Source organism: Lonchura striata, chromosome 12 (assembly GCF_050655825.1).
Source record: "Lonchura striata isolate lonStrDom1 chromosome 12, ASM5065582v1, whole genome shotgun sequence".
Classification (NCBI taxonomy): domain Eukaryota; kingdom Metazoa; phylum Chordata; class Aves; order Passeriformes; family Estrildidae; genus Lonchura; species Lonchura striata.
Genome location: NC_140714.1, coordinates 1,314,702 through 1,596,996, shown reverse-complemented (window position 1 = coordinate 1,596,996; position 282,295 = coordinate 1,314,702). Strand labels below are relative to the sequence as shown.

General features: G+C 48.9%; 4 protein-coding genes and 2 long non-coding RNA genes across 22 annotated transcripts; 3 read left to right on the top strand and 3 right to left on the bottom strand.

The window, feature by feature from the left end:
• Positions 1-23,602: 23,602 nt before the first annotated feature.
• On the bottom strand, positions 23,603-32,251 carry LOC146766218 (uncharacterized). Its single transcript, XR_014958094.1, has 3 exons — positions 31,899-32,251; positions 31,657-31,762; positions 23,603-31,062 (listed from the first exon to the last, which is right to left on the bottom strand). It is a non-coding gene; the product is annotated as an uncharacterized LOC146766218 (long non-coding RNA).
• LOC110469849 (histone-lysine N-methyltransferase SETMAR) lies at positions 32,243-35,592 on the top strand. The gene is made up of 2 exons (XM_021529005.3): positions 32,243-32,330; positions 34,381-35,592. Exons 1-2 carry the CDS (start codon positions 32,253-32,255, stop codon positions 35,191-35,193), a joined length of 891 nt encoding a protein of 296 aa, XP_021384680.1. The 5' UTR covers positions 32,243-32,252; the 3' UTR covers positions 35,194-35,592.
• Positions 33,916-59,608, bottom strand: SUMF1 (sulfatase modifying factor 1). 3 transcript variants are annotated; one of them, XM_085590261.1, is made up of 10 exons: positions 59,399-59,608; positions 57,832-58,005; positions 56,100-56,174; positions 47,910-47,992; positions 46,063-46,185; positions 45,418-45,532; positions 44,464-44,577; positions 40,824-40,883; positions 40,664-40,749; positions 40,176-40,380 (listed from the first exon to the last, which is right to left on the bottom strand). In XM_085590261.1, exons 1-9 carry the CDS (start codon positions 59,591-59,593, stop codon positions 40,669-40,671), a joined length of 1,020 nt encoding a protein of 339 aa, XP_085446387.1. In that variant the 5' UTR covers positions 59,594-59,608; the 3' UTR covers positions 40,176-40,380; positions 40,664-40,668. The 3 variants fall into 3 exon arrangements, with proteins under 3 accessions (XP_021384679.2, XP_085446387.1, XP_085446388.1); XM_021529004.3 differs by lacking the exons at positions 40,176-40,380; positions 40,664-40,749 and adding an exon at positions 33,916-39,409; XM_085590262.1 differs by lacking the exon at positions 40,664-40,749.
• A 5,258-nt stretch (positions 59,609-64,866) lies between these two features.
• Positions 64,867-228,240, top strand: ITPR1 (inositol 1,4,5-trisphosphate receptor type 1). 15 transcript variants are annotated; one of them, XM_085590248.1, is made up of 62 exons: positions 64,867-65,027; positions 78,943-79,050; positions 80,291-80,332; positions 82,596-82,666; positions 112,788-112,903; positions 116,303-116,389; positions 117,117-117,275; positions 118,113-118,211; positions 118,701-118,784; positions 118,866-119,012; positions 120,185-120,280; positions 121,280-121,324; positions 124,463-124,611; positions 125,585-125,684; positions 126,120-126,280; positions 127,007-127,148; positions 128,017-128,175; positions 128,725-128,897; positions 129,147-129,266; positions 130,308-130,502; positions 132,556-132,807; positions 135,930-136,071; positions 137,007-137,160; positions 137,969-138,156; positions 139,700-139,838; positions 140,009-140,081; positions 140,446-140,611; positions 140,712-140,882; positions 141,783-141,848; positions 142,538-142,675; positions 144,154-144,279; positions 144,640-144,840; positions 146,371-146,622; positions 147,146-147,271; positions 147,948-148,076; positions 150,920-151,040; positions 152,112-152,296; positions 152,489-152,637; positions 153,496-153,607; positions 156,968-156,994; positions 166,742-166,777; positions 168,260-168,310; positions 171,534-171,666; positions 172,293-172,483; positions 186,859-187,039; positions 187,622-187,875; positions 191,617-191,817; positions 192,930-193,040; positions 194,320-194,415; positions 195,335-195,457; positions 196,433-196,537; positions 197,465-197,657; positions 200,178-200,300; positions 203,196-203,371; positions 204,023-204,187; positions 205,350-205,545; positions 206,667-206,768; positions 208,725-208,864; positions 210,216-210,381; positions 211,282-211,442; positions 222,482-222,643; positions 226,864-228,240. In XM_085590248.1, exons 2-62 carry the CDS (start codon positions 78,959-78,961, stop codon positions 226,951-226,953), a joined length of 8,310 nt encoding a protein of 2,769 aa, XP_085446374.1. In that variant the 5' UTR covers positions 64,867-65,027; positions 78,943-78,958; the 3' UTR covers positions 226,954-228,240. The 15 variants fall into 15 exon arrangements, with proteins under 15 accessions (XP_085446374.1, XP_085446377.1, XP_085446380.1 ...); XM_085590254.1 differs by lacking the exon at positions 64,867-65,027 and adding an exon at positions 70,951-71,171; XM_085590244.1 differs by lacking the exon at positions 64,867-65,027 and adding an exon at positions 71,021-71,171 and having other exon boundaries at positions 168,263-168,310.
• A 41,336-nt stretch (positions 228,241-269,576) lies between these two features.
• LOC146766217 (uncharacterized) lies at positions 269,577-272,031 on the bottom strand. Its single transcript, XR_014958093.1, has 2 exons — positions 271,721-272,031; positions 269,577-271,406 (listed from the first exon to the last, which is right to left on the bottom strand). It is a non-coding gene; the product is annotated as an uncharacterized LOC146766217 (long non-coding RNA).
• Positions 272,032-275,022: 2,991 nt separating this feature from the next.
• BHLHE40 (basic helix-loop-helix family member e40) lies at positions 275,023-280,198 on the top strand. The gene is made up of 5 exons (XM_021528993.4): positions 275,023-275,199; positions 275,295-275,364; positions 275,745-275,852; positions 276,339-276,462; positions 277,494-280,198. The coding sequence occupies exons 1-5, from the start codon at positions 275,120-275,122 to the stop codon at positions 278,351-278,353; spliced, it is 1,242 nt and encodes a 413-aa protein (XP_021384668.1). The 5' UTR covers positions 275,023-275,119; the 3' UTR covers positions 278,354-280,198.
• The last annotated feature ends 2,097 nt before the right edge of the window (positions 280,199-282,295 follow it).

Genomic DNA, 282,295 nt, shown 5'->3' with positions numbered 1-282,295 from the left:
CCTGTTTAGCCTGCATGGGAAGTGTGTCTCCATGAAGTGGGGATAGTCCAATTTAGCCCTAAGCAAGCATGGAAAACGATTTTAATAAAGAAGTGGAATACAAAATGAGACAGCTTGCAGTGATTGTACACAAAACCCATCGCTCCAGAGAGCACTGCCTTTGCTTTTACACTGCTTGAGCCTCCTTCACTTAACACCAACTTTCCCAACTCCAAATTTAATTCTGTGCATGTGCAGAGATACACTGAAGCTTCAGAGCAGGGGTCCAGGAAAGCTGAAAATATTACAGCATTAACTGTTAACTTTTTATTATAGAAAAAGAGACCTGACACATTACTTCAGCTAAAAAATACATATATTTTCCATTCTAATTCTTTTAAAGGTGAAGAAGAGTGAAGAAGAACAGGCATGGAGATAACTTACAGCAATAAGCTGGAACTGGCGGGTAGGATTTAGTGGCTGAGGTAGTCAAGAACAAAAAAGAAGTTTTTTTAATTAAAGCAAACCATATTTTAGTATTAGGAAAAGAAAGCTATATAAAGACAGCAGCAGGACCAAGGGACACTGCTGATAATCGAGTTTCCACATTGCTGTTCAACACGCTGCTGAAAACCCAAGGACAAGCCCTGAAAGCCAGAAAACACATCTGTGTAGCACAATGGAGTCTTCCTCTCTGAGATTTAAATGTTCAAGGACAAATCTTGGAGCTGTGGTGATTTTGTCCCTGTGCTTTCTTTGCCTCCTCCTCCTCCACCAGTGCCTGCCCCGGGAGCTTCTTGCCAGCCCAACCCAGGGGGAATCAACAAATCCGAGCTCCCTTCAGAGCTGTCAGATGTGGCATCCCTTAGAATTCATCACAGAATCCCAGGATGGTTTGGGTTGGAAGGACCTTAAATCCCACCCAGTGCCACCCCTGCCATGGCAGGGACACCTCCCACTGTCCCAGGTGTCCCCAAGCCCCATCCAGCCCAGCCTGGGACATTTCCAGGGCTGCCCACCCTCCCAGAGAGGAATTCCTTCCCTATATCTCACAAAAACCTTCTGCCCTTCAGCTGTGAATTCCCACAGCTCCAAACAAAGGTGCCTAAACCTTCCTGAGACAAAGGTACAGCTCTATTAATAGCACCCCAACCCTCCTGTCAGCCAGGCTGTTCATTACAGCCTCAGAAAACATTTAGCCCTCCACACTCAAACGAGGTGTTTTATTCCAGGTGGAAAGCTAAAAATAACTTTTCACGCCTCACCACAGAGTTTGTCACAACATCCCCATTTCCAGGGCCAGGAGGTGACAGCAGCACTGCTGGCTGTGTGATCAGGCAGCAGTGCAGTGAGCCAGGTGAGGAGCTGCGAGCTGCACATTTCCCTGCAGCCAGAGAAGCAGTCTGAGTGTGCAGGATCAGCTTCTCAAGGCTGTTTATTTTCCCTTCTCCAGAACATTCTCTCTCTGCCCTGCTGAGCTCTGGCCAGCAGCTCGGCCATGGCATTCTGTCTGCCCTCAGGGGGTGTTTGCATTTTATACCAAAAACTGCCTGTGCCATGTTTGCAATAACATGCCAATATCTGTCATTTCTGTTGGGCAGTGTGTCTGTGCCTTAAACCAACAGAAAAGTGTCACCAGCACAGCAAGGCAGGGAGGGCAAGGAGAAGGAGAAGAAGGTCAGGACACATCCAAATCCTCTATGGTTGTCCCCCTGAATCCCATTCTAAAAACCCCAAAATTCTACTTTTTCACCCTATGTTAATCCAATACTACACCACTCAAGCCCTTGTGGTTTGTAATTCCTCACAAAGTTGGCAGCTTTTTCCACGGGCTAAAATCAAAGCCACAGGTGTTTGTGACTTGGTGCCAGGGTCTGGGGACAGCCAGGGCAGCCAGGGGGATGTGCTGGGCTCCAACAGTGAAGGAGAAAGCTGGAAGGAACAGGAGCAGCTGGGACATGCCTTGCTCCTGCAAAGTGCACGTTTCCCTTAATAGAAGCAAATTTCTCATTTGTGTTTTTCCAGCACAGCTGAAAATATCCAACTGGCTTGGCTGCTTCAAATACTTTGTGCTCAAATAAGAAAACCTTTCTGGGGTTGTCTCCATAGGTCAGTGACAGTGACCTTGTCTGTCTACAGCACAAATAAACACACACCTGGACAAGTGCAGGACAAGAGCATTGACACCAGAAATCCCAAGCTGCTCATCCCCTGAAATGGTGGGAAGCACTTTACCCCTCTGCCCACAAACATAATTTAAAAATAGTTTTAAGTTGGCAGCTCCTTGTGACAGAACATACACTTGGAAATGATCATCTCACCCACAGATGTTCCCCAAGTGTCATCCCCAGGTCTGAAAATGAGCACCTGGGAACTGACAGAGCAGGTAAGGGAAGAAGCTGATCAAGCCACAAATAAAGTGATGAGCACAAATCCAAAATCTGATCTGCCTGACTCGTGAAAAACTCCTCAATAAAATTCAGACTTTATTCTTACCTTCTTTCCCCATCTACTAGAAAGTTACTAATTCACTTTGCACTACAACTAAAAGGCTTTTTTTAAGGAATCTCACTGAAAGTGCTGTGAAAAAATTAATGTACACATCTTGACTAGGCCACTCTTATCCATGCATCCATTAGCTCCTTCAGACAAACCAGGTTTGCCAGGCATGAATCCCTTACAAAGTTTTCTTTTTCTGCTATTTTGTGCTTAGATATGTGTCTGATAATCTTTATTCTCTCTCATTGAGCTGGCACAGAAGCCACACCTGTGGTTCCCACACCACCTCCCCTCCTCCCTGCCATCAAGGATGTCCTTTTTGTCTCTGGAGCAGTGAGGCTGATTTAAGTGACAGGTTACTCCACAGTTAATAGCCCACTTTTAAGTTCCTTTTTCACCGAGGATACTGCCATCTGTTCCTGTCATTTGGCTCCTTTATTGACTGTTTTGACCATCTCCTGCCACACATCAATTTGTGACAGTTCCCCAGACTATTCCCATGAGGAAAGGAGCTCAGAGGAGCCTCCCCAGGCTCCCCTACACTGTGTGCAAAGGCAAATCCTGCACTTGCTTTTCTACTGGCACATTCTTTCCCTTGAGTGTGACTTGGAGATTGTTTGGTACTTTACCATCCATTACTGTTAACTCAAAACAGGAGTACCAGGCTGGCAAAGCCTCATTTTCAGAGGGTGTTCTTTGCCTTTTTTCATTAAGGCTGTGAATTCCTCATTTTTACAGCTTTTCTTGTGGCTTTAAATTGAAATTAATCAGAATGTGTCTTCTTTACATTTTCCTTCTATTCTCTTTCCATTCATTTTCTAATTATGCTGTTGGTGTCCTTTCCAAATCACTGTTCTTGAATGTGTTATACTCTCAGATGATCCTTTAAAATTATGTCTAAACAGCCTCCTAGGTGTTTTTTGAAGTTAAACGTTCTGCTGTGCTGGATTTATTGCTTCTCCCAGGAGGTCAAATTTGAACAAAATTATGACAAACCTCATAGCAGCATCTTGAATCATGTCCTGCTCGCTATGCAGGATTAATCAAGATTTGATCTGCCTTTTCATATGAGACTATTTATTTTGCTGCAAATGCCAGAGGTTTCTAGGGTTTAAAATATTATCCTCAGCCCCAAACCCAGCCAATAGTCCCATAATTGCAGTCTAATTTCTGCTTTGGCAACTTTTCTAATGTTTTTTTGCCTTCATGGACAGCATCAGTATATCACAACAAAAACCTCTGTCATTGTCTCATGATTATAATCATTCCACACTGATTTTTTTTTTTATTCATAAAATTTCACAGCTTCTTTTGATGCAATTTAATAATTTACTCTATTTGACTTACAACCGTCTTGAATTTACATATATCACAATTCCTCCATAGTATGTTCTGCTCTACTAATTGTATATAATTTTTACTCTAGAAGAATATCCCTCCACATAATTTCCTTTGTAATTTGGAGAATAAATAGAAGGATAAGATATTTACCTAAGCAGGGAATCGCATGACAAGCAATAATTAATTCACAGTTATCATGCACACAGCAGTTCAGCCCTGTGAGCCCACAGAGATCAGGGTATTTTTCCTGGGCACAGCCTCCAGACCTGGCTGGCACGAGGGAATAACCAGCAGCTCCCTGGCCTACAAGGAGAGAGAGAAAGAAAAGCCCTTTCCTGACATATTTTTAAATAATCACAGTTTTCATCAACCCCCGCAGCTTCAGATGTTGGAGAAGGAAAGATAAAGATGATGGGATCCATCAAGCTCCTGCCCACGGGGACACATCCAGACAGAAAAGTGGGGAAGGATCTTTTCCTCCCTTGCAGCTTACAACTATTCCATTGTTAAATCACACCAGGTTCCCTTGATTGCACACATCACCACGAGGAGCAGGGATGCTTTGAGACTATTTGGTATGTGCTGATGATGAAAACTGCTGTTAAAACCAACCTGCTTATCTGAAATTCAGCCTGTGAAGATGCCACCTGCCCCCAGGAGCAGGACACCAGGCACACTGGTGCTCCCAGCCCAGGGAACACATCCTGCCAGCTCTGGAGCCCCAGCTCCAGTGGGGAGGGGTTAACCTGGCTGTCTGCAGCCAAATTCCAGCCACAAAACTTCAAATGCACTCGAGCAACCTCATTAACTCCACAGCCAGAAATAAGCTGCTGTAACTCTCAGCAGCACGAGGGTGCGAGTGTCTGTCAGGTGTAAAACTCCTCCAGACACTAAAATAAAATATTTCCTCAGCTGAAGTTTCTTTATATCCTCTGGGTCATTCTCTCAGAGTTAATGGTGTCCCGTAAATCTGATTTAACTACAGTGCATAAATCCAACGTTTCAGTGACAAAAACTTATGTAAACTGATCTCCATTCCCCCACTGGGGGCTGTGGCTAAGCGAGGCACAGATTTAGGGTTTCAGACAAACTGAGAATACTTACAGGCTCTTCTAAATAAAGCCTGGGATTTAAAAACCTGTTGTTGCTTTCCCTCAGGCTGCCATATTTCTGTCTCAGCACAAATACTCAGCCATGCCCTGTGCTCCTGCAGACACCCCTCACCCCTCCAGGATTTACAGCTCCTGCAGCTCTGCCCACTGGGCTTCTGCACACCAACAGCTCCCCAAGGGGACAGGGCATCAGGAGAAACACTCAGGGGCATCTTTTCCTTACAGGATGTGAGCTCCGAGCTCAGGTCAGGTGGAGAACAAGGTTATTTTGGTTTGCCAAATGTTTTGAAACCTAAATTGAATGACTGCAGATCAAAACAAGGCAATTCATGTTCCACTGGAATTCTTGTTTGGATGAAACAAGAAATTTCATGTCAAAAAACCATTTTGTCCAGAGGCACCTCTTGACCACACTGCTGTGAAATCCAGGAAAGCTGGCTGTGCAGGGAAGAATGGATTCACCATTCCTGGAAGTGTTCAAAAATCAAGCACACGTGGAACTTCACGATATGCTTGATTGAACACGGTGGGATTGGGTCAAGGGCTGGACTTGATCTTGCAGGTCTTTTCTTAATGATTCTGTGATTCTCTGAGCTAGGTCCCCAGGTAAAAGCCTCACCAAAGACAATGCCTGGGGGAATTCTCTCTCTTTGGGTCCTCAGTAGAGCTGTGAGAGGAGAGCCCTTCAGCTCTTGGGGACCCAATCTGAGCCAGGACATTGCTCTTGGGGACCAGCCCAGCTGGGACATTGTTCCTGGGGACCCATCCAAGCTGGGATATCACTCTTGGGAACCCACCTGAGCTGGGACACTGCTCCTGGGGACCCACCTGAGCCAGGACATCACTCTCAGGGCACCCAGCCCAGCCAGGACATTGCTCCTGGGGGACACACCTGAGCCAGAACATCACTCTTGGGGAACCCACCCCAGCCAGGACTGCTGCTCTTGGGGACCCATCCAAGCCAGGACATTGCTCCTGGGGAACCCACCCCAGCCAGGACATCACTCTTGGGAGACACAGCCCAGTTGGGACATGGCTCTTGGGGAACCCACCCCAGCCAGGACATCACTCCTGGGGGACCCAGCCCAGCCAGGGCTGCTGTCCCTGCCCTCCCTGCTGCACTCACCAGGTCCCAGCACAGCAGCTCTGGGCTCCCCAGCCCCTTTTCTCCCCCAGCAGCAGCTGGGAGCCCCCAGGCTCAGCCCAGGGGTTGTGCCACTCCTGCAGTGTCACACACACTGTCCCCGTTGCTGTCCCTCACAGCCAGGGCAGCACCCACAGCCCCGCTGCTCGCTCTGTCTCCTTCTCATTTGATCACTCAGTATCAAAGGTGATCTCTGGAATACTTGAGAGAAAGACCTTGCTCTGTTTCTCCTACTAAACCTGTCCTTTTTTGCATAAATAAATATTCAGGAGACAATTAGAATGCAGGCTCTCTCCATCTCACTTTGTCCATCCCAGGAGTCCTCTACCCCACTGGCTATAATCACTCTTTTCCATCACTTCTCTCTCAAAGCCTGAGTTTTCCCTAATAACTAGAGCAACTTCAGTAGAAAAGGTTGAGAATTCACTGTGTAGAATGCTCCTTAGCATGGTGCTTAGAATATTTATTGGCTCTTATAGGAAAATAAAGAATTGAGCACAAATCCCATACTAGAAGAAATTAATGATGTGTATACAGGACCCTTAGCACTGAGTAAACGACTTGTACAAAGCAGTCCCAAAGACACAGAGCAAAGGCACCAGGCAGGAGGAGAAAAGGGATTTGTACCCACTGCAGTTACATACAGAAACCTATCACTGATGTCCTGCTCCCAAAACCAGATTTTCCCAGATTCCTGACCATCCCCATGAGACAGAGCAGCACAGGAGGCTGGACCCCATCCCAAATTACCAAATCTAGGCAGGGAGGCACTGCTGAGAGGTGGATCCAGTCCAGCAGCTTCCCAACCCACAGCCAAAGGATGCTCCAAAGGATCCTGGCTTGCCCTGAGAACTGCCACCACTGCCCCACAGCAATGTGGGGTTCTGCTGCAGGGAAGGAGCTCACAGAGATCCAGCCCCACCTCCCCACACACTTTTCTAGGAGCTTTTCTCCTTCAGTGGAGGCAATTAAAGCTGCTATCAGAACTACCAGATACATATTTTAATCATCTGAAAAGGAATTAAGAGCTAATAATATTCTCCAAAGGAGCTTCAAGGCAAAGAATACATCACCAAACCACCCCTCCCTCAAAAACCATTAGGAGCTTCCCAGCACACTGCACCTATCCCTGATGAAGTGTGCTGTCATCCACCAAACTGTTTGGGATATTTATGTATTCCCTCCATTTCTCTGTTTCACTACCTTAGTCGATGGATTAATTGATTTTTTTTCCCTACCATTTTCTCAGAACACAGATAAATCTGCAATTCTCTACTGGCATCTTGGACTTCCTCTTTCAATCCACAGTCCCAGCTAAAACACTTCCAAGTATTCTTTGGGATATTGTCCCTCTCACCTGGCAAGGGCCACATTTGATCTGTCCTTTCTGGCATTTTAACTTCAGTAAGGGGTAAAAAGAGGAGCAGCAAATACTCAGCAGTTCCCAAAACACCACTCATTTCCTGCAACAGCCTTTTAGACTGAAAAAGCATAAAGCCATTTGCATTATTTCATAAATTATAAGTGGAGAGAAGGGAAAAAACCCAGATGTGCTCAGATTTTGTGTGCAGCCCTAAACTCTCCCTGTGTCTGGGGGCAGTAACAGCTCCCAGAACTCTGTATTGGATTTTCACTCAAGTGCCTCTTGAAGGGGCTGGATTGATTAGTGAAAACACACTGAACCAGTGCTGAAAACACATGGACCTGGTTCATCTGTGTCACAGAACCAACAGTCACTGGTGTTTATTCCAAATTGGACCCATTTTCTGCAGTGCAAAGAGCACAAAAGCAGCAATTCTGTACAAGTACTTGGTTTGGTGTCTCTTTTCCAATTTCCAGCTGGCAGCACCTCATGCCAGGGCTGCCAGGTACCCACAGCACCCAGGAGCTGTGGCAGCAGCAGGAGAAAACTGGAACAAGCTCAGCAGGACAGGGAGGGCTGGGCAGCTCCACAGCTTCCAACCCAAACCAGCCTGGGGAGAGCTGGCACAAGTCAGGTGCCCACATCCCATGACTTCATTGGCACCTATTTGCCCATATCCAACAGGAGAACACTTCCCCTAGGAATCCTGGCTGGAATGCAATTAGTTTATTAGTTAATTATCTAGAGGACTTGAAAACCCAGGAAGCAGCAAGCACAAAATGGAGCTGAGCCTGGAGGAGAAAGCTTTGTGTGAGACACAAATGCAGCATCATAGATAATAAATTGCAGGAGTTTCATCCTGGACAATTATTGTTTTCTGTTATTTTCAACAAGTACCCTCAACAACTGCAGCCAGAGAGTCCCTGCCCTTCATTATTTCCATGTGTTCAGTGGCAATGAGCCACATCTGATTAATCCTCCTGCCTTTGTGGGTTATGGACACACAGCACAAACCAGGCCAAGTTCAGGCTCCCTGGCCTGACAAAAAACTGCTGCCCAGTCCCCCTGAAAGAGATGGAAAACAGAAATCCATAATGAGTCTCTTGCACCTAGAGCTTGGATGAATATTTGCCTTACCCAGTAGCAATTAGAACACCTCGAGAGAGTGAAAGGTGGCAGGGGGAGCTTGCTGGGATTTTTTATTTGTTAAAAGATGCAGTGCAGAAGCCAAGCTCGCCCTGAACAGCACACTAGTCAGAAGAGCAATAATCAGCTACCAGAAAAGACCTGTTTTTCATAAAGCCCCCTCCCCTGGCTCTGCCTTTCTTCTTGTGTGCTCAGCTGGAGCAATTAAGAGAATAATCTATAGGAAGCCTCCCCCCAAAAGCCCCTCACAGCTTTCTCCAGCTGTTTCCTTCCCTTTGTTGCCAGCAAACCCAAGCTCTGAAGAGACGATTCACCTCAGCAGGACTCCAAACTCTGCATCTGCTCCGGGGGCATAATCTTGGCTGGCTCCATGGAAGTGGCCTTTAAACTAATGGAGTCGCCAGACTAAGCAAAAAATCCTCTTCACTAAACCCACACACAAAGGGTGTATCTCCAATTTTAGTTCTAGATGGGCATTTTCAAGATTATCATCTTTCTTTTTTAATCATCATAATGCTGCTTTGCAACACGCATTGTTCTGCTGAAAGGGCCTTATTGCACTTTATAAATACAAATCTGCATCATCTTTTTACAGATCCAGACTATCTACAGCAGGTTGTCCAGTAACACAAAATCCCTGGAAGGAGTGGAACTGGCATTCAGTGACCACAAACTCTCCCAAACCATAATGCTGCCCCAAAAACAACACAGAGATACAGAAATACATTTTTTTAATGGATTTGAGCTTCCTATTCACCATGAAAATAGAGTATTCCACCTTAATTACAGCAAGTGGTTGGGAAAAAATTGTGTCTGGAAGTCCTGTGAAGTATGGAGAGTGTCCCCAGGCCAGGGAGAAACCCACAGTGAAACTGGGATGGAGGGAGAGGGCAGAAGGATTCCATGGCTGAGGAGGAGAGCTCCAGAGCAGCAGAGCTCCTTTGGAGCAACACATGGAAAACCATGGAGAGGTTTTGTGTGGCTCCTTTCTTATAGAAAACACATTCATGAAATTAATATTAAATTAATAACACAGGCTAAGAAATGGGAAAAGTAAATGATTTTTTCCTATTTATATAGAAGGAGTACAGACATTTTCCTTCCATATATGAAGTTTCTCCAGTTCAGTATTTGACTGGGAAAAACCCCACTATTGCTGATCACTCCAGACATTGTCCAGAGAAGCTCCACAGGTATCAAGCTGAAAGAAACTCACACTGAACTTTATAGTTGATAAATACAGTTTTCCCTTTTTAAGAAAGATTTGCTGTGAAGCCCAGAGAAGTCAGAGAAATGCAGAATAAAGTAGTAATTTTCATCACTCAATGGTTTCCTGGCCAAAATAATTTTCTATGGATAGCAGAAACTTATCTCACAGATGCTGAACAGGCCCATTTCCACTCTGGAGACCAAAACTTTGCTTTTGAACTCCTGGGATTGTGAGATGTCACTCCCTCCACATTCATTACCCAGCTGCCATCTGCCAGGAACAAATAAAACCAGCAGTTACCTCATGCTCCTAAGATAACTAATCTCATCACCTTTGGAGAATCATTAACAATGAAGAAATGCAAGCTTAATAATCCCTCCCTTGGGATTTGGAGTGCTGGGCATGTATTACCATAAATGAAATTAATTTTTGTTGTATATTCCAAAGCAGGAGTTTCCATGTAAGACAAAAGCAGAGACAAGGAGCCAGAGCCTGGGAAAGTCATGCATTCCCCAGACAGGACAGCACTGAACAAAACTCAGACTGAAGCCTAGCTGAGCACCAGTCTCACTAAAATAATTCAACACACAAAGAGACCCCAAAAAGAACATTGAAAGGACTCTCAGATCGTGTTTTGGCTTCTGAAGCATAACAACAGAGTCTGCTCATCATCACAGCATAAAAAATTATTCTCTCAATAATGATTTTGCTGTCTCCCAATCTAGCAGACCCTGACACCCACAAAGAGCTCCACAAGCTGTTGTTTGAAATGCTTGCAACATCTGCCTCTGTGATTGCCATAAAATATGGGAGTAAAGAGGCAGCTAAAGGGAGATGAGAACCTCCTGGGCCAGAGGAGCTGCCAGCCCAGCCAGGCAGGGTCACCCTCCTGCACAGCACCCAAACCCCACTCAGCTCCCTGACATTAAACTGCTCCACCAACCACCACGAAATCTATTTTTTCATAGAAGAGACTTCTCAACCCAAACACTGACACAGCACCAATGGGTCACAAGGGGAAACAAACCCTCAATCCCAAACTCTGAGTGAAACTCACCCAGCTCCCATCCCACAGTGCATCGAGGGCAAGCGGAGGAGAACAGTGATAAATTCTACATTCTCTAGTGCTAAGGTTATAACCTTTCCCTGCAAATCTCACTTGTGCTAAGGTCTCTGAACTATCTTTTAATAAAATCAGCTGATGGAACTGTGGTGGGGCAGAAATCAGTGTCTAAACCCTGAAGAAACACCTATTGCTGTACCTGTACACCCAAAAACTGCTTGGTTTATTCTCATCCTTGCTGACAGCATTACTTAAAAGCAGATTAATGCATCATCCTCATCAACTCAAAGTCTGCCTTGGGCTTAGCTCACATGTGGGTCTCGGATTCAGTCAAAGAAATTTCGACTTACGCTATAACTCTTTACAAACTTAAGTATTAAATCTAAAACTCCATCACCAATACCAAAAGATTGTCAGTCTGCTTGTAACACAGGCAGTCTAACTCGTCACCAGCCTATTTCCAGAAGCAAAGCAAACCAAATGCTCATTTCCCCCCCGTGGAGGGGCTGGCTGACTGGTGGTCGGTGTCCTGACCATCATCTGAAGGTTGTGATGGATGGGCAGCACCACGGCCACTGTGCACAGCCTGGCTGTTGACCACATTCTTCTCCAGCTCTTCCCAGGCTTCTGCCTGGCTAGAAATGCTCAGTTTCTTTCTTTGAGTGAATCACAGACCCACATCATGATCAGGACTGGGGTCCTGCCTGCAGCCCAGAGAGGAAGGAAGCCCAAGGCAGTGGCACATCCAAGCTGACAGTCCCCCGTGCCAGGGTCTGCACCCCTCAGCTGCTCTGCTCCCTGCCAAATGCACTTCTCAGGACCAGAATGGCCTCACTCACTGCTCTGGGTTGGCTATTTCTGTTCACATCACAGGGCTTAATTAGGCTCTTGCAACTAAAATTAATTCTTTGGACTCATTTGTATTAGAGAATGCTTGAGAAAAAGTTGTCTGTGCCCTAATGCCATGTCTCAGCTACACTTGTCCCTTGCTTTGTAGGAGCTGTTTTAGGGAAGTCTCTTTTACTGCAAAACTCTTGTTGCCTGTCAGGCTCCATATCTCTTTGTCACATCCAGAAAGCTCAGGTCCAAATTATTCTTGCCAAATAATTTAAATCACAGACTCATTGATTTTGAGAAAAGTCTCCAAGACCAAGTCCAGTGTTTGACTGAATCCCACCAGGTACACTAAACCACAAAGTGCCACATTTACTTGGTTTTGGAATAAAGCAATAGGGAAATAATACCCGCAGCATTTCCCACACAGATGTTGGAATTCTCCCCTTTGTCCTCTGCAGTCCCACAGCAACCCAGCTCTGGCTCTGCAGCTTTTCCCAGCCTGAATTTGCTTTCCAGGTCTCCTACAAATTCCCACCTGAGGAAATCCAAATTGTCCCAAGGTTCTGTCTCCTCCTCACCCTTCAGGCTGTGGCAGCACTCAGCCTTTACCTGAAGCTCCTGGAAAAGCTGCCCACAGTGCCAGCCCATTCCAAACCCCCCGTGCTTTGTGTTTCCCCCTGCAGAACTCCAGCAGCAGTCAGAGCTCACTGGGATTGTCATTCCCATGTCTCATCCCACTGGAGCTGCAGGGTGAGACATCTCCCTTGGCAGGAAAATGCTGCCCACATGCCCCAGGCTGAGGGTGCAGCTGGCTACTGAGCCCATGGACTGATGAGGACCTACCTAAACATTCTGGATTAAATTCAGTATTTTTGTTCCTGTTCAGGAAGGCCTCAGTTCCCTGGAGGTCCCTGCACACCTTCAGTGCAACAGCAGGTCAAGTGTCCCATCCCACAGCAAATGTTTGTCCTGCATGACACCCAGCAGAATGGGAATGCTGATCCACAAAATCTTTAATTTCTACTCAGTGAAAAAAATCTAAAGGCAGATGGGAAGCAAGAAGGAGAGTAAGAGAAAACTCATTATTACAGAATATGAATTATTACCCACAAGTCTCTTAGGTCACTCCTGCTCTGCTATGGAGCACACAGACTCCTTGCACAAGGCTTATTAAAATACAGACTATGTGACAGAATGGGGCTATCCTTACCTAGGCTGCACAAGATCCAGGCATCCTTCTCAAGCACTTAAACTCAACTGGTACTAAAAAGCACATTAGCAAAAGGCTAAAATTGACCAAAGTATCTCAGAGGTCAGTTTTCACCCCATCATCCCCCTTCTGCTGTTTGTGCTGCTAAACAGCAAAAATCCCAAAGTGCTCAGGCTCTGAGCTGGCAGCCCAGTGTGCCCAGCCCCTGCTCAGAGCTGGTGTGGCACCACTGCCCGGGCTGGGAGTGCTCTGCCAGGGTCCAGCACATCCCCCTGGCTGCCCTGGCTGTCCCCAGACCCTGGCACAAGGTCACAAACACCTGTGGCTTCCATTTTAGCCCATGGAAAAAGCTGCCAACTCTGTGTGAGAAATTACAAACCACAAGGGTTTGAGTAGTGTGGGAGTTAACACAGGGTGAAAAAGTAGAATTTTGGGGGTTTTAGAATGGGATTCAGGGGACAAGATGGAGGGATTTGGGTGTGTCCTGACCTTCTTCTCCTTCTCCTTGCCCTCCATGCCTTGCTGTGCTGGTGACACTTTTCTGTTGGTTTAAGGCACAGACACACTGCCCAACAGAAATGACAGATATTGGCACGTTATTGCAAACATGGCACAGGCAGTTTTTGGTATAAAATGCAAACACCCCTGAGGACAGACAGAATGCCATGGCCGAGCTGCTGCCAGAGCTCAGCAGGGCAGAGAGAGAATGTTCTGGAGAAGGGAAAATGAACAGCTTGAGAAGCTGATCCTGCACACTCAAACTGCTCCTCTGGCTGCAGGGCTGGGAGAAGGAGGATTTTACACTCCTGGGGTCATCCCAGCACCCAGACCCCAAGACTGCTCCCAGGGCCATTGCCAGCCCAGGGACATCCCCAGTGCCACCAAAGCAAGGGGACACAGGAACCCCCAGGAGAAAAGGCAACGCTTGCTTTGTGTGCTCCAGGGATTCCTGACAGAGACCAGGACAAGCTGGAGTTGGGATTTCCTCAGACACTCCCAGCAGCTGCTCAAAGAAATACCAAATGTGCTCCTGCTCTGGGGCACCAAGGCCAGCTTGGCCAGGGCTTGGAGCACCCTGGTCTGTGGGAGGTGTCCCTGCAATGGCTGGGGTGTGGAATAAGGTGACTTTTAAGGTCCCTTCCAACCCAAACCACACCATGATTACCCGAGATAAAACCTTTTTTTTTTTTTTTTTCCAGCTAAAAGGTCTCTAGCAGATCATATTAACTACTGAGTTACAAACTTCTGCATTCTTTTATTTCATGTACATGAACTGTTCTCTTCCCTTTCACACACACAGTCCTACTGAGAAGTGTTCATTCCTTACCTCTTTTTTATCTCCAGAGCCTCTTCTTCCCCCGGGCATGTTTTAATGGCCTTACCACGTAGCTGGTAATTAACTTTTACTCTGGTTTAGTTATTGACCGTTTCCCAGGATAGATTATGCAGAAAAACTCTTTCACCCATAGCACAGCTCTAGCCAGAGGTAAAACACAATACCCAGGAATAAAAAAGTCTTGTTTTTCCCCTTCTGGGAGTGTAAGTAACCATGGATGCACAAGAAACAATGCCTGCAGATAAAAAGAAAGCCTCTAGATAATAATGTTTGTCAGAAGAGATTTGCACATTTCTTTGAACTGATATATTTATATCCAGCTAATTATTTGAGAAAAATCTCAGAGACCTTATCACAGACAGTCAATGCCACGGTTATATTTTTTTTCCCTTCAGGTCTAGGTTTCTTTTAAATATATCCCTCAAACTTTCAAGTTGGCTTTTCACAGTTTCCAGACCTTTTAGTAACTTACACTTATGAAAAAAACTCCTACCCTAGAACACACCAGTACAATTTGTCAGGAAACATCTCCAGATTTGAAGCCCGTTGGAATTTTTCCACAAGCAGCCCAGGTCATGCTTTGACTTTACTGTAAATACTCCCTTCTCTTGTTCTTACTCTGCTTTCCCAGGAAAAGCACAGGACACTGCTGTTCCTGCTACCAACACCAACAGTAAGTGCTACAAGCAGGAACCAAACACAGGTAGGTCACCTCAGGGTCTTTTTTCCTTTACAGCCTCTGGAACAGCAATTTAGGGAATGTTCTGCTCAGCAACTTTCCAGCTGCTGCTTTTCCCTCACCTCTTAAAGGCATAAGGGAGGCAAAAATATCATAGGAGGGCTTTGAAGCAACACTAAACCTGGGCTGGAGGAACAGCTAAGCTCGAGGTCCTCTCCCTTCCAAGAGGAAAAGGGGAATAAAACATCATCAGCCACCTGCAGACCCCATTCCACTGTTGGTGCCACCTCCCCAGCCCCTCTCCTGTAGGTGTTTCCTCCAGGACACTGCAGCCAAGAGAGAGCTCCCTGGAAAACCCCAAACAGCCAGGGGGTGTCAGATGGGAATTTCTGCTGCTCCCACTTCCCAGAGCTTGGAATTATACCAGCATTGCACAAGCTGCCCTCACTGCAGAGGCAGAGCAACCTGGCAATTGTCAGATTTGAAGCAGTTCTTAGATTTCTCATTTTTTTCCAGCAGATGAGCTGATGGAAGTTGATTTGGCTTCAGGTCTGAGCAAGCTGAACTTAGATCCAGCTGAGGAAAAATCAGCTTTTCCTTAGAAATGACAGGAAGCATCCAGCACTGGGTACTGCACCATCCCCACCTCACCCACTGACACACAGGGAAGTGATTCCATCAACAGAGCAGCTCTAATTACAAGGATTTTAAATCATCCTGAAGTACAGGTGCTTCTTCACCAGCAGGGCAACACTGGCTAACAGAATTTCAGTCTGCAAATCATGTCACAGGCAATGTCATTATGTTCTCCTCTGCCACTGCAAGATGACATTTCAAAAATAACATGCTTTAAATTGTTCCATACCACCAAATATGCAGAGTAAGCTGAAATGCCAGATGTCTTCATGGAAGCAGAGATACCTCACACACAGAATTCCATTTTTAAAGCTCAGTGTCTCACTAATTCAATTCCTATTTTGTTTAAATGCTTAAGAGTTTTTTGCACATCACAGTACTGAGCACTAGGCTACAAATCTTAGTTGGTTAAAGTAAAATATTAGTTTATTATTCTACTCAAAATTTATTGAAACAAAACCAGTGAGTCAGGAAATCATTCACAAACAAGTTTATATGAACATGCTTTAATTTCTGTAATTAAACAGCCAACCTGATGCCCCTTAGTGCCAGATCCTCTGCTGGTGTCAACTGCCACAATCCTCTTGATCTCAGTGAGGAATATTTGGATCACCTGAGATCCATTTCTTTTTATAGAGAAAAAATGACAATCAGTGGTGATTAACAAATTAAACTGTTCCAACAGCTATTCTGTCATTTGTAAAGAGTCCAAGTGCTTGATAGAAAAGAGGAAACTTGCATCTATTATGAAATATGGCTCTTTTCCCCTTGCTGCAACAAACACCTGCAGACACTGCCAGCACAGCAGAAGCTGCTACCAGAGCCTGGCTGCAGTGGGACAGCTCCTGCTGCTGCCCCTGGGAGTCACTGGGACCCCAGGAATAAATCGATTTTCTCTCCTAAAAAGGCAGCTGGGAGCCATTAAATAGCCACAGATGCAATTTGCAGCCTTTAAGGCCAAAAAGTGCCACAGCACCTGTATTCTGGACTCCCAAAAGCCAAAGTTTACTCCATCCTGCAGTCCCCTCCCTCAGAAAGAGCTGCATTTGTGACTGATGGTGAAGGAGATGGGAACTGAACCTGCCCAAAACCACCAGGTTTGGGTCAGAGTATGTCGGAAATGCAAAAATTCTGCCCACAGCTCTTGTCAGCAAGGCAGCCCTTATCCTCCCCTTGTTATCTCTCCCCTCTGCATTAAACAATTTGTGTGCTTTGTTTATATTGTCAATAGCACTGTGTGCCAATTGTGATAGGAAAATTAACTTCCAATTTAATTATGTTTCAGAAGCCCCTGGGAAAACAGTGGAAAGTGGGAGTGTGAGAAAAGGGGGGAAGCATTGTCAGAGTAGAAAGTTCTAAGCTCCTTTTTGTTTTAGAAAAAAGTGAATCTTGGACATGAATTACTTAGTAAAGTTCCTTTGCCACATGTACATCCTTCTCAGGTGACTGGGATGAAAAGACAACCACAAGAGCATTTTGTGATCCCAAGATTCTGTCTGTACTTGGATCCTGGAGTCGCTTTGGGACTATCTCCTCAGCACAGCCCAAGCCTGAACAGCAGCATCCTCCCTCAAAACACAAAGCCACAAAGCCACTCATTTTCTGTGCTGTGTTTAGTGGAGGAACCCCAGCAGCCAGGTCTCCACTCGAGCTGGTGGCCCAGTGAAACCCAGCACAAGCCACTAGGGCTGCTCTGTATTTACACTCCCACAACAAAGAGGAGGGAACAAACCTGATGGAAGACAAGGGTGGGGAGAAAAAACCCAGCCAACAGCTCAAAGCACTGCTCAGCTCATTGTCACAGCCAGGAAAGAAAAGGTATTTCAACCCTAACAGAAAACATCCTAAAACACACTAAGATTATGCACAAGAACTACAGGAAACACCAAGTTTTGAAATGACATTGTGAAGGTAGAAGACAAGAGCAAACTCAGATAAAAGGCTACAGGAAAAAGTAGGTTCTATGCAAAAAAATATTCTGGCTTTGTTACTTTCTATAAAAATCTTGTCAGAGCCTTTTCCCTGGAAGGAAAGCGTCTGTCGGAGCAAGGGAGCAACTGAGAGTGGCAGATCTGAGTCAGGGGAACAAAAGCAGAGCAGCAGAGTAGAAAGAAGTCAGCAGCCAGTCCCCAGCAGTCTGGCACACAATAAAACACACCAGCAATCACAGCTTCGCTGAGACAGGGCAGGAGCTGCAGAAGAGTGAACAGATGGAAAGACAAAGCCAATCAAGACTCAAAATGCACAGTTCCAGCAAGGAGCCTCCCCACCAGTGTACACTTTGCAGGCTTTAGTTCCATAACTAGGTCATTTTTTTTTCTTTACCCCTTAACTGTTGCCTGAAGTTAAAAGTTCTGAAATGAGAACAGATTCTAAGAAATCCCAAAAATATTCTAAGCCTGTATGGAAAAAAAAGCAATGGGTGAACATACAATATGCAACCTAAACAAATCAGATTTTAGCATAAGATTTAAGTGGGTACAAAACAGAGCACTCCATGAAAATATATGGAGGGGGATAAAATAAAGTGATTTTCAAAATGACTGGAGAGGTTGGGGATATATCTAAGCACAATACTGACAGATGGCAAAAAGCCCTTGGTAACTGCATTCCATTTTCTTATTATTAGGAATTAATTTTCCCCCTTACTCTTAAGAGTTTCTCAATACTCATGCTGAATTTGTGATGGCAATAATATTCTTCACTCATTAGAATTCCAGGACCACAGGTTTATTGAAGGGATCAGCTGAAAACTCAGGAGCAACCCAGGGGTTGTCCAGGCACATGTACAAAGCTCAGTCACTACTAAATAATCCATCCCTGGCAGCAAACACTGCACAGACACCCCCAACAAAAGGCTTTTCTCCCTCTGCCCCCTGCACTGAAACCATTCAGACACTGCCACCCTGGCATATGTGCAGATAATCCAAGAGGGGAGACTCCAAATGCTGAGCACATTTGATCTGGACCAAGTGGGGACACAGATTGGCCATTGTGCCCCAGTCTCTTTGGGATGAGGCACAGCCCATCACTCCCAAGAAACAGGAATTTAGGGAATATTTGCTCCGAGACCCCCAGAACAGCACACAAATGGCAAAGGTGTGTAATGCTGAAGATGATGTTCCTCTATAAAACCAGGTCTAACCAAAGGCTGCTGCTGCCAGGGGAAGGAGTCCCAGGGCCTTTCCTTGTGGCAAGCACATGCTTCTCTCAGGACTTTTCATAGAGGAGCACAGAGAGAAGAAAGAGAAAACAATTTCTATTTCCGCTCCTTGTTTTCCCATGTGCAATGTGTTTGGAGAATTGTTTACCTGGGGTGATGCTTGGTTGGATTCTGGTGAGGATTGTTTGAGCTGATGGCCAATCCAACCCACCTGGGGCTGGGCTCAGAGAGGGTCACAATTTGTTAGTTAGATATAGTAGTTAGAACAAGTAGGTTTGTAGTTTTAGTATCTCCTTTAAATAGTGTATTAATATATTATAGTATAGTTATAATACAGAAATCATTCAGCCTTCTGAGCTGGGGTCAGACATCACATTTCTCCCCACCAGGTTCACCTGATTTACAATATTTCCTGGGGTTTGGCTGGAGCAAAAGGGAAGCAGAGCCCTGCTGGAGCCAGGGCTGAGCAGGGCAGCAGGGCTGGGCGCTCTGCTCGAGCTGTGCCACTTTGGCAAGGAGATCTGGATGCACTCAAAGGACCTGAATCCTCTGCCACATCCTGCTGGGGAACCTTTGATGAGTCATTTGTCCTCTGGCCCTCTCTCCTCCCGTCCTTCACCATCTCCTTCCCGAAATCCTCCTGATGCGGTTCTAAAGCAAAAAGCACCATGCGCTGAAGCTGCACCAGCCTCTGCTGACACAGATCAAGGCCCAGGCCTCTCTGGACTCCTGCTCAGAGTTTAGATTTCCACTTTCATGTCCTGCTGGCCAAGAAGCAGCCTTTGGTCTCCTGCCAGCCATCTGCACTGGAGCTGAACAGAGACACAAACCCACTGAGACACAGAGCACGATTCCAGTCATGGCTTTGGAACAGACACCAGGAAGGACACACAAGTTTAGGTTCAGTTTTCAAATGATTATAAATTCTGTTAACTTTTTACACAGGTTATTCTTTCATTTTCCTCAAGTGAAGAATGTCTTTAGAATTACTGGAGTGTACATTAAAACTTTCAGACCAATTAAATTCAAGAGTAAATGAAAAACAGACAAGATGTGCACAGGTAAAAAAACCTCATGTTCGCTCAGGGGAAATCAGAAAAGGCTATAAAATTGGAATAAGAGTATGAAATATTTATTCTACCAATAGAGACATTAGCAAGAAGTATTGGGTTGTATTAAGACATAGAAAATTTAGACTGAATATTACAAAATGTCCTGATATAGTGCTATGATAAACACCCCATGTGAACAGAGGAAACACAGTCTAGTGCCAGTGGCATGGAAGCAGTCTGATTTCAGCAACTCTTGAGGTCTGGGTGTTGGGATGACCCCAGGAGTGTAAAATCCTCCTTCTCCCAGCCCTGCAGCCAGAGGAGCAGTCTGAGTGTGCAGGATCAGCTTCTCAAGCTGTTCATTTTCCCTTCTCCAGAACATTCTCTCTCTGCCCTGCTGAGCTCTGGCCAGCAGCTCGGCCATGGCATTCTCTCTGCCCTCAGGGGGTGTTTGCATTTTATACCAAAAACTGCCTGTGCCATGTTTGCAATAACGTGCCAATATCTGTCATTTCTGTTGGGCAGTGTGTCTGTGCCTTAAACCAACAGAAAAGTGTCACCAGCACAGCAAGGCAGGGAGGGCAAGGAGAAGGAGAAGAAGGTCAGGACACACCCAAATCCCTCCATCTTGTCCCCTGAATCCCATTCTAAAAACCCCAAATTCTACTTTTTCACCCTGTGTTAACTACCACACTGCTCAAACCCTTGTGGTTTGTAATTCCTCACACAAAGTTGGCAGTTTTTTACCACAGGCTAAAATGGAAGCCACAGGTGTTTGTGACTTTGAGCCAGCCAGGGCAGGCAGAGGGATGTGCTGGGCTCCCACAGGTACCACCATGCCAAACTTGGTGCCTTCACCCTTGTTTGTCAGACACAGGCACAGCCCCCAGGAGGGAACAAAGACACCCAGGCCACCCTGGATTTATGGAAAACACTGCAGCTGGAGCCCTTTGACCTCCCACCCACCTCCTCCAAGAAACACTTTGGTATTCAGCAGGCAAAAAGGAAGTTTTTGAGCATTACCTGTGCCTGGAACATGGGGCTGTACAACAGATCAGGACAGGAGAAGGGCTTTTCCACCAGCTGCCTTTTAACTCTGACAAATGAGGGGGATTTACCTGTCCCTGCCAGCCTTGCCTGGCCTGAATCCATACAGCACCTAGCAGGAATACTAGGGGATTTGTATTAGGGGTCAGAATTATCCTTTTTAACATTGCCTGCAACAGAAACCAGAGATCCACCACTACTGTAGGGGATGGAAACGATGCCAGCCTCAGAGTTGCCTTTGCATTTCTCTTGAGTGAAGCACAGAACCAGCTACCAAGCCCAAAATTAACTCCATCCCAGCCAAAGCACACATTAAGAAATGTATTCCACACGCAGGATGGAAGCAAAACTCCCCAGAGCTGACAGAGCAAAGCAGTTTTAAGCAGATTTTAGACAATCGTTTTGGTATTGCTGATTTTCTCAACGCACAGCTTGTAGGACATGAGCTGATAAATGTGGGGCTGCTCTAGGAGAGGCCACCCAGAGGCTCCCCAGCACATGCAGCAGCATCGCACCGCCATCTCTTGGCAGATGCTCAGATAACCTAACAATACAGAAGAAATTAGCTGGGGCAAAATTTCAGGAGCTGAAAAACAGATACATTTCTCCTACAAGCCAAACCAAAAAAAGACTAGCCGAGGAGTCTATAGCCACTTCCCTGACTCTCAGTAGCTATACTTAATGTTAGCACACTTAAAAAAGCAAATAACTGAAAAACTAAATACAGTCTAGCCCACTCCCCCCCCTTATTTTTAATTTTGTACAAAATATAGTAACTAATTTTTAGTCACTCTCTTTTTAGCCAGCTTACATAAGCAGCACATAACCATGCCCCTGAATTCAAGATTTTACCCACTTGATTAAAAGAGCATCAAATTACCCTCAAACTTACGGGCAAAACCTGGTTCTTTCAACTATATAAAGTGACAACCTGAACAGCAGGGAGTTGGGTTTCTTTATTCTCTAAAAACCTTTGTCAAGCCTTTGGAAAAGAGATTCTCCATTCAGCACAGAGCTGTAAAATCTAGTCTAAGATCAAGCCCCTAAAACAATTTGGGGACTTAGTTTCTAGTGAAACCCTGTGGCACTTGGGGGAATCCTATAAATTTATCATTTCTGTAACTATGTGCAACTAAAGTACACAACAGAAAGTCTTGGCAGGCCCAACAGAGCTTACTCCCCTAAACCAGAGGCTGCAAGCAGTGGATTTTAGAGCCAGCAGCAGTTAAGCACCAGCTCCTACAGAGCACCAAGCCCAGCACCAGGGTCATTTACCATTATTCCAGCCGAGTGAACAGAAACAACTTGCAGCAGTTCAACATCCAGCCCATCAAACGCAGCTCTTTGCAATGTTATAAAAGAATGACAACAGCAAGATCTGTAAAAAACCACCCAGAAATATGAAGTTGCAGACACTGGGAGATAAACAAGGTCACTGACTACCTCCTCGAGATGCAGCTATATGGATTTGACCTTTACGTAAAAAGTGGTAATTTCAGTGAAAATAACCTTTCAGTTCCAAGGGAAAGAGGAGTAAGTCATGTCTGCTGCCCTGGCAGTTCATGATGAGACTCCCAGCCCTAATTTAAAGGTCACCAACAATCCTTTGAAAGCAAGATTGCTTTTCACTGTGTCCACGTTTCATGTAATGTGGTCAGAGCTGACTAGCCCGCAGCAGCAGAAGCTCAGCCCTCCCCTCCAGGCTTCATCACCTCCATGGACACACCTAAATCACATCAGAACAACCAGGGGGACAGACTGCTGGCACAAAGGATTATTTTGCTGATCTGTATTACAGGAGTTTATCACTGGTTTCACTCTGGGAGAGGAACTGAAGACCTGGCTATGCACCACTCTTTAAACCCAGCTAATGCTGCACGCAAACCAGAGCTCCAGATGTTTTCCAAACAGGAACAGCATTCCCTCCATCTCTGCCTGCTCAGCATTTTGTGAAGGGGGCTGGATGCAAAGGACACACTCGTGGAGGCCAGAACAGGACTAATCATCTTGGGATATATCCCTAAAGTTACCTTCCCACCTGGAGATTGCCCAGAAACATCCCCGGGACCCTCCCACTGGTGGTTTTAGGTTGGATTTGTATGTTCAGGGGCAGCTGCTGTGAATGCTGGCACTGCCTGAGGCCCACACACCCCTGGAGGCACAGGGAGCCCATTCCCTGCTCCCAGTTATGGGAACACTCAGGGTCTGGGTGTTGGGATGACCCCAGGAGTGTAAAATCCTCCTTCTCCCAGCCCTGCAGCCAGAGGAGCAGTCTGAGTGTGCAGGATCAGCTTCTCAAGGCTGTGTATTTTCCCTTCTCCAGAACATTCTCTCTCTGCCCTGCTGAGCTCTGGCCAGCAGCTCGGCCATGGCATTCTGTCTGCCCTCAGGGGGTGTTTGCATTTTATACCAAAAACTGCCTGTGCCATGTTTGCAATAACGTGCCAATATCTGTCATTTCTGTTGGACAGTGTGTCTGTGCCTTAAACCAACAGAAAAGTGTCACCAGCACAGCAAGGCATGGAGGGCAAGGAGAAAGAGAAGAAGGCCAGGACACACCCAAATCCCTCCATCTTGTCCCCTGAACCCCATTCTAAAAACCCCAAAATTCTATTTTTTCACCCTATGTTAACTCACCCACCACACTGCTCAAACCCTTGTGGTTTGTAATTCTTCACACAGAGTTGGCAGCTTTTTTGCACAGGTTAGAATTGAAGCCACAGGTGTTTGTGACCTTGTGCCAGGGTCTGGAGCCAGCCAGGGCAGGCACAGGGATGTGCTGGGCTCCCTCGGGCTCTGCACTGGGAGCACTCCCAGCACTGAGAGGCTCCACAGGACCCCAGAATGGTTCCACCCATCCCAGCCCTGCCAGGGCAGGGACACCTCCCTCTGTCCCAGGCTGTTCCCAGTGTCCAGCCCAGCCTTGGGCACTGCCAGGATCCAGGACAGCCCCAGGGCTGCCCGGCACCAACTCCTACCCAATATCTCATCTAAACCCACTCTCTGTCAGTATAAAGCCACACAAAGCCAGTGTTGCATAGAACATGGTAATAAAAATTGAGGGATTACATCAAAACTAATAGCTCTGAAGGGTAATTAATTTTGAAGAAACTGAAATCCTACATAAGCTAACTTTTTTCTCTCTTCCTAAGTTTTCTTTGAGAAAGAACATTTAGTATTTAAGCATTATGCCTTTGAGATAAATTGTATTTAAAGGTTACAGCACAAAACTCAGTCCTATGCAAGATGGTTTATTAATTGCCCTGGATTCACACTCATTAATTTGTTTGGGTAATTTGATGAGGGGAATTGATTTACTATCACAGTGAAATATTACATTAAACACATATAATTCATTCTTTATACAGCTCCTCCCCCCTTAAAAGCATCCTGTCTGACTGCAGGCCACACTGAATTATTATTCTGTAATCATTAAGTGATTTATTTAACCACAGCACACACAGTTAACATTAATCTGAATTCCTATTCTAATTCCACCTTTCTGTTCTCTGTTGTCCTACCAACAAGGAAAAATTATGGATTTCATATAAGCCAGAGTACAGTTATGGAGCAGCAAGACAAGATAAGCAACATTTTTATTCTCAAAACATCTCTTTTTGAACAAAGCAAATGGGAAAAAACATGCAATGTGAAATCTTTTTGAAAGCATAAACAGCACAGAATAATCACAGTAAAAAAAATTTTAATATACTAAGCAAATGTTGATTGTGGGGAGAAGAAAAACAAACCCTAACCCATTTTTATTACTGTTAAATCATTTAATAAAGGAAAGGCTCAGACCAAGATGATAATTGTGATGAGATCTAGAAGGAGTTTTTCCAGCCTGACCCAACATTCACTCAAGATAAACATGATTATTCCTCACTCAACCTTCTATTTATTCATAAAGCATTACAATTTTCCATCAGCCTTTGCCCCTGTGCCTTTTCAGAGGACTTGGCATTCCAGTAGTTCTTGAGAGACATTAACCTGCAAGATGAAGCACTCACAACTGCCAGCAAACCACCAAAAAGAACCACTCCAACCAGAGCATTTCCAGGCACCAGGCCACACTAGTGATGAGAAATCAAGAGCAGGAAACTAAATTATTTATTTTAAAAAAAGAAGCTAAAAAAAGAAATTTTCATCACACATTGTTTTAAGAGGCATAGGGATTAGAACTGGGAAATAAAGGAAGTATCTAGATTCTCTGAGAAGAGAACTTGAATCAATACAGATCTTTAGGGCCAATTGAGATGAAAGCACAGTATGAAATGTGTACATCCACACCCCAGGGATAAACAGAGGTATCCCCCAGGCGCTCACTTGGCCTTTTCTGTGATCCATTATCTTGAGCAGGGATGGCAAAGTCTTGTCTCAAAGGAAAACGAGGTGGGCTCTGGGGAATACCCTGAATAATGGAAACACACCTTCACCAAACAGAACAGAACTGAGGATCCTGGCACTGCAAACCCCTCCTGCCAGCGTGCAGCACAACCCGCAGGGAATGCGCAGTGTAAAGGCTGAGAAAACCCCCAAAATAAACACCAACCCCCCCAAACAGCTCTGAGAGCTGGCAGCAAGGCTGTGAGCAGCAGCACTGGCACCCTGGCACCACACAGCCACCTTCACACCCTGGGAGCTGCTGCCAGGGTGCCACTGCCAGCTCCAACACGGGACTGAAGTGTCACCTCCGAGTGTCCCACAGCACACAGGGGTCACAGACACCCAGGCCCTGGTGCAGAATTTCTGAGAGAGAGAATGTGATTTATGTCTGGAGTGAGACTTGAGCTACCCCTCAGAATACGCCCCTGATAAGTGCCTTGATGGGGTCTAGAAGCCTTTGATGAAGTGAGAATTTATTTGTGGTGCAGTTAGAAATTATGTTAAGGTAACTAAAAAGTAATGAGCTATCCAAATGTGAATTAGGGTAGAGCTGCAGTGTGAAAAGCCTGACCACCTTATGGCAAAGGTGAACTATGTTAGTGTGCCAATCAGAGTGCCTTTGTAAACTGAAAACTACATGGAAGTGTATAAAAACTGCCATCTTCTCTGGAATAAAGGGAGAACGTTGCATTAATCATATTGGTTGGATGTGTGTTCTGTCCTGTCCAGTTTCCCATTATCCCTGGCACAGCCACCCATGTGCCAAGGGCAGCCCTCCATGGCACAAGAGAGCCCCAGCTGCTGCCCTGAGAGCAGCACAGCCTCTGAAAACACAAAATCTACCAACGTCACACCAGCCACCACCCAGAGCCCAGCACAGCCCCAGGAGCTGCACAGCACTTTTGGGGACAGACAGGACAGCAAAGCCACAGGGATCCTCTCCCAGCTCCATCTACTCTGGCAGAACATCCAGCTCTGCCTCTGGCAAGCAGCAGCACATTAAGAGAAAGCACCAGGCAGCAGAAGTTCACTGAGCCTGCTGAATCACTGAGACATCCACTTCCACACTGCCTGCAGTCCCCTGGCGCTGCCCATTACATATGTTAGTCCATAAAAGACTTGAATGGTGTGCAAATACATCTCCCTCATCCAGAGGGAAATGCCAGAGGTCACCGATGTCAGATGAAGTTTGTTCAGACAAGGCAGATGGGGAGCACAGAAGGAATTTGATGTGCACTTCAAAGGGAAGAAATTTGTCCAGTCTGGGAGGCAGTTCTGTGTCTCACTTGGTAATGAGTTTCTTTTGAAGAAATACTGTTACACAGAGGTCTCTTTCACCAAAAGGCTGTTCTACGGCTTTCTCTATTAATAAAAATACCAGGAAAAGTTCCCTGCACAACATCAGCACAGTTTTAGCCAGGAGACGAGTGGTCCATCTAGTCTTTGTAAGTGGCTCACCTGCTGCTGCCAGGCCAAAACAAGGGTGAATTTAATCACCCAAAATACATCAGGACTAATTTATACAAAAATACATTACTATTAATGAGCAATCCATTTGCATGGCAAGAGCTGAATTGTTCTCATTGCTCTAAGTCGTTCTGCTTGCATCCAAGGATGTGACAAAATGTTGAGTTAGAAAATTTTGGTGCTCATCTCAAAGTCAAAACTTTCTGAGTGCCCATGTATTGGCAAAGAGATTTATGGTTCCTATTACCCAATCGATGCTGCAAGAGTACACGGGAAGGGATGAAATGCAGAGCCCCGTGATAACCAAGAGCTCAACCACTGCTTAACTTCTCACGTGTCCCTGCGTCAGTTTTCTTATCTGTACAAGAAAGGAAACAAAGTTCATCTCTCTCTGCAAAAGCACTTGGCGATATTTTGATAAACTGCGTTATTCAAACCCAGCATTTTCCAAGGTCAGCCCTTTCTGCGAAGCTCAAATAAACTGATCTTCAACTTCTCCTTCTTGGGATTTACAAACACCAGCACCGGAGCTCTCGCTGCAGCCTGCATTTCCTTGGGGGGCTTTTGGCAGCTCTTTAGCAGGGAGCAGGGGCTGAGGAAGGAGCCCCCCAATCCCCTGGGGTTGAGGAAGAAGCCCCCCAATCCCCTGGGGTTGAGGAAGGAGCCCCCCAAATCCCCAGGTTCCAAAAAGGAGAGCCTCCCCAGTCCCCCGGGGCTGCTCCCAGCCTGGCAGCGCTGGCCAAGCAGCCCTGCACCCCAAACCCCATCCAGAGGGCACCTCACAGCCTGGGAAGCACAAATAAATTGAGCTGTAAGCAGCCAAACCTCGGTTTCCCAGCTGAGCAATTAGCAGCACGTGTTAATTCGTTTGTTACACTTTAATCAGAGAGGAATCGCACCTGTGGCCGGTCAGGTGTTTGTGGCTGGCTCCGATGTACAAGGAGAACAAGATAAAAGAGCTGCAGACTGCTCTGAGAATGGTTCAAAAGTGAGAAGCACAAAAATACATGTTTGGGCTCCCCATTTTGAGTGGCAGACTGCTGAGGCAGGTGGGTGAGCTGCAGTCATCACCTCTGGGTGGCAGGCACCTCATACTGACAAAAACCAAAATCTTCATACAGGTGTCTCAATTCCCTGAGCACTTCAGAGCAGGCACTGCTCCTGTCCATACACCCAGTCTAAATGCTCTGCAGAACACCGATATCCCCCTGCTTCACTAGTAAAAAATAAACTGCAGGGGTTCTAATAAACCCAAGCACCTGCTTGCATTATAAGCACTTTTTAAGTGTGGCTGTTTGCCATGAACACACCTGAACAAAACCCTGCCAGGACATGGTTTTATCTCACCTGCCCAGCCAACCCCACCTCAGTGTGTAGGCACCAATCTGGACTTGTCCAGCCTTAGAACATTGTCACTTTACTCCATTTAGGGGGATATTGACTTTTTGTACTTCACTCTCTGCAAATCAATATTTTAATAGACACCAGAGACTGGCAGAAACTTTCAGAGTACCTGCCCACCAACCTGATGGAGATGATGATCCATAAGTGAAGGCCAAACCAAAGGAAAAAGTTCAACCAGGCATGAAAAGAAGAGCAGCACAGAGAAAAGAGTCTTTAAACAAGGGATTTTTTAAAAAGAGTATCTGAGATTCACTACAGGAGGAAGGAGACACAGCCTAAAGCAGAAACAGATAAGGCAGTTAAAACAGCCAGGGAATGACAGACCAAGGTCCCTTTGGGATGTGTGTGCTCCATGCCACGATTTTAGAAACCCTTCAGGAGGTATCTCCAGTATATCACACAGGAAATGTGCTGCCTTTTAATGTAAAATAGTAACTTTCTATATCTGAATAGGCTATTCAGAACAAAGTCAGCGAGAAACCATGTGCAATTCAAAATAAAACACTTTAAAGGGATTACCTTATTCTTTCAGAGATTGGTTCCACAGGAAACTGGGAAGCCAAAGGGAGCCTCCAGAGAGCCTCCTCTAGCAAAAGGCTCCTGATCACTCTCCCCAGGAGAGCCCTGAAACCCTCTGGGGCCAAAATCAGCACAAGGAAAACACAGCTGAGCTGATGGAGAGCTGGCAACACTCCCAGCTGGAGAAAGGGCTGCTCCAGACCCCCAGGAGCACTGATGGTGACACCAGAAACGCATGGAATTCTGTGTTTATCACTTGGGATAGTTTAGCTTCCACCACATCAATTTGGAATCTTTGATTCCTGGGCTTTTTGCCTACCAGAAAGACAGGAAAGTTTCACATCCAGTTTCTTCTAGGCTGGGATTGCACTGAGGTTTCTGAGCACACCTCCCTGAAGCACAGTCAATAAGCCACAGGCTCACACCTCTCAAGGTCCACCACCTTGGTGCTACACACAGCCTCAGCCACCAAAATTCTGTGGAGCAAGGTGGAGACACAAACTGACAGCTCAAGCAGAGCTAGCCTTCCAAATTCCAGTTTTCAGAAGAATATTATGAATTCTAAAGAAGCACAGAGAGGGGCCACAAAGTATTATTTATATGGGGGTAAGCTCAACAGTTCAATACATATAATGTAACAAAAGGGATTTGCAGCCTCATCACAGAGGCTGCAAAAGAAATTCCCAGGTGCCTCAGATCAGCATCACAAAGTTCACTTTCAATTCACTCCTCCAGCTCCATTTTAAGCTATCCTTCCACAACAATTTTGCATAATAAACAAAAGGAGTTTTCATCCATTTTTCACCCATCCTGGGCCTCTCAACAGTTTCATCCATTTATAGTCCAACAGAACAGAGCTCTGGGTAAGATAAGGAGGAGGAAAACACTGGATTTTCCGTGACCTTTTGCAGATTACCAAACCCCTCTCCTGTACATACGAGCAACCTGTTTCTTCTACAACAGAGTAATGGCTTGTTACTTCAGTCATCTCAAAATGGTAGGGAATTCTATCAGCAGCCAAATTAGTGTCTTGATCTAAAGGTCAACTTGGTAATAACAGAAAGCCCTAAGCTGAAGCACATTTTAACATCACCACTCATTCAGCATTTCAGCATCTCTCCTACAGCTGATCTGCCTCCCCCAGGCTATAAAGGGCTCCCAGGTGAGAGCAGCCACCCAAGGAGGCACCGTGAGCAGCTGTGGGGGGACAAACCCAGCACCACAGGCTGTGTTCAGATTTTTCCACCATGACCAACAATAAAACACAAGTAGCACAACTTTAAACTGATTAAAGTCTTCCCCAGAATTAGATAGGCCAGACATTGGCAAGCACAGACCTCCCAAAGTACCTCTTGCATACCTCCCCTTCTCTTACAGGCCCAGTGCAAAAATAATCCTTTCAGTTACCCAACAAACAACACCCTATTACCTTCACATCAACTCTCTATCCCCATTATCCCCCATAAGCACAGATTTCATTGTCCAAACTCACCAGCAACTCTCCTGCTGCTGCTGCTGCTCAGCTCCTTTTTCCAGACAGGAGGAAGGAAACAAAAGAGGCAACAACTTGCCACTTCTTAAACGTTGCAGAAAGAGGGATCAGAAAAGCCAGGAGAGTAACCACCTCAGGGAAAAGCAGCCACAAGTAACATCCTCCTGGAGGAGCACAGAACTCACTCCAAAAACTTCTGACTGCCAGCTCTGTGGAGGGCTTATTTATGGGTGTGCTAATTGAGTTCCAAATGGAAACACATGGAAAACAGCAGGTGAAACATCTAACAGCTTCATCAACCTCAAACCCAAAACACCTGAGCTGGGGTAAGTACAAAAGCCCATGGAACTCCCAGCATGGCATTGCAGGCTGGGCAGTTTCCAGCTGAGAAACAGACCGTGTGAGATGCTTTAGAAGAATGTCACACATTGCACAGGCAGGACTTCCCCGAGCCAGCTGGAGATGAGAGATTGGGAATAAATTCCTGGTTGGGAGGGCGGGCAGGCCCTGGCACAGGCGCCCAGAGCAGCTGTGGCTGTCCCTGGCAGTGCCCAAGGCCAGGCTGAGCCACCTGGGACAGTGGGAGGTGTCCCTGCCATGGCAGGGTGGCACTGGGTGAGCTCTGAGGTCCCTTCCAACCCAAACCTCTGTGTGATCCCAAGCCACAACTTGTTTCCATGGATTTGTGTCTCCCATCATGCAGAACATGGATTTGGCTGGATTATGTCCTGCCAAAAGCCACAACCCCCAGCTATTAGAAACAGGAACACGCTCTGGGTACTAAAGTGATTTCAGCATTTCTATTTAGTAATTTAATAATATTTATTATAATAAGGCCTAAAGCACGGGGGCTGTGGGTGGAGCAGGAGTGTTCCCATCAAGGATGTTGCAGCACGGATGTTCTTCCTTTCTTGAGCAGTGATGTCCCCGATGTTCCAGGTGGAGCAGCACGGATTCACCGGGTCAGATGTGTTGTCCTGATTTTTAAAAGTGTTAGGTTTCCTTTTATAGTCCTTTTGAAAGTTTTAAAGTTCTTTTTAAAATTTTCTATGCATTCTGATGTTTACATATTTCTACTGCAGTTCTCACACATGTTCATGTAAATAATGATTGTTTTGCATTCTTCTTTGTAAGAGGAGAGAATTGATGGGCTGTTGGTTTGACCAGTGTGGTTGGAGAGGTGGCAATTCCATCCTCCAATCCACTGTCACTTTTGGAATTCTTTATATTATGAGGTCAGAAATAAAATTTTCTCTTTTTCTCTTTTGAACTTAGTAAGCTTCTGTGTACTCATTTTGTGTCCAATAGCGACATGGATGCCCCCCTTTTTATCCTGTTTTTTGTTCCTTTGGATTGGTTTCTGTTGGGATCCTTCATTTGCATGGAGGTTTAAGGTGTTTGATTGACACATTACAGTTCTGTCCAGGTTCACTTGGGGGGGTGGTACACTTTAGGTAGGTTGAGTACTGCATTTTGTATAACTACCCTTTTAACCCCTTTACAATATAATAGTCAAGCTTTTTAGCAGTATACGCTCAACAATTATTAAGTATTTTACAACAGTTTCTAACCTATTTTTGACAACGGCCATGGCTGTTCTCATCCAGGACAGGAGCGTGTGGCACTGCCTCCCCTGGATAAGGGCTCGGGATCCCATTCACTCATCAGACACATTAACTTGTTTAAAAAAAAAAAAAAAAAATTAAAACCCGAACACCTTGAAAATAAGCAGGGCTTGAGAGGCACGTGAGGAATAACACCGCTCCGTGGTTTGCGATTAACGCTGACCACGGGGGCGAGGCCTGGCACGCACCGCACGGGGCCGGGGCCGCGGGCACGGAGGGAGCGGGGCCTGGGCAGGACCGGGCCGGGGTAGAACGGGAGCAGGGCCGGAACCGGGACGGGACCGGGTCGGTGTGGGACGGGAGCGGGGCCGGGATGGGACGGGGTCGGTGTGGGACGGGAGCGGGGCCGGACCGGGAGCGGGCCGGGGCCGGGGCCGGGGCCGGGGCTCCCTCACAGCGCCCGCCCCGCTGAGGGCGGACCCGTGCAGCACGGCACCGCCCCCTGGCGCAGCTGTCAGTCACCGCCTCGCCCAATCAGCGCGCGGCGCCGGCCCCGCGCAGCCAATGGGTGCGGAGCTTTGGCGGCGGGGGCGGGCGCGGGCATGGCGGAGCTGAGCGGCGGCAGCGAGGCCGTGGCCGTGGCGCTGTGGCCGCCCGGGGAGGCCCCGCCGGCCTTCCAGGTACCGGGGAGCGGCGGGGCGGAGAGCGGGGCAGGGACCGCTGCACCTGCAGGGACCGCTGCACCTGCAGGGACCGCTGCACCTGCAGGGACAGCTGCATCTGCAGGGACAGCTGCATCTGCAGGGACAGCTTCCTCTGCAGGGACCGCTGCATCTGCAGGGACCGCTGCATCTGCAGGGACAGCTGCATCTGCAGGGACAGCTTCCTCTGCAGGGACCGCTGCATCTGCAGGGACAGCTGCACCTGCAGGGACCGCTGCATCTGCAGGGACACCGTCCTGTGCAGGGACATCTTCCTGTGCAGGGACACCTCCTCTGCAGGACACCCTTCATTGCAGGGACACCTCCTCTGCAGGGACACCCTCCTCTGCATTTACACCTCCTCTGCAGGGACACCTTCATTGCAGGGACACCCTTCATTGCAGGGACACCTTCATCTGCAGGGACACTTTCATTGCAGGGACACCTTCCTCTGCAGGGACACCTTCATCTGCAGGGACACCCTTCATTGCAGGGACACCTCCTCTGCAGGGACACCTTCATCTGCAGGGACACCCTTCATTGCAGGGACACCTCCTCTGCAGGGACACCCTTCATTGCAGGGACACCATCTACAGGGATACCTTCCTCTGCAGGGACACCGCAGCTGCTGCTTCTCCAGGCCAGGGCCTCCCCATCCTCACAGGGAAGGATTTACCCCAAATATCTAAGCTAAATCTGCTGTCTTTTAGTTTGTATCTGTTCCTGCTTGTCCTGTCACTCCAGGACACCCAGGAATTTGCTTCAGTGGTATTAGAGAGTCTATACAAACCACACTGGAGAAGCTTCTAATAAGCCTTGAGGAAAAATTAAGCTGTGAGCCCTGTAGACCCAAATCTCCCTGAATTGTGTGGTGTGCTCGTATTTTACCGAAATGGTGGTTGAGGAACAGCAAACTTGGTTTTGAGTAAAGACGAGTGACTGAGAAGCTGATGCTTATTAAAAAAAGAAACTTGCAAATTCACTGTCATGTTTCGCAACACCCTGAACTGCCGGGTACAAGCTACTGTGAAATGTAATATTTAGTGATGGCACATCCTCCAGGCTTCTAAATAAAGCTGAATGCTGAGAAGGGAGTGGAAATACACCCGTCGCTGTTCTTATACCTTGGTTTCCAAATGTAGCAGTTTCTATCAGGTTTTGTTTTGCAGCACTCCATGGTTCTATAACCATTCACCTGCTGGGGGCATCAGTGTAATTTTGAGGATATGATTTTCTACCAGAATTAGGAGGAAGTGTGAATACAACAAGTTGGAGAGATGCATTGAGTATCTTCATTTTTGACATAATTGTGTATTTGAAATTCTGTGGCTTGAAGATCTATAGATTAACCTTAGAAGCCACTTATTGAGCATTTTGAAGTGTGGGGAGAATTACTTAAACAATACCCTGATAATTCTCCAAATACATCCATAAATAAATATCTTTAGTATCACTATAAATGAAAGTGGTACATAGAGTCTAATGAGCTGATTTTTCTTCTGCTAAGTATTTTTTGTGGCCAGCGGGCTATTTTGAGAAATTCAGGCACTAATGAGACTATCAGTTGGGTCTGTATAGAATATCTGATTTGTATTCTTTTAAACATTTCAGAAAAGTTTGAGTCAGAAGTTTACAGAGAAGCAAAGCGTTCATGATTTTGGTTTTGGGATCAGCCATTTACAGGCACAAAACTTTTTTAACATTCTGATTTCTGGTCTGTATGGAATATCTGATTTGTATTCTTTTAAACATTTCAGACAGGTTTGAGTTGGAAGTTTACAGAAAAGCAAAGCATTCGTGATTTTGGTTCTGGGATCAGCCATTTACAGACAAACTTTTTTACCATTCTGGTTTCTTGTCTATATGGAATATTCGATTTGTATTCTTTTAAACATTTCAGACAGGTTTGAGTTGGAAGTTTACAGAAAAGCAAAGCATTCGTGATTTTGGTTCTGGGATCAGCCATTTACAGACAAACTTTTTTGCCATTCTGGTTTCAAGCAGGCTCTGACTGCTGTTCTCTCTGCAGTACAGCCCCGACAGTGTGGCCGGAGCAGACGGAGAGCTCGACCCCACTGCAGTCACCTTCCCGGGCTGCTCCTGCCGCAGCAGCTCCTGCGAGGCTCCCGCCTGCCCGTGCCTGAGCCGCGGGCACAGCTACAGCAGCCTGCGCCTCAGGCTGGCGGAGCAGCAGCAGCAGCCCTTCTCCAGGCCCGTGTTCGAGTGCAACAGCCTGTGCTGCTGTGGGGAGGGCTGCCAGAACAGGCTGGTGCAGCGGGGGCTGCGGCTGCGGCTGCAGGTGTTCCGCACGCAGAGGAAGGGCTGGGGCGTGCGCGCGCTGGAGCCCATCCCCGCCGGCAGCTTCGTCTGCGAGTACGCCGGGGAGGTGCTGGGCTTTGCTGAGGCCCAGAGGAGAATCCAGGCCCAGAGCCCACAGGAGCCAAACTACATCATAGCAGTGAGGGAGCACCTGCACGACGGGCGGGTCATGGAGACCTTCGTGGATCCCACCCGCGTCGGGAACGTGGGCAGGTTCCTGAACCACTCCTGCGAACCCAACCTCTTCATGGTGCCGGTGAGAGTTGACTCCATGGTGCCCAAGCTGGCACTTTTTGCAGCTGTTGATATTTCTGCTGGAGAGGAGCTTTCATATGATTACTCTGGAAGATTCCATAATTCACCAGAAGCCAGCAGAGAACACAAACCTCTGGAGGAAGAGAACAGCCTGAGGAAACCTTGCTACTGTGGTTCCCGCACGTGTGCCTCCTTCTTACCTTGGGACAGCTCCCTTTTTTCCACACCAGCCAGTTCTCCACAGACTTTCAGCCTTAAACACACCTAAAAATACTGATTTCCCTAGCAGTTAAACTCATTCTGTTCCAACAAGAAAGCACATGTGGCTCTGAGGAGCAGCACAGAGACATGGTTTCGAGAACTAATATCATGGAAAAACCTTTTTAAGGTGGATAGTACAAGGGATTATTGGAGATTCAAGATGTTCCAATCTTGCAAAATCGGTGACTAAGCCAGGCCTGGTGTTTTTGCCTGGTTTTCCTTTGAGAGCTTGCTGTATGTTAAAGCAGCTCTCTCAGTCTCTTCAGAAAGAATTGGTACCTTTGGCACTTGTACATGGACAGGACATGATAACAGCAAGGAAAGTCACTGATAACACCATGAACCATGACTCTTGCAAGAAAGGCATTAGATTCTTAAAATCCATTAAATTCTTGTTTTTAAATTACTTGCTGTAATTTTGTTTTGTTCCACAAATCATAGTAGCTACTAATTATTGATGTAAAAGGAGAGTAGCTTTAATACTTGGTGTGTCCCATATAGCTGCATGCCCAAAGCAGCTGTGACTGACTGGCTCCTTCACTCCCATTTAGCTTTGCTGAAGTGGTGCAGAACAGCAGTCTCTGACGATTACAACATCCCATCTTTTTTAATCACCTCAGCCTCGAGGCCGCTCTCATCAGAGCTCTGCAATCACAACAAGCAGCACATCTGTTACTGCCCAGCACTCAGTACATGCTCAGGAAGCAAATGCAGCCCCTGCAGCAGGATGATGCTGACAGCCTGCTGAAAGTAGAAATACAGAAGTGCATCCGAATGACAAGATTTGTGTTGTGTGCTGAACAGCTGACAGATGCACGAGGGTCCTTTCAGCTGCTAACTGATGCATGTTTTCACTACTCCAGGGCCAGGCAGCGTTAAGCAAGGCCTGGCCTTTCCCAGCACAGGGAGAAGGTCATTCCATCTTCTCTGCATCATCCCTGTCTGGCTCTAACAGCTGTGCAGGGCTTTGCTGAGCACCTCCTTCCCCCAGGGATGCACTGCCACATGAGCACATTCTGTAACTGCACGTTCCTTCACTTCCTTTCTGCAAAGATCAAGTTAAGGTAGCTTCACATAGGCTGGTTTTGATATTTAAGATGGATAAACTGCAATTCAGTTTTTTTATCCATGTCACACTGTACCATCAGCAGCACAAACCATCAATTATTTGCTCTGGACAGTTGGATCTTTTCCTGTTTCCATACCCTTTGATGTAACGCACACAAGGGAGTACATCTCATGGGGATCAGCTGTTCTGCAGGTGATCAGTAACTTCATTTTTAAATTACAGACAACTTTGATTTGAACCTGAAAGATTGGTGCCACTGAAGGACTGAGCTGTCACTCCCAACTGAGTGTGCACTTTCACAAGGAATCCAGGCAAACAGCTAAAAACTGGGAGCTCTTTATAATCCTGTCCACTCTCAAAGCACAGTAATGATTACCAATATTTCAATATTCATTGGGAGATTTAGTTTCCTACTGAAATATAATCAGAATATTCAAGGATGCAGCTTTGAATGAAGGTCCCCAGCTCTGGGGAGAAGGGTTGGAACTAGATGAGCTTTTTAAGGTCCCTTCCAACCCAAACCACTCTGATTAACCTGATACTGACCAGGGATAAAGGACATTTAGCTATTTACTAAACAAAATCATACTTGGTGTTTATGTTTGCTTCCTTGATACCAAGCAGTGTTAACCTCTCCCATTAAAGTGCCTTCCTGCTGCTGTTGGGGTTTAGACACAGCTGTGGGTTTATGTTAAGATAAACATTTCCATGTGATTTCTCTTTGGGTTAATCATTAAATGTCATTTCAGTGCAGAAACCTTCCAAAGGATTTCAGCTGCTTGTCAGAAGTAGTTTCCAGGCTGAGTGGACATTAACTTCAGTCCTTGTCTCTTCAGGTTCCTGCTGTTACAGGAAGGAAACTCCCAGGATCCTGTACCTTGGAATGCACAGAATTCCAGAGCACAGCCTGGACTGCAAGGTCTCTTGGGTAGAAAGGAGTTTTATCTGGTTTTCTCCCTGAAAATGCATCACACCAGCCACTTTCAGACCACGGGGCTGGGAGCAGATTATCCAATCCACTTCCTCTTTCCCTCCTTAGAAAAATTTCCAGATGAGTGTTACAGCATCTGCACTCCTCATTTTCAGCACGGTTTGTTACCTTCCTGTTATGAGTATAAACTTGGCATGATTTTGAGTAGTTAAGGAAGTGCAAATTTAAAAAAACCCAGCCACCTTTCACAGTATCTGGTCCTTGATCACAGCCCTACAGCAGGAGCACAGCTGAGCCCTCTGTCCCTGCAACCCAAGCCTCAATCCAGGCCAGTGCTGCAGCTCCTGGGAGTGACCTGATCCCAGTTATCTGCTCAGAGCAAATTCCCCAGCTCAGAACAGAGCAACAGTGTTGGACCGCTCAAAACAGCCACACTGACGGCCTTGTATAAACAAAATAATTGTTAATGGAGTTCTAAACCATCCTGACAGTTATTAGTGGCCTTTTTCCATACAGCACTATACTCCACCATGCCTTGGCACTGCAGCTGCCTGGGGGAGTGGACCAAAATCCTACTGAAAAAAAAAAATCCCCTATTTTTTTCCTAGTTAAGAAAATAGGGAATGGACTATTGTATCTGCTGAAGTTCTGTTCACCTTCTCCTTCTAACTCCTTTCAGCTTCGGAGCCCCAGTCTGCCCCTCACAGCTCAGTGTGCTCTTCCAGAATTAATCCACTCAAACAGCTCAAAAGGCTCTGAGCTCCTTTTCATCCTCCCTCCTCTCTTCTGCTCCGAGTGCAATAATGATTATCAATATCTCAATATTGTGCCACGTCATGCTGTGTCCTGGGATAGATTTTTCTGCTTGCTGGGCTTACCTGGACCCCACTGGAGGCTGGTGTTTGCTGAAGGCCTGCCCAGGCGTTCTCCTGTGTCACCTTTTCAACATGAAAGCACTGCAGGAGCTGCCACGTGATGGATTTGCATTAAACTCAAACCCAAATTATCTACAGCACAGACAGCACTGGCAAGGACCAGCATCAGTGCCAAGGCTTTTGTGAATCCACCGTTACATGCAGATCCCAAAATGAGGTTGCTTTCAATTGTTCCTATTTCCCTTCTCACTTGTTAAAATTTCTCTCCTTTTCAGTGAGGAATCTTACTTTCAACAGAACAGTTTAGAAATTTACCCTGTTGGGTCTTAGGGTTCACAGTTCCATCTACCATCACTTCCATGACTTTTACTCAAGTGGAATCATTCATTAGCTTCAGTTTCTTATGAGGCCAGTATTGTATTTTCCAAGTCCCTACAATAAGCCTACACTGCATCCAAGAAATTCAAAGGAAATTCTGTTTTTCCATCAATAAAAGTATTTTGCATAAACAAATGCTTGATATTTTATTAAAATATGTACAAGATTTCTAATCATCATCACCCTGAGGATTATCACCCTCAGCTGCTGAAGGCACTTCCCAAAGAGCAGCAAATATCTGCCCAGGAGAAGCCCATTTCTGGACATGATTTTCACTGCAAGTGGAATGTAACAAAAGGCAAGCTGCCTGTGGGGAGAGCTGCTATCTCCCAGCCCTCATTCCTGACTCCATTGTCTCTCAAAGCAGCCTAGAATTTCCTAACTGCCTAGAATTTCTTTTAAAGCTGTCTTATAAAGTCTTTGATTATTGCATTTGAATGTAGAAGCTCTACATAAATAAAAGTAATTAATAAAGATCTTGTCTAAAGAGGAGTTGTAATTCACAAGGTAGTGATCAGTTAAGGGTTAAGCTCAGTAACTCTGGAGGTTTTTTCCCAGCCTAATTCTGGGATTAAGTAATCTTTGAAAACATGATTGGCATGTTTCTGCTCAGTTTTGTTCCAGTTGAATCCAAAACACCCTGGTCAGGCTTTAAATCCAGGCCAGATTGCTCGTGAACACAAAGGCTCTCCAAAAGCGCTGTTGAGTCACGCTGGTTTTTCTTCCCTCAGCAGCAACTTGAAGCAAGATTTTTCCACTGTGTGTCACCAGCAAGGGCCACTGCTGGTGTCTGTTCTCCCTGGGGTGGGATGCAGCCCTCCTGTGCCCGAGGAAGGCCCTGGCAGTGTGGGCAGTGTGGTCAGCGGGGCCCCGGGGCGCTGTCGGCGGCGCAGCGGAAGCCCAGGTTGGACGCGGAGCTGTCGGGGGTGTTCTGGCTCCGAGCTGCACAGCGGTACCTGTAGCAGTAGGACTGCACAGCAACACAGAAGAGGAACTTCTTAGCACAGCTGGGGCTCCTCAGGCAACAGCTTGTTAGATTAACAGATTAATTAGTTAGATTAATACAGCAAAACGTTGCCATCGCTGTGGGACAAATCGATGAAGTGCTACGGATGGAAAGCGCTGTGTTAGAAATGAGGGAATCCTACACAGACACCAGCTGACACAAAAACTAGTCTGAATGGCAAAGTGTCTGATAAAGTGTCAGCCAAGAATCTCTCCTGCTCTGGGAAAAAGCCAAAACAACCATTCAGCCTCCCCTCAGAGGCTGAGCTGTGTATCCACATGCTAATGCCCTACTGGAATGGACAGGTACCAGCACCTGCCTGGAAACATTTCCCTGAATGAGGTGCCACTTTTGGGATGGGATGTAAAAAGGTGCAACTTCAGGCTCTGTCAGCTCTGAGAGGGAGAAGAGCACCAGCACACAAAGATCACTCTGAGCAGACATCAGGCACCTTAATAAAGAGCCCTTGTACTAACAGTAGTCACTGATTTTGTCTTGATACACAGCCTAGTTTTATCACCTACAAAAAAAGACTAGGGCAGACTAGAATCTTCACAAACCTTCAAAACGGGTCATTCATCACTGAAGAGCCTATTCCAGTGTTAATTTAATCAAAACTGCTAATTAACATCTGACATTGATTTCACCTAAGAAGGAAATCAGTGTAGAAAATGGGATCTCGCTGTAGAAAATTTAATCTAATTATGAGAGTGATTTGCCAGCCACAGGCTTTGCAAGGGAAGAACAGGACAGCTTTAATGAAAGAGGAGATGTACAATGAGGGCTTTTCAGCACTGCATGAGCAGAGTTTAAAACACCATTTTGTGTCATGAAAGCCATCACTCTGTGGTGACATGCTGGCGGTTCTGAAGGATTTTCAGGTATGCCACCAACTCAGCTGAAACACTTCATCTCCCAGCCAGCTCTGCAAACACCTGATATCATTGAACCATGGAATTAGAAAGGATTTGGGACTGAAGGGCCCTTAAAGCTTATCCAGTCCCAACTCCCTGTGCTGGGCAGGAACACCTTTCCCTAGGCCAGATTACTCAGAGCTCCATATCCTTTCTGGATCAAAAGCCATTCTTAAAAAACAAAGTCACATCCATACTTTCTACTCTGACAAGTATCACTCAAGCTCTATCATGAAACACCATTAGAAGCCTGTATCAATTTTAAGTTCTGCACCTAAAACCCATACTGATTACAAAAACTTACTTGTTTTAATTCCAAGCTAAGCAAAAAGAGGTCCTTAGGAACATCAGGTGTTGCTCTCCATAAATCCCATGAAAGCCCTTGACAGGCTGCAGGAAACTCTGTCAGAGGATCATGGTCAAGTGCTTTCAGAGGGAAGAGAAGCATGAGAAGAGCACAGTACCTTATGGCACATGTAGGATCCACCCTTCTTCACTCTGTCCGTGCCCGAGGACGGCCCTTTCTGGGGAGAGGAGGACACTGGTCAGTACTCAGGGAGTAACTGCTAATTTCAGGGAGTAAGGGGATGGAGAAGGAGCAATCATAAATATTCCAGACACAGATGTCAGCGGTGTCTGAACCAGACAGCTTGAAATAATTCTGCCCTACAGGATTTGCAGGTGACAGTAACTGTGCTCCCTCCCCACTGCTGCAAATATTTAACATCCCAGGTGCTGCCCACTGATAATGCCTGGTTACAGGGAGGTTCCTAAAGAGGATTTTACCAGGAAGGAAATGAGCTCCAGCTTTCCTCAGTGACCACCCTGTGACCAGTCTGGTCACACCTGGCACAGATCCCACCCCCCTACCCTTCTCAAGGGGTACACTGGTCTCCCACCCAGCTCTGCATTACCAGGGTGATGTTCTAGAAGAATCTACCCCAGAAGAGCATTTGTAACTGAACATAAATCCCAGGGGCTGTCAGAAAACCTTGAGAGTCGATGTTGGCACTCTAGAAGCTCCTGCCTGCACTCCCTGACTTTGAGAGCTTTGTGTGTGGAAGTTCACCACAAAAATTGCAGCAGCTTCGTGTTTATTGCCGAAATTTATATGTGTGAAAAAGAATTTGGCATTTAATGGCACACAAATACCCTAGGAAAGCCACACCCTGAGGCAGCATCTGCTCTTTTGAAGCCTGGGTGCTCCTCCACAGCACAGCCCTGCTCCCTCTGCGAGGCCCCTGGAGATTGTCCTCACAACACCTGCACAGTCCCTGCTCTGAGATAAGCCTCCAACCAGCACAGTCATCACCCAGCCTGGTAATCTCATTTTAAAGGAAGCCAGGAGAAAACCGACCTAAAAAAAGTTCCACGGGAACAAGACAAAGCAGAACAATGGGGCTGTGGAGCAGGATTTCCCCTAGATGCTGCAGGGCTGAGCAGCAATCTGTGCAACTGGCTCCAAAGACACTTTTATAAACGAAGAGGAACATTTTTGGTTAGGATTAGAAAGCCCTAAATCTGTCATGGATCAGCAATTACAAAGGGCTGACCTGTACTGAGCAGTGTGTGAACCAAAGGCTCATAAGTGCACCTTTTTATTAACTACAAAGATCTTCCACCAGGCAAAAACCAAGCATCAAAGGTTATTTGGTAACAAAAAAAAACAACTTGAATTGACCCCCACAGCCTCTGACAGAGGATTACAGCCCCAAAACACTTCACCACTTGGAGAATTCTGCTGTAGTGTCCTCCATAAATCTGTTCAATAATAAAACATCTTTCTCCTATTTAAAATCAGTGAAGGTAAAGAGTTTATCATAAAACAATTGGCAAAGATGTCAGAAAAATCACAAAACCAATAGACATTAGCAGCATTTGCAGTGTTAATATTTGCTTGTGCACATATCTCACTTTTAGATGAGGGAAACTGCCTTGGCTGTGTTTCCCTTCATAAAAGCTAATCACAGCCCAGCAATTAAGGTCACATTTGATTAAAACAAGCAAATCTCTGTTCTATCAGCACCATTGTTTTATGGCCTGACCTGGAGAAGTGCACCAGCTGGTACTGACGGGGAAGGACATTGGTGCAAAGGGCCAGAGCTGTCCAGACCTTGATCCCAGATTTAAACCCCAGAGTTTACTGTAAATTAACGAGGTTATTCTGTACTAGAATACTGCAACAGCCATATTCCAGTCTGTTACATAAGTGCTTGTACATTCCATTGCCAAAGCTCATAAAAGTAGGATTGTTCCTTTAAAAGTTGCTAAAAAAAAACCCAGAAGCTTTGTTTTGTTAATGAAAATAAAGTTGTATTTCTTTCACGACATCAAACAAATGCTTTCTGATGGTGCATGGTGATTTCCAGTGCAGAGCCACATGGTTACTCTGTTTTGAGAGAAATCAGTTTTCAAACAGAGAACTGCAGCTCATTAAAAAAAAAAAAAAAAACAGAGAAGTCACCACAAAATAACCCCTAAAGGGCCTGTGGGTTGATCGACCTCACACACACACTTGGCTCTCTCTGCTAAAGGATCAGTCACATTTTTAGGGAGGAAATTGTTCCCTGGGAGGGTGGGCAGGCCCTGGCACAGGTGCCCAGAGCAGCTGGGGCTGCCCCTGGATCCTGGCAGAGCCCAGGGCCAGGCTGGACACTGGGGCTGGAGCAGCTGGGACAGTGGGAGGTGTCCCTGCCATGGCAGGGCTGGCACTGGGTGGGATTTAATCCAAACCATTCCGGGATTCTGTCACTGCAGTGAGGCACCTTCATTGTAATTATTTATTTGAGACATTCTGGGGTTGATGATGCCAAGGCTGGATCACTTCCCTGCTGGATTAAGGTGATGGTGGGGAACAACTATCCTGTCAATTTTGCTCTCTCCAACTCCAAGAGTTTGCTGAAGTTTTAAGCCCAGACACTTCAGGAAGTATTTAACTAGGTGTTAACAATTACGCTTTTAGGGTTTTTTCATATGCAAACTGATTGTCAGAATTCAGTATGGAGGCAGAGCACTTCAAAGTGAATTCCAAAGGGTTTTTCTGGTTAAATGGGTAAGGAAACTGCATCTCCTCCTGTGAAAAGGTGTCCCAAAATAGCCAGGCTGCAGTTATCTTCTGAGACATTAGAACTGATTAGCACCAGATCTATCAGAGCCCAGCTCTTCAGTCTCTGCAGAGCACAAGGCAGTGTAACCTAAATATAGGCTGTGTTCTCTGGGCTGAAAAGACTGAATTCTTCCAGAGGGTCAGGAAGAATATGTTAAGTTTTTTAACATATTTAGTTTAACACCCAAAATCTTCAAAGCAACTTTCTAGCACTGAAGAGATCTGGGCTATGCTGGGGATTGCTTACAAGGAATGGATGGAATTCTGCACACAGATTGTTGGGGGAGTTCCATAATTGATTGTCTTGCCTTCACAAGTAATTACCAGGAGTAAAAATAAACCTGAAAGTGCTTTTTAAATTGTTAGCAAATAAAAACCACTGTATTTGGTGGGGGTTTGAGTGACAAACTCTACCTGGCCTTACTTGTATTCATAAATCATGGGATTGACTCATCCTGGATAAGCGGGAGTGGAGCAGATCTAACACTGGAACTGGAATCTGCTGAGACAGAGCATCAGTGACCCCTCACATCTCACTCTGCAGGAACCTCCATCTGCCTGCCACAAAGGAAAACAAATATTCACCTCTCAGAGCCTGGTGACTTCTCCTAAAACTCAGTTTTATCATATGGTCAGTTTAAAACAAGCCAGCAGAAGCCAGAAAGATAATTAATAATGGTTTGTTCTCTGCCTGGGATGGGGAAAATAAGCACAGCTTGTAACAACATAAATGAACTAAAAACCTTCCTTTTTGTAACAAAGTCATTCCACAAATTCTTGATTTCTGTAATATGAGGCCAGTTTGGAAGTATTCAATGGCTAACCATGTGTGGATAACTACCCAAACACAAAAACTGCACCAGAGCACTGCAATTCCAGAGTGGATGAGCTGTGCCGTGATGCTCCCGAATCAGAGGCACAGAGCAGGAGGTTTTCCAGCACAAAGGAGACCCTGGTGACAGAGGGGATTCTGCCCATGGTGCCAGGCAAACACTCACAGGGTTGTGAAGCTCCAGGGGGGAGTGGTGCACAGCCCACCAGTCCGACGTCCACTCCCAGGCATTCCCCACCATGTTGTAGAGGCCGTAAGCATTGGGGGGAAAGGCAGAGACCTGCACGGGACAGGGAACACAGCTCTGAAACCACACCAACAGGCTTGGAACCCTCACACCTGCCTGCTCAAGGTGCACTCTGAGCAGCCCCAAAAGCAGCACCAGATCAGCAGTGCAGCCCTGGGACACTTCTGCATCCTGCATGTAAATCAAACAGCAGGGAAGGCTGTGTCACCTCTGTGTCCTCACTCAGCAGCCTGGTTACAGTGTGGCACAGCATTCCTGGCTGGTTTTGGAGACTGTTTGGCACTGTTTGACCAGCAGACACACCTGGCATTAGGGACTTGACCCCACTCACAGCTCCCAGATTCCCCTCCCACAAGGAAAAGCCAGGGTGGCTGCCAGCTCCTGCCTGTGCAGACTCCTCTTCTGATGAAACTTTTGGATTTACTTAGCTACCAATAAATAATTCATTCACATTCCTGACTGCCTTTAAAACTCCATTCTGGTTGTTATACTAGACAGACTCAGCCTTTCCCCAAAAGGGAAGTTTAATTTCTTTTAAATTATTGTGATTTTTGAGTTCACAAAACTGTGAGGTCAGAAGTGCAGGCAGAAAATACTTCAGCTTCTGACTACAAACTGACTGGGAAGGGGGAAAAGAGGTCAGCTTGAGAGAAACTAAGAAGTTAAAATGAAAGTAATCTTTACTTTTCAATTAGCTCGTAAAAGAGTCCCTTGATAATGCTCAAGCCTGCAGTGAAATTTAATGCAACTTAAAATCTAAAATGAAAGAGTACAGAGATGGAAAACAGCCATTGCTCATCCTCCTGAAGACAGACCTGAATTTGAAGATTAAGATCATTTCCACATGCTGGATTGTCTTTGAGCCACACTTACAGGTGCAGTCCCCTTGTACCCATCCTCTGCTGTGTTGTTGGTGGGGAATTCTCCCTGCCAGATATTGGCATAGTGTTGCCCTTTGGGCTGCAATTTGTTTCCCCATGGGAAAAGCCTGAGGAAAGACAAACAGAGCATCTGTCAAACATTGTTAATTAAAAGTCAGTTATACAGAACCCCAGAATAGTTTGGGTTGGGAGAGATCTTAAATCCCATCCAGTGCCAGCCCTGCCATGGCAGGACACCTCCCACCATCCCAGGCTGCTCCAGCCCCAGTGTCCAACCTGCTCTTGGGCACTGCCAGGGATCCAGGGGCAGCCCCAGCTGCTCTGGGCACCCTGTGCCAGGGCTGCCACCCTTGCAATAAATACCTTTTTCCTAATACTCCATCTCAACCTCCCCTCCTTATGTTTAAACCATTCCCTGTGTCCTGTCATTCCACCCCTTGTCCCCAGTCCCTCTCCAGCTCTCCTGGAGCCCCTTCAGGCCCTAGCAGGGGCTCTGAGCTTTTCCTGGAGCTTCTCCTCTCCAGGTGAGCCCCTCCAGCTCCCCCAGCCTGGCTGCAGAGCAGTTCTGAGGGTAACAAATCCCTCCCAACCCTCTCTGTGTTCCCAGCCCCATCAGGGACTCCCCTGGGTCAGGTACCTGTTCTCCAGCCCCCCTCGGCAGCTGTACTCCCACTCAGCCTCCGTGGGCAACCTCTTCCCTGCCCACGTGCAGAAGGCCATGGCATCATTCCAGGAAACATGAAGGACTGGATGGTCCATTCTGGGAACAAAATCAACAGCACAGGCTCCTCAGGGCACCAGGCAGCCCCAGGGCTGCACAGCACGATGTGACACCCTGACAGGGGCACACAGGAGTTACAGCTGCACCAGGTGACTTCACAGGAAAGAATTTACTTAAGGAAAGGCAGCAAAATGCTGGAAGGGAAATGCAGCCATCAGAGGGAAACAGGAGGAGAAAACAATTAGCTTCGGTTTGTCTCGTGTTGCTGCCACCTCCAGCTCTCCAGTTATTTCTGGTTTGTGGTTTCTCAAGTGCAGTACCCAGGAGGCAGCAGAGAACTGCCCACACCCTGCCCTGGGGGAATTTGGGTGCTTGCAGAGCCAAAGGAAAGCTGAGCACCTGCAGCATCACCACTGCCAACCCAGCCTGGCACAGGCCATCTGGCATCAACCCAGCCTGGCGAGGGCCATCTCAGCCAGAAGGCAGGATTCTCAACAGGAACTGCACACTGCCAATTAGTGGTGACTGTTCTTCCCTCCCCTGAGGCCCCTCTCCTGCTCGGTCCTGTCCTTGCTGTCAGAGAGGGAGAGCTGACATGAGGAAGAGTCTTACCAACTCTACCAGCTTTTGCAGCACCCTGTCCAGGAAAATGAACTGCAGAAATTTAGCTGGGAAGTGATTTTCCCCAGGTGCTTTAAGCAGTCCACAGTTTACAAGAGCTCCTGTCTTTAATGGGGTTTGGTTCCATAACTGACATTAAAATCCTTGTTTCTTCTTCCAGAAAAAGATAAAAATGCCCAGGCATTCTTGCAGAAGGATCCTCCCTATCCAAGCCTCCAATAGACCAAGATGATCCCAGAGCTGAGGGTTCAGGAGAGGGAGAAACTTCCTATAACTCCTCTTCCCTGCCCCATTTAAGAACCCAACGTTTCCCTGTTAACCCATGGGGCCACTTCCCCGTGGCAGCTTCCCAGCAGCTGTGCCAGGCCAGGTTTGCACCAGCCCAGAATTTCATGGCAGGTTTCCAGCTCCTGTCTGCTGGCTCTGACCTCAATTCCTGGCTCCCCCTAACAATGCCTCCAGCTATTATCTCTATTTTTGCCTCAGATAATTCTTTCCTTGCCCTTGGAGAGCAGATAACTCGTTACTGAGCACTTCAGCCATCAGATGATGGTGCACTAACAAAGTCCTGTCCTTAGAGGACTCAAAAACCTACTAGATCTAGGCTAGAGAGTCTGATTTGATTTCAACATGCTGTTAGAAACTTTCACTAGCTGATAAAGTGACAACTTCATTGACACCTGCCTAGTCAGAGGGGCAGTTGCAATGTTAGAGGTCCCAAATGAAGACAGCAATTTGATTTTCTAGGCCAAAAATTCATCCCTCCTCAGAATGAAAGCAATTGTATGAAGACAAGGATCAGCAAGTTTCAGGGTTTGTGCAGGCAAAGCGTAGCACTAACTGTAAGAAAAAGCAGAGTTTTCAAAGCATTCAGAGCTTCTAGATAGTCACAACTGATTTTTCACAGAATACAGTAAAAATGCACAAAACTCCTCAGTTTTCTCTTGCCAGAGAAAGAGACTTCCAAATCCCACGTGGAAGAATTCACACTACCCAGACTCCTGGAGCGTGCACCCAGTGAGGATTGATTCCTCCTCTCCAAAGAGGTGACTAAATCAAAGCCCTTTCCTGCAGCCCCATTCCTGGTGGGATGCCCAGGGATATTCCCTGGGTTTTATGATGGAATGGCTCTCATGGCTCACCTGCTGGAGATGCTGGAGCCGGGGCCCTCAGGGTGCCTCCAGCTGGCTCCTTTCACAGGCAACCACCAGGGAGCAGCTGCCACCTGAAAAAGGACAAGAGCAGCAAGGAAGGACACTTCAATTCCAGTTAAGGGAATTTCTGAAAAGCCACCAGATCCCTTCCAACCCAAACCAGTCTGTGCCTGTATGAATTCCACCTCCTGGCTGACTTCAGTCTGATACAAGCTGCAGCAAGGAAAAAAAAAAATACCATTTTGGCCTAAAGAGCATTTTCACCCTAATGATTTACTCCCTGGACTCAGTGTTTTGACATCACTGAAATAACCCCCTGATGATGCCCTTTAGCTGGGGGTCAAACACTCATCTTGCAACACATTTGCTTTCTACGTCATTAACCCACTCAGCTGATTTTAAATTATTTGCTCTCAGCTTCCAGAAGGTGGAGACAGAAGAACCACACAAGGGAAGTGAAGCATGAAGCCTCTCTCTTTTTTTTTGTCCCCCAGCTGGTTTGCTGGGAAACATCACAGAGCCAAAATCATCTGCAGCAATGCAGACACTGAGTAGTTCTCTCAAACCAGGAAGTCCCAAATTTGGTGCTTCAATGCCAAGAAGTTTTTCCTGGAAGACATTCTTGAAGCATTTCTTCTATGAGGCGTGCTTCAAAGCAATGCTTAACTGCTCTGATTCATATTCACTTAGAAATACTTATTTTAATAATGGGGCCTTCACTGAGGAAAAGAAAGGAACATTTATGCCACCCATCAACAGTGGGTTTATTCCAACAGCTTCCAAAATACTCCTAATAGAGAGATAATGTCTAAAAAGAACAAAAGTCAGAGGAAATGAGCCTGGAATGCTTTAGGTGGCAAAAAACCCAGAGGCTGGTTAGTCCTAGAGTGACTTTGTCAAGCGTTATCTACAGAGGTAGGAAAGGTGCCAAGAGTGTTACCTTTAACACCAAAGCTCCAAAGCAAAGTCCAAAAAGTCACTGCAAGCTGGTGTTGAGAACCAGAATCAGTCTGGTCAAATAATTTTAACAGCAGCTTTTAGGGGGAAGCTGCATCCTTCAACAGAACATGTAATTACACGTGTGTGGGAGAAAAGATGATCTATGTCACACAGAAATTGTCAAGAGAACTCTGGTCCAAGTTATACATCAAATCCCTGACTAGGATATTTCAATAACCAGTGCCCAAACACATTGTCCTGGGTTTAGAGCCCCTCATCAGGCCGTGCTCTGACACTCCCTGACAGCACTTCCCTCCTCCCCTCTCAGCACACACAGATTTTGCCTACAGCACATCTGGGTATTGAAAAGCACCCTGGAAATCAGCAGCAATCCTGGACTAAAGCTGCAGAGCCCAGAGCTTTTGGGAGCCCTGGGGAAGGGCTGTGAAATGCCTGAGGAGGCTGCAGGGCTCCTCCAGGCTGGGGAGGTGCTCACACACGGTGTGGACACCCTCCCTTCCAAAGGGAACACCTAAGCACCAAAGAAACAAAGATGTTCCCAGCAGCCTGCTGGTGACCCAGACATTCTGTCCTCCTCATTGGGACCCCCCAGGCAATGACAGCTTTTACAGACCCTCTCTGTCCTCCCCAGCACGACAACCACAATGCCAACCCCAGTTCTGGCTTGGTGTCTAGCAAAGGACATTCTCACTCCAAGCAGAGCCACCACCCTTGGCAAAAAGCATGAGAAATATCTGATTTCTCTCAGCTCTGTTACTGAGCATTCAAACCCCAAAATGAGACCTCCCTGCAGATACTCTGCTCAACACTCTCAGCACGAAAGCTTCAGAGTGACAGGGCTGCTAAACTGGTACAACAGTCAAGAGGTTTAAAACTAGTCCCATTTAACCAATTCCTTGCCCATATTGAGGTTTGACCTTTAAACTATACTGAAAAGAGGACAGAAATCCAAAATTAGCATTTTACAGCTATTTAAGGAAAATAAAAGAGCAGCAGAACCACTTGCTAAAGCTAAAATCTGAAAGATCACAAGAAAGATTTCGACAGTTTCTAAGCACAACATATTTTTGTAAATTAAACTGCTGGGTTTTGGATAAAAACATCTCTGCAGGAGACTGCAAAGATTTACACTTTAGACGACTTTAATTTTGGAAAACATTTTTGTGATGCAAAAGAAAAAGCAGATGCTTTCAATCAGGCTGGTTTATTTTAACCCAAGAAAAATGTCTCTCCACAGGAAAGCACTGTGTGTGCACAGCTCCCGATTGTGGCTCTGCTGAGCTGAGCACCAAATGGCTGCCAGGCTCTGCAGAGCACCCAGAGCAGTCACACATGCAGGGCTGGAACAGGGATAACAGGGGGAGAGCATGGAGAGCCTGCAGGAATTACCTGGAGACTCATCTAAGGTAGCCCCTGGCTCTGCTGAATGCACCCCGAGCTGCTCCTTCCAGAAATCTCCTACCTGAAACCTACAGTTCTCTCCCAGAACTTCTCACGTGTCTTTAAAGCTTTTAATTGTTCTAAATCTAAATAGCAGAAGAGATAATTAGACAGAGATATTACAACATCATGGTTAATACAGCCAAGTCCTCCCTTGCCAGTAATGAGCTTAGTTACTTTCATAACACTTCACGTTCTGCTTCCCTCTGAAACATGTTCTGTGCACTGGCAACAGATTCCTGCTGTCCAAATAGCAGCAGATGCTGCTGGATAGAGCTGGAATCAGAGGACAGTCCCCTTCCTTTGGGTTAATTCTTGCAGCATGTCACCTGTGCCAGGTTACCCACACCTGCAATCCTCACGCCCTCGTGCACAGGGAAGCGCTTCCCAGAGCAAAGCAGAGACACAAAGGTTTGATTTGGTCTGATCCAGCTGGAAACAGGGATTATCCAGCTCTCCCCTCCAGGATTAAACCTTAACAACTCCCTGCTCTGCTCCTTACAGACCCAGGGAACTGTGAAAAGAGAGCCCAGTGGGCTAGCACTGGGAAGAGCTGGAACAATTAATTCCAGCCCACGAGCTTTGAGCTGGGGCGGAGCGATTCGCAGAGCTGGAGGCTGAACTCCCACCAACAGCCCACAGAAAACTCTCCTCCCAAGTATTCCATCCTCCTTTCCAAGCAGCCTGGGCCAGCCTAACTTTAATTGCTCCATTACCTCACAATGTCAAGATTTTTTAAACTACTTCACAATTACCTTGAAGAAAATTCCTTCCTAAATCAATGTAGAAAAATAAAATTAAAGTGGGGATCAACACCAAGTGAGTTTCATTGTCAGCATTACCCTGTTGCTGCTGCTGCAGTAGGGGAATACCCCTAAAAACCACCCCAAAGCCACTCAGCCCATAGCCATAAAAGCACTTATTAGTCTTGCACTAATGTGGCCTGTGACACGTTCAAGAAAAACAACCCTCAAATTCTAATCAGATTTATGTACCCGAAAAATTACTAAAAATAAACTCAGAGTAGCTCATCTTGGCTCATGCTCCTACATTTCCATCAAGTAGCAAGTCCCCTGAAATAGCAAAGCTGTGGATCTTAACCTTCAGGCAGGCCCATAAGATGATGCCAAACTCATGCTGCTGTCCAGTCATACAGCACCAAACATCAGCTTTTTTTGTGCTACAGCATTCTTATGCTATTTTAATAAAATATTTTAAAAGCCTTACAGCAGATCAGGATAAACAGCTGGAAAAAAACCAAAAGTGACTGCAGAGTAAGAACTTCAGAATTAACTGTGTGAAAAGAGATTTTGAGTGAAAAGCAGCCCAAGTCTGGAAACCACTTTAAGAATCATTTATTAAGTGGTGGGTTCTTAAAAAAACACTCCAGTTCAGAAGCTGACTTAATAGGTTACCACTTGTTTCAATCAGATGGTGTTGAGCTCTGTACATCTTTAATATGCAAAAGGATCTTGCTAACATTGGTAGGACATAAGAAAAAAATTGTTATTCAGTAAAGAACATAATTTTTGGATGAGGTTTTATTTTATCCATGTAAGGCAGATACACATAAATCTGACTGTTCCTTCTTCCTCTAAGCCAGATCCCGAACCTTGAGCACTGATTAATGAACTACTGAAGAAAGAGGCAGACAGAAAATGGAACATTTTCAGTCAGATGAAAATTTTAAGAAATAAAAATGATTACTGTGCAGTGGATCCACTTCATTGTCCCCACAGAGAACAAACCTGCTGTAATTATGGACAAGGACCGAGCCAGGGCTGGGAAATCCTGCCCCACACAAACCCAAACTCACAGTTAGCAGAGGATTTGTCCAGCAGGCAGCTCACTCCTGTGTCAGGGGCTGGACTAGGGCATCTCCAGAGGTTCCTTCCAAGCCCAGCCAGCCTGGGATCCTGTGAATCCCTGATTTTGCCAGCTCCTGCAATTCCCATGCTATTTATTCTATCAATTAAAAGTCCCAGCTCCCCCAAAGCTCTAATTACAGAAGAATCTGTTCTCACTCTTAATTTCTAATGTTAATGGCCTCCCTCACGAGCTCAGGAACGGAAGCAACAAGGGGGTTTGTTTAATATTGAATTTATCTGCCTTAAAATCCAGTATTTTACAGCAGCTTGAAACTGCACACCAAGGAAAGGCAGCAGCCTTAAAACAGATTTGATTTTTACTTTACAAGTCATCAACTACAAAAAATATTTCAGACTTGCTTGAAAACAAGCACTTTTATGAAGGGACCTTTTCTTTGCCTGAGGAAAGGCCACTGAACCTCAGTTCAGACAGTGTAAAACTTCACAGCCCTGTCAACCCTCCAAGAAAAGTAACCACAAATACGTGATGCTAAAATCCAGTCAGATTCATTAAGTGTAAGTTTTGGAATCAGAAGAAGCTTCTTTTGAGGAACTGATATTCCTGGTGAAGGCAGACACCTCTGGAAGTCTAATTTCCAGCCAACATTCAAATCTGCACTCCAGTAGTCATTTTTTCCAATAACCAAGTGCACATGAGCTGTAAGGAAAGGATGTGCACAGATTTATCCTGAGGCACAAACCATGCCCTGCTTTAAACTGCAGCTCTGATAACCACGGGCTGATGTTCCTGGCAATTCCCAGGGAGAATTCTGCACATCCTTCTTTATCCCAGCAGTGGGAGTAGAGCACAGAAGCCCACAGAGGAACAGATCAACAGCTCCATCTTCCAGCTCCTTGCAGGGAGCAGCTGAAGCACTGGGGGCTGCAAGAACAGCTCACCCTGCCCACACTGGCACTGCTGTCCCACCTGCAGCCAGGTTGCTCTCATCAGCAGCTTCAGATGTTCAGCTGAAATGCAGAATGTTTCAGTTTGAGGTTATTGTGAAACAGGCAAATTGCACAGCTCCAAACTGCAGAGATTTCCATACAAACAGGGATGAATGCAGCATCCCACAGTTCTGGATTGGCCAGAACTTAGTGTTTGCTTGAGCTGCCAGTGAGCCAATTCCACTGCATTCCAGACCCAAAATTCCATACCCTCACAGACAAAGGCAGCACACACATTTGTATGCTCTCAGGCTCTTCAGTGCAGAATGTATCTGGTGTTGAAGCAAAAAATTAATTTTTTTGCCTTCCACGAGCCAAGAATAACAATGTCCCCACTACTCTGCAGTGAGCAAAGCCTGAGGCTGCTGCACTCCTGTTGTGCCACCCTGGTTCCCTTTACCATGGTACCAGCACAACAAAGACACTTCTGCAGGGCTTGGCAAGAGCTCTCAAATCTCCTCAGAATAAAATACAATTATGGGATGGTTTGGGTTGGAGAGACTTTAAATCCCATCCAGTGCCACCCCTACCATGGCAGGGACACCTCCCACTGTCTCAGGTGACCCCAAGCCCTGTCCAGCCTGGCCTTGGGCACTGCCAGGGATCCAGGGGCAGCCCCAGCTGCTCTGGGCACCTGTGCCAGGGCTGCCCACCCTGCCAGGGAACAATTCCTTCCCAATATCCCATCCATCCCTGCCCTCTGGCAGTGGGAAACCAATCCCTTTGTCCTGGCCCTTTCCAAAGTCCTCTTCCACCCCTTCTGGACCCTCTTTAGACCCTGGAATGGGCTCCAAGGTCTCTCCAGAGCTTTCTCGTCTCCAGGCTGCATGTAAAATTTTAAGATGTGAAGCTCTCATAATTTTTAAGCCCACAGAAATAATTTCAGCTTCAAAGGACCTTCCCCCTCACCCTATAAAATCCTTTTCCATTTGAAGGAGCCCTCCCCTGCTCCATCAGCAACACCCTCATCTGGCACAGCACTAAATCCTCCCTCTGCCACGTGACCACCACAAACTTGGAGGCCAAAATTAAAACCTGAGTTCCCAGAAATCTGCAACAATTCCATCCTGGGCTGCTACACCCCTTTTTACTGCTTCCCTTCCAGAGGCTGAAGCCAGCCCACATTCCTGCCAGGGGCTATCTGGGAGCCCACCTCACCTCCAGGAAAGGCACACCCAGAGCTCCAACAATCACCCTGGGAGCTCAGCTGGGTCACTCCTCAGCAGCTGCCACCAGCCCCAGCTCTGCCTTCAGCCAGTGGCTTTGAGGCTTTGATAAATCTGCTTTAGGAACTGGAGAAGACCAAGTGGCCAAACAGAGCAAAACCCCCAAGACACACCCAGCTCATCATTTATAAATTATTTTATTTGGTACCTCCACTTTCACCTTTCCCCAGTTATTACACAGCATGTGAAATATTGCTTTCAAAATGTACATTCCTGTTGCTCTTCCCCTATATTCACATTTGTATTTCACATCCCTGTGCTTCACCTGGGGAAAATCCTTGTCAAAACACTCCTGAGCCCCTGAGGCACACGAAAACCACAATCCTTTCTCCCACTGGTTGGTTGGAGGGATTTGCAGTGCCAGTAACACACCAATATTTATATCTTATTTCTGCTTTTCATCTGATTGTTTATGATTGAAGAAGGTGACTTTTAACAGCAAGTTTACTTTTAACAACTCCAGAAAACCTTCAAAAAGCAGCAGCCAAAAAAGACCAGTTTGGGCTCCATCCCAGGCCTCTGGCATAACATTTGTCCTGTGAGCACTGCAGCCAACACTTGAAAATTTGGCTGACATGCTCAGGAAAGTGGCTCCCAACACTCTGTTTACAAAATTGCCAAGGCTGAGATTATAGCAGCATTCTTGGGGTTTGTTTGTTTGTTTTAAACCACAGAAACTGATTTAGGGAAAGAGCTACACAGGAAAAGGAATTTCTTCAATACTGACTGTTGGGAAGATGGGATGAGCCATTCATTTTTTTTTAATTTGTATTTTTATTATTTTTATGAAGGCAAAACAAATCCACGGATGGATTTAGCATCAGTTATGCCAGTGGTGGGAACTGCAATTTAGCCTTATCTCTCCCAGTGCACAATTGCCAATCCTGAATGCAAAGATTACAAACTGCACTTGTAATCTTCCTCCCCTGGCAGCAGGAACCCAAATCCCACGTTCTTTGCCAGTCCCTCAGAGCACACACTCACGCAGGGCTTCCTGAAACCTCACATGTCTCAGGCTGCCCCTTGAAAACAAGAATCAAACTGTGTCCCATCAGAGCTGAGGGTAATTCTGACAGGAAGGGACCTCAGGAGGGGATTTTGTCCAAACCTCTGCTCAGAGCAGATCAACTCATCCAGGAGATGACATCTGCTCATCTGCCAGGAGCTGCAAAGAGGACCTGACCTGTTAAGGAGGTCAATGAAGCCTGAGGAAGGCTCAGCAACACATTCACAACAAAAAAAGGAGGAAAGGGAGGGCAGGGAAGATTTATTACAGAACTTTCTTTTTAAACCAATATTCACTTTCACTCAACAGCAAAACTGGATCAGCTCCAGGAGTCAGCAGTGCTGCTTCCAGGATCACTGTGGTGCCCAGGGGGATGAGGGGAGCTGGAAAAGCAGCAAATGAACACAGGATCCTCTAGAGAGGAGGAAACATCAGGAACTCCAGCCATTCATAGCATAAGGAATCTTACAGACTCAGCCTGAACTACTCAGGTAGCAAGGGGTTGATACCAATTTTTGCCCATGTTTTTAATTGTTTTTTAAAGAAAAAGGACAGAGAACAGATTGCAAATCCTCCCCACTTCAGTCCATGATTCCTGGCCAAACAAGTCTCCATAATTCCCATCTTTGCACCTGGTTTTGAGGACATCACAGAGTTCAGTTTTCCCTGCTGTGATTGCCAGAAGAGCCCAGGGATTGCTCAGGGAGTTTCCCCCTGCTGTGCTACTCACTGCTTGGTGGATGTCAGCCTTCACTGCTTCACTCAGCATCCCCTCAAACACAAAAGAGTCACCAAACTTCTCTGCCTGTGGAAAGAACAAAGGATCCATGCATTATGTCATCAAAGGAATGCTATTCTTGGCACCACACTCAACATTTACAGCTTCGTTTTAGCAAGGATAAGAAAATTCAGAGAACCATTAAGGTGGAAAAAAACCTCTAAGACCATCAAGTCTAACTTTTAACCAAACAAATTCTAATAGTGGATTTGAGTTCTCTTTCAAGGAAGCTGTTTTGGAACTGAAAATAAGGGATTTTTTTTTTTCTCTGGATGTTGTTTTTGTTCAGCAGCCACTGGGCAGATGGCAGCTCACTGAGCTTCTGCACATGTTTTTACTTTTATTAATTAAAATTGCAGTTCTGATTGTCCCAACTGCTTTCAAGTGCTACAGTCATCAATCTAATATGAAAGGGCATGTTTCATTCCTCTTATTTTTCCTTTTGGAATTACAATAAAAGACTTGAGCCTTGTCACTTACTGCTCCATTATCACTAGTACCAGGTTTTAAATTGCTGCTACAACAATAAAGAGTTAAATGTAACTCTATCATTATATCTAGCATGATACCAATCCAAAAGAATAAAAAATACAAATCATTTCCACCAGTAACAGTGCATTATACCAAGTGAAAAAAGAGGGAGGAGGTGTAAGTGGAGCAGTCAGTGACACCAGCTGAGCCATGGAGCCTGCAACAGGCCCCAGGTGATGCAGCTCTACCTGCCAGGGCTCCAGGAACATTTGGATAACTCTCAAGCACAGGGTGGGATTGCTGGGGTTGATGATCCTTGTGGCTCCTTCCAGCTGAGGATATTCTGTGATTCCACACTGAACCCACCACACATGTGCTCATCGCAGCAGCTGTTTGCTACAAGCAAGTTTTGTTCCAACTCAAAATAGTTAAACCACGTTTTTTCATAATTATCTAGCTAAGAAACAGAAATAGCAGACAAAAGAAGCTCTTCATGCAACCAGAGGATCCTGCCTTCCAAATGAGAACCAGTTCATCAAGTGAACTCAGCAAAGTGCCTCCTCTGAGACCTGCTCATTGCTCAGGCTTTCATTTGCCTAAAAGGGCTGTCAGGGCTTTGTCAGAGCTGTGTAGGAGCAGTCAGCTGGCAGGAGGGAGCTGAGCTTCAGGCACAGGTGGCTCCTTTCTGGGAGCAACCTCAACATATTCTTAGTCCATTGTTCCCAGCAACAGGCACACAATTATCACTGCAGTTGCTCTTGTCTCCTCCTTAGGCACAGGGCTCTCTGTCAGCAGCAAGGAGCTGTGCTGAGCCAGCCTGCAGAATCCTTGGCCATCTCAGTTTGTTCAATCCCTTCCCCAGATTTCTCTAAGACAAGGAAAATCTAACCTGGTTGTACTGGTACCAAGAGATCCAGGACCCAAATATCAAAAAACCCCAAGCAAACCACCCCAAAAACCCCTGTAGAGACCTGCTGGCATCACCCAGGCTGCAGGACAGATGTGGGTTCAGGTGGCAATTATTAATCACAACACCACCTGACTGTCCTTTCAGCCACAGCATAGCCAGACAATTCCTCCTCCCCACTACCTCCCTCAGAAACATTGGAGTGTGCAAATCCCAAACAGATTTGGGATGCCAAAATGCTTGTCACAAGCATCGTGACAAGGCAAGGCTGGGATTTTCCAGCTGGGAGGAGCCCTGGTGCCTCACCTCAGTGACGTAGCCCGTGGCATTGACAAAGCTCTGGAAGTCCTGGTTGCTGACCTCGTACTGGTCCATGTGGAAGCTGCTCAGGTGCACTCTGCGGGCTGGCCCCTCTCCATCCTGCTGGATCTCGGGCTCCTGGGTGCCCATGGTGAACACCCCTCCTGGGATCAGCACCATCTGCACAGCAAACAGCCCAGGGGGAGGCACAGTGACCCACTGAGGAGCCCCACGCTGCTTTTACTCCTCATGGAGCAGGTGGTTTGGAAACAGCATTTTGGCCAGCCCATTTGGGGAAACAGCAAACAGAACTGCAATTGGGAACAAATCCCCGTTTTTCACATGAAGCTTGGGTCGTGCTTGTGCCCTCGTGAGGAGAAAATGGTGTTTCCTATGTTACACTTGGTTATTTCTGCAGTTACAGCACTGCCAGGGCAGCAAAGGAGCAGAAAATGAGCTCCCAGCAGCTCCCCAGCACCTCCCCTGGCTCTTCAGGGCACGGGAGTGAGAATTTGGCATCCCATTTCTGTGTTTCTTCTCCACTGTAGATCTCTCCCAGCAACACCTAAAATCCACACAACTTGGAACTGGCCCATAAAACAATGCTACAAACAGCTTCTCCTTCAGACTATTCACATCTGAAAATGGCTGTGTCCTCCCAGCTTTCTCCACTGAGAAGAATCTGAGCTCTTACAGACTGTCCAAAACCGACTCCATAAAAGGGCTTCAGGATAAATTTGCTTACATTTTTTAGGACTTAGGAAATGACAATGTGTTTAAAGCCGCACTACTTCCTCCCTCCCAATCTCTCTTCAACCCTCAGTAGCTGAAAGATCTCCCTGAAGAGGTTTCCAAGCCAGGCTCCGAGCTCACTGGGCTAAAACCATGTGCAAAATTAACTCTTGCTTGCTCCCAGTTCTAAAACCACGCTGGAAATAAATAAACCTGTTTGTGGCTGATGCAGAGGCCAATGCTCCTCTCACTTCTCTGCTGGTAAAGATGTTTTCTAGCTGAGCATCATCAAGTTATGTTGAACTTAAACCTAGCAGTAATTAGCTTTCATTACCTACTGCTGGAGCTGCCAGCTGCATGAAGGGTCAGAGGATTTTTTCCTCCTCCACACCCACGGTAAACTGCTCAGCTTTGTCACACAAAATACCCACCAGCGACACGGATCCCCAGCACAACGGGGATTATTCAAGTCATACTCTTTAAATATTCTCCAATTTTGAAGCGAGTTCCCACACTGCCTGTTGCACACAGGGTTTCCCAAACTGACGCAGCTCCCCAGCATCACAAGAGAGGCAGAAGGAGAGGAAATCCCTCATGTTTTCCTGTTCTCTCCGCGAGGCAAGAGCGAGATGGGGCCAGAAACAGAGCCCACGCCAAAGCCCAGCTCCTCAGTGGCGCAGCCCACCCGCCTATAATTTAATTTAAATCTCCCCGCAGCTGTTCCCTGGCTGTTCCGTTATCCCGGAGGAGGCCGTGCTCCACCGGGGCCGCCCCACGGCCCGGCCCGAGGCCCCTCAGGTGCTCGGGGCTCAGGTGGGTCGGGGCCCGGCCCAGCGCTCACCGGCCCGCGCCCGGCGCTCCGCCCGCTGCCCGCCGCCGCCGAGTAGCGCCGCGCCGCCGCCTCCCGCCCGTCGCCGGCGGCCCGGCTGGCGCTGCAGCCGCAGCCGGGGGTGCCGGGGGTGGCCGCCGCTCCCAGCGGCACCGCCAGCAGCAGCAGCGGGAGCAGGCAGGGACACAGCCCGCTGGGCGCCGCCATCTTGGCGGCGGCGGCACGTGCCGCGCGCGGTCACGTGATCGGGGGCGTCTTAAAGGGGCCGCGCCGCGTTCTGAGGGGGCGGGAGTGGGGCTGTCCCCTCATGACCCCATGTCCCTTCGTGTCCCTTCATGACCCCACTGTCCCCTCATGACCCCACTGTCCCCTCGTGTCCCTTCATGGCCCCACTGTCCCCTCATGACCCCACTGTCCCCTCGTGTCCCTTCATGGCCCCACTGTCCCCTCATGACCCCACTGTCCCCTCGTGTCCCTTCATGATCCCACTGTCCCCTCATGACCCCACTGTCCCCTCGTGTCCCCTCATGACCCCACTGTCTCCTCATGACCCCACTGTCCCCTCATGACCCCACTGTCTCCTCGTGTCCCCTCATGACTCCAGTGTCCCCTCTGTCCCTCTCTGTCCCCTCATATCCCCCACTGTTCCCCCGACCCCATTGTCCCTTCTGTCCTTCATGACCCCCACTGTCCCCTCCCATCCCTCCCTGTCCCACTCTGTCCCTCCCATCCCTCCTTGTCCCCTCATGACCCCATTGTCCCTTCTGTCCCTCATGACCCCACTATCCCCTCCTGTCCCCACCCACACGGTACCTGCAGATCCTGTGCACATTCTGAAGGCTCTGCTGAGGCCTCCCCGGTGCAGAGAACAGCGAGAGGGATCTCCTCGATTCACCTCAAATAAACACCTCGGCTGCCCACCGGGATCTCACCCGGCCATAAACGCCTCAAATGGCCACACAAGTGTCACACGAGGGGTTCCCAGCCCTTTCCTGGAACGCTGCTTTGGGATTCCTGCTCTCCGTCAGGGAACTCACAATTCCTGTGTTCTCCCTCATTTTTCCCGCAGTTCGCTGTAGTTGTTGGAGATTCTGTAAAATCTTTGCTTTCTTGTGGGAGCTTCTGTTCTGAGCTGTCCACAGAACATCATCCCCTATTGTAAATCAGGGGAAGCCAGTGTGAAGAAATGCTGATGTCTGACTCCAGAAGGCTGAATGATTTCTTTATTATAACTATACTATAATACATTCATATACATTAAAGGAGATACTAAAACTACAAACCTACTTGTTCTAACTCACGACTCATTGCCCTTCTTTTGAGAGCCCAGCTACAGGTGGGTTGGATTGGCCATCACCTCAAACAATCCTCACCAGAATCCAACCAAGCGTCACCCCAGGGAAACAATTCTCCAAACACATTGCACATGGGAAAACAAGGAGCAGAAATACAAATTGTTTTCTCTTTCTTCCCTCTGTGCTCCTCTAGGAAAAAATCCTGAGAGAGAGGAGAATGTGCCTGCCACAATCCCTTGCACTAAAACAGATCTTTACTCATCCTGTGGGATATTAATTCAAAATACTCAATATAATTTTGGCTTACACTGGCAGCAAAGAGAAGCATGAATGAAGGGAGTGTGTGTGAACACTGGAAGGAGCTGCACATGAATGTGTTTGCTCTGTGAAGTTTTGCTGTGTGTAAAATGGCAGCGCTGGGAGGCCTCACAGGGAATTCCAATTCCAATTGAATTCCAATTCCAATTGTCCATCATTAGCTCCTTTTGCCTTGTGCTGTGCTCCAGAAAAGCGTTGGTGTGCAGGAAAACAAATGACTGCAAGCTTAATTATACAACCAACCCTTGCTGCTTTGGGGTCAGAAAATGGAAATATTCATTTTGCATTGATCTTTGCCCTTTGTTAAGGAATGAATAGCCATGAAAATGAGAGTTAAATCCAAATTATTTTCTGCTGCTAAATATTTCCCAACACAACTCACTGAAGCGAGAGCAAAAAGTAGGCATCCAAATTCGACAGGCTTCTAGAACTGAAAACACTCAGCCAGGATAAGCTCCCCTTCATAAAGCCCTGGGATTCTGGCTGTGTGGTGCTGGAATTCAGGAAAATCAGCTGATTTCCAACGAGCTGGGACAGCTCTCTAGTGTATCCTGCCCACTCGTTCTCATGGCTCGTTTCCCTGGAATTCTGGTGTGCATTTGTGTGGTTCCACCAGGAGGGTTCATATTCCTTACTCTCCCCAGAGAACAGATGAAATAATTACAGAAAATCCAACTTCCAGCCCAGGATCCTGAAGACTTGGAGAACTTTTGCTGCTGTAGATCATTTTGTGCTCAGCTTTAGTTTTTCTCTCTCCTCACACCGAGTCCCCACGCTTCAGATCTTGTTGTTTTTAAAATGTGATGGGAATGAGAGATTTTCACTGAGAGGCTGAGGTGTTCCAGCATTTGTCAGGAGTGTTTTTCATCCCTGAGTGCTGCATGGATCTCCCTAAGGATGGGGAACTTCTGGGATCATTTTTCCCATTGTGAAGACCAGCCACGAGCAAGAGGAAACAGACTGATCCTCAGAGTCCTGGAATATCTTCTGCTCTCATTTTCCTTCCAGGGCTGTTGACCTGCAGCTGACAAAAGAGACAAAACCAAAACAGCAGAGACAAAACCCGTGCAAAGCCACCCCACAGGCTGGAGGTGCAATGTTCCCAAAACAGCCCAGGGAGGGTTAGCTGTAAATTAGTCAACATAAAACAAGGCAATAGAAATAAAAAGCAAGAAATAGGAATAAAAATAGAAAGAAATCAAAATAGAAATAAAAAGACTTCAAACTTCATTTTAACATCTTTCATCAGTGCTGAATTTCCATAATTGCTAAAAATAAAGTAGGAGTGGAGCAGAATAAGGTTTGAAAAGGAGAAAAAGAACAAAGTACTCCGATAGCAAGAAATAAAAATCCCTCACAAGTTGTTTCCTGTGACTGAAACCACATGTGAAATCGGCCAAACACTCATAGTACAGCTCCCAGGGCTGAGGTGATACCTACCAAGGAGTGTTTTTTCACTATTTCCTCTCTGAATTCTTGAGTTCATTCCCCTGAGCCTCTGGGGGTGTGTGGGCTCCAAGCCCAGCCCTCATGTGCTGCTGAGTGAACAGGACTCTGTTCCCATCTCAGAGCTGCTTCCTGTAGGTCCCATTATCAGGGAAAATTCCTTTAAGGGAATCCTTCCCAAGGTGACTTTTCCCACTCCAACCCTGCCCTACAATTTTACCTCTTTTCAATGCTGTGAGATTATAGGAACCCCTTGAACTCTCTGTGCCTGCAGCAGCATCCCATAGCAAGTTCCTAAAGACAAATGGACATGTTCTTCTGCATTGGAAACTTCCATGATTATCTTGTTTTTGCCAGCACCCCTTCAAATCCAGTGAGCTCTTTACAGAGCTTGGTCACTATTTTTGGCTGAAGGCCCAAAAATTGGAGCACGTAATGACAGGACAAGGGGGAATGCATTCCAGCTGACAGAGAATAGGTTTAGGTTGGATATTAGGAGGAAATTGCTCCCTGTGAAGGTGGGGAGACTCTGGCACATGGTGCCCAGTGAGAGCAGCTGTGGCTGCCTCATCCCTGGAAGTGTCCAAGACCAGGTTGGATGGGGCTTGGAGCAACTCGGACCGTTCTGGGATGCTGTGAGCTCCTCAGCCTTTGAAGAACTGACCAAGACCCAGAATCAAACGTAGTCCACAAGCAAAAACGTGCCCTTTGGTATTTGGCATTTGGGAGAGGAATGTCTCTGAGGGGCAGCCTCCATTCCCTCCCTGGGCAGCCCATTCCCGTGTTCTCCCCCAGGGCTGCTGCTCGGGTTTATCCCTCAGTGCTGGAGCTATTTTAAGGCCCACTGTGTGCAGAGCTGCTCAAGGTGCTCAGCAGGCAAAGCTCTGCCCCTGGCTCTGGTGACAGCCCTTCTGTCACTGCCTCGGAGCCGCTGCAGCCACTCACAGCCTCCTCCTGCTGAAGCCATCCAGAGATTAGATTCGATTACACAAGAATTCATTAGGATTATCTAATGATATTCGGCACCGCTCCTCTGCCAAATTCCTGATGAGTAATGGCTTGTAGTATTGCAGCCATGGAGGAAACCCATAAAATTCTGTTCTCTGACCTTCACTTCAGTTCCTGAGTCACGGGCTTCAGCTGCTGCATATCCTTGCTCCAGAGCCACAGCTACAGCTCCTCTGGAGGTATTTTTAGTGGAGAGCCAGTGCAGGGGAAGTTATGTTGATTCCACACTGGCTAATCTGGACTTGTTCCCATTCACCAGTGTTATCCTGCTGCTGTAGAGAGGGAGACAAGCGAGGAGCAGGCACCATTCCTACCTGTTACCCACGGCAGCAGGTGGGTGTGGGTGAGAGTGAGTGGGGAACTGCTTCCTTCACCTAAATCCCAGTTAAAGTGATGCAGTTGTTCTGCAGGCAAACACTGCACCTACCCCTGCATGGCTCTGGCTGCTGCCAGCCAGCCACGGAGGGGAGGAAAAATAGGGTGGAACTGTGAGGAATAACCTTGGCTAATATTTCAGGACAAATAATTATATAATACAATAAATAACTGAAAAATCACTACTTTTTATTCGCTGCTGGTCATTCTGGCTGAAGTTGTGATGTCTCCCGTGCTGTGACACCCCCATGCTGTAATTTTAGTGAAGAGGAACTCCAGTGGCACTCGCTGTTTCCAGAGTTTGGAGCCGTTCCTGCAGAGCAGCCGTGACTCTGCTCAGCCGAGGGCTCACACCTGAGTCACGGCAGAGGTGACAGCACCTGTGCAGGCAGGTGCTCACCTCAACCCTCACCTCCCCGCTATTCTGTGTTCCCAGACAGCGCTGACTCCTGGTTTACTCAGTATTTACCCAGTGGTTACTCTCGCAGCCTCTGTGCCCGGTACTCCCGTACGCTCGCCCTCTGCCCAGGGCTCTGTGCGGAGTCCCCTGGACCAAAACACATCCGCGTCCCCAACCGGGGGGGGTTCGCCCCCATCACTGACCGCACGGACCCGGGGATCTATCTACATCACTGACCGCACGGACCCGGGGGTCCGTCCCTGTCCCTGACCGCACGGACCCGGGGATCCATCCCCGTCCCTGACCACACGGACCCGGGGATCTATCTACATCACTGACCGCACGGACCCGAAGGTCCATCCCTCTGACTGAGCGCACGGACCCGGGGGTCCATCCCCGTCCCTGACCGCACGGACCCGGAGATCTATCTACATCACTGACCGCACGGACCCGGGGGTCCATCCCTGTCACTGACCACACGGACCCAGGGATTTATCTACATCACTGACCGCACGGACCGGGGGTCTCCGCTGTCCGCTGCCCCCGCCCGCAGCGCGGCGCGGGGCACGCTGGGAGCTGTAGTCCCGCGGGACGCGCCCCCGCGGCGGCGCGGCGGCGGCGGGACTCGGTTACCCGGCGTGCCTCCCGGGCTATTTAAGGCGCGGCGGCGGGCGCGGAGCGCAGTGACCATGTGGACGCGCAGCTAAGGCGGCGGCGGGCGCAGCCTCCGGGAACGGGACCGCCGCCGAAATGGAGCTGCCGAGCCGTCCATAGCCCGCCCCGCCGCCTCCGGAGCCAGGTACGGCCGGGAGAGAGCGGGCACGGCTGGGCAGGGAGGGAGGCGGTGAGCGGCCGTCGGGGCAGCCCCGTCCCGCAGCCCGAGGGATGCGGCTCGGTGCTGGGCGGGGATACCCGGGGATGCAGCCCGTTGCTAGGCGGGGGTACCCGGGCACGCAGCCCGCTGCCGTGCAGGGATGCATGCCCGTGCTCGGCGGGGATGCCCGGGCAGGCAGCCCTGGCAGGACCGGGCAGAGACCCCTCCGCCGTCCCGCAGCGCTGCCGGAGCGGGGTCGCGTCCCCCGGCCCGCCGCGGGCTCGGCGCTGCAGCTGCGTGCCCGCTCCAACTTTGCCCGTGGTTTTGCCCCCGTGCTCGGGGCTCGGCTGCGAGGGATGTTTGGTGTTATGTAAACACTCGTGAGCGCCGATGGGGACTTGGCTATGGGCGATCTTCCTCTTAAATGGTCAAAAAGCGGGCGGCTGTGGGTGGATGTTTCGGAGGGTCCCGGTGACTGGCCTGACAGGCCAAATATTTGGCTGTTTCCTGGACTACAATAACTGGACCTCGGCGGGGGAAGGGGTGGGGGCACATGTGCATTCCCCGTGCGTGTACGTGGGATTTGCCACAACGCCGAGCGGCTTCCCGGCTTGGTGCGGTGCTGCGGGATGCTCGGGGCTCCTCCGGCGGGGCAGGGCTCGCTGTGCCTCTCGCTTTTCCCGCAGGGAAATGCTCCAGCTGCGGCTGCCTCAGCCCTTCCCCTCCCTGCCCCAGGTGGGTTCGCTCCGGCCGCCGGAGTTTGTCTGAAAAGACTCCAACAGGTGAAAGGCTGGAGTTGAATTTATCGCCGTGCCACGGTTCTGTGCCTGCTCCGCCGCAGATGGATTGGGCTGCGGTCCTGCTGCTCACAAATCAGGAAGGGAGAACGTGGCTAATACAATCCAGATCTTTGCCTGATGAAGATTTAGTGACTGCAAGTCGTGTAGGGAGCAGCGTGTGTGGGAGCTGCTGGTTTTGTTTATTAGTGAGGGTCGGTACCTGTGCATGTGTTTTATTTCTTGAAGTGCATTTAGTTATTTGCCTTTGGGGCTGTTTTGAGCCTGCTGTCCCAGGACTTGCAGCCGTGTTGAGCAGGAGGGTTGGCTGACTCCGAGGCCCATGGTGGAGCTGTTTTCCTTGCAGGGCTCAGCTGTGGCAGTGCGGGATGCCATGTGAGGCCAATATCCCTTCCTTCCCCTCAGTGCTTCCTCTGGAGCCGCTTCATGGGCTACCAGGTGCTGGATTTCTCTTTGGTTCTTTTCTGTACCTTGATTTACACCCATTTCCTCACGCAGCAAGTATCCCATGGTCTGAATGCCTGGTGGTTGTGCTGGTGGAAGCAGTTCCAGCATTGCAGGGTGTCGTGGCTGGAGCAGAGCTTTGGCTGTTCAGTGGGTGGAGAACGCTGCTGGCATCCATCAGGCCAGAAGTTTAGGGGTCACAGGACACTTGGTGAAAAAAATGTGGGACTTGACCACCGTGGGACTCAGCAGCTTGAGCTGGTGTGAAGCTGTAGTGCTCAGTGTGCCTAAACCAAAACAAGGAGTCACTGTGAAAACAAAACCACGGTTCTAGTGTGTTTCAAAACAAGCCGATGCTGAGCTGATTATTTCTAATGTTTTCTTTAAGCCGCCTCTTATTTGTCAATAACAGGGGTTTTTCTTGTTAAAATACCTTATTTCCCCAAGATTAAAATGTTTGCTTAGATGAGGGTTTTTTCCCACCATCTGCTTGTTTTGCAGTGTTGATTAAGCCTTGAAAATAGTTTCCTCTTACCAGGTTTCATAAATTAGGAAGTAAACAAACGGGAGTAAGTTTGCTTTGCCCTTGCAATCATGGGGTGGAGCTTAGCTCGGGGAAATGGTTTTTATGAGATGTGCTAATCCTGAACACCATCGTTGGAGGGTGGAGGAGGCCTTAGTGAAGAGCACAGGAGGGGGAGCATTTGATTTATTTCTTTGATGGTGGTTGGTGGAGCTGCAGGTTTGGATGAATGGAACTGTCCTGGGACTGATGAAGACTGATGAACAGAGTGGAGGGGCTGTAAGGGACACTTGTGATCTCTGGTTGTACATGAGCAGTGTAATTTTGGGAGGAATTCTCACTGAAAGGGCTGTCAGGCATTGGCAGGGGCTGCCCAGGGAGGCTGTGGAATCCCCATCCCTGGAGGTATCCAAGCAGCACTTGGGGACAAGGGGAGGATTGGGCAGTGCTTGGACTCGATGATCCTGGGAGTCTTTTCCAGCCTCAGTTTTGTAACATGATGTTATCCACAGCAGCACCAATCCTCTCATGTTCCCTCAACAATTTTGGTGTAGTGTAGTCTAGAAAATGCACAAATTGAGTTAAAGTGAAGAAATAATTTCAAGTCCTGGCAGCTCACAAGTGAGGATGTTGCAGCCTAAAGGGAGAGTTGAAACCATGCTGTGCTGCTGTGTGGTGTGAGGTCCTGCTCTATTTGTAGTGACTCCTCTGCTGAGGACAGCACTGAATGTCCCTGACAGCGTGGCAAGCACCAGAACAGGGCACCTGCAGGGGTGGCAGGTTTGGGGTGAATTTTGGGCATCCAGCTCCTCCAGTACTGTGTGTGTGCCAGAGAAAAGGGAACAGCCCCAGGAGCTGGTCAAATTGGGGTGGTCCAGAAGTCTGTTCTGGAAGCAGAAGCTCCCTTTGGCTGCTTCTTGTCAGATGAGCTGGTCTCTCCTGGTAAATGCTGAAATGGACAGCATTGAGGTGGAACTTCTTGTTCAGTGCTGTCAAGCGGGATTAAAGCAGATCCCAAATCTCCTGAGCCCTTGTCTGGTACCTGCCCTTGAATTAGAACCATCACAAGAGCAGGTGCTGCTTGTTCTGATGAGCTCTTGGGGCAGCTGTAGCTGCTTTTGGCCACCTGGGCTCGTTTGTGCCCAGGCAGGCAAGAGACCAGTGCCACCTGAGCTGTCCCAGCACTGATGTGGCATCAGCACCAGGGCAGTGCCAGTGCCTGTCCTGGGCACTGCTGGGGCACCTCCAGTCTTGGGAACAGCTCTGGGACCCTCAGTGCAAGAAAAACATTGAGGGGCAGAGATGGGAATGGAGCTGGGGAGGGTCAGGAGCAGCTGGGAAGGGGCTCAGCCTGGAGAAAAGGAGCTCAGGGGGGACCCTGTGGCTCTGCACAGCTCCTGCCAGGAGGGGACAGCCAGGTGGGGATGGGCTCTGCTCCAGGGACAGGGACAGGAGGAGAGGGAATGGCCTCAAGCTGGGCAGGGGAGGCTCAGCTTAAAGATTAGGAAAAATAACTTCACTTGAAAGGGTAATCAGACACTGAAATGGGCTGCCTGGGGAAGCAGTGGGGTTCCCATCCCTGCAGATGTTCAGAGACTGAGCAGATGTGGCTCTGCCTGACATGGTTGGGTGGGCACAGTGCTATCAGTTCAACTCAATACCTGGAAGGTCTTTTCCAGCTTCCATGACCCTGCGATCCTGCCTGGTTTGTTGGCTGTGGTGGTTCCCCAGTGCACAGCAGACTCCTTTGGAATATCTCATGTGTCAACTTGCAAAGTGTACTGGGAGTCTTTGAGACATTATTACCCCATAAATACAAGATCGTTGTAGTTGTAGGATTGTCTTAAAGCCAGGAGGAATCTCAGGCTCCCGTGGGAGGTGGGATGAGGGTAGTGGCTCTGTAGTAGCTGGTAGACGAGCTGCTGGCTCGCCCGTGGGTGAGTGTGAGGGAAGGCGGCCTCAGCAAAGCAGCTTATGGAGACCAAAGGGTTTAGAGGCAGAAAATCATGTACTGCAAGAAGGTTATGTAAATGTAACATCTCTGCCACAATGAGACTGTGCTGTAAATCCTGGTTCCTAAAGATCTGCATAGTGTATGTCCCAAATTAGTTTCTTCTGCTAAGATAGCAACAGAAAGTGAAGGTGCTTGGGTGGCCTGGAGCCTTTTTTTGGTGCTGTTTGTGTGTGAGAATCAAAATCTGGGTGTCAAAAGCTGCCCGGTTTTATCCAGTGGCCTGTGCTGGGTGGGGCCAGGTGCTGCTTTAGAGGCTGGAAGAGCTGTAGAGGGTCCCTGTGCTGCAGGGCTGGATGCTGGCTGTGCCCGTGGCTGTTCCAAGTGTGTGCCCTTCCAGCGAGCTCTCCTGGAGGCTGCTGCAGGAGCCTGGGTGCCAGAACTGCACGAGCTTTGATCTGGTTTGATATTCCTGTCTGATTTCTGCTCCCCACGGACACTACAGAAGGACTACAGCAATTATTGCCTCGTTCTCTGGCTTGGCACGAGCAGGCAGTGGCTGGGGATGGAGGCAGATCCCTCTTTCCAGGGTGCTGCAAGTACTTGTTAGATGGGCAGAGGGCAGCCAGAGGCTCCTTGTGTGATTCTTGCTTGTGCTGTACTTGAGAAAGAATTTCCAGGTCTTCAGGGCACTTGTGCTTTATGGGACCAAATTTGCTGAGAAAAGCCGTGGCTGCTTCATCCCTGGAAGTGTCCAAGGCCAGGCTGGACAGGGCTTGGAGCAATGTGGAGTAGAGGAAGATGTCCCTGCCCATGACAGGGGGTGCAATGAGATGATCTCCATGGTTCCTTCCAACACAAACCATTCTGGGATTGTGTTCTGTGAAAAAGATGAAATAGAAACTACAGGAACTGTAATTCAAGTGAGGAAAGCTGCAACATTCAGCTGTGGATTCCAAACTCAGAGGAGTTTCATTTTCATGCTTGTGGTTTTGGTTCTCAAAACTTGGATCAGAACTTCCTAGCAGCGTTCTATGGAGAATAAAATGTCAGTTGATATTCAAGTTAACCCTGTGGAGAGAAAATGGGTTGGAAATGTGCGTGGAAGTCTGTGGTACTTGGGGATTTGTTGCTTGTGGCAATGTGATTGCATCCTCATGTGCCAGAACTCCAACATGAAGAGTGCTGCAGGAAGCTGAGTGTTCCTAGCTCACTGATGATATTCCCTGGAAGTGTCCAGGGCCACACTGGGCAGGGTTTGGAGTAACCTGGTCTAGTGGAAGGGAGTGGAACAACATGATCTTTCAGGTCCTTTTCAAGCCAAACCAGTCTGTGCTCAAAGGAGGGGGAGTAGCTCTGAGAAATGGAAATTCCAGATGTTTCTGGGTTAAGATATTAGGTAATGCCTCTGCTTCTGGACTAATGTGATGCTGAGCTCTAAGGGAAGAGGCTTGGTTGGTTGAAGCCAGTGTCACAATGGACACAGGCAGTTCATCCTCTGCTCGTCTGGTGCTTGATCTTCTGTGGTCAGAGGATGATAATCTCTGAGCATGCAAATGGAAGACATTTCTGATCATAGGAGGCCAAAAATGGCTGCTGCTCAAAGGCTATACTTTGTTTTTTATTTTATGCGATTGTTTAGTAGCAGTTTTGCGTGAAACTTGTATAAACATTTCTTTTGTCCCTTGGCCCACCTGTCCACCTCTTCAAAAATTCAGAAATCTGCCAAGAAGTTGTGAAGAAGGAAGCTTTGTTTGCAGTCCAGCTCTGTCCCATCTGCCTCCCACTCCAAGGAGAAACACATGGCCACAGATGCAGGCTCAACCTCAGCTGGCTGATGGCGCTTGATCCGAAGGGTTAATTGGGAACTTCTGATTAAAATAATTAAATAACTCTGCAGTCCTTGGCCGCTCCTCTCTTAAGCGTTCAGCAGATTCGGATGCTAATGCTCGTGGGTGGTTCAGTATTTTGAACCTTTGCCTTCTGGAAAATTACAGTTGGGAGGCCAACAGGTACAAGGCAGCCTGGGAACTGGAGCCTTCATCTGTAACGCAGCCTGGCCCATCGGGGCTTTGGAGCTCAAAGTAGGTCCCTTGGCCACCAGTGGCTCTCCACACGTGCTCATCATGTGCTGGCAGTGGCTCCTCCTCTTGGGCTGGTTGTCCCGGGCGCTGAGGTTTTATCCAGAGCCGGGAGCCAGCGGAGGTGTCCGGGAGGGACGCGCGGCGCACGGGAGGGTCCTGCCTCGCCTCGGGGACAGCGCAGCCCTCGGAGCCTGCAGGGGCTGCCCAGCGGGACACCGGCCTTGGCTTCCCTGCCAGAGGGGACCCAGCCCTGCCGGGGGACGCCCTGCCCAGCCCAGCCCTGGAGACCGACAGAGAGCCCGCCATGGAGGAGAGGGAGCCCCCGCCGAGGTGCGCTGCTGCCCGGGGATGGGGATGGGGACAGGGAATGAGCAGCTGCAGGGGATGGAAGCTGCTCCATCGAGGCACAAGTGAGGAAACCGCTGGGTTCAGTGAGTGTTGAGTTTGCTGTGGGGTGCAGGAACCAGCCCCTGCTGCGCTGAGCCCTCAGCAGATAGCTGGCCACACCAAGTGACATTGGGACTGTTCCGTGCCCTCTTCTTCCCTGGCCATCCTTGTTCCTTGGCCAAGCTCCAGCTGGTGTAATAAACCAAGCTTGCTCTCTTTCCCCATGACTTTGGTTGTCCTGGTCCTTGTGGCGTGTTCCAGCTCTCTCCTGATTGAAATATGCTGGAAAACATTGTGTGCTCATCGGGGCCTCGTCCAGAGGCTGACATCCAGGCTGCCTCCTCCCAGCAGGGCTGGAGCCAGCAAGGATGGACTTCAGGAAGTATCAGCTTCAGCAAGTGCTCCTTGCTTTTAACAGGATTAGGAAGATGCTGTCAGGTCATACTTAGTTTGGAACAAAAAAATGTTCTTTTTCCCCTGACAGTGTGTCTCTAATAGAGTTTCTTTTTCCAGCTGTCTGCAGATGCCTGTCAGTAGGACCTGTCAGTCATGTTTCTTACCTCAGTCAGTGGCTGCTGTGTAAGGGATTGCTGTCAGAGTGAAACTTCCATGCTTTTGACTTGAATTTTCTGTATCTAGCTTGTTCGGTTGCACTGGGCAAATAATTAAAAAAAAAAAAAAAGCAAATGCCCTTTCTAAGGAGAAAAGAACATTGTGCACATTTGCTTTCCTGTACTGAGGTTTTATTGAGGTTAAAGTTACCAAAATGAGTTGCTTTATCTGTTTTCTTAACTGCTGTTGCACCTATGAAATAGTCACTTCAGAATAACTCTGTCACTGATGTGATAAAAATCTATTTATCTGTGGAGTGGCAAATAGTATGAATAGAACGTCATTAACTCGGCCCTCATCTTGCTGTGTGAATTTACACTTCTCTCCCTACTTATTTTTAGAGGAAGGGGAAGCGTGTGCTTGATTAGATGTGCAGTGAGTGATCTCCCCCCTGGGAGTGGAGGGGAGTGTGAGCTGCTGGATGGGGATTTGGGAGACCTGGATTCAGATCTGGGCCCCGACTCTGACCTGCTGCGTGTCCTTGAGAAAGTCACAGTGCTCTGCTGCTCCCTCCTTCCCCTTTTCCCCAGCCTCCATCTTGCCTGTTCAGCCTGGAAATTGGAAGAAAAAAAATCTGCATTTTAAGCGTCAGGAGGAAAAATACTTGGTCTGCGAAAGTGCATTTCTCCTCCTTAATCTAACGGTTCATCAGCCACCCATGTGTGGCAGACAGCAGCCTCCTGGACATGAAAGGTTGCAGCTGAAGGGAAAACAAGATCCTGTGGTAGATAAATGCACTGCACTGATAGTTTATTTTTTAAAGGGTAATCTCTGAAATGGAGCCCCATGTGCATAGCTGAACCCTCCCAGCGCTGTCCCTTAGCAGCAGGTGAGAGGATCCTGGTGTTCAGCACATGGCCTGCCCCACACATCCCAAAATCTCTTCATTTTCCTTTCCCTGGCGAGTGCAAAGAGCTCCTTTCAGATTTGCTAAGCAGAGGCTTTGCAGATGACAGAGCTCTGTCCTCAGCCCCAGCACGGTGATTATTCACCGGGTGAGCTTTTAAATAAAGCACTTCCTCCCCTCTTCAGCTGTTCTAATGGGATTCTTAGGAATCTTTCCTGGCGTCCTCGGGGAGGAAACCTTCTTTTTTTTACTGAATGAGAAACATCAGGTTTGGGTTCAGATTTTCAAGGTGGCTGCACCTGTGAAAATACAGAATGCTCTGTGGGTGTTATCCAAAAAAAACCACATAAAGTCTTGATTAGTCTGTAGGGCCAAATTTTCAGCCAAGTAATCTGGTAAAATTTGGATTTACCAGATTATCTAAGCACTGGATTTTCAGGATAATACAGTGTTTGGTTGCATTTTAAAAATGTTAATTTGCTTGGCCCGATTTATCAGTATTAATGACCCAATTCAATTTAATTCAAACACAGACTTACCTGGTCTTGGGGGTTCTCAGATCTGTTAATTTCTGTTAATTTCTGTTAATTTCTGTTAATTTCTGTTAATTTCTGTTAATTTCTGTTAATTTCTGTTAATTTCTGTTAATTTCTGTTAATTTCTGTTAATTTCTGTATGATTCTGCTTATGCCATTAAGCAGTTCTTTGTGTTTGCTTCTTTGTTGTCTGTCTACCCTTAAACTCTGGTCTTGCTTCTGTCAAAAACTGAAACAGAATTAAACTTTCCCTCTGGAATTTCCTGTCGGCGGTAATGAAGTTGAAACACTTAAGTACAGTTTGAAATTCTATTCTTAAACGACCGAGATAGTGAAAAAGACTTTGATAAAGTGGTGCTCCAGTTTTGATAGCAGTACATATAAAATTGCCAGTGTTTATTGAATTGAGCACTAAACCACAGTGCAAATCTGCCAGCAGAGACCTGAGTGCATCCTGGGACTGCAGGGCACAGCAAGGAGCTTTTTTCTTACTCTAAACAAACATCATTAGAAGCATCTTGGAAAGACACAGTAATTTGTATCCCAGTTGCTGGGAATCGAGCAATCAGCAATAAGACGCATTTGGGCTTGTTTATCTTACAAACAGGATTATGGGGTAAAGAATTAAAATCCCACACGAAGCAGACGTGCGAGACATGCAATCAAGGAAGTAGCTTTGAATTCTTTGAAAAAAGCCTTTTCAGAAATGCTGGGGATGAGGAATGACAGGGCAGGGATGTTGTCACACAGTCCCCACCAGGAGGGACTTCAAACGGGGCCTTGGCTCCGCTCTTCAAGGAGAGCAAACTCCAAGCATTGCTCTTGAAACCTGCTTTTTCTGACTTAGCGTCGGGAGTGAGCTGAGTGATGGGAGAAATGAGCGTGAAATGTTTACAGAGCGGTTCATTTCCCACTCGGAGCGGTTCAAAAGGCAGCTGTCTCATTAGGTGGTTGATATTAGCGGTGGGTTTGATTTCGTGGCATTTTCGCTGTTAATCCTGCTTTGACTGCCATGTGAAATGTGTTTTCATGAGAAAAAGGATTGAATTTCAGGGGTTATATTCAATTTATCCTGGCTTATTCAAGGCCATTAGGCTGAGCATATGCTCTGTTTGTGCCCTAAAATCCAACAGAGTCCTGGGAGCTGGTGGGAACCGTTCTGGGTCTGCAGAGCTTCTCCGTGGCTTTGGGGACAAACCGTGGTCGAGGGCTTGTCCAAACCCTTCCTTTGCCTTTCAGAGCCAGTTCTGTTCAGTCCTTTTCACTGTAGGAAACGCAGCTTCTTTTGAAGGTACACACAAGGTGATCTGGAGTAAGAAATAATCAGAATTAAGCTCTTAGCTGTGTCACTTTCTGTCCAGTCAGAAGATCAAACTCCTGGTGGTGTGGTGCTCACCAGAGCAGGGGGCAAAGTGCTGAAAATCCTGGGCTGAATAGCAGATTTTCCTGGCTTTAATTCTCTGCCTGAAATTAGCTAATTTCTAATGCATGTGCAGATCCAACCCCATAGAGCAGAGCTGGCAGAAAAACTTGTAGGTCAGTTCCTTGAACTTCACATGAAATCCAGCAGAATCTATTTGAGTCAGTTGCTTAACCAGAAACTTGATTATTGTTTTCCTGTGCAGATAAGCTGTATAGAAAACATACTGAGACACTAACTTTGATATAGACATGAGGAAACAGTCACCAACAGAATTATAAAGATTCAGGCTTTCAAGGCTTTAAAAAAATACTGTAGAATGTGTTCGTATTTCAGGAATTTTTTGATGTCTATGGGCAGATATAGTTAATTTCTCAACGTGCAGCCCACTTTTAGTTCATGGTTCTTTTGTAGCCTGGCAAGTCCTTCTGTCTGTTAAAATTTGAACCTTCAGCTTAGTGGGAAAATAACATTATTTTTACAGCTTGGGTTGCTGCTGTTGATGTTGCTGCCACCTGAGTTAAGCTGCTTGGAGAAACCTGACTTGATTTTTGCTAGATAATGCCACACTTATCAGTGCTTCATCTCTGATTTTTTTCAAGTGAGTTTACCTAGAGGGAATCTTGTTTTCCTGCAGTGTTTAAGGGGAGGAGGAGGACAATGCTCCCTGGGTAACGCTGCCGTGTTTCAGCTGGAACAGGATGAATTTCCTGCAGGAATCCCCTCTTGCAGGACTGTGAGAGTGCCATTAAAACTGGGATTATGCACAGAATAACTGCAAATATTCTCTTAGGGCCGTCCCCATATCTAGTATAAATCAGTTGCTCTTGGCACTGGTATATCTAAAATAAATAAATAGTGGGGTAATGGTTGTATTTGTCTATGGAGCACAATTGCCTTTCGAGCAGCGTGACTGTGCTGTACCCAGGAGAGCCAGGTACTGGGAGGGTGTGAAAATCCTCCTGTCCTGCACTTCCAGGGGGTTCTGATGGTCATCCCTGGCTCTGGTCAGTGCCTTGGGGAGGGCAGTGTCCCCTCCACTGCCAGGGGACACCCACGGATGCTCTGAGGGACATGTGCAGGAGCCAACCTGTTCTCCTCAGTCCCTGTGGCCTCCCTGTGCTGTGAACTCAGGATAAATGTGCCAAGGCTTGACAGATTTTTACTGCCTCCGCTTCTGGCTTGTCCTGCTGAACAAAATAATCAAAAATGACCCCCACAGAGGTCTGATTTTGGGAGGATTCGCGTGGTCAGCTGTTGTTGACAGCATCTTTTAGAAAAAGGTTTTCAAACTGGGTACCTGGGAACTTTGCTCTTAAAAACTTTCCAGTTCTACTTTTTTGCACATTAATTTCCCAGTTGTCAGAGATAGGAAAATCCTCCATTTGATGTGGCTGATCATTCAGGGTGTGATGCCAGTCACTGGAGTGGTTTTGTTAGTGCCTTGTGGGGAGGCTGTAAAAAGCTTTGAAGCTCACTCAGGGTAGCAGTGACTCTGCTCCCTTCTGCGTGGGGAAGCCTGTGGGGTCACTGAGTCCCTTCTCCATCTGCCAGTGCAGCGTGGTCCTGAGCCCTGGCCAAGCTGAGAAGCAGCATTTGGAGGGAGAGGTGTCAGTGGGGCTGGTTTTGGCTGTTAAAAAATAGCCAGTGTTCAGTTTGACTATGGGGGAGCCTGAGGATAAATCAGTATTTTATAAGAGGCTCACCCCGGTGAATTGGCTCCCTGCTTCCCGAGGTGGTGGAGCATCTCCTGGCGTGTTGGAGATGACATCCCACTGATGGGTGTTAGAACAGTGTTCAGCAATCCAAGAGAAGGGGCAGTGAGGATTTACGTGGTGATTAAGCCTTAGGAAAGAAGGTTATTGTAGCCAGATCAGCCCTTTGGAAAGCCAAACTCCAGCCGAGCTGGGGTTGTGAGGAGCACAGCTCTCCTGGGGGGAGCAGCACAGGCTGGGCTTCCAGGCTGCATCCCAAACCTGGCTCTGCAGGGAGGCTTTGCAAGCTCATCCAGGAGTTCTAAGGATGACCTGGTGAAGAGCCCAGCTGTTCAATTCACTGCTTAAGAGTTACAATTTCATGGTACGGTGGGGTCTTCCTCAGTGAAGAAAATGTGAGAAAATCGAGGCTGTATCCTGGAAAGTGATGCAGGAATTTGCATGTCCATCCCTGAGCCTGGTTTTGGGCAATGGTCTGAGATTTTTTTGTTTTTTGACAAGAAAAAAAATCTCTGATGGAAGTCACTAATTTTGACCTTCCCATCCCTTGGGAAGAGCTGTGGTGAACATCTGCCTCTTGTGAGGAAAAAGTAATCCCCACCACAGCCTGGAAAGGAAACATTAATGCCAGGTAGAAAGGGTTAATTTGGGCACATCTGTGGTTTTTGTTGGCTTAGACAGCTTTTGCTTTGGGCTGTCCTAATTCAGGGCTGAGCCTAATTTTGAGGGATGAAAAGGTTTCTAGTCTGAAGTTGGTAGTTTAACATCCAAGTCAGGAAATAGGGAAAGTTGTGTTTCCAGTGCTGCTTATCCAGTCACTCTGCATATTTCTGTATGTTTCTTGGCATATATCTTAAAATAGGTAGCAGTTTTTCTGTCCACTTACCAAGAAAGAATGGGAACAGACTGTGTAACGTGCAGTGGCTGAAAGACTTGGAACTTAACAAGCAACCTGGAGCCTGAGGGTTTGGTTTTGTGTGCACCCAGATTTGATTCCAGAGCAGCTGGGACCCCTTTACCTGCATATCATCCTGGCCTGTTACCTCTTGGTTTTCCTGGATTTGCTTTTCATTGTACCCGTGACACAGATTTGTGGGGATAGAATGTCCATGGTGTGCTTTGATTTAATAATAATGAAAGTTGTTATTGCTATTCCCAGCAGCACAGGTCCTTTGGGAGTCAGGGGGGAGAGCTGGTTGGAGCTTTTTAGAAGAAAAGTGTAATTTTAGGTTTTTATTGCCCTTTCATAGCTGCAAACATCACCTTTTAGAACTCCGTGAATTTGTCCTTGTTGAGCTCCAGGCTTGCCTAACCTGCTCTTTATGCTTTTGGTAAATAAGATAATGTCCAGGGAAAGGGGATATTTATCCCTCTACAGGCAGGGCTGTGCTCTAGAATAAGCAGAATTTCCTGCTGCTCACTTCTTCTGCTCCAAGACCATTGAGAACCTCTTTGGGTGTGATGGAGGGAGAGGGAGGAGGTGTTTTGAGTTCTTTTTTCCTCAGTGTGGGAGCGTGGCCCTGGGCAGTGCTGGCTGCCAGGAGGAGCAGCTTGGAAGAGCCTTGGTGCTCCTGCTGTTTGAAACCTCAAGCACAGGAGCTGCTTGGGCCTTTTGAACTCTGTGATCAAAAAGCAGGGCTTGGGAGGATCTCCAGGACACCAGGAAAAGGGCTTGGGAAAGATGTCTTTGAAAATCCGTTCCATTGGGTTTTTATCCGCGCTTGTGTTGGCTCTTTGTTACTGTGACAGATTGAAATTCAATTTTTTTCTATATTTATTGAAATGACAGGTGGACCCTGTGTCATTTGGACTTGGGGCTTTAGAGAAAATCAAGTTCTTAATACAGCTGAAGTTGGCAACACTCAGTGTCTGTCTCCTCAGTGCTACATTTAAGCCATGTATTTTAAACCCAGGATTGAAGTATTACTGATTCCACGGGGATTTGGTTTCCTGATAAAGCATTTGACTTTGGAAAAATATTAATATTTGTTTTAACATGCAAAATCTGTTGGTTTTGCTGAGTGGGTCTTTGCCTAGTTCTAGTTTTGGGACTGCAGGTCTAAGCAGGAAGTTGCTGGTGTCATGTCAAAATTTTGTCAAAAAATGTTGCCATGACTTGAGTCAATATTTTGATTTTCTCAGGAGCACCATTCTAGCCCAAAGGAGAGCCTTTAAAGGATGCTTAAACATTCCTTTTTAGTGGCAAAGAGAGGTGGTTTAGATTTAGATCCAAATCTGGCTCTGACTGAAGCAGTGCCCTCTCCCTCTGGCAGGTGGGATGGAATGGTTGCTGCAGCTGCACTGAAATCCAGCATCCTCTGGGATGAATGCCTGCCTGTGAAACAGTCCCACGTGGAATGGGATGCCAGTAGCTGCTTGTTTTTCCCTGGTTTATTTTTCCAAGCAGGCACTCTGGCATGCTGGGTTTTCTTTGATACCTGAAGCTCCACTGTGAGAACTCACTGGGTTTTTCAAACAAACCAGCAATCAAAGGCAAAGGCTCCTGTTGCTGTAACCTCTGGTAGCTGCACCAGGGAATTCTGCCTGATTAATGTTGTGCTTTATTCTTTGTTCTTTCTTCCAGGGGCAATAAGCCAGAGATGACTGACAAGATGTCGAGCTTCCTTCATATTGGAGATATTTGTTCTCTCTATGCAGAGGGCTCAACAAATGGATTTATTAGCACTTTGGGGTAAGAACAACTGTTCTCTTGTATTAAAAAACACCGTAAGAAGGACTAGCAGAGCTCAGCTAGCTCTCCTGAGCCTGATCCCAGGGAATACTGGCTGAAGCAAGTGGATAGATCTGGCCCTGAATTTAAAAATGGCCTAAAGGAAGATGGCAGGGTAGATTTTGGGATGATGGAGAGTGTATCTGTGGCTGTGGTGCAGTTTTATGTCCTTGGTGGGGAGGAAGAACCTTGCTAGGTGAAGGGTTAGAGGGGAATGAATGCAATCCAATGATTTTCATGTTGTTGTCTGTCCCGTGTCTGTCTGTGTGTCCCGTCCTGTCCCTCCTGCCCCTTCCCCAGTCAGGGATGGACAGACCCCAGTGCACTCTGCTGACTGCACAAAGGATGTAGCATAGGCAATGGAAGTACATATATATCTAACAAAAAATAAATCAAATCCCCGAGTCAAGTGGTTTAAATACCAGTAACTCACCACCACAGCTAGTTTGGCCTTAGAATTGAGGTTTAATTTGAGGTTTTTCCTGCAAGCAAAATTGTTTTTCTCCTATCAAAGGAGAAGATGTTTTGACCCTCGTGCTTTGCCAGACTCTGAGCTGCAGTGGGGGCTGTGTTGTGCCAGCTCCTGCCCCCTGTGCTTCCCACAGAGCCCCTTTGTGCTGCCTTCCACCAGGACACGGGCAGGTGCTCTGGAGCAGGGGGAAGTGAATGCTACTCCATTAACCAAAAAAAAAAGCTTTTCATGTGGAAAAAGCACCAGCTGGCAGAGCAGGGCCATGGGATTGGAACGCAGCTCTGAGGAGGGCGAGGGAATGTTTGTAGAGGAGGATCTGCAAGCATCAGGAGCTGGGTGCTGCTTGGGGAGGAGCCCTTGCAGGGTGAGAAGCTCCAGGAGCACCTCTGGGCCCTGTTCCCATGGGTGGGAGCAGCGAGGGGCACACAGGGCTGTGCCCAGCGAGGGGCACACACACAACCTGCTCTTTCTCAGGGGCCTCAGGGTGGGTACAGTCCCAGCACATTTTTTGATGCCTACAAGTCCAGATTGCATCTGATAAATGGAGCTCCCAAGCAGGGTACAGAGACAGCATCCTGGTAAGTGCCTCGGCAGGAAAGGATGGGCTGGAATCTCACCTGAGTGACTCCAAACTAACTTGTAGGTTTAGTCCTCTAGCTATTAGGATTCTGGAAAATAAGGGGGCAGAGAAGGAAGCAGACACTGAAGATGCACCATGATCTATTATAGGAAAGAGAAGAAAATATGGGATGCTGCCAGAAAGGAGAGAAGGTATGATAAAAGCAGGGGATGTAGTAAGTAGGGTTGGTCGAATAGTATTTGGCAAATGTATTTGACAAATTTCCCAGGTCCTCGTCAAATATGCCACGTGCACTCTGCAGCCCTGGATCAGCTGTGGAACGGGCCAAATACTATCTGCTGAACACTGGCAACGTGAATTATCCCCTCCATCTGCCTATCGTTTCTCCTCCCAGTCCTGGAGCGAGTTTGGCAGTAAATAACTCCAGCCCAAGTAGAAAGTTGTTCTGCCGTGTGGTGCATGATGAACAGTTGGCAGTGGCTGTGGCTTCTGATGGCATTGCTGATGTTTTTCACCATGGGTGGTCCTTGTGGACATGACAGGCCCCAAGCACGTGTATTTCCTAGGCTCGATGAGATGTTCTCATGGCAGGCCTAAAGACCCCTCAGTGGTTGAGCCTCCTCTTTGATTTGGTTAGTGCTGTTTTAAGGTAACTGCATTATATAATGGCCACATATCTCTGAGCCTAATTTGAGCCAGAAACCCTAATTGCTATGTGAAACATGAAATGCATTATCATCTTAATAAGCCTTGGTAATCAAATTAGTTTTGTCCCATATTTAATTTAGTCTTTGTCCTGGAGAAAATTAAAGCAGCAAAGGAAAGATTTGGTGTAATTGTCCTCCAGCCCATGTGGAGTTTTGACAGTCTGATGTCATAATGATGTGTAATGACTTGTTATGTGCTTCCTGAAGGTTGAGGAGCAGATACCACTCTACATTCTAATGCTGTCCTAAATCTCTGAAGAGTCTTCCTATTGAATATTCCTATAGCATGTTGCTTAATGAGAACTTTACTCTTGCCGTTTCCCAAACTCAGTGCTGTCATCATGATGATTACTGGTGTACAATATATCCTCTTTTGTGTTTCTCACCCTGTAAAATTATCCTATTACTAGTCTGGGAAGTTCCTCTTTACTTACAACTTAATCTCACATGAGAGGTATATGTTGCACTGAGATTATCTGTATGGGATGATCAGAGTAACCTATTTCCTTGCTATTTTTGGCCCTTTGTTCACCAGAAGCAAGTGCTTCAGCTCAAATGTTAATACCATTCGTGTTGGAGCACACATATATATATATAGTACTGAGTAGGGAGAAAATCCATGGGGAAAAAGCAATTCACTCTGAATGTTTGCATATGCAAATTTTAGATGCATAAAACTGTTGAGCCCTCTTAGTTTCTCTGACCTCTTAATTTTCATGCACTTCCTTATTTTCTCTGATTGTTGTCTCAAGATGCTCCCTGCATGTGAGCAGCCTCTGCAAGGAACAACTCTCATATTCTAGGTCTCAGTCTTCCTCAAGTTGATTCTGCATGAGAATGGACCTCTCAAACCTTTGACCTTGGAGTTTTACTTTCTACGTTTGTGTAGAAAGCCTCTTTGACAGATTGGTTGTAAGGGGCCAAATTGAGTCATTTAGGATCAAATCAAACCCCAAAGTGTTTGGGTACAGGTGCAATTTTCCAGTTTGGAAAAGCCCAATTCCACCTTGATCCAAAGCTGCTCAGCAGAGCAGTGGGAACAGGAGCTTCCTAACTATTCCCTTTATTCTCTGGGATTTCAGCTGACCCTGTGGGGTTGTGCAGGGACAGACAGCTCTGTCCTGGCATTCCCTCTTGGAATCTTTTGGGTTTGCTTGTCCAGCTCCCTCTCTTCCTGGCAGAACAGGAGGAGGTTGGCTCAATCCCTCAACTCACCTGGTGTTGGCTGCTGAGCAGGAGGGGGTGCATTTGTGCCTTCCTTTCTCTCAGGAGTCAATTTTTATTGTGGCAGTGACTGTTCCTGCCATTTCTTAATACTTGAGGCGTTCACAGGGTCAGTGTCCAGTTGGCACAGCTGTCATATTTTCCTGTTCTCTATTCATACAAATATTTGCAGCGTGACTCAAATCTGTCCAAGAGGCAGGAGCTGTCCTGAGGCTGTCTGTCACCTCCCTAGAATATGGGCTGTTCTGTCTGCACCTCGAGCAGGGCACGTAAGGATGATGCAGAACACAGGAGCAATGACTGATTTATTGTCCCACCTAGCAGGAGCATAGCTCTGGGCAACAGTAACAATTAGCTGCATGCTTCTTGGAGAGATCTGGCATAAGTTGGCATTTGGGGAATGTCTTCTGCTGAAGTGGCCACTCGGATGAAATATTGCAAGTGAACGACTTTGGTTTTGTTGGCGAGGCTGGAAGGGGCTGCAGGGGGATGGAATCTCACTTCCCTGCTCATTTCTTTGCAGCCTTGTGGATGATCGGTGTGTTGTGCAGCCAGAAGCAGGTGATCTTAACAACCCACCCAAAAAATTCAGAGGTAAGTTGGTCAGACAGCTCCTCCCCCTTCTGCTTAGGAAGGATTCTTCTTCGTTTTGTGCAGTGATGTGTAACAATTTCTGACCTCTGTGCTTTCTGTAGCATATTTTAGTGTCATCTTCTTCCATGAACGACAGCTCATGAGGAAAATGTGTGTGTTGGATGTGTGTGGGACTGTGGTGGTGTCTAACCTGAGTCAGCCCCTCCAGTGGGATGGGGGAGAGAACTGGGATGGGAAGAGTATTCAGGTAGAGCAGTTCAGTAGATAAAGGAAAGCAGAATGAATTGATTCCCCATGCCCTATGGGCAGGCAGGTGTTGGGCCAAGACAAATGCCACCTCTACAGGCACTCCCAGCTCTGTATCCTGGTGGTGCCCCATGGTCTGGGACATCCCTGGCCTTGGCTGTGCCCCCCAGCTCCTCTTGCACCCCCAGCCCTTGCAGGGGAGGTGAGGAGCAGAGATGTGCTCAGCAGTAACTGAAACATCCCTGTGTTAGCAGCAGCTTCCAGCACAAACCCAAAATCTGGCTCTACCAGCTACTGCAAGGAAAACAAACTCTGTCCCAGCCAAAGGCAGGCATGAAGAAAGCTTTGTGAGAGGATGGGGTTGAGGTTGTCAGTTGTTCGCCTTTCAGATCTGCCCAAATGTTCACAATCCCTGGGAATTTGATTTTTCTCCATTCTATCACACATTCTTTCTAATTACCCAGTACTAAACCTCAGGGAAGAGGAAAATAAAAAGGAGCAAGTGTTTGCCACAACTATTGTTGTCTGACCTAATTTGACATGAGCTACCTTGGGCTTTGCTTTTTCATTCTGCCAGGAAACTTAGGCTCAGTGATAAGGAATTAGTGCTCTGCTTTTCAGTTTGGCCAGGACTGACTTCTGCAAGAAAGGCCTCAGGCAGGAAGAGAATCACTTGCTGGGATTTTGTTTGCAAAGACCTTGAATTCTTTTTTCACCCCTGGGTTGCATTTTTTACCCAGAGGATAACTCAGCCAAATATTTGACAGTTTTACAATTTTGGTCTGGATTTTATTGTTTCAGGTGTAGCAGCAACTGCATGTTTTGTTTCTTTGGATGAATCTTTTTTCCTTGGTTATGCTTTGCCTTTATCAGGCCTTCAGAATCACCACAATTTTATTCAGGTTTGGCCAGAACTGCAGGTGATTGCCCTTGAAAATCATGTACAGTGTGTGCTGCTAGTTTTGCTTGCTGTTATTTGGGCTGTTTTGGGTTTTTTTTTTTGCCATGACATGATGTCACATATAATGAAACTCTGCTTTTAAAGCGTTGCTGAAGTCTGTGAGCTCTTGTTGGTTTTTCTCCCTTTTTCCTGGAAAACTGAAGAGCTGATAATTGAAACACTAAAGAGGCAACCTGGGGAAGTTTCAGCATTCAGTGGTAAGCTCTCCAAGAAAGAACAATGTTGTTCTGTGGAGCAGAGCCTTGGCTTTTGAGGCATTCTTGATGTTAAAATTGTGTGGAAGAATAAAAGCAGGTTTGACTGAGGCTGCTGGGTGCAGGAGGAGGAGGGAGGGAGAGAGAGAGAGAGGAAAGAATGAGAAAAAGGCAATTCTTGCTAGCACAGTTTAGGAACTGCAAGTACAGAGAGACATTTGTCTGACATAAAACACCGTGGTTAGACATTGTAAATGTTCTCATATTACTTATAATTTATACAGGGAGAAAGAATGGTGTGAACCTTTTCCAACCTTTGTAGTTACTTCAGTGAAGCTTTCATGGGGAGGTTTATGCTTAATGGTAAATGGCAACAAAAGTCATAAAATTTTAGCAGGCTTTTCTCTTATTTATACACATACTTTGTAAGTGTAGTCTGAGATAAAATGCTTTCTGTGATAAATATGCTCAGAAGAAGTAATAGTGGAATTTATCACCTCATCTTCACCAGGAATGGAAAATACTCCATTTTTATGCAGCAGTTGGGTGGGGCTTGGAGCAGCCTGGGGTTTAGGGGAAGGTGTCCCTGCCATGGGGGGAACATGGGATGAGTTTTGGGGTCCTTTCCAGCCCAAACCATCCTGTGAATCGTGTTGGTCACACAGCAGCTGCAGGCTTGAGGCGTGGGGTCAGGCACTGGTGGTTAGGAAGGAATGTTCAAAAATCTTCCTGGAGTAAGAAGGAAATGAATCAAATGGAAGTGATTTGGATTCTACCCTTACAGAGGACTGGGAAAACACTTCTGTGGTTCTGTGACCTGGGTTATGTCCCTGTGCTCCAAGGTGTCCAGATGCAGGACAGTCCCCTCCTGCGAGGGACACTGAGCCTGTCACCCGTGGCCAGGCTTGGGGATCTTTTTTGGTACCATTTTTTGAGATGTGTCATTCTGAGCTTCTTAGAGCAGATCTGTCTTCCGTGGGCAGGTGTAAAACTGTTGTAAATACAAATTTCATGCTTAATCAACGTGAGGAGAGCTCTCTAGAAGCAAGATTGACTGCTTAGATATGCATAGATGACTCCAAGAAAATTCAGTGTGAAACTCAAGCCTGTCTATCCAGTGGCAGAATGAATCCACCCTGCTTTTTCCCCTAAGCACAGGTGCTTCAGGTTGTAAAAAGTCATGTTGCTAAAGCTACATTTAATGCCTTGCATCTGGTGGCAGCAGCAAGACCCTGCTCTAGAGGGTTGGGGATTTCTTTCTACTTGAGACCCTTGAAATGGAGCAGAGCTGCTGTGCAGAGTGGGGGGTGTGTGCCCATCCCCGTGCCTGCAGAGAGGGATTTGGCAGCAGTGCTTAAATGAGAGTATATTGAACTAAACACTGCTAACCTGTTGGAACCCAAAATGTCCCTCAGACATTTTGGATGTTCCTGGCCCAGGTCAGAAGCATTTGAGACCCTGGCAGGCAGCTGCAAACAGCTGTGATTTTGGGTTTGAACATGGAACGATTTACCAACCTTGCAGGGAGAACAAGAAGCCACAAAAGTTTAGATATTAGAGTAGAAGTAGTCACAAAATAGAGGGAAGAATTTCTGAGTGCTGTACAGGGGGTTTGGTTTTGTACATGGGGGTCAGAGGTTTTAAGATGAATTTGGGATTTGGGCCTGCCCTGTCCTCCCTCTTTCTCCTTCCTCACCTCCATGTTCTTGGTGATGTTGGCACTCACAGATTGGTTTAGAGTAGAAAATCACCATTTAATATAGGGAATAGGCATTGGGGAAAATCTGTAAACATGTAACACGTAATGTACCATATAAAAGATAGAAAAGCACCATTTAATATAGGTAATAGGCATTGGGAAAAACTGTGAACATGTAACATGTAATGTACCATATCAAAGATAGAAAAGCACCATTTAATATAGGTAATAGGCATTGGGGAAAACTGTAACCATGTCACACGTAATGTACCATATCAAAGATAGAAAAGCACCATTTAATATAGGTAATAGGCATTGGGATAAACTGTAACCATGTAACACGTAATGTCCCATATAAAAGAGAGCAGCAGCCCTGGGTGGGAGAGAAGAAGCAGTCGGGGTCAGAGAGGATGTCAGGGTGTGTGTGTGCCTCTGCCTGAGCTGTGAGCAAACCACAGCAGCCCCAGGAGAAAATCTTTTAGATAACTTGTAATAAACTGCCTTGAGACAACAGAAGATTTCTGAGCCTTTCTTTGGAAGCTCAGGTTGGAGGAGAGACTTTTCCAGCACACGGAGCCACCCTGAGCCAGGGTGAGCTCTGGCAGGATCCTGCTGGTGGTGTGAAAATGGCCCTGCCTGAGCAATGTGCTCCTAAAAACAGCCCCATCCCAGCTGAGGTGGGGTTTGTGTGCTGGGAAATCCCTGCTTGGGAAGGGGCAATGGGGATGTGAGCGTGGTGGGACAGCAGGGCTGGAGCTGGGAGGGATCCTGGGGACCCCAGGACTGCCTTTGTTGGCAGAAGTTGTGGGAAAAGTTGGCTCACAGATGGAGCTGCTGGTGGGGGAGCCCTGGAAAGGGTGAAGTGCATGAGGCAGCCGAGAGTCACAAAGGGTTGGAGTGTGGAGTAAAAGTCTAAGTGAGATGGTTAAAAAAAAAAAAAGAATTCCTGGGTTATTAGATGGAGAAAAGTGAAGTGCTGGATTTGGAAAGAGCTCTAGAGGAAGGTAGTGCAGCACACTCACTCCTGTGAGTGCTTACCTCCATTTATTTCACATGTTAAGTGCTGTGGTACCTCTAGGTCATCAAAATATTTATTTGATCACTGGAAGGTGTGAAGGCTGATTATTTCCCTTACTATTTTCCGTCTCAAGCAGAATTATTTAGCACCTGAGGTCAGTGGTTTGAGGTTGTATGGCAATTATGGTCTGAGATTCTGTGGATTTTTTTTTTATTCTGGCTTTCTGTGTCCACTTTAAATACAGTGGTTTCAGTGTGTTTGGGTTTTTTTTTCAAGTACAGCATTTCTCTGGCCCTTCGTGCCTCCAGCTCCAAACAATTCAAAAGTCTTCTAAAACTGCTTTTCAAAATGTGAAAACTGAAGAGTGCATTCATTAGGGCGTTTTTTTTAATGATGTTAATATGCAAGAGGTTTTTTCTTACTAAGTGTTGTAAATGTAGTGTGTACAGATGAGATTCCTGGAAGAAATCCTACTTGTATGAATCTCCAAAAAAAGAAAGAGTGTGACATTCCCTTCGTTATCTGCAGCTCTTTAAACAGAGAAGACATTTAATATTTTTATTAAGCCCTAATTGCCATTTTTGAGTGTGGCTCCAGCTGAAGAGTGGCTGTAAATGCATTTTTTTTTCACGTGCCTGGATTGATGTGGGAGCTGGAGCTGCCCCTCAGCTGTGTTTCACTGGAAGGTATTCCTGCTGAAACGCACGCAGAGCTGCTGATTCCTGCAGGGCAAGGCAGCCCTGCGTGCTGCTGGAGCTGCAGCAGGGATGGGGCTGCTGCCCTGGGCTGGGGCTGCTGTTCTGTGCTCCCTGGCAGCTGGGCTGTGCCTTTGCAGAGGTTTATTTGTGTTCATTGGTGCTGGAGCACAGCCCTGCACCAAGCCAAACGTGTTTGTTTAATGCAAGACACTGCTACTACAGCAAAACAGTCTGGCTGACAGGCTTCTCAGGAAATTCCTTACAGCTCTTTATTTGGGATGCAGAGCTGCCTGCCAGCCTCCCAGCAGCTCTGCAATAGCTGCTGGAAACTCTGGCAAAAAGGGCACTCACTGGGTTAATTTGTCCAGCAGCTCTCCCTCCTTCCAGAACATTGTTTTAGTAGTTGCTGGGCAACACTCTTTTTTTGGCAAGATGTTCAAGGAATGAACCCATATCTTAGACTTAAAATACCCTCATGGCGAAGCAGAAGAGAGGAGTAGTTCAAATTCTGTTTGTTCTTTTGATCCTAATCCACGCTGTGCTCCTGGGGCTGCTGCCTCTGCAGGTGTTGGGGGCCAGCCTGGGGCTGCAGCAGGAGGAGCTCCCCAGGCAGCTTTAATTTACAGTGATATGGGTATAAAAATGTATTTACTATGGATTATGGAATGGCTTGGGTTGGAAGGGACCTTATATTTCATCCATGTCACCTCCCACTGTCCCAGGCTGCTCCAGCCCCAGTGTCCAGCCTGGCCCTGGGCACTTCCAGGGATCCAGGGGCAGCCCCAGCTGCTCTGGGCACCTGTGCCAGGGCTGCCACCCTGCCAGGCAACAATTCCTTCCCAACACCCCAGCTGTGATGGATGTTCTTGAGTTATCCCTGTGCTCAGCACTGATGAAGTCAGTGTGCTTCTCCCTGGCAGAAATGTTTTCTGTTTTGTCCTTTGTAGCTTTGCCATCACTTATCTGAAGACTCCCCACTCCTGCTTTGTGTTGCATGAAAGAAACTCCATATGAAGGAAAAATATGAAGGAAATCTGTGATTCATGCAGGTCTGCTGGAGGCTCTGGAATTCTGTTGCACACATACACATTATTTACCCTTATTTAGCCAGGGCAAGCTTGTTTATGCTTTGGCATCAGGGCTGAGATTAGGGATTCTCTCAGCTGGAGGGTCCATATGTAACTTTCCCAAACACTTCTGAAAATTAAAAAACAAAGCTAAAACAAACAAGCAGGTGTCTCTGCCTGTTGGTTTTGGAGGAGTAGAGCAGCAGGTAGTGCCCTTTGGGGTGGTTCAGGGCCACCCTCTGTGCTCATCAGGAATTTTCTGTGGGATCAGGATCAGCTTGAGGCTCCTGTGAGCAGCCTTGAATCCTGGTGCCCTCCATGCACACTTTTCCTGGTCTGCTGTGGTGAAAGGGATGATTTCAGCTTTTAAAGCTTGGATGTGAAATAGCCTGAATTGTTTGACTCTCTCAGCTGAGCTGGAGTGGGTGTTCTGCAGAGGTTTGAGCTGGGGTGATGGTGAAGAGGATGCACAGCCAGGTCTGGGCTTCTTTTCATGCTGAACATGGAGTTTCTAATGCTGCTGAAATGCTTGGATGCATTCATTATTAAAGTGCCTGGATTCCTTTAAGAAATATTTAAACTAGAGTCTAAATATGGCTTCTTTATTTCCCCCTCTGATAGTAGCAGTTCAAATAGCAGGATTTGTTTTTCATGCAGGAAGCAGAACTTTGGGGAGTGCCTGAGTGCTGAGGCCAAAGCCTTCTTGCAGAGACATCCATCAGTTGCAATAAAAACTCTTTTCCAATTTTGAGATGTCCAAATTAGATTAAAATGCCTATGCTGAATACCAGAAGTAGAAAGTGGAGCATAATAGTGAATACCTACTAAACAACTTCTGTTTTACAGCCAAACACCATAAAAGAATAAAGATGCCTCTTACTTTCCTTTTCAAAAGGAATAAAAATCAAAATAAGAAGTGTAAAATCAAAATAAGTTGTTTGATGGAAGAGAAAAATGATAAAAATACAATCTGTTGTTGTGTCTGTAATTTTTTTATTCAAAATTGAAGCATTGAGCATTTTGAGTAAAAAAAAAAAATCTTTCAGTCTTGCTGAATTAGGATGTAGTTAAATCTAAAATACATTTTGCTGCCTTGATGAGGAATCTTTCAGTATTTATAGATCTGCTCTAGAAAACTGCCAACTTGTATGCATTTGAATTTGCTGCCCTTTATAAGATGAAGAAATCCTGAATCCTGTCTCTGAATTGTGAAACTTTAGCCCACTGCAGCCTACGTGCAAGCAGATGTTGGGGACAATTGTCACTGCAGCATTTAGATATTTTAAAAAAAGCTGGGAAGTTGGAAGTGTTGCTTTTCCATGCAGAGAAGTTTGCTTCATATCTGCCGAGGCTTGGGATGCCCTGACTGGGGGGGATGCAGGAATCAAAGGCAAGGTTGGTTGGGTTTTTTGTTGTGGAGGGTGACTTGGAAAACTGCTCTTATTTCATTTCCCACATCTCTTTCAGTGGTTGCAGACAGGTTTGTGGAGATTATTTGTGATGGAGGAGCAGGATATCCCAGAGGCATCCTGACTCTGTGGTGCTTTGTTGGCCAGAGGAGCTGTGGCTGCCCTGGCAGTGTCCCAGGCCAGGCTGGACAGGGCTGGCAGCAGCCTGGGACAGTGGGAGGTGGCCCTGCCATGGCAGCCTGGGAATGAGATGGGATTTAAGGTCCCTCCTGACCCAAACCCTTCAGGGATTTATTGTAAATCAGGTGAACCTGGTGGGGAGAAATGCTGATGTCGGAGTCCAGCTCAGAAGGCTGAATGATTTCTTTATTATAACTATACTATAATACATTAAATATACTATTTAAAGGAGATACTAAAACTACAAACCTACTTGTTCTAACTCCCATATCCAACTCCCAACTCGTGTCCCTCTCTGAGAGGTTGGGTGGATTGGATTGGCCACCAGCTCAAACAATCCTCACCAGAATCCAACCAAGCATCACCCCAGGGAAACAATTCTCCAAACACATTCCACATGGGAAAACAAGGAAGAGAAATAGAAATTGTTTTCTCTTTCTTCCCTCTGTGCTCCTCTATGAAAAAGCCCTGAAAGAGAGAAGCGTGTGCCTGCCACAGGGATTCTGTGTTGATGTGCTTAGCAGAGATGAGTGGCTGAGTGATCCCTGGGGTTTCATTAAGGAGTTGGGATTTTTTTGTGTCCCACTGATGGATGGGAAGGGTCTGTGTGGCACAGATTGAGAGGGGCTGTCCAGCCTGGTGTGACAGCTGGGGACAGAGGAGGGGCTGGCTCTGAGCACAGACACTGCTGGGCTGTGTTTCCCTGCTGCTCTGTCCTGTGGCCAAGCAGCTGTCTGCCAACTTGTGGGCTCCAGGTGCTTTCATCTGGGATGTTTTGCACGGGGATGAAGGCAGAGCAAAGCCCCCTTGAAACAGAAAGTGCCATTAATGTGCATAACTGGAACGCTGTGTGAAACCCAGTCTGTTGGTTCAGGTACAGCAAGGAAGGAGGAGAAATTTAATTTATTATTATCTCTCTCCTGGGGAGAAGTTTGATCTGTGCACTTGGTCCCTCTGCAGATGGAGGTGGCAGTTCCATCTGACGTGTCCCTGTGTGGGACAAGGGTGGTTGACTGTGCCCAAAACAGCAGAAAGAAGCAAAATTCTCTTTTGAGCACTTACTCATTCTCAACTCTTGCAGCTGTGAGCCTTTTCCCCGTGGAAAGCTCAGGGTACTTCAGGTAGGATCGAGGAAGGGATTGCCAAAAAGCAATGCTGAGCTATTAAGTAGAGCAGTTCTGTTAATAAACCTGGTCCCAACCTTGTAGACAAAAGAATACTGTGGCTTTGTTGCCATAGTTTCAGTGCAAAATCTGACCTTAGCTACAATAACATTCGGTTAGAAAGAACTAGCTAATCAGTTTTCTAAAATTAGTGTGTTCCCTAGTACATAAGCCAGTATGAACAGGATATTTAATGAAATATTATACTTAGTCACAAGAGCCCAAGGGAGTGAAATGCCTTGATGAATTGTGGGGGTGGGGTGACATTGGTGCCTATCTTTTAATATAGCAAAGTTAAGAAAATTTGTGGTACACTTAATATTCAGAGTAGTAAAGTGTGTTCTTCTGTGCAGCCCATGGATTTTGCTGTGCTCCTTTTGGGAGGCTCTCAGAGTCTGTTCTGTGAGCTGGCAGGATTGGGGTGCTGGGGCGGGGGTCTCATCAATCCCCAGCACTTGCAGAGGAGCTTCAGGTAAACCTCAGGGTGGGTGCTGTGTTTGCTGCCAGCACAGCTCTGCTCTGCAGGGAAAGGATCTCACTCCTTTGGAAGGATGCAGATGGATAATTAATCAATTGTGTGGAAAAAACACCCTGGGTGTGGGGACAGAAGTCTCCCAGGTACTGGGAACATCTTGAGCTGTACATTCATTATCTAAAGTGCTGAGAGCCTGAAGGGAGAGCCTCAGGTAAGGTGTGGGGTGTAAAATCCTGCTGGCAGTCCAGAACACCCCTCAGAGTGCATTTATTGTGCCCAGGCTCACTGACCTGGCCCTGGGTGTGATTTTATCCAGCTGTGGTATCCTGGAGACAAAGATTTGTTTCTTTGCAGTACAGGAGCTGTGATGATTGTTATGTGCAAGTTGGTTATTTGGGTATAATTATAAAAACTACAAAATAGGTGAGGCTGGGGTGGGAGGCTAGGTGGGCTGTCTGTTCTTCTATTTGGAGTTTTTGGAGCTGTGTTCACCTGCTGTTGCATGCTTGAGACACCAAAATATGCAGGGAAAAGTTTTTTAGACTAGGATCATTAGAGGATGCTTCCCAATTTGGTGGGAACTTTGGGAATTTGCTAGCCAGTGAGTGACAGCTGCCAGTGGATCATCACCTCTTGTGGCAGGGCTTTGTAACTGAGGTTAAAAGTGCTTGTACTCAGGCAGAAGCAGCTGTAGCTCCCTTGAAGACAATCCCAGGGCTCAGCTGTGGGCTGTGCTGTGCTGGGTGTGTGGGAGCACAAAGCTTTGGTGCCAAATGCACTCGGGTTTGGTTGAGAAAAGCCTTTGCAGCTGGGAAGTGCTGACACTTGCAGGGCTCAGCCTCTTGGCTCCCTTGCCTTGATGATTCCTGCCAAGCACACGGGGAAGGTGTGATCCCTGCTCCTCCAAGTCACACCTAGATTTGCATGCTGATGCTTCAGGAGTTCTGTTTTTAGGTTTGCCTTCCCCAGTGAGCTTTAGGGAGCCACATCTGGCCTCTCAAGCTTTTTCCCCTGGAGCTGTCTCTGTGGCCAGGTTTGGTTTCCTCTCATCCCTTGACTTGCTGTGGTCTTGAGGTGTTTGGTGAATGCCCTGTGACACCCTGGGCAGCTCCTCTGTGCCAAAACCTTCAGTCTCTTCTGTCATCTCCCTTCTCTTGCTTTTAGGGCACTGTGAAGTTCTGTGCTGCTTGCAGTAGCAGGAAATTATAGGACAAACTTCAATTCTTTTGCTTAAAAAATAAGGCTTTATACTTCAGAATGAGTTACTGCAAAAATATTTGCAGTTCAGGTTATTTACTTAAGAAAACAAGAGGTAAATATGCCGAGTACCCTTATCAAGGAGGCCCTACAGGTGCTGTGTCCAAGTGCCACATGGAAGTCATTAGTCCAGGAGGAACCCAACCCAGAAGTTAAATAATTTCACTTCTGATTCTCTGGGCAGCCTGTTCCTCACTGAGCAAGAGTCCTGAGTGCAGTGGTGGTGTCTTGGGGAGGTAAAGCTGCGAGTGCTTGTGTTTGAGAGCAGTCAGAAGGAAAGTGCTGAGGCTGCCAGCCATAAAAATGTGCTGTGATGGAAGGCAGACCTTGCCAGGTGTCCCCAGCAAACACCACACCCTGTGCCCCTCACACATCTATTGTAAATGCAGGAGAACTCAATGGCAAGAAATGACAATGTCTGACTCAATTCAGAAGGCTGAATTATTTCTGTATTATAACTATGCTAAAATACATTAATATGCCATATAAAAGGAGGATACTAAAACTACATACTACTTTATCTAACTCTATTTCTAACTTTCACACAACTCGTGCTCCTCTCTGAGAGCCCAGCCCCAGGTGGGTTGGATTGGCCATCAGCTCAAACAATCCTCACCAGAATCCAACCAAGCATCACCCCAGGTAAACAATTCTCCAAACACATTCCACATGGGAAAACAAGGAGCAGAAATAGAAATTGTTTTCTCTTTCATTTCTCTCTGTGCACCTCTATGAAAAATTCTGAGAGGGAGAGAAATGTGCTTGCCACACACATCTCCCTCCCTTCCCACCCTGCTGGAGATGGAATATTCTGCCCTTCTCCTTGCAGGATCTGGATTCATCCTTCAGTGTGAAGTGTGGTACTTGATGTGTCACCACCTGAGTGTGATCCCTCTCCTCCAGCTGCATTCTGCACATTGCTGGGTGGAGATCCAGCTGCCAGTGCTGATCTCTCAAGCTCCTGGTGATTTGGGGCCGGAGTGTATAAAAACCTCCAGACTTCTCTGCCTGACTTGAAAGTTTGTGATCCAGACTCCAGGGAACAAGTGAGCTCTTGGTGAAGGTTCTTGTCTCTGAAAACTGCTTTGCATGTTTTTGCTATCCAGAGAGGAATTTGCTGATTTGAGGTCAGTCTTGAAAAGCACCTGACTGGATCTTTAGGAATAAGTTGTTTCCTTGCTTGGCAGCTGGCTGGCTGGGGGGAGGGAGCTGCAAAAATTCTGGATTAGCTTTAGTGGCCCCTGAAAAATGTGTAAAAGAAGCCTTTTGTCTCACACGAGTGTGAAAACACCAGAATAGCCATTACAGATTGACACTGACTGCAGTGTTCCTTGAAAATTTTATTCTGATGAACAGCTCTTCAGTTAGAGAAGAGAGGAGCTCGAGGGACTTGTGTGCTAGGGCTAGCACTTTTTCATCCCTAATTTGTGAAAATAGTCAGCACTGAGCCCTCAGTGTTGGCAATCATCATCTGTTTTGGTTATGCAATGTACAGAAGTTCAGGGAAAACAGAACTCCTTGTGTTGTGGTGGAAGAGCCTTTCTGTAGCTCTCAGTGAGATGTTCAGAGGAAGAACTCTCCTGACAGCAGAGAAACCATGACAGTGCTGAAAACACTGCCACAGGATCCTCCCTGCCTGAACCACAGCAAATGATGCCTGAGCTGGCTTTTATTGAGGCTACAGAGCTGTGCTATGCAGCAGCAATCTGGTAGCACTTAGACCTTGTATTTAGTGAATGTCAACCCTTTTATTTGTCGAGGTTAAAAATTATACAAGGAAAAAGTAAACACAGAACTTGCAGGCATGAGGAAGTGAGGGAACTGGATGAGGGAGCAGCCATCCTGAAAAGGAAAAAATCTGAGCTAGAGCTGCAAAAATGCTTTCCCTCCCTCTGGAGCAGCACGTGGTCTCCAGCCAGCACCAGTTGGCTTTGAGCAGCCCCAGGGGCACAGCTTTGGGCTGGTGGTGGCCCAAACCTCTGGGAGCCAGTCCAAAGGGGCTGCTTTGGGCTGGGGATTCCAGCCCTCAGCTGCTCCTGCTGCCATAAAGCTGCATTTTATCATCAGAGAAAGAGCAGTAAGAATAAATCTCAGCGTTATTAGAGTGTGAGCAGCAGCAGGGTGGAGGGAGGAAGAGTTCAGGACAGGACCAGGGAGGGCTGAGCTGGGTGTTGGCTTTGGTGCTCTCCCAAACTCCTGCCAAGAGCAGGAATTGCAGTGCTGATCTGGCACGTGCTCCAGCCTCCCAGCTTTGATTTACCAGCACCAAGTGGTGCATCTGTGATGCTGCCTGCTCACAAATGGCTTCAGCACAGAGCCTTCCTCAACCACAGCATTCTCATCTGCATTTAGCTGCATTTTTATGGCAAACGCATCCAGGTGCCCTTGACTTCTTGCTCATGTCTTAACACCAGGATTGAGCAAAGAAGTTTTTTGGAGCCTTTAGTGCAGCTTTACTGGGGGTAGTGTTGACTTACTTTGTTCTGACCTTCAGAAGTGTGTTTTCCTTGTTGGTTGGAAAGCAAATCGTGTCCCCTTGTTTAGGTGATTGCCACAAAAACTGATCAGAAATTGAGGTTCTGTAAGAGTGACTCGATCACCACATTTTCCTGGGAAATAAGAATTGTGTGTTTGCTCTGGGAGCATTTGGCAGTGTTATGGGATGGTGGCTCTGCAGGGAGAATAATCCATCCCTGCTGCAAAGTGCATCCTCAGTAAACAGGAATGGCAGCACCCTGAGCTCCAGCCTTGGCGACTGGAGGTAAATCTGAAGGCAATATAGATTTTACAAATAACGTTCTTGGTTGGCATTGACAAGCTTTAAAATAAGTGAAGAATTTTTCCTCCCACTCCCTGTCAGGCAGATGGCCTTGGTCATGAAAAATGACAATAAGGAGAAGATCCTTCAAATATGATCTATCAGATTTAATCCCAAATATAATTTTTTCCATATGCAGCCTGTCATGTGCTGCAAGTTTTTGTGTTCTGAGATGATTTGGGCAACTTGACAGATGATAATTCTGCATTGGGATCAGAATTTGCCTGTAGAGAACTCTGGGCTCTAGCAGCTTATTTGTATTGCAATCTCCTTACAGGTTCATGTATATATTTCAATATGTATATATAAACAAATAAACATTGTAGGAGAAAGGAGTACAACACATAGAGATGATTTTATGTTCAATTGTAGCAGCTTATGCTCTGAATATCCACTAATACTTCACAGCAGCTCCTTTTAATCTTGATATCATGGTTGACATTTAATTTGTAGCTTTTATCTGATGCAAAAATAACTGAGAAGGATGTGTTTATTTTTTAGTATTGAGTTGCAGTTACCTTGAAAGATCAGAAGGCATCACCACAGCTGCTCAGTGTTCGCAGTCCTCCGTGCTGAGCAATACTGGGAGGACCATGGAGGCAGGGAGAGCTGTGAAGGGAAGAAATGTGATTTAATCTGTGCCTTTATGTAGTGTTTGATGGAGGGGAAGCCCTGCAGCTGTGCTGAGGCTGAGCTGGTCCAGGACGTGTTTCCAGAGGGGTGTCACAGTTCCCTGTGCTGCCTTTGCACCCACTAAATAGAGAGGGGGGACTCGTGTAAGGATGGGAGGAAAAATCTTAGCAAGGTTTTGAGATGTGGAGTCCACATGGAGTTCTTACTCTTCCCACTAATGAGTAAAGCAATGTTCAGAATCGAACAGGAGAAAATATTCTGTTCTTCCAGCTTCTCCATGAATCCCTTACTGAGCAAAGATATGAAAATACTCAAGTTTTACATTTTCTGAAATTCAGCAGAAAATAAAAAGAAGCGCTTCCCAGAACCTCAGATAAAAAAAAAATTCTTTGAGGGGGAAAGAAAATCATAAAAATGGGTTCTTGTTTTCAGACCATTTCCAGGGACAGGGGATTTTTCTGAGCACAAATTCCTTTCTTTGAGCTTTCAGTGTTATTTTCATACCTGATGGCTGCATAGATTAGTGCTGTGCTGAGGATCTTTGTGATCCTTGACCAAGGTTTGTTCCTGCCTCAAACCAGGGAGGGATTGAGGGGAGCCCTCTGCATCTCACACTGAATTAATTCCATCTTGCTGTACCTTGTGTTCCCTCCAGGTATTTGCACTGTTTACATTTGCTGTTCTTTCTTGTGCCTTTGCTGGCTTTGCCCGTCTGCTCTGGGTTTTTAGAAGTCTGCTGAGCCTGCTCCTTGCTCTGATGTTTAATGCAGGATTGAAGTTAAACACTGTGTTGGGAGCTGGATATCAAAGTACTCAAAACCCAAAAATGAAAGGGAAAAAAGAGTGAAGTAAAGAAGCTGCAGCCTTAGACTGAGAAACTTAGGAACTTTCAAAGAAAAACTTTTATCTGTCAGATTTTGACGTGCCTGTCACTTGATGTTCCTTCCTTCAAGTCCTGGTTGGAGGCTCATTTCAGAAAACCACAGTGACTCAGCTACTTTGAATATCTGTTCTGTGGCGCGTGTTGGAAGCTCCCAGAGTTTCTCCCGCCTCCAAATGTGGTTTTTATTGGTGGATAATTCACTGGCAGTACCTTGTGCACTGTGCTAATTTCAACCACGCTCCAATATTTAGATTTTTAAAGTGTAAAGGCATAGTGCCATGATATCAATAAGTAGAAAGCAGAATGTTTGTTTATAAATATTTATTATTTTGCAAGTGTAAAGGTAAGCTTACCTAGATTTTTGTTCCAGATAAACGCTGAGTTCTCTGTACAATATTAAATGTTCTTGAGAGCGAGATTTGCCTTGTGCTGTTTTATGTCCTCAAGCTCTTTGGGAATGGTGTGGAGAATTGGTTCTGGACAGAGCTCTTGCTGAAACAGGTGATGTAGTGAGAGTTCTGAATGTACCAAAGCGAATTTTTGAGCAGATCCTGTGTAAATACACACAAACCAGAGCTAGTGGAGTGTCCAGGAAAGAACCACATTGCCAAAGACCACCCTAGGCCAGGGGTGGCTCAGTGTGCTGGAAAAGTCTCTCCTCCAGCCTGAGCTTCCACAGAAAGGCTCAGCAGTCTCTGGTGTTGGTCTCAAGGCAGTTTATTGCAAGTTATCTCAAAGATTTTCTTCTGGGGCTGCTGTGGTTTGCTCACAGCTCAGGCAGAGGCACACACACACCCTGACATCCTCTCTGACCCCGACTGCTTCTTCTCTCCCACCCGGGGCTGCTGCTGTCTTTTATATGGTACATTACGTGTGACATGGGTACAGTTTTCCCCAATGCCTATTACCTATATTAAATGGTGATTTTCTATCTTTTATATGGTACATTACGTGTTCCATGGTTACAGTTTTCCCCAATGCCTATTACCTATATTAAATGGTGATTTTCTATCTTTTATATGGTACATTACGTGTTACATGTTCACAGTTTTTCCCAATGCCTATTACCTATATTAAATGGTGCTTTTCTACTCTAAACCAATCTATGAGTGCCAACATCACCAAGAACATGGAAGTAAGGAAGGAGAAAGAGGAAGGACAGGGCAGGCCCAAATCCCAAATCCATCTTAAACCCTCTCACCCCCATGTACAAAACCAAAACCCCCCTGTACAGCACTCAGAAATTCTTCCCTCTTCTTTATAACTACTTCTACTCTAATATTTAAACTTTTGTGACTTCTTGTTCTCCCTGCAAGGTTGGTAAATCATTCCATGTTCAAACCCAAAATCACAGCTGTTTGCAGCTGCCTGCCAGGGTCTCAAATGCTTCTGACCTGGGCCTGGAACCTCCAAAAATGTCTGAGGGACATTTTGAGTTTCAGCACCATGTGGCTGTGGTCAGGCTGCAGTAACCTTTTTATCCGTGTTTAACACTCCTGAGGATGGCAGGAGTAGATGCTCAGGGCTGGATATTTGTGATGGTTGGGAAAGGAAGGTGTGCAGTGGATCAACCTTTTCCTCAGACATGGATCCACAGGAGTTCTTCTCCATCCGTGATGGAGCTCCGACAGGCTCCTGGGAGGGCTTGCTGTGCTGAGTGCCACCACCAGCTGCCAGCTGGGGCTTTTGGGGCTGCCAGGGAGCCAGTCCCACCTCTGGCTGCAGCAGGCACATTCTTCCCTCTCTCAGGATTTTTCATAGAGGAACACAGAGGGAAGAAAGAGAAAACAATTTCTATTTCTGCTCCTTGTTTTCCCATGTGGAATGTGTTTGCAGAATTGTTTACCTGGGGTGATGCTTGGTTGGATTCTGGTGAGGATTGTTTGAGCTGATGGCCAATCCAACCCACCTGGGGCTGGGCTCTCAGAGAGGATCAGGAGTTGTGCTGCCCTGGCTCTGCAGGAGCTCCTGGTGCTGCTGGCAGCTCGCAGTGCTCCTCTCGTGTTCCTCTCCCCCAATTTCCCCTGTGCAGGCAGGGTTGCCATGGAGGAGAGCGTGGGGTGGGAGTGGGCAGGAGCAGCTGCTGCAGGGCAGCGGGGGAGGATCCTGCAGCAAGGCTGCTCTTGCAGGCAATCCTGGGAGCTTGGCTGGCCAGAGCTCCGTGCATCCCTCGGGGAGGCTCCGTGGGCTGTGGGGAAGGGTAGAGTGGAGCTCTCATGAGAGCCAAGTGGCTTTCCCTGCACTGCTCAGGAGGGAGGAGGTGATGGCCTCATGGGCATGGTGATCTTCGTGCACCTTTGGGTTTGGTCAAGTTCCTTGTCCACCCTGTGTGCATTTCTGAACTGTTTGCACCAATTTAAAAACATACTGGATGATATAAACCAATTTAAAAACACACTGACTCAGTGCCCAGGGTTTAGTGGATGAGGAGGTGCCTGCTCAGAGGTTGGACTTGATCTCAAAGGTCTTTTCCAACCTGGTTCATTCCGTGATTCTTCCCCTTTAAGGATGTGCAGAACAACTCTGTTACTTCTTTGAAAGTCCTCTGCAAGTTTTTAAGCTGCTGCTTTTGAAAGTCCTCTGCAAATTTTGAATCTAGCAAAAGGGTGTTCTGATGCTGAACTGACAGATCCATCTGCTCCATCACAGGGGGTTTGTCAACAGTTTCAGTTTAAACATTTTTAGTGAAAAAGTTGATTTGTGTATGTAACAGGCATATGGCTTGAGGCTTGTACTCAGCAGCTGTTTGGGTGTATTTATTAGGAAAAACACCATGCAGGGATGTTGGTAAGAACATCTTGTTCTCTGGGGTGAGGTGTTTGGGGTGTTTGAAGTCACTCGGAATCCACGAGCAGCCCAGGAGTGCAGGCTGGAAGCTTTCTCAATTCAGCGGTCATTTGTGTCCCCGGACGTGGGACACGGTGTCTGAGCGTGTGGGCAAGCTGATGACAACTTTCCAGACATGTTATATCACAGAAATGGAGATAATGTGCATGAAAACTGTACCACTTGGCAGTGTCTGTAGTAGTGCACTTCAGGGCTGAGTAGCAAACCCGTTCCATCCCTTTGTGCAGTGTTCTGTCCCTGCTCTGAGCTGCTGTCACATTTCCAGCCTCAATATTGCCCTGTAAAAAATTCAGGATTATTCTCAGAGTCAGGGAAGCAATTTGGCTCAGTAACTGCTCTGCAGTGCACGTGATTCTCCAGCAGCTCATCTGTTTCTCCTCAAATACAGAGTTTTTTGTCACATTTTTAACCGTGCTTGCAATGGCTTCACCAAAGCCTTCAAATCTCTCTGAATGAGCAGGAGGGGAAATCTGCACAGTGGAAGTGCTGCCACAGGGCACCAGTGACACTTGTGTTCATTAATGCTTCTCTGTTTCTGCAAGAGCTGACATGGTGGAGATACAATTCACTGAGTTGGTGACAGCCAATATCTTTTGTTTACACCCATAATCCTTTCCTGAAGAAGCTTTTCATCTCACGAGTAGTACCGCAAGTGCTTGTTAATAAAAAATAATGGATTTGTTCTGTAATACTTAACGTGCAGTTTGTGTATTGAGTGGGAAGTGGCAGACTTCTGAAATGTTTTCAGTGAGCAAAGAGAAGACATGGTTGGGATCATGAAGTTCACCTTTTAAAAGTCCAGAGACTCGGCAGACAAATTTGCCTCGTTGCTCCTGGTGGTGTCCTCTGTGCAGCAGCTCAGTAAGATGGGAAATACACATGGAAAGTCCCGAGTGCTCATCAAGATCAAAAAGCTCAGGAAACTGCAGATAATCAGCTTTCACATCTTTTTTGTGTAGCTTTTCTGGGTTTTTTTATATAACTTCCTTATCCTCAGATGATTTGAGGGGAATTTTTGTTCTGTTTGTGCCATTTATCTTGGAATAAGGTTCAGGTATTTCATCAGGACAGTTTGCACTTTGCATGATGGAGCCTTTGGATAACATCAGTTATCCGGGTTTCATTTGGGATTTGCTTAAACAGTTATTTCTGAACCTTATTTTTTTGAGCATCTCTAATACCAAGGACAGTTGCAATCCAGATTTCATGACTTGTGTTTGGTTTCTCATGTGGGAGTTGCTTGTTGGATTGAGCGGTTGAGAATCTTGTTTTTTCCCAAGGTTGAAATTGTGGGTCAAAATTATTCCTGTGGTGTGCAGGTGAGTATCACAGTCTGGAGCTGCCTCGTGCTGCTGCAGTTTTCTTCTGGAGTCATAAATGTGGGAAGCATTGTTTTAAACCTCTGTAGGAGAGCTGGCAGGGGCACTGAGCCCTCCTGGAGCTGAGGGTGCCAGGGGCTGGGTTTAGGGGCTGGAACCAGCCAGTGGCACCGTTCACTGTGCTGAACTTCTGAGAACTCCTCCTCAGTTTACAGCAGAACCAGAGAGGGCTCCAGGAGCTTTTGGAGTGCTCCAGCCTGGCTGTGGAACCACCAGGGCTGGGTCCTTCTGTGGGACTAAATCTGAGAGTCATGGCCCTGTGCCACCATTTCAGGATGTCCCCACCAGAGGCTTTCACCTCCTGCTCTGTGCCTCTGTCCTGCTCTGCAGACCCACAGTTCTAAATGGGTATTATGGAATCTGTGGCATAGAATCAGATTTTTTTTGGTCGCTTATGCTGTTTTTGAATGCCAGGATTTTGTGCAGAAAAGGAAAATCCATCTGAAACCTGATGAAATTAATCTGAAACCTGAAATCCTGCAAATCAAGGCACAAAAGTGGTGTAGATCTGGAAGTAGAGACTGAACCACCTGACACAACCAGAAAACAGTTCTAATGCAATTATGATACAGTTAATAATTGGAAATAAAGACAGTGATTGAAACAAATGAAGGAAGAGAACGGAAAGGAGCAGACAGTGCTAAAAGAAGATTTCAGTTAATTTTTCTGAACATGGAAGGTTATTTCTGCTTTGAGGCTACTGACAAGGGTGGTATTTGTGAGCCAAGATGACTCTTTGCTGACTCTGGGTGGATGTAAGTGTAGGATGTTTTCAGTGGTGCAGCTGGTGTTATTTAATAATTCTCCCAGCCCATCCATCACTTCTGAATCCAGCATTCTCTCTCACTGATTCATGTGTTATCATTGTGTCAGTAAGGCAGCTTGAAAGATGGCTGAAAACACTGAAAATACCTAATTATTATTCTTTGAGGAGAAGGAAGTTTTTAAATAGCTGTAGCACAAAAAGCAGCTTGAATACATTTATTTTCTGTGGAGTTCTCAGGCACACACACAGGATATTCTTTTTACTGGATGTTTTTGTCTCTGGGATTTCAGGGCAATAAGGGAGGCATTGTCAGCACCTAAACCAAGACTTCTTTGCTTTGTAGTCACACATGGAGTTACAGAAGTGAAACTTGTGGTTTACTTTGCAGGTGTGTTTTAACTCCTGGGCTTATCCTGTGAAATTTTGGTGTTCCTGTGGGCTCTTAAAGCCTGTTCTCCTCAGCTGTGATAAACCAAGGAGCCAGAGAAGCTGCTCTGTCTGTTGGAAAATAGACACCAAGTTAACAGAGTGTTTATTTCTGCAGAAGGCTCACACTGGGAGCATGTATGAAACAACCCTGAGATGGATGATAGCATGTTCTGCTTCTTTTGCTGGAAGACAATGAACTAGTAGAGCAGGCAAAAATAAATTGAATTACATCCATGCGTTTAAAAAAGAAAGGGGGAAACAACAGTTCAGTTAAAGTTGAAAGAGGAGCAGTTTCTCTTTAGCAGCTCTGTGTTTGTGCTTGTGTGGAAGCACTTGGGCAGCTCCTGGTGGGACTCACAGAGCATCCCCAGGATCTGGGGCTTTCCTTGCAGGCTTTGTCTTAAGCTGCACAAAGGGAAACTTGGGTTAGATGTTAGAAAAAAGTTTTTTAACAGAAAGAATGATGAAGTTCTGGAATGGCTGCAAGGGGAGGTGGTGGAGTCACCATCTGTGGATGTGTTTAACAAAGCCTGGATGTGGCACTGGCTGCCAGGGTTGAGTTGAGTGTTGGGGCTGGGTTGGACTGGATGATCCTGGAGGTCTCTTGCAGCCTGGTGGTACTGTGGCTCTCAGGAGCTCCAGGAGATGGCAGGTGCCCCACGGGTGTGTCTCACAGTCTCTGGGGTGTGTTTGCTGGCAGCCCTGCAGTGCCAGCCCCACAGACACCCCGAGGACGTGCTGCCAGCGGGGTGAGCCGCCTGCAGGCCCATCCTGGCGGGCTCTGCTTGCTCCCAGGGTCACGGAACATGTGCTGTTCCCATCTGCAGTGCAGCCCAGCGGGGCTGGCTGCTTCCCATCCATCCTGAGCTCCAGCTGTCTGCGGATGCAGCGGGGCTCTGCTGCCTTGGCTCCCGCCGCTCGCTGCCCTTATTTGGTAACGCTCGGCTCTTCAGCTGTGCCTGCAAGAGGCTGATGCACTGCTTTAGGGACTGTTTTCCACTTTCATTTTTGATCCCTGAAGCCTTGGATTGTGTTTCAGCAGCGGTGCTGGCACAGCTGAACTCTGAAGTGCTGTCAGACTGGAATATTGTGCTTTTTAGAAGTGCTTGGCTGTTTGACTTTTCTGCTTTGCTGCCGCAGAGGCGATATATGGCAGCACTTGTGTTTACGGGGTGTATACACCTTGTCAGCATAACCTGCTTATTAAAATGACTTCCAGAGTGCATCCTTCAGCGCTGGGATTACGTTGTGGGGGCCAGGTTTTAATTAGCTGTATGATTTGTTGGCCTTTTCCGTGCTGTGTTCCCGGGAGGGGAAGCGGCGCCCAGCGCCGGAGCGAGCTTGGACAGCTTGAGCTGCATCACTTGCTAGGGCTCAGCAGAGCATCTCTGGGCCCCTGCCAAAAAGGATGGGGACTGTTTAGAGTGGAGAGAAGGGAGAGGCCTTCAGGAGGTGAAAGACTCAAGCCAGCAATAGAAAGCAAGGAATCAAACTTCCAGACTCAGTGCAGATGTGGGCAGGGCTGTGTTGCTGGGTTTGCCTGGGAGTGCAGCACAGCTGGGCAGCAGGACTCTGCTCTGCTCAGCTCCAGGCTGTTGTTTCCTAGAGTTGAGGCAGGCCTGGGGTTTTTGTCTTTATCTTTGCTTTATTTAATCAATTTCTGGAGGGCTGAGCATCTGTGGCAGCTCAAACCTCCTGGGTGCTGCCCGTGTCTGCCCACAGTGTTGGTCACAGCTGGCTGTGCTCTGTGAGCTCTGCAGAGGTGACACCAGCTTGGGAATTCACTCAGAATCTGTCAAAAACTGCTCTCAGTTGGCTGCATCCAGAGAGGAGGAGGGTGGGCACGTGGCAGTGCGATAGGGAAGGATCCATGGTGTGGGAACTGTGGTTAGAAGAGGAGTTGTCAGTGCTGTGCTGTGATAAAAAGTGCAGTTGCTGCCTTGGAAAATACAGAAAAAGGAGCACTGCTAAAAAACAGTAATTATTTTTTCCAGTTTTGCTTTCTGGCAGAGTCTCAAGTGAAGTTTCTTGTACTTCCAGAAAGTTATGAGAGAAAATCCAGGAGGGAAACGGGCAGGAACGCCCCTGACCAGTCTTAATAACTCTCAATAAGTCAGTAACAATAACTCAATCTCAATAACTGTGGGACAGAGGAGCCTGCAGGTACTGCTGGGAGAGGGAGAAGTTCTCTTCTGCCATGTCCATGTGGAGAGGGAAGAAAATCATGGCATGAAACTGTAAAAATGAATGGGTTAGCTGCAGGAATAGTGGGGTGCTGGAAGGGAGCCCTTTGGGTGCTCAGCCAGGAACGGAGCTGGTTCTGCCCTAGGAAGGGAGGGATGAGCTGAGGAAGCTCTCCAAGGGGCTGCCAGCCCTGTGAACCTGCATTTGGAATTCTGCAGGAGGCAGTGGGCCAGGTCAGGAGGGCAGCACCTGGTGCAGAAGGAAAGAAACAAATAAGCAATTCAGGCAAGGTATCCCAAGTGCTTCATTAACTTAAGAAAAATTGAAGCACTAAATTCAATTGTATTATTTCTTCCATTCTTCCAAGCAGGACCTCAATAATATTATCAAGTATTTATTTAATCTCCCTACATCTTTTCTTGGCAATGCAGTTTTTCTTTATGCCAAATCCATTTAAGAGCTGAAAATGGAGTTGCTTTATTGAACAGCTGAAAAATTTGCCTTTTCTCTTGCGTGATGCTGTGGTGGTTCATTCCTTGAGAAACACACACGAAATGTTTTAAATAGAAGTGACTTTTATTATGCTGTTCAGTCAGCTCTGTCTAATAGCACAACAGTGTTCTTTCCATGCTGGTCAACACGGACGCTTCCAGAGGGGGTTTGAAATTTGATCTTCCTTGTTCTTCCTGTGCTCAGACAGTCCAAGCTTTCCCTGCCTCCTGCCCCCACTTCCTGCCCTGTTTTCAGCAGGAACTTTCATCTGGAAAAGCAGGAGCAAGTGAAGAAGCAAATGTGAGAGTGAAATCCAAGGGGTGAGCAGCCAAAATGAAATGAAATTGGGCCAGAAAATAAATATGCTTTGGTTTCCTGCCAGGGTGAAATGTAGACTGAAAAGACTCAAAGATTTTGAGGAGGGAATGTCACAGGGTTCCTGTCCTGAGAACTGTGTTGGTGTCTCACAGGGAGATTTGTCATGGAAACTATTGAAATGGGAATTGGGAATGGTCTCCTGGGTCAAGGATCCAGCTCTCAGCCTGGGACAAAGGCTAGAGCCACAACCGTGTACTTAAAACTGCTTCTGCAACTCCTGTGACATTAGCTTGCTGAATTCCCTTCATATAAACCCTTCTCCTAGTGTGTATAAATTGATTTTCAGCGCTTGTGAGGGAGAGGAAGGGATGGCCTTTCAATTTGTCCAGGTGACCTCTTGTTCAGGGTTTCTTTTCGTGCTGGAGCTGAGGTGAGACACAGAAACCCTCAGGGGGACCAGCAGCTTCCTTGGGATCCTGGGTTAGCTCACATTAATGTGTGCAGCTCTGAACCCCTCACTTGAGGTTTTTTTTCTCTTTTTCCCCTCTCTTCAACACAAAGAGTTATTTTCCTGACTTGTATCTGTTACTAGCCAGGAGCCATCAAGGTGCTTTGATGCTTTATAAAGAGATTATTCTTAAGTAGCTTCTCCTGGTTGAGGTTCTCCATTGTGTCCATAAATGAGGCTGTACTTGATGCTTGCAGGGATACCTGGTGCATTCACTGTGTCCTTAGCAGCTTTCTCTGACAGAACTCACTCTTTTTTGCCCCCTCAGATCTCTTGTAGCCAGTGTTGCCCATCCAGGGGCACATTACCCATTGTGATGGCAAGGAGAGGAATGGTTTTCTTGCTTTTTTAGCCTGAATGGATGTCAGATGGGATATGTTGTAGTTAAGTCAGTGGGGTTTAGGGTTTTTTTCCTTTCTGCTTGTGCTGCTCTCCCTTCTGGCTCTGTGTTCATGCTGCATCTTCCCTCAGTACCAGAGATAGAAAAAAGCATCTGGTCTTTCCTGCAAATGTTTCCTTTTGGAACTGCCTGTATATCCAGTGTCTAAATATTTCTCTCTTTTCGAGTAGCAGTTTTCTTTTTGAAGGAGACCAAAGAGGTTACGTGTAGAAATAAAACAAACACTGGTGTGTTCTGAACCCTTTTGGAGCACAAGGTGTTTACTTAAAGGTGTATTTCTGAGGTCAGCTATAGCAGACATTGATAATCAGTGTCCAGCTCTCAGGTGGATAATTTTTCTCTCTCTGAAATCTCTGCTCAGTCTTCTCCTTTTGCTTTGATACCTCAGCTCCAAGTTAATAACAATTACATTATTTCCTGTGTTGCTCCAGCTTGAACAAATGAAGCAGCAGTTCCCACTGGTAGGGCTTTGCATAAATGATTATAATAGCAAGAGGGTGGTTACCCTCGTGTCTTGCAGATAGGAGTTGAGGGTGGTTATTTTAACATAAAAATTAAAATATATTTAGATCACAAATCGTGCACGCTCTCAATTTAAATGTTGGTTGCAAGGGTGATTTTCCCCCTTTATTCTGCTTTAAAAAGCAAAGTGTTGAAAGCCCTTGAAACACAAGATGCAGCAGCACAAAGCAGGGAGGTAACAGACGTCACCACAGCAGAAACCGCTAATAAATTCTGTCATGTAATTAGTTCAGGGTTTGACTCCTGAGCCACTGGGCTGCTTTGCAGAGGGGTGGGATTGCTACAGGATCCTTGGGCCTGGGATTGAATCCCAGCATGGCTTGGGTTGGAAGGGATCTTAAAGCCCTGCCATGGCAGGGACACCTCCCTCCGTCCCAGGCTGCTCCAAGCCTGTCCAGCCTGGCCTGGGACACTTCCAGGGATCCAGGGGCAGCCCCACATTTCCCTGTTCCATCCCAATGCCCTGCTCACTGTGCTTCAGCTTCCCCACTTGTGGGATGGCAACATGAGGTTGGAATTCAGCCGAGTTCTTCCACCAGGTTTGGTTTCTTGCTGGGGTGGAGCTGTGGATGGCTGGAGCTCCTTTGGGACCACAAAAACCCCTGTGCTCCTCCCAGCAAAGCTTGATCACTGCCAACTGAAAATGAAAGGATGTCTTCTCAGCACAAAGAGAGTCATTTCAGTGGGATCAGGTTCTTTCTTCTCCCTCTTCATGGAAATGCAGGAATGATTAATAATCAACACATTTCTCTAGCTGCTTTTGTTCTATATTCTTTGAACCTCTTAGGCTGTCATCTATTAATTTTAAATCTCAGAGGGAACAAGTATAAAATAGATGATGGAGTAATCCAAGGGTTTCTGAAAAGGTGAAACTTGTCTGTGATTGAATACATGCATTTTGTGTTATTCTCTAGGTCTCCTGTGTGAAAATACTGCATTTGAGCACAAGAGGTCTTAATTTTGTCTTTAAATAAGCTCCTCATCTTGTGGAGCATTACCATCCTTGTGAGTGTATTAAAGCTATGCAATTTCATAAATACAAAGTCAACAACTTCTATTTACAATATGTCCATCATTGCCGGCTACGTTACTTCTTCATGGCTTCTATTCTTTCATATTTAAAATAAAAGGAAAAGATACTATCAGTGTGTTATTCTCTCCTGTGAGCAGGCTTTGGCCTAGGGAAAATATCAGGTATCTAAGTATAGAAAAGTCTGAAGAGAAAATGCTGAATTTCAGCAGGGAATTGCTGGTTTTCTTTTAATTTTAGTTTTGCTGTGCAAAAATGAGTTTGGTTTTTCCAAGTAATGAAGAAACAGCTGTGTTGGTGCTAAATATTCAGTGGATTTGTAAGTGACTTATTTAAAGATCTTCATCTTTATAAGATTTCCCTCATTTGAAAGCGCCCTAAAGTATGTTTTTTGTGAGGGGGAGTAATTTCTCTTGGTTCTTACCTTTCTCCAGTTGGCATTTTGGAGAGTCTGGGTTTAAAACCCGAAATAACGACGCACCTTTTTGTTGCCAACGAAGTATTTGATTCTTGCTCTCTCCAACTGCAGAGAAATTGGTGAAGGCCTTCTCCTAAGTGCCTAAAATAGGCAGTTGGAAAAAATGATAAGTGGTGGATTGCACAACCAGCCTGGCTGGAGCTGAAACTGCTTCCAGATCTTTCTGGAATGGGTGTGCTGGGGAGGGAAATGGGATGGGGCACCCAAAACTGAGCTGAGCTCTGGCAGCAGCCAGGATGGTGCCTCAAGGAGCTACAGAGAAGATACAGGAGAGACAGCAAGGGCAAGGAGGGACAGGACACAGGGAATGCTTCTACTGCCAGAGGGCAGGGCTGGATGGGATATTGGGTGAAATCTTCCCTGGCAGGGTGGGCAGCCCCTGGATCCCAAAGCCAGGTTGGACATTGGGGTTGGGAGCACCTGGGACAGTGGGAGGTGTCCCTGCCATGGCAGGGGTGGCACTGTGTGAGCCCTGAGGTCCCTTCCAGTCCAAAACATTCCATGGTCCCACGAATCTTTGCCATTCTCTGAAAGGTGTTTGGTGTTGTCTGGTGGAGCTTTGGGTGTCAGCAGCATGGGTTCAGGAGTTTCTGAGCTGTCCTCACAGACCAAGGGTGGAACTGACACAGTGGCAACATTTAATGCCCAAAACAGTGGGAGAAGCCTCTGAAGGGGAGACTGGAATTGCATGTTTGACTTCAATGTTTCTAGGCAGTTTTGTGTGAAAAAGGTGATGATGTCTTGAGTGGGCTCTGAAATACTCAACTCCCTTCTCCGATCATTTCAGCCTCTTTAACGTTTATGCAAATTTGCAATTTTGGACAAGTCTTTCATTATATTCCCACATCATCTGATTAATGCACTACCTAAGTGTGACTTAAATTCCCATGTGGTGGAGTCCATTGTAAGAAAAAGAAAAAGCTGTCTTTGTAAGGTTCTTCATTGTGCTATGAGAGCAAAAGTTGGGCATTTGAGATGTGGCTGCCTGGGCTTGGACTTGGAGGGAAGGGTTGGAAATCTGGAATATGCTGGCTGGGGAAGGAGCACAGTCTAGTCAAGAAGGGAATGTAGAAGAGCAAATTAAAAGCATGGGGTAGAAGGAACTGGCAGTTGGAATAACGTTGCTGGCACGTTTCCCCCTTCCTTGAACCCCAAAATACTTTGGAACACGGGGGTTTCTACCCTTCCCAGGATCCTTTTGCCAACTCCTCTGTGCTGCTGGTGCATGCAGAGGGTAACCAATCCTGGCTGTGATATTTTGGGGAGCTGCAGGTGGCAGAGGCCCACGTGGGCTGTGGATGTCCCACCAGTGAGAGCGTTCATCTCTGGCGTGGTGCAGTTGCAGCCTCGCTTTATTGCGTGCAGAGCAGTCGCTGACGGAAGAGCAGGATTTAGCTGGGAAGCATTGAAATGCACATTTAATACATGAGCATTCATCATCCTGATGGGGTAGTGTAGGATTATGCAATCCCTTTTTCCTGCAGGACCTTTGTTGGGTGCTCGGGTTTGATGTGTCATCATTTGATCAACAGTGACGTAGTATTTTATTTTTATACTACCTCATTGTGCAATTCTGCCATTTTTCACTGTGTATCATGAAGATCTGAAAGGAAAATGCATTCCTTGCTGGTTAATATGCAACAAACAGTCTATAAAAAGATGTCGTTACTGTGCAGTAATTGCTTTATTTATCACCTTTCCTATGTGGCTAAAGCTGCTTGAATCACTGAGCAGAGCAGAGAGCTGATGCTTCGGGCTGCTCTGGCTTCACTTTTCATTTTTGGCTTTGGATTTTTGGCTCCTGTTGTAGAAAGAGACCTAACTTCCATAAGGATGGTGTCTGACAAGCACGGGTTTATCTTGCACAGTCATCAGGACTGTGGGTTACAGATCAATGACCACGATGGTACTCAGCCAGCACATCCTTGACTTTGTAAACATCCAAGGCAGTGGGGTCTGGAGAGCTAAAAGTCTTCTGGCCATAAAGTTCATGTAGTTTGACCCGTGGTGAAATACATTTAGTGGCCATAGGAAGGTGAATGAGGCAAAGTTGAACTTCTCAACCACTTCAGAGATAGATTTCATAGAACAAATACTAGAAAATAAATATATTGGGTGCTTTTCATTGTTTGTTTTAGATCTGTAACTTAGTTACTAGAGAGAAAAAACCTAAGGAAAACATGTTATGGCTTCCCTTCTTGCATTGGACAGGGTCAAACTCTTACAGCCCTCTCTGGGTCCTTCAGGCAGGAGAGGGGGTTACTTGCAGTTAACAATTTGGAAGTTAAGCCTAACTTGACAACTTTCTTGACTGAAAAGGATGGAAAGAAGTGCACTGTGACTAAATCTAGCATACAATTAATTCTTCTCTGCAGTTCTGTGTGTTAATTGCTGTCATTGTGTGAACTGATGGTTTAAGCAAAAATAGAAAATTTTATAACTGGTGTGTTGCTTACAATGCAGAGTCTTAGCTCCAAGTGCCAGCCTGCAGTGGCTTTTTGAGTCTCTGCTGCGCTGTCAATCTCTGTGAATCATCCTGATGGAAATGGAAAAATTGGTGAAGAGCACAAACCTGCGAAGTGTGCTTTGCTCTTCTCCTGGTGGCTCAGCAGCCCCGGGCTGGCAGTGGGGATGAAGTGGAGCTGAGTGTTTCTGCAGAGAGGCAGCTCAGCTCCCTCCTGGTGCCCTGAGCTTGACTCCCCAGTGTCACTCTGTCAGGGGGCCGTGGTGCCGTACCCAGCTCCCGACGGATCCAACTTTGGGCTGGTACACCAGGGTGGAATGGCACGATCTCTGAGCTCCTTCCACCCAAACCATTCTGGGATTCTTTGCCCTTCTGTGAAAGGTGTTTGATGTTGCCTGGTGTGCTCTGGGGATGGGTTGGAGGAGAGGAGAGGAGAGTGATGTTGTCCATCTCAAACAGCATCCAGAGGTGAAATTACCAAGGTCAGTCTCAGCCCCTTCAGCAACTTCAACCTCTGGCAGGGCTGCCATGCCCTGTCTCCAGCATGGGCTGTCTCTCTTTCTGGTTGATGTGCATCCAGAATATCCATGAACAAGCAGCTCTGCTTTTCAGACACTGAGGATAAACCCCAGGTGGGTTTCTCCCCACCTTGCTGCTTCCCAAATTGCAGTGCTTGGCTGTAGGGATACACCAGGAGTCTGGAGAAAGGCCTGTGAACGTGGAGCCTGAAGTCTCAGTTCCACTCTGCTGCCAGAGAGGCTGGGGACAGCCTCCTGGCTCTTCTGGCACTTTGTTTGAACTTCTGAGCTGCTACTTTAGGCGCTGCCTTTGAATAGCTGAATTTATTTTTTTGCGTGTTCCGTTGCTTAGCGACGACAGGAGGAAAAACAGTCACTGCAGCTCATGTGGGTTTATTACTGATAAGTTAGCATCTCTAATACAGAAATGTATTTTTAATAAGACTAATGAGCTGTGATTCCTGACTTAAGCCAGGCAGAATGTTAAATAAACTGTGTTGCTGCACTGGGTATAGAACCTGACACCCTCAGGGGTTTGATGTTACCTCAAGCCATGCCTTGAATGTCTGTGCCTGTGCAGGCTGTTGTTTGAGGGTATTTTATACTGCTGCTACTTCATTAGGTGAGGAGTTTCTCCTATTTTTTTTCCCTGTTTTCCCTAGTAATAGAAGGGATTTTGATTTAAGAACTGAACTGACAACAGCAGTGAAAAAATCCAAAGCAGAAAGCCCCCAACCTGACAAGAGTTTACCTGCTGAAGTACAAAACCTCCAAGCTGAAAGTGCAGAAACCACGTCTGTTTGCCTGGGAAAGCACTGGAACATGTTCCCATTTTAGTCTGGTACCATTTTTGACTGGGACAAGTTATAAATTTTCTGGTCTTGCATCAGATGTTGGCAGCAGCAGTTAGTTTTTATCGTGCATGGGGCGACATTCCTGTTGCTCAGAAAAGCATTTGTCTGATCAGGAGCTCTTTGGAATTTGTTTATAAAGCTTTCCTTGCCGCTGGAATAGTTGGAGCAGCAAGAATCCAGATGATTATGAGTGGCTGAAGCCGTGCCTGTGTGTGCTGCATGTTTTTCTAGATTGCCTGTTCAAGCTGTGTCCCATGAACCGCTACTCGGCGCAGAAGCAGTTCTGGAAGGCAGCGAAGCCTGGAGCCAACAGCACCACGGATGCTGTGCTGCTGAACAAGCTGCACGTGAGTACCCCTCTGCAGGGCCCTGCTCACACCCATCCTGCTCTGAACGAGGATTTCCAGCCAGCTGGGCACAGCTAACAGCAGACACCGAGTGTACGGAGAAATAAAATCGGCGTGCGAGATTCCTGCGGGGATTTCACTCCCAGTCCTTAGATTTATGGCAGAATCACAGAATAAGCTGAGTTGCAAATGGCCCACAGGGATCATCCCAGCTCCTGGCCCTGCACAGACACCCCCACAATCCCACCCTGTCCCCAAGAGTGTTGTGCAATGCTCTGGCAGCCTCGGGGCTGTGTCCATTCCTGGCGAGCTTGGGCAGTGCCTAGGGAAAGAAGCTTTCCCAAAAATCCATCCTAAACCTGCCCTGGCACAGCTCCAGCCATTCCCTGGGTCCTGTCTGCGTCACAGAACCCCCTCCTGTTCCTGCTCAAGGTCTGTGTCCTCCAGTGCTGTGTCCATGATACTGGGGTAGCCCTGGGAGCTCTCGTCTTTAACCTGTGGTAGAGATAATGGTGCTCCAGGGGAGCATTTTGGGTGTTAAAAGCATAAAAAAGGGACCCTTGAAACAATTGCACAGAGGATTCTCAGTCCCTGCATCCCAGCATGGGAAACCAGGAGCTGCTGGTCTGATCAATCTATTGGGACTGCTCAAGCAAACATCACTGCTGTTGATATATGGAAAGGTTGATGGGTAATTATGAGTAATTATAAGGCCAGACAGCCTCTCCTTCCTTATTAGCTTGCAGTATTTAATATTTTCTGGGTAAAATGTTGACATTCAGCAGCTGAAAACTCAGTAAGGCAGTTGATTGCTGTTTTTAGAGCTCCTATATAAAAAAAAAGCCAACTTAACTTAAATACCATCTGTTGACTTTAGAGTTAAATAAACTCAGTGTTTATGTTAAAATTACATAGCTGGAGTACTTCATGTCAAAATTACAATTCTAAATATTTTTAGGTTCTTTAAGCCTATATTAAGCTCATTGTAGCCTGGAATACGAAATGGCCCCGTAGGAGAGTGTCACTTGCTGATTGCCATATGGCTGCCTCGCTCTGCACTTCACAAAGACCCACTGGTGGACTCCTTCTGCCTCAAAAAATGTATTTATAACCCAAAAGTATCAGCTTGGCAGGGACAAAGCTATTTTGGTAGCACAAAGCTCCTTCACCTGGGCCGTGTTTCTCATGTTGGTAAGGGAAGCAGGCTGTGGCAGCAGGTTTGGAGTGGTGGGGGTTCTGGGGTTGGCTGCTTGCTGTGTCAGGAAAAGGGAGGGTTGCTGGGTTTTAATGGAAACTGGAGTCTAAATACTGCAACATGCAGAAGAAAAAGGCTTTGGAATTGCCCTGGATTACATTCTCCTGTGGAGCTGTCTTCCCTTCCCTAAGTCCATCCCAGTGCAGGTGTTTGGGACCTGTCCCTGCTCATCTGACACTTGACCCTGTTCTGCCAGGCTCCTGGAAATACAGGATGGGATTTTTCCAGGATGGGATTTTTCCAGAATTACCCTGAGCCCGGTAATGTTTGCCCAGAAGTGTCCCACCAAAACCTGCTTGAGTTGGAGGAAGGATTTGAGTGCCTTACAGTTTTATTGGGGTTTATTCAATCTGCATCACTCGGACATGAAGTCTGATGGGCTCAATCAGGTGTGCAGTGATCTGGGGCCTGAAAATAATTGTGTCCCGTGGACATCTCTGTATCAGAACTTCCTGCTGCCAGCCCTGTGTGTCCATGTGTCACCTTTTCCACTTGCTGGCACGTGGAGTGCTCTGAACCCCTGTGCTCACAGCTGTGAGCTCTGCCCAGGATGAGATTTCTCTAGCAGAGCGTTGCGTTTCCAACGCAGCTGATGATGCAACACGTGTTCATCATCATCACTTGCCTTTTTTGGCTTCTGTTTGTCTGCTGGTGGAATTTATTGTCTGCCACAGGGCGCTCCATGCTGAGGTCAGGTTATTTTAAGTTAATGCCATTTAAGGGATTTCAAATCTGGGACACTTGTCTCTCTGTGGTCGCAGCATCTGAGCTGCTTGAGGAGCTGACATCTAGTGGCCACAAAAGTGCTTCTCCTGGAGTGACTGTCAGGTTTGGGGAGTGCTTTTCAAGTACATCCTAAGTCCTAGTTGTACTTTCACAGAAAAAAATTGGGTTTTGTATTTATAACAAATGTGGTACCCAGTGGGGCAGGTCAGGCAGGTCAGTCCTGGCTGTGGTTGCTGTTATTTGGGAGGGCTCTGGTGTCTTGAAGAAACCTTTTCTTTACAGAATACTTGAAAATCAAGCAAAAAAGTTGTCTTTTAGTAATACAGAGAAAATAGTGTTGCATTGCATGACTGAAGAAAATTTTGGATTTGAAAGAGCAGCTGTATCTCAGGTTCTCCTGGAGTAAGAAGCCAGTTTTCATAGCTAGCACAGCATCTGAAAACAGCACATTTTTAATGAGTCCTGGTGCTTCACTTTGTCCTGGTGCTTCACTTTGTCCTGGTGCTTCACCTCACTGTAGTAAGGAACCATGGGCACTTTCCTTCTCCAAGAGAAACCTGGACCCACCACAGTCCTTGAGACCTGAGAACCAAACCATAATCCTTGATGTTCAGCCTCCTAAAAAGTCCAATTTTAAATTGCTCTCCACCTCCAGATAGCAGTTAAAGCAAATACCAGATTTATGCTTTTAATTCAAAACATATTTCCTGTGAAGTGAAGAAGTTCTTTACCAAGTGAAATTGTTTAAAAACAGCCTGGGGCAAATAGCTCACTTTTAAAACAACAATGGCAAGAGGCTAATTGTTAGTTATGAATTAAGGCTTTGTGTCCTTATAATAATTCAATTTTGCAAGGGTTTCCCCTTTGCTTTCCCTATCAGTGTGGTGCAGGAATTCTCAGCTGTGGCCCAGAGGTTCCATCACCTCGGGGTAAACAAGCCCAGGTGTGGGGAATGGGAAACTCTCTAATCCAGAGCTGCAGTGGGCACTGGAGCCTGTATAGGCAAAGGAAAATCAAGAATCAAAGTTGAGATAATTTCATTCAGTTTTTGTGGAAGTCAGTAGAAAGGAAAATAGAATTCCTGTCTGGAGTTGTTACCCATCCCTTTTTTCACCTTTCCCCCCTGCTAGGTATCTGCCTTATATCTTGTCTGAGCTTTTTATCTCATGTTTTATTCCAGAGTTTTGTCCAATTGTACCCAAATTATGGGTTACTTTAATGATGTGTGTCTCTCTCCCCAAACAGTTGAAAAAGGGAATTGGAAATTACACTGTTGGAAGCTTGAAAACGAGGAAATTAGGCTCTTTCAGATGCTTGCTGTTTTTCCAGTCCTTTGAAATAATCTCGAAGAAAAGGGAGTTTCATAAAACCCCTTTTCTAAAACACTCAGCAGTTGAACTGTTCTCCTTTAATTTCAGCATGCAGCAGATTTGGAAAAGAAACAGAACGAAACTGAAAACAGAAAACTGCTGGGAACAGTCATCCAGTATGGGAATGTCATCCAGGTAGGCTGTGAACATCTGTGCAAGCTGGAGAGGATTTAGTTGAAAATTCCCAGCTCAGTGGATTTCAGGTTGCTGGAATTGATGATCAGGAGTCTGTAGTTTTGCCAGGTTTCACCATGCTCTGAAGTGGGATCCTGGGAAGCAGGGCCTGGGTGTTACATCTGTGATGAGATCAGTGTTTTGTTATGGGTTAATTGTGCTTGGTTTTGAGGTCACCATTGATTGTTTTCTTCAGAAATCCTTGTTAGAGCCCTCATTAGAGTTGTTGGGAGTGGCACATGTTCAACACCAAATATCCTCTCACAGTGAAATGTTGACACAAATCATAAACTAACACAGAGAAGAAAATCAATAGAAATAATTACAATTTTTTGTTAGATGAGACCAAGCAAAGCAAGAGAAGAGCAGCTTTGCCTCTTACCAGGAGGAGCCACTTAGTCCCCAGCATTTCACAAGTTTTGGTCCTGGGTTTTTTTGAAGAGGTGGTTGTAAAGTGATGAGGGCATCTCCATGTGCTTGTCCTAGCTGGGCAAGGGGCAGTTGGATTAACTGGAGGTGTTTTGTTCTGTGTCTCTGGGTGTGAGTGGAGTTGTGCCCGGGTCCCTCAGAATTTGTAGATAATTCAGTTTGCACTCCTGTGTAGCATTGCAGTTGTCTCACGCACGCTCGGGTTATTGAGGGGAGGAAGAGGAGCATTCTTAGAACTGAACTCTGATTCTTATTCTAGCTGCTTCACTTAAAAAGTAACAAATACTTAACAGTAAATAAGAGGCTTCCAGCTCTGCTAGAGAAGAATGCAATGAGGGTGACCTTGGACGAAGCTGGAAATGAAGGCTCCTGGTTCTACATCCAGCCCTTCTACAAGCTGCGCTCCATCGGGGACAGTGTAAGTGCTGGGAGCAGGTCCTCACTCATCCCTTGGGCACAGCCTGCACTGGGGGGCCTGGATTGCAATTAATGCACTGCACCCATCTCCCAGGGCGTGATGATGATGCAGGAACAACCTTTTTTGCTATGCTGTCATGAGGGGGAGGAGAATTGCTATGGTAACTTGTATTTTGGAAACATGGAATGATGTAACATTGGAGGGAATAAGGGACCTAATTAGGCTGGCCTTGCACAATTCCTGCTCAATTCAAAATGGTAGGAAGTGTTGAGCTCCTTCAGGAGGTTTGGAAGGAATAATTAGCATCTTGGTTTTCAGTGTTGTCAGCTTAGAATCAAAATTCGTCATCACTTTGGATATGAAGAGTGAGGTAATAAGGAAGTGAAATGCTCCTGCTCATGGGAAATTTTTAAATGCATTGCCATTTTAATCCCTTCCTTTGCAACAGCTGAGTCACTTGGGTATGGAATCTTCCTAAAACCAGGAGGTCATAAGCTTCAGTGTGCTCTGGGGTCTAGGCCAGGTGTGTTTGGCACCTAAACACAGTGAATTTATCCATCAGCCATCATTTATCCTGTAGCCCCATTGTACCAGAACTCAGCCTGCTTCTTCTGAGAGGCTCTGAGTCCAGGAGCAAAGGAGTTTTTGCCTCAGTCACTAAGTTTAGTGAGCAAAACTCTGAACCAAACAGAATCCTGGTGGAATACTGGCACCTCTCCAGACTGCAAAAAGGTGATTTCCTCCCATGTCTTCCATTAAAAAAAAAAAAAAAAAAAAAGGTAGAAAAAGAAAACTTTCTCAGGGTGCAAATTTGTCTGATGCTGCACTTCTCTGCAGGTTGTCATTGGAGACAAAGTAGTCCTGAATCCTGTCAATGCTGGCCAGCCTCTCCATGCCAGTAGCCATCAGCTTGTGGATAATCCGGGATGCAACGAGGTAAGGGGACTTTGGCACAGCTGGAGCAGCTGTACAAACCTCTCTGTGCTTCAGCTTAGCTGTTGTACATGCTTTGGAGTTCAGCAAGGTGGTTGGTACCTGTGGCACTGCTTATTAGGAAAGGTTATCCTGGTAATCAGTCTTGGAGCTCTACTTTCTCTTGGGTGCTGGCAGAGGTTTGAGTTTCGTCTCTTTTGCATGAGTTGTTCCTTCAGAATCAGGAGTTGTGGCACAGTGGTGTGCCCCATACTAGTCACTGTGAAGAAAGTTAAATCTGCCAGCACAGATGTGTAACAAGTGGCTTCCAAGCAAGTCAGCTCTGGAATTACTTTTCTGGAGCAGATACAGAAAAGACTTTGCTTCTCCAGAGTAATGCAGCCAGCCTGCAGTATTCTGGTGAAAATTGTCTCAAAAATCAGATCAGTTGCTCATGGCAGGATCTTGTGCAGGCACAGGACAGTGGGACTGATGGTCTCATTCTCCTTCTAGGTCAACTCGGTGAACTGCAACACCAGCTGGAAAATCGTGCTCTTCATGAAATGGAGCGACAACAAGGACGACATCCTCAAAGGGGTGAGAGGCAGGGCTGTGCCTGAAGGCAGCTGGGGCCCTGCTGGGCACTGCCCTGCTGACCCTGCTGCCTGCCTTTGCCAGGGGGACGTGGTCAGGCTGTTCCACGCCGAGCAGGAGAAGTTCCTGACGTGTGACGAGCACAGGAAGAAGCAGCACGTGTTCCTCAGGACCACGGGCCGGCAGTCGGCCACGTCTGCCACCAGCTCCAAAGCCCTGTGGGAGGTGGAGGTAAGGCCTTGGGAGGAACAATTCCTCCTTCTGACTGTCCAGTTTCTTGTTTTAGGTAAAGTTTTCCTGGTGCTACAGGCTGAAATTAAAATTATTTCACTTGCTGCACTCCTTTGCACAGTCACAGATGCTCTCTGGTGCAGCACAGAGCTCTCAAGTTCAGGTGCTTTACAGTTCAGGAAAAGAACACAGAGAAACATCAATGAAGTCATTCTCTTACCAGTCACTGAAGTTTAACAACAGCTTATAATTTCCACTGTCCTGCTGAGTGTACTGAAGACTCTATTTTTGGTGTGGAATAATGTGATTATGTATATCCTCATCTGATAGGAGGCTGCAGCCCCTTGCTAGTCAGTCTGAACTGGCTTTTTAAATTCCCTTGGCTTTTAAACAGAGTGACTAACACCTTGGCCATCAGTGGCTTCTGAAAATAGCCTCAATCTGTTGGTATTATTAGCATTGGTTTATGATTTTTAAATCTGATTCAATTATGAAGTACGTATAAGAATCAAAAAATAAATTGTAATGGTGGATAGGTGTTTTTATATTCCTTTTCCAGAAGTATTTGCTGTGACATTCAGCTTCTCCTGTATCTCAAATGAAAATCTGCCTGTAATTAGCTTTACTTTGGCATGTTATCAGTCCATGGTAACTTTCCATGTCTGTGCAGTTTCCTGGACAGGTGAGAGTTCTTCCCTGAAAGGAACAGGTCAGCTGTGATGAGTTTTCTTTAGGATCACAGCAGCCAATATGGGGTTACAGGTGTTTATGGCTCTGCTTGCCCCATTTTGTCAGTAAATATAAATATTCAGTCTTCTGTACAGCATTGTTGCATTTGAAATATTTCCAGGTGTCTTCCCTCATCCACTTGAAACAGCCAAAAATTTAGTTATAGCCAAGGGTAATGGATTTGTTGCCTTTTCTAGGGGTTTCTTTCAAGACCTGGCAACACATGCACTTAGAGAGCACCTTCTTTAATTCATTCCCAATCTGAGGTGAACTGTTCCCAGCCAGCTCAGAGCATCCCCTGCACAGTCCTGGGGACAGATCCAAGGTGGCTTTGTCTTTTCTCAGCCCCTGCTTGTGTTTGCTCTGCCCTGCCCACGACATGAGGCAGTCCTGCAGGGAAGGGGGGTCTGTGCTGCATTCAGGTGTGCTCCCTGTCCCTGCAGGTGGTGCAGCACGATCCCTGCCGAGGGGGAGCTGGCTACTGGAACAGCCTCTTCAGGTTCAAGCACCTGGCCACGGGGCACTACCTGGCAGCAGAGGTACGTGGGCTGGGCTGGCACCTCTGCCTGCCCCTGCACTGCCTTCTCCTCCTTTGGCACCTTCTCCAAATCTGTCATTTCCCACCCTGAAGCTGGACACGGGGAGGGGAGGAGAGTGGTCGTTTGGATTAATACAAAAATAGATGCTAAATGTAGGAGATAAGATGAAAGAGCTGAAAGAATATCGTGGTTTGGGGTAGTCATGAGCTGATTACACTTTTTGTGTGAATTCTAGAGTCAAGAACTTCTCCTGCAAAGAATAGGCACTAAATAGTATCCTGTCATGTGGGCACTGGAATCAATGTGACTTTATTAACTGATGAATAAATGGTAAATGACTGAGAGCCTTTGGGGGAAAATGAATTCAAGTGTTGGTAATTTCTCTTGAATCACTGATTTTTGAGCAGAATCGTAGAACTGAGTATAAAATGAAAACACTGACTTCAGACCAGTCTGTAAGAACTGCAGATAAAGTCCAGATTAAATATCTCATTTTATATTCTTCTGGTAAGCAGATTGGAAAACCAGAAGCATTTTGTCACATGCACACTGCAATTCCTTTTCAGTGGTGATCCAGTGTAGAGCTTTTCCAGTAAATCTTGGATTTTCTAATCTGCCAAAACAAAAACATGCTATTAGATCATGCAGGAATATCCCAGAGGAGATTGCTCACCTGATCCCTGGTTAGAATAATGTTTGTTCTAAAAGATTTCTCCAAACCAGTAATTCCTAGGTGGAAATTCCACCTGGAACTGAAACAACAAAAAAAGCATAAACTCTAGTCTTGCCCCTGTAGTGGTTCTCCTGAAGGAGCTAAATCTCCCTGCCTGTTTGCAGGTTATTTAAGTGATTTGAGCCGTGCTGGGTGTGGGCAGTGTGCTCTGCATGCCTGGAGCAGTGCAGGGCACTGGTGACCACGAGAGCTCAGGTGATGCTCAGGCTGTTTGCCCCTTGCAGCTGTGCTGGAGTTTTGACATGCCTGTGATTCTGTTCCATCAGGTAAACCCTGACTATGAGGAAGATGACCTGGAGTGTCAATCCTCAGTAAGTATAGGCAAGGGGATGGTCCTGCCCCTGACTGAGGAGGGCTTGGCACAGACCCAGGGCTGCCCTGGCCAGTGCACAGCTGGTCCAGGCTTTGTTAGTGAAGAAACTAAAACCTGAGAATGCTCTGGAGGCTTTTAAGGCCTGTCCAAGGAGTGGGTGTTGACACTTTAGTGCAGAACAACCCACTTGGAACTGAATTAACACATTACCTGAACCCCCCTCACTCCTCCCTTTGTGGCATCTTTTTCTGTCTTCCTGTTTCCTCAACCTTTGCTTCCTTGGAGCACTGTCCTGCCCTGGGCTGGAAATCAAGTTGCTCGAGGTGACACCAGATGGGACTCGCCCCTGAGGGAATGTCCCCAGTGCTGTGCCTGTCTGACCTCTGTGCTTAAACAACAAATGTGCTGTTCTTGGGAAGCAGGATAACGGAGCAGGAATGGCAGGGGAGGTGGTTCCAGTGCCATTCCTCTGCTTTTCCTGTGGGAGCCAGTCTGTGTTGCCAGTAAATGTTGTTGTGTCAGAGATTGAGTGTGTGGTGCTCTGCATGGACAGAAGCTTGTCTTTAGTGTCAGAGGGAGCAGCGTTGCTTCAGGAGTTGAGAACAGACAAAACTGGAACAGCACTTTGCATTGTGGATTTTATTTAGTTAATTGGATTTGATCATAGGCTTATGCAGCTTTCCTGGTCATTTATCCTGTATTATAGAGGATTTGCACCATTTGGATATGACAAAGAGCTATTCCTTCTGTCCTTAAGAGATGGATGTGCTGCTTGGAAATCCTGCAGGGTGCATTTTTCCTCCTAAAAGGATTTTTCATTACAGCCTGGCCATTAAAATGCTTCCCTCGGCCTCAGATATTGAGCTGTTTTCTCGATTACTCCTTGGTGGCATTTGGAGCTTGACTGCAGTAAACATGGCAAAAAAACCCTGAAAAAACCCCACCCACAGCTATTTTCTGGGGTGTGGGGGGAATCCAGTACTGAGGTGTTTTGTTGGGTTAATTTTTTGTCAGTTAATCAGTGCTGAGGGCTCCGGGTAGACACCCTGCTCCTGTGGTGTGTCCTGCTGACCTGTGCATGGATAATATTCGTTCACTCTCAGCTCCCTGGGTTTTCCCTGCTCTCTCTCTTTACCACTAGATGGCAAAAACAGCTCAGCAAGAACAGGACCAGGAGCACAGAATTCAGCTCTGACAGGAAACTGCCCCCTCGTTTCCCATTCACTGCTGACACAGGAGGGTGTAGGCTGCTTTATCCAACTTTATCCCGACTCCAGGCACGAGCTGCCTGCAGGGTTTCTGTGCACAGCTCATGCTTTTGTTGGTGCTTTCTCCTTGTCCCCCCGAGAGCTGTGCAGGAAGGTCTCCATGGGCATGGGTGAGGTGCCAGCTCCACCTTCCAGCAGCAAAGAGGGCTGCTCTTGTCACCTTTGGGGTTGAATTTCAGTGCTCCCTGAATTGCCCCATTTTCTGCTTTACTGCTCGTGCTCAGCTTTGCCCCAGTTTGGAGAAGTGACCAATTGTCTCCCAAGGGACAAGCTGTGAGTGCAGAGCAGCTGGATCCCTCACTGTGTTCCCTCCCCTTCGTGGGGGGGGTGGATGAAGGAGACAGCTGAAATTCAGAGAATTCATTCCAAGTGAGTGAATTTCTCCCAGAATTTCTCTCCAGATGGACTCTGAGTGTAGAGTTGCTCCTTCCCTTGAAGGCACATTCCCAAAGTGTATTTCTGTTCCATACAGATAACTGCCTGTTCCCATGTACAAAATCAGACTTTAAATGTCACTGCTTCGCAGCCAAGTTCATTGACTGCAAATATGTTAACTTGGGAGTATCCTGAGGCACAAGCAACACTGGATACCTTTTCCATCTGCTCCAGGATGGCAGTGCCTTACAGCAGGACTTTGACAGGCAGGTGCCTGAGTGCTGACTCCCTTGGGTGCCACCATCACAGACAAGCTGAGAAACTGGGTTCTTGGGCACCTTGAAAATTGCAGCCAGGATTTAGGTGGTTGTGCATGGACAGCTGGTTCCTGTGCCAGGACAGTGAGCAGCTTCTTTAGGGATTTGTGACAGCTGGGAGTTCCTGGGAAAGGATCTGGAGAAAGCTGTTGTTCCTTTCCTCAGTTCATCTTTGTTTTTTCCTACCTTTTGTCTTTTCATCTGAAGCCCCAAGGGTTTATCCAATTTATATATCTTTATGTTGCTGGAGGAGGCTGGGGATTTGCTGGAACCTTGGGAATAAAGATCCTTCTGCTGCCATGGCCTTTGGAACACGTTTTTGTGCTTGAGAGCAGCACAGGCTGTAGTGTGAGCAGCAGGGCTTCCAACTCCTTGATTGGCTTTTTGTTTCTCTTGCCTGGGACTGATGGATGTGGGTCCCACTCTCGCTGCTGAAGCTGATTATTTCCCAGCAAGGTTGTTGGTACATGGTGTGGCCGGGTTTTTATATTTTCAGCTCATTAATTACGTGGTTAGAGGGATAATTGCCATGTGTGGGGTATGTCTGGAGAGCTGGTAGTGTGAGGATTGGGGATCTCAGCTGATGTGTGATATCAGAAGCCACTGAGAGCTCCCAGTGTGTGTGAGGTGAATGGCTGGGGGGGTTTGTCTCTTCTGGCACTGTCTGTGAGACGGGGGTTCTGTGTGGAGGTGGACCTCCTGTGCTGGCACTCAGGGGAAGCAAGGAGTGCTTGAAGGCCAGAGCAGCTGCTGTCAGTGTTGGGTGTCCTCAGCAGGTCAGTGTGGTGGTGGTGTCCTCAGCAGGTCAGTGTGGTGGTGGTGTCCTCAGCAAGTCAGTGTCGTGGTGGTGTCCTCAGCAGCTCAGTGTGGTGGTGGTGTCCTCAGCAGCTCAGTGTGGTGGTGTTGTCCTCAGCAGGTCACTGTCATGGTGTCCTCAGCAGGTCAGTGTGGTGGTGTCCTCAGCAGCTCAGTGTGGTGGTGTCCTCAGCAGCTCAGTGTGGTGGTGTCCTCAGCAGCTCAGTGTGGTGGTGTCCTCAGCAGCTCAGTGTGGGGTGTCCTCAGCAGCTCAGTGTGGGGTGTCCTGCAGCCCTGCCCTGCTGCAGGGTGCTCCCTGTGTGTCTGGGGCTGTGAGGGTGGCTCTGCAGGGCTGCCCTGACCTCAGGCCTTTCTCCACAGCTGGACCCCGAGCAGGAGGCGCGGCGGGGCCGGGGGCCCCAGGAGAAGATGGCTTATTCCCTGGTGTCCGTGCCCGAGGGCAACGACATCTCCTCCATCTTCGAGCTGGACCCCACCACGCTGCGGGGGGGAGACAGCCTCGTGCCCAGGTACGGTGACCCCTGCACAGCTCGGGTGCTTTTGGGGTTTCTGAAGTGAAGCTGCCCCAGACTGTCTTCCTTTCATGCTTTGGAATCAGGTTCCTCCTCTAATGAATGCTCAAATAATCAGAAAATGCCTGAAACTTGGATGAGTGCTTTACAATTGAGGTATAAGTAAGAAAACACCATTTTACAGATGGGAAAATTGAGCTAAGTGACTTCCTAAGTGAATTCCTTGCCAGGAATGACCTGAGACTAAAAGCCTTGGGTGTCCTATCAAGGCATTCATCCCTGTGACCTGTCTGTATGGTGTCAGGATGTAACAGCCTCTATTCAGCACTGGATTTTCTGTTGTTTGTGTGTTCTTTACTGTCCGTGTTGAGAAGCTGCTGCACCCTTCCAAGTGCCACACTGCACACAGCTCTTTGCTGCTGATCCCACTGACAGAGCAAGTTGGTTCCACTTATTCTGCAGCTCCCTAAACCATCAGGTACCCATATTTTGGAGTATCAGGGAGTTCTGGTACAGCTCTTTGCTGCTGTTCCCACTGAGAGAGCACAGCAAGTTGGTTCCATCTATTCAGCAGCTCCCTAAATCATCAAATACCCATATTTTGGAGTATCAGGGAGTTGTGGGCTGAAAACCCCAGAGGTAAGGGGAGAAGCTGGCAGCTCGTAGCAGTGGAAAGGTGAGGATGGGAAGAAGTTTGGGCTGTTGCTGTTCAGCAGCTGAGTTCCAGCAGCTCAGAGTGGCTGTGGTTCTGTTTTAGAGCAGAATCTCTTTCATTGCAGAAGAAGCCTTCCTCAGGTGAATTCACAGAGTGAGCTAAGGCATTAAGAGTGTTGTTCCAGCTGTGGTATGCAGTGTGGACAGAGATGACACTTCTTTTCCACTTGTTCCTGCCAGCATCTCAAAATCCCAATGCAAAGTCTTCCCAGCTGGGAAGCTGACTCATGCTGGGGCTCTCCTGACTTTCTTTCAGGAACTCCTACGTGAGGCTCAGGCACCTCTGCACCAACACCTGGGTTCACAGCACCAACATCCCTATTGATAAAGAAGAGGAGAAACCTGTGATGCTGAAAGTAAGCTCTGTTACTTTGTGTAAGCACATCCTTTGATTCCTGTACTTCCACAAAAGTGTTGGCAGGAGTTTCTCTCCCTGAGCATGTCACACACTGAGCATGTGACAGTAATGAACAGTGCCTGTGCAAAATATTTGCTCTTAATGGCTCAGTTCCATGGTAGCTTTCTAGTTACACTGTTCAGCTTCTACTCCACAACAGTCATCAGGAGCAGGGTATTTTTTCCACTGGCTACAGCAACATTTTGCCTTCTCAGTTGCTGCTCCTTTGAATTTAGGGACAGCTTTGAGCTTGCACAGTGCTCTGAGTTTGGGCTCAGCAGTGCTCCCATGCTGCCTAAGCACAGTGTGGCTTTTCTGTTTCATTATCACTGAGTGTGAGCCACTGCTTTGTTCCTGCCTTTGGGTTTGCTGATAAAGTTTCTCTGGGTTTCAGATTGGGACCTCTCCAGTGAAGGAGGACAAAGAAGCTTTTGCTATAGTGCCAGTCTCACCTGCAGAGGTTCGGGATTTGGATTTTGCAAATGATGCAAGTAAAGTTTTAGGTTCCATTGCTGGCAAGCTGGAAAAGGGAACAATAACCCAGAATGAAAGAAGGTAAGGAAACCAGAAGTGGGATCAGATAATGTTGTTTCCTGTAGTCAGCAACTGTTTCCTTGACAGTTTTATCAGAGTAAGCTACAGAAGAGGGATTTGGTTTCCTCCTTGATGAGATTTGATGTTGTTGTGTCCATAGTGGAGGTTCTCAGGCCTGGATTGTCCAGCCCTCCTTGTCCTCTGTGAAGTGAGAGCATGAGAAACGTTGTGAGCTTTGGGGGACTAATCCCCAGCATCCCTCTGCAAATGGAGTGTGGGAATTCCTAATCCACCTTGTGAGGACTGAACATGTGATTTGCTCAAATCCTCTGACCGTGCTGTGAAAATGTGCCCACACAAAAAGAGCAGGGGGTGGCTGTGTCACACCAGGGCCCGTGTGCTTCCATAGCCAGTGCCTTTTCTTTGGCCTTGGGAGAGGTTATCTCCTGATTTATGGTTTGTGGCAATTGAAAGAAGTGCCAAATAGAACTTGGCAGTTGTAGAGCTGTCCTAAAGGGATTTTCTTGTCTTGCTGCTGCTCTGGTTTAGCTGTTGGACAGTGAGGCTGCAGCAATGGGGGAGCATTAGTTTTTAATTTTAAGTTCTAGTACAAACCTCTGAGCTTTATCCAGTCTTTAATTGCTGTTAGTTTTTCACTTAGCATTTAGAAATCTGTAAACTCTGGCACTGCTCTTTTAGCACAGAGAATTTGTGTTCTCGTGTTAACAGTTTCTGGCTTTTCCACAGATCTGTTACCAAACTGTTGGAGGATTTGGTCTACTTTGTTACTGGTGGAACTAATTCTGGCCAGGACGTCCTTGAGGTGGTGTTTTCTAAACCTAACAGAGAACGACAAAAGCTGATGAGGGAGCAGAATATTCTAAAGCAGGTAGGCTGGGGTTTTCTCTGAGCTCTGCCTATGAAAAGAGTTCTTGAAAAAAAGAACCTGGTGACAGGGAACCTGGCCAGGCTTGGAGCAGCCTGGCCTGGTGGGAGGTGTCCCTGCGTGTGGCAGAGGGTTGGAACGAGATCATCTTCATGGTCCCTTCCAGTCCAAGCTGTTCTGTGCCTCTGGGAAACTTTGGTTTCATTATTGGGACCAAAAGATCCTTTGAGATTCCAGCTTTCAGCAGGCTTTGGGCAGTGGGCTGTAGGCTCACCATTGCTGGAACTAAAAATTCCAGCAGATGGTGTTGAATAAAGGTGATCAGCTTCTTCTGTCCGGGCTGCTGCATGGCCGAGAACCTCGGTGACTGCAGCGTATTTCTGATGAACCTTTGGAAATACAAAGGCACAGAGCTTTGACAGTAGCTATGAGCAGAGGAAGGCAGTGCCTCATGGGGCTGTATTGTAAATGCAGGTGAACCCTGTGGGAAGAAATTACAATGTCTGACTCAATTCAGAAGGCTGAATTATTTCTTTATTATAACTATGTTAAAATACATCAATATGTTAATATAAAAGGAGGATACTAAAACTACATACTACATTCTTTGACTCTAACACAACTCGTGACCCTCTCTCGAGAGTTTAGTCACAGGTGGGTTGGGTTGGCCATCAGCTCAAACAACCCTCACCAGAATGCAACCAAGCAATCACCCCAGGGAAACAATTCTCCAAACACATTCCACATAGGAAAAACAAGGAGCAGGAATAGAAATTGTTTCCTCTTTCATTTCTCTCTGTGCACCTGAGAGAGAGAGAGAGATGTGCTTGCCACAGGGCCGTGTCTGTGGTTTTTTTTACCAAACCTGTAGATTTTCAAGCTGCTGCAAGCACCCTTCACGGACAGCGGGGACGGGCCGATGCTGCGGCTGGAGGAGCTGGGGGACCAGCGCCACGCGCCCTTCAGGCACATCTGCAGGCTCTGCTACAGGGTGCTCAGGCACTCCCAGCAGGACTACAGGAAAAACCAGGTTGGAAAGACCTCTGTCATGATCAGCGTGGTTCCTCTGCTCAAATAAAAAAGCTTTATCCCTCAAAGTAAACCCTGCTCTGCTGTGGCTGCACAGTCAGCAAGAGGTTTTGGGATTGCTGTTTTATTCTGTTTTTCATCTGTCAGAGACTATAATGTAATTAGCAGTGGTTCTAAGAGGAATTTAAGAAAATAACAGAATTCCTGTCCCACATAGGTGATTTATGGGATTGTTCACTCTTGCTGACTGCAGGCTCTGTTGAAAGTTGCCCTGTAAAATAAGGCTGTTCATTTTTTGTTGCCATGTGTTAAAACCAAGGTCCTGTCAGATAAATATAAATGCATTGCTGCTCTCTAGTCTAGAAGAGAGGGGAGGGATGGAGGTGTTAAGGTTGTCTATCATTTGCTTTCTTTCACACAAATCATTTGGCTCTAACCCAGTTTGCTCCTTGGAGTGCTGGTATTGACAAACATCCACCTGTCTTCTGTTATTATTTCAAATTCTGCGGGTTAATTACAGCCCTTTCCTCCTTGCCTGTGTGTTTTGAAGGAATACATTGCCAAGCAGTTTGGCTTCATGCAGAAGCAGATTGGCTATGATGTCTTGGCTGAGGACACCATCACAGCCCTGCTCCATAACAACCGCAAGCTCCTGGAGAAGCACATCACAGCTGCTGAGATTGACACCTTTGTGAGTCTCGTGAGGAAAAATAGGGAGCCCAGGTGAGAGCTGCATTTCTGAATATGCGATTACCCTTCTCCTTCTGGGAGAAGTCTGTACCTGCCAGCTTGCTCAGGAGGAAGCACAGCCAGTTCACTGTGTTCTGGCACTCGCCCTGCTGTCCCCTCGGGGCAGCAAGTCTTGCTCTGCTGTTCAAGTGGAGTTCTGAATGTTTGCTTCCTGAAATGTAGATTGCTTCAGTCGAGGTCTCAGCAGTGATTGATACCCTCTTGGCTCGTGCTTTCCGACAGGTTTTTGGATTACCTCTCGGATCTGTGCGTTTCCATGAACAAGTCTATTCCCGTGACACAGGAGCTGATTTGTAAGGCCGTGCTGAACCCAGCCAACGCTGACATCCTCATTGAAACCAAGTAAGTTCGTGCCTTTCGAGGTGGTTCTCCTGGTGTGAAGCAGAAGGAAGGTGGTTCAGAGCTGAGCAGGCTGCTGGGAGTTAATTGTGTGGGATCCTCAAGCACAAGGAGCAGGCTGGGGACAGCAGGTGCCTGCCAGGTGCCTCCTCAGCCCCGCAGGCAGGAACCTGTCAGGTGTCTCCTGTTGGATCCAAAGCACACAGGCTTTGCAGGGAGGTGTGCAGGCTCCTGCTCTGCTCCTCTCCCAGCTCTGAGGGAGCTCAGCTGGCAGCTCTGCTCACCTTTCCTCCTGCTGACATGAGCTCTGGGTCTCCGGCTCTCCACTGCCATTGCTGAGGCTTCATAGCAGGCACCAAATCCTCTTTGTCTTTGGTAAAGATGGCTTTATTCAACATATGTACTAGGGAATAGATAACCATTATCAAAATACTGCAAAAGGGAAGCTGGTAGTATTTAAAATACAAATGGCTGAGAGTATACTTGCACATTTAATTCTTGTCATGAAATCATAAAGGCTATATTTATTTCTATGAACTCTTAGTATCGGTACATCACTTATTTGTCCTTGAGTATTTAATTTGAGGTTTTTTTCAGGTGTTGATATTTTCTTTGCTGGAAGCCTTTTTAGTATCAGTACCTGATTTATTTCTAGTTACTTCATCACATAAACAGAAAGAAGTTCTGACCCATTTGGCATTTATGATGTACAAAATGAATAAATTTTTTCTTTACCATATCTTTTCCCGGTCTGTTGAATGATCTTTTAATCAGTTCTCCTGTAAAGAAGCTTTTGAAAGTCCATTATTATGTGTCTTTAACTTCCTTGTTTCTTCATCTTTTTCACTTGAAAGGAGCTGAAATGTTCATCTTTTTAAGGTTGAATGGAAAGCTTATGATCTAATGCTTTTAATAATACACCCCAGTGATTTGGTGTAGTAAAATGCTACTGCTGAAAGGGCAAGATTCATTTTAGCAAGTGTCTTAAGAGAGAAGTGAAGGATGCATGTGGGTCTGGAGTTTAACCTCCCTTTCTCCTGGCAGGCTGGTGCTCTCAAGATTTGAATTTGAGGAAGTGTCGAGTGGAGAAAATGCCTTGGAAGTGGGCGAGGACGAGGAGGAAGTGTGGCTGTTCTGGAGGGACAGCAGCAAGGAAATCCGCAGCAAGAGCATCCGAGAGCTGGCCCAGGACGCCAAGGAGGGGCAGAAGGAGGACAGGGACGTGCTCAGCTACTACAGGTGAGCAGCACACGGCAGCTCAGAGCTCAGCAGGGCTGCCTGGGTGTGCTGGGGAGGAAAACTCCTGCTCCAGGCACAAAACAGCCTTCAGAGAGGCAGGGTGAAGTCTCTCAGAAGTGAGAGCTGAAAGCACAAAGTTATTCGTGGCGAGGAGTCCAGGTATTGACACGAGCCAGTGCAAACTGATTTTTAAAAAATAGTTCAGGCTTCGAGTGTGTTGTGCTTCACAAGTACTTTGTGCTTGGTTTCCTGCTGGTGGATGTTGGAAAATCCCCTGCAGGTGACCACTGGGTTCCCTGTGTTCGGGGGGCACTTGGGGATTGCAGGATTTGGGTGTGTAGATGCCTTTGCTTTTGGTTTGCACGAGGTCGGTGCTGCTCTCCGTGCCTCCTGCTTTCTCTGCACGCCCTATGGGGTCCTGGATTCCCAGCAGCAGCAGCACGAAGCTGTGTTGGTGCCCCAGGCTGGGTGTGGAGGCTGTGCAGGGCTCTTTGCACAGCCCAGGCCGTGCTTTGGGCAGCTCTGACACGCCTGAGGTTTCCAAGTGACTTGACAAGACACCAAGTTCTTGGCATTGCAAGGTCAGGTTTCAGCCCAGACCAAATTCCTGTGTCTGGGTTATAAACCCCTGGGAGTCATTTGACAGGCTGAGTTGTGGCAGTGCAGAAAGCACAGCTAGATTATTTGTTTAAATAACCATTTTATTTTGAATTGTTTCTTTCATTGAAATGATCCTTGCAGCAGAATTCCTAATACGTGGTTTTATTGGAGCCTGTTGGAGCTTCAAAGGAGACCTCTTAGATAAAAGTTTTTTAAAACATACTTGCTTTCAAAGTAGGTATTTTGCTTGGTTTTAAATAGAATCGATAAATTTTGGTGTGTATGTGTATTGGTACAACAGTAGTAGTGTTGATTATTTTTTAGTCTACATTACATATATTTATATGTACTTTGCACAGGAAATTAGACCATAATCTTCAAGCCTACATAAACTAATGCATATAATTTCTTTCCTTTTTTCCATTTTCTCCCTGAAGATACCAGCTGAACCTCTTTGCTTCATATATATATTTTTTTAATGTACATAAACTATATTTTAGATACATTTATATATGCTTTGTTTCTAATGGTTAAAATACATTTATATCTAGTTATATATAGTTCACACAGGAAATAAAATCGTAACCTTTATGCCTACATAAATGAATGCATATAATTTTCTTTTTTTCCCCTTTCCCTCCAAAGATACCATGTGAACCTCTTTGCTTTATATATGTATTTTCATGTACATCTTTGGATATATTAGATATCTTTGGATATATTAGATATATTTATACATCTATATTTAGAATATTAGATATATTTACACATGCTTTGTTTCTAATGGTTAAAATACATTGTGTATCTAGTTATATATACTTCACATGGGAAATTAAATCATAACCTTCAAGCCTACATAAATTAATGCATATAATTTCCTTTTTTTTTCCCTTTCCCTCCAAAGATACCAGCTGAACCTCTTTGCTTTATATGTATTTTTTTATGTACATATTTGGATATATTAGATATCTGTGGCTATATTAGATATATTGGATGTATTTGGATATATTAGATATATGTTTAGAATATTAAATATATTTATACATGCTTTGTTTCTAATGGTTAAAATACATTGTATATCTAGTTATATATACTTCACATGGGAAATTAAATTGTAACCTTTATGCCTACATGAATGAACACATATAATTTTCTTTTTTTCCACTTTCCCCCCAAAGATACCAGCTGAACTGCTTTGCTTTATATATATATTTTCATGTACATAAAGTATGTAGACGTATTAGATATAGTTGGATATATTAGATATATTTGTATATATTAGATAGATATATATTTAGAATATTAGATACATTTATACATGCTTTGTTTCTTATGGTTAAAATATATTGTATATCGAGCTATATATACTTCACACGGGAAATTAAATCATAACCTTCAAGCCTACATAAATTAATGCATATAATTTTATTTTTTTTCCCCTTTCCCCCCAAAGGTACCAGCTGAACCTCTTTGCTCGAATGTGCCTTGACCGCCAGTACCTGGCCATCAACGAGATCTCGGGGCAGCTGGACGTGGACCTGATCCTGCGCTGCATGGCCGACGAGAACCTGCCCTACGACCTGCGCGCCTCCTTCTGCCGCCTGATGCTGCACATGCACGTGGACAGGGACCCCCAGGAGCAGGTGACCCCCGTCAAGTACGCCCGCCTCTGGTCCGAGATCCCCTCCGAGATCGCCATCGACGAGTGAGTGCCCGCCGGGGGCTGGCGCGGCCGGGGCGCGGGGAGCCTCTTCACCGTCCATGTTCTGCACAGCTCCACGTGCACGGGTCTCTGGAACGATCGTGTGTCATTCTGAGTTTATTCTGCACAGCTCATGGTTCTACGGGTCTCTGGAACGATCGTGTGTCATTCTGAGTTTATTCTGCACAGCTCCAGTTGTATGGGTCTCTGGAAGTATTGTGTGTAATTTGTGTTCTGCACAGCTCCGCGTGCACGGGTCTCTGGAACGATCGTGTGTCATTCTGAGTTTTGTTCTGCACAGCTCATGGTTCTACGGGTCTCTGGAAGTATCGTGTGTAATTCTGAGTTTTGTTCTGCACAGCTCCAGTTGTATGGGTCTCTGGAAGTATCGTGTGTAATTTGTGTTCTGCACAGCTCATGGTTCTACGGGTCTCTGGAAGTATCGTGTGTAATTCTGAGTTTTATTCTGCACAGCTCCAGTTGTATGGGTCTCTGGAAGTATCGTGTGTAATTCTGAGTTTATTCTGCACAGCTCCAGTTGTATGGGTCTCTGGAAGTATCGTGTGTAATTCTGAGTTTTATTCTGCACAGCTCCAGTTGTATGGGTCTCTGGAAGTATCGTGTGTAATTTGTGTTCTTCACAGCTCCGGTTGTACGGGTCTCTTATTGTGTTTAATTTGTGTTCTTCACAGCTCTGCTTGTACGGGTCTCTGGAAGTGTCGTGTTTAATTTGTGTTCTTCACAGCTCCAGTTGTACAGGTCTCTGAAAGTATCGTGCTTAATTTTTGTTCTTCACAGCTTGCTGTTGTACAGGTTTCTGGAAGTATCATGTGTAATTCTGATTTTTGTTCTTTGCAGCTCATGGTTCTACGGGTTTCCAGAATAATTGTGTTTAATTCTGATTGTTGTTCTTCACAGCTCCGGTTGTACGGGTCTCTGAAAGTATCGTGCTTAATTTTTGTTCTTCACAGCTTGCTGTTGTACAGGTTTCTGGAAGTATTGTGTGTAATTCTGATTTTTGTTCTTTGCAGCTCACGGTTCTATGGGTTTCTGGAACAATCGTGTTTAATTCTGATTTTTGTTCTTCACAGCTCAAGGTTGTACAGGTTTCTGGAAGTATCGTCTTTAAGATTTTTGTTCTTTGCAGCTTGCAGTTCTATGGGTTTCTGGAAGTATTGTGTTTAATTCTAACTTTTGTTCTTCACAGCTCACGGTTGTACAGCTTTCTGGAAGTATTGTGTTTAATTCTGATTTTTGTTCTTCACAGCTCATGGTGTACAGCTTTCTGGAAGTATTGTGCTTAATTCTGATTTTTGTTCTTCACAGCTCGCTGTTGTATGGCTTTCTGAAAGTATCATGTTTAATTCTAAGTGGCTGGTAACTTGTTGCTGCCCAGTTTGTTGGTTAGGAGTTGCTAGAGCTCGCCAGACTTTACTCTGAAGGTGTTTGCGTTCTTGTCTCCTGGGTAGAAGGTGCTTCCCGTGGGTGTGGGTCCCTGCTCTCCCAGGTGTGGCTTGGTTCCCATGCTCAGGCTGATGTGCAGGCTGATCCTCACATTCCTGGTCAGCCCAGCCATCAGCTGTGCTCAGCCCAAGCACCACGCCTGAGCCATGGCTTTACAAGGCTTTTTTTTGGGGAAGGTTTTACCATTTGCAACAACTGCAGGGTTTTAAGGCAGCATCAGCCCCGAAGTCACGCGTTGTTTTTGGAGTTGCTGTTTGTGAGTAAATCAGACACCCCATAACGCGTTGCTGGGAATTGAATAAGCTCCCTGTGTGTGGGGTGAGCTCGGTGGTCACGGCGTGTCTGGGTGATGTGACCATGGAGTGACCTGGAGCTGGGCAGAGCAGGGATTCATCTCTCCTCCTGCCTCGTTTGGTTGGAGAGCCACAGAATTGTTAAGCTTGGAAAAGCCCTCCAAGCTCGAGTCCAACGTTCAGCACTGAGCTGTGTCCCCAAGTGCCACCTCCAGCCCTGTCCCCAAGTGCCACATCCGCACGGCCTTGGAACACTTCAGCTGTGGTGCTTCCACCACTGCCCTGTTCCCTGTTGACTGCTGTTCCAGTAAAGACATTTTCACTCAAATCTCCCTAAAACTCCCAGATTTGATTCCATTTTCTCTGAGTGTGGTCCCCTCAAGACAGATTGTCCTTATTGGAGCTCACCACCACCAGCAGAAACAAGGAGGAAGATGCTGAAACAAGGACATGGTCCTGAACATGCATCCAGTAGAAAATCCTCTGGCACAGTGCTCAAAAACCTACACAGAGCCACAGCTGGAGCAGGCACATGGTTTCTCAACCACTTGTATTAACTCTAAAATTAATAATTCCAAATTTATAGTGCTCAGCTGTTCGGAGCTCATTTTTTTTTCAGTTGGAGAAAATGAACACCTAATATTGAAGTTACATCTTAGGAATTGAAAGTTAAATCTTAGGCATTTAAGTCTTGTCAATGTTAATGCTGGTGTTCAGTGGTTTCTTGTATTTCCTTCCTTGCCAGCCTGGTTTTCTCTGCTGAGAGAGATGCAGTAAATAATAAATGAAATTTCAAGGCTGAAATATAAAACCAAATGGTTTTAGCTCTGGCAGAGGCTTACCAGTGATCAAACAGGAAGCAAAAGTATTTTGTGGGAGGTAGTGGAATTGTCCTTCTCAAAGTCACACTGAACAAGAAAAAAACCTAGAATTTATATTAAAAATTAATATCTGCTTTGCATATATATTGGTTTTATTTGGAGGAAGAATATGGCCCCCACTCAGCCTCTCTTGGCCACCCATTCTCCTCAGTGCTGCACATCACTTGTCATTGTTTCCACTCAAATAATGAGGGTTGCCTTTTCTGGTTTTTGGGACAAAATTATCTTTTTGTTTCGTTTTGTTTTTCTCAGATGTTTTATAATAGTACCTAATGAGCATATGGGATAAGCCAACAAAAGCCAGGAAATTCTGGTGTCATTGTCCTGACTCCCTCATTTGGATAAATTATTTACCAGCCTTTAGCTTTTCTTAGATTTTGACAAACAAATGAAAATTTGTAATGGGGGGAAAAGAGCCCTGTGTATTTGCATGCTAAGTTTTGTTTTGTTTTCTTTTTTGTTTTGTTCTTTTTTTTCCCCTCTTCAGCTATGATAGCAGTGGAACTTCCAAAGATGAAATTAAGGAGAGATTTGCACAAACAATGGAATTTGTAGAGGAATATTTAAGAGATGTGGTGTGTCAGAGGTTCCCTTTCTCTGATAAAGAGAAAAATAAACTCACTTTTGAGGTAGTTATCCAGTTCTGATTTGATCCTTTTTTTTTTTTGTGGAATGTTATTTTTTTCAGCACCAGGTAGTTTGGCAAGTAATTAGTGAGTGTAATTAGTGAGCGTTGAGCCTCAGCTGGCTCTTTCTGTTCATGCAAGTAACCCCACTGAAGTTTGTGAGTTTGCAATGATGGTTCTTGAAATGCAATTAAAGCATGTCAGTTTATGTCTGAGGTTTGCAGCAGCCTTGTTTATTCTCTGGGCTCTTCGTGTTATTGCAAAGCCAGGCTTTACTGGAATAAATATCTCAAAAATTAAACACTGTTTGCATGCACAGAGAGACTCTAGAGCTTATAGTGATGTTTACCAAGAGGAAAAAGTGTCCTGTGACTTACTGACCTGTTAAAATAGTCTGTGCAAATAAAACACAGCAAATCCATGCAACAAATAATTAATTTAAGAAAAGCTGTGATACTCTGTAAAAATACAGTTGATGTCATACACTTCTTATAATGGGGCTACATTAAATATTTGCCCTGTATGTGATATTTTTATGTGGGTCTTTATGGGGTAGACTTGTGGGGAAACTTTATAGCTTGGAAGTTACAAAGCTCAGCTTTATGGGTGTGATATCTTTTTGTAAGACAGTGATAAAAGTTACCTGTACCTTCCCTCTAGTCTTGCCCTGTTTTATAATGAGACAAGTAAAATCTGGTTTTGTAGCTATAGACTGTCAGTTGCAGGTACAGACATTAACTGCAAGCATTGGAGTATTTGTAGGCAAGTAGAAAACTTTCTGCTGTGATGTAGAACTAGGCAGTCTTTCAGAATTCCCAGATATTGTGATAAAATGCAGCCCTCAGCCAGGTTCTTGATCTTGTCACTGTGTTAAGACAACTTGACTGTGCTAGCAAAATGTTTAGTATTAATCAGGCTTTTTATTGTTATTTTGGTAGGTTGTTAACTTAGCCAGAAATCTGATATATTTTGGTTTCTACAACTTCTGTGACCTCCTCAGACTAACCAAAATCCTCCTTGCTATATTAGACTGTGTGCACATCACTACCATCTTCCCTATCACCAAGATGGCAAAAGGCGAGGAAAGTAAAGGTAAGGCTGCAAGGTATAGGACAGAAAGTTCTTGGGTGGCTCTGGTTCATCTCAAAATGTCACTGTGGGGTGGGACAATGAAGTCACACAACATCCTGAGCTGGAAGGGACCCACCAGGATCACCCAGCCCAGCTCCTGACCCTGCACAGACACCCCAAATCCCACCCTGCCCATCCCTGGCAGCTCCTGGAGCTCTGGCAGTCTCTGTGCCCATTCCTGGGGGGGCCTGGGCAGTGCCAGCACCCTCTGGGGATGAACCTTTCCCAAAATCCAGCCTGAGCCTCCCCTGGCCCAGCTCCAGCTGTTCCTGGCTCCCATCCCTGTCCCAGGGCAGAGATTGGAGCTGCAGCCCCAGTGAGGTCTGACCTCTGCCCCATCTGAGCAGACCAAGAGATCTGAGCTGCTCCTTGTATCACTTCTCCTCTAGTCCCTTCCCCATCTTTGTAGCCTCCTTTAGGTGCTTTCTAACATCTTTAGATCTTATATTTTGGCCCCCAAAACTGCCTCCAGGACTGGAGGTGAGGCTGCTGCAGAGCAGAGCAGAACAATCCCCTCCCTCCCTGGCCTTGATGCTGTGCTTGGAAATCTCTTTTCTGTCCATGGCTTGGTTGTAAAGCTGAGCAGTTCCTGTGAAGGGAGAGGGCAGGGGGCTTCTCCAAGCAGTGCAGTGCCTCTGTTGGCTTTCCCTGTCCCCGGGGTGTGGGTGTGTGATGTTGGGACAGTTTCCTTTGCAGGCTGTGGCCAGTCCTTGCCCTGTTAGCACAGTCTCCTCGCAGCTCGCTAACCCCAGCTGTTTCCTCTCTGAAGGGAGCAATGTGATGAGGTCAATCCATGGCGTGGGGGAGCTGATGACCCAGGTGGTGCTCAGGGGTGGGGGCTTCCTGCCCATGACTCCCCTGGCAGCTGCCCCCGAGGGGAATGTCAAGCAGAGCGAGCCAGAGAAGGAGGACATCCTGGTCATGGACACCAAGCTCAAGATCATCGAGATACTCCAGGTACCACATGGATGCAGCTCCTCATGCTGTCCTCCAGCATTAATTGTGTCCTGCTGCCTCTTAATGTGCTCTGAACCTCAAACTGGGAAAGTATTGCCAGGGTGACTTTGTCAGGCACAGGCCTCTCAACTTGTTTATGATAATATTGTGCCATTATTGAAAGAATTTATTAGAAAAGAGTTTGCAGTAGACATTTGAGTATTTAACAGTGATTTGTGAGTATCTGACTTGAGGCAGAGCTGTCGTTTGCCACCCTGTTGTCTCCCCAGTTTCTCAGAGTCTGCAGGGCCATCTGAAGTGCCCTGAGGAATGGGGAGATCTCAAGACTGCTCTTGGCAGAGCCATCAGCCTGCCATGTATTTTCAGCATGCACAGCCAGCCTCTCCCTCCTCCATCTCTGGTTTTCTCACTCACTCACCCCAAAGTCTTTGGGATGCACACGTTTTTTCCTCGTTACTGACTCAGAATTACTGCACTGAGATGCATCTTCCCTCTCTGGGTGTGGGAGTCCTTCTTGTGCTCAGTAGCTTCATCAGCGAGGCCCTGGGGGTCAGAATGCTGCCAGAGCCTGCTGGGTGATGCAGGAGAGCAGCAGGAGAGCTTGGTGTTCCTCCCTGTGCCCCGTGGGGAGCTCTGCCCTTCCCTCAGCAGCAGATGCAGCACAGGGGAGGCTCCATTGCTTCCTTGCACCATTGCTTATTTTTAGCTCAAGCCAGAGCTTCTCTCGTGGCCTGGCATGTGCAGGGGGATATTTCAGTGTGCTAGTGTTGCCTGCTACCAGGGGCCACTCAAACTGGTGTTAAACATTCTCCCCGAAAACTGTGAGAACTCCGAGTGTTCTTGGCTCTGTAGCTCCTTCCTCAACAGGAAGATGGTGGAGAAGGTGCTCTCTGCTAGGTTGGAGGTTTCTGTGGCACCAGCTGGTCCAGCCCAACTGAAATGGTGACATGCATGGCAGAATGTGGCTCCTGGCAGCTCTCTGTGTCCCAGCACCCCAGGAGAGCAGCAGCACATGTGCAGGATGGAGATGGAAATGCTGCTTTCCTTTCCTGGGGGATGGGGTGAGGATGCCAGCATCACACAGGAATAAGGCACCAAAACCCTGCCAAAATGTTTCAGTCATCAGAATTTATTATGTGTGTGTATCATGCTCTTTGAAATCTCTGGAAAATATTACTGAATTCGGGGGGTTTTGAAGGCAGCATTTCCATATCTTGGAAAGATGGAATCCCAGGATGGTTTGTGTTGAAAAGGACCTTGAAGCTCATCCAGTTCCACTCCCTGCCATGTGCAGGGACATCTTCCAGGGTGCTCCAAGTTTCATCCATCCATCCTGGCCTTGGGCACTTCAAGGATCCGGGGGCAGCCACAGCTGCTCTGGGCACCTGTGCCATGCCCTCACCACCCTGTGTAACTCTTCCAGGTTAAATCCACATCTCTGCTCAGTTGATGTTGCACTTTGGTAGCTCTGCTGTGTGTGAATTGCAGATGTGGTGGAAACACACAGATTATTTCAACGTTTTTCCTACTTCTGTGTCATCAGTTTATTCTGAACGTGCGGTTGGACTACAGGATCTCCTGCCTGCTTTGTATATTTAAACATGAATTTGATGAAAGCAATGCCCAGATGTCCGAATCCCCCACTGGAAGCAGTAGTCAAGAAATGCCAGCTAATGTACCAGGTGGGTTATTTGGCAAGGAGGGAGGTTGTGTGGCTTAGGAAAAACTCTGGGATCTTTAAGGGGCTAATGGGATGGTTGTTTCAGGTCCCCACTTGCCTTTGAAATGTTTTTAAGCTGGAAAAACAGCTTTGCTGCCACTCTGACCTCATGTATTTGTTTTATTTTTTCAGGAGCCCTGGACTTTGAACACATTGAAGAACAAGCTGAGGGGATCTTTGGTGGAAGGAAAGTATCTCTTCACAGGTGCTAATCGAGGGGAAGTCCCCAGGCTGGAGGGCTCCTGACGAGTGGGGACTAGGAAAACAGCTTCCTTTTCCTAAAGTGGCTTTGGTGCAGCTCAGAGTAGGGTCCATTTGGATCCAGAGATAAGGAGCAGCTCTGGGGTTCTTCAGCCAGAAGGATCATCAGGGGAGGGCTCTGTGCTGTGGGTGAAAGCCAAGGTACAGGATTAGTTCATCTCAGCTTGATGCTGCAATAAAACCTCAGTACAATTTCCTCCTTATTTAAAAGTAAGAAAAAAAAAAGGTTTTCTGCCACTGCTAAGGGGGCGTAGAGCCAGCTGGGACCCTCAGTCTAACGTGCTGGTTGACTCCTGCTGTGTTTGCAGTGAGGAGAACACCCCTCTGGATTTGGATGATCACGGGGGCAGGACTTTCCTGCGGGTGCTGCTGCATTTAACGATGCACGATTACCCTCCCCTGGTGTCTGGCGCACTGCAGCTGCTCTTCAGGCACTTCAGCCAGAGACAAGAGGTCCTTCAGGCTTTCAAGCAGGTACCTGTGTGTCTGGAGAGAGTTATTCCTCATCTGGATGTATTTATGGCAGCTGAACCCAGCCCTTCTTGTGCAACTAATGGCTTTGCCTCCCTGTAAGGTTCAACTGCTCGTTACCAGCCAAGATGTTGACAACTACAAGCAGATCAAACAAGATTTGGACCAGCTGAGGTCAATAGTGGAGAAATCTGAGCTCTGGGTGTACAAAGGCCAAGGTCCTGATGAGGCCATGGACAGTGTGCCAGGTGAAAACGAGCACAAGAAGAAAGAGGTAATTGGGTTGTGTTTGTGTGAATTGGGGGGGTATTTGGAGGGTGTAGCTGCTGTCAGAACTGTGACAAGGCCCATCTTTCCAGCACACTGCCTAGGTGAGGTTCTCTCTACTGCTTTCAGGCTGAGGCAGGAATGAGAGGAGAACTTGAGGCAGGTAGACCCTGAGGTGTCACCTCTAGGGTCTAACAGGGCTGGTTTGGGTTTGCTCTGGCTCCCCAGCTGTGTCCTTTCAGCACTGACTGGTGGATTTGTGCAATCAAAAATACCTCAAGTAAGGTAAGGGCAGAGCTTTGAACTGCTCAGGTGATGCATTTTGAGTCATGGCAGTTGATTAAATGACAGCAGAGAACTGTGCTTTATCTCCACTTGATAACACAGGATTTTCCCCACGTGCACATCTGGCTTAGAACTCTTGAGCATCTTTTCCATCCATATAATTTGCAATCAAATAGGAAAGACTGGATGAGGGGATCTAAGAAGCAGTCCCTGGTTTAGGAACATTTATTGCTGGTAGTAAATACAAGTAACCCACTTGTTGCTTTTCTTGTACACATTGCTGTGAGGAGTCTCTTGGTATTTGTGCAGTGACAGTTTAATAACAATAGAGAGGGAGAGAAAGGAAGGGGTTTTTTCTGAGGGGAGACTTGATTAGAGACAGAATGTGACAGGCCAAGGATGGGAGGTTGCTGCCTCTGAAATCATCCCTCCCTCACCTTTTTTTGTGTCCTAGAGGTCAATGTGACTTGACAGGATAATTGTATGTGTTTTTCTGAGGCTGTCAGCTGGAGGATGACAGTCCTTCCCAGGAGGAGAGCGGGCGCTACCCTAGAACGGTAATTTTAGCCTTCATGTAGACAGTAGTATAAGCTACTAATAAATTGTCTGATTTTATCCTCAGGAAGGTCACAGCAAGTCTCAAAAGCCTGAAAGTACTAGCAGCTACAACTACCGGGTAGTAAAAGAGGTAAAACTTTGCTTCTTGATAGTTCACTGGAAGTGTAAATGAGTAACAGAGCTCTGGAGAGCTGCAGTCAGAGGGAGGCACCCAGGAAAGTCTGAGTCACTCTGCCATTGTGGAAACTATTTGCTGAGTAATAACAAATCCCAACTTGAATGAGAAGCCAGGATAGAATAAGCACGACGTGTGTATTCTTTCCTTAAGAATGGATTAGTGAGAAACGTGACGTTTGCTGCTGTTTCAATGGTAACACAATATTTTTATTGTTAAGGACTACAAAGGCAGTAAGCAAAGGGAAAAGCCATTTAATTTTCCCTGTCCTGAGTACCTTGCACTCAAAGCCACTGTGCTGTTGAAATGCAGTGTAGAAGATAGCAGGTGAAGAACGTGCTGTGGTGCTGGTGTGGTGTGAGCTGAAGGTGTGTCTGTGGCTCTGCTGTGGAGCTTGATGTTGGGTTCTGCAGGAGCGTAGAGTCTCAGAATTGTAGAGTATCCTGAGGTGGAAGGGACCCACAAGGATCATCCAAGTCCAGCAGCCCTAGTCAGATGCCACGGATGGAGCCTGGGCCACGAGGGGCTGCCTGGAGCCGCTCTGCTCCGTGCAGATGAGTTGGTCCCTGTTGCTGCTCTCTGGGACCTGGCGTTCTCTGGAAGAAAAGCCAGAGTTGGGGCTCTAAGGCCAGTGTCTCCTGCAGATCCTGCTGCGGCTCAGCAAGCTCTGCGTGCAGGAGGGGGCCTCGGTGAGGAAGAGCAGGAAGCAGCAGCAGCGACTCCTGAGGAACATGGGCGCTCACGCCGTGGTGCTGGAGCTGCTGCAGATCCCTTACGAGAAGGTGGGGCTTTGTGTCACGTTGAGAGGCTTTTCATACCTCCTCTGAATCTTCCTGAACCTCCTTCCTGTACATTGGATGCACAGAGGCTGGTTTATGTAGCCTCATAGTCTGTAGAATACCCACTCTCAGAAATAAGGAGCTCAGGCAAATTCTGTTTACTGAAGCCAGTGAATATGCAGATTGCCTGAAGAAATATTCACACACTGTACTTCAGAATTAAGGCTCAGCTCGAGCTTTTCATGTGAGGCAGGTGCTGCCTTGAGGTTGAGCTGTGTTGATGGAAGCAAGACCCTCCTTGTGAGGCAGCTGTGTGAGCACCATCCTGGGAACGAGGAGGGAAGGGAGGGTGCCTGCTCCCCCAGGGGTTTTATGAGCAGTAGATACAGATCCTCCCCCAGCTGTAGAGTCCTAAACTCCCCGTTAGAGGTGAACAAATACCCACTGGCTCTCCAGGTGAGGTTTGTGCCCCTGATTAGCCTGATCAGGGCTAACACTTGGCAGCTGTGCAGGTTGGACCCACTGGGCCTGGGCTGTGCCTGTGAGCCTGCAGAGCACCAGGCTGTGCCAACACAGCACACCCCAAGGTCATCACCTTGGCTGCTCGTTAATCACAGGTGACAGGTATTTATCAGGACAGAGGTGAGGCACCTCTTCACATTTTCCTGGTCACTCTGCTGTCCTCTGTTCCAAACTCATCAGGTTTCTGAGAACCAGTAATTCTACACAGTAGCTTTGATTAATGTTCATTCTCGTGGTTTGTTGCATCATGTTTTGCTAAAAAATTGACAGGAGAAACACCCTTCAGCACCCTCTCATCACCTTTCTGTCCCCTGTATGTGAATGTGTATCAGACAGGCAGTGTGGAAGGGGTTTCACCCTTGGAAAGACATGGAATTCCTTAAAAATAAAAGCAGACAGGAATTTTCCAACGTGCGGCTGCTGCCTTCGGCGGGTTGGGAATCCAAGCTGACATCAGAGGAAGGGCACCGGCTCCTCAGCAGTGCTTGGAAGGCTGCGAGGAGCGTGGAGGTTCCAGGAAGGAGAAATGGGGCTGAGCTGGTGCAAAAGCAACTTTCCATCCCTGCTTTGCCCTGAGCTTCCCCGGCTGCGGGAAGGCGCTGCAGCGGGACGTGGCAGCTTTCCTGGGCAGCCCCGAGGTGATGATGTGTGGTTTGGCCAAGAGGCTGGGATGTTCAGAAGAGTAGAAGTGACTAAAGCACGTTGCTGGCAGGCCTGGCTGTGGAATAGGCACTTTTAGAGAATAAACTACTGTAATTTCTATTACGGGCTTTATTTTTGACGCTCTTTGGAAGCGTGGAGCTGGCCCAGCTCATCCCAAATGTCTGTGAACTGGGTGGAGGTTTGTTTTCCTTCGGGGTGTGAGAGACGTGACAGTTCCCTTGCTGGAGCTGTGGCTCTTCCTGTGCTCACCTCAAGGTGAACTTCTGGATTCTTTTTAACCCCTTCTTCTTTGTCAGGCTGAAGACACGAGGATGCAGGAGATAATGAAGCTCGCACACGAGTTCCTGCAGAACTTCTGTGCTGGGAACCAGCAGAACCAGGCCTTGCTGCACAAGCACATAAACCTGTTCCTTAACCCAGGGGTAAGAATAACCTCAAGCCATGATTTATTTTTTTGTTCTAGCAAGAGAAAGGACTGAACTGTCCTTGGTGATACCTCTGGGGCTGTTCTGTTGCAAGACTGGTTGAAGAGGTCACATTTTGTTTTCATTCTAAAGCCTCAAAAGTTGGCAAGATGTTTGTTTAGGGCAGTTTCAGTGTAGAAAGTTCAAGAGGCTGAAGTGGAGTGAAAAATAGGCTGAGATAGGAGCAGTGGTGTTGAAAGCTGAGGTCCTCAGCAAAGTTCCCTTCAGCCCTGCGCTTGCAGGAGTGGGGATCCCTCAGTGGGGATGTGGTGGGTTGTTGATTTTCTGATCTTTGCTCCTTTTCATCCCCTCCATCAGATCCTGGAAGCAGTGACGATGCAGCACATTTTCATGAACAACTTCCAGCTCTGCAGCGAGATCAACGAGCGCGTGGTTCAGCACTTCGTCCACTGCATCGAGACGCACGGCAGGAACGTTCAGTACATCAAGTTCCTGCAGACCATCGTCAAGGCAGAGGGGAAATTCATTAAGAAATGCCAAGATATGGTAATGGCTGAGGTGAGAGCTGCAGAGATTTGCAGGGTCTGAACAGAAGTTTGCACATAGCAGTTGGTGAACATGACAAATTGATCCTCTCGCTTCGGGGACTGCCAAGAAGCTGACAGCTCTCACCGTGCAAAAAGAGCATTACAGCTCCCAGGAAGCTCAGGCTTTTTGTGACCAAAAGCTCTCTGAGCTCCTGACTCACAGGTGTAACGAGGGGTTGGTTGTTAATGGCACGAGTTACTTCCCAGGCCTGTACCCAGCAGCATGTAGGTGGGGTTATGAAGCAAAATTGGCTTGAAGAGAAGGAGTTGGATTTCAAGATCACTAAAGCAGAAGGAGAATTTCACCATGATAGCATTTTGATGGGGAATTTTTTTATGAAATCACAGAACCACCCAGAGAATCACCTTCCACTATCCCAGGGTGCTCCAAGCCCCACCAATCTGGCCTTGGGCACTTCCAGGAATGGGGCAGCTCCAGCTTCTCTGGGCAGCTGTCCCAGGCCCTCACCACCCATTTTTTTTCTGCCATCTAAACCTGCTCTCAATTTGAAGCCATCCCTCTTTGTCCTTGCAAATAGCCTTTGCAAGATGTGCTTACTCAGCTTTTCAAGTGTGGAGGGGAGGAAGATGAGGATTGGCTTTAGGTGTGTGAGGAACTGGGACCTGGGGAGGCAGGATGAAAGGGAGCAGTAAGAGAAGGGTGAATTAATGCCTTTAAGGGGATATTGGATGGGATCTGTTTGGCAGATCTGCACATCTCATGGAATGTTTTGGCCTCCTCAGCAGGGGGAGCCCCAGGATCAGATTTGTCCAGTATGGCTTTTGAGCATCAATCCTGATGCGTGGATCAAAAATCTTCCATATTTTGTTGTTTAGCTCAAAACCAGCTCCATGAGCTTCTCAACACTTAGCTGAGTGTGAGATGCTCAGCAAGGGGCTCCCCCAAGGTCAGCAGCTGCCCTGAGGGTTTTTTCCTACATCTTACCCTGCTGTTTTTCCCAAACCCTGTGGGAGGACAGCCCTGGATCCCTCCAGCTGTGTGCTCAGCAGTGCCCAGCCTGGACCAGGGCTCAGTTTGCTCCCTCTCCTTCCCTTCCTGGAGTTCCAGGAGGTCTGAGCTGCTCTGAAGTCATGGCCAGCGAGGTGTCAAATGTGAAGCTGATGGAAATTTTCAGTGATTCGATGTGTCACTCCCTGCCCTTGGTTGGGAAGGGTGGAAGGAGTGAGCCTTGCAGTCCTCTCATCCCACCAGCACAGGGCTGTCCATGCTGCGTTAGGAAGTGACCTGGGGTGGCAGATGTGAAATGGAAAGGCACAATGGAAAGTCCCAAACTTATTGGCACAGCTTCTGGCTAGCAGGCAGCTGGACTGGCTGTGAATTTCCTCAGCGGTTCAGGAGTGGTCAGTTAAATGGGAGATTTGTCCCTGAGGGGCTGGGGAGCAGCGGTGGGGACGTGCTGTGGGACAGCCCCAGCGAGGGGGATGCTGTGGGGGATCCCAGGCTCGGCTCTGCTGATGGAATGTTCTCCTTGCCCCACAGCTGGTGAATGCAGGGGAAGATGTGCTGGTGTTCTACAACGACAGAGCCTCCTTCCAGACCCTGGTGCAGATGATGAGGTCCGAGAGGGACCGGATGGACGAGAACAGCCCCCTGATGTACCACATCCACCTGGTGGAGCTGCTGGCCGTGTGCACAGAGGGCAAAAACGTCTACACAGAAATCAAGTGCAACTCCCTCCTCCCTCTGGATGACATTGTCAGGGTGGTGACCCACGAGGATTGCATTCCTGAGGTGAGGCCTTAGAGGAGAACCGGGCTGTTTGTGTGGGAAATGTGCTGGGTTTTGGGTGAGAGAGGGTTGATGCTGCTGGCCTGGAAAAGGGGTTGGTGCAGGTGGGCAGCGAGCTGGGAAACGAGTCCTTCCCTGCTGCTGTTGGCACTGCCAGCCAACCCGGATAGTCAAGTTAAATCCTTTGATACTTCCTCCTTACCCTGAAAGTGGGAATGTGATGCTGTACTTGGTTATTTTATAGGGTTCTTGAGGCAGAGAGGTTTATGGATGTGCTGCTAACCTTGAACAGATGGTTCTGCAGAACTGGAAATTATTATTATGCTGACATTTTGTCTGCAGTAATCCTGGTGGTTTTTTATTGGATGGTGTCTTGCTATTCATGGCATTAAATTTCACCAGTGTTTAAGTGAAAGGAAGAAGTAGAATTCCAAATGATCTGTGTAGCACTTTTAATGTGACATTATATTCATTCATGCCACCATTCAGGTTCTTATTCTTTATGAATTATTTTCTCTACTTTTAGGTCAAAATAGCATATATCAACTTCCTAAATCACTGCTATGTGGACACAGAAGTAGAAATGAAAGAGATTTACACCAGTAATCACATGTGGAAACTGTTTGAGAACTTCCTGGTTGACATCTGTCGGGTAATGTATCTGCACCAAGGAACTGAATTCAGAAAGCTTAAAAACCTCTTTATTCCAGAGCAGTAAGGATAAGACATCGCAGTGCATCAAGGCAATAAGTACCCTGAATACTCTGTTCCTGCAAATATGTGCCTCCTTTTCCTTGTGCCTGTGGATTTCATTAGTCATATTCCATGGAACACATTCATATTTTCCTTTTCAAAAGAAAAAATCCAAACCAAAGCTCAGTGAAGCTCCACACCCTTCTCCTTTGTCCAGTGCCTTTTCTGTCCTGCCACCTGGCCTGCTTATTCTGGCCAGCCTCGCTGAGCTCCTTCCCGAGCAGCACTCAGCGTTTTTTGGCAGGTCAGGACAGATTGTTTTCCAGGCTTGGTGTTTATTTGGCCATATGGCTTTCTGCCTGGGATTCCAAGTATTTCCCCATACGAAAGCATGACACCTCAGTCCTCCCCATCCTGCTCTTGCCTTCCTCCAAGACACTGTGGTTTTTTCTCTCCCCGGCCGTGCTCTGGGCCAGCACACCAGAGCAGGAGCAGCGCTGGCTCTGCTGGGGCATGGGCTGGAGATGCAGAGCCCCAGAGTGGCTGAACTGGGAGCAGGACAGTGTGAAATGAGGAACTCCAGCCTCAGCTGCCTCGCTGAGGTGGCCCTGACCCTGCTCTGCTTTGTGCTGCAGGCCTGCAACAACACCAGCGACAGGAAGCACGCGGACTCCATCCTGGAGAAGTACGTGACCGAGATCGTCATGAGCATCGTCACCACCTTCTTCAGCTCCCCCTTCTCCGACCAGAGCACCACCCTGCAGGTGGGGAAGTGCACAGGGACACAGCAGGGAGAGCACTGCCAGCACACCTGTGTTCGTGCCACTTTGGGGTCATTTACAGTGCAAAAAAAACACAGGGGGAGCAGTGGAGGTGTAATTTCCTGGTGAAGAGTAAAAACACGTAGGTCACAGTAGACATGTTCTTCTAAAAAAGCTCAAGTGTCACAAATTCATCAGTGGATTCAACTCTGTGCTACCACCAAGGTCTTTTGGAGAGAGTTTTTGTCTGTCATTGAATCCCAGGATGGTTTGTGTTGGAAGGGACCTTAAAGCCCATCTCACCCAGCCCCTTGCCATAGACACCACAGAGGGAGCAAGAGTGATTAAGGATAGGATGTTTTACAGATATATTCTAATTGCCCTTAAAAAAAAAAAGGATTCAGAACAAAACTCCAGAAGCTCTCATGTGTCTCACCAAGTAGAATTTTGCCTAGTTCAGAAGTTGGGGAAATGTGAAGGTGGAGTTGGAACGCTTGTGAAGGACAGAAGGCAGAGATTGGTACAGCAGAGTCAGGATGTTGTCCAATATTTATTTTTGCACAGAGATAACACTGTTCTTTATGCATAAATAACTTTCTGGGAGGGTGTGGGTGGAGTGGGCAGGTGTCTGGCAGCTCTGGCAGGAAGTTGAGAGGGGCAGCTGTTGAAACTTGATGCAACCTGGTAGTGCCCAAGGCAGGTGTTTGCAGTGCAATCCCCAGGTCTCAAAGCTCGTCCACTCCTACCCCTGCCTGTCTCTGGCCTCACCTGAGTGAGCAGTGCAGCAGCTGATTTGCTCCTCAGGTGGCTCTGGTTGCTGTTGCCCATCACCTTCTGTGCTCATCAGAGAAGTGACAAGTGGAGACTGTCCCCAGGCTCTGCCCTTCCCTCTGTGCATGGACCTGAGCTGCCCTGCTCTCACTTGTCATCTCTGAGATGCAGCATTTGAATACACGTCTCGCCATCCTATTTTAGCCATCTGTTAATGTTATATCAGCAGTTTTTCTTTAGTTTCTCAATCTCCCCCTCTGTCTAGCAAGATGAAGTCACTTGGTTCACCTCTTTTCCCGTCTCACTTGATAGATCTGCCTCGTCCTAGATTCATCTTTCCTCTGCATCTCCAAGTTAAAAGTGGTTTCTCTCCCTTTTCCTGCCTGTCAATACTCCTGTCTGTACCCAGGGATTCTCCCCACGAGGAGCACAGCCTGTTGTCCCACCTGCCCGGTGTCCATGCCTGCTCCAGGTGGGATTTCCTCCCCCCTGAGGTGCTGCAGGTGGGCTGATTTCTGTAGGCAAGGGATGTGGCCACTCTGCTCTGGGTTCAGTCCCTTCCTGCTGCACCTTCTCATCCCAGCCAGCATCCTCTTGCCTCCTGCTCCTTCATGTCAGGGCTTGTTTGACTGAAATTCTTCCTGCCCTGAGTCAGCCTTGCTAGTTCAGGGAACACCTTGTCCATCCATCATGTGGTTCAAATCACATAAAATTAGGAGCACACAAATCTCTTGGCAAAGCTGCCCACAGCTTCTCTTGGACAAACATTGTTCAGCCTGTTTGCCTCCAAAGTTGTTGCTGCCCAAGGTTTCCCTTCCCAACTGCAGTGGGAGACATGAGGGACATGGTGTAAATTTTCTGTTTGATTTCTTGACCTTGTTTAAGCAGATGAAACATCTTAAATGGTTTTTAAGACCAGAAAGTCTTTAGACATGAACTGAAAGGAATACGTGGGTGGTTTAAATCCAAACATGCAGGTATTTTCAGGGCCCTGGGTGAATGTTGTTGTTTGCCATGGGTTTTGGTGTTCGGCTTATTTCCAGAAAGGATAATGGGTATTTGCCTCTTAGCAATTTTGGGGGCTTGAATTTTGGTTCTCCTTTTGTACGTTTTGTAATGGTGTTTTTATTTACTTGATCTAATAGATTTAATTAGCTAATAGATTTGGCTTTTTACTCTAACTCCGCTTTTTTCTTGCAAACAGGCTTTACTGTTGGCCAGAATAAATGAGGTATTTTTCCCTGGCTCCTAAGTCCTGTGGTGTTTGCACTGTGGTGTAGTTCCTGTAGCTGATAGAAGCATTCCATAGCTAGCGGGCACAGGGACACAGGGTATTCTCTCTCAGCTTGAAATATTTAAAATGCTCTTTCCTCTACAGGTTGTAATATGTCGTTCTACTAAGTAATCACTGTACAAAACCAAATGGAGTTTTGGTCACTGTTGTTGGGCAGCTGCAAAGGTGAAGGAGCAGAGCTCATGGGCTTGGGTGTGTTGGAGCAGCTCACCTGGCTGTAGTGGAAGATCACCTTGTGAAATTCAGGGGTGAAAACCACACCTTGATTTTGGCTGATCCCTAGCAGCTGCAGTGTTTGCCACTAACCACTGCTTGTGTTCCAAATAAGACACAGCTGCTTTCCCAGTGAATTGGATACCAGCTAATAATGCTTGCAAGGATGAGTTTCCAGCTCTGGAGCTCTGCTGTCACACAGCCAAGCCCCATTTACCTGTGGCCTCTTGAGTCAGCTGCTGGTCAACACTAAAAGAGGAATCTGTGTGCCAGGGTTGCTGATAGCTCTGATAGAACAGATGAAGGTGGCTGCTCACTTCCTTTGCTTAGTCAGGCCTCAATTAGCAGGGCTTTCTGCTGCAGAAGCTCCTGTTTCATGTTTCCCTTCCAGCACTGGTTCCCACCCTTCCCATCCAGCTGCTGATCCCATGGTAGATACCTCCACCACAGGGAGTTGCCCAAGAAGTGCTGCAGACCAGCGGGAAGGGATTGGAGAGCTCCAGCTGAGCTGTGCCCAGCTGAGCCTGCTCTGGGGTGAGGCTGTGACTGTGCTCTGCTTGCCTTGCAGACCCGGCAGCCCGTGTTCGTGCAGCTGCTGCAGGGGGTGTTCAGGGTGTACCACTGCACCTGGCTCATGCCCAGCCAGAAGGCCTCTGTGGAGAGCTGCATCCGAGTGCTCTCGGACGTAGGTAAGGAGTAGGGGGTGAGCAGAGCTGCCTGCTCCAGTCAGGGCTGGCTGCTGCTGTGTCGTCCTGCGTGGTCTGTGTCCTGCAGGTGCCACCTGGAGTAACTCATACTCCAGGCTTATGCTGATAGATCATCGTGGTTCAGCTGTGGGTGTTGTCACTGTCACCTGAAGTGCTTCCTCTGTCTAATCTCACAACTCCCTGCAGTCCTGTTGATGGTTTTCATGAAATCGCTGAGGCTGGGAAAGCCCTCCCAGCCCAGAGAGTCCCAACTGTGCCTGATCCCCACCTTGTCCCCTGCCCAGAGCTCCGAGTGCCACCTCCAGCCCTTCCTTGGACACCTCCAGGGATGGGCACTCCAAACCTCCTTGGGCAGTTCCAATGCCTGACCACCCTTTCCATGGAGAAATTCCTCCTGCTGTCCAGCCTGACCCTTCCCTGGTGCAGCTGGAAGTGCCACTCCTGCCCATAAATTTGCGCCGCTTTCAGTGTCCACAGTAGTAGCTTGTACTGGATTTGGGGTCAAGTTCTGCTGCTGTGTGTCCACGTGTGCCAGCACGAGTTGTTGGGGGTGTGTTTAGGAACAGATTCCTACTCCTACACTTCTAACAACAGAAACAGCTCTGAGGTGTGGAAGCCTCTAAACACAATCCTGCCCAGACCTGACCCTGCACGAGGACTGAGAACTTCCCTGTTTAAAATGCACTCAAAGACTCATGGAATGCTTAAGGTTGGAAAAGATCTCTTAGGGCTGTCAAGTCTAGCTGCCATCCCAGCACCACCACTGTGGTCACCAGTAAAACACGAACTCACAAATGGTTTTTGACCACCTCTTTGGGCAGCCTTTTCTAATGCTTTACAGCCCTTTCTGTGAAAAAAAAAAAAAAAAAAAAAATTGCTGATGTCCTAATTTGCCAATGTCTAATCTAAACCTTCCCTGGTGCAACTTGAGGCTGTTTCCTCTCAGCCTGGGAGGCAGTTTGTAGAAGGAAGGGACTGCATCAAGCTTTGCGCTGTTGTTGTGGTGGTTCATGGGCTCAGGGTCTCAGTTCCCTGTGCTTTGGCTTGTTGCAGCCAAAAGCCGAGCGATTGCCATTCCCGTGGACCTGGACAGCCAGGTGAACAACCTGTTCCTGAAGTCCCACAACATCGTGCAGAAGACCGCCATGAACTGGCGGATGACGGCGCGGAACGCCGCGCGCAGGGACTCGGTGCTCGCCGCCTCCAGGGACTACAGGAACATCATCGAGAGGCTGCAGGTGACTGCACAGCCCCCCTGCCCCTGCAGGGCACTTCAGCAAACCTGAAACCTCACCTGAACAAACCCTGAGCTCTTTTGATTTATTCAGGCAGGACGGACCTCATTGTCCTGTCCCTCAGCCAACAACTTCAGCTCTGAATTGTGTGTGTGCTGTTGGCGTTTGGCTGAACCTGGCTCTGCTGTTTCCTAGGACATCGTGTCAGCCTTGGAGGATCGCCTGCGCCCTCTGGTCCAGGCAGAGCTGTCAGTGCTGGTGGATGTGCTCCACAGGCCTGAGCTGCTCTTCCCAGAGAACACGGATGCCAGGAGGAAATGTGAAAGTGGAGGTTTCATTTGCAAGTAAGTTGTCTTGGAGGTCTGGCTTGCTTTGCTTTTTCCCAGTCTTCCTGTGTCCTGTGGAATGGAACCCTCTTGCCCAGATTGGTAAATACTTGATATCCTCCGAAATACCCATAAAATCAGTTTTTTGTAGTATGGTCAAGGCAATTTGTCCTTGGTGGGGAAGAAAAAACTGCTTGTGGGAAAGGCCGGTTGATATGTTCTCCCAGCTAATGCTTACAAATGTCTGTTTGCTGCAGGATGCAAATGTCCTGAGCAGCTGTATAAATGAGTTGCATTTTGAGCTGGTCCAGTTATGGATACGTGCCTTCACCCTAGGAATGTTCCTGAGGTGCTGGGTGAATCGGGATCAGTTGTTGTCATGGGCATCACCACAGCTAGAGGGAAGGAAAGGGGAAGATTACAAGGTCATTTAGAGGACAATTCAGAGTAGATCCATCTCCTCCCATCACCCCCTGGCGGGGTGGGCTCTGTACAGAGGTTGTGGAAGCTGGGCACTGAGTTAGTCCCAAGTGCTGGGTGGGATGGATTTGGGATTGTGCCCTCCAGGGCTCTCAGTCTGTTTTTTGACTGAGTGGAATAGATTTCTTACTGTTAATGGTTGTTCTGGAGGACCATCAGGTCCTGGATCCCACTGACTCCTTGCTGCCTGCAGCCAGAGGGAGTTTTTGGCTCTTTTCCTGCCCACAGCTTCCCCTGGTAGCTGTCAGGTTTTGCTGTGGAGTGAAGGCTCCAAAATGGTTGTGTAAGAGCATGATGATAAAACCTTGTTTGCAGCATAAACCAGTGAAGATAAGCACATATATATTACCCCATTTTTAGAATATTTGCACTGACCTGATTGATGGCTTTTTTCAGGTTAATTAAGCACACAAAGCAGCTGCTGGAGGAGAATGAGGAGAAACTGTGCATTAAGGTATTACAGACGCTCAGGGAAATGATGACCAAAGATAGAGGCTATGGAGAAAAGGTAAGGTACAGTCCATCATTCTGTTAAACACTGGCTTTATTCAGTAAAGGAAAAGAAAACTGCTTTTTCAAGCTGTTTGATATGTGTAAGCACTTCTAGGTTGGAGCAGGGACAAAACATTTTTAGTTAACTAATACCTTTCAAATCATATTTGAAGTTAAGCTTGTTTCTGTTGCTTTTCTTATTAAGAGTGGCAAGTTTAAGTCTAATCCCTGCAGTTGTTGGTGCTCCAGAATATCAATTTTGTTACCTTTTTCTGAAGGCTGTAACATCTTTATCTGCTTCTCCAGTCTAGGTGACTCTTCAGGTCATGTAACCTTGCAACAAGAGGGTGTTTTGTAGTTAATTTGAATTTGTGTACAATTGAGTAATCTGGTTGTGGTTTATAGATGGAAACTCTCTACACCCACCCGTGCTTTTTCTTTCCCTTTCCTACATACAACTCTTGACTGGCTGAGAGGAGCATTTTTCTGTAGGTACAGACCTATTCTTTATTTCCATCAGGAGAGTGTGTATGCACCCATCTGTTTGTGTTTCTAGAAGTGGTTACAGACAGCTGAAACTGGGATTGGGAGATTCTCCTGGAATTCTGATCAGCTGAGGTTCTTCCCCTGCCTCCCAGTGGTGCAGAGGAGCACAGGCTGCAGTGAAGGAGCTGGGGAGCAGCTGGGCTTGGGGATGGGGGGAGCTGTGATGTGCCAGGGCTCTCAGTGCCACTGGCAGGCCGTGCCCAGGAGCAGGAGGTGTCTCAGTCCTCAGTTCTCCCCCACAGATGGGTTTGGAGCTGTTCCCTCAGGCTCAATTCACAGCAGGAAGGGCACAAACTTCAGAGATCAGAGCTTCAGAACAGCAGGAATCGTTTGTGGGAGATGCTCCACAGGCAGAGGAGCCTGCAGCATCCTGGCCAGCTGGGAGTGTCACCGGGAGGCAGGAGCAGGACGTGGTGCCAGCTCTGGGGAGGGAGCAGTGGCAGCCTGGCACACATGGGTGTGCACATGTGGGCTGCTCCCAGCACACCCAGGCAGTGCCAGCCAGAGGAGACTCCCAGGAAAATGCCCTCAGGGTAGGGATGGCCAGGGCTGTGCTCCCTGCCCTGCCAGGAAGGCTCTTCCCAGTGCTGCCAGCCCAGCTGCTGCTCTGCCCCTGCCTGGGACTGTCTCCTTGTGCAGCAGCAGCAGCTTTGAGGGAATTCACGGGCTTGAGGGAGATCCCTGGAAAGCAGCACATCCCCGTGGCATGGGCAGGGAGCAGGGAAGGGCACAGCTGCAGTGCCAGCTTGGAGCACACTGTCCTCTGCCCAAGTGGACAGAGGACAGTGCCAGTCCTGCAGCTCCCTGGCCTGTGCTGGGGCATCACCTTCTGTCCTCTCCTCGAGGTCCCTCCTCTGAGACATCCCAGCTGGAAGGGGATGCCTGTGGGCTGCAGAAATCAGTCTGCTCCTGGCAAAGGAGTGGGACTGGTGATCCTCTGATGGGTGCTGCTATTTCCTGATGTTCAGCACTGGGGGTGGAACAGACTCCGTGTAACCACAGATCACATTTTACACCTCTCTAGCAGACCAGTGTGTCCTCTCCTGTTAAAACAGCCAGGGACCACTGTCCAAGGTCACCTGAAGTGATAAAAGCAGTGTGTGATGCATATTGTATATACTAGACACCAGTGAAACCCAAATCAGAGCTTTGAGATTTTCTCTTAAACGTAATTTGCCACTGAGAGATTTTCCAAAATGGAAATTAATTTCTAGGTGTTTCTTAGACTTCATTCAGCTAACTTGGATGAAGCAGTATTTCTAGAGCTGCAGTTAACATACCTTGCACCATTCAGACCACGGAGAACCCCACAAGATGCTAAAAAATCTTCAAAGTGTGGCAGAAGCATTAATTTCTGAAGCAGTAGCTCAGTTACATAAGGAGCAGGATATGCCTGCCTGTGAAGTGATTTCTGAGTCGGAAGAAGCAGCTGATTGCTCACAGATAGACTGAGAGTAGTAGTAGAACAGCTTTTACTGTCTGGCTGTGAGCACTGCAGTGGGATTTATTCTCCCTTGTGACTCAGAGAACTGATTTTAGTCACCACCTAAAAGGCAGCACCTTTTGTTTTTAAAATCATCCTGTAGTGTAACAAAAAAAAAAAAAAAAAAAAGAGAGAAGGAAAAACCCCTCTTATAATGTAAAAACCCCTCTGTAAATCCTGGAGTCCCTGCCTAGAGGTGGTTCCATCCATGGAGGTGCAGAGCTCAGCCTTGTGAGCAGCCTGAGCTCACAGAGCCGTGGGAAGGCTTGGCTTGGAAGGGACCTTAAAGATGGCCTTGGGAAGGACAACTTCCATGTCCAGCCTGGCCTTGAACCCTTCCAGGGATGGGGAAGCATCCCTCCTTTCTCTGGGCAGCATCCCTCCTTTCTCTGGGCAGCCTGTGCCAGTCCCTCCCCTCCTTGAGAGGGAAGGATTCCTTCCTGAGAGCCCATCCAAGCCTCGGGCAGGGCAGGGCAGTCAGTCCCTGTCCTGTCCCTGTGCCAGGGCTCTGAGCTGTCCCTGCACACCCACCCAGCACCTGAGCTTCTGCTGCAGCAGCACCTGGGACAACCTGACCCACGTAAGGATGGGCTGCTCCTCTCCTGCTGACCCTGCCAGCCCACAGACCACCTCACCCTGCTGGCCCTGAGGAGGGTGGGCAGTGCAGGGGGACACTCCTGTCACCCAGCTCCCACAGCTGGGGCTCCTCAGCAGCCAGCAGAACCCGTGGGCAGAGCACAGATGTACAGGAGCCCGTGGGAAGGCTCAAATTTTTCCATATTGCTGAAGACTCCTGGCTTGGCAGGCGCTCAGGATGCCTCAGTGACGGGGAGCATACTGTGGAGTATTTAATAGGCACCAAACTGCGCTGCACTGACAGTGTAGGCTAGACCCAAGTTTTTCACTGTGCTGAAACATGTCATTCATGCACGTCTCTGCGGGTGCCTAGCAGCTGACTCGCCTCAGCCCTGCAGGACTGCCATTGGAAAGCTCCATTTTTCCTCCCAGAGTGGAAATGCAGCCCCTGTGCTGCTGCTGCTCGGGGCTCGTGACAGTCCCGTGCCCAAGGGTGAAGTCCTTGGCTCGGGGTCAGCCAGCCCACGTGGCTGGTCCCTGGCACAGCAACAAAGCCAGGGTACATCCTGCCTCCCAAGCTGCCTGGCACAGCATTCCCAGCAGTGTCTGTTCCCTAACCCGGTGCTGGCAGATGTTCCCTGTGCCCACTGCAAAAATAATGTTGGATTGCAGCATTAAAGTGTTATTTAGAAGATCCTTACATGAAATTAATGTTTCATTTCTCTTACTAATCCTTGCTTTCAATTCTTCCCCTTCTTTCTTTCCCGGCAGATTACCATTGAATTGGATAATGCTGAGGTTTTAATTTTATTTCTTTTCTCCAGTGTTGTTTCTGTGGTGTTTGTTTTACCAGTAGCCCTGTGATCTGTCCTGTCTCTGCAGCACTGAGCGTTCTGATTTGTGTGCCTGTGTCAGTGAATTAGTGGAGTTTTCAGTCTGCTGTGTGTCTATCCTGGGAATAGTTACCATAACTAATTCCACTTGTCATTTATTGGAATATTAATCCAGATGGAGTTATCATTTTTTGGTAGTCTGCAATCAGCTGGTGCCAGGGTAGATCCTGGGAAGTTTAGGATCAGATCTGGAGGATGAACTGCTCTAAGCAGTCAGCATTCAGCACTTGGCCACCATCCCTGTGTCATATGTCAAGGGGTTATTTCTTCTTATTTAGAAAGCTAAACAGTGAGCTTTAGTGGTGTCCATGCAGGAGGAAGGTGGGATGGGGAGAGGCAGGTCCTTGTGCAGAAATTGTGCTGCTGCTTTTCCCAGAAAGGGAGAGTGACAGTCCTGCAGCTCGTGAGAGCGTTGCTGTGCCTCGGTGGCTTTGGGTGTGAGGCTAGAGGATGGTTGGAGTGCAACCCTGAGGAATCCATGACTTGGGTGAAAAACCCTCTGTGAGGGAAAACTTGGAGTTGAACTGACGTGGAGCTTCCCAAGGACTCTGACAAGTCGAGTGTCTGCTCGGGGCAGGGAGGAGGGAGCTGAGCTGCCTCTGCTGTGCAACTTCCTCATCAGCTCAAAAAAAATCCTGGTGTGGGTGTGGAATTTGCATAAATGTATAATACTGAGAAAGTGATTGACTGGCACCTTATTTTACTGAAATACCACGGAAAAAAGAAATATTTTCCTCTCAGTGCTTTGTTTCCTGTGTTCTCTCCCGAGCCAGCCTTTTATTTGGAACAAAGCTCAACCACTTAAAATGTCTAAAGCATTTCTGACCTTTATTTAGTGGAGTAGGTCATGAAATCTACAGAAAGCAATTTACGGTGTGACTTGTTAATTTTGATGTTAATCACCTGAATTCACTGGGTAAACTTCATTCTGAAAATGAAATATTTGGGGACCTTGCCTGGTGAAGTGGATTTGAAAGCCAAACTATTTGTCAGTAAAGTGGACAAATACTGTGCACATACCCAGAGCTGGCCTGGATGATGTTTTCTGTTCAGGAGGGGAGCTGAAGGTGCCTTCCTTAAGAAACTGGTTTTTCATCACTGCTTTCTGCCCAGAGTCTGATTTTGACCTGAAAGACAAATGTCTTGTTGCACAAGTTCATTTACTGCCCTGCCATCACCTCTGAGCTGTGCTGGGATGAGATCTCAGGTGTGTCTCCAAGCTCCACACACACCTCTGGTATTACAGAGGTGCTCTGCTGTCTGTTTGGTTTGTTTTTTTTTTTTCTTGGTAGTAAACCCAGTTTTTTTCCCCTTTTAACCTGGGGCATGCACAGCACCAGCAGCCTGCTCTGCTTTCCAGAAGTTAACCTGAAGCACAGAAATGTTTCTATCAGGCCAGGTCCTTTGGATGATGTGCTGCTGCAGCTTCCCAGAATAGCACTTGTGTATATGTATAATTTTAGCTTGGAGAAACTTCAGAGAGAAAGTTGAATTGTTTAATTGCAAATTAAGTCATAATGTGAGACTCTTTCCCCTTTGGTTTCTGGCTGTGATGTGCTGTCTTTGCCTGCAGTAAATCAGCCAGAGCGTGCAGAGCAATTTAGGATTTGGTCTAGAGGCTGCAAAGGAGGAATTTTATTGCTCCTTAATGGAGCAAGTGCAGGGAAGGAGCAGGTGTGTGTATAAGCACCAGCACTGAGCACTGGCTGCACAGGGAAAGGGATTCAGATGGAGCTGAAACCACTGGCAAGTCTCAGAAATCCTGGGGTTGTCTGATTTCCTTTCTCCCCTCTTGTCAGCCCTGGAAACTGTAAACATTTAGGGCAAAGGATACAAAACTCTGCATTATTAGTAAAATTATTAGCTTGTTTTTCTGTCAAAACTGTGCACACTTTAATTGTTTTGATCAGCTGAAATGCTCCTTGTTCCCTCAGGGGAAGCTCCACTGAAGTAACTGTTGATGGCATGATTTCATGGTGGTTTTTTGTGTGACTTATCTTAGTTGTGTCCTGCAAGGTAATCCCAGTGAGCAGTGGGGTCCCAAAGGCTGTTAAAATTCCCAGGAGATCCATGTGTTTGTTAGTGAAAGCTTTGATAGGAAGTCATGACAGACCCTCTTTAATGTTTTTGTGAGTGAAGGGAGTGTCCTGTGGAAGTGGGTGAATAATGCTGGAATTCACCCAATGGTAGGAAATGCCCTGAGTGTGGGCTTGGCACCAGCCCCAGACAATTCTGGGCTAAGCTTGGAGGGCTTTGGGTGCTGGAGAAGTAGAGTGGCAGGGAACAGCAGAGGTGGTGCTGCTGTCCTAACTCACACTTTTATTGAGGGTTTATGTGTAATTCCCTTTGTGCTGGAAAGGGGGGGACAGGGAGGAGCTGCAGTTTTCCAAGGGGGAGTAGTGGAGCATTGATAAAAAACCCAAACCACGAGGAGTTGTGTCCCAGCACACTGGCACCGTGAGGAGCTGTGTCCCAGCACACTGGCACCACAAGGAACTGTGTCCCACCACACTGGCACCGTGAGGAGCTGTGTCCCACCACACTGGCACCTTGATGAACTGTGTCCCAGCACACTGGCACCAAGAATAACTGTGCCCAGCACACTGGCACCACGAGGAGCTGTGTCCCACCACACTGGCACCAAGAAGAACTGTGTCCCAGCACACTGGCACCACGAGGAGCTGTGTCCCACCACACTGGCACCATGAGGAACTGTGCCCAGCACACTGGCACCATGAGGAGCTGTGTCCCAGCACACTGGCACCGTGAGGAGCTGTGTCCCACCACACTCGAACCTTGATGAACTGTGTCCCACCACACTGGCACCAAGAAGAACTGTGCCCAGCACACTGGCACCATGAGGAACTGTGTCCCAGCACACTGGCACCATGAGGAGCTGTGTCCCACCACACTGGCACCACAGTTGTGTTGGCTCTCTCCTGGTTTTGGGGAGCTGTGAGCACAGAGCTTGGCCTTTGGGCTGTGCTGTGGCTGCTCTTTGCCCCTCCTGGACATGGGGTGGGAGCAGGAGCTGAAGGACTCCTCAGGGTGTGTTTGACATGGGCTCTGAGCAGCTGGCTCAGGTGATAAAGCCAAAACCCCAAAGCAGAGCATTGAAGAGCCCTTGGGCTGAGTCTCTGTTGGTGGCCTCCTTCCTGGGCTGGAGCTGCTCTCATCCTGTTCCTGGTGGAGCCTGTGCTGCTGTCTCGGGGAAGAGCTCCAGGGCTGAGGTGAATTCTTCCCAAGCACCACAAAGTGTGACTCTTCACACAGCAGCAAGAACTAAACCCTGCTTGTCATTAGACACAACAGCTTCATCGGCTGCTCATGCACTCCTCAGCCCACTGAGAAGTGCAGGTGTGATGCAGATTTCTGCTGTGCCTCTGAGCTGCACCGTGGGCTCCCTGCGCTCCTGGCCAGCCCAGCTCCTGCTGTGCCATGGCGCTGGGACAGGACCTTCCTCCCCATCCTCCTCATCCTCCTGGCCAGGGCTGCCCTTTGGGGACACCGTGGCCCCATTTCCACCTGCAGTCCTGGCTGCTGAAACACGCCCATCCTGGGGGAGCCGTGGCCTGCCAGGCAGGGCCCGTCGGCGCTGACCTGCAGGTGGCACGCGCAGGATGCCGAGCGCGCTGCGAGATGGCCTACTTTGCTTTTTATTTTTTTTTATATTCCTTTTTCCCCTCCCAGCCACATTGCAGTGAGCTGTTCCGCTGGGCACCTGCCAACATTCAGGCAGCAGTTACATAAGAAGAGCTTTTTTTCCTGGAATTTAGGCCCGCTGCTGATGTGTGACCTTCAGCAGTAATTGCCAATAAAGGCGGTGGGGATGTTTACAGGCACCGGGGCTGGCCCGCAGCCTGGGCTGGTAGCCCCGAGCTGGGGCTGGGCTGCTGCTTCCCCAGCCTGACCCCAGCCACTGCAGCTCTATCCCAATATCCAGGGTGAAATGGGGGTACTCTGCTTCCCCAGTCTGACCCCAACCACTGCAGCTCTATCCCAATTTCCAGGGTGAAATGGGGGTACTCTGCTTCCCCAGTCTGACCCCAGCCACTGCAGCTCTATCCCAGTTTCCAGGGTGAAACAGGGGTGCTCTGCTTTCCCCCAGCCTGACCCCACACCACTGCAGCTCTATCCCAATTTCCAGGGTGAAATGGGGGTACTCTGCTTCCCCAGTCTGACCTCAACCACTGCAGCTCTATCCCAATTTCCAGGGTGAAATGGGGGTGCTCTGTTTCCCCAGTCTGACCCCAAGCATTGCAGCTCTATTTTGTTTTCCAGGGTGAAATGGGGGTGCTCTGTTTCCCCAGTCTGACCCCAACCATTGCAGCTCTATTTTGTTTTCCAGGGTGAAATGGGAGTGCTCTTCTTCCCCCCAGTCTGACCCCAACCACTGCAGCTCTATTCCAATTTCCTGGGTTAAATGGGGGTGCTTTGCTTTCCCCAGTCTGACCCCAACCACTGCAGCTCTATCCCAATTTCCACACTGAAATGGGGATGTTCTGCTGTTTCCCTCCAGCCCTCAGGGCTGGGGTATGGACCAGCAACCACCCAACCAAATCCAGCATGGAGTTTCCCTTGTAGTTATTTAGTTATTTTTTAGGGTTGTGTTGGTATTTTATCTGTTTTTTCAGTAGTGACACTTCTTTATGCAGCTGATATATCTCCAGGCAGCTCCATCCAGTAAAATGCACTTGCAGACCCACTCAGTAGAGTTTAGGTTTGGGGTTTTTTCACCTCTTTGCATTAGTGTTGAGGTTTCAAGTAGGTGAAAAGGGAACTGAAAATACTGGTTCAAAGGAGTTGCCTGAATTAACCTTTTCCCTGTTCTTTGTCTACAATAAACTAAAATTCCAATGGCTGAGGTGCAAAATATGTGCTGTTTTATGCGTTTTAGATTGGAGTTAGGAAATGTATTAACCTCTTCAGAGCTGGAAATCTGCACTTGGGAATTATTTTCCTTGTAGAGAGCTTACTCTGCAGTCATTTCTCTTGTGTATTTTGCACTTAGACAGTGCTTCACTTGTTATGTCTCAAGCAGAGGAAATGCAGGCACTCATAAATTTTTGTGGGCTGCCTTATATTTTTTTTTTCCCCTTGAGAAATCCTGAAATCTTTGGACAGGGCTTTTTTTTTTATTTTATTTTTTTTAACACGGACTGGAATTGGTGAGCTCCTTGGAAAAGGAGACTGGAACATTTCTTGCAGTTACTTGTCACCAAAAAAATAGTAGTTATACCATCTTACTGCTAATTAAAACTGCTGCTCTAAAATGTGCTGGGAAGGTAGTTGTTACTGTATTCAGTAGAAGTCCTGCAAGATCAAGGATTTAAAGAGGAGGAAGTGGTTGCACTCCTGCTGAAGGGCAGAGACTGAGGGCTCCTGGAAAGTCCCAGCCCAAGTTAAAACATGATTTCTCTACTGAAAACTCTGGAAAATGAGGGAAGGCATTCCCCTAGGTGGGTCTTGGTGACCTTGGAGTGCAGGCACTGGCAGCCCTTGTGGCAGATCTGCCACCTCCTCGCCTGGCAGTGCACAAATCTCTGCACGTTCCCTGAGATGAGGGAGGATGTTCAGCCACATGTGACAGGGCAGGGTGGGAGCTGGGGGCTGTCCCTGCCCCCCAAAATCCCTCGTGCCTTCTGGGGCACCTGTGCCAGAAGAAGGTGCTGCTCCACATCTCCTGCTGCTGCCTGATTTCGGCAGCTCCGAGATCTTCCATCCCTGAAAATGCAATGTCTGTGCAGGGGGAGATGGAACGTGGGAAGTTTCTCAAAGCAGTTCAGTGCTCCTGGGTCCCAGCTATTCCCCTCTGCCCTGAAACTTCTCCATAACAAGTCAAATGCTTGTTTGACAAACACCTACAGATCATCTGCAAGGGCTAGAAATTTCCTATCCAAATTTCTCCTCAGCTCCACGAAGTAACAGTGTTGGCTTTACAAAGGGGACTTGGCAAGGAGGCTGCACAGAGTTCTGTGGTATTTTTAAAGAGTTATGAAGGACAGCAGCATAATTTGTGCTCTAGTCTGTTGCCACAAATCAGACAAGGTGATGCTTTTGCTGTGTGCCTTTCAAGGAAGAGCTGATGGTATTTCAAAGGGAAGAGCAGAGAAGTTCAGAGAAGGGAGGAAAAAGTGGGAAGGAACTTGCAGGATTGAATCTGAACAGCCATTCCCACTGGAATTCCAGCTCCTACTGGAGATGGCAATGCAGGAGCTGAGGCAGAGCCTTCAGAATAACATTTATCTGAGATCTTCTCTCCAGTTCCTCACATCTGGATGTACAACGTGGCTATCAAAAGCTTAATGTGCAATTTGGCTGGCTCTGCAGTTGTGTTTTCCCTTTTTATTTCCTCCTCTCTGCCAAACGTCTCCCCCTGCCACCCCAGTAATGAGATGCCATATGCATGGAGTTGGGTCAGTTCCTGAATTCACAGATTTTGGGACCAGAAGGGACCTCTCAGTGATTGAATCCGACCTCCTGCACAGCCCAGGGCATCCTGCTCCTCACCACCATCTGTCCACGGAGCCAAATCCATGGAGTTTGGCTCAGCTTCCTCCGAGTGCTCAGTGCTGAGCTCAGGGACCTCCCAGGACAGGAGAGGGGATGTCTGGAGAGACCTGAAGGAATTGTGTGGAGGTTTGGAAACGTCATCAGTTCAGCAGGCTGAGGTTTGTCACCTCTCAGTCCTTTGGGCTCTGGGGCAGCCTGAAGTGTAGGAGATTGGTGCTTGGAATTGTGCTGGTTTGTCCATTATTTTGTCAAAATTCCCAAGTCAGGTGAGGCTGAAGGGAAAAGGACCAGGTTTTTGCATGTGTGGTCACACAAACGTGAGTTTTCTGATTATTTTCCTCTCATTAATGACAATGTGAGATGTTTTCCAGCCTGTTTTGCTGAAGCCACTCTCTGGAGCAGCCCCTATTTCTGAACTGCAATCTCCACCAGCCTTTTTAAATGCATTTCAGGCCTTTTCACTGCTCAGTGATCTGGATGTTCACTGCACAGTTGGGTAAAAAAAGTGGAGAAAAGCAATTCTGATGGTCAAACTTGAATGAAAATCTTTCTGCTTTTCCTTAAACCTTTTCTACTCTATCACAGCGGTAGTTTGAATTTTCTGTGAAGGAAGGATTCATTGTGATTGTTATTTTGAAAGCAAACGAGACTAAAACTTTAAAGAATTCCTCCAAACTGTAAAGGGAAAGGGTGGAAAGCTCATCTGTGTCTCAGAAATGGAGATGCAGCGAATTCAGCCTGGAGCTGTCACGTGCCCTGGTGGTTTTTGGGGGCCATACATCCACTCCTGAGTCAGACAGGCTGTTCTGGGAAGCACACGTGGCCGTGCTGGGGAAGTGGATGCTGGAAGCGCTCCGGTCACCAGGGTCAGGGATTGTGCATCTCCACTCATGGCTCGTGAGGAGTGCTTTATTGGCCAGCCTTGGGGGAGGGCAAACTTCAAAGGAAGAGAGAGGGTTTTGCTCAGCAAGTTGAAAGGACCTTTCCCTTTTCTTGTAAAAAGCACAGATGTTGGACTCTGACCCGGCCACCCACTGGGTTCCAGTTTAAAAGCTGTCCTCTGTGTCCTGCTAATCACCTGGCTGTGTTTGGTATTCCACAACCTGCCTCTGCCCCCCAAACCATCCCTTTCTTGTAGCTAGAGAGCTGAAATATATGGGGACACAAGAAATCTTGGGAAGTTACTGCTTTGGGCTGCTCTCCCACCCTGTTCAATCCTTGTAAAGCATAAGGTGATATTTTGCTGTTGCAGCACACGCACACAGGAGTGTGCAAAGTGTAACACAGCAACAAGAGCTCAATAATTCTTTGCTATTTGACCCCATTCTGACTCGAAGAATAACAATTTCAGGATTTGGAGTTTATATTCTTACTGGAAGAGGGCTGAGGGCTGTGCTGCTGTGGGTGATCCACGTGGGCATTGCCCAGGGCAGTGGTTTTGCTCCCAGGTCAGTGTGTGGGGCTGGCTCTGATGTGCTGTCTGTGCCACAGAGGGAGGGCACAGGAATTTGTGAGCTGGAATTTGTAATTTTAGCTTGGGAAGGAGCAAACTATCAATTTTATGTGATTCTTCATCTGTGCTGTTGTTCAGCCCCAAAATGTGAATGTATGTTTGGTTGCAATGGGGTCAAGGTATCAGCCCAGGAATCCCAGAATGGTTTGGGTTGGGAGGGAACTTAAAGCTCATCCAGTGCCACCCCTGCCATGGGCAGGGACACCTCCCACTGTCCCAGGCTGCTCAGAGCTCCATCCAGCCTGCCCTTGGACATTTTAAGGGATGGAAAATCCACAGTTTCTCTGGGAAACCTGTACCAGTGCCCAGAAGGAAACTTCTGTTTGGAATCCTGAGTCCAGCAGTCCACTTGACCTGTCAGCTTCAGTCTCCCCTCCCCAGGAGGAAGGGACCTCATTTCCCCTGCAGGGGAACAGGGCTGGTTTCCTTGCTGCTGTTGGCTCCTGGGGAAGGCAGGGATGTTTCCCGTGCCCCAGGCAGGCTCTGCAGCCAGGACAATGTGCCCAGGCTCCCCATGAGCTGTGGGGCTCCAGCCAGGGAGCAGGGCAGGGCAGGACGGTGTGTTCCTCTGCAGGAACGAGCTGCTTCCTCTGGGCTAAACCCTCCCTGCTTCCACTTGGCCACACAAGGGGGTTGCATGCTTGAGACCTGTCCAGGAGCGGTGACAATGCAAGGAAGCCACCACCAAAGGCCATGGGAGCTGGCCAGGAGCAAATCCCTTGGGAGGAGAATGGAGAAGGGGCTTTTTCTTGGCCAAGGAGCCCCTGCAGGGGAAGTGCTCACTCCCAGAGCTCCTTCCTGGGAAGTGGAGTCTCATTATCCCTCCTGCCCAATCTGTGGCCTCCCTCTGGGTGCTGGGTGCTCCCCAGACTGTGCTCTGTTGGTCTGTCTGTCCCTGTGGCAGACGTGGCCAGGACTGGGGTCACAGGATTATTGTGAGAGTTTATTTCCTGGAGTCTGCTCCTGAGAAGTTACAGCAATTTCCCCACAATTAAGTCAGCAGTTGAGTTTGAATGTTCAGTTCTCTGTTGTGTGTCTGTGCTTGACTAGATAAAAGTTACTTGTCTTCATCTGTTTCAGTTGAAGATCAGCATTTTAAATTCGAAAAGCTGTCACCATTCAGGCCCTTATTTCATTGCTCCTGTTTGGTGCTGTGTCGTGTATCCTTTATCTTGAGAAATGTATGTTTATAGATGAGAATCCGCAGAATACATTTTTTTAAGCTAAAATTATAAGGCTGCTGCCTTTGTGATATGCAGCCCTGGCTTCCTCCTCCCCACCACTGGGGTGGATGTGCAGCATTCCAGTGACAGATCCTGGGGGTGTGGTGCCCAAAAGTGCTCTGGGCACCTGCAACTACATTTTTTTTTTTGCTTGTGCCTCTGAGTTCATGCAAAGCAGTTTGGGGTGTTCAAAGGATACCTGCGAAATTTGCCAAATGTGGCTCTTTTAGGAGCAGGGTGGGAGAGTGTAAACAGTAATTACAGCTATAATTCATTTGTGATGATTCAGCTGAAGTCAAGTGCTTTGCCAGCTCCCTTCCCCTCACTGTTGACCACTGGGTTGCTGTTGGGATGAAGGATTCTGGAGGAATGACTAATTTTTCTGCATTTTACTTTCAACTAGCTGCCGCAAGCTCCAGAAACGGAGAGCCCTGTAGAGGTGTGTCAGCCACCTATATTTGTACAGCACACAAATATTGGTGTTTCAGTAGTCCTAGTGGAGTGTCTTGTTGGTAAAAGCCCCTGTGGAATGTGTGTTCCTGTGTGGTGTTAGACAGTGGAAATGAGTAGATTTGTTGAAGTGCCTTAATCCAATACACCATCAGCATGGTAGTCTGAAAATATCAAAAAAACTAAGATAAGCCTAATTCTGTTCCTTTCAGCTATTTCCTTTATTCTTTAAGGGTGGCACTGGGAAAAGTCTCCTCTCAAATTTTCCTACATTGGCAAAATGAGATTTTATTTTGGCTCCTAATGAAGAATTTGGTTTTCCCTTTGCCTCACATACTTAAAAACTTCAATACTTTAAGGAAAGGGAGGTGTCAGAAGTTCTTAGTGGAAGCTTCATGACTCCAGAGCAATTGGTGTCCCATTTAAAATGTCCCAGTGGACAAGCTCAGGGTCACTGCACATTGTCAAGGCCACTGGTTCTAAGGGAATTGGATATGTAGAAACATGTCCTTTATGTGCATGAAGCAGATTATTTGCCAAAAAGAAGGCAGGAAAATTTATCAAATCTTAAATTCCTTTGAAATTCATGGAACATCCAGACATGGCATTGGTAGATTGTACAACTGGGTGCCAAATCAGTGCAAATCTAAATTAAACAACACAGAAGTCTAAATCTGAGAGAGTGTTGATTCTCTGAGCTGTGAAGTTTTTATAAATGTAAGATCATGTAGAAAAAGAAGTGTTTGTGATGGCTTAGGCCTTTGTATTTGTAATTTTTGTGGAATAGTGTTTACATGTAACCTGAAACTCTGAGTGGTCATCAAATGGATTTGAGATGTGTGGGAGATGGCTCCTGGTTTCTCATGGGTCCCTGTAGAGAGCTGTTATTCTGCACCTTTCCAGAAGCTTTAAAGCAGCAAAACCCCAGTGTGCTTCAGTGGGAATTGCATTCCTGGAAAGGAGCATCCAAAGTGAGAGAGATTTGATTTGGAGACGTGCCCGTGCCAAGGGGCAGCTCAGTGCCTCCCCGCTGCCATCGTGGCCATTGGAAGGGAGCCCCCAGGCTGGGCCAGAAGCTCTCCCCAGTCTCAAATGAGTTTCAGTGACCACGGTGGGATGTGTTGGGGTCCCAGAGTGTGTGTCCAGTGGGCTGGGGGTGTTGCTGTGTGTCTGTGCATGGGCATGCGTGGGCTGAGCCCCCAGGGCTGTGGGGGAGCTGTGACACGGGGCACACGCCGCATTTCCTGCACCACTGCTGGCACACCTGCATGCCAGGGCGTGTGTGAGGGTGGCAGAGCAGAGGGGCCAGGGCTGGCAGAGGGCAGTGGCCTGTTCTGATGGCTTGTCAGTCCATCTCCCTCATCTCCCCCCTCGCGTCCAGCTGTGGCTCCCCAGTACTCCCCGGGAGTGCCGAGGTGTTGGTCTCTCTTGAGTGTTGTTCTGCTTTAAAATGAACTTTCTGCACGCACAGCAGGAGCTTGATCAAACTCTACCACAGAGGCAGCTGGAGGATCATAGAAGGGTATGTACAGCAGTCGAGCACGTTCAGAGCTCATCTCTCCCTTTTCCTTGTGAGCACTGAAGCCTAAGTCATGTAAGAAATGTGTGTGGTTAAATGCTGGCTGGAAAATCCAAAAAATGAGCCATACTGACAGAGTGAGATGCTGGAGCCCCTTCTCTGGGCTTACATGGAAGGGACGAGTGCTTGGCTGCTCCGAATTGAACTCGGGTGCTGGTCTGGTCCATTCCCACTGTCAAAACCTTCCCCGTGGGTGCTGATCACTCATCATTCATCAGTGCTGCTGGACTTGGCTCCTCTGGCCACACCACCTCTTTCTAGCCAGCCAAGCTGCAAAATCACCATTGTGGTCCTTTTCTCCATTTCTTCTGCTCTTGTAGCTGGGAACACAACAGCAGCAACTTATAACTGCTTCACTCTAAAATATTAAAGATGCTCTGTTTAAAAGCTTCTGACAGGTTTCTGATGTCCCTTAGAGTTGTGTGTTGCATCTGCATTGCTGATGCATGTACAGTGATGTTTCTGTGTGGTTTACTCTTACTTTACCTGGTGTGAATGCAGATGAAACTGGACGCTGTTGGGTTTTTTCCTAGGTACCATATTTGGGTTTTCTTGTTACTGCCAAAACATCTGATATTTGTTTGCACACTGCCCTCGTCAAAGTGGTGCACAGCACTAACAGGATGGTTAAAGAACTGTTCTGGAGCCAAGCATTGCAGCTGAATCAATTAGAACATTTCTTAAATACCACTTATTTTTTATCCCTTCTGCTTTGATCACATACTCATATTTTGTTAGCTGGTACCATGGGTTTGGATAAATTTGTAGGAACCAAAGCTTTTCTTCCCAGTTCGAGTTTGAAATGCTGGTGACTGGATCAGCACACTGACTAGAAACAACTGCTTGATACTTGTTCCTGCTGTATTTTCTGGTGGTTTGTCTTGTTTTGGATACACAACACCTACAGACACCAGAGGTGCCTGTCCTAGTCAGGCTTCCACTTACTCCAACTATTTTGACCATGGAATAGAAGTCACCTCCTGCTCCAAAAGGAGAATCTAGGGGCAGCTCCAAGAGCTTTAGTTGCCTTCATGAATTGAGGCAAGGTGGAGTTTGCTGAGCAGCTGTTCTCGAGGCTGGATATGTGTTATCATTGTAGTAAGCAGTAAAAATCCCTGGTTTAAATGCCATTTGGCAGGATGGCTGCCAGTTAGTTCAACAGAGGAGGAAAAAGATGATGTGAGAGCTCCCTTGTAGCCATTTGTGTCCTAGGGCCTATCTGGGTGTCAAGTTGCCTTTCCAATCAGTGCACATGTACAAGGCAGATGCAGTTCAGGGGGGTTTTTTGTTTGGCTTGGCCTTGTTCTGTCACGTAGCCTCCCTCACCTGCCAGGCTGGGAGCAGGGAGCACTGCCTGGTGTACTAAACCCTCTCATGTCGCTGTCAGCTGCAGGAGCTCCTCCAGGACAGGGGTTGCTGCAGCTCCTGAGCTGTCTCTTGCCTCTCCCACATGTTCACTCTTTGGCCCAAGCAGTGATGGGAAGCATATGCCCCTTGGAGAAGTGCTCATCTCCTCTTGCTGTTGCTTCCACAGGAGTTTTCCTTTTTTCTGTTGTTTGGGAGCTTTTGGAAGCAGCTGGTTGGAACACTGGCTTTGTGTTTATTTTGCATCCTGTTCCCTGACTCTTGCTCGCTCCCATGTGATCCCATCAAATGCAGCTCCCGTGCTGCAGCTTTCACACTGAGAATCCACAGGAGTCATTTCTGAGCTGCTGGATTATGGGGACAGGGTGGCAGTGGGAGCCCTGACTTGAGCCCCAGCCTTGTGGAGAGGGCAGAGATCCCTCACCAGCTCAGGCATGTGTGGAAGTGATTTCTGAAATTTGGTAAAGAACTTGGTTATCAGATAGCTTTTTGTCTTTTTTTTTTTTTTTTTTTGGGGGGTATAAGGATCTCTTAGAGTGACTTTTTTGAGTGCCAGCTGTGTATAAAATCAGTGGGACTGCAGCAGGGCTGGAGTTCTGTACAAGCTAATTAATGCACGTTTATGTTGTTCCATTTACTTGTGTTTTAAAGGCCTCCTGTGAAAGTTTAGAAAAGTAAGACTCCACTTTTATGACAGCTAATGTATTAAATGACACCTTGAATCTATAGTCAGACAAGCAATTTAATTTTAAATACAACTGAAAATCAATAAATCAAGCACATGTTTTGTCAATGGAATTAAAAATAAGATGCTTTAGTTCATTGGACATATTTTTAATATGAAATTGATTTTGGCTAGATCTATTTTTTTTTTTTTCCTGAATCCCCAGAAAAGCCCTTTCCTCCCCTCTGCAGCGCTGTCCCGGGATGGTGCTGCTGTAACCACGCTGCCATAGCAGGGCAGGACAATAATCCCCAGGTCTCCTTTGTGCACAAAGACCTTACCAAAATCCCTTAATCCCCATGTGCTGGCAGCACTGCCACTTTGTCCAGCTCCCCAAATCCCAGGAATTCCTGCGGAGGCTGGAGTGACAGCAGTGGGATGACGTTCCACCTGCAGCGCTGGATCTCCGCTGGGGCCGTGCCGGAGCTCTGGCTGCCCCGGGGTTTGGGGTCTGGGGTGATGTGAGGACCTGCCCTGGGCAGTGCTGGCTGTTGGGGTGGGAGGGCTGGCGTGGCTCGGGCAGCTGCCAGCAGGAACAAAGAGCCGGGATCCAGCGGGATCGCTCGGGTTTCCGCTCGCAGCCGATGGGTCACGTCAGCTGCTGGTGAGGGTCCAGCAGAGCACAGCCCCGCAGGGTTGGTGGGATGGCAGAACAGGAGAGGTGTGAGGAGATTAAATTGTTCCTAAAACCATTTCTGGTGTTCCTCTAATCCACCTCTTGGTTTTGTGTTGGCGCTGCACAGATGCAACTCCTTTCTATTTAAGACCGAGACAATTGAACTTAATTAAAACGAACCTCTCAGAAAATTAAATCTGTCTAGAAAGCTGTACACAAAACCTGAGCTGCAGCTGTCTCTGCGCTGCATGGGGGAACCCATAACCTTATAGAGCCCCGTGAGAGCCCTGCAGTGTCCCAGCACATCAGGAGCTGCTCAGTGCATCTCTCCAGCTCTCCAGGGTTTCATTCCCCCTCCCTCAGAAGGGTACTGGGAGCAGCATCCCTGCTGCCGATGAACGTGGGTGGTTGGCTTGTTCGTGGAGCAGCCGTGGTGATTTCCTTCTGCTCTTGGCGTGCAGGGCGAGGCCCTGAGGCAGGTTTTGGTGAACCGCTACTACGGCAACGTGCGCGCGGCCGGCCGGCGCGAGAGCCTCACCGCCTTCGGCAACGGGCCCCTGGCCGCCGGCAGCCCCGGCAAGGCCGGCCCGGGAGGTAGGACACGCTCTGCTCGCCCGTCCCCTGCCCTGGGGAGTGCACTCCTACCCTGAGGAGTGCACTCCTGACCGCTCGGCACCCCACGGCTCAAATCGGGATGTTGGCCCTCACGGTTTTGTCTGTGAGCTCCCAAAAAAAGTCAAACTGTCCACGTGGGTGGCTGCAGTTGAGAGCAAAGCAAGCAGACAGAGCTCTTTGTACTTTTCAGTGACTGCCTTGGGTTGGCTGGACGTTTGTGACGTTGCTTTGAGTACATGTCCTTAGAAACCCTGATCAATTTAATGTTTGCAATAATATCTAGGAAATGTGCCCATTAGGATGTCAGACTACTAACCATGTCTGAAAGGAAACCATTTCATGGTATCGCAGAGACTGTTGGGTAGGATGGGCAAAAATTCCATTTGAAATCATTTATACAATGAAGTTTATTTCATTTGAGGCCATTGTTAAAAAAGTCACTGATGGAATCCCAGAATGGGTTGGGTTGAAAGGGAGTTTAGAACTCATCCTGTTCCACGAGCAGGGACCCTTTCCATTATCTCAGGTTGCTCCAAGCCCTGTCCACCTGGCCTTGCCATCCCCACGGGTCAGTGCCAACCTGTTTCTCCTGATCACCTTTCCAGGAGGAAGCTCCGGGTCGAGCTCAATGAGCCGAGGGGAGATGAGCCTGGCAGATGTCCAGTGCCACCTGGATAAAGAAGGTGCTTCCAACCTGGTCATAGATCTCATCATGAATGCCACCAGTGACAGAGTCTTCCACGAGAGCATCCTGCTGGCCATTGCCCTGCTGGAAGGTGGGAACACCACGATACAGGTAAGGAAATGGAAAACTCCATCTTGTGACCGAACTGTGTCGGGAAGGGAAATGTTTTTATGAAATCCAGGAAATTTGAGAGGGTTAAGGAGGCGGGAGGGGAAATGATCTGAATGAGCTTTGACCTGTAATTAAGGGAAATATTAATGTCTGCCATGCAAAAGTCAATTTATTGAATGTTTGTATGGGCACTGGGTACATGAGGTGTTTTCCTAGGGCAATAGAGAGGAATGTGTAATAAAATAGCTTTGTAGGTAAGTTATTGACTGCTCTTACAAATAACTTAAGCAACTGTAACGTGCTCAGGGACTTGTACAGTGAGCTGTTAAATTTCAGACTGGAATTTGAAATAAGTGTATGGTAAACTCCAGACCACCACCATTTCCAACAATCTCCCTGTTCTTTCTTTCTGTTTTTTCAATAAGGATTAGATTCCCCTAAAAGAAAATTGTCCCTGGTGTGGATTAAAGAACACACACCAGCAAGCCCTTACGTTCTTCCACAGGGAAAGTAAAACCTTATTACAGCAAAATGTGCTTACAAAGATGATTGAATCTGTGGTATCTTATTTGTTGAGCTCTGCACGTGTTGTGTTTGCAGTCTGTCTCTGGGGCTGAGTCCTGACCAGTTGTACCTGATTGTTGTGGTTGAAACACACATTACAGCAGCACCTCCTGTGTCCATGCAAACTTGCCTTGAGAGGACAGGGAATGTCTGGGCTTTTTCACTCTGTCTCTGTAATCAGTACCCTCATTAATCCCCTGTGTATAAGCTCTGGAATGAAACTTCTTTGCAAAAGATAAAGTGGGAATTGAGTATTGAAAATCCTGTGTCACCTTAAACTGCAATGACAGGATTAACATTCCTGGGGGACAGTGACTCCTTTAAATTTCCTGCTCTTCTCTAATGTAAAGGAAGCTGAGCTTTCATCCTTACAGCTTTCAGAGAGCCTCAGGTAACCTCACACTGTCATGCTGGAAGGGAAAGCAAACTGCACCAGTCTGATGTGGAGAGGTCCTTTGCTTGTGCTGGACCTCAGTGCTAAAGGATTGAGCAGAGTCACTTCCCACAGTGCCCAAATCCATGCTGGAAGCAGATTCCTCAGCTCACCTCCTGAAAACCAACAGGAAAATCTGCAGTCCACCTCCAGAGACACTTTTTTGCCCAAAGGGAGGAAGTTCAGTTTGCATTTGCTGCCTGTAGCCGGGAGCTGGGCTGTGGAGCAGCCCTGCGGTCAGCACTGATGGATGGCTCCCAGGGCAGGGCTGCTTCCACCCCACGCCGAGCACTGCTGCCAGGTCCTGCTGCACTCCAGCCTCCACAGACGTGCTTCCACGACCCAGAGTGCTGTTTTCCATCCTTTCCCACTCAGGAATAAGTGCTTGGCAGGTGTCTGCAGGACGGGCAGCCAGCAGTCCCTGGGTGCGTGCTCCGGCGGGATGGGCTGGGAGGGGGCTCTGCTGGAGTGTGGGCTGCTTTTAAGTACAGAATGTTTTAGGAACCAAATGACTTGTGATGCCTACAGCTAATGCTGTGAGCTCTGAGGGCTCGGACACACCCAGCAGCTCTTACTCAAGCATGCAAAGCACAAAGGGGATGTTGTTGAAAATATCCCGTGGAGCCGTTGGGATGTGGATATTCTGTGCTGCAGCACTCCATGGACTTGGTAGCAAAAGGCAAAAAAGGAGTGCATAGACATGTTCTGTGGCTTTCCTCCACGTTGGTTAAACTCCTGGTGGTAGGAAAAGGGTTTTCTGGTGCCTTGCAGTGGCTCCAGCACAGGGGGGCCCAAGGGATGCTGGCAGTGGCAGGCAGGAACAGCACGTCCTCAGCACTCTGAGCTCTCAGCAGGACTTGAGAGAGCCAAGTCAGGACAACTCCAATGGGGAGAACACCAACCACAAAGCTTAACTTCTGGGAGAACAGCTGGCTCCACACTGGGAATCAAAGCAAAGGTGGAGGTTTGCTCTTTAGTAAAATCGTTAATTCGGGGCTGCATCTCCCAGGGTAATTGCTGAGTGATGTGATGGCCAGGTTAATCTGGTATCCTGAGACAGTGAACTCATGTCATCAAGCTTTGCTGTCTCCATGTAGGAAGCATGGCTCTCAGTGCAGAGGGCCCTGGGTGCAGCCCAGCTGTTCAGGAGAGCTGTGTGGGTAATTGCTAATCTGCAAAGCTGAGTGGTTTTGTACAGCAGCCTTTGGCTGTGACACAGGGAAGATTTACTGATTGCAGCAAAGTGATGGTCTCCCCTTAGCAGGAATTCATTTTTACTAAACACGCTGCAAAATTTGGCTGCTTATGGAAACAAGATGCACTTGAGAAAATTAACCTGATACTTCCCTTGTGTTTTATCCCAGTCTTTCTCTGCTGTTCTTTGATAAGATTTGCAGAGTGGGTGGGTAGGACTTGGCAACCTCTGCAACCTGCAGAGTGGATTTTCTGCAGTTCTTCTGCGGTTTCCAGTAAGTGCCAGTGGAAGAGTCATCCCCAGTCTCTGGACTAATATCTGTGTTCTTTTTGCATCAGATGCATTTGTCGTTGGGAAAGTTCACCTAGCCAAACCAGCCAGCTTTGTATTTGAGGTCTAACAGAGTTTATCTTCATTTCACAATTATTTTTGGTTATTATTAGCAGATGTTGATTGATAGTGCTCTAAACAAGTTTGTTCTATACTCAGTTTGAATAATTTCTACTGAACTCCAATTGCTTCTATTTACAGGCCTTTGAGAATAGGAAAGTGGTGGGATAGGGACAGGTTATGTAAAAAAGACTCCTTGGCAGCAAAGCCAGAAATGTGTCACCCCTGCATGGCATTTTCTTAACTCCAGGTTTTCACACGGGAAATTGATTCCGCCTGAAGTGCAGGAGAAGGTTTGTACCAACACACAGGAACTTGCAGATGATGATTGTAATATGGTTAATAATGGGAGTTCCCAGGTAACTCCCATGAGCTTCAGTGGGAGAGCAGATCCCCATGATGCTGGGAAGGGATAACTGCAATAGGTGTTGCTGTTTCATTAGGTGCAGGCAGGGCCAGTATTAAGGGTAGGCAAAGTAGGTGGTTGCCAACTCCAGCAGAAAAGCAAATCTCGAAATGTTCCTCATTGTAATTGGTAGGAGGGATTTTTATTATATTGTTAAGAAAATGAATGTGGGGGAGAAGCAGGACAAGAGAAAAGGCTTCTGGTTCACCTCAGGAAGGAGGCTGAGCTGGTGGTGTGTGGCACCCTGAATCCCACGCTGCTCCGTGTTTTGCTGCAGGGGTGAATGTGAATGTGGCAAATTAGCTCTTCTGGGAAGGTCTCTGCCTGCTTCCAGCTCTCTGGGTGGAAACTTTCTGGGCTTTAGCTTTTGGAATTAACTTAGAAACCCTGTCAGGTTCTCTGGGAGCAGGATGGTGGTGACCTTGTGGTGGCTGTCACTCCAGCTCAGCAGGAGCCCTGGGTTTCAGTGGGAAGCCTGCCCTCGTTTGCACAGAGACAGAAGCAGAGGTGGAACCACGAGGTCAGCACCAGACAACAAATTAACTTGACAAATGCTGCAACTCACTGAGCTGCAAATGACATCAACCCCTTTATTAATTTATATAACCCTGAGCATCCCCCTGGGGAGCGCTGGCTCAGCAGATCTGAGCAGCCCTGGGGCTGCCCCACGCTCTGCTGCAGAGGGTGAGGGCTGATCCTGCCCTGCTGCCACTGCCTGCCTGCTGTCCTGCTGCTGCCTTGGGCTCCCTTCTGCAGAGCCAGGGATGCTCTGCTGGGCACTCAGGGTGTCTCCTTGGGCTCCCTTCTGCAGAGCCAGGGATGCTCTGCTGGGCACTCAGAGTGTCTCCTTGGGCTCCTTTCTCCAGAGCAAGGGATGCTCTGCTGGGCACTCAGGGTGTCTCCTTGGGCTCCTTTCTCCAGAGCAAGGGATGCTCTGCTGGGCACTCAGAGTGTCTCCTTGGGCTCCTTTCTCCAGAGCAAGGGATGCTCTGCTGGGCACTCAGGGTGTCTCCTTGGGCTCCTTTCTCCAGAGCAAGGGATGCTCTGCTGGGCACTCAGAGTGTCTCCTTGGGCTCCTTTCTCCAGAGCAAGGGATGCTCTGCTGGGCACTCAGAGTGTCTCCTTGGGCAGGAATGACTGCTCGGTCCCTTGCCACAGGCGTGGCAGCAGGGCCAGGCTTTCCTCTGCTCCAGCAAGTGAGTGACAGCGCAGGAAATCGCCGAGGACTCGTCCTGCCACTCTCGTGTCTCCTCTGCTAAATAAAAATTCCGTGTGCCGTTACTCTGCCTCACCTCCACCGAGTTTCGGGCTCCCTCGGTCGGTGGAAGTTAATGGCAAGTAAAGTCCCTTACATAACACCTCTCCATGGAGACTCTGCTCCTTTAATTAGGGATCTTCTCAAAAGTCAGCTTGCGTGACAAATTACCCACACGCACACGTTGGTGCTTTCAGCAGGGGGAGGTGAAATGAGGTTGATGGCATTGGTTGTTTGAGGCTGTTTTTAAGTGCTGCCCCAAGGTGACACGATGCACCTCTGCTGGTGCCTCAGTTCCCCTTTGCCCCCTGCTGTCCCCTGGGTGGGGTGGTGGGAGCTGGCACACAAGGAAAAGGTGAATTTTTTCAGGAAGTGGGATTTGCTCCTGGCTGGAAGGCATCTGAGCAGAGTTGCTGCTCTTTGCATAGGATGATGGTGGGATGTGCTGCACAGCCCTCTGTCCGCAAGCAGCTGAGGAGGGGATGAGGAGCAGGGACCACCCTGGCTCCAGACAGCACCGATGAGCTGGTGGTGATGAACTGGAGAGCTGTGCCTCCAGCACAGCACAGCAAGAGTGAATCTGTGCTGTATGGAGTGGTGGCTTGGGGCTCACCGTGTGTGCAAGGCTCTTTTGGGATGTGACAGTGCAAAAGGCTCGTGTCTTCAAGCTGTTTGAACTTGCAGAGCTCCTTGGTTGAGGATCCCTGTGCCCTCCCTTGAGTGCCCCCTTGGGCTGGGGGCTGTGGCTGTGCCATCCCTGGAACAGGTGCCATGGGTACAGAAATCTCAGCAGCCAGCTCCTCATCAGTGAGGCTTGCTAGGAAATTCTGGCCTGGACTCGCACAACTCTCCCATCCTACCCTAGTCTTGCTCCATACTTGGGCTCAGTTGATGTTTCTCAACATTTCTGCTCATGCCACCAGTGAGGAAGCTCCAGCAGGGGGAATTGTGGTCTCCTTTTCTGTGCCTCCGACTGTCCAGAGGTGATTGATAATTGTTACGTAATTTCAGAATTGATGCACAAAAGGAATTGAATCCAGAGCTGTCCAGTTTTGTGTTTCTGGCACTTGGGGGACCCAGGGACCCAGAGCTGGAGGGTACCAGCCACTGGTGCTGCTCAGCACAGCCCTTGTGATTGACAGAGCAGAGACTTCAAGAGAAATTTGTCCTTGAGCTCATTGTGACACTGCCTGTGAAATACTGTGACCAAAATGTCCTATTTGGTTGCAGGAACACTTTATTTCTTTTTTTATGTGGCTGCAACTGCCCTGCCAAATGTGGGGGAACTCTGCAAAACATTACAGGAATACTGGTGGGGTAAAATGTTGGCTTAGTGACACAATAGTGCTTTAATTTGTGGTTTGGACTCTTAAAATTAGTTTTATTTCTTGCAAGATTTGCAGCAGTCTTGGATATCAGTGAGCACAGACAATTGTATGCAATGGCAAAGGCTGCAGAGGCAAGAATGTGTTTGGGTCACTAAACTTTTGCAAATAGCACTTGAAAACTTTTGATCATTGATAAAGCAAGTCTTAAATTTTCTGTGATACAGGATGTTTTATCTTTTTTAACACTGTTTTAATGATACCTGTTTAGGAAACCAGTGTACAACCAGCAAACCCTTGGCACGTGTTAAACAATCACCCGCCTGTGTCTTTCACTGTTTTAATGCGTTTTTCCTCAAGGTAAAAATACACCTTTTTAAATTATGATTATGTCATGAACATGATATTAAAAAAAAGTTGATAAGGACCTGCATCATCAACTGTGGGCAGAAATCTTGTCCTTTTCTGAAAGAGCCCTCTCCAAAAGGAAACCTTGTGCAAATCCTGACCTTGACAGTGGAGTTGCCTTCCAGAGAAGGCACAGGGCCTGCAGAAGCCATGAGGAACCTCTGTGCTGATGCTCTGCTGCTCCAGAGCACGTGAGGAGACAGGGCTGCCAAGCCTGTGGGAGCACACCCATCTCCTCCTCGTTTATTTTAATGTGTTTAGCACGGTGAAGTCTCAGTGTCCCACAGCTGCTGGATACCACCACGTTCAAAACAACCTGCTATAATGCAGTGTGAGGAATCCTTCCTGCAGGGGAGATTCCGTTTCCATTCAGGGCACTGGGATGCACAGGTGAGACTGAGGGTGGATGAGGTGAGATGGTACCGATAGCACCTCGTCTTTGCACCTGAGCTGCAGCTCCTGCTGCTTCCCCAGGTGTGTTTGGGCCATCAGTATTCCTGGAGCAGAACATCCTCCACTCTTTTTTGCCAAAGTTTCCTGCTGGATTCTGAGTTGCCCCATCTGTGCGGTTGAGCAGTGCAGGTGGAAAAAAAGGAGAAGAGGCTCTACCTCAGGGTTCAGCTGTGCCTTGGTGGCCTCGTGGTGTTCATGGTTGGGTACCACCTCCTGTGTGGCACTCCTCTCAGAATTCCACTGGGATCTTGGTCCAGCAAGGAGCGAGCAGGGAGGTAATTCTCCCAATTCCTCTCCATGGGATCCAGGTCCAACATAAACTTTCAAGATGATCCCTAGCAGGATTAAAGTCCTCCCGGAGCAGGCAGAGGCAAAGCTATTCAGCAAAACAAGGTCATGCTGCCTTTTTTTTTGGTAAGCACAGGAATCAACAAAGCGCTGTTATATAACTTCTATTTATATCCCACTTGCTCACTAGCTGCAGGCACACAAGAGTAGCTGAGAAGGGAATTTAATGAGCTCTCAGGGCTTGCTCACCTTCCAGAGCGGGTAGGAGCCAGCTTGTTTTTGAAGTGCGTCAGCAAATGAAACTGGTGGTGGGTGGGTGGTTTGGGTAGGTGGACTGACTTGTTGCTATGGTTTTCTTTAATTCCTCTGTCTCTCAAGGAGATCTTACACTTTTTTTCTTTTGGGGAGTCTGCAGACTTCCTTGTTTCTCACACCTACGCAGCACTTGCCGGTTCGGTGGGGAACAGGATCCACACTCCTGCCATGGGATATGGGATCCATGATTCTGCCATAGGATATGGGTTCCATGATTCTGCTCTGGGGAATGGGATCCATGCCCCTGCCATGGGATATGGGCTCTATGCTTCTGCTCTGAGGAAAGGGATCCATGCTCCTGCCATGGGATATGGGATCCACGATCCTGCCGTGGAATATGGGATCACTCTCCTGCCATAGGATAGAGGATCCACGCTCCTGCCATGGGATATGGGATCCATGCTCCTGCCGTGGCTGAGCTGAGTGACCCAGCCCTGTGTGTTCCCACAGGGAACCAGATCAGCTCCGTGCTGACAGCAGGGCAATCCTGGAGTCTCCCAAGCTCCCAAGGCCATCTGTGAGCCCAGACCCACAGTGATGCCTGTGCCTATTGTTCCCCCACTGTGCCTCCACCAGTGTCACCTCATCCTTCCAAGGGCTCCTACTGGCTCTGGAGGGTGTCAGGGAACTGTCTGTGTGTGAGGTTTGTTCTTGCTTTCCTCTGTGAAATGACTTTAAGTTGCAACAAGATTTTGGGTGCTGCAGGAGGAGAACGTGCAGGCTCATCCTGGTGTAGTTGTGCTGCTGGTCTCATTTAAAGCTGGTTGGGACAGGCCAGCATTTCCACAGGTCAGGCTCTGAACACTCATCACCCCCAAAAAACATTCTCCCATCAGTGGGCAGAACCCCCAGCAAAGAGCAGAGCTGTGCAGGGTGGAGAGTGGATGCCCATGGCAGGGAGAGTTTGTCTTATTTGTGGAAAATAGAGCTGGGAAGTCCTCCTTCTGCTTTCAGGACAAAGTTTATTTTACAGTTTGCAAAAAAAAAAAACAGGCAATTGAGGTGTTCTGGCAGATTTTCCTTATGGGTTTATTTAAAACTGTGAAGTATCTTCAGTGTGAAATATTTCAGCTGCCATTTCCTTAAGCTATGCAAGACTAATGATACCCATCACTCATGCCCAAAGTGATGGATCTCAGCGAGCCAGGACATACGAGAGATTGAGAGAGAGAGAGATTAGTGATATTTAAAATAAATAAATGAGGAGGGACGGAAAGCAGAGTTAGGTTGGAATCTCTGCAGTGGAAGCCCTCGCAATATGTTTAGGCAGAATGTAGAGGGTTGGCACTTATGCTTAATTCAGTGCTTGTGTTAGTGCAGTTCTCCTTAAAATGTGGCTTGTTTGAAGTAGTCCAGCTCCACGAAGTCGTCTGGGGGTGGCAAGCTTCCTGCAGAGATGAAGTAGCACACAAGTTTTGCATTAGTTCCTGCTGGCAGCCTGGCTGGATAACCCGAGCGAGCCGAGGTCCCTGCAATGATTTCTCTCTAGTGTTGGAATAAAATGTCCTGAGTTGAAGCCAGATCACTGAGCTTTCTCCTCCTTCTGGAGGGACTTTCCTCTCTGCAATCTCCCTGGCTCGCCAAGTTCACGGGGTATTTTCTGTTCACTGGCATTAGGGAAACGGGGAAGGAGATGATGGTTAGAGCAGCTTGCTTTAATTGCCGAGGTGTTTGCTGGGGCTTTGCTTTCCCTGGTTTCTCGGTAATCAAAAGCTTGTTTTGCTGGGGAACTCTCTGGGATGAGTTGGGATGGTCTGGCAGGGCTGGGTGGCTGATGAAACTTCCAAGGGAGGGTGCGGCCCCGGGAACGCTCCGTGGGCTGACGGCAACCTCGGGGTGGCTCCTGCAGCCAGGGCTGCCTCGGGCCAGGCCACCCCTCGTTTTCGTGAGCAGAGCCTGCTTAAACCCTGCTTAAACTTCGCTTCAACTGCTGGGTTTTGCTGCTGCTTCCCACAGGATCAGTCAGACAGCCCAGCCTGGAAGGAGTCTGGGCTGGAAAGTCAAGCTGAACAATCCAACTGTTGTTCCTTGTCGTGACTTGGAGGCAGAGCCAGGTGAGGGTAGGGAAAGGTGTTCCCAGCAAAGGGGGCAGCACACACAGCCCAAACTGGCAAGGCTTTCAGAGTAAGAGCTATAGAAATCAGCTGCTTTCAGCTGCTGCCTGTTTGGGGTTTTTTCCTCATTTAACAATCCTACACTGGGCACAAGCTCACTCATCATTGAATTCACTGTGGATTAGTTACATTTAGAGTGGATTAGTTACCTGGGTCTGTCCTCTGTACACCTTACACAAAGGTACCTGACTGCTGTGCTGTATGGTTTCACTCTCCACAGGACAGATGTCAGTTCTGTTGGCTAAAATCCAATTTGTTGCTGACTGCTGGTATGAGAGACACGTTAAGGAGCGTTTGTCCCTGCCCTATGGTTATCCTGCCTCCATAATCCTGCCCCCCTGAACTGCTGGGAAGTTAGCTGAGCTTCTCTTCCACTCATCATTAGAAATTGTTTATATTATATATGTCAAAGGTCTTAGAATTAAATGCTAATGCCAGGAAATGTGCCCATTCTTTGGTGATTTATTTTTTTTAATGTGGTTCTACAATCCAGCTTGTTAATGATTTGCAATATTTAAGAACATGCCAAAAAATACCCACCACGGAAAATGATATTAATGCTGAATAAAAAGTCAGCAAGCAGAAATGGTATTTTCAGTTTAGCACGAAACGTTAGGTAAACATTTCATAGAGTATGTAAATAGTCAGAAGGGAAGAGGAGACCAAGTTCCTGGGAATAACTACAGAAGAGACACAGACTTAAAAAAACATTAGTGACTGGAAGTTAGTGGCATAAAAAAGAGCTTAACCACATGTTTCTAGCAGTTGTTAACCACTGGAACAGACCATAGACAGACATAGTTCATCATCTCTGACACTTGCTCAAGAAAGACAGGATTCTTTTCTCCAAAAAACACATGAAACACAGGCAGAGTTGGTGAGGGAGCTCGAGGGGCTGCTGCTGCTCCAGGGTGTGGGCAGGCCTGTAGCAGGCCAAGGTCCTGCAATTGGAACTTGACCTTTGGTTTCTTTTCCAGAGAAATCCATCTCTGGATTTGCAGCTCTTCTTCTGCCACCTGTGGTGTGGGCCAGGAGATGAAGTCAGAGGTGATGATGGGGTTTGCTTACTGACCTCCTTGGGCCCAGATGGGGTGCACTGGAGGGGCAGAGGTGTAAGGGGGATGTCCTGCTGTGCATGAGGCTTCTGGCTGGAATCCTTGAGGAACAGAGCTGGGTGATGGAGAGGAAAGGAAGTTATTCCACCAGGTAGCTGGTGTCATCAGTTGCTCTGCTCTGTTCTGCTTTACTGTGGATGTCAGGAGGAGCAGTGGTGTGGCTGCTTTGCCGATTGATGCCTGTGCTGGGTGCTCCTTCCATCCCCTTGGAGCAGTGAATGTGTGCAGGAGGTGGCTGTTCCCTCCTGAGGAATGATGGAGAGCTCTGTGATGTCCTTGCTCCCAGTATCTGTCCTGTCAGCCACTCCTGCTGCTCACTGGGGTGGGGCTGTGCTTCCTTCTGAGGCTGTGTCATTAATTACCAGCCCATTCATTATCTCAGCACTGTCCTGGTTCCTGTGCTCTGGAGAGCTGCTGGGCTCCCCTGAGCTGGGGCACTGGTAAAGCTCTTTGCTGAGCCTGAGTTCATGGGGCAAACCCCGGGCTGCTGCAGCCCTGCCATGGCTCCTGTGCAGGGGTGATGACTTGACAGACATCAGCAATGCAAGGTTGGCATAAAATGCAGTTTCACAATGTGTGAATGCTTATTGTAAATCAGATGAATTCAGTGGGAAGAATTGATGATGTCTGACCCCAGTTCAGAAGGCTGAATGATTTCTTTATTATAACTATACTATAATACATTCATATACTATCTAAAGGAGATACTAAAACTACAAACCTACTTCTTCTGTCATATCTAACTCCTCACAACTTGTGACCCTCTCTGAGTCCAGCCCCAGGTGGGTTGGATTGGCCACCAACTCAAACAATCCCCACCAGAATCCAACCAAGCCATTGCCTCAGTGAAACAATTCTCCAAACACATTCCACATGGGAAAACAAGGAGCAGGAATAGAAATGGTTTTCTCTTTCTTTCCTTTGTGCTCTTCTGTGAAAAAATCCTGAGAGAGAGAAGAATGTGCCTGCCACAAATGCCAGAATGCTTTGGGTTGGAAGTGACCTTAAATGTCATCTACTTCCAATTCTCGGACATGGCAGGGACGCCTTCCACTAGCCCAGAGTGCTCCAGCATGGCCTTGGACACTCCCAGGGATCCAGGGCAGCCACAGTTTCTCTGGGCACCTGTGCCAGGGCCTCCCCTCCCTCACAGGGAAGAATTTCTTCCCCAAATCCCATCTCACCCTGCCCTCTGGCAGTGGGAAGCCATTCCCCTTGTCCTGTCTCTCCATGCCCTTGTCACAAATCCCTCTCTGGCCTTGTGTGGCAGGCACGTTCTTCTCTCTCTCAGGATTTTTTTATAGAGGAGTACAGAGAGAAGAAAGAGAAAACCATTTCTATTTCTGCTCTTTGTTTTTCCTATGTGGAATGTGTTTAGAAAATTGTTCACTTGGGGTGATTGCTTGATTAGATTCTAGTGAGGATTGTTTGAGCTTGATAGCTAATCAAATCTGTGTCTGGACTCTGGAGAGGGTCGCAAGTTGTGAGTTAGTTAAATATAGTAGTTAAAAAAAGTAGGTTTGTAGTTTTAGTATCTCCTTTAAATAGTATATTAATGTATTATAGTAATAATAAAGAAATCATTCAGCCTTCTGAGCTGGAGTCAGTCCCTGCCTGCAGCAGGATTTTAGGAGCAGATCCTCAGGGACGGCTGGTGTCAGATGCTGCAGTGTCAGGGCTATGTTTAAAGCTCTGTTCCTCAAAATCTCAGGAGTGTGGAGGTTGGCTGTTCCTCCACACTTGCTCTTTCAGCAGCCTGTGGTTCCGTGGTGTCTGTACACAAGCCAGGACCCCAGCAGACGGTGCTCTAAAATGGCCACTCGATTTCCGTTTTAAAAAGGGAGTTTTCTCCACTTTCTGCTTTGAGGCTATATCTGTAAATAAGATTTTAGGATTTCTGTCATAATTATCACCACCCGTTACCTGCTCAAGCGCAACTTGCGAGATCACACCTCTTAAAATACAGTATCTTTGGGAGCTGGCATGTGGTTGATTCATATGTGTGAAGGTGTTAGGCATCCTGACCTAAACTGAAACAATCATTTGGTGACACCCCTTCAGAGTATGCACAGCATGCACAAGAAGCTTTACTGGAAATGCTCCTTTCATTTGGGTTTTTTTTCTCTGAAGTGCAGTGGAAACTCAGTTAAGAAGCTTGAAAAGACGACAAAAATCAAGTCTGTCAGCAAGACGTAATTACTCTCATAAAAGGTATTTCTTTGGTGTGGTTCATTAGAAAAAGGCTTTTCCTTCAGCACAGCTTCATCACAGGGAAATTCCTCCTGTCTGGGCTCTGCAGATGTGACAGCTGGGTCATGGCCATCGCTGCCTGACAACCAAATTTTTCGGAAAGTGTTTGGCCTGTGGTTTCTGCTGGTCTGTCTGTAAATTATCGTTGTTGTTGTTACTATTTGTAGTCTCTGTAGAGTGAAATTTCCAAGATATCCTTAGATACAAACTCTTCCTCTCCCTGTCCCTGTAGCCACCAAGTCACAGAGTTAGTTCAGGCTTGGCTGCCTCAACCACCCAGTTATTGAGGGGTTGTTGGTCAGCCTCACCCCCTTCACAGGGAAGAATTTCTTACGTATATCTAACCTAAGTCAGCCCTCGTTCAGTTTAAAGTCATGGGAAAACATTGTGAGAAAACATTATGAGAAAACAATCAAATTGTTGCTAGAAAGTCTTGGATTTTTATTTTATTTTATTTTTACTGTACCAATGCTAATAAATGAGCTGGGCACCCAGATCACCCTGGGCACCCCACGGGCCCAGCAGTGTTTGGGCAGAGGGCATGTCCTGCAGTCCCTGACACCTCTGCTTTGCTGCGCTCTGGGTGGGTGTCAGGAGGGGGTACTGGTGTGGCTGGATTTGGGATGTCTGTCCCAAAGGCTGTTTCCTTTCCCTCCTCTCTGCTAATCAGCAGAAATAAACACAATCTTCAGAGTTTACCTGAGGTGCTAAGGGCAGGTGTTGCAGTGGTGGGAGGGATAGCTCGTGAATATTGACCACGTTCTTTAAATAGCCACGCTCCTGCTCTGGCTGTAATCAAAGGCAGGGCTCTGGGAGTGTTCAAAGTCACTCTGTGTGTTCTCCGTGCAGCTGCTGGGGAGTGATCAAAGGCAGCAGCAGCCACGGCCCCGTGTGCTCCGCAGCGGAGCGGGCAGGATATATTGCTGTTCCCATTTTAATTTGTTTTCTCAATAAATCAGGCTTCATTCCTATTCATCATGTAAAGCTGTTGGATGGCGAGCCGCTGCAGAATGCTAACTAATTTCATAATGCTCTGCATAAGGTGACCCACTTACAAGTTCATCCTTCAGTCGTGTTTAAGCTCTGGTCCTGATTTATGTAGCAGCATATTGGTTTCATCAGGAGTTGTCTGATCGCTCACTGTGTTGGCTCCTTCTTGACCTGTGCATGATTTGTATTCTCCTCGATTTTAGGGAGAACTTTCTGTCTCTGTGCACATATGTGCAGAAGAAGAGTAATAAACCTTCTTAAAAGTAGTCAGTTGCTTTGAGTTCTTCTGTCACTTAAAGATATATTGGAGTGGGAACTAAAAGGAGTTTTAAGGAGGCTGCTGCAGGCAGGGCAGGGGAAGCTCAGCACGAGATGTCCCTCATGGGATCACCCTGTTTGTACATTTTGGGACTGTGATTACCATTGGCTTTGCATGTTGTGAGTCACAGTCCCTTGGATTTGAGTGTGGGAAGGCAGGGGACAGTTCTTCTTCTTTATTTTGCCCATACTGTTTTGTTTCTGCACCGATAATCAAATTATAGGGAATTCCCTTCTTCTTACCTTAATTCCTGTACTTACCTTATCTCCCTTGTTGAGAGTGAGGTGTGCTGCCCAATTTTATCAGCCTGGTATGATTTATTGCCCTCACTTCTCTTTAAATCTGCATTTGAAGTTGTTAATGAGGGATCTAACCAAGCTGAGACACTGGGGCTGCTTCACAATAAACTTTGAGTTTCTATTGCTGTGAGTTTCAGACTACTGACAACTAATGAAGCTCCCAGTCCTGCAGGATACCACACAGTGCAGAAAGGTGGAATTGTCTGGATTCAGACCTGTGTGTGGAGCTACAGATGCTGTTCCTTTTCTCTTGTAGCATTCCTTCTTCTGCCGACTGACGGAAGATAAGAAATCTGAGAAGTTCTTTAAGGTTTTTTATGACCGCATGAAAGTGGCACAGCAAGAAATCAAGGCAACTGTCACAGTCAACACCAGTGACTTAGGAAACAAAAAGAAAGATGAAGACTCGGACAGAGATGTCCCCAACAGGAAAAGAGGTAATCCCCAGTCACTCCCCTTCTGGAGTGGCAGGGAGTTTGTGTTTTAAACTCATTTCAGTTGATGCAATAATGCTCTGATCTCTGATCCCACAGAGCAAAGTTCAGAGATCAGTGGTGCCCTGGCTCAGGATTTTGAGAGCTTCTTCCCCTCTTCATCCATTTGTGAGGTTGTGCTGTTGAAACTTGGAAAAGTCTTTTTGAGCTGAGACTCTGCTGCCTTGTCTCATGACAAGCTGCCCAAATCTGATCCATAAAAACAACCCCGAGCAGTGGGTTGTGGTCAGTGCCTTCTCTGACAAAAAGTGAAGAAATCCTAATTTTGTTCTGAAGCAGGTCCTTTTAGCATAACTCCTGCTAGTGCTAGATGTGTGTGCCCTAACCAGTTAATCCCAAATGTGTAACCCTGCTGTGGCTGGGGTACGAAGTGCAGGGCGTGGCACGAGCCCCTCGCCTACACCATAAACGTACTCACCAAAGAGCTGCTGCTCAGCAGCTGGGCCTGCGGGTGAAGCTTCCAGACAGATTTCCTGGCCCTCCTTCTGCAGCTCCCTGAGGAAGATGTGTGCTGGTGTGTTGCAGTGAGGGAGCCCATGAGCCAGATCACCGAGGAGGTGCGGGACCAGCTGCTGGAGGCGTCCGCGGCCACGCGCAAGGCGTACAACGCCTACCGGAGAGAGGCCGACCCCGAGGAGCACTTCTCAGCAGGGGAGGGAGCCCAGGCTGCAGCAGACAAGAGCAAAGATGAGCTGGAGATGAGTGCTGTCATCTCCATCATGCAGCCCATCCTGCGCTTCCTGCAGCTGCTCTGTGAAAACCACAACCGGGACTTGCAGGTACCGCCTGGTTCCGGGCAGCTGTGCTCAGAGTGCCCCGTGCACTCACTGCTGCCATACCATTATCCCTAATCCCAGGCCTTTTTTAAATGGATTATGTGACCAATTATTCTCTTTGGTCTTGACGTTAATCCAGAAAAAAAAAAGTACTTACACCTTGCTGGGCTGATACAAGCAAATCCAGTTGTGCAGTGGTCTTTGAAAGGTACATACATTAAAGGTGATGGGATCAACACTTCTGGAGGCTTTTAAAAAGTATACGTTGAAAGCAAGCAGGTGTTGTACTGTGAAGTTACTGATTTGCTTTTGAGAGGGGAGGGAAAGAAAGAGAGAATGAAAGAGAGAAAGAAAGATCATGTAGGAAAATGAAGAGGGCATTGGGACTTTGGTTCCATCAGCCTTCAAACCCAACTTTCCAGTAACCAGGTTCTCCTGGGTTTTCTAGAATCTGTTCATGTAGCTAGCTAGAGTTGTACACATGGTGAAGCTGTTAGGAAAGCCTCAGCTGGAGGTGAATCTGCTGAGGGACATGAAGGGCAGTGAGAAGGATTTCCAGTTTGTATCCGCAGAGGAGGGTTTGCTGTGGAATGGGCACAGCCCCTGGTGACAGAGGACACGAGAAGGTCAGGGAGCTCAGTGCCACCTTCAGTTTGCCCCTTACCTGTAGGACTGGCCTTCACCAACCCTACATCCCTGAGACCCTGGTGAGGTCTGCAGCAAGGGAGTCCTACCCTTGGTGGAGAATTGGGATGGGAGATGTTGAAACAAGCTGGACACCCCAGGCTCCATGTGGAATTCTGGGTCCCCAAATCCAGCAGGCAGTCTCAGAGTGACCATGGGACTGGAGCATCTGATGGGCAAGGAGAGGCAGGGGGAGCTGGGAGAGGTCAGGCTGGAGAGGAAAAGTGTCAGGATCTCTCCCCATGTGTGCAGACACCTGATGGGGGACGTGGAGAGGACAGGCCAGGCTCTGCTCCAGCTGCCTCGTGACAGGGGTTGGAGTTGGCAGTGTCCAAAGGTCCTGGCAGCCTCGGTGTCCTGTGCTGCCCTGGGATGTGTTTGTGGAATTCCAGGGACCCAGAGCAGGTTCCCCCTTACAAAGGGGCTGCAGTTCAGATGGTTTTTGTTCAGTGCTGCCGGGTTGGGATCGAGGAGCTGGTGGGGCGCTGTACAATGTGCTAAATGCCCTCATAAAGAGCAATAATTGCCGTGATTGCCCATTGTTCCGTGGCCAGCAGGAGCGTGGGACCCTGCGTGAGAGCTTTGCTTTGCGGAGCTGCCAAATCGCTTCCTCTGAGCAGGAATGCCCCGGCAGCCCTGGGATCCCAGCTGCACGGAAACCTTCTGGGAGCATCTCTGAGTGCCCGGGTTATTACATACATCAGCCTTTCTCTCATTTTAAAGAAAAAGAGCCCTTTGATGTGTGTTTTGTCAGAGGATTTTCCTGCCGCTGGCGGTGTCGGTTCCCGTGGCACGGCTCCAAACCGCAGGCGCAGGATCCGCCAGGGCAGCTATAGGAGCACACTTGAATTCCAGCCAGTGCAGAAACTTGGCCTGAGCTCTTCCCCGTCCTGAACAATTCCATTTCCCAAACAGCAGGTAGCTGTAGGCAGCTCTAGAGAAAAAGGGATTTCTCTTTGTAACAGCAAAAAAAAAAAAAAAAAAGCAGAACAGCTTTTCCAGTGTAATCCTCTTGCTGCCTGCCTGCCTCGAGGTTTGTCCTTCTCTCAGCCCCAAAGGGAAGGCAGAAGTGTCTGATCCTCCAAAATCTTGGTGTCTGCAGCTGGTACCTGTAACTGAGCTCCCTGCAGTAGTGCCAGAGGACTCGCTGCCTAAGGGAACAGGGAAGGGCTCTGCAGGAAGCTGAGTGTCTCCAGAACGGCACGTTACATTGAGTGAGGAGGGAGTTGGGATCACCTGCAGCAGGCAGGTGTGCTGGGCACACCGAGCCTTTCCAGGCTGCTGGCAGCTGATGGGCAAACACAGGGCAGTGCCAACCATGCTGGAGGAGCTGCTGTGCTTCAGAGAGGAGGAGGAGGAGGACTCTGGGTGCTGGGGCAGCTGCAGTGCTGTGCCCTCTGCATCAGGCAGCTTCCCTTCCCAAGTACAGCCCCAGTCTGCTCCATGTGGATGCTGTTCCACAGCTCTCCATGGGGCTGGAGTTGCTGCAGAACCTTCTCCAGATGAATGCAAGGACTGGGATGAGCGGGTGGATGCAGGCTTCCCACGTGTTCTAGCTGGAGCTGCCTGTGGTTCTGGGTGCAGGGTCTGTCAGAGGGTGCACACCTCGGGGTCATTCCCACGGGGAGCAGCGGATGGCACGCTCAGCACTGAAGAGCTGTGTTCCCACTGTGAGCTGCTCTGGGTGACTGAAAATGAAGAGTTCCCTCTGTCCTGGCTGAGACAGCAGCAGACACTCCCTGGGGCAGTTTCTCACAGTGCAGCAGGGGTTTGTTCTGTACAATTTTTTCCTTCCCCTTGTTTCAGCCTAACAATGTGCCTCATTCCTCTTGTCTCCTTACTGGCTGTGGCTCAAGCAGCTCAGGTACAAGCTTAGCTGCAATCAGAATAAATGCTGTGCAGCAGCCAGGGAGCATTTTGCTCCCTCCCTTTGGGTATTACCCTTTCATTTTGCTTTTTTTTCCTGGAGGGAAGACACAAGCTCCGATTTCTGTAGGATCAACCTTTTTTACATTCTGACAAGGTAATCAGAAGTCAGGATACTAAATGAGCAATCAGCTGAAATGTGCTGAATCACTGTCACCTTTAGTCTGCATTCATAGACAGCGTTTTCCTTTTTTAGCTTCTCCTTCCATTGAATCTGCAATTTCTCTCTGTTTGCCTTAAAAGACTCATTAGTCTGACTCAGGCAGAGACAGCCAGGGACCAGTGCTGCTCCCTGGGCTGGCAGGAAAGACCCTGCTGGTTCCATATTCCAAGGCTCCAGTTCCTCTGAGGGCTTTTTCACTCTGGAATTGTTGTTACCTGCTAGAATTAAGCTAAGTAAGAGTTTTCCTGCTAAAACTTCAGGGAAAAGCAAGTGGTCGTGGCTGCTAATCTTTGCAGCACTGCTGGGAATGCACTGGCAAACAGCATCTGAGTCACTGGGAGATTGGTTTTCATTAGCTGTCCTTCAGTTTTGGGTGGGTTTGGTGCTTTTCTTCATTTGGAATATAGGAGAGCAGAAAGCTGTTAAATCCATGGTGGCAAACCTGGCTTTTCATTAGAGGAGCTGCTCCGAATCAGCAGCTTCATGCAGGAATCACAATAATTATGTGGAAAGAAATACAATGGAGAGAATTCCATTTTAAGGCACCTTCCTTCAAGGTGTGCACTCGGGTCCCTCTTGTGCAGGTGGAGCTGCTCTGAGGCCCCAGCCAGGGAATCAGGAGAGGTCTGGGAGGAGGGAGCCTTGAGTGATGCTCGGCAGGGAGGTGCAGCAGGGGGAGTGAAGCTCCCAGGCTCCAGAGAGTTTCCAGAGTGCCTGTTCTGTGCTGGGTGTGTCAGGCTCTGATGGATCTCTCTGTTCATGGGATGCACTCTGTTCACTTCTGTACAGCTGCTCAGGAGAGCAGCACATTGCAAATAAGCCCTGGAAAGAGGCTTAAGGGCTTGTACAGTGAGCCAGAGAATCCAGCATGCAGTGGAATTGGGGATGGATGAACTTAATAAATACTATCAGCCAAACAGCATTTTGCATGGTTTTCCCCCTCCCTTATGTCTTTGACACTCTCCTCACAGAATTTCCTACGCTGCCAGAACAACAAGACAAACTACAACCTGGTGTGTGAGACCCTGCAGTTCCTGGACTGCATCTGTGGGAGCACAACTGGGGGACTTGGACTTCTGGGTCTGTATATAAATGAGAAGAACGTGGCACTGATCAACCAGACGCTGGAAAGTTTGACTGAGTACTGTCAGGGGCCCTGCCACGAGAACCAGGTAACGACCCCAGAGCTGGGAAATGCATCCCCTTTCTCCCTGGGCCCCAGCTCTGCTGGCCTGCTGTTGTCTTACAACACTGTCCATTTGATTTCCCCCCAGGTTGGAGGATTTTTATAAACTCCTCATAATCAACTTGTCTCTCTCAGGGCCCACTCTGTGGAGTTGAAGCACTCAAAGCAGTAGAAGTATTTCTGCTTTGCTAAGATCTGTTTCATTAAATTGGACAGGGAGAGTGGGGAATTGCTGTACTTTATATAATCCCAGAATAGGCTGGGTTGGAGGGACCCCAAATCCCACCTAGTGCCAGCCCTGCCATGGCAGGGACACCTCCCACCGTCCCAGGTGCTCCAGCCCCAGTGTCCAACCTGGCCTTGGGCACTGCCAGGGATCCAGGGCAGCCACAGCTGCTCTGGGCACCCTGTGCCAGTTTCTGCTTATTCTCTCCATTTCCTTATTAATTGAACCATAATATTGTCCTGAAAGCCTGGAATGTGATCTTTGTGTCTTTCTTGTCTCTGCAAGAGAATGTGTGAGGCTGTGCATGCCAGGGGGAATTGTCAGTGTCCCTCTGCTCTCTGGATCTGGTGGAATAAAACCCTTTAGGTGTTCTCAGTGTGGAGTTCACTGACAGAGCAGGGCTCTCTCTGGATTTTGAAGCCAGCAAGCTGCTGTTTGTACATTTTAGGTACAGAGCATTCCAAGGGCAGGGTGAAGGGTAGGCAGGAGGTTACGGAAATTCCCTTTTTTTGTGTAGACTGCGCTGAAGTAGGTGTTGATTGGCATGTTTGTAATAAAGAAAACTCTCCCTAATCTCAGTAAAACACTGTTCCTCCAGCCTGCTCACTTTGGCATGGAAATGCTTCATTTATCAGCTGTGGTTCTCCATGTTTCCTGAGGCCAGGGGCTCCAGTAGGACCATGGCTGAGGAGAGGAAAAGCTTGGGACAAAATGCCTGCAGTCTTTTGTTGTTGCACTGCCTGGAGCTGTCTGTGCAGTTTTCAGCCCAGGAGGGGATGGCAGAGGGACTCTGCTGCTCTGGAGGGGTCACAGCCTGGGCTGTGTTTGCAGTGCAGGCAATTAGTGAAGCCTGATGACTTTTCTTTGGACAGAACTGCATTGCTACCCACGAGTCCAACGGCATTGACATCATCACAGCATTAATTCTCAATGACATCAACCCTCTGGGAAAGAAGAGGATGGACCTCGTGTTGGAGCTGAAGGCAAGTGAATGCTCTTAACAGAGCATTAACAGTGGGATAAAACGTGATTTTACTGTTAAAATTATCTGGGAGTTCATTATATCCCAACATTCAGAAGTGCCCAAAAATTACATATGTCACTGAGCTGCAGGCAGTGCCCAAAGATTGTTTGTCACAGGTATTTCATCTTTGAAATGATGACTTGGAGCCACCAGTTCTCACATGGGGGATGCAGGCAGTCAGAATATGCAGAGGAATCCTAAAATCACTTCCTGTAAAGAATCTAAAGCTGATGAAAACTTTTATTTGGCACTGAGCTTTTACGTGGACAGTGGAAGTGAAATTTCTCACGTTGCAACTCCTTTCCTAACACTTTATTGGTGTTGTTTAATAGGTTGACATTAAATCAACAATTCTTTATGGCTGTCCATATTAATGCTGAAATAATTAGCCCCGCTGCTGGTTTCAAAACACAGAAACACACGAGCAAGTTTCCCTCTAGCAACAGCATTCTCAGAGCACTCTTGCTTCAGCCAGTGCTTGAGAAATATTCCTTTCTGACTTATTGCCCTGCCTGACACTGCAGTGTCTCCTTGTTTTCCGTTGCCGACTCACACCATTATTATGGGTAATGTGGGTTTTTTATTATTGTAAATAAAAAATGCTTTTAGACTCGATTAGCATTATACTTCAAAATTAAATACTTTTATTGGGTTTTATTGTCAGGCATGATGGATTTTAATCTTAATTGTTCGTATTAAAGTAGTCTGGTGCCTTGTGGTAGTTTCCCATTTCCTCCCTGTGTTCCTTGGCGTGAGCAGACTGCAGAGTGATTTCAGCTAAAAGCAGCAAAGCACATCTGTGTGTTCAGCCCTGGCTGTCCCTTGATTTAATCAGCAGCATCTTCAGCAGAGCTGAGCTGCACCATTTGGGAGCTCAGAGCCTGTGGTGATACTGCAGTATCCTTAAATCAAAACAAAACAACATGAGCATGGAACAGCAGCACTTTTAGAAATTTCAACCTCAGCTGGGGTTAACTGGATGTCTTTCAATAAGCAGGGTTTGGGGAATAAACTGCTAAAAAACTCTGCTGAGTTGTGTAGGTCGGTAATTAGAGGAGAGGGAGGGCTTGGTGAGGTGAGGCTGAGAGAGCCCTGGGCTGCCACACTCTGCCTCAGTGGCTGCTGCCGTGGGACCCGTGTCCCTGAAACCCTTCTGGCAGCACAGTGGTGCCCCTCAGGCTGGGGACCCTCATTTTTTGGCTCCTGGCAGTGATTCCATCACTTTTCCCTGCCCTCAGAACAACGCTTCCAAGCTGCTCCTGGCCATCATGGAGAGCAGGCACGACAGTGAGAACGCAGAGAGGATCCTCTACAACATGAGGCCCAAGGAGCTGGTGAGTCCTGGATCCCTCCCCAGCTCCTGACAGCTCATCTGCACAGGAGACAGAGAAGTGACAATCCCTTGTGGCCCCCGAGCTGTCCAGTGAGCCCCAGCAGGGTTTGGGGGCTGGTTCATGAAAGAAATGGTGAAAACACGAGACAGAGAAGTGACAATCCCTTGTGGCCCCTGAGCTGTCCAGTGAGCCCCAGCAGGGTTTGGGGGCTGGTTCATGAAAGAAATGGTGAAAATACAAGCAGGAGAAGCACAGCCCAAGCACCATTGACTCGTCCACAGGGCTGCACTGGAGCTGGGCTCAGAACGTGACTCGGGTGCAGAGAGGGTGGCCTGGAACATGTTACCTTCAGGGAAACGTGAAGTTCAGTTTGTTGAGCCAGTGAGCTGGGCTGAAGCTGAGTCAGTTTATCCTGGATGCTGAGAAATCCACTGACCTCCCTTGGAGCATCCCAAGCGTGTGCTGCCCTCAGCAGCCTCCACCTCTGCCTGAGCCTCCTCTCCTTGCCTGTGGCAGGCACACGCTTCTCTCTCTCAGGGTTTTTCATAGAGGAGCACAGAGAGAAGAAAGAGAAATCAATTTCTATTTCTGCTCCTTGTTTTCCCATGTAAAATGTGTTTGGAGAATTGTTTACCTGGGGTGATGGCTTGGTTGGATTCTGGTGAGGATTGTGTGAGCCTGGTGGCCAATCCAACCCACCTGGGGCTGGGCTCTTAGAGAGAGGGTCACGATTTGTTAGATATGGGAGTTAGAACAAGTAGGTTTGTAGTTTTAGTATCTCCTTTAAATAGTATATTGATGTGTTATAGTGTAGTTAGAATACAGAAATCATTCAGCCTTCTGAGATGGAGTCAGACATCAGCATTTCTTCCCATTGAGTTAATCTGATTTCCAAGACCTTGCCTGTCTCCTTCTCCAGGTGGAAGTGATCAAGAAGGCTTACCTGCAGGGAGAGGTGGAGTTTGAGGATGGGGAGAACGGGGAAGATGTGGCGGCGTCTCCGAGGAACGTGGGACACAACATTTATATCTTGGCTCATCAGGTAGAGTCCCAGCACGAGTCACAAACTGGGAAAAGCCAGAGTCTGTTTTTCCCTGGAACTGTTTTCATGGCTCATCTCTGAGGCAGACTCACTGCACATACTCTTTTTATCAGAGCAAATCCTAATTTTAATCAGAAACAAAAATAGCGTAATACAAGAAAATTTTGGGAATTTTCTTTTATCGTGGGAAGCAGGCAGACTCTGGACCGAGTTCCTGACGACATGTGGCTCAATTCTTGGCAGCACTGAGCAGCAGTGTATTATTTTTCAGCTGTATCAAAGGTTACTTTATACTCCCAAAGAAATTCTACTCACAGATCAATTAAAGTGTAATCAGAAATCTCGGTCCTTACCACATTCTCTCTCTGCTGGAGCCAAGCAGAGCCATTGTACTGATACAATGTGTATTTGAAAGGTAAAAAACCAAAGGGGAGAAAACTGTATTTAAATTCACTTAATCTATTGGTGCTACATCTCTCACTGCATTAGAGACTTCTTGTTCCTCCAGCATCTGAGCAGACAGACCCTCACTGTGCTGCAGGATGAATTTGGAGCATCCAGCAGCATTTTTGGAGCAGCGCTCTGTACATCTGCTGCTCAGTTGATGCAGATTTTCTCTTTGTCCCTGCCTGGATCTTGGGTGATGGGCACACCTTTGGGTTAGGGTGGTGTAGAATGACAGACCGAATGTGAATTTCTGTGGGATCAGAAAGATTCCAGGCAAAGGGTGGGAGAGGATGGGGAAAAGAGGAGTACAACACTGGCATTAAAGAAATACATATTTGAATCATTCTGACTTGCTCCCAAAATAGAGCTGCAGGGTGTCTGGTTGGAACAGAACAAGCCTTCTGTCAACTTTGCCCTTTCCTAGCAGCTGACTGCGTACTATTTCTTTTTTTATGCCAAAAATCAGAAATTTAATATCACAGAGAGACATCTGGTGTCTCCCACTCCCTGTGCATTCCTTTATTTTAGTTGGCTCGTCACAACAAAGAGCTGCAGAACATGCTGAAGCCAGGGGGTCAGATCGAGGGGGACGAGGCGCTGGAGTTCTACGCCAAGCACACGGCACAGATCGAGGTAGGGAAGCCCAGGGGGAGGGCAGCCCTGGGGCATGATTCCTGCTGCTGCCAGGGCTCTGCCTGCCTGTGGCCTGTTGTCTCTGATACAGAACATGCAGAGAGAGTTATTTATTTAATTCCCTGGCAGTGGCGGGGGGAGCTATTCCTGAGCTGTCATGTGTGGGCTCGGGGATGGAGCTGAGCAGAGCTCTCTTGGCAGCAGGAAGTGTGGCTTCGCTTCTGTTACATTTTGGCCGGTGCTGTTGCTGAATCCAGAAAGTTTGTGATAGCTTTTTGCCACTCTTTCTGGATTCAAATGACAGTTTGGCCTCGTGTGCCATCTAAGAGCTTTATAAAAGTAAAATGTTCACAGATAACGGAGATTTCCTGGAGGAGCTGGGGCTGCCCCTGGATCCCTGGCAGTGCCCCAGGCCATGTTGGACGCTGGGGCTGGAGCAGCCTGGGACAGGGGAAGGTGTCCCTGCCATGGCAGGGCTGGCACTGGGTGGGATTTGGGGTCCTCCCAATCCAAACCAGTCCACGGTTCTACGGTTCTTTGACTTCCCAAAACTCTCCAATAAGCAATAGAGATATCACTGTTATTCCTTGTACTTTCCCACATTTGGCTTACATTTGCCAACATTCTTGAATTGGGCCACCACGTTGCTCTGAACTGCATCCCAGCTGTGATGTGGGATTCTCTGAGCCCCTTGGAAATCCCAGCTAAGACCAGTACTGCCAGGATAAGACCACAGCATAGAAATTACCATTCTGGAGCTAAATGTAGCCCTGCTCTGAAAGGTAAATGAAATTAAATCTGTGTTGAGCCGCTGTTGTTTGGATATAAGTCTGCATGTAGCTGGTTCGAAAAGGGGAGCAAAGCAGGCAGCAAACCAAGAAATAAAAGCACGTAGAAGGGGGAAGGACTCACGGGGCTGCTGTGCAGATCGTCAGGTCGGACCGCACCATGGAGCAGATCGTGTTCCCCGTGCCCAGCATCTGCGAGTTCCTCACCAAGGAGTCCAAGCTGCGCATCTACTACACCACGGAGAGGGACGAGCAGGGCAGCAAGATCAACGACTTCTTCCTCAAGTCTGAGGACCTCTTCAACGAGATGAACTGGCAGAAGAAACTGCGAGGTGGGTCCGTGCTGCTCCGCGCGAGGTGGGGATTTTGGGGATCTGGAAGCTTGGCTGAGCAGCAGCTCTGACAATGGTCTGCCAGAGCTGCTCCTCTGCAGAGCTGCTGGGACAAAGGCAGCTGAATGCTGGAGCAGCAGGGAGGGGACCCAGGTCTTCCTTTCTGAGATCCAGCAGGAAGGAGCAAAGGTGTGGAGGAGCAGCTGAAATGAGGAGAAAGGAGAGGACCCAGCTGAAGAGAGCAGTGGCCCGTGCCACTGAGAATGCAGCAAGGTTGGACTTGGTGATTGTAAAGGTCTTTTCCAACCATAAAGATTTCTGTGGTCTTAGGGCATCTCTAGGAATGGAGATGTTTAAGAACAAGTTAAAGATGGATTTCTGAGTAATCGTAAAGTAGAATTCATCCTTTTCTGGCAAGTAGACTGGCTAACAGTTTGGTAAGTCTCATCCATCTCTGTGATGCTCAAATGTCTGAACACAGGTGTTTTCAAGCACTGGTTTTCCCTCTGAGGTTCCCACTGGCAGCTGGGAAATGCCCTAAAATGATATTTTAATTCACACAGTGCCACCATGTCCCCCAGCAAACCTTCTTGCTTTTAATATTTTTGTTCTTGTTCTGCGGAAGGCTGAATGCTGCAGCTGGGGCTCAGTGGGCAGGGCTGAGCAGTGACCAGCAGTGACCCTGTGAAATGTGAGATAAGGCAGCTCCTTCCTGCTGCACTCAGCCCCTGCCATCTGATAGCACTGCTGCTCCCTGCCCTGCAGCTCCACGCCAGCTTGTAGTGCAAGAGCAGGACTGGTCTGGAACCCCCTCTTGGGACTGCTTCCAAAAATCTCAGAGCTCTGCAAGAAATCCAGGAGTGTGACATCCTAAACAAATTGCAACTTCAGCAGCATCCATATATTCTGTTAGATTTTGTTTGAGTCACTTTGTCTTCAAGGCTGTCTCCAAGCAAGCTGTGAAGGCATCCATCATTAACAACAGAACACAAATTAGCCAAGATCCACCTGCAGAAGTGGAGAATCTTTCTTTCTTTTCCTTTAAAAAACTGGAATAATTTATTCTGTCTCTAATATGGGGCCTCTGAGTGAATCTTTGCACTTGCAGAGTTGTTTCTCACATTTTCAGTATTTTGTGTTGGAGCTGTGACCTCTGGCAGTGCTGTGTGTGCTCACATGATGCCAGTTAGAGTCTATTCAACCCTCAAAAAGACTTCTAAAATAAAGACCTGTGTACTTCTCCCTTCAGCTCATGGTGCTGGCCCATAATCTGAGCACCAGAAATCTCTTAATTGTTAATTAAGAACGGAAATGAGCTGCCAAAGCACCATACGGACAGAGAGCAGTGTCCATCACCAAAGGAAGGCTTAAAGTTAAACCTGGACCTTTATAATCACCCTTTTATAATCCCATATAAATTAATTAAACCTGGTTACACATTCTTCCAGTTAAAAGGAAATGGGGAACATTGAGATACTGTGGAATTCTTTACCCCTTTGTTAGCTGGGGGTGTTAGAGGAGAGGATTTTCTGGAGAGAGGTGGTGGCTGCTGCAAGGCTCAGAACTGCTGCGTGTTGTTGTAAATCACCCTTCAGCCCAAAGTCTGCATTTTCAGCTTGTTCCTAAATTTTATTGAGAGCTTTTTCTTTGCTCCCTGATACCTAGACAAGCTGCCTCCTTCCACCAGGGCAAAACAGTGCTTTCCCTTTTTTAAATGGATTTTTTTCACTACTCTAGATTTCAGGAGGACACAGTTTGCTGTGCAGAAAGCCTGCAGGAGCTAAAATCAGGGGGATTTTGCCTGGATGCTGAGGGAATTACTGCAAGGCAGCTTTCGTTGGGTTCACGACCACTTCAGCAAAGGAATCTTTCTGCTTTCTGCCTCTTGGTTCTGGCTGCAGGGATAATTAGAATTAGGAGTCTTTTTGAGAAGTATTTCTGGGTAACATTAAGGATTTAAATGTGCTGTTGGATTATACATGGAGTTCTGTGCAGATGTGCTGAGTCCTTTGCCCCCAGGGCAGAGGGAAGGCCAGGGAGCTTCACCCCCTGCTCATTCTGGGGCTGTTTTGGGCTGCTCTCAGCAGAAAATGAATTTGCAGGTGGCACTGTCTGGTGCAGGTGAGCTGCAGGCAGCAGCAGAACACAGGGATGGGGCTGGAGCTCTTTTTCCCCCTCCAAATTGTTCTTGGTGTGACTCTGAGTACAAAGTTTATTATTAGGGGAGGCCCCAAGTGCTTGATCTCTGCAGTTTCTCAGCTTGTTCTCGTGCTGCTGCTAAACCATGTTTAAAACAGGGATCCTTTACCTTAAAACACCATCTAGGAAACTTTAAGTGCCCCCAAGATGAAGGATAATTAAATAAACTTTAGAAGAAGCTATGAATGTTATTACTTTTGATGCTGTGCCTTTGGGCAAACTGGAAACAAACTTGTTTTGGTGGTGATATTTTTTTTTTAATAAAGACCTCTTACTGTTACTAAACTCTCCATTAAAAAGAAATAATTTTCTGTCTTTCAGCTCAGCCTTTCCTCTACTGGTGTGCTCGGAACATGTCCTTCTGGAGCAGCATTTCCTTTAACCTGGCTGTCCTCATGAACCTGCTCGTGGCATTTTTCTACCCATTCAAGGGAATTCGAGGAGGTACTGATATTTAACCTAAAAAACCACGTGAACAAATAAGGTGCAATGAGCCAAATTCTGCTCTCCCCACTCGTGTCTGTGCACTGCTGTTTGCATCAGTGGGGCTAGGAGAACAGAATGTGGCTTTTTACATTGCCTTATTTTAAATTGTGCTATTCTCTTTCTTGAGGCACTTTTAAGGAAATTGTAGAGCCATGGTTTTTCCTAGGGGAAAAAATTACCTGAGATAAACATCCACCTTTAATTGCTTGACTGTTCTACTTCAGTTTAAAGTCCTGTAATTAAGGATTGAGCTAAAAATAGGCGAAATGTTGAATGTGTTGTTTTCCTTGAGCTTGCAGTTTATTAATGGCATTTTCCACACACTTTTCCTGGTGCTCCAGGAGGCCTCTGAGTGCTGGGGGTGGGTGACATTATCCTGCTGGGCAGGGGGGCAGTGAGCAGCAGGAATCACTGGAGGATGAAGATGGGGAGCCCATTCCCAGCCTTGCCTGCCCAGGGGTGTGGGGAGCAGAGGATGCCCACGGGGAGCAGGGTGCCACATTCTCAGCTCAAATTCTGGGCTGGCACCGTGGGATTGCTCGGTGACAGGCCCGTGGTGGCTCTCAGAGCCAGCTCAGTGAGCTCTGAGCACATCCAGCCTCTCCCCAGGGCTGCAGTCAGCTGGGAAATCCGCAGGGATGTTCTCACCTGCATCACTTGCAGAACGATGGGAATGCCTAGGCAGGAGCTTTTGCCTTGGGTGTAGGGGGTTTGCATCCTGAGAAAGCCTGTCAGAGGGTTTTACACCAAATTCCAGAGCTCCTGAGAGGGGGGAGAGAACAGTTTTACCTTCTGCCATCAGGACCACCAGGCTGAGCCTGCTGCTCCTCAGTGTCACACCCAGTGTCAGCAGAGTGGGGACAGCTCAGATCCTGGCTTGGAGGTTCTAACAAGCCCAAAGAGCAATTCCTGTCTCCAGTTGCAAAGATCCCAAGTTAAAAGCTCTGAATGTATGGCTGCCAGGAAAGCTGCTGGTTAAATGAGTTCCCTGGAATTACAAACTGCAAGACTGTGGGGGGGATTGTTTGGCGTTTTAAAGATGCCCTACCCTACATATTTGAAATTCTTTATTTATCAGGTAGCATTTTGATAAAACCTCTTCCTCTCCTAGTTGGAATCCAAAAAGTAAAATAAATAAATACATGTTTATCTTATATTTAGCTTTAAAAAAAAAAAAGACTCTTCCAAACAGACTGTTTGGGGGAAGTTGTCAGTGTCTTGAATTGCTCAGACACGGTGAACTGAGCAGCTGATGAGCATCTGACAGTAGCAGAAGCTGTAAAACTTCTGACTTGAGGAGCAGAAACAAAACTGGATGCCTGGAATTTGGTACTGGAATGGTGAGAATTCCAGAGAGAGGCAGAGCTTCCTGTTCTGCTGTGCAGGGAGTCCCCGTGCTCCCAGCAAGGCTTTGGGGTCAGGGGGTGCAGCAGTTGAGGAGTGACCAGCCAGGACAAGGATGCTGCTCCCTGCCCTGGGGGGAGAGGGGAGCTGCTCTGCTCCCTGCTGTGGCCCTGCTGTGCCCTGAGGTGGCTCCTGAGGGTCCCACGAGCTCCTGGCAGTGCCCTCCTTGTGCTGCTGGGCAGCCTGGAGCTCTGGGCTGGGCCCAGGTGGGTGTTCCAGGGAGCACCTGAGAGCTCGCTCACTCCAGGTGTTTCTTCAGGCCTGCTGGGAGCTGCTGCAAGTCCTGAAAGCAAATATATTCCCAATAAATCTCATTTATATTTTGGATAAGTCGTTCCTAAATAAGCCACTGTGCATTTCCTGTGTCCCCTCCCCGTGCTGTTGCTTGTTCCCACCCAGTGACTCCATTCCCAGCTCTGCACCTTGTGCTGTGTGACAGCTCCAGGAGCCAGAGTCCCCCCAGGCAGCCAAAACAGCTGTTCAACTTTATGCTTATCAACTTTTAATTTCCATCCATCCTCTGCCAGCTTTATTAATCTGCAGTGATTTGGAACAAGATTAAATGGCTGCTGGTGGTAGTCAGATGAGAGTAATATTTCCTAAGTTGCCTGGATTTGGGAGCAGGGGGAAAAAGCCCTAAGTGACAGTGAGACTTGCCAGTCAGACACAAGCTCTGTGAGAATGTGCTTGAAGAAGGGCTGCAGAGTGCTGTGAAATTTGGGGGAATCTTGCTTTTTTGTCTGTTGAGGAACCAGTTGCTTGAAGACAAAAATTTAAGTCAGTTTTGAGAAAGAGGTGTCTCACATTTTGCATAAATCAGAGTGTTTTGGGCCGGATCTTTTTTATGGCTCTTTCAGGGAAGTGTATTTTTAGCTACACGGGCTCTGTGTTGTGTAAGCAGCCAGTCTCAGGGGACAGCCTAAATAGAGCCAGAAATAGCAAGGGGTGCCAAAAACGGGTGCGAGGGTCTGACCTAAAGCACATCAGGGGGAGTGCCAGGGAGTGCCCTCCCCTGCCCAGGCACTGCCTCTGCACAGCAGAGGGGCTGCAAGGGGCCAGCACTCAGGTGTGAACCAAATGAAGCTCCTGTAGCACTTATCACCTGCAGGATGATTTAATAAAGAATAATAAGAAGAATAAGAAAATACTGGAATTGCCTTCCTAGGGGAGGTGGTGGAATCACCATCTCTGGATATGTTTAAAAAAAGACTTGGTGCTATGGTCTAGTTGAGGTATTAGGGCATGGGTTGGACTTGATGATCTTAGAGCCTCATTATTCTGTGATTGTGTGACTCTGTAATAACGAGCTGGTGATTAAAGCTGCTAAAGGCTTGGGCTGAGACGCTGCCGGGGTGGTGAAGGCAGGTTGGGTGATGCTCCAGCAAAGGCAGGACAAATGGCACTGCTCTGGTGGGTTTGCTTGTGCAGGAATGGCTCTGTTTTGCCCAGGCACGCTGGAGCCCCACCTGTCTGGCCTGCTGTGGACAGCCATGCTCATCTCCCTGGCCATCGTCATCGCCCTGCCCAAGCCCCACGGCATCCGCGCCCTGATCGCCTCCACCATCCTGCGCCTCATCTTCTCCGTGGGCCTGCAGCCCACCTTGTTCCTGCTGGGAGCCTTCAATGTAAGAGCCCAGGGCCTTTCCTGACCTCCTCCTGCCCCCTGTGTAAGGGTTCCTCACCTGTGTGTGAGGACGTGGAGCAGAAACAGCCTGGGACACGCTGGTGGGACTGGTGGGAGGAGGAATTCCCTCCTTGGGCTGCTCTTCACGTGAGTGCTCCGAGTTGTTCCTTTACTCCTGCTTCTCCAGGCTGCAGACGGAGCTCTGAGGCTTTGCTCAGTGTAGGAACAGCTCCAACCTCAGCCAGGCACGGGGAGGAGTCTGTGACCTAAAGCACAAGCTTATTCACCCAAAGTGCCTCAGTATTTATGGGGTTGTGTGAGGCTCACTAAATGATGCGTTGTGAGTCTGATGGAGAGCAGCTGGGAAGGGGCTCAGCCTGGAGAAAAGGACCTCAGGGGGACCTTGTGGTTCTGCACAGCTCCTGCCAGGAGGGGACAGCCGGGGGGTTGGGCTGGGAACAGGGACAGGAGCAGAGGGAACGGCCCCAGGCTGGGCTGGGGAGGCTCAGGGTGGAACCAGCAGGAATTTCTTCATGGAAGGTGGTCAGAGTTTGACAGGGATTGCCCAGCAAGGTGCCAAGTTACCTCCAGCTTGAAAAAACAGTCTGTTTTCGCTGATATGGTATCTAATTTATGGTTGATCCTTCATTAGGTTTGCAATAAAATCATTTTCCTGATGAGTTTCGTGGGGAACTGCGGAACGTTCACGCGAGGATACAAGGCCATGATCATGGACGTGGAGTTCCTCTATCACCTGCTGTACCTGCTGATCTGTGCCCTGGGGCTCTTCGTGCACGAGTTCTTTTACAGCCTCTTGGTGGGTGTTTGCTTGGCCCTCAGAATGTCTTCTGCTCTGTTTGTGAAGTCCCATCTCAGGCATATCCAGGAAAATTTCTGCTTTTCTGCTGGGGAACTGTTGAACAGACACTGGGAAGAGCCACAGACTGGGGGTTTTCTTTAGGAGAAGTTACTGTGGGAGACAGCAGGACTCCTGCCACATCCCTTCTGCTGATGGGTGACTTCTTGCACAGACAGATAGGGAGAGGACATGGGGGGATGGTTTTAAAACAAAATAAGAAAGGTTTAGATGAGATATGAGGGAGAAATCCCTCTCTGTGAGGGCACAGGGTGCCCAGAGCAGCTGGGGCTGCCCCTGGATCCCTGTCAGTGCCCAAGGCCAGGCTGGACAGCCTGGGACAGTGGGAGGTGTCCCTGCCACGGGGTAGAATGAGATGGGCTGTGATGCTTTGCTGTGTTATCAGTGACTGTCACACAGTGTCTGTGCTTTCTGAGCAGCTGGGTGACTTTGGAGTGACTCCATGGCTGTATCCAGGCTCCAGCCCTCAGGGATGGCCAGGGATCCTGGCACATGTGTTCCTTCTGGGGTGGGATTCACCCTGCACAGCACAATGCTTGTAGAATAACACTGAAGCAGTGGTGGTGGAGATGCAAAGCTGAAATCCCATTCAGAACAAGCTCTTTGTGGCTCTGGTTGGTGTTAGCCACATCCTCTGGTACCTGAGCTGGTTATTTGCTGTTTCATGGAGGTCCAGTTTAACAAATACCTGTCCCGTGATCCACCAGCATAGCCACAACCTGCCTGGGCTCTGCTGTGGGCTGTCCCAGACCCAGTGAAAAATGAAAGAAAACCCACCAGAGAAATCAAAACGCACATTTTGTGGGAAAAGTATTGCTTATTTAACAAAATGCTCAATAAATTAAGTTTTAAAGAAAATAGCAAATTGAAGTGAGCTGTTTGGAGGCTGTGAGGGGGTAGTTGATAGTACAAGAACCAGCCAGCAGTCTGTGCTGGCAGCTCGGTGTGTGTCTCGCCCTGAGCAGGAGCGGCTGCCCGCAGCGGGCACGGGCTGCTGCAGAGGAGGGCAGGGGTGTCCCGCTGCTCCTGCTGCCGAGGGCACGGCCCAGGATACGGTGGCACAGGCTGCTGGTGCTCCATGAGCTGTTTTGGCCTTCCCCAGCTCTTTGACCTGGTGTACCGGGAGGAGACGCTGCTCAACGTCATCAAGAGCGTGACGCGCAACGGGCGCTCCATCATCCTGACGGCCGTGCTGGCCCTCATCCTGGTCTACCTGTTCTCCATCGTGGGCTACCTCTTCTTCAAGGATGACTTCATCCTGGAGGTGGACAAGCTCCCCAACGAGACCCTGCTGCCAGGTCGGTGCCAGCAGGGTTGTGTTGCAGGAAGAACGGGGCTCCTGTTCCCCAGGGCACGCACAGGACAAGGGGAAAGGGCTCCAGCTCTGCCAGCAGTGCCCAGGTGGGACAGCAGGAGGGACTTCTCCATGGAAAGGGTGCTCAGGCCTTGGAAAGAGCTGCCCAGGGAGGTTTGGAGTGCCCGTCCCTGGAGGTGCCCCAAGGACGTGGCACTGAGTGCTCTGGGCTAGGGACAAGGTGGGGCATCAGCCACTAAATGAAGAATCTTGGAGATCTTTTCCAACCTCAGGGAATCTGTGGTTCTGTGAAATAAAAAATGCTTTTGTGGTTGAATTTAAAGCCATGGAATGTGTAAATCAGGAAATAACTGCACTTTTGACATCTCTAGGGTAAGGTACTGCTCTGAATGCTTTGTAATTGCACACTGAGTACAACAGGGAACCCTAATACCTGAGTGTCAGAATCTGTGGTATTTAGATGATTCTGAGATTGTAAAAGTCTCTGTCTGTCAGCCCCCCGCCAAAGCAGAAGCCATAATTGGTCTGTGCTGTTTCCAGGTTGTTTATTCTGTTGATCTCTCACATGTTCTGCTGCCCTGCCCAGCTCTGTCCTGCAGGGCAGCGTGTGGGGCTCTGCCCTCAGTGGGATGTGACAAACATTAAATACCAGAAACTCCCTGGGCTGCATTTACAAGAACGTGCCAATATCTGTCACCTACGTTGGACAGTGTGTCCCCAGCCTGAACCAACAGAAAAATGCCAACACCACAGTGAGACATGGAGGGCATGAAGAAGGAGAAAAGGACAAGGCACACCCAATTTCCTCCAGCTTGTCCCCTTTGGACCCCTCATCTAGAATCCTAAAATTTTACTTTTGCACCCGTGCCACACTTAATTATTACTGATATTAAACATTCAGAGCTTGTAATTCATCCTGTAAGGTTGAAAACTCTTTTCCATGGACAGAGATCACAGCCAGTGTCTCTGGGGGCTCTGTCCAGGGGGCTCCTGACCTCTGCCAGGGTCCCAGGGCAGCCAGAGGGAAGCCCTGGGTTCCCACAGCTGAGGAGTCACCTTGCAGGGTGTTAAAGCATCCTTTGATGCAGCATTTTGTGCTTTCAGATCGCACAGAGCCAGGTGAGACCATGACTGGCGAGTTCCTCTACTCGGATGTGTGCAAGGCAGGGAGCAGTGACAACTGCTCCTCCATCATTCCCTCCGACCGTAAGTACCTCTCTGGGATTCCTAACTCACACCCTGAGTTTTCACTCTTTTTTTTTTAGTTAATCACCTTCAATTAAAAGAACTTATTTAGAAAATGCTATGCAATAAATTTGAGAACAAAGCTATCACGAGATTAACTTGAAATAGGATTAATTTAGGCCAGCAGCATAACATCTGTTACATGAAGTGACTAAAGCAAAGAAACTTACAGCTAAACCAGACTTCATAAAACACTGCCATACTCTTTAAATTTCTGCATCAATTGCAGAAGGAAAAGATGCAGTTTGCCTCTTTGCAAAGTTTATTATTTTAAAACATGAGGCTATTAAATGTGATCTCAGAGGATAATGCCCTGTGAAATATGGTTTATTGGCAGCTTTGTTCTATCTCAAACTAAGGAAACTGTTTTAACATAATGGCAGGGAGTGCTCAGTGGGTTAAGTAGACGAGGGTAGGTTTGGAGATCAAGAAAGTGAGATATTACCCGGGTATTGAACTATTCCAGTTTTATTTCTAGAAAATGTAATTTCCATGTGGGAGATTTATGGTGCTGGCTGGGAGGGGCAGACAGAACATCCAAGTTTCTCTGGGAAGGGTGGCTCTTGCATGGCCATCAAAGGTCAGCGATGGCCACCAGCCCCTGCTCACAGGAGGAGAGGGCTCAGCTTTGCTCAGGGCTCCTCTCTGAGACAGTCAAATTCAGCCTTGCTGCAGGAAAAGCTGCTTCTTGCAGCTCCTTCTCTCTGGCTGCAAGAAGGAAAAGTCAGGGATGTTTTTGTATCACAAATAATCAGCAGAGTGCCAGGGGCTTGTGTGGGGTCAGGGATGCTCGTGGTGCCCCATATTTGGCCACTGCTCTCGGGTTTTGGGTATTTCAGGGGCTGGGGCCTCTCCAGGGCTGGCTGTGGGAAGGTGGGATCTGCTCATGAGCATTTTTGTGATGGAACCAAAGTCGTGAGATGTTGAATGGGTACAGGGGAGCGTGTGAGGTTAGGGAGTGGATTTTAGCAGCTCTGCAAGTGAAGCAGTGAAGTTGGAGCCTTGAGCCGAGCGAGGGGAAGGTCAGGAGAGGTGTGTTGCTTCTCTAGCAGAGTGCTGTTTCTACAAGCAGTGATCTTTTAGCCATTTGAAAGCTCTGAGTGGAAGTTGCCATTTTGAGTGCAGCCCAAAGGCTGTGCAATCTGTCAGGCACCAGGGGAGAGTGGAAGAGGCAACACTTTGTCCTCTGAGCTGTCAGAAAGCTCGGGTTCTGTATAAACAGGCATCTGGTGAGCTGAGCTGTGCATGCCAGCGGGGATGGAAAGAGATTTCACCCAGTCACAGGCAGCAGCTCAGGCACAAAGGAAAGCTGGTGGTGGGGAGAGGAGGGCAGGGAGGAGATCTGCTCCCAGGGTGGCTCTGGAGAGGGTCCAAGGAAGGCCATGGGATGAGGAGGGGTCTGGAGCATCTCCCTTATGGGGAGAGACTGTTCAGGGCCTGTTTAGTCCAAGGAAGACTGAGAGGGGATCCCATCAATCCATACAATATCCCCAGGGGGTGTCAGAGGATGGCTTCAGACCCTTCCCAGTGGTTCCCAGTGACAGGACAAGGAGCAGTGACCATTAACTAAAACAGGTTCCAGCTCAGCAGAGGAGGAGCTGCTCTCCATGGAGGGGCAGAGCCCCGAGCAGCTGCCCAGGGAGTCCTGGAGTGTCTCTGGGGACATCCCAAGCCCACCTGGAGATGTCCCTGTGTCACTGCTCCAGGTGACCCTGCCTGGGCAGGGGGTGGGTGGATGATCTGCAGAGGTCCCCTCAGCCCACACTGTTCTGTGACGATTTGGGGAATGAACCTACAGGGATTTGCAGCACAGGCTGGCAGTCTGAGGGGGGAGAGAGCACACCCAGCAAAGAATGGAGAGGAGGATTTAGAGCTAATCTTGGCTGTGAAACGTGTCTTTGCTTGCTGTGTTCCCAGAGCTGATCACTGAGGAGATGGAGGAAGAGAACAAGGAGCATACGTGCGAGACGCTGCTGATGTGCATTGTTACTGTTCTGAGTCACGGGCTCAGGAGCGGGGGTGGAGTAGGTGATGTGCTCAGGAAACCTTCCAAAGAGGTAAATTACCCTGGCTGGGGGTGGAGAGTGCTGCTGAGCAGGGCTGGGATCTGCTCTGCTGGGCACAGCGTGTGCGCACTGCTCCAGGCACGCAGAGGGACCCTCTGCTGCTGAGGTGACATCCCTGGGGTCCCACGGAGCACCAGCCACTTGTGCCAGGCCTGCAGAGATGGGGGATGCCCAGAGCAGGGATGGGGAGCCGAGGGGCTGAGCTGGGAGATGAGTTCAGAGCAGTGAGGGAGCCTCAGGAAATGCTGTGCTGGCTGGTGGATGCCAGTGGCACGAGCATCCCTAGGGAGAGGTGATGTGTCAGATGAGAGGGAAGGAAGGACAGGACCAGGCTGGGCTGGTGGGAGTGTGGGGGAGGAAGGATGATGTGGTTTGGAGCTGTCAGCAGAGTGAGGACCAGGCTAAGCAGCAGGAATTTTCCATAACACCCCTTTGGCTCCCATTCTGGCTGCTGTATAAGCTTTTGTGTCCATCATTTAAGAAGAAATTCTTCCCTGGCAGGGTGGGCAGCCCTGGCACAGGTGCCCAGAGCAGCTGTGGCTGCCCCTGGATCCCTGGCAGTGCCCAGGGCCAGGTTGGACAGGGTTTGGAGCAGCTGGGACAGTGGGAGGGGTCCCTGCCATGGCAGGGGTGGTGGCACTGATGGGATTTAAAGTCCCTTCCCACCCCTTTTACCATTCTGTGATCCGAGGCTCAGGCTGTCACTCCCAAAGCCACACTGGGGGCAGTGCTTTTTTGTTTTACCTGACATTTCAAAGTTTTTGTCTAAAACTTAGCCTTCAAAGTTAGTTAATTGTTAATAATAACTTTGGCACTTGACTGGCAGGATGAGTGTAAAAATGGGGGTTGGATATTTTGGATATTCAGGCCTGCAATAAATGTGGAACGTGTACTGAAAAGTCCAGCTTACATGGCTGCTAAATGCAATTAATGGTATTAAATTCCAGTAAAAAAAGTTTATGGTCCATACTGATCCTCTGTTGATATACTGCAGATTAATATAGGGATATCATTTGGAAGGGCTTCAGGGAGGGGTGAGAACAAATTCCAGTGTGTGAGACAAGAGTTTTTTCTCTTCTGAAAGTGAGAGAAGTCCAAAATCTTGGACACAGGAAGAGCAGCTCTGCAGAGATCCCACACTGGCAGCTGACTAATTTGGCTTTTCTTTCAGTGATTTTTGCCTTTTAGTTTTGCATTTTAGTTTCATTTAATGCTTTGAATTGTGAGTTCTCCTTGGAGAGCATCAGCAGTGGAGAATCTCAGGCAACGGGGTGTGGGGCAGGGTGGTAATAAGGCTGTGTACCCCACTGGGCTGTTGATAATTCCAAAATGTTTCTTGCAGGAACCTCTCTTTGCTGCTAGAGTGATCTATGACCTGTTGTTCTTCTTCATGGTCATCATCATCGTCCTGAACCTGATTTTTGGGGTGATCATTGACACTTTTGCTGATTTAAGGAGTGAAAAGCAGAAGAAAGAAGAAATTCTAAAAACAACTTGCTTTATTTGTGGTAAGTGGGGAGACACACTTGACAGGAAGGGGTTACTGTGGGTAAGCCAGGGATAGCTGCAGGCTCAGAAAAGCCTTGAATTGCTGGCTGTTCCTCCTGGCATCCCTCAGCCAGTCCGTGTTCCTGGGCTCCACGTGCACTGCAGCTTGGCAGCAGGAGCAGATGGGCAATGCTCAGGACACCATTTTTCCTCAAGACTTTAGTTCTTGCTTCTCCTCTGCCTCGAAGAACAGTTTCCTATGGGAACAGGGGAGATTTTTATGAGCAGTCATTTTTTCCAAGCGTGCCTGTGGAAGCTTTCCCCAGCAGGAGGTTGGGAGTGGAGGTGCTGTGGTTGACTGACATGGTCCTGCCATGTTGCATAACACACAGCCTGATGGGGATAACCTTTGGAAATTTGCTGCAGAGCAAATGTTGCTTTTGCTATCAGTTTGCCCAAAAATAGGAGATGTGTTATGAAATCCAACAAACTGCTTGCTACAGGGTTGTTGCCTTTTTTAACCAATTTTATTTTGTTATGTATAATAAATATAAGCAGTACTCGTTACACTTTACTCTTTCTCTTCCTTCTCTTCCTCCTCTTTTTCTCTTCTCTTTCTTGTCTGATTTTTTTTCCTTTTCTTTCTCTTTTCCCTTCTCCCTTCTCCCTTCTCTTCTCCCTTCTCTTCTCCCTTCTCTTCTCCCTTCTCTTCTCCCTTCTCTTCTCCCTTCTCCCTTCTCTTCCCCCTTCTCCCTCCTCCTGGGTGTTTGTCACATTTTATCCTGATATTCAGTGTCCATTCCAGAATGACTGTGACTTGCAGAAGTGCAGCAGACTTTAGGAATCAGTTTTGTCCTACAGCTGATTTTCCTGCTCCCCAGCTGACAAACACTCAGGGTTCTCCCTGTGTCCTCTCACAGGTTTGGAGAGAGATAAGTTTGACAACAAGACAGTCACCTTTGAAGAGCACATTAAGGAAGAGCACAACATGTGGCACTATTTGTGCTTTATTGTCTTAGTGAAAGTCAAAGATTCCACAGAATACACAGGACCAGAGAGTTACGTGGCAGAAATGATCAAGGTGAGTTTCGAGTTTCAGGTTTTTTTTGTTTTTTCTATATTAGACCAATCCACTGGAATATTTGGTACAATGTTCTGTATAGTATTTAATTTATTCTGTAAATGTACCTGGGACTTCCCAGCCTCCAGAGCCCTCTGTGTGTGTGCTGCAGTGGGTGACAGTGAGTGGTGACAGCCAGGCACTCCCCGTGGCTTGGATCAGGGGAAGAGAAGCTGTTCTGCCTTAAATTCACATTTAGGGAGAGTATTTTCAAGCTGGTGGAAGTATCTGAAGCACAACCAACAGGTTCTAACTTGTCCTGGTAGAAATATCTCCAACTGACTTGTAGGATTTGTTGTCATATGATTTGAGCTTATTATTGTGAAAAACTACAATTAATGTCTACTCAATTGGAAGGGCTTTTAATGAGAGAATTAAAAGCCTCATCTCTGCCAAGCTGCAGGTTCAGAGCTCCTGGAATTACCTCCAAAGCCCAGTCAGTAATTTGTGTCTTCTGGCTGGGGAGCAAAAGCTGTTTGATTTATAGAATTTCAATGTGATTTCTTTAGAGCAGAGCACTTTGCTGCCTCCCCTGCCAGCACATCTGGGAGGTGGCACCTCCCTCGGGGTGGGTCTGTAAATCCCCCCACGCCCTCTGCCAGGTCAGACGTGTTATTCTGGGGTCACCAAAGTGTCCGTCCTACTTCTGGATTTCTACCTCAGTAATGAGGGCTTAAAGAAACCTTGTGAGCAGTCACCTGATGGAGGATTAGCACAGTGAGATAACCAAGTGCATCACTGCTGCTTTCCAGCCTGGCTGATTATTTTGCTCCCTTCCTTTATCCCCCCGCAGCACGCATGACTTCAGGGGGGAGCGCTGCACTTCTGAAGGGTTTTTGCTTCTAAAAGACAATTTTGTGTTGTGCTTTTGCTTCTAAAGGATGATTTTGTGCTGTGTTTTTGTTGTTGTTAAAACCAGTTTAAAGAAAGTTTCAGTTGGCAACCAATTCATTATTTCAGATAAACGGTTGGAATTAGATAAGAAGCAAAAATTAGTCACTGAATATGTTTGCATGAAGCACAAAAACTGGAGAACTTTCATGAGAATTCCCATTCATTAAGTGTCAGCAAGGGCTAATTAGTGTGTGTGGATGGGAGCAGGGATAAATTATGCATAGCCAGAGTGTCTCATGCAGATGCAATTTTATGTAACCATGTGCTCTAGGTAGAGCACAGAGTGTGTCTGGAGTTGGGGTTTTGCATATCATGAGCCAGTTTTAAATGAAGCTCTAAGAGCAGGTCTCAGTGAGGGCTGGTGAGTGTGGGGTGTAGCTGCAGGGGTGTGGAACAGGCAGGAAATGTGGATTTCACCTCAGTGTCTGTCAGCATCCTGCCCCAGGCTCAGGCTGCTGTGCCCTGACTCTGGACTCCTCTGCAGTCCCTGTATTCCCCAGGAGCCATTTGCCAAAGCTTACTCTGAAAATCAATTCCTTCCCAGTGTCCTTTAACATTAGAACTTCCTTTTCTGCCCCAAAATCTGGGTGTAAAACATGATTAAACTGTTTCTTTACCAGACCTGTTTTAAATGCTGCTGTAGGAGCCAGAAGTGGGGCTTTTTTCCCATTTAAGCCATTTTTAGGGGTAATTTGGGTGGGGCCTGGTTCATCTATTCCTCAAGATTTCTGTGTTCATAGAATCCCAGGTTGGTTTGGGTCAGAGGGGCTTTAAAGCCCATCCAGTGGCACCCCTGCCATGGCAGGGACACCTCCCACTGTCCCAGGGTGTTCCAAGCTGCCCTTGGGCACTTCCAGGGAGGGGAACTCCCAACCTCAACCTCTCTGGGCACAACCCCATGAGTGCAGAGGGACAGACCAAGGAAAGCTTTAAATTCAGTGAATTCCACCAGTGCCAAGGCAGAATTCCCTGTGGAGGTGCTGCCTTCTCCTTCCCGTGGCAGCACCAGCCTCTCCTGGGAAGCCTCCTTGGGGCATGGCTGGCTTTTAAAGGGATTTTCCTCCCGTATTTCAGACTGAAGGTGGCACTGTAACATCTTGGATAGTGACAGAGATGGGGCACGTCCCGTGCGTGGGACCAGCGTTCAGCTGCTGCTTGTACCCATTTTTAGGAGCTGGGCTAGGAAGCATCATGTGCTCCAAGTCCCACTGTGAACACACCTCAAATGTTTCACCTGTGCTCTGCCTCCCAGCAAAATACCGGTTCAGAAAACTCTTGGATTTCTGCCCCTCGGTAAATGAAAGAAAAAAAAGAAAATTAAGAAAATACAGTTTTTAAAATTGCCTTTGCCATTTAGTGTTTGTGGGTTGTACCGACACTACAGAACAGTAAAGAAAAAAATTAAAGAACTTAGGACACTTAAATTATATCCACTGTCAGTTTGTGAGCTGCTTCCAGTGCTGCTTGTACAGTGCTTTAAAGATATTTTTAAGCATTGTGGTATCGAAAGAATCCTAGACAATTTCATTTATGCAGTTAGTGAATATTCAGGCACTTTTAAGAGTGATCTTGAATTTTGATGCTTTCTTGTCTAAAAATAATGTGAGTAGAAAGGCAGTTCTGAGGATTCCCACTGTATTGGGTATGGCAGAGCTGGATGTGGCCCACAGCATTCATCCTGCACCCTTCACAGTCCTGACCCCACATTAAAAGAAATTGTAGCCTTGAAAATCAATTATTAACTACAATTCCTTAGTGAATTTTATATTTCTTCACAGACAGAAACTCATTAAGTTCAAGCACATCACGAGGAAAGAAGTCAACAGGTCCACTTGGAAATAGAGTTGAGTTTAGGGCACTGAAGACTGATCAAAAAATCAAAATTAAAAAAACGCAGCAGTGATCTGACCTGAGGAGCTGGGCTAGTGGGAGGTGTCCCTGCCCAGTAAAATGAGCTTTAACCCAAACCAGTCTGGGATTCTGTGAAGTAAAATCTGTTCACAGCTGTGCTGTGACTCTCAGCTTCAGCACTGTCACTCCCTGCCCTGTGCTGGGACCAGTCTGGGGCTGTTGGTGGCTCTGGCATCTGGACTGGTTTGCTCGAGTCCCATGCAGGGCCAGGCTGCCCTGGGCTTGTAGCTGCAGGTCCAGGCTGCTGATAGAGCTGGAATTCCTCCCTGTAAGCAGGGATGAAGTTCCCTTTCAGCAGCGAGGGGAGCTGTGCCTGCTGCCACAGCTGATGTGAACTCGGGGTATCTCAGGAATCCTGGCTGGGAATGGCTGCAGATGCTCAGGGATGCAGGGATGGGCTGCAGGGAAGCGTGGGGGAAGCTGGGGCTGTGCACACCCCACGGAGCCTCCCTGCCCTGGGCCCTCTGGGTGCCAGGAGATGGCAAAGGCATTCCAGCAGCCTGGCATGGAGCAGCTGCCCTCGGCAGTGCAGCCCCTTAATAGCAATTTCATGGCACAGACAGGATGTGGATGTGAGGAAACATCTCCTGGCAGCAGAGATGATTGTGCAGCTCCTGGTGCTTGTGCAGCTCTCCTGGCTGGAGCAGGGATGTTCTGCTCCATCCTGCAGAGAGGGGCTGGCTCCCTGCTTGGAGCAGGGCTCTGGGAAGGATGCTGGGGGTGCCTCCCCTGATTCCCAGGAACAAAGGCCCCGGTTCTGGAGGCTCTGCAGTCACCAGGAAGATCAGGTGATGTCTGAATAACACCCTGTGTGTGGGAGGTGGGGGGATCCACTTATCGCCTTGGCCAGACATCGACATCCACACCCAAATGACTCATGTGAACTCCGTGCAACTCCCTGCAGATTAGTTCATTTGAATGTCTTATCTTCCCATCCTGGCTTGAGAATTCCTCCTGGAGTTCTGTCCTTTGCCTGCAGTTGCTGTGGCAGCCTGGGCAGCACAGCAGCCCTGCCAGCTCAGCTGTCAGCGGGGCCTTGGCAGGCTCTGCCACAGCCAGCTGTGTGCAGGCATTTAGAATATGTAAAACCTCTCAGTCTGCAGCTCGGTGAGGAGAAAACCACACGGGCACCCGGGGTTGGTGTGCATTCCTAAGCTGTCTGCAGGCAGCTGCATGGGCTGTCACAGCACAGACAAATATTTGCATGCCTGACTCCTGCATCCCCTGCTCTGCACCTCGAGCAGCGTGGGGACGAGCCAGGGCTCCCGGGGGCTGTGCATGCAGATGTGCTCATTGAAAAACAGAGGCTGCTTTGGAAAGCTGTTAGCAGGGAGCTTCCTAACTCCTGCAGTTCCCCCGTGTTTTGAATCCAAGCAGGATCTGTGTCATTACCAACCTTTATTACAGAAATGAGGCAGAGGTGTCACGGTTGCCCAAGCTCCCATGTCCAGATCGAGGGCACCGAGTTCCAAATCTGGATTGTGTTGTCATTGAAAAGGAGCCATTTACAAATAGGAGTGGTGGCACAGGTATCCTTATAGGAATTTGGAATAGGAATGAAGGCTGTAGATTTCCCTTTGTACCTTAGCTAACATCTGTGTACAGACTTGGGGCTTTAAGTATATTATTGGGCTTTTTGCTGGGTGTCCTGAGCTCTGTCCTGTAAAGAAGAGTCTTTCTGATTCTGGGTTTGAGTGACTGCTGCCAAGGCACAGCCTCCTGATAAGTGAAGACCAGATTCCATCAGTGTCAGGCTTTTAAATTGCATCCTTTCAGAAGTGCAAGTGTGACTTGAAGCCTTTCCCAAGGAGTTATCCAGCAGGGACAGTCACCGTGCTCTGAAACCCAGCAGGAACGTGGCATTCACCAGTGGTGATGGCTTTGAGTGGCTGTGCCCCAGGTTCTCCATGAAACCCAGTTCAGCTGGAGATGGCCAAGAGTGGCTTAGCACTGCAGCACCCCCAGGAATGACAAGGGCACACCATGGTACTTCCAGCCCAAAGCATTCCAGAAGACTCTTAATGATTCCAGCACTGGTGAAAGACATCTGTATGTGAAATTACAGCCTGAGAAAGTGTTGGAAACGTAGTTATGTTCATCTGTCATTTGTGCCTGGAAATCCTGTACTTCAGGCAGAGTCAAATAGGAGAGATTTGTCATATCAATATTGAGCAAACCAGCTGCAGACACAGGAGCGAGCAGCCCGTGCAAATGACTCGGTTACAGATGAGGAAATTGGGGTTTTGGGGCTACCAGTCACTGTGATACTGGTGCAGGCTGGGAGAGGAGGAGGAGGAGGGAGGAGGAAGACCAAGGAGGTCAGGATGTGACCTGGGGCTGACAGTGCTTTGTTTGGTGGTAACTTCCCAACAAGCTGCATCTTGAGATAGCTGGCCAGAGTTAGGCAATATAATTACAGGGTTAAAGAAGAAATCATGGCAGAGGCTCGGAAGAGCCCAGAGTGTTTGGCAGCAGGCCCTGGGCTGCTGGAAACACTGTGTCATAGGCACGGGCTGAGTTTGTGCTCACACGGGGGAGGAACTTGTTCCACCCTTGGTGCAAACCAGGAGCTGCACTGGGAGAAAGGAATGGTCAACCTCATCTTGGTGCCCAGAGCAGCTGTGGCTTCCCCATCCCTGGAAGTGTCCAAGGCCAGGTTGGACAGGGCTTGGAGCACCCTGGGACAGTGGAAGGTGTCCCTGCCCATGGCAGGGGGTGGAACAAGATGAGCTTTAAGATCCCTTCCAACCCAGCCCATTCTGGGATTCTCTGGAGTGTCTGAGCTGGCTGCCCCATGGCGTGGGCTGCAGGAAACCCTCCTGCTGCCGGCAGTAACCCCACATGGCCCAGTGCTTGATTTTCCCTGATAAAGCACCTGGTATCCGTGCTGGGAATCTCGGGTTGGCATCCCAGCTGACCAGGCAAAGGTTTCCCTTGGGCTGAGCGTGTGTGTGAGCAAGGCCTGGGTGGATGAAAGCAGAAGGAAAGGCTTCGGGCCAGTTCTGGGATGTTTGCATAACGTGTGCTGGCTTTGGGTGGATCCCAAACAGCTGCCAGGGTGGGTGCCGTGTCCTGCTGCTGGGAGAGGGGGAAGGCTCCTGCCTGGAAACGGCGGGTGACGCACTGGGAGCACAAGCCCTGGGAGCAGAAAGCCCCACGGGGCCGAGGAGGTGGCCCTGAGTCACGGCCGTGACCCCGCGGGCGCCGGGGCCAGCTTGTGCAAGAGGATGTGGTGCCAGCAGCGCTGCCACCAGCGTGGAGCTCAGCCCGCGCTGGGGAATGGCCTGTGCTGCCCGGCTGTGGGGGCGGAAGGTGCCCTACTTCAGTGGCACCCAGGTGGCACCCAGGTGGCACCCAGGTGGCACCCAGGCGGCCGGGGCAGGCGGCTGGGAGCTGGCCTAGTCCCCGCGGGAGGCAGGGCAGGACGTGGCCTTCAGGAGCCCCGTCCCACGCGGTCCCCCGGGCCGGGTGGTGCCAGCCACCCACAGCAGAGCGTCTCAGGGTGCGGGGCCGTGGTCATCCTGCACCTTTGGGAATGGTTCTGTGTTCCAGCTTCCCCGCTCTGCGCCAGCCCAAGCGCCGCTGGAGTGTCTAACAGAGACAAGGGGGTGCCAGCTGGGATGCCAACCCGAGATTCCCAGCGCTTTATCAGGGAAAATCAAGCACTGGGCCATGTGGGGTTACTGCCGGCAGCAGGAGGGTTTCCTGCAGCCCATGCCATGGGGCAGCCAGCTCAGACACTCCAGAGAATCCCAGAATGGGCTGGGTTGGAAGGGATCTTAAACCTTGTGTTGTCAGCCTCCTGTGGGACAGCACGGGGTGTGTGAGGAGGTGAGAATGTTCTGAGCGTGCAGAGGGATAGGCACCATCTAGTGCTGGTTTTTATGGAGGGGGGAAGTGCAGCTCAGTGTGGAAGAAGTGATGGTGAGCCCTTTGCAGCAGAGAGAGAACCTGATGCGGGGATTTTTCCAGGAAGCTCAAGAAAGACCCAAGAGGAGTCCCATCTCACCACAAACAAACAGATGCATTTTCAGAGTGCTTCACAGAGCTCTTTTGTAGCTGTGTGGGTCTGATTTTTAACTTCCCATGACAGAAACTGAAATTTGCTGCTGCTGTTTTTCCCTGCTTGTGTTCAAGAAACAGCTGGACGTGGCACTCAGTGCTCTGGGCTGGGTGACAAGGTGGGGATGGGGCACAGCTTGGACTTGGTGATCTTGGAGGTTTTTCCAAAATAATTCTGTGATTCTGTAAATGATGCTGCTGGGCAGCCCTTTGATGGCAGCTGTAGGGATTTATTCTGGAGAGGGTGGAATTAGCCCTGCAGCACCCAGTAACGCTGAGGCACAGGGTACATGGGGACCCTGGGGAGGAGCGGGGAGTCCTTGGGGCGAGCAGAGCCCCACTCCCTGCCAGGAGCTGCCGTGCCTTGCCAGGAGGAGCAGAGCTGATGCTCTCCTGGCACAGCTGGTGCTGAGGTCGCCTCTCAGCCCTTCTCAGAACCAACCTCGGCAGAAGCCGGGAGGAGCCAGCGCTTCTCAGAATGAGCGGCGTGTGCAGCTTCCTCTGCCTTCCAGCGGGGATGGTCAGCGCCCTCACCCCGCGGGCGAGACTCGCTGCTGCTTGCCCCACACGGGGACTTTTCCAGCTTTACCTAGAAAAGAGCTGCAACCAAAAGCCAGCCCTTGTGGTCAGCACCTTCCGGCAGCGGCTGCGCTCGCCCCGGCTGCCGAGCACGGGGGCTGTGCCCGTGCTGGGAACGGGGAGCAGAGAGCACCCCGGGATCCTGGAACTGGGAGCTGAGAGCATCCTGGGAATGAGGAGCTGAGAGCACCCCGGGATCCTGGGAATGGGGAGCTGAGAGTACCATGGGATCCTGGGAAAGGGGAGCAGAGTGTACCCCAGGATCCTGGGAACAGGGAGCTGAGGGTACCCCAGCATCCTGGGAACAGCAGGGAGCAGATTGCACCCCAGGATCCCAGAGAGGAGCAGATTGCACCCCAGGGTCCCAGAGAGGAGCAGATTGCACCTCAGGGTCCCAGAGAGGAGCAGAGGGTGCAGAGGGCATCAGAGTGTGGCTGCCAGCAGCTGCACAGGAGCACGGGCAGCCTCCCCTCTCCAGGCTCACTCAGTGCCTCTCAAACACCTCCAAAGCCCCAGGATGGATGTGAGGCCGTATCTTTAAAGGCACCCCAGGGCTGAGCTGAAGTTCAGCAGAAACTGGATCATGGAGATATAAATCTTTTATTGACCCCTGAGTGGCAGTGCTGGGAGCTAGGCTGGCCCAGCAGGATCACCATCCCCTGACCTTTCAACATTCCTGCTCCGTTCCGTTGGTGCTGGCTCTGCTGAAATATTTATTTATTTGAAAGAAAACACCCCCACACTCCCAGCAGGGATGGGGACGGGCTGTCTCTCTGCAGGGCTGGGGGAGGCTGAAGAACAGGCTCAAGGTTTCCAGTGAAATCCAGGAGGAAGTGTGTGCAGAAGGCAGAGCTGTGTCCTGCTGTGCTGGCAGCTTCCCTCTGTCCTCTCTGCAAGTCCCAGCACCAGCCTGGGCCAGGCAGCAATACCTGTGCCTGCAGTGCCTGCATCCACAGGGATTTCTGCACCTCTCCCCGTGCTTTCCCAGCCTGGCTGGGTGCACAGCCCCGTGTTTGGGTGGTAGTTGGACATGTCCAGATAAATCCTGGGTTTGGGTGGTGCTAACCAGATGTGGGAATGGGGAGACAGATCAGCACAGCCCAGTCAGGGTGGCCTGGGGATGTCCAGGTCCTTCCCTGAGGTTCTCCATGAGCACAGCCCAGGTAGGGTGGCCAGGGGATGTCCAGGTCCTTCCCTGAGGTTCTCCATGCACAGGGAGTTTCCAGGTGCCCGTTAACCCTTTCCAGCACTCAGCAGGGCATTGCCAGGTCCAGCTGAACTGTGAGCCCTGGTCCCCAGCTCAGAGACACCCAGTGGGGGCTGTGTGTCCTTGTCCTCAGCCTTCCCCAGCCTGTGGAGTTCATGTGAAGCACGGTTCGGTTTTAACCTTTCAGCCTTGACGTGAGAACTAGAGGTGCTTCGTTGGTTTTGTTCAAATCAAAGCCAAGATTTACTGACTTTGAGGGCTGGGGCTTTCAGAAACCCAGCGAGTTTGGAAGCTGTGAGGAGGCTGCAGAAGCTGTGGGTGCTGTTTGATTTCACCTTCCGGGCCTGGAACGATCAAGTCACAGCCTCTGCAGCAGCTGCAGCGCTGGCTAAAATTGCAGAGTAATGTTGGAAAGTGCTTGGGGTATTTGTTATGAAACACTGCAGGTAGGGAAAGTCGGTGCTTCCTTCCTCCTGTTCATCCTTCTCAAGGATGGGACCTGGGAACGCTCTGGGGATGGCCTTAGAAATGTTTTTGGGAACAAGGAAAATATTTCTGGAGCAAGAAAGGGGCAGGCAGGAGCTTCGGGGCTCTTGTGTCTGCCTAGAAACCTCAGGACATGAGCCTGAGAGCCCAGGCAATTCTGCCAATAGAAATTGCATTTTAGTCTCATTTTCCTCATCCTTGTTTCTTCCCTGGAGGAACAGGGGCAAGTGCAGTTGGTGTAATTGGTTTTCCCTGGGTGGGAGAGGCTGGACCTGAGCACAAATGTTGAGCTGCCCCCTCCTCCCTAATGAGGCTTTTACTACAGCTGGAAGAACACAGTGCAGTGCTGCCTGTTCCTGCTATTAAACCTTAATTGTGGGACTGGCGTTTCCTAAAGTCCAAAATATTTTGGCACTTGTCTTGGTAAAGGCATATTTTTTTTTGTACATAGATTTTTTTTTTCCCTTTTTATTAGCAGAAACCATCTGCCCTGTAAACAGAGATCAGGAGCAAACAGCCTTGCTGGCAGTTCAGCATCACGTGGGAATGCTGTGGTGCCTGCATGGGAAAGGGCCTGCTTTCTGCCTTCTCATCCTGGCAAAAGGAAACTCCAGGCACATCAGAAGCAGCTAATTTAAGCTGATGAGTCTTGGCATCGTGTCTGAATTGCAGAGAGGATGTGACTGGAGCTCTCCGTAGAGGTGCACAGCCCTGATTAAGCAGGATGGATGCTCCTGGGAATGAGGGGGAGCATGGAGGGGTTGGAGCTGGAGATTTAGGCAGGGAATGACAAAAAGCCAGGAGTTTGCAGTGCTGCAAAAACAAGCTGGGAGCCCAGAGAAGAGCCTGGCCAGCCAGTGGGGTGAGCTGTGGTCACTGTTAATCAGCAGTGTTGATTGATTTTTGATTAGCAGCATTCCTTGGTGTTAATGCAGTCACCCTTCACCGTGCCTGGTGTGTTCAGCTGTGTCACCTGTGAGAGCACACACACCCCTGCCTCAGCCAGCCCGAGTTCAGCTCCATTTCAGAGCACATCTCCAGCGTGGGAGGAGAACCAGACTGGATGGGAAACCAGTTTGATGTTGAACTGTAAGGTGTCAGGACGTGGGGTGCACCCCTCCTCCTCTTTTGTGGCTTTCTGTTCCGCTCCTGCCTTTATTTTTAACATCTCTGGCGAGTACACGAGTGCCTGTGTGACTCTGTGCAGCTCCTCAGACTGAGTGTGTGTCCAGTGACATTCCTGACTGCAGCTTAAACATGGAATATGAGAGACTTTGTGTGGTTCAAGGAAAGCTCTACAGTCAGTGCATTGTAACGTATCTGTCCCTCATTTTAGCCTCAACCAGACAGTCAAAATACGATATTCTTTTTCATTAAAAAGGAAGTATTTCAGCTATGGAAGAATTTCCAGAACTTGGTTTCTTTTATCAGAGAGCACAGCTAAGCTTTGCTTGGCCAAAAAAGCAGAAAATCTTCCTCAAACGCAAATTAAAAGACTGTAAGATGGCAGCGGATTTCTAGCACTGGGAAATGCTTGTCCACACGTGAAATCTGGGCTGGTTTAATGTCCAGTGTTTGTGCATTTATCCTGAGGTGGATGTGAGGGAGCAGGGGCTGGGGATGGTGAGTAGCTGGGGAGGAAAGCAGCAGTGAGCAGCCCCAGTTCCCAGCAGTGCCTCGGGCTGGCACTCTGCAAACTTTCCAGTGAGATGCAAATGCAGATAACTGCAGATAATAACTACAGATAAGCACAGAGCTGCTGCATCGAGGGATGTCCCGTGGCTGTAGAGCTCTGTGCTGTGCTCTGGGGGCAGGTTTTCACCTGGCAAATGCTAATTGTGCTCTGCTGTGTGATCCTCAGGAGAGAAACCTGGACTGGTTCCCGCGGATGAGGGCCATGTCACTGGTCAGCAGCGACTCAGAGGGAGAGCAGAACGAGCTGAGGAACCTGCAGGAGAAGTTGGAGTCCACCATGAAGCTCGTGACCAACCTCTCTGGGCAGCTCTCAGAGCTCAAGGATCAGGTAAGGAGAGCACAGGCTCCTGCCAGCCCCTCCTGCAGCTCCACAGCTTCTCCCGACCTCAGGGAGAGTTTTCCCAGAGTGACTTGTGGCTAGGAAAGAAGTGAACAATCCAAATGTCCCTCCAGAGCCCCGTGCTCCAGCTGACCTGCCTGGTGCTGACCCAACTGGCGAGCTCCAAAGCGGCCACATCAGAAAGGGAAAACTTGTGTTAAAAAAAATCACCAGTTAACCTGAGTCAGTCCTGGCTGGTGCAGGGAGCCTGTGTGTGGTGGTGTTGTTGTTGTTTGGGGTTTTAACCCGAAGAGCTGAGCGCGATCCTGTCAGCCAGAGGGTGTGACACTGCCACAAGGGCTGTGTCACCGTGTGCACCTCAAAACCCACCGAGAAACTGGAGAAGCACTCGGGTGGTTACTGGAGGTGCTGGTCCCTCGGTGCTGCGGCTGTGCTGCTGTGCAGATGTGATTTGGCTGCTGCTGCTGCTGAGAACCAGCAAGCCTCCACAGACCTCACAGGGGTGTTTCTGGTGCAGCAGCTTCTCTGCAGCCAGGGCTGGGTGGCTTCTGCCTTGGCTGGGCTTGAGGGCATGGGGGGCTGGTGCCCAGCCCAGCCCAGCAATGGCTTTGTGAAAGACAGAAGCAGCAGGGCTTTAACTGGTGTGAATTCCAGCCTAACTGGAGGGAACACTGCTGCCTGTGCTGCCAGGAGCTGTTTGTGGTGGCTGTTATCTCTGTGCATTAATAACCTGAGCCAGATGGGTCAATTAGTGAATGGATGTAGGTGTTGGCACTGGCTGAGGTTAATTGCTGACTGGCACCCAGGTGGTGGATGGAGCTGCCCGGGGCAGGAATGGCCCAGCAGCTCTGGGTCAGTTCCTCTCCCAGCAGCAGTGCCATCCCTGCTGGGCTGGCTGGGTGTCTCCATGAAGCTCTGCTCTGTCAGGAGGCCCTGGCAGGCAGCACTGCCCGAGACCAGCTCCTGCCTTCCGCTCCCGCTGGAGCCGGGCCCTGTCCCGAGCGCCCTGTGGAGCACAAGGAAGGGATTAATGTGGGGGACAGGGAGTGACAACCTCGCTGCCCCGGGCTGCAATTAGTTCTCAGGCACGGTGCCACGGAGCCCCTTGCTCCAGTTGCTCTGAGCATGGAGGGCAGAGGCAGTTGCTCTTTTGTCTGGGCTTTAATTCTTGCCGGGCAGTGGTTTGGCTGTTTTGCCTGGCAACAATTATCCTGCCCCATGTGCCCTGTGTCTCCCTGCTGAAGGCTCTCTCCAAGTGCTCTGCAGGCACAGGAGCCTTCCCCCTGGCCACAGCCTCACACACATTTCTTTGCAGCCCTCTTGGCTGACCAAGCACTAAAACATCTCCTTGCTCTTTGTGAAAATAAGAATGAAGGGTTTAGCTTTTAGAGAGCTATTTGACTGTAAAAGCAAGAGAGGAAACCAGCTTCATTAGTGTGGTGATAGCTTTTAGGAATTCCCCTAAGTACCATTATTGAGAGCCCTGCTGAAGATGCAGGATGCTCCAATTATGTGACAAAGCCAGTATATCCCTCCTCCTGATCAGGAACTGTCTCCAGGAAAGGAACTAACTCAGGGAATTTTTATTTCTATTTATTTTCTTGTAATTAAATAAAGGGAAAACCTCTCATTCATTTGCTCCTCAAGCTCGTTAGGTTTCTGGAGACTCTAATTATTAGAAGCCGAGTTCCAGCCCGCCTCCTCCCCCAAAGTGCACCAAGAGCCATTAAAATCCTGCTCACTTTAATTCTGTGTGAACAGATTACACCATAATTGTCTGCAGCAGCAGGGGATTAGATGTAATCACCCAGAAATCCTCCCCAGCCCCTCCTTTGGTGCCGCTGAGCAGGGGCATCGCTCCTGGGGCGGGCCCTGGCTGGGACAGCCCCCCTGGGCTCCAGGTGAGCTCGGTGGCAGCAGCCCCAGGCAGGAGTCCAGGGGGATCCTGCCCCAGCTGGTGCCCTGCTCCTGGAGGTGACTCCAGCTCACCATAACCTTTGGAGCCAGAGGCTGCCTCTGTCAGGCCCTGGCCTTATCGGGGAGCCCAGCCTGGCTCAGCTGAACCCCAGGCCCCTGGGGCAGTGTTTGGCTCCTGTCAGCAGAATTCCAGGGCCTGGCAGCTCCCTGGGGATTCGCTGTGCCTGGCTTTTATGGCCTGGTAGCCCAGGTGTGCTGTCACTTGAAGGCTTTTGCAGGAGATTCACTCTCCAGTAAATGTGATGGCAATAAGTTGCTCCCTCCTGCAGCCCTGTGCCCTCCACGCAGCATTAAGCATAGTGCAGGATTAATATTGTTCTGCATTGACACTAAACTTGCATTTCTCCCTCTTATTTATGGTTGGTTGCTTTATTCTTCCCTTTTTTTAAAGCCACATCTTCTACAAACACCTGCACCAGGGTGCACTCTCCTTTTTCTACACAGCCTGAAAAATATCTCCTACAGTCCCTTCTCATTATTCCTTTTACTTTCCGTTTTTATTCCATGCGTCCTCTGAATCAGTTTATTGGCAGTGTGAAATTGTGACTCTCGGTTTGCTCAATGGAGATAATTAATGTAAAGGGGCATTTTTAAGCCAAGTCCTTGTGGCCTCTCTGCATTTCCACTTGTGGGTTATCCTAGCAGCAGTTTAACATTCAGGTTCAGCAGGGAGTGGGTTGTGTGTGTGTTCAGAGAGCTCTGGAAAGATTCCTCTCCTCCTGCTCCCATTCCCTGTGAAGCATTTGAAGCTTTTAGAGAATTCCAGCAGCTGTGCAGAGGAGCAGGAGGTGTGCCCTGGCCTCGGGAGGCTGTGGTCAGCCCTGGGGAGGGGGAAAACAGCAGCTCTGCTCCCTTGGGCCAGGCAGCAAGCAAGGTGCTGGCCTGAGGTCAGGGTTAATTACGGTTTCAAGGGAACGATGGTGTTTCAGCCCTTTTCCTGGTGGCTGAAGGAGTGCCCCTGGGCACACAGGAGGTGTGGGGTGTGCAGCAGAGGAGCCTTGCAGAGGCTGCCCAGCACTGCCCGTTTGGAGCAATGCCATTCCCCGCAGAGAACCCCAGACCGAGGTCAGCCTCTGACCTCTGGATACCCTGTCCCAGCTGGGAGACTCCATCAGCACCGAAACTGGGGTTTTAAACAGATGCACTCTAGTGCTTCAGTGCTGACCATGGTGGTGGGGCTGGTTGACTGCTGGATTTGATCTTGGAGGTCTTTTCCACCTTTAACAATTCAGTGATCCCAAGTGTGGTACAAATGAACCCAACATGTACACGCCACCGCCCTTCTCCTGGAGTTGCTGCCACAAGCAGTGACTCTGGCTGGCATTTGTCATTAAACAGCAAAAACTGGAGGAGTTAAATGTGGCTGTAGCTGGAAGGAGCAGCAGGAGCAGGATGGAAGTGTGGGTCATGTGCTGTGGTGTGCTGACCCTGAGGGCGTGGGGGCTCTTGGGGGAGCCCCTGGGTGGGCAGGGATGAGGCACTGTCCTGGCATTCCCTGTGAGCCATCCCGTGTGTCGGCTCCTCCGCAGCCACAACGCGGCAGGAGCCGTGGGATCCAGCTGTGGGATCCAGCTGTTGGCTCCCGAGACCCTGCCCAGCCAGAGTCATTCCTTACGTGGCTTATGTAACTTGTCAGAAAGCTCGCACAGTTCTAAAAAAGCGGAGTGGAGCCGTTGGATTGTGGCCATTTCTCAGTGTCAGTAATAACAGTGATCCATTTTCCGTTCACGGTTCACCGATCCGGAGAACGTTATTTAATGAGTGGGAAGCAGATGGGGAATGCCCAGTTTGGGGTGTGTGGCAGTGAGGTGGTTAAGTCCTGCCTTGGCAGATGGGGAGGGCTGTTGGCTGGCTCGGGATGAGAGCGGGGAGTGCTCAGTGTTTTCCAGCAAAGGCAAGGGTATTCCCAGCCTGAGTGCCGGGCTCGCCCCTTTTTCCGCCCCCTCTGCTGGACGGGTTACAGAGAATTCCTGACAGGGGAGGTTTCTGCAGGCTGCTCCCCGCTCCGCTTCCCGCTGCCTGCCGGGCTCTGCCGAGCTGTCCCTGGCACAGCAGGGTCCGGGCACACAGAGGGGCTCGTGGCCGTGCCAGGGCTGGGGTCACCCCTGCCCCGGGAGCAGGCGCTGGCTGGAGCCAGGGCTCCGCAGCAAACGCCAAACACAACAGGCCCTTGGGCGAGCTGACGCACAGGAAGCGCCGAGGCCTAATGAGCAAACTTGTTAATTTTCCAGATGACGGAGCAGAGGAAGCAGAAGCAGCGCATCGGTCTCCTTGGACACCCCCCGCCCATGAATGTGAACCTGCAGCAGCAGCCAGCCTGAGCTGGGAGGGTCACGGCCCCTCCGGGACACCCCCAACACCCCCAGCCCGGGGGCTGCTCCCTGAACCTTCTGTGCATCCTGTAAATACCCTGGTTTTATACTTAGATGTATATGACTGCTACTCTTATCAAGCTGGGGGCGCGTGGATTGTGATTAGAACTGTTGGCACGGGACAGAGGTTAAACTTTGTGCCAAAACTATCAAAATTGCCTTTTCCTTTGGAAGGACTTAAGAGAGCACCTGAATTGCACTTGAAAAGATTATTTGACTATGTGACATGTATTTTGTATTTAAAAAAAAAAAAGAATAGAATAGCTAGTATTTATGTTTTTATACAATTGTGCAATATGAATTATGCAATCACAATATATTTGGAACTCCTGAACGTCCTAAAGGGAGTGCACATCTTTGGATCTGGTGTGTTAGTACAATGTAATAAATGGTATAAAATTACAGGTGTAAATGAGGCTGCTGCAAAATTGTGTAACTGGTGATTTTTTCATACCCTTGGACATTTTTGTACCATGTGTGTAAATATCTTGCAATGCCATATTTGTTGCCTCTTCCTCCCAGGGATGATGCTGGGACTCCGTGAGCTGTTCAATTGGTATCAATTAAAGCAAAACATTATTTTGAAGCTTCCGAGTGAGGAAAGCAGGAGGTATTTTTCAAGAGATTTCTTTAGAGTACTGAGGCTAGAAGAGCTCAGACACTGGGTTTTTTAAATGCTAAGATTTCTAAAAGGGAACTTTTTATGCAAAATGAAGTTTGGAATGAGGATGCACTGCTGGCGAGTCGGTGCAGTCTCCCAGGACTGAGCTGAGGCTGTCCAGGCTTTGCATTCTCAGTGTGTAGGATCCTCTCCTTCTATTTTTTCATTAGAGACCTATGTGCCTGCTAAAGCTTTAGCAAACAGGCACTGCACCGACTGAAACGTGTCCTGTAGCTGAGCACTGATGTGTGTAATGCTTGTGTGAGAGCCACTGGTTTGAGGCTGCTCTGTCCCACCCTTTCCTCTCCCTGCCCCCTTCCATTCGGTCACTTTCTTTGGTTTCTGATTCTCCAGAGTGTGAAAGGAAACTTGCTGGGTTGTTGTTTGGTTGGGTTTTTTCCTCCAATCCGCTGCATAGTTTTATACATGGACCTCATTTTACAGAAGCTGAATTCTCTGCAATACTGTCTACAAAAGAAAAAAAAAAAAAGGAAGAAAAAAAGCTACAGACAGAGCTATGAAAATTTGTAAATGCATAAATATAGGTATTTAAATAAATGATGCAAAATACTCTACGGTCAGAGGCTGCTGGTGGTTTGTGTCCTCTCCAAGGTGCTGTGTGGCAGTTCTGTCACACCCACATATCCAGGGATGTGGCATCACAGGGACCTGGCAGGTAAGGATGAGACTTTTCCCAGTGCCCAGAGGGCCAGAGGTTGATTTTTTTAAAACAAGAGAATGTCCCTCCTCCGGCAGTGAGAGGCGCTGGCCCCCAGGCATCTTAACCTGTGGTCACTCTGGGTTGGAATACTTCACACTGTCATTGGAACATGTGAGAGTTAAAAACCCCTCCGGCTCCAAGTATCGTGTGCACAGGAGCGTTGCTGATTATGTGTATTTGATTAAGATGTAGCAGGAACTACCTGGTGCAATTAATCATCTCTAATCTGGTAAGTGCACACAACTGTCTGAGGCGGGTGCCCCCAGCTCAGGTCATCAGGAAAGCTCAGCGGGAGGGAGGAAGGAGGGCAGCCTGACCAGCAGTCTCCCCGCCAGATTTATCGGTGAGATTGTGACTCCTTAATCCCATGTATTTCCATCTATATCTCCTGGCAAATCTGTCTTCCCCTCTGCAGCTAGGTGTGTGCAGAGGGAGCACGGCGCTGTGGCTGCCGCCGGCGCGGCGCGGTGGAGGAGCAGGATTTCATTTTCCCTGAGCAGCAGAGACACGAACCTGACTCACTCCTTCCCTCCTGCCATCCGGGGATAAGCAGACACACAAATTTGTCAGGCTGCCCGGAGCCTCTGCCAGTCAGGTGAGAGGGAGGCAGCTGAGCACAGCCTGAGAGGGCACCCCTGAGGATGTGTGCTGTTGCTTCATCTTTACCTTAAAAAGGCAGAACCACCGAGTGCCTCGGCACTGGCACAGCCCTGCTCTGTGATCCGTGTGAAAGCAGCGGGGTGGAACCCGGGCCTCTCACTGCGGCTCTGCCTTCCCAGGAGCTGTGGGGAGATGCAAAAAGGGAGGTTCTCTCCCTGGGCTGCAGCTGCAGCAAGAGCAGCAGAGCACAGCCACCACCCCGGCAGTGGGGATGCAGTCGTGCGGGCGGGTGGGTGGCTCCAGGGGTGGCACAGGTGGCTCAGGAGGTCACACCGTGTCCCCAGCCTGAGCAGAGGCTGTATCAGCTGGTCAGCAGAGGAAGGTGACCGTGTTCCTCCCCTCAGCCCACGAACAGGTCGTGTATGTCTGCAGATTCATTTCTGCAGTGACATTTCATGCATGACCATCACATTTTTCCTTTTTTCTTCTTTCACTCTTGGGTTTTCTAAGAATTTTTAATTTTTTTCTTTCTGGCTGAACTCCTCTGCCCATGATGGCTGTGCCAGCAGAGACAGGGAATGGTGAAAACCCTGCTGGGGCTGGTGGTGGTTCTGTGCCTGCAGCTTCTGACGTCAAATCTGTGTTAGGACTTTCCCATTCTGGACTGAGATCTGGTGCCCCATGGCAACTTCCTGATCTCAGAAAAAAGCTCTGTGAGGGATCTGTTTAATTTCCCCATTTGGGGTACTCTTTTCCACGAAAACTGAGTATCTCTGACATCACAAAAAGCTTTATTCACAGTTGTTGGACTCTCAAGTGAAAAAAATTCTCCCAAACCTGAGAGGCATCTGTAATGTAAGTTTAGGTCCTGCACAGGAGGGAGCTTTTTTGCTCTAAAAACACATTGCTGACATCCAGTAAAATTAATGATTGGGTGACAGACGGATGGCTGTTGGTTTAAGGATTAGATTGAAACCAGGGAGGTTCCACCTGCCCTGCACACACCTGGGTTTTCCTTTGGCATCAGGTTTCATTAAACAGGAATGCTGCATGTTAAAAGTTTGGGACCGTGATTACTTCATCTCTTAAATAAAAACTTCCATTTGGAGGTGGAAATCAAAAGTGACCTTCTGAAGAGGAAGGAACAAACCGAATCTACCAATTTTGCTAATAATGGAAAGTCTTAGAGGGGAAGGATCTCCGTGCATTCCTCAATTTGCATGACTGGCTGAGTGCGTGGAGGAGCCTTTTCTCCGCTAATGAAGCAGGTGACATGCTAATCAAGGCAATGCAAATAGCTGCTCTGAAAGCACAGCCATGGCCCCAGCACCACCACAATGGCAAATCCAAGCCTCATCCTCAATTTTGCAGCAAATTGGCAGAGGGCAGGACAAAGGAGCCGGGATTGCAGCCTCGGTGCTCGCGGCGGGGCCTCGCACTGGGGCGCGCGTGATGGAGACCTCGTTACATAATGGGGGCTTGATTGATATCAGGGAAGTCATAATACAGCTCTGTAGCAATCCCCCTGGTCTCCTCGGATGGGAAATGCTCCTACACACATGCCTAATAGGGGTTTTAAATTGCCCATTGTGTTTCTGAACAAGAGAAACTTATTTGGAGTACTTTCCCTTTCCCCTTTCCAACATAAGCAGCTGAAGACGCTGCCATGTGTGTTCTCTGTGCTCTGCAGACCCACTGGCTGCAATTCCAGGCACACATCCGATCCCAGAATACATCAGGTGGGAAGGGACCACCTGGTCCCACGTCCCTGCTCCATGGGGCCATCCCAGAGCTTGAGGCAGGAGTGCACAGGCGGTCCCGGGGGCTGCCTGTGGAGCCACCCCATGCCAGAACAGCCAAAGCCAGTTCCATGTCAAGTGCCTTCCCTACCTGGGGACGCAGAGTTCATGCTGACAGACTGGGGTGGCTCCCCGTTTCCCTGGGAGACTCCCTGGCTGTGGGCCAGCGTGCCCAGGTTGTCCCACGCCGTGCTGGAAGTTCCGTGCCAAGCTGTGAACTTCCTGGCCCCGGCCAGCACGGAGCGTAACCTTTACACTCAGTAGGTGCATTCACTGCTACAAACACACTGACCAGGCTTTGAGCTCGCTCAGGACGAGCTCTGTGGGTATTTGGAGTAAAATCAGGACAAATATTCCTTCTAAGTGAAACTGGCATTGTCGCTGCGACATAAGGAGTAACTTCTGGAGAGATGCGGTATTTCTCCATCCAATTTTTTATTTACTACCTTTCCAACATTCTTTCAGACTAAACATGTTAATGAGCTGAATGTCAAAACCACCCACGAGTAAACTGAGTTGTCCCATCCAGTAGGCTGATGTTGGTTTGTTTTTAGTAACTAGCGAGGATGCTGGAAAACCCCTATAAAGATTTCATTTTTAACAAAAAGTACCAAAAACTCCACCAGTTTTGCATCACAAAGTTGTGGTTAAAGTCAAGATTTGAGTCAAGCAGCATGTCTGTGGTTTTTGTGGGTGGATGCATCTCGGAATGACTATCAATCTGTCAGAGGGAGATCTGCATGTCATCTCTGCATATGACAAGCAGAATCTGCAGTGACAAATATCTTTCCAGTACTCGCTGCGCTGAGCCTCGTACCCCTCCTGCCATCCAGAATCGCCAAGTCTTGTCAGCACGTAGCTTGGATCCTCTTTTTTTTCTTTTAAACCGACACAAACAGAGGAAGGAAAGACAAATATAGAGCAGTGCTCTAAGAGATGCCACTGAATACCACTGCCATTGTGCTTAGTCACCCCGAAATTGTGACGTGCACACAGGAGGTGCCACGCCGGACATTTGGATCAGAGCAGCCTGCCCAATCCTGGCTGCTCTGCTGAAGTTATGTGTGAGGGGAACACTTGGAATTGAAGTTGTGTAAGGAAAAAAATTAATGACTCTGGACCAAATCAGAGTAACTCAGGAGATGCAGCTGGAATTGCATGGAGAAGGTCATAGGGAAAAAAAAAAAAAAAGCAAAACAACAAAAACCTCCAGAAAATCTGATTGATTTAGAGCTTGACTGCTCGTGTGGAAGTGCCCAATCTTCTCCCTGTTTTCAGGTCTCCATGGGAGAAATAGGAGCAGTTTGAGGCAATGCAAACAGGAAAAAAGTCTGAAATTCAGCAAAAACCAGGAGATGGGAAAAGCACCCTGTGCGCAGCTGAACTCCCAGTGCTGGGCTGCATCCAGAGTCTGTGTGAGAACATGCTGACAGCTGGATAAAGTGCCTCGAAGCAGGTGCTTCCCCAGGAGCCCCACGGAGCAGGAACAGCCAAACCCATTTCCAGGCAGCCCTTCCCTCCAGCAGCACTGGCATCCCTCAGACCTGTCTCCCGGCTTTCTCACCCATTAGTTCTCCTCAGCTGGTTCTTCTCACCCTGACTCTCAGCCCTTTTTTTCCTCTTTCTTGTCTCATCTCAGGAATGACTTTGCAGCTCTTGCTTGCCCAGAGGCCTTTCACTGCCTGGAAATGGTGTCTGGTCCCAAGGGAATGGGCAGGAGCAAAACCCGTTGCTGGGCTTTATTGAGGCAATGGGTTTGTTTTCACTTTCCTTTTCTAGCGCTAAGTAAATACACAGAACACCAAATCTGAAGGCAGTGAAGAGTGGAATTCCATCTCTGTTCTGTGTGTTCCAATATGACTCTTAAAATAGTGGAGATGCTGTGTTATGATTTCCATTTCACTTGTGTCCATAACACTGTTTTTACGCAGCAGAGATGGAAACACAATCTGTTAAGTCTGTAAGAAACTTTTCCTTATGAATGATGGGTGCAAACATCATGTACAATCACATTCCAAGAAGAAAATTCTATCCCCTCGGTGTTAGCAACCTCAAAAGGAGCTAAAAACTGCAGCCTTGCCTCTATTTACACACCACCAGAGTTTTCACATCTATTTAATCACAGGATCATTCATTATTCACAAACCAAAGAACGATTATAATCAAGTAGAATCATAGAATTGTTAAGGTTGGAAAAGACCTTCAACGGTCAACCCAGCCCTGCCACCATGTTCACCACTAAACCATGTCCTCAATGCCATTTCCACAGGTTTTTCGGGACACTTGCAGGGATGGTGACTCCTCCACTTCCTTGGGCAGCATGTTCTAATGCTTTACAACCTTTTCTGTGAAAAAAAATTTCCCTAACATCTAATCTAAACCTTCCCTAGTGCAGCTTGCAGTTGTGCAGTAGCACAACTACCTGCAGGATCCAGATCAGATTCATGTCCAACCCCAAAGTGGTGGGAAAACTGCCCCACATCTTCAAGAACATCTCCACGGGATGCTAAATTTGGTGTTGACCTTTGCAATGTGGCCCTGTGACTGACTGACTTTACTGATAAATGTATTTATTGCCTTCAATTTGAATTTTTGCTGCCAGTGAATCTCATTCTGGCACAAAAGGTCACCTCACGAGCCAGCAGACTTCTGCAGAGAGCAACCTGGATTGCATCCACTTAGATCTAGATCTGATGAGAGAATTAAGCTATTTAAACCAAAAATGCATGGAAATCCAGACTCACCCTGGAGACACCCCCAAACCTACAGCTGCTCCAAGTCTGGAAGAAGCCAGGACTGGGGCTAAGGAAAACCTCAAACAGGCAGGGCTGGCCGGGCAGGATGAGTCATCCACGGGGAAATGCTGCTGATGGGCTCCTCCTGAATGTGCTCACAGACATCCTGCTCTGCTGCGTCAGGAGCCTCTCTCCCAAAGGTGTGTGTGTTTGTGGTTGGCAACCAGAGCTTATTCCCTTTTTTCCCTAAAATTAGGAAGTGGGAGGAATAGAAGGAAACAGTGGCCTCCAAAACCTGCTCAATGTAAATGTCGGGAAGAGATGGAAAGGCAGGTTCCTTGCAACCCTTTGATGTCAGCGCCATCACGGCCACTCCTAAGTTTCTTCCTGGCCCTGTGAAAATTTCCTGCACAGAGCCAAAGGCATCAGTGCAAAGGATGTCTGGGATGAATGGATGGCCCTGAAGGAGCCACCTTGTACCACCCCAAACAGAGCAATCCATTTATTAAGGAAATGCTCTACCAACAACTACTCCTCAATGTTGGCACAGATGCACAGGACAGGGGTGGAGTGAATAAAATCCTTGGCTGTTGCCTGGAGCAGGCATGGATAGCAAGGCTGTGGAGTGCAGGATCCCCTCACCTGGGGAAGGGTTTGAAGGAATAGGTATCCAAGGAGGAATGAAGCAGCTCCTGTTTCAGGGACATCTGGCTAGTTAAAGCTTTTACCTGGCTCTTCCAGCCTGCTGCCCAGTGCATACTGTGTTTTGCTTCCCACCTTGCCCTGGGCAGAGCTCCCAGCTGTGATTCCAGCATGCAGAAAAGCAGCTGGAAGCATGTTCAGTGCTGACCAGAGGCCACATCCCTGTGCCAGAGGCTCTCCTGCCTCCCATATACACCCACCCTTCTCTCCCCATTACCTGTCTAAGAAATGAGACCCCAAACTCGGGGCCTGAGTTGGTGCCTTCAAGGTAAGAACACAAACTCTTGGATTTTTGCTTTTCAGATATTTTCTAAGCCTAGTTCCTGGTCTTTCTGTGGGTCTAGTACTCAGTCTGACTTGGCTGCAGAAGAAAATCTTGCTCCTTTCCCACACCCTCACCCTAATTCTGAGTAACTGGAATTGTAAAGCAAGAGGGAAGATTACATGCTTGTACAGTACCTACAGGACTGGCCCTTCTCCTCTCTCCCAGCTTGTCTCTCTGGCAGACCAGGGTTACCTCAGCCCGTGCCAAACCCCACATTTTATAAAGTGCAAAAAGGAATAGGCAGAACATTCAGTTTTCCTGAACCAAAAGACTAGAGGTGGTGCGTGAACTCGTGCAGGAGCAGGCCGGGCAGGCAGTGTGAATCAGAGGTGTGGGTGACTCCAGGGAGCAGGAAAGCCCTGGTGGCAGGCAGCCAGGCTGAGGCACAGCTCCTGCGGCGCATTCCCGCAGCATCCTGCCCACCCCTGACAAACCCTTGCAGGCACTAGTGAGTAACAGGGGACAGCTGTGACCAGCATCCCTCCGTCAGCGACTCCTCTGGGGTGACTGTTCAAGGCGCTCTCTGAAAGTGAATGGCCCTTACATTTACAGTTGGGCTCTAGCCTGTGATTCGAGCCTGTCGCCCACAGACAGGAGCTGTGCGTGACGTACAACTGTGCGTGGATAGACCAGAAATATCAGGGTGCCACCTCCAGAGAGGGAAAGCACCTGGTTTCAGTTCTGAATGCCCTTGAGCACCCCCTCAGCTGCTGGTGGGCAGCAGTGGGTAGGGCCCTTAGCTGCTCCCCGGTGCCGTTGTCGTCGTCTCCAGGTGCAGGTTAAATTGGGCTGGTGACGCTGGGCTCAGCTGCTGACATGGCTGCTCACCTTTGTACGCCGTGTTTACAGTAACCACAAGCGGGCTGATGTCTAAAAATTATTGCTCTTGCGTTACACTCGGTCCTTCCTGCACCTTTTTGGGGATGAACTTGATTTTTAACTCCAAATCGGGACTGATAGAAACCATTAAGCCATCCATACTGCCTAAATGAATATATTGCAGTCTTTTAACATATACAGGGAGGAGCGTGTGTGAGCTGCCTGGGAGGGGCCTGGGGAGGAAAGGGCATTTCTGCTCTGGCTATTCCCATGCTGTCCCCCGCAGCAGCGGTGACCGTAAAGGTTAAGCCTGCCACAGAGTATTGTACCCAGCAGCACTGCTTGGCTGGGCTTTGCAGTCTAATTGCCACTGACCCCGTGACAATGAGGTAATGTCTCTGCCTCCCGGGTCAGATAAATACTGCTCATTTTATAACCACCAGACACGTTACTGAAAAACAGATAGGAAACGACCCAAAGTCCCATGACCACTGGAATATAAACTCTACTACAGCTGTTGCCCTTCTCCTTCATTTGAATGCTCAGGGGTTTTTCTCGTAACACCCACTCAGAGGCTCTTGCCCAAAGTCAGACCGGGGATCTTCTCCTCAGGTGGCCTCACCCAAACTGAGAGGGAAAGGTAGGAAAATGTGAGTGAAAGGATGGGATTGGTAGGAAACAACGGGGTAACACCGTCTTCAAACAGATTCCTAAACCTCAGCCACCAGAACAACTGGGATGGGAATTCAAGTGAAGAGCTGTGCTGGGGACCGAGAGCCAGCACCCTCACACAGTTCCGGGGAGCTGACAAAGCTCCCCTGAACACCCCAAGTTCAACGCCGCGGGTTGCAGTCCCGCCGGTGCAGCCACGATTCAGCCCAAAGTCCTGGTTCCCACCTCTCTCCTTCTGCCCCGTTACAGCTCCCTAACAACGGAGCCTTTGGAGATAAATGCCCGAGTGACGCCAGAGTGACGAGGAGGACTTTGCCCACCTCCTGCGAGCACCAGCGGGACACAGGACAGTGATAAACCTTATTCCAAATCCATCCCCTGGCCTGAACCCTGCACTGAGCCAGCCCCAGCCTCCCTTCTTGGAAAGCGACAGGCAGGGGGAACGGCACGGAATGCTGAAGTTGTTTTGCTGGAGTAGCAAAGCAGCTTTTCTCCCCTGTGTCTCCACAAACTCCCTCCAGCACCGCCCTGCATCCTCAGCGCTGGGAAAAACAGGGTTAAGGTAAACCCTGCAGCCTTACGCCAGAACCTCTGCAGAATGAACCACTAAATATTTAGAGACATTAAACCCAGAAAGACCAAGAAAATTGTGACCTTTTCATTGATACATTCTCATTTTATATAAAATACCCCCAGAGCTGATAGCTGGTTTTGCTGCTATTCAGAATTTTACCCATCTACTCTGCCGTACCTTTGACTTTAAGAAGTTGAGGGCTTCTTTTTCAAGCTGTTGAAAAATGCTGAGATGAAAAATATTTTTGCAGATCCTTACCTGATATTTACAATATTTTGGGCTTTATGAACATTTGATTTAAGTTGTTTTAAGCATTTCTTATCTTGATATACTGTCCCCTAATTGTACACTGTGACTGTCATGAAGGAGTGGTTCAAATCCCAAACTCAAAAGATTTTTCTTTCCCTCACAATGTTCTCAGATCACCCTTTTTTCCCCCACTCTGGCCATGAGTCAGCAGTGTTGATTTGCATGGCACTTTGCATACAAGCTACAGAGAAGTGACTTAAATGCAGAATGGTCAAATATTTCATAGACCTTCTATGACCTTCTCCATTCCTTTATTACCAATTTCTCTTCCACATGCTTTGACGGGAAGGGCGGTTCCTGGCATGAGGTGTTAGAGCTTGTTCCAGGTTCCTCCACACTACCATCACCTCTCTGCACCAGCCCCGCTGAAATTTGGATTTGCCATCTCTTGCACTACAGAAAAAGCTTCCTGCTCATTCTGAAGATACACATGTGCTATAAAAAGTGGCCACTGAGTAGAAAAATTGGTACAATGAAATGAAAAGGTGTTTGGGAAAGTCACCGGTACTTGCAGTAATCATTTGCTGATGCACTTAAAAATTTTCTTTTAATGTAAGAAGCCCTGTGTTATAGTCAATTCACATTTTAATGGTGTGTATATATATATATATATATATATATATATATATATATATATATATTACACCCCAGACCCCTCCATGCAGCCAGCTGGCCAAGATCACCCTGGAACACTCAGGTTTAACCCACACATGCTCCTGGTGTCCTTGATGTCATGTGAAAATACAGCAGAAAACATTTTCCCTCTTGGCTTGGCATGACCTCTGTTTGACTTAAAAAATGACTGTGCCGGGGGTTTTTCTCTTGCTTCTTGTTAACCACCACCACCTTTCCCTCATTACTGGAACAAACACGAACACATTTGGACTGCATTTCATATTATTTTAAGGAGAGATCACGTCTCTCTGTGCCCTGTCAGGCTCAAGGTTTACTTAAGGTATCACTTATATACTAAGCATATTTTATTTAAGAACAACTGGCTTTTTTCAGGATTATATTGGGGAAATACAATACCTCCAGCAGATTAGGAGACATTGAATTAAAAACCCTGAAAGGTTTCTTTCTTCAAGGAAGCAAGACATCGATTGTGCTAAATTATCAGTTTCTGCCAAACCACTATAATGCATTGACTGGGGCAGATGAAGCATTTAAGACCAGCCCAGAATGCCACTAATGGCACTGGCACATCAGACGTGACGTTGCAGCCATAAATTGCCCACTGGGTTCCAGACTTATAAGTCCCAACATAATAAAATCTGGAAAATCACATTGTCCTTGCAAGGCCAAGTCAAGCGGATCAATCAGATCCCAAGCAACTGCAGTTCTTCGCTGATAAATAATAAACTTCAAGGTAACAGCCTAAGAAATAGTGGTTTTCATTTTTAAAGTAAAATACTATCTATAAAATGTTAAAAAGAAGAAATATTAATTTCTTAAAGTGAAGTTTTGATTGAACTTTTTTTAATATTGTGAAAAGTAAAACCCAATTTAATTACAGGGATAACACTGGAATATTATGCAAGTGCATGCTTAGGCCTTTTGGAAAGAACAAGGTCTCACATGTTCTTCTATTTTAAATGCCTGCTGCACCTCCCGAAATCCCCAGGGAATGTGCTTAGCAAAAGGTGAGCTCAACATTTCCAAAGGCACAGAGCCGCTCCGCTGGGCCGGGAATTCGGGAATTCGGGAATTCGGGTATTGAAGCTGTTCGGCACAGCGGGTGCGTCCAAGGCTACGCCGAAGCCCGGGCTCGCTCTGGAGGCTGCGGGTGACATTCCTGCCCATGGGGAAGCCCCAGGGTTTAACTTATAAAAATCCAGCAATGCGCTGTTTTTATTTTATCTTAGAATGGCTGAGAACAGCCCGACTGGCGGCGGGCTCAAGGGGCGGGCAGTGATGCTCGGCAGCCGCTACCTGCATCCCGCCCGTCCCCAGCCCCTAGCGGGGCTCTGCCCAAGGCGGTCCTGGCCCCGCGGCTGGCGCAGCTCCTGGTTTTGGGGTCTTTTCTCGCCTTTTGCCCCCCCCCGGCTGGCGCAGCTCCTGGTTTTGGGGTCTTTTCTCGCCTTTTGGCCCCGCCGTGCCGGGCGCGGCGGCGGCGCTGGAAAGCCCCGCGGGGCGGCTGCCAGGCGGCGGCGGGGGCGGCAGGAAGGCGGGCGGACACGGGCCGTGCCCGCGGGGGCCGGGCTGACGGGAGCGAGGGAGAGAAGCAGGACAGCAGCCGGCTGTCCGCACGCCCGCGACACGCCTTGGCCGCCCGCCCGTCCCCGTGCGGAGCTTGGCCGGGCCGGCCGGGCGGGCGGGAGGCGGCGCTTCCCCCGCTCCCCGGCCCCGTCACGTTCCGCTCCGCATGGCCCGGGCGGGCACGGCCCGGCACGGCCCGCCCTCAGGGCTGCCGCGGGGGCGGCTCGGGGCCGCGGAGTGCCCGCCCCTCACGGAGCGCGCCGGGAACAACGTGCCCTCAGAGCCGAGCCGGGACAGTCCGTCCCTCACGGACCGTGCCGCGGGGAACGTGCCCTCACAGCCTGCCCGGTCCCTCACGGACCGTGCCGCGGGGAACGTGCCCTCACAGCCTGCTCGGTCCGTCCCTCACAGCCTGCCCGGTCCGGTCCGTCCCTCACGGACCGTGCCGGGAGGAATGTGCCCTCACAGCCTGCCCGGTCTGGTCCGTCCCTCACGGACCGTGCCGGGACAAACGTGCCCTCAAAGCCGAGCCGGTCCGGTCCGTCCCTCACGGACCGTGCCGCGGGGAACGTGCCCTCACAGCCAGTCTGTCCCTCACGGACCATGCCGGGAGAAGCGTGCCCTCACAGCCGGTCTGGTCCGTCCCTCACGGACCGTGCCGTGGGGATCGTGCCCTCACAGCCTGCCCGGTCTGTCCCTCACAGCCAGCCCGGTCTGGTCCGTCCCTCACGGACCGTGCCGGGAGGAATGTGCCCTCACAGCCTGCCTGGTCTGGTCCGTCCCTCACGGACCGTGCCCTCACAGCCAGCCCGGTCCCGGGGAGCCGCACACCGCTCACCCCTCACCTCACTCCCCACCCCAGCTTCCCTCAGAAATGGTGTGAATTCCGCTCGCCAGGGACGCAGTGGATGTCCCGGCCAGGCAGCGATCCTGCTGATGGAAGAGCGTGGGAAGCGGTGTAAAGGAATGTGACATTCCCTTCTTCGCACCTACGCGTGTGTGTGAGCATCCTCAGCGCTGCCTTGCTGCGTGTGCTGCACGCAAGGGTCACTGTTCCTTCCAAATGCATGGAATCACAGAATATTAAGGGGTTGGAAGGGACCTTAAATCCTGTCCATTCCACCCTGCCATGGGCAGGGACATCTTCCACTATCCCAGGTTGCTCCAAGCCCCATCCAACCTGGACTTGGATGCTTTCAGGGATTGGGCAGACACAGCTTCTCTGGGAACCTGTGCCAGCACCTCCCCACCCTCACAGGGAAGTACTTTGTAATATCTAAACTAAATTTTCCCTCTTTTGATTTGTACCCATTATTCCTTGTGCTATCACTACAGGTCATGGTGGGATTCCTCTCCAACTTCTCTGTAGCCTGCTTCAGATACTGGAAAGTTGCCCTGGGGTCTCCATGCAATCTCTAAATCGCCTCCATGAGTCATTAGTGACCATCCCTCACCCACCTGTGGTACCTCAGTGTCCTCCTGCCACTCATACCCATCTGGATCTTTTTTTTTACTACACAAAAGTTGCTGCTGGGTCTATTGTGCCACATATAAATATCTCCTTGGTCATTATTGTCCCCACTTGTACCACAGCTGGCACAGTGAAGCCCCAAATGATTAAAGCACAGACACGAAACATTACTCAAAGGCCAATTTTGTGGCTGCCAAATCCGGGACTGAAAAGAGATGCCTGTGCAAAATTAATTTGGCTTATCTCTGGGCATGGATTAGAAGCCTTATTAGATATTCATCTCCTGCTTTTTGCACGGAGCCCTGTCTAGCTGGTGAGCAGAGCAGAGGGTGTTTCTTAACGAGCAAGGACTCGGTGTTCTGCTTTACCTTTGTAACTCGGGGTGTTGCCTGTGGCTGTGAGACCCACATGCCCCAAGCCAGCTCTGGGGCAGTCAGCCATGCTCTCACAGCTTTTTGCATGAGGCCAGAAGGTTTCATGGATACTTGCAGATGGTGGAAGTGCAGTGGGAGTTAGAAGATCTAGGATCTGGCTGAAGCTCTAAAAGGGAACTGCCAGACATTGGGCTTGGGCCCATCAGGACTCTGTCCTTCAGCCTGTTCCTCTGCCTTCGCCTCTCAGGGCTGCTTGTGCTTACATCCTTGCCTGGTCCCCAGTCTCCCTTCCAGCCCTGCTGCTCTCTACCAGTTTCTGAAACTAGTTTGAGCTAAAGCAAACTGCAGTTTCTTGAACAGAAGTGCAGATGTTGCTTTCCTGGTGCTTGAGTGGGGCAGCTTCCACCCCAAAGGAAAATAAGGAAGTTAAATATCCCATCTTTAACCACAGTGCCCAGGCTGAGCCCAGAGCATCTGCAGTTGCTGAGGAGAGCCCATTGGCCTCACATGGATAAGATCCTTGGGGAATTCAGCTGGGAGCATCTACTAAACCTCTGCTGAGAAATGCAACATCTGCAGCTTCCCAGAAGCTTATTGATTATTAGATTATCAGGTCAACAGCCTCATTGCTAAGATGGCATAACTAACCCTTCTCTCCACTGCCAGGTTTTGTTGGCATGTTGGCATCAGACCTTTCTACAAAAAACTATTTTAGAATTATATCAGCATGAAGAAAATATCTCTGCCCCCTTGCTTCCTTGGCAGAGAGCACCAGTGAACCTTTTCAAAGCTGTAATCAACTTGAGACAGAGGATTTATGGTGGAGAGTGTTGGACAACCTTTGTGATCGTCTGGAAGGAACAAACAAGAACAGGGCGGCATGCTAAGGATGTGTGTGGGTTATTAAGATAAACGTCTGGAAGGAAAGTTCAATCACGGTGCTTTCTGCAGCCTAGGAAATGTTTGTGCCGGGCACCTTATGGGCAATGACAGGGGTGGTGTGGCAGCCAGGAGAGGCCAGAGTCCACTGGGAACACGTCTGCCAGGGAGGCAGCGCTGCCACCACCTCTGCCCGCGGCCGTGGGCTCGCCGAGCATGTCCGTGCTGGACAGGCTGGCCGGGCAGAGGAGAGCAGTGGGGCTGAAGTTTGGTGGAACAGGTAGAGAGAGATGCAGCTGTCCCAGCTGGAAAAGAAGCAATGTGACAGTCTCTGAGCACGAAAATCTGTGTGTCTGTCAATCATTTATGCGCTGTGTGTTGTGACTCCCCTCACCTGGGCAGGGACCTGAGCCCCAGGCTCACTCAAAGGTCCATCAAGCAGGTCTGCAAATGCATTAGAGTCAAGAGTGGGACAGAGGAAATAAATCTTTATACAACCAGCTCTACCAAGATACAGCCACCTCTTCTGTGTCCTCAGTGATGATAAATGTGCTTGTTTGGGTAAAGTTGTGCCCTCCAAAAATCTGTCTTGTGGTGATTATTACAAGTTTGATTAAAAATCTCATGCTCTTTCTGACAACCATGGCCCACATAACAAAATAAATGTGACAGACAATTGGCTCGCTAATAAGTGCAATTAAGCAGTATGGGGGCTTGGTTTTATCACAGTTTATTGAGAAAGCTACGGAATTTTTTATGCAGCTGGTTTCACGGAAATGAAATCATTAATACTTTTGTGCGGGAATTCCGTGGAAATCCTTTTGTTTCCTGGCTCGGAAGACACACACCATTTTTCAGAGGAAAAGAATTTCTTTGGCTCCTCTTTGTTACTCACAATTACTTTCTGAACCCCTCACCCAGGGACCTCTGTGGGGTGGTCTCACTTGAAGAACCTCACCACTGGGTCAGATAAAGTTTACATCAAAGGTGGTCAAAATACAGCTGTTTGTTAATAATGCAGTGAGGGATCAGCCAGGATCCAAGGAAAATTGTCCATCTTGCTTGACCTGTGGAGTCTGAAAATGCTGTAGCCCCATGCTGGCATTGTCCCCAGTACTGTGGGAAAATTGTATGAGGTGCTATAATTCCAAAAAGAGGTTTTCTTTTATTTCTGTGTGGCTGGTGGGTTCCTTGTCAGGAATAGGGATTGAGCCTGGACCTGAGCCCCATCCAGCCATCTGCAGAGCACTTTGTGTTGATGAACTTATTCAGGAACTCCAGCACGCCATTTTTAGAGCACATTTTCTATTAAAAGGAAATATTTTCTGGAAATACAGTACCTGTACATTAATTGGAAGATAATTCTAAAGAGATGGGGAATCTTTAAGGTGTTATGCCACAGAAGTTGAGAAATAGAAGTAACTGGTGAAATAAAGTGTAGACCACCCCTCTAAAAAACTGTTGTGTGATCTGTGAATGAATCCAGGCAAGGGCAACAAGCAAGAAAGCAGGATGGTTAGCAGGTAATGGATTCATCAGAGGGCACAGCACAGGGACAGCTGTTAGCACAAAACTGCTGCTGGAATGATCAGATCAATCATGACCTGGGTGAAAAAGGGAAAGGAGAGGGAGACAACCTCCCCATGAAAGCAAGCACAAAGAGCAGGAGAGAGGAACACACAGCTGGCTGGGTTGGGGCTGGGTTGTTTTTCAGGAAAAGAAAACTTCATCTAGTGAGAATCATAAAAGGTTGCAAAATCAAAGAGCCAAAGACTGGAAGGGCTTTGGTAAATATTAACAAATAAAGACGTGCATACTTTGAAAGACTAAAATATAGGCAGTGGGAGGCTTTGTAGGGATTTGAATGGCTGGGGGTCAGTTCTTAGTGGGGTTACACGAGGCTCACAGCTGAGGGGTGTCCAGATGGGAGCTGGGATCCTTCCTTAGGGCGTGTCAGTGGCTGCTCCAAGGAAAGGGCTGTGCTGCTGCAGGCACCCAGGAGATACTTTGGAGTGAATCTTCCTGCAAGGCACAACATGGGAGCAACGAGAGAGACCAGAGGGGAGTCAGGAGCTCAGAGAGGGTTGTGAGGCAGACCTGAGTGGAAGGGCCCATTCACAAAGGCTGGCAAAAGCATCTCCCAGCCTCTATAAATGAAGGTTTGTCAGTTCCATTTCTGAACTTTGCCTTCCCCTGATGATTTGGCACTTGCACAGTGGCTGTTCCTGCTTGTCTTCACCTCAGCAGTTATCTACCAGCAGGGTCTGATTATCTTGGGGCAGCGCTCCGTGCCTGTGACATCCCTTAATTAAACTATGACAGTTGCTAACTATGGAAAAGAAAAATACTGGAGGGAAAAACCCTCACGCATTCTCATTAGACCACAGTATTCAAGAGACTTTGGGTGCCACACAGGAGAGCAGTACAAAGGATATTTTTAATGAGCTTCAGTAAAGGTGCCCTTGATTTTGGTTTGTCTCTAATTGTGCGAGCTTTGATCTTGATTTCTTCAAGAGATATTTTACTGTGCGCTTAGTTAGCACTGAGAAACCTGAACAACTTTTTTTTGTCCAGTTTCTAAGAGAGGAAAAAAGTTTCCACTGGAAAATGATGCCAGGGAAAGCAGCATCTTCAGGATATGTCCCTTTAATTGTCTCCAAATAGGTTCTGCAGAAGGAAGTGTGCTCAGGTGATATGGAATACATGCACTGGGGCAGGTGAAGTCAAATGCTGACTCTAGGGATGTGTTTCATGCTTGGCTATCATGTGCAGGGAGAGGAAGGCTTTAGAAAGGCACGAAAGCAGCTGAGGAGTATTGCAAGGCTGTGTAGCTGCACAAACCTGCTGCCTGGCCTGGGACTTCTTGGCCCACTCACTCTCCCTCACATTATGGCTCCAGTTAGGACTGGAAGCCTCGTGGGAGGGAGGGAATTTCTGCCGTTATCACTTGGAGTGAGCTCCTGGCCTCCCTGAGAAGACTGTTGAAATCTCTTTTCTAATATGAATCATTTAGTGTTTTGCTTATTAGTAAAGCAAGAAAGAAGATGCAAACTCAAGGTAATTGCTGTTTTTAAATTAATCTTGGCATTTAGCTGCGTGATAAATCCGAAGTCTCTGAAATCATTGCACAGCTGTAACAAATGAAGTTTTTATTCAGGAGAGAACAAGTCTGGGGGTTTTTGTGTTCCCAGCCATGGCTTTACAGCTAAGGTTGCCAGGAATTAAGCTTTCTAGAACTAGACTGAACACACTGAGGGAAAAGCCTTCACTTCAGAGGGAGCTCAGGCTGCCTCAAATTAATACTTGATTCAGTGGAGCCTCAGAACTGAGTTTAGGCATAGCTGGAGTAAAGGCAATGCTGGAGAATATCTGTGGTGTGAGAACAGCTGCACTCAGGCTGTGAACCCTCCTCTTCCCAGCAAGAGCACAGGATAAAACCTGCTGAGACATCCTTGGTACCCTGCCACGAGCTCCCTTCTTCGGTGCCTTTTCATCTCCCCCCCTTGCATGAATATTAACAGCAGTTGTTTCCCTCTGAGGAGCTCCAGTGCTAAAATCCAGCCAGCAGTGCCTCCTCAGTGGCACAGCTCAGCTTAGCGGAGAGGAGCTCACTCAGACCTGCCAGCGGAGCCATGGGCACTGGAGCAACCCAACACGCTGGTGTCTCCTTGCCATTATTGAACTGGGCTGGATTTCATCAACAGCCGTGGCGAGCGCAGCATCGCCAGCGCTGCGCCCTCAGCGCCGGCTGCTTGGAGGTCACCGGTGGGAGGGAATGCCAGCCTGGAATCCAGGGCTTCCCTGCCGGGAGGCTCACAAAAGGCAGGGGGAAAGAATTCATCTGAAGCTTCATATGTTCCCTGGAATAACGTTCCAGCATAGTGAAAGCTTAGCTGCAGTGTCTGCATGTGCCTGCAGCTCCTTCATCATGAGTCAGGGGAAAACCTCCTTTTTATTGGTGTGACTGAGTGCTTTAAGGGGTAGGTCTGCAGCTGAGGGAACACCACTAACCTTTAGACGTGCTGTGAAAGCACTTTTGGCTCCTTGTCTCCTGGATGTTTATTTGCTCCTTTTTTTTTTTTTTTTTTTTTTTTTTGCTTTAGCTATCTTCAGATTCCTCTGACGAAATTACTCAGGGAATAAATCACGGTGCCCTGTGAAAAGCACCTAATCAAACAGATAAGTCTTGCGTTTCACCCTTGCCTCTCACTCCCACACATGACTTTGCATGTGAATCTTTAAGACCTGTATGCCCTATATTTTTTCACTCTAATGCTGCAATTAATCACATTACATAACCAGCCTACTGCTGTTTCTAATTAAATTTTTCGGGGAGGGTGGGGAGGGAAGAAAGAACCCTGCATTTAAATACCGTGAAGGGTCTGTCTTGAAATGACAATGCCAGGAAGCGGTGAGGGAAGGCTCCCTCCATCCTCCTCCTCTCACCCCCGTGCGCCGGGAGCTGCGGCGCAGGCCCGGCTTATGCAACATCCCACGCCGGCGTCTGACTCACGCGCACTTACCTCACCCAGGACAGGCTAAAAATAGGGATTCATTCTTAACTCTGCACAGCCGGGCTCTGCCGAGCTCCCGAGAAGACCCTTGGCGGGATTAAAATAGAGCTGCGCGCTGTTTCAGCCGGGGATGCGCGCCCCGCTGCCGTGCGCTGGGCTCGTCCCGGGCCGGGGGCGGCGAGCCCTTCCCGCGGCCGCGGGGGCTCCAGCCTGCCCCAGACAGGAGCACGGGGAGGGATGGGCAGCGGCGGGCCAGGCTCGGGAGCAGCGCTGTCATAACTGCGTGCCAGCAGCTGCCGCAGCTCTGGGAAGGGACGCCCGGCTGGAGGATGTGAAATCAGCCCTGGGCTGGCTGGGAGGAAGGAGGCTGCTGGTCCCGGAGTCGGGACGCACCGGGGCTGCGGGAGCAAGCCTCCCCAGAACTCGCTCTGCAGCTGCGGCTGAGACCCGAGCGCTGCCCCACGTTCCCCCCTCGCTCCGGGGTGCAGCCAGCCCTCTCCCCCACACCGTCCCGTCTCTTTTTGGGAATGGTCCAGCACAGGACAGGGCTGACAGCTCATCGCCGCCAGTGACGGCGCTCCCTCGGCACAGGGATATTCCCACCTTTGCTGTAGCAGCTTTGCGATGCTCACATGTCCAGAGCCCCCACGCCTGGTGGGGGATGTCTCAAGAGCTCTGCTGCCAGTTTAAAGCGAAGCAGTTTTTGAGCTGTCCTGGTGGCTGCAGAAGGATCCATAGTGCAGACGAGCATCTCAATACTCAGAGCAAGTAAACTTCCAGATAAATTAGAGAACTTCAAAACTATTCTGGCAATTGATACATCACTGCAATGATTTTTCTGGCTGCCCTGAAGAAAATGTCCTGGAGACGTGGCTTGGTGTAATTGGCACCAGGCTGCTTCCCTTCCCCTCTGCTTTCTCAGCACATGAATCTTTGGCTGAGAGTCATTTAGAGGGGCTGGAGATGTTTTCCCCTACAAATTCTACCTTAAACAATTTGACAGTGGGGAAAAAAACTCATCCTCATTTTGCTTTCATTTGCCTTTTTGAAAACATCTGTTTCTAGGTTGCCTTATTTTCCCTGGAATTTCAGTCTCAGCCCATCTTTAACCTGGCAGTCGGGATGAGCAGTGAACCAGAGGCTCTTGTGGCAGAGCTGGACACATTCTTCATAGATTTACCATAGCAATAGAATTTCTTAAACAGAAATCCTGTGCTTGAGGAGATCCACGACCATTCCCTGATTCCAGAGCTAACTTTAAAGCGTATTTGTGAGGAATTTTAATCAGATTATAACGAACATATCTAATTCCTAAAGGCGACGTAAAGACTTGTCTTCTTTAGCTGTCTGCTCCTCCCGAGGGCACGGGCAGTAGCGGGGCAAGGTAGCTGCGTCCCGGTTGTGTTGCCTCGGGCAAGCGATCCCTCTGAGCCCCAAGCCCAGCCCTCGCCCTGCGGCAGTCAGCATCATCCACTTCATTCTTTGCCTCCCAGGAGCAGCAGAGCTGCCCTTGCTGGCCTGAAGAGATGCACAGGAGGATGTGGCTCTGCTGAGGCAGGACACGGTCCTGGAGCAGAGCGGTGGCTCTGGGAGGGGCACGGTGGCAGCGGGGCACGGCAGTGCCTCACACGCCCTGTCACCTCCGTGCCATGTGAAGCTGGGCTCCTACTTCGCGGAGCCGGAATTCAGTGGGATTTGGGGGACGGAGGTGGCGGGAGGCTCTGATGCCTCGCGGATGTCTGAGGTGTTTTCCTGATTGCTGCTAAATTGAAATCTCCTGTTTGATGTGATTGAGAAAGAATGCAAATGGCCTTACAGGAAAGCCTGGGGAAGAGGAAGGACGCCGTGCTTAATTGTGAGAAAAAGAAGATGATAAGGAAAGGGAGGAAGGAATAAGACAGAGAGAGGGAGAGAGAGAAAGAGAGAACTATTTAAGGAAACAGGCACCTTGAGCAGATAAAACAAAAAAAAAGCCAGTGGGATCAGGGTAAGGGACAGCAACAAGAAGCAAAAGGTTTAAATAAGCAGGGAGCAAAGCTCATCGGCCAGAGCACAGAGTGAAGGAGGAAAATTAAAAGCAGAGAGCTGATTTCTATACAGATAAACAGCCTTGTGCAGCCTGGGTTTTCACGGCATCACATGGCACATGTCCTATATCAGTGGAGCAGGAAAGGGTGTAGCTGAGGGATGCTGCTTTGGAGGACTGGAGCCTAATTACTACCTCCTGTTATTTGGGACAAGTGTTTTAAACTTGCATTTTGCCCTGAGAGGCATTACTCCCTCTAATAATTTCAAGCCTTGGTTTGGAGCTGGGAGAAGAAGATTTCGGAATAGCATCAAAGTAAGTAGTGGGCCTTGGAGGTGGGAGCAGAGATGGTGTGAGTGTGGCAGGAGCCAGGTGCTCAGGCTTGGCATTTCTTCAGTGCTGGCTGCTTGCCAGAGGAGAAACTCCTTGTGCCTGCCTGGCCACCCCCTGAATCCAGAGCAGGGAAGGTTAATGGACCCCTTGTTTTGTGTTGAATTTTCATGCTTGCAGGCCACGTTCTGTTTTTTTCTGTGCTGCTTTGTGTTGTGTAAAGCAAAGTCAACCCAGCCAGAGAGTCCCAGAACAGAAAATTCTGTTTGTTGAAACTAAGAGAAGTGTCCTCAATGCTTCCTGCAGTGTTCAGACAGTTTGTTGTGACATAAGGAACAGAAAATGGAGGAGCAAAGCCTGCAAGTTGGATGTGACAAACTATGGACTGGTTTCAAAGGCTGGAGATATGGGACCAGCATCACTGATGAGTGGGTGTTAGGAAGAAATTCTTTATTCAGAGACTGGTATGGCACTGGCACAGCTTGCCCTGAGCAATTGTGTCTGCCCCATCCCTGGAAGTGTCCAAGGCCAGGTTGGACAGGGCTTGGAGCAACGTGGGATAATGGAGGGTGTCCCTGCCATGGCAGGATCCCTTCCCACCTAAAATCTTCTGTGATTCCACAGTTCTGTGGCACCATTTTCACAGCAGTAAGGCAGGAATTGAGGAGGCAAAGCCTGTGTCTGTGGGCTGAGGCCCATGGCATGCCAGCCCATGGAGAACCCAGGCTGGGAGCCACTGGCTGCCAGTGGCCCAGTTGCTGGGGTGCTGGTTGCCCAGTTCTGTGCACAGCCCTGCTGAAATGGGTGATTTTTCTCACACAGAAGGGCAGTGCTAGTCTCCTGTTTTCCTTGACAACGCAGCATAGCCTGGTGCTGCTCTGGTTTGGAGGCCAGAGATTGCCCAGGCAATTGTGGCAGATCTTCCTGAGATCCATGTGTATGCCAAGCACACTCTGATCCCACTCTGAGTTTCCTAACTGGGCCACTAAATAAACAAATACAGCATAAATCCAGTGTGGGCAGTAAACTCCTCAAGCTGGAGAGCCCAGGGACATTGCATTGCTGCAGGGTTCTTCTCAGGGCAAGGGAGGGAGTTGGAAGTTAATGCAGGAGAGGAGGAAAACACTGATGCAAGGCTGGAAAGGAGAAGGGAGACAAAAAGCAGGGAAACTTTATTATGCATTGGATTCCATAATGCAATTCACCTGTAACCCAGAGGGATGTGGCTGGGTGGGAAGAGGCACATAACACCCTCAGAGTGTGAATCCCCAGCAGCTGATTTTGGCAGCGGGGCAGCCTCCTGCCAGGGAATGTGGGCAGCAGTGGGGCACAGAGCTCCCCTGGCTGGACAACACCAGGCCACTGTGCCAGGGGCTCCTTCAAACAACCCAGCACAGAACCAGAGCTTTTCAGCCCCTCTGGGCTCGGGGGCCTCTGTCAGCAGTGCTGGTGCTGCAGCCCTCCCCTCCCAGGGGTCCCTGGTCTATGGGCAAACCTGACAGGGAGGGCAGAGCAGCTGCCAAGGCCTTTGTGTGCCCATGGGCTGGTGTTTGGCCCTGTTCTATCCCACTCCAAGGGCTGTGCTGGAGGCTTTGGGACTGTCAGCTGATGGCTTTCTTGCCTGTGGTCTGGTTGAGCAACGTGCTCAGCCGTTCGCTCCGGGCTGGCTAAGGGAGTTTGTGGCATTACTGTGAATAGAGGTCTTGTTATAAGCACTGGGAGGGAAAAGCAGACTGCAAGCCCCAGAAAAATAGCAGCTAAACTCTGTTCATGACCTGAAGGGAAGGAGGATATCTTGGGAGTACCATATAGGTATACAATCCACCTCTGGCTCTGGCGTGGTGTTGCTCACCCTGCTGCTGTCACACACAGAGCTCTGCAGGTCATTCTGCCACCCAGCAGAACAGAGCAACTCACCCTGGAGTAGGTTTTACCCAAAACACATATTCCCAAGGACTCTTCATTCATTTCTGAGAAGACCATTCAAGGAGGGTTTGCTGCTATTTCTCTTCAGAGCAACCCATTTTTGCCCTTTTGAAGTAACCAGTCACTGTTCAGCCCATGAAGGTGTTTGTACTCCCAGGAGCTGAGGTCTGACCATGCTGGCCATGAGCTTCAGTTGTGTCACCTGGAAGGGAAAAGCCTGTCCCATCCCAGGATGGGCTGCCCAAAATTCCAAAGCCTGATGGATTGGCCTTTTCACATGAGGATTCCTGTCCTGACTTGTGGGCACAAGTCAAGCCATTTGGAAGTGGAGGAAGGCACTGCTGATTGGTACTGATTTATCTGCGACTGGCACTTAGTCTGAGAATATTTCTGGATAGAATTTGGAGAAGATCCCAAAAGTGTTGCTGTTAGCAATGCAACACTGGGATATATGGCTAGTGGGGGAAAACTTTTCCACTGAGAGTTGAGATGTGGCAACCACAATTGCCAGTCTTGGGAAATTTGAGCCACCCCATCAATCTGTGATAATTGTCATATTTATGAACTTTTTAGGGGAAGTTATTTTGGGGTGAGAAGCTGGAAAAGTCCTTGACTAAGTGTAAACACTCCTCAGCAACAGCTAAACCATCAGAGTGTTATCAGCATTAATCTTATCCTAAATCCAAAGCACAGCCCTGTATCAGCTACTGGGGAAAAAAAGTTAACTCCACCCCAGCCAAAACCAGGATGTATGATGGTGAAAGCTTCTTCAGGCAGCATACTTTGTTCATTTAATATCACATGCAAATGTAGAAACCTGAATTGGAACCTCAGAAAACCCCCAGAGAAGTATTTCTCTGTCTTATCCTCAAGAGGGTGAATGGGAAGCTCTGGTTGAGGGAGAGGTGCTTAGAGAATATAAAATAACTTATGCAGTCTTCTTCTGATAAGCTCAAACTTCAGTCCACATTTCCAAGGCTTCATGTCTTGAAGAGCCTGTTCTCCCACTTGCCTGACTTTTGTCCCTTGAATGAGGAGATTTGTTCTGCATCAGGTCACACAGATGAGGCTCGGAGTTTTACTCCCAGTAGCAAACAGGGAGTCCATGTGGATTTCTCTGCTGGGGCTGCCATGGGACTGTGGCTGGGTGGATTTGGCAGTGCAGGTGCTGGAGCCTTGAGCATTCCTGCCTGGTTTCACCTGCTCCCCTGGCGCTCCCCAGGCACCAGGACTGTCTGGCACTGCTTGCTCACTCAGCCACTGTGATTCAGCTGTTGATGCTGCAGTTAAACCATCATTTAATATCTTCCTTCAGAACTTTGATTAAAGAGAAATCTATCTGATGTGTTGCACTGGCGGAGGAGGCAGCTGGGTGGTCCCAGCCCGGTGTTTCAGGTGGCAGCAGCTGGCCTGGGGCAGCCACCACGGCTCCAGCTGTGGCAGCAGGGCTGGCATGACTCTCAGAAGTCATCTGGGGAGGGTGCAGAGCACGAATCAGTCTGGATTTCTCTGATGGTTTCCTAGCCAGAGTCTTCAGACAAATATGTACTTTTGCATCATAACAGCTGCTGCCCTTTCTGCCAGTTTCTAGCACTTGTGGTCACCGGCTTGGCTCTCAGTCATCCTTCCACCCAGTGTAAACAAATCCCACCCATGTTCTGTTTGGGAGATGAAAGCAGAGATCAGTGTGTGAGGCCAGGAGCTGTGAGTGGGATGTGTGCTGCTCAGTCATGTGGTCAAGCGTCGCTATGGGGAAGCACGTGAGCTCCTCACTGCGCCATCCCTGCTCCCAAACCAAGGGTTAAAGGTTGGGCTTAGGGATCTTGGAGGTCTTTCCAAACCTAAATGATTCTGTGAAACCCAAACTCAAGGTTTTTACAAAAGGGCAATGTCATCCCTGTTTAAATGTCATCCTTTTGTAAATGCAAAGTCATCCATGTTTAAAATAAGGAATCGAGACATCTTCATGGCTGAAACATCACAGTTATGATTTGCCCTAAGTTTTCCTGGGAAAAGACATCCTTTGTCTCCATACTTCAGGGCCTTGGAGAAGCTCTGTTCTTAGATGTCTTCTGATGTCTTGTGCTTGTGACTTGAGGGAGCACTAAGCAATTACATCTGTGAGTAATAACTGCTCCAGAGTGTCTGGAGAGAAAAGTATATGGCAGTAACAGATGAGATATGAGAGGGGGCTGGGAAAGGGTCAGGGAGGTGACAGGGCAGATGAGAGAAGGATGCTTCTCCTCTGATCCAGAAACAGGGACAGGAGCTGCCAGGAGCAGGAACTCTGTAGGATCACCACAGCTTCTCCCTGCCCTAAGAGGAGTGGGAATGTTGGAATTCCTCCTCGTTACTCCATGCGTATGAGTTGATCCTGTTTCAATGATGCTCAGTATTTGCACATCTTTTTTTCTCTCCAGTAATGCGTTTTTGTTTTGCTGTGTAAGGCCTTTAAGTGGGTTAAGATTAAAAAAAAGCGACCATCTCCTATATTTTGATTTTGCTGCACAGTGATTTCTGCATCTGCACTGGGGGTTTCATTGGCGTTTGTAGCCTGGGCTGGGTTGGAGCCTGATGGAGCCAGCCCGAGGGTGCTGCTGGCTCCAGCCCTGTTGGCAGCTCCCTGCAAGGACATGAAGGAATATGTTTGAGGAATGACAGTCAAAGCTTTCCTGTGACGGTCCCTGTGCCGTTATCCAAAGGGAATTCCCTGCATTGGAAGGATTGTTCAGGCTCAGGAATTGCAGCCAAGAGCCTGAGACAGGCAGCAGAGGTCCCAGTAACTGTGATGGTAATGAAGGAGCAATAGGGACACTCTTTCCCTGGCAGCAGTCCCGAAAGCATTGCCAGATCAATTCTCAGACAAAAAAAAAGGCTTTTTACCTCAGAACAAATGGCCTTGGGAGGCAGTTAATGCTGGAAAATCAGCCAAGGCAAAGCTTGCTGATGGGAGATTGGTGTTGCCACTGTCTGGTCCCAACCTGAGGAGCAATGGGAATCAGGAGCAAACCAAAACTGGGGAGCAAGTGAAAGGTGGGGAAGGAAATGTGAGATATGAAAAAATTAATGGCAGTTCTGTGTAGTGTTTTGCATAGAGAGTAATTTTGAGCACTTTTGCATTTTACTTTGGGTTTTTATGCCCCTTGATTCTCCTGTGAGATGCACACCCAACGTGTTTCTGCAGCCCATCGGCACAAGGAAGTTCCACTGAAACTGTGGCTTGTGCAATCCCTTTGCCATGGGTCTGACCCATGCCGACTCCAAAAAATTATAGAATGGTTTGGGTTGGAAATGAGTCATAGAATGGTTTCATTTTAAAACTTATCTCACTCCCTGACCTTGGACACTTCCTGGGATGGGGCAGCCACAGTTTCTCTGCACAAGAGAAGAATTCTTCCTCATAGCCAAGAATTTTTCCCCATATCCAATCAGACTCTGCCCTCAGTCATCTTAAATCCATTCCCCCTTGTCCTGTCACTCCAGGCCATTGTCCAAAGTCCCTCTCCAGCTCCCTTGTAGGCCCTCTAGCCAAGGCTGATGGGAGCCTCCAGAGACACATCTCAAATTCAGCAGAGGTTTTCCAAAGATTTGAACATTTTTTATCCCAGAAAATGTTCCTTGGTAGAGAAGCAGTGCCTGGCCACTGTTAGCAGCACTCCAGAGTCAGCCACAGCCATTCCCTCACTCAGAATGTGTGCAGGAAACACTTGGAGAGACTGGCAAAAGCCAGGAAAAAGCTTTTTAAAATGATCTGGCCTTGTTGCGGTCCCTGTCCTGGTTCGAGAAGAGCGGCAGCAGCCGGCAGTGGCGCCGTTAAACGTCTGGATGACTCGACTGGTGTTGGGATCTGCTGGGTCAGGAGGGGACGGGTTCACGCCTGGGGCACGAGGCTGCTGGAGGTGATGTCCTGGCCAGGAGACAATCCCCTGAACACCCTCCTGCCGATCCTCCTCGCTGCCCATCAGCAGCTGCACGACCCTTGAGGCTTTTGGAGGGACACTGGCATAACTGGGCACCCAGAGTTGTGCTCGCCCTCCTCAAAGCCACCTTTTGTACCCAAACGCTCAGGTCAGCCTTGGTGAGGCTTACAGCTCTTGCTCCCTCTTGCTCTGTCTCTTTAATTTAATGCCTTTTTAACTGAATTTTTAAAAAATTTAATTCCTGCAACAGTCGCCCACTAAAATTCTTTGCTCTGCTCTGGATATCCAAGGATCTGTGGGACACCAGGATTTGCTGGAGTGAGGATGAGGAGGAGCTTGGAAAGCAGAGCTATTGATTAAATAATTAAATGGATACAAATGAGCTTTTCTTGGGATTTTGTTTAGCTGGTTCTTGGGTGGAAAAAAATAAAGTAGGTGGCCTGATAAGACTGCCAGGTCTCATTCCTGTTTGGAAAGGGTCTTTGGAGTTTCTCGCTGCAAGAAATTGTATTGCCATCAATAATTTATTTCTCTTTAGCAAGGAGACCTTTTCTATAGTGATGCCTGTGTTAGAGGCCTGTCCTGCAGCACACCCAGCTCCCTTCCCCAGCCCCACTGCAGACATCCCAGCGATTCCAGGTTGGGATTTCTCTGATTCCCACTGAAAACCGTGTCAGAGTCCCTCAGTGGTGGGGAGGAAGCCATGGGTCTCGTGGCTCTGCTCCCAGTGCAGGTGAGCACCCTGCTGAGCCCTGCAGTGCTTCCCACGGCAGCCTCAGCCCCCCGAGTCCATCTCCAAGGAGGGCAGGAGTGGGAGTCTGGTTTTCTGTGCAATTATGTGATATAACGATGGATTTATGCAGCTTTTAGCAGCTTTTGGAGAAGATTTGTGTTTCCTGGTGAGGTCTCTAGGTGCCAGGGCAGTGCTGGAGGCACCGCCTCACATTCTTGGAGGTGCTTCAGGAACCGCTGGGCACCGGAGGTCCATGGAAAAGGTGGATCACAGCCCTGGCACGCCCCAGCGTGAGCTGGAGCTGTGCTGACACTTCCCACAGCTTGAATCTGTCCAGTCCCTCCAGGGCTGGCTCTCATTTTGGGTTCACCTGTTAAAAAGTGAGACTCAGACACCTTGTGAAATAGGATTGGTTTTGTCTGAACATGCACTGTTCCCTCTAAAGCTTCTTTGGAATCCCGTTTTACCATTGAAAACAGCTAAAATGAGAAAAAAATTGCACAGAGATTTCAATATTAAACCAGAGCAATTTTTACTGTCTTTCCCCCCTTTTTAATTTTGTTTAGAGCTGATGGGAACTGTTTGGAAACAACAGCTGAAAAAGTTAATCTTTGAATTGCAAACGTCCCTGAAGGGAGAAAGGGGGTAAGAAAAAGGGAGAACGGTCCTTTCAAAGAATCATTGACCTAAATTGCACTTTAATGCACATACCACGCTGTCCACACCACCTACGTGTCTCCAGGAATCCTGCTCAATAACAAGCACTCAATGTTTAGTCATTTCCTGCAGCACGTTTGCAGGAGCCGGTGGCTCCGTGCGATCGCATGTGTCAGTGCTCGGCAGCTCCAACAGTTGCTTTCCATATCAGCAGCTGCTGGCTTCCATCTCCTGTTGGGAAAGCTGCCACGGCCAGCCCAGGTTAATGTTTCAGCCGCCTTCCAGCAGGAGTTCCAGCAAAGGCGGCGGTGACGTGGTGACACCTCGCCCCAAACTTGGGGTTTTCAGCTGGCTCTGGGAAATCCTGGCCTCAGAACCGGCCGGGCTGCACAGCAGGAGATGGGTTTGTCCTTTCCCTAGCAGGGCTTTTAAGGAGGTTTTATTTTTGTGTTTATGAATCTGGTGAGTCTGTGGGCTGGGTGGCAGCGAGTCACGCAGGGGGAAGCAGGGGCTGCTCCGACCTGCGCAGCCCTGGCTCGCCCAGCCCAGCTGCCTGCCAGGGATGCCAGTGCCTGTGCCAGCCCTGGCTTCCCACTCAGGGGTTGGTGCTCCTCACATCAGCCCCAGCTCACTCCCTGCTGCATGGGGGCCAGAGCGTCAGGAATTTACACAGACAGGCGGTGCTAGGGCAAGAAGGGATGGTTTCAAACTAAAAGAGGGGAGATTAAATTAGATATTAGGAAGAATTCTTTCTTGTGAGGGTGGTGAGACCCTGGCACAGGTTTCTCAGAGAAGCTGTGGCTGCCTCATCCCTGGAAGTGTTCAAGGCCAGGTTGGACAAGGCTTGAAGCAGTCTGGGATAGTGGAAAGTGTCCCTGCCCATGGCATAGGGATGGAAAATGAAATGAGCTTTAAGGTCCTTTCCAGCCCAATAGAATCCTGTGATTCTATTCCTTTATAGCTATTAGATCAGCCTTTGCTCAGCCGTGCAGGGAGGATGATCTTGCCCAGAGGTTGGCAGTTTGTGCATTGCCCTTTCAGACAGGCATCGGAGAAGCATTCCTTTCTGCCCAGGGAATCGAGGGCTGGATCCTCTCACTTTTTAAAGTGTCTGCCTTCAAAATGGTGGCTGCTTCTCACTTGAAGTTCATGGGAACAGATGGCTGGATCTCAGAGACAGGAGTTACAAGCTATAGGGTGTTTTTCACCACATGTCTTGCTAGTTTCCCTCCTAAAAAAAAAGATCTGTGTGAGAACCCTCCCAACATGCCAGGCCAAATCTGACCGTCTGTTAAGTTCACTTTATATAATCTCTGTTTAGAAGTGAGTGCCCTTTAAAATCCCGGGGAGGGCTCCTTGCTGGGAGCTCCTGGAGCCCAGGGCGGGCAGCAGCTGCACAGCCACCCCTACCCAGAGCCCAGCAGCCTCTCTGCACAGAAATTGGATTTTTAGCTCTGGAGGAGGGGGGGAGCCTGTTCGACGTGCGTGTGGGGGGCCGTGTGCGTGCTCGGGGCACAGCCAGGGCGGGTTGGCAGCGCGTGCATCCCACGGGCACATCCAGCAGGAGAACACGCCGGGCTCTCACAGCTCCAGGAGCAGCATATGCTCCGGGAGACCTCGCTAGGTTGCATAAGCCTCCCATCCCAGGAGCTGGCTGAGCACAGCACATGAGTCAACAGCACAGCGAGACTTGTGCCGTGGGAGTCACACCTACTCTTGGCTGCAGAATTATCCAGAGAAGCAGAAGGTTAATAGGAACAAAATAAAGCCTAAGGAAGCCTTAAAGGTTAGTTACAGGATTTGATGCCGTTGGAAAGAGAAAATGGGTCAAGCCGAGCAGGGGAAAGCAGGGTAATGCAAAGCCATGGTGTCTGTCTCCTCAGGAGACAGTCCAGTTTGGATCAGTAAAAATGTGATCAGTAAAACATTTGTATTTTCAAATTATCTGCTTCTGGAGAGGGCCATTGTTAATCACAGAAAGAATGAGAAAGAATGTGGAGTAAAGCTCCAGGATGCTCAAGAAATATTAAAACTGCATGAAAGCAGTTCTGCGAGACAGGGAATGGAAAGTGTGTAAATACAGGCACAGCAAACACCTGACCCAGAGCATCAGCACCACCAGCACAGTCCTTGGTTTGCTTCTGCTCTGCAAATCATTGCTTCATCTAGAGATCATTATTTTCTCTTGGGACAGTTTCAAAACTTTGATTCAGACAGGAATCAAGAGGAAAGTGGGAGCAGGTCTGTCTGTGGCACCTGAAACCCCTGAGCATCCCTGGTCCATGCAGGGCAGGGCTCTTGCTGCTGTGCAATGCCAGAAATGGCACCCACAGAGGAGGGACAGCAGGGCTGGGCTCCCCAGTTCTCACCAGTTTGGCCCCAGTTTGGCCTTGGTACCCCAGGACCCTGACTGGTCTGCTGCAGTTCTCAGGTTGAGTCCCCACTCAGATCTGATCCAAATTTCCAAGTGGGCTCTGGGGCAGGCTGGGAAATGGGGATATCCTGAAAAGATGAATTCACAGGATTTCAGTTCATAAAGATGCTCCATTGAGTAAAATTTATCTTGATATTGAATCCTTACTGTAGGCTCATATAAATGAGTTTGGTTTATTGCATTTGTATTTGTCAAGAATGCAGTGGGGCCTCTCTGACCTCAGGAGAAGAAAACGAGGGAATACAGAAATTTGTGTTTAATTTCCAGGATGCTGTCTCATTTTTTTTCCCCCTAAAACAAGATTCCCATGGCCAAAGCTGATATTGCTTGTGATGCAGACTTGCCTGCCTGAGGTTCACCTCAGTCCCAGATCCGTGCTGTAAAAATCGGGGATTACCAAGGTGGGAGTGGAAGCCCTTGGAGGCTCGGAGCTGCCTGGGAACTGTGTCCTTGCTGTGCAGGGTCCTGGCTGCCGGCCACGTCCCAAGGTCTGAGTGGAGCACGACCGTGGGGGAGGTGTTGGGCAACACAAGGGATGTTTCATCCCTCGCTCCCGGTGCTCTTGCAGAGGAAAAGATCGTCTTGTGATCAGGGCACAAGACCAGGAGTCAGGCGATGTGGGTTACTGCAGAGTTGGATTTGCCAACAGGAACAAAGAGCCCTGACACCTCCAGAGGCACGGGCACTCTGGGAATGTGCAGGTTGCCTCCTCCACAGCATGTTTGGGGTTCTTTGTGGTGGTCTTGTTGCAGGGTAACAGCTCAAGGGATTTAGCAAATTAGTTTGAGTGATGAACTGTACTGTGATGGAACCAAAGAACACTTAGTCACCTTGGGCTGAAGTCTGGGGAAAAAGGCCCTTAGGATGGTGGAAAGGGTAATGCAGGGAGATGGATTAGGTGTGAGTAGTCATCCCAAGTGAGAGGGCAGTGGCAGGGTGCTTGTCTCACCATCCAACCCTGCACTCCAGCTGATGAAAGTCCTTTCTCTCTCCTGAAGGTGCCAGAATGCCCTTTCCTTTGCAGGAGTGTGGAATGCCTGGGGAGCCATCACCGTGCAGAGTGTGTGAGGCGCTGGGGTCCTGCACACATGGAGAGCACGGGGGTGGCCTCCCCTCCTGCGAGGGCTGTTTGGGCTGGAGGTGTCACCTGTCCCTCCCCCTGACTCCAGCCGTGCTGGGAAGGGGACAACACACCTGGCCAAGCTTCTCCTCTGACCTGCAGGGTCCCTCCACAGGCCCTGGGCAGTTACAGGAATTCCAGGTGTGGCCATCACCTGTCCTCCCACATGGGCCCAGCTGAGGGGACCTGGCTCAGGAATTTGGGTGCAGAACCTGAAGGGGTCCCCAGGAGAGCTGAGCACAGCCTGTGCTGCATCCTTGGCAACGAGCACAGGCTCTGAGCTCCATCCTTGCCATTCCCCCAGCATCTGCCATGGGTCCTGGCACAGGAGACTGCTCAGTTTTTCCTAAATCTGGCTGATCTGTCTCCTGGGAAATGGGAGTCAGCTTGCTCGCACTCCTGCTTGCATCAGTCCCAGAGTGGCAGCTGGGAAGTCAAAGTCCCTCTTTAGCTGTAGACACACAGAGCTTTCATCCCCAAAATGTGCAAGGTTTGAAATGTTCATGGAGGAAAAAAAAGAACGTTTCTTTATAGGGCAAAAAAGGATACAATTCCAGAAATCAGTTTGGTTCCTCTGGGCTTTCTTTCGGGTGCAGACTTGAGGAGCTGGAAGGAGGCAGAAAGGAGGGAGAAATCCCAGCTGAGAAGGTTCTCTGTGGTGTGCCCAGGTGGTGGGAGCCCAAGGAGAGGTCCCTGCTTGGCTGTGGGCTCCCTCCCTGCACCACCCAGCTCCAAACCATTGGTCTTGTGATTTGGTTTTTTTCCTTCTTTTGTATTTTTTTTTTTTATTCTTATCATTTCAGTCCCATGATTTTGTTTTCACCATTCCTAGTTCTTTGCCTAGGGGAAGGGAGGCAGGGAACAGCACAGATTTGTACTGCTGTGATTTTTGGGATGTCGTAGGCCATAATGTGGCATTGAAGTGATGGGTCATTGCCAGCCAGGCTGCAGAAATCAGGTTTTTGATGGGAAGTGGGTAATGCACTTCTAATGAAGCTGTGGCTTTACTTCTATTCATTTCAGTCTTTCACTTCTTTCCTTACTTTTCCCAAGCAGTAAAAATCCATCAGCTGTGAGCCCCGCAGCAGAACCCTGGTGTGGTGCCACTTCAGGGCAGGTGCTCAGGCACCTTGGTGAGCTCAGGACTCTGCTTGGCCAAGGACAGGTAAAGATGAAATCCTGCCTCGTGCTCAGGTTCCAGAACTGAAGGGGTTCTACCATTTCCAGGTAATTTTAATGGCACTCAGAGATAGTTTCAAACTTACACAGGACTTTTCATCCTAAGGAGTCCCAGAGCAGAGAATTCCATACAGAAACTGCACAGAGATAAAATATGGCAACGGAGTGATAGTGCCTGGCAAGAAGAGGAAAGAACAACCTTCTGTTTTGATGCTGAGGGAGGGGAGCACCTGGACAGACAGATCGGTGTGATATCTGTACAGGCACACCCTCGTGAGAGACACAAGAACGAGCACTGCTTCTCAAACTCCAGCTGGAAACCCACCCAGTGCCCACCTGACCTGGGGCCTTCCCCATCCCACTGGCCCAGGGCCAGGAGGACCGGTGGGACCCTGTGACCAGGCTGACCTGGAGCCCCCTGCCCTGAGTCACGTCTGTCCTGCTCAGCTGCCCTCGGGGCAAGGCCTTGTGGGGCTCCAGGGGTTTTCTGGGATTGCAACTGGAAAGAAGCAAGAGGGGACAGTGGTGGGTCATCAGTGTCCCATGGGGAGTGAGGTGTCTGTCACCTCCTGCCAGCCCTGGTGGCATCACCGTGGCTCCATGGCAGCTCTCAGTGTCACACAGGGAAAGCTGAGTGTGATTAAAGGTGCCCCTGAGCCAGCTGGGAGAAGTTCCCCAAATGGCTGGTTGTGCTGGGAGGGTGTGATGGAGATCAGGCCTTGCTTTGGCCATCCTGTCCTCGGCTGGGAGCCGGAGGAGATTGCTGTCCATGAGTGTCCGTGCTCTCCTCACCAGGGATGGAGGCTCTGGCTTCCACCTGCGAGCCCAGGGAGCTGGGGCAGGGCTGTCTGTGTGTGTAGGGGAGGTGTAGGGTGATTGTGCAACCCCCTCCTGCCAGAGCTGCTCCTGCAGTGCAGCCCAGGAGCATCCCATGCCAGAGGTGAGGGAGCAGCGTGTCCTGCAGCATCCATGGTCCCTGTCGGTGCCCAGCCTGCTGGGGCCACATCTGAGGGGTCTGAGGGACCCCCGAGGGAGGCTGCAGCTCTGGCACCCCCAGCTTACCTCCCAAAACCCTCCCCACCACGTTTCCCAACAAGACACAGAATAGAAACAGAAGCTCCTGCCAGGGAATTTCCACCCCAAATCAGTAACGTTTGAGTAGTGGGAATAAGCCACCAAAAGAGTTGATGGTTTGATGGTTTTGTTTGTATTTTCCTTTTTTTTTTTTTTTTTTTTTTTTGGTTGTGTTTTTAATTTTGTTTTTTGGGAAAGTTGGCTGTGTGGATGTGTGATGTGGTGGTGGGTGTGGTGACCCCAGCACGGCACAAAGCCTTGCTCATAAGGGTTGCTAAGTGATGCCTCAAAGGATTGCCATGGCTGGGGAGAGGCGACAGCCCGAGGGCAGGTTGGGTTCCCAAATTGTTTTATGGCTAAAGGAGTTTTCAGAGTTTTCTTTGCAAACATGAATAGAATTTATCTGTATTTTTAAATCCCATAAGAAAAACAAACCCCAAGATCTCCCACTAACTTTTTGAGGAAGTTGCTTTCTGATGGAAATAGTTTGGTATCCAAAATCCACAAGGCTCGGCGGCTCGGGGGAGGTCATGGCAGGCAGCTGCGCTGGTCCTGTTACTCAGTGCTCTGGGAGGGGGTTGCTGGAAGTCTGGAGGAGGTTTCATGATGGAAGATTGGGCTAAATAAAGGTCTTCCACCTCCATAATTCCGGCAGCTGCATTTCAGCAGGATCCAGTCACAGTGTGACACGGCGTCTCGGATGGAGGAGGGAGCCTCAAGCCTCGCTGCGTTTGGGGGCAGCCAAAGTGATTAATGGAGCAGCCTCTGCTCAGGTGGGTTGTTCCTGAGGTCCCTGTCCCTGGAGATGATCTGCAGTGAGTCCTGCTCCTGGTGAGCTGGCAGTGATAACTCAGTTTTTCTGCTCTCTGTCCCCAGGAAGTGCCTCTTGCTGCACGTTAGCACCGAGAGGCTGGAGCCTGGCAAAGCCACAGCACCCGGATGTCCAGCCCAGCCTGTCATTTCCAGTGCAACTGGGGTTGTCAGGGGCATCCAGCCAGTCATGTCATGGTCTGGGCATCCTGACAGCTCCTGGCTGCTGGCTGGGAACAATACCACTGTTCCCAAGGGATGGCAAACCAAAATCAGGGTATTTTAGTATTTCCGATGAGTTTGTAAAGAGTAGCCAAAGTTGACGGGCTCCAGACAGCTGTTTATAGGGTCATGGAATGGTTTGGGTTGGGAGGGACCTTAAGACCCATCCCATTCCACTCCCTGCCATGGGCAGGAACACTTTCAATTATCCCAGGTTGCTCCAAGCCCCGTCCAAGCTGCCCTTGGACATTTCCAGGGATGGGGCAGCCACAGCTGCTCTGGACACCCTGTGCCAGGGCCTCACCTCCTTCACAGGGAGGAATTTCTTCCTGATATCCAGTCTGAATCTCTCCTCTTTTAAGTTTAAAACCATCCCCCCTTGTGCTATTGCAGCAGGCAGAGCTGAAAGGAGAATGTGGTGGGATGTTTTGTTTCCCTGTGCAGTTCCTCACGCCTGGCTGAGTTATCCGTGGGGTCAGGAATCTGCCCCCACTGATCCCTTCGGCTCACCTGGGGCTCCCCTGTCCAGGCAGGGGTTAATGAGGGACTTGGGCTGCTCTGGGAGAGCCCATCCAGGGCGTAGGAGAGACTTGGAGGTTGTTATTCCCATCAGGAGAGGTCGGGAGAGAGGGACAGCAGGCCAGGTCCCACCTTCTGGCTCAGCCTCCACAGGGAGTTGCTTGTGAGGCCAACTTCCTCTGGGAGGAAGAGAACAAGAGCCATGGAAGCTGTCCAAACCCTCTGCTGAGAAAGAGGGTGAGGCCAGACAGGGTTGATTTGGGACTTTATTTGGGTGTGTTTGGAATTGCCGGTGCCGGGGAAGCACCGGGAGCCACAGGACGCAGATCCCCTGTGGCTGCTGCAGGGTGAATCACTCTCCCACACCTGCACAGCACACCTTGCTGGCTGCAGGGGCAGCAGCCGCCCTGAACCGGGCTTTTTTTGGGATGGAAATAGGAAATGAGCTCTGCAGCTGAGCCTCTGCAGGCACCGGGGCGCAGAGCTCTGCCGGGAGGGAGGAGGCTCGGCCGGCACAGGCACTTGGTTAATAAGCAAATATATGTGGCTCCATAGGGTTTGAATAACTCCTGGAAGCAAAGTCGTTCTGAGGGTTGAGTCCCTTGCCTGCTCGAAATGACTGAAAAGAATTGGTTTTATTTCTCCTCCCAGGTCACAGGACCCAGATGTTTCCAGGTAACACACCTGAGCCCGGCTGGCTCTTGAGCAGTGAGCCTGGATGTGCTGGCTGACCCTGGGGCTGGACCCCACTGATGTTTTTCCAGGTGTTTGTGTGCCTGCACACCTTCTCTGGCTGGAAAAAAGCTTGGGAAACCTGAAACCTGCAGCCTGTGGCTGTGGGAAGGAGCCATGAGGGGAAAAGGGACTGCTGGGGGCTCTGGCAGCTCCTGCCCACGCTGGGCTGGGGGTGACACTGAGGGGTTCCAGCAGCTCTGGAACCCAGCAGGACCTTGGCCTGTGGCCACCGTGGTGACCAGGGGACACTTTTCCATGACACTGTATCACAGGGGTGATTCAGCAGCCTTCTAGAAATGCAAGGATCTAAAAGAAGTAAAGAAGGGAGTTTTCCTTCTTGTTTTCTTTCTCTGTTTTCCTTCTCTGTTTTCCTTCTCTGTTTTCCTTCTCTGTTTTCCTTCTCTGTTTTCCTTCTCTGCCTCTTTCTACATTAAGAAATAAGGCAACTTGGGTTCTCCCTTCAGGGAACAGGGAAATTTGGCACCAAAAAGCCCCTCCATCCCTTCCCACATCTCTCCACCACGTGTCTCCGCTTCACTTCTCACTTGTTTTGACATCAAGTACTTTCCCCAAAAAATATTAGTCACAACTTTGGCTTCAACCAGCCAACTCTTAACCTTCCTCAAAGTGGTTTGCAGGGGGTGACGTTGGTAATGTGTGATGGAGATGGGGACGGGTGGGCGGATTCAGTGTTTCTGGAAGGTTCTGCATCGAGGTTTGGGAGCCCTGAGGCTGCTGCCTGCTGCTCTGAGGGAATCCCAAGGACCTGCCAGCAGATCCAAGGAGCTTTGGGGGGTCCTTGGAATAACACAAACCGTGAGGTTGGAGCAGGACAGCTGGTGGGGGTGAGATTGTCAACGGAGGCTGAATGAGCAGAGTGACGAGTATGGTACAAAGCTGACTAGTCTGTGGTGAGGGGTGCCAAACTTGAACCAGCTGCCTAAAATCTGGGTTTGGAGCAATAACAGCTCTGTTGAGCAGTTCAGCACCAACAGGAGGGAAAAGCCCAAGTGGTGTGCGGGATCAGGTATGGATTCCTGGGAATTCCTGGGAAGGAAGGAAGGAGTGAGGGACGCTTGGGTTGGGCAGAGCTGTGAAATCATGTTCCAGCCCTGCAGCAGCTGCACATGAGGAGCCTGCAGTGGCTGTGGCATCCAGGGTGAACCCAGCCCTGTCTTCCCGGTGCTTCCTCAAGTAATTATCACACACCTTGCACCCTAATGAGAACCTGCTCCATTTTCTCATCCCTCTGCTCCATGGCTCTTCCCTCATGGCTGCTCCTTCAGAGCTCTTTGCAAACCCCATCTGCTAAAGGGCTCGGATTTTCTTTTTAAAAGGAGGAATCATTGGAAATTAGTAGTTTCTCTGTGCGTTATTATGCTTATAATCCTCTAATTTGGTAATGGGGCTGTAATCACAGCCGTGCAGGGTGAGGAGCGGAGCCAGCCCGGAAAGGTGCCCTGGGGATTCCCAGGCACAGCAGGCACAGCATGCCTGGACAGAGCGTGATTCCACGGCAGGAAGGGCAGGGAGAGAGAGGATGGACCTCCCAGCACTCCCAGTGCTGGAAAACCAGAGTCAAGCACAGCTCAGGGGTGAGGAACCCTGAAACAAGAGATGTCAGCGTGGGCAGTGGCAGACCCTGTGCCCAGAGCTTGTGTCTGCGAAAAGAAACTGAGCCTGACAGCCCCATCCTCCCCAAAAAACCAAGAGAAAACAACAAACTCAAGGGAAAACAACAAATGCTGTCCCTTTGACAGGGATGCTTCCTGCTCAGGAGCATTTTTCAAGGCAGGTGAGTTCCCAGGATGCAGAGGAAAGTGTGGGCTGGGAGTGAGCCCTTCCAGCCCCAAATCACAGCCTGCTGCTCCTGAGGCTGCTGCCCAGCCCATTCCCACTGCAGGATTTTCTCCCTTCCAACCCTGTAGTAGGGAAATTGGTGCAAATATGCAACTTGCTGAGGGTAACGTGTGGTGCCGAGCCACGCCTGTACAGAAAAACCAAGCAGGGACTTCCAGATTGTTAGACTGGAAAGGTGAGGGGAGCTAATTGGGATCTGCTAATTGGGATCTGCAGAGCCTGGCTGTCCAGACAGGGAATCCACCCGTGCTGGGGCTGGTGGCTGCTCAGGGAACTGCTCATTCCCACATCCTGCATCCTGTGCAAGGTCTCCTGTTGTGCCACCCTTCCAGGCTGCAAGGTGCTGGCAACAGGGACCTTGCTGTCAGCAGAGCTAAAGCCCGAGTACAGCCCTGTAACCAGCAAGGAAAGGAGAATGAAGCAGCTCTGGCTGATGTTGGAGATGGGTTATATTCCAAATAATGCTGAAACTCAGTCCCCGTGCAGGGGAGGTGGATGGGAGAGGTTCCCAGGGGCTGAAACCTCAGCCCTGATGGGCAAACTGGAATCAGGGATTTCTTCACTCAACACAGCTGGCTCAGAGATCCAGGGAAAACCCTGAGGCATAAGAACTAAGGGACCAGAAATGCAGAGCAGGGATGAAAATGATGAAAATGAGACAAAGTCACCACTTCCCAAAACCTTCACAGTGAAGGAAACACCTCCCACTGTCTGGAGGATCCATGGGAATATTACAATATTTGTTCCAAAAACATGACTGGGTGGATCCAGACTCACTGACGCAGACACAAGCAGCTAATTGAATTCATACGTAGGAACCCTGGACACCATCTGGCCTCAATAAAACGTGGGGCCGGAGTTGTTTCTTAGCAGATGGTTCCTCATTTTCATAATGTGAAATCAAAAGATCATTTTTCTATCTGGAGATCAAAGGCACGGGTTTCGCTTCATAACCCTCGACCAAGGAGACGTTAGGTCGAGGGTTATGAAGTGAAACCCGTGTCCTCTGTTTTGGATTTTGGGGTGAGGCAGATGGGGGTTTTCCCCTGAAACCTCTGCTCAGGCTCCGGGCAACCACATCTGGGCAGCAGCTGCAGATGTTCACAGCTCTCCAGGGCTTTTAATTCCATGATAGGGACGTGCACTTTATAAAATCAGAAGGGACGGCTGTAATAAGCTTGTGTGGCCATTTCTATTTCTCCAGACTACTGCAGTATAGCCCATGTGAGTATGTGGGGATGAAATGACGCCTTTTGCCTTAGAAGAAGAGCTCGGAGCCCTGTCTGACCTCTCAGAGCCCACTCAGCCCTGCAGCCCTGTGAGGCCAGCACGGTGGCCACTCTGCTGTGGTGTTGGGCTGTCCTGTGCAGGGCCAGCAGCTGGACCTGATGATCCCTGTGGCCCCTCCCAGCACGGGATATCCTAGGATTTTCTGATCTGTGGGAGACCCCTGCAGAGGAACCAGAGCAGCTGGGGAAAAGGAAGCTCAGGGAAATGTGGCTCTGCACAAGTCCCTGACAGGAGGGGACAGCCGGGGGGCTCTGCTCCCAGGAAACAGGGACGGGAGGAGCGGGAACGGCCTCAATTGAGGAGGAATTTCTCCATGGAAAGGGTGGTCAGGCCTTGGCAGGGGCTGCCTGGCGAGGTTTGGAGTGCCCATCCCTGGAGGTGTCCAAGGAAGGGCTGGATGGCAAGGTGGGGACCGGGCACAGCTTGGACCGGGTGACCTCGGAGGCCTTTTCCAGCCTCGGTGGCTCTGGAATTCCGGGAGCCCGGCTGCTCCTGGGCTGCTCCTGGGCTGGTGCGGGTGGGCGAGCGCTCGCCTCCCCGGCGACGTCAGCGCCGGCAGCAGCGCCGGGGAGGAGAAGGGGGCGAGCTGCTTTTCTCTGGAAAGCGCTTCCACACCCACCCCAAAGCCTCCGGGACAGACGTGATCTTTGCCACCCGAGAACGAGAGCTGCGCGGTGACTCGGAGCAGGTTGTAACAGACGGAGTCCTGCTCGCAAACCTCGTTTTCCAGCGGGTACCTGCGGGCTCGGGGCCGCTCTCACCGGCCCAGGTGAGCCCAGAGGCACCGGCTCCTGCCAGCCCACGCTGCCCGAGCGCTCCCTGCATCCCGGTCGCTGATGCTCGAGGTGAATATTTGCGCCGGGATCAGCTCCCGGAGGAGCAGGAGCCCTTCCCTGCCGTGCCTGCTGCAGTATGGAAATGATCCTCCCGGCAGACAGCTGAGTCCCACCTCGGTTCCCATTCACCTGGAGATGAAAGCGCTCTGGCTGCCAGTGTAGGCGGGGCAAAACTATTTAAAAACCTCATTAGAGAAAGTATTCGGGGAAGACAGCAACACCCTCAGTTGTGGTTTGCTCCAGGACTTCTCAGCCAGATCCCTGCTGATACAGAGGGAAGGGCACTATGAGAGACATTCCTGTCAAATACTACTCCTCGTGGGGATGCCTTGGGTGTCCTTTGCCTTCCTCTCTCTCCTGGTGGGCTGTTTTACCTAAACCTAAACGTTCTCTTCCATGTGGTGTTTTGGGGGCTGGAATCAGGGCTGTGTTTGGCATGGAGGGGTCCAGGAGCGATGTAGGGGTGTCCCAGCTCCATGCTGGAGGAACACAGCAGAACTATGTGTGATCTTGATTAGGCAGAAATATACTGTGAATATTTCCTATTCCATTTAATTCTGGTTTGTGCTTATTTCAGCTGAATTTGCAGCAGGAGCAATGCCCAAGCCACATCTGGCTCCTGATGCACATGGGATCAGAGCGGGAGTTTGGGAGGAGGTGGATCTGGATTCAGAGGTTTGGCTTCTTATTTAGAAAATGATGGGTTGCATTCTCCCACGGCTGCTCCAGACTGCCCCAGAGCTCTCTGATATTCCTGGCCAAGGGGTTTTTCAGTCTGCCTGACGAGGAAACAATGTCATGTGTGTGGCTTGTCTGGCCTTGTGCACCTGCACTTCCCCTTCTGCCTTCATTTTCTTCGCATCCCATTTATTCCAAGGGGCCAAATATTCATTAAGTCCTGATGAGTTGGAGTGCCAGGAATCCTTTTCCTCCCCCAGCACAGCCGCCCACCCACCTTAACCCCGACAACTGCAGCCCTCAGCCAGCTGAGGACATCCCGAGCCCTCCAAGCAGGTCCCGTGGGATCACACAAAGACCAGACTGAGCTAAGGGAGGCCACGTGCAGCACATGGGCTTGTTCTCCCTTGGCTCCAGCCACAGCAGCTGGTGGCATCTTGGCAAAGCCCATTGGGTTCCCGGTGTGCCCCTTCCCAGAATCACGTGGGATCACAGAATCAGCAAAGTTGATCTTCAAGATTATCCAGTCCCACCATCACCCCTAAACCGTGTCCCCCATGCAGACAGCTCTTGAACCCTTTCAGAGGTGGTGGCTCCACCACCTCGAGGCAGCACTGCAGCCCCCAGCTCCCCGCACTGGCCTGCCACAGCCTCACCTGTGCCCCACGCCCTGAGGAGCAGCCCCTGCTCACCCCTGTGCTGATGGCATTTGCAGCTGGAACCGACTCCCCCCAGCCTGGCCCTCGGCTGCCTCACAGCCCCATGGGCAGGGAGCTCACACACACTTGTCCCAAAGCCTTGAGCTGAGAGGCCAAGGTTTAACTCACTCATGTCCTCACATGAACTGCAGGAGGAACACACTCCTGGGCTCTTCTGCCTGACCCAGCTTTATTTTATTATTGTTTTTAGGGGTGGGTGTGTAATTTTTTGGACTCAATTAGCAAGTGGAGAATATTCTCTATGTTAATATTTGACTCAGCCATGATGCAGTTCGGCCCCGTAGCTGTTGTTACCTGCATCCCCCAAAAGAACAACTGGGAGCCTCAGTGGTGTTGATTCCTGCCGGGGTACGTGGGTGCCAGTGGAAAATAAATAACATGGTATTTTCCAAGTGGCAGATCTGAAGGCACCCTGCTTTCCTTGCTTTGCATACTCACAGAGCACCATCCTCTCTGCTTCCCAGATATGAAAGGCGAGGCAGAGACATCTGATGGGGCTCCAGCGCTGACTCACTGTTTGATGTGAGGCAGGAGGAGGGATGTGATCAGATCCCATTGTGCAGAGCATCCACCAGACAACGCCAGCAGCGGGAGGAGAAGCGATTCCTCATCCTCATCCTCCAAACCCTGCTGTCACACCTCGCTGTGCCCTGCCCCACCTGCAGCAGCCAGGATGTCACCTCTGAAATGGTTCCTGGGTGGTGGATCCCCATCCCTGGCACTGTCCAAGGCCAGGCTGGATGGGAGCAGCCCGGGCAGGTGGGAGGTGTCCCTGCCCACGGCAGGGGTGGAACTGGGTAACTTTAAGGTCCCTTCCAAGGCAGCCCGTTCCACGGGTCCCTGATTCCGTGATTAGGCTGCGTGCAGACGGAGCTGAGGCCGCTGCAGCCCCGGGGTGTGCCGGCTGTGCACGCCCGGGGTTCTTTCTCACGAGATGGTGCAAGAGCCGGGGGGGAACTGGTTAAACAGCGTGAGCTGCCGGGGCTTGGCAGGGCAGCGTGTCACCGGGGAGCCGGCGTGTTTCATTAAACACGCTATCAAAGTGGGCTAAAGTCTCTTATTAATGGCCACACATTTTGCCACTTCCAAATAGTTTCCACCTACATGTTCCTCCCACTGCCGCACTGGGTGCTGGCAAACATCGCAGCTCAAAGAGGGGAATGGCTTTCATTTGAATAGTCCTCGGGCGAGTTTCGCTGAGCGATGCCAGCGTCATTCCCGCAGCTCTCACGTGCCCGGCAGCGCTCCAGGGTCGTGCCGGAGGGAGGGCGCACAGACAACAGCTCCTGCTGTGTTTTCCCAGCGCTTTATCCAGGCAGAGCCCGTGGCAGCCTAAACCGGTGCAATTAAGCAGCGATGGATGCGCGTATTTGCAATGTTCAATCTCGGCTTCTGACTCGTGACGGTCCCACGGCAGCGAGCGCGGCCAGCTGCGCCATCGAGAGTCTCACACAGCTGAACCCAGCCGGCCTCACACCAAATCGGGCTTTTGCAACTCCCAGGAGGCTGAGGCGGAGCCCTGGTGGGTGTCAAGCTGCTCCTCACGCCCTGCGCTGAGGTCCCACGGCGTCCCTTGGGACCGGCCTTGGCTCAGGGGTGTGGGCTCTGCCACAGCCTCGGGCACGGGGCTGGGAAAGGAGAGGTGCGGCTCTCCTGGGAGCTGCTGCCTGGCCACATCCCCCCTGCCCGCACTCTGCAGGACCACTGCCCGCACATCCTCGGGGATGGAGGCGCTGCCCGTCCCCGCCGGAGCCTCCGCTCCGGCCCGGGAGCGCAGCGGAGCCGTCCCGTTTGCTGAGCACGGAGAGAGCCCCGCTCCAGCTCTGCCGGAGCCAGCCTGGCTCCCGCTGGGCTTTTCCTGCTGCGGAAAGCACGGGGTGTTCCTGCCGGGGCCGAGGATGCCGAGGCGGAGCGCATCCCGCTCCAGCCTCGGCGGGGCTGAGCTTTCACCTCCGGTGCCAGTAACCCGAGCCGGGATTGCTGGAAATGGGAGAGGGGAGAGTCAGCGATTTGATTACAGGCCACAGGCACATGCCTGGCCTTCATGGATATATTAAGTAAGAGACATTTTAAAACAAAACCACCCTCAGTAACCTTATCGTAAGCTCGAATCCACAACCCATCTGTTAACTCCCGGCGCTGCCCACATAGGCTTCCATCAGACAGCAGTGCCAGGGATTTTTGGAACGTTTTCCCCCAAATCCCTGCGGTCGGAAGGGGACAGTCCCGGGGAAGGGGCAGATCCTGAGTCTCGGATTCCCAGCCCACCCCCAAACCAGCCCCCAGACTCTCACCTTCTCGTGCCTCTGTAAATAGCTGCAAATCCCCTTGGACAGAGCTGTCGCGGTCCTGTGACTCCCAGCCCTGCTGGAGGAGTGCTCAGGAGAGCTGCTGCTCCACGGATGGCTTGAGGGAATTCAGCCTTTTTAAACATTTTGGTACTGCCTGAATCGTGTGGTGTAAAGGAGCCCTCCATGTAGAAATAATTCAGCAAACACAAGCGAGAAGGCGAATTGATGATTGCATCAGTCCTTGCTCATGAAAACTGATCCCCGGGAAAATGTAACTCAACTCTCGAGCAATCTCACTTGATGCCCAAGAATGCAATAACTTCATTTGGATCCTCCTTTTTAGGGGGACTCCTAAATCCTTGGCAACGTCCCTTAAGGTCATGAGCAAATCCTGATATGGAGAATTGTTTGGCAAGCACGAGAACAGTAAAAGGGCTAAATAATTGGGGATTACCTCTGACCCTGATTTGTGGCTCACCACCCACTGCAGGAATGTACCGAATATCTGAAGGAGCATGCAGGAGTCAGACAATCCACGGGCATGAAGCCGTCCACGTACTCTTGGAGCTTGAACTTCGAATGCAGAGCAGGTTGGCCCCAAACCTCATTTTTCATTAGCAAAAGGCTGTAGCAAGCTCTAATTATTTCTGTTGCCTTGGATGAAGGGTCAGTGATGGGACAGATGAAAAATTGCCTGTGTTTTTTTCACTCTTTGTTTGGAAAAGAACAGCTTTGGTCTTGGGGACACAGAGAGAGCAAACCCTCTGCTCCAGGGCTCGATACTGAGGCTGGTTTTGGTCCCCTGAGCTGCAGCAGGGGAGAAACCATCACCCTCATGTCCCCTGATGCTTCTTGCCGAGTTTGTTCAGTGCCTGCAGGAAAGAGCAGCTCTGCTGTGGGAGGTCACAGCTCTGCTGTGGTTCTGTGGCACTCCGAGCTCCGTGCTCAGTCCCAGCTCCTCTCCTGCACGGCGCCGGGGCTGTGGCACCACAGAGACCCTCAGGGTCCTGCCCATGGAGGGGGTTGGATTGAGAAGTCTTTAAGGTCCCTTCCAAGCCAAACCATTCTGGGATTCCATGATCTTGGCCATAATCACCGGGTTTGCAGGCTGGGATGTCAAACGCTGGGAGGACCATGTTGAGTGGGACAACCCAAACATCTGTTCTGTGGAAGCCCCACGTCACTGATCCAGTGCTGTGGTGTTCACACTGGAGGTGCTGCTGGGAGCTTGTAGGGGAGATTTGGGGGTTTTATAGACCTTGCATGTATGGCTAGCATCTTTCTGAGGCTCTGACTTCCCTTGGGATTCTTCCTGGTAACAACAGACACCTTTGGGCGGGGGTAAGCCTCAAACAGCCTGTCTCCATCACCCATCTAAAACCTCTCTGTGCTGTCATGTAGCACCTCCTGCCCTCGGATTCCTGCCAGGGTGGAGCAGCCAGAACTCTGCAGGCAGTAGCAGCAGCTCAGTGCTGGAGCTCTGCTGCTCCCTTATCTTGGTAAATGCACCTTTTATCAGCTAAGCCTGCCTCTACTTGCTCAGCACTCAGCAGGGAAGTGACCACGGCCCTCCAGCAGAGCTCTGCCTTGGCAGGTACACACAAACCATTGTCATCGCTCGGCGTTGTGCAACCGCTGGCGTCCAGGGGCTGGCACGGGCATGGCATGGCATGGCATGGAAGGGTCTGGGCTGGGGGGACCTTAAAGTTACCATCATCCACGCCCTGCCATGCACAGGGACACCTTCCACTAGACCAGGTTGCTCCATGCAACACTTCCAGGGATGGGGCAGCCACAGCTTCTCTGGGAACCTGTGCCAGCACATCCCCACCCTCACAGGGGAGAATTTCCTGCTGGTCAAAGAATCACAGAATGGTTTGGGTTGGAAGGGACGTAAAAGCCCACTTCGTTCCAGCCCCCTGCCATGGGCAGGGATGGATGCCTTCCACTGGAGCAAGTTGCTGCGAGCCCTGGATACCCCCAGCGATGGGGTCCTCCCACCCCAAAACTTCCCTGCAGCACTGCCACTTCCCCAGAGCCACATTTTAGCGACTCTCACTTTATTTCTTCCCCCACATTTCCAAACTTTCCGTGGCTGCAGCTTTCTCTGTGTCCGTGTTTTGTGTCTGTGTCTCTTTGGGGGTGTTTTGTTGTTTTTTTTTTTTTCCTTTATTTTTTTTTCTTTCTCCCCGATCTCGGGACACAACAGCGGTACAGCATGGTATGGCAGGGCACGGCATGGCACAGCATGGCACGGCATGGCATGGTATAGTATGGCACGGTATGGCAGTGTATGGCATGGTATGGCACAGCATGGTATGGCAGTGTATGGGATGGTATGGAGTGTATGGCATAGTATGGCACAGCATGGCATGGTATGGCATGGTATAGCACAGCATAGCATGGCACGGTATAGCACGGCATGGTATGGCATTGTATGGCACAGTATGGAGTGTATGGTATGGTGTGGTGTGGTGTGGTGTGGTATGGTATGGTATGGTATGGTATGGTATGGTATGGTATGGTATGGTATGGTATGACACGGTATGGCACAGCACATAAGGCAATATATGGCACGGTATGGCACAGCATGGCACGGTATAGCATGGTATAGCACACCGTAGTATGGCACGGTATAGCACGGCATGGTATGGCATTGTATGGCACAGTATGGAGTGTATGGTATGGTATGGTATGGTATGGTATGGTATGGTATGGTATGGTATGGTATGGTATGGTATGGTGTGGTATGGTGTGGTATGGTATGGTATGGTATGGTATGGTATGGTATGGTATGGTATGGTATGGTATGGTATGGTGTGGTATGGTGTGGTATGGTATGGTGTGGTATGGTATGGTATGGTATGGTATGGTATGGTATGTAGCATGGCATGGTATGGCACAGCATGGCACGGTATAGCACAGTACAGTATAGCAGTGTATGCCCTGGTATGGCACAGCAAGGCACGGCACGGCACGGCACGGCACGGCACGGCGCTGGCACAGCACGGTGCTGGCACAGCACAGTGCAGCGGTGGCACGGCATGGCACAGCACAGCACAGCACAGTGCAGCGGTGGCACTGCCCGGCACTGCCCGGCACAGCACGGCACAGCACAGCACGGCCCGGCCCGGCCCGGCCCCGCCGCGCCGCGCCGCACGTGCGGGGGCGCGGAGCCGGCCCGCCCGGCGCCACGTGAGGCTCATGTGACGGCGGCGGGGGCGCGGCCGCCAGACGTGCCGGCGGTCACAGGGCTCCGCGCGTCGCTCCCGTCCACCCACCCGCCCGCATTTAACCCGGCCCGCGGCCGCCCGCCGCTCCTCAGCCCGCGCGGCGCGGGCGCGGCATGAGCAGCGGCGGCGGCGCCCGCAGCCCCTGAGCCCGCTCCGCCGCGGCCCCGCCATGGAGCGCGTCCCCGGCGCGCAGCCCCCGCCCGGCTGCCTGGGCAAGCTGCCCGCCCTGGAGAGCGGAGACCTGCCCGGGTAAGCGGGGCTCGGGGGCTCGGGGGGCTCCGGGGGGAGCGGCGCCGCCGGCTCCGGCGCGGGGCTAACGCGCTGCTCTCCTTTCGCCCGTGCAGGCTGGACTTCGCGCACATGTACCAGGTGTACAAGCCCCGGAGGGGCTTAAAGAGGAGCGAGGACAACAAGGTGAATGGGGGGTGATGGGGTACAGTGAGGGGTGAGAAGGTAAATTGGGGATTAACGGGGTAAACTGGGGGTTCACGGGGTGAGTCGGCCGGTGACAGCGCTCCCGGGGCGGGGGCTCGGCCGCTCCCGGCGCGCTCGGGACGGGAGGAGCGGCGGCAGCGGGGCCGGGCCGGGCTGTCCCCCGCTGTCCCCCGCTGTCCCCCCGCTGTCCCCCGCTGTCCCCCCGCTGTCCCCCCGCTGTCCCCCGCTGTCCCCCCGCTGTCCCCCCGCTGTCCCCCCGCTGTCCCCCCGCTGTCCCCCGCTGTCCCCCGCTGTCCCCCCGCTGTCCCCCCGCTGTCCCCCCGCTGTCCCCCCGCTGACCCGCTGCCCCGGCCCCGCAGGAGACCTACAAGCTGCCGCACCGGCTGATCGAGAAGAAGAGGCGCGACAGGATCAACGAGTGCATCGCGCAGCTGAAGGACCTGCTGCCCGAGCACCTCAAGCTGACGGTAGGTGCGAGCGGAGGGACGGGGGGAGCTCCCAGCGCTCTGCTGCCGCTTCACCGCGGATTTGGGCTGGGTTTGGGGTTTTTTTTATTTTTTATTTTTTTTCCACCGTGGTGCCGCACGCCCGGGCAGGCTGTAAGCGCGTCCCAAACTTCCCCGGGAGCTGCGGCTGCCCGCCGGACCGCCCCCGACACCGGGCGAGAGCTGTCCCCGGCCGGGCCGCCCCGGTCACGCCAGGGGCGGCAGGACCCAGAAATAAAACGCTTCTCTCCGGGCTATGCGGCTGGTCCGAAAGTACCCACAGGGTTCCGTGAGAGCCTTTTCCGTAGCCGGCTTTTTAACTTATTTCCGTGCAATGCTGCCGGCGGTAGTCCCGCCTGCTCCGGGTCTCACCGTGCCCGTCCTCCCGCGGCTCCCGGGGAGGCACCGGCGGCTCCTGCGTGCCTGGCCGAGCCGGCGGCGGGTGCCAACCTGTCCCTGTGCTCCCAGACTCTAGGGCACCTGGAGAAGGCTGTGGTTCTGGAGCTCACCCTGAAGCACGTGAAGGCACTGACCAATCTCATCGAGCAGCAGCAGCAGAAGATCATCGCTTTGCAGAGCGGTTTGCAGGCGGGTGAGTGTCCGGCCGGCAGGGTGGGAGCCCGTGTGTGTGTGATGGGCTTTCCCTGGGGAGCCTGTGAAATGTGCCTGTGACACCCTGGTACCGAGAAGGGAGGGGACAGGAATTCTGGCTTTTCCTGCTGTCATTTTCTCAGGCTTTGCTCATGAGCTTTCACAAAAAATGATGCATTGCTCAAGATGGTCAATGCAGAGTGCCCTGGGAGTTGTTTGAAATTAAACTGGGTTTTAAGTAGTTTTAGTTGCAGCCCAGGTTTGCAGTGAGGTTCTCTCCAAAGCCATTCGATTCTTCCCATTTGTGCTTGTGACGCAGTCTGGTTTATTTGGTTGTTTTTCTCTGAAAATAGATATAAATCTGCTTTCTATACACACCTTTTTAAGTGTGTATAGAAAGCAAATAACCTTAAGCTTTTTAAGTTTCTTTATAACCGAGCTGGCCTGTGCTCTGCAGGCAGAGGGGACCCGGTGCTTCAGCTTATCAGCCTTAGATGCACTTCCTCCTGCTGTTTTCACATGTGGCTCTCACGTGAATCAGACACAGTAAACCCGAATTTTTGGGAGGTGCCGTCCCTGCCCCGGCAGCCACAGGGAGTGCAGTGGAGCAGTGGAGTCCCCTGGGGCTGGTGGAGCTGCTGGCAGGGCCGGGAGCTCCCTGCCCCGAGGTGCAGGGCGAGGTGCCCTGCCTTCCCCGGGGGTTTCCTGGAGAAGCCACAGCTTGACTCACTCCCCTCCCCGCACTCCAGTACCTGTTGAAGGTGGATTTTACAGTAAATAACAAAAAAAAAGCAGGCAGCACTTTACGTGAACTTTTTATGTAAAAGCGGACAGGTGGATGTTCCAATGGAATTGTCCATTTCTGCAGAAATCTGGGGATTTCTGTTCATAGACTCCAGCTTGGCCAGTGCTTTCCCCTCTGGCCGTGCTGTAACCCAAGTCCAGCGTCGCCTCCGGTCCGCCTCGGAGCTGGAAATGGAACTATTTAGCATGTTGTTAATTTTTAATTTCTTTCTGTTAATGTTTCCTTAGGTGACCTGTCATCGAGAAACCTTGATTCCAGCCAGGAAATGTTTCGATCCGGTTTCCAGATGTGTGCCAAGGAAATGCTGCAATACCTGGCAAAGCACGAGAACGGCAAGGAGCTGAAGTCGTCGCAGCTGGTCAGCCACCTGCACCGGATGGCCAGCGAGGTGCTGCAGGGCGGGGCCGCCCGCAAGGCCGGGGACATCCCTCCCAAAATGCTGGACTTGAAGGAGAAGCCGGCGCCGCTGGGCGCGGCGGGCGAGGGCCACGGGAAGAACTGCGTGCCCGTGATCCAGCGGACATTCGCTCACTCCAGCGGGGAGCAGAGCGGCAGCGACACGGACACGGACAGCGGGTACGGGGGCGAGCTGGAGAAAAGCGACTCCAAAGCGGAGCAGCCCTATTTCAAAAAGGATACCGACCTCAAGTACGCTGTCCAGGAGAGAATAAGCTCTATTAAGCAAGAGACTGAGGACCCGCCGGCCAAAAGGAGCAGGCTGGAGTTGCCGCAGGACGAGGGCCCTTTTGGCAGTGACATGATGGGCTCTTCCAGCAGCTTCCTGGGCCCCCACGCTCACCAGCCTCCCCTGTGCCTGCCTTTCTACCTGATCCCGCCGTCCGCCACCGCCTACCTGCCCATGCTGGAGAAGTGCTGGTACCCGGCCTCGGTCCCCGTGCTGTACCCCAGCCTGCCGGCCTCTGCCGCAGCTCTGACGGGCTTCATGAACCCCGACAAAATCTCCCCCCCTCTGCTGATGCCCCAGAGACTCCCTTCTCCTGTACCGGCCCATTCCCCCATCGACTCCTCGGCTCTGCTTCAAGCTTTGAAGCAGATTCCTCCTTTGAACTTGGAAACCAAAGACTGAGCGCAGTGTGACTGGTTTTTCTTTTTTTTTTTTTTTCTGTTTTTTTTTTAGTTTGAGAGACTGTTTCACTTTTATATATTGGCTGGACTGAGGTGTGGGGACAAGGTTCACTGTGCGTAGGAAGCTAAATCCCTTTTCTCTGACTTGTCAGGTAGCTTGGAGAGGGATGAAGGATGTGCCCAGGTTAGCGATTGACAACTGCTTCCAAAAGATTAAAGAAGGGTTTTGTGCTTGGCCCCTTCCCTTCTTCCCTCTCCACATCTACAGAACAACAGTTGACTCGGTCAGCTGCGAATCTATTGCAAAACTGTGAAGAAATATTCCATTGGGCAGACCTGGTTCTAGGGTCTGCAAATACAAAATAAGTGAATATAAACCATGGTACTTCCCTGAGCGGCTCTGGAGGCAACGGCCCCGCTGGCTCATCTGGCTGGACTGGTGCCCCAGTGACCCCGAGCGTGGCAGGGTGGTGGTGGCAATGCCACCACGAGCACAGCAGGAGCAGGGCAGTGTCACTGGTGGTGGTGGCAATGCCACCACGAGCACAGCAGGAGCAGGGAAACATCACTGTGGTGTGGTGGTGGCAATGCCACTGTGAGCACAGGAGGAGCAGGGCACTGGTCACTGCAGGGGCAGCAATGTCACCAGGAGGAGCAGGGCAGCAGTCACTGCCTGGTCACACACAGGTCAGGCAGACCTAAGAGAGGTTTCTCTCCACACCTTTACTTTTAGATAGGTATTTTTTTAACAAATAAAAGGTAGCTGCTGCTTGGAGCTTTCCATGGCGTTCATCTAATAAATAAATTAACCTGTGCCCTTCCTGTAACTCGAGCTGCTACGTTGGGCCGGCTCGGGAGGAGCCGTGCCCGGGATCTCCCGGTCGGGAGGAGCTGTGCCCGGGATCGGGAGGAGCCGTGCCCGGGATCGGGAGGAGCCGTGCCCGGGGTCTCCGGGTCGGGAGGAGCCGTGCCCGGGATCTCCGGGTCGGGAGGAGCTGTCCCTGGGCTGGTTTCCCTGCTGGCACCGGCTCCAGCCTCTCCCCGGGCAATCCCCGCGGCGCTCCCGGCCGGGCAGGTCGGGCTCTTGCCGGAGGGAGCTGGCAGTGCCATCCCTGCTGGACGTGCCCCTGGCAGTGCCTTGGGACAATGGCAAGGCTGGGATTTCCACAGGAGCCAGCAGGGTTTGAGCAGCTGGATTCCTCCTGGCAAAGCTGGCTCACATCCCCGCGTTAAGGAGAGAGGGCTCGGGTGGTGACACTGGTCCTGTGAGCTGCCAGGGGCTTCCTCCGCAGAGGAACATCCTCTCCAGTTCAGCTTCTTTTTCATTAAAAAACCCCAAACGTCACTGCTGAAGGCAGTGCTCTTTGGTAGGTTTTTTTTTTCCTTACTGGTGAGCAGAACCCCTGTCTGGATCCTCATGTCGCCCTCCCATTGCACCAGCTGTTGAGATGCACTATGCTTGATTGCAGATTGTGTTCTAACGTTTATTTTGTTGTTGGTTTTTTGGGTTTTTTTGGTATACAGTTGTTGCCTTTATTTGTAAAATCCTGTTATAAATATATATATATTATATAAATATATTAAAAGTTAAAAGGTTTCAGATGTCTATTATTTGTATAACTACTTGAGCATAAAGAAGTGAGAAATATGAATGTATTCTTGTTTCTGGGTTGTCTTTTTTTTTTTTGAAGAGAAGAATATTCCGTTTTTCTCTCGGGAGAGGTACAGTGTTTATATTTTGGAGCTGCCTTCAAGGTGGGATATTGTACATATTTTTATCTTGAGTAAATGTTAAGTAGCTGTTTAAAAATGCTTAATAAAATAATTCTTTTCCTGTGGAAGATAAGGGTTTGCCTCCTGTGCTTTGAAATGTTTGAGCAGGGTCATTCGTGGTCGTGCAGGGGATGGCACAGGGCAGATGAGGGATTTCAGGGTTCAGGAGGGATGAGGGATTTTGGGGTGCAGGAGGGAGCAGGGCTCTCCTTGCTCCCCCCACAGCTCCTCTGCCATCACTGCCTGAAGCTCAGGGTCCCATTACCCGTGTCACCAGGGATATTTATTTATTTTAACTCCCTTGGCACCTTCAGGGCTTTTTTTCCTTCCAGACTGCAGGGAGGTGCCAGGAGAGCCTGGCTAGCTTTCCTGCTCTCCTGATGTCACGTTGTGCTCCCTGTGGCTGGCGTTTGGCTCCTGGGCCCCAAGCTCTGTGCAGAGGAGCCCCTCACCCTGGAGGATGGAGCATCTCCCCAGGCTTTGCCCAGTTCCTGCAGGAGAATGCACTTGCTGCAAGCTGCTTTTACTTCAGCACCTCAGCCTGTGTCTGAGCTGCCCGGGCACTGCCAGGGCTGGTGCCCAGCAGACCCCTGGGGCTGAGGAGTGCCAGGGTCAGGTCCTGCCTTTGCTGGAGTGATCCCTGCCAGCCCCAGGTGTCCCTGATTTGGGAATTCCAGCTGGCACTGGGGGTGGTGGAGCAGCCTCTACTCCCAGTGCCACAAAATGAGCCCGAGGGCAGCCCATGGTGGGGGAGGGTCCCCATCCCACCACGGGCTCCCTCCCACCTCCCCAGCAGTGCTGCTGGATTCTGGGCTCCAGATGGAATGACGACGACCCCAGACGTCCCCCAAAGGCAAAAGAGGGGTGAAGCAAAGGGATGGGTGGGAGGACTCAGTTTCCCAGCGGTGCTGCCTGTGTGTGGATGGGGCACGGGCAGTTCTGAGGGGGGATTTGGGATTTTCACTGTGCAGATGAATCACAAAACGTGGCGAGTGGTTTCAGTGTCTGACTGGGGCAGCACTGCTCAGTCCTGAGCACCTCCAGGACCCCACATGGAGAGGCCGATGCTCCTGTTAGACTGTGGTTAGAGCTAAAGAAACCTCAGCTTAAGTAATACTAGAAAAAAATGCTGTTTGGTTTAATGTGTTTGGGGCCTCCACACATCCCAGCGTTGATGTTATGTTTGCTTTAATTAGGGCTAAATATTGATCTTCCTGAAGCTGACTGTGAAACCCCATTTGGGGACAGCATTTGGAGCTCAGTGCTGGGGTGTCTCCAGCCTCAGGACCCCCTGGATTTCTGATTTCTGGCTCCTTTCCATGGCTCTCATTCCCCTTTGGTCCTCATATTCTGACACCCCCCCCTCCCCTTGTCCTGTGGTGGGACAACTTGCAGGATTTCCAGATCCTCAGCCTCAGAGGAAAAAAACTGCAAAAAAAAAGTGGAAGAGAGAATATTTACTCAGGAAGCAAAAGACTTTTATGGGCTGGGAATTTTCTCTGCCACCCTGGCCCAGTGCCAGTGGGACAGGTGAGTTCTGTGGGGGCACCGGGTGGGGACACCAGCAGCCCTGCCAGAGCTGCCAGCCCTGGCTCTCCATCCATCCCGGGCCGGGAGGAGGGGATGGATGCAAGGATGGATGGATGGAGGGATGGATGGAGAGATGGAGGGATGGATGGAGGGATGGATGGATGGATGGAGGGATGGATGGATGCAGGGATGCATGGATGGAGGGATGGATGATGGATGGATGGATGGAGGGATGGATGGATGGATGATGGATGGATGCAGGGATGCATGGATGGAGGGATGGATGATGGATGGATGGATGGAGGGATGGATGGATGGAGGGAGGGATGGATGGAGGGATGGATGATGGATGGATGGATGGAGGGATGGATGGATGGAGGGATGGATGGAGGGATGGATGATGGATGGATGGAGGGATGGATGGATGGATGATGGATGGATGGATGGATGGATGGATGGATGATGGATGGATGCAGGGATGCATGGATGGAGGGATGGATGATGGATGGATGGATGGAGGGATGGATGGATGGAGGGATGGATGGATGGAGGGATGGATGGAGGGATGGAGGGATGGAGGGATGGATGGATGGAGGGATGGATGATGGATGGAGGGATGGATGGAGACCCCCGGCACGGT

What these genes read in the sequence shown, in the direction of transcription:
- LOC110469849 (XM_021529005.3), top strand. Translation starts at nt 32,253, where the DNA reads ATGGCGGAGCTGAGCGGCGGCAGCGAGGCCGTGGCCGTGGCGCTGTGG. An exon ending in AGGCCCCGCCGGCCTTCCAG is followed by an intron (nt 32,331 to 34,380) that starts GTACCGGGGAGC and finishes TTCTCTCTGCAG; the next exon opens with TACAGCCCCGACAGTGTGGC.
- SUMF1 (XM_021529004.3), bottom strand. Translation starts at nt 59,593, where the DNA reads ATGGCGGCGCCCAGCGGGCTGTGTCCCTGCCTGCTCCCGCTGCTGCTG. An exon ending in CCACGGGCTACGTCACTGAG is followed by an intron (nt 56,175 to 57,831) that starts GTGAGGCACCAG and finishes TTCTTTCCACAG; the next exon opens with GCAGAGAAGTTTGGTGACTC. An exon ending in CCCTGGAGCTTCACAACCCT is followed by an intron (nt 40,884 to 44,463) that starts GTGAGTGTTTGC and finishes TCCTCTCCCCAG; the next exon opens with AAAGGGCCGTCCTCGGGCAC.
- ITPR1 (XM_085590254.1), top strand. Translation starts at nt 71,146, where the DNA reads ATGGAGGAGAGGGAGCCCCCGCCGAG. An exon ending in GGATTTATTAGCACTTTGGG is followed by an intron (nt 79,051 to 80,290) that starts GTAAGAACAACT and finishes GATCTATTATAG; the next exon opens with GAAAGAGAAGAAAATATGGG. An exon ending in ATAGAGGCTATGGAGAAAAG is followed by an intron (nt 153,608 to 156,967) that starts GTAAGGTACAGT and finishes CTTTCCCGGCAG; the next exon opens with ATTACCATTGAATTGGATAA.
- BHLHE40 (XM_021528993.4), top strand. Translation starts at nt 275,120, where the DNA reads ATGGAGCGCGTCCCCGGCGCGCAGCCCCCGCCCGGCTGCCTGGGCAAG. An exon ending in AGAGGAGCGAGGACAACAAG is followed by an intron (nt 275,365 to 275,744) that starts GTGAATGGGGGG and finishes CCGGCCCCGCAG; the next exon opens with GAGACCTACAAGCTGCCGCA. An exon ending in GCAGAGCGGTTTGCAGGCGG is followed by an intron (nt 276,463 to 277,493) that starts GTGAGTGTCCGG and finishes ATGTTTCCTTAG; the next exon opens with GTGACCTGTCATCGAGAAAC.